The sequence below is a fragment of the Chiloscyllium punctatum genome, chromosome 3 (genome assembly GCF_047496795.1).
Source record: "Chiloscyllium punctatum isolate Juve2018m chromosome 3, sChiPun1.3, whole genome shotgun sequence".
Lineage (NCBI taxonomy): Eukaryota > Metazoa > Chordata > Chondrichthyes > Orectolobiformes > Hemiscylliidae > Chiloscyllium > Chiloscyllium punctatum.
Genome location: NC_092741.1, coordinates 37,321,151 through 37,609,508, shown reverse-complemented (window position 1 = coordinate 37,609,508; position 288,358 = coordinate 37,321,151). Strand labels below are relative to the sequence as shown.

Below are 288,358 nucleotides of genomic sequence, written 5' to 3'. Positions count from 1 at the left end.
GATGGTTTCTGCCTCTACCATTCTCACAGGCAGCGGGTTCCAGACTCCCATGATCCTCTGGGTGAAAACATTTTTCCTTCCATCTCCTTTAAGCCTCCAGCCCTCACCATACATCTATGGCCATGGTCATCGATCCCTCCACCAAGGGGTAAAAGATTTTTCCTGTCTACCTTGTCTATGTCCTTCATAATATCAAACATCTCACTCATGTTTCCCTTCAGTCTGCACTGCTCCAAGAAATCACCCCTGCTCTCTCCAATGTGCCTTCATCAATGAACCTCTACAGCACAGGCACCATCCCGGTGAATCTCCTCTGCGGCCGCGGCAGACCTGTGCTGCAGCTGGAGTCTGACCAACATTTCATGCAGTTCAAGCATCACCTACTGCCCCACCGGAAAGCCCAGCCCGACTTTTCCGATAGCATTTAAACCAGCAAAACTGCAAAAGGATTGGAATTTCGGGTCTTTAATCGAGGAACAATGACTCATCCAATTCAAGGATAAGAGGCTTACTTTACAGTCAGCTTTGAAAGGTCAGATGCCTGTACAGTTACCAGGGTCTGCACTGATTCCTGTAAGATACCAGTGTCTGCACTGATTCCTGTACAGTTACCAGGGTCTGCAGTGATGCCTGTACAGTTCCCAGGCTCTGCACTGATTCCTGTACAGTTACCAGGGTCTGCCCTAATTCCTGTACAGTTTCCAGGGTCTGCACTGATTCCTGTGCAGTTACCAGGGTCTGCACTGATTCCTGTGCAGTTACCAGAGTCCACACTGATTCCTGTACAGTTACCAGGGTCTGCACTGAGGCCTGTACAGTTCCAAGGGTCTGCACTGATGCCTGTACTGTTACCAGGGTCCGCACTGATGCCTGTACAGTTACCAGGGTCTGCACTGATTCCTGTACAGTTACCAGGCTCTGCGCTGAATCCTGTACTTTTCCCTGGCTCTGCACTGATTCCTGTACAGTTACCAGGGTCTGCACTGATGCCTGTACAGTTACCAGTGTCTGCATTGATTCCTGTACACTTACCAGAGTCTGCAGTGATGCCTGTACAGTTACCAGGATCTGTTCTGATGCCTGTACAGTTACCAGTGACTGCACTGAATCCTGTACAATTACCAGTGTCTTCAGTAATGCCTGGACAGTTGCAAGTGTCTGCATTGATTCCTGTACAGTTACCAGTGTCTGCAGTGATGCCTGTACTGTTACCTGTGTCTGCAGTGATGCCTGGACAGTTACCACTGTCTGCACTGGTGCCTGTACAGTTCCCAAGGTCAGCACTTATTCCTGTACAGTTACCAGCATCTGCACTGATGCCTGTACACTTACCAGGGTCTGTAGTGCTGCCTGTACAGTTACCAGTGTCTGCATTGATTCCTGTACAGTTACAAGTAACTGCACTGATGCCTGTACAGTTACCAGTGACTGCACTGAATCCTGTACAATTACCAGTGTCTTCAGTAATGCCTGGACAGTTGCAAGTGTCTGCATTGATTCCTGTACAGTTACCAGTGTCTGCAGTGATGCCTGTACTGTTACCTGTGTCTGCAGTGATGCCTGGACTGTTACCACTGTCTGCACTGGTGCCTGTACAGTTCCCAAGGTCAACACTTATTCCTGTACAGTTACCAGCATCTGCACTGATGCCTGTACACTTACCAGGGTCTGCACAGATTCCTGTACAGTTACCAGGGTCTGCAGTGATGCCTGAACAGTTACCAGGGTCTGCACTGATTCGTGTACAGCTACCAGGGTTTGCACTGATGCCTGTGCACTTACCAGGGTCTGTTCTGATGCCTGTACAGTTACAAGTGACTGCACTGAATCCTGTACAGTTATCAGTGTCTGCAATGATGCCTGTACAGTTCCCAGGGTCTGCACTGATGCCTGGACAGTTAACAGGGTCTGCACTGATGTACGTATAGCTACCAGTGTCTGCACTGATGCCTGTACAGTTCCCAGGGTCAGCAATGATTCCTGTACAGCTACCAGGGTCTGCACTGATTCCTGTAAATTTCCCAGTGTCTGCACTGATGCCTGTACAGTTACCAGGGTCTACAGTGGTTCCTGTACAGTTACCAGGGTCTGCACTGATTCCTGTACAGTTCCCAGGGTCTGCCCTGATACCTGTACATTTCCCAGCATCTGCTCAGATGCCTGTACAGTTACCAGGGTCACCAGTGATTCATGTACAGGTACCAGGTCTGCACTGATTCCTGTGCAGCTACCAGTGTCTGCATTGATTCCTGTACAGTTACCAGGGTCTGCACTGATGCCTGTACAGTTAACAAGGTCTGCACTGATTCCTATACTGTTCACAGGGTCAGCAATGATTCCTGTAAAGTTAGCAGGGTCTGCACTGATTCTTCTACATTTCCCAAGGTCTGCACTGATTCCTGTAAAGTACCCAGTGTCTGCACTGATTCCTGTACAATTACCAGGTTCTGCACAGATACCTGTACATTTCCCAGCATCTGCACAGATGCCTGTACAGTTACCAGGGTCACCATTGATTCCTGTACAGGTACCAGGTCTGCACTGATTCCTGTACAGTTACCAGTGTCTGCACTGATTCCTGTACAGTTGCCAGTGCCTGCACTGATGCCTGTACAGTTACCAGTGTCTGCATTGATTCCTGTACACTTACCAGGGTCTGCAGTGATGCCTGTACAGTTACCAGGATCTGTTCTGATGCCTGTACAGTTACAAGTGACTGCACTGAATCCTGTACAGTTACCAGTGTCTGCAATGATATATGTACAGCTATCAGTGTCTGTATTGATTCGTGTACAGCTACCAGGCTTTGCACTGATGCCTGTACATTTACCAGGATCTGTTCTGATTCCTGTACAGTTCCCAGTGTCTGCACTGATGCCTGTACAGTTCCCAGGTTCTGCACTGATACCTGGACATTTCCCAGTGTCTGCATGGTGCCTGTACAGTTCCCAGGTTCTGCACTGATACCTGGACATTTCCCAGCGTCTGCTCAGATGCCTGTACAGTTACCAGGGTCACCATTGATTCCTGTACAGGTACCAGGTCTGCACTGATTCCTGTACAGTTACCAGGGTCTGCACTGATTCCTGTACAGTTCCCAGGGTCTGCACTGATGCCTGTACAGTTCCCAGGGTCTGCACTGATGCCTGTACAGCTGTCAGTGTCTGCATTGATTCCTGTACAGTTACCAGGGTCTGCGCTCATTCCTGTACAGTTCCCAGGGTCTGCACTGATGCCTGTACAGTTCCCAGGGTCTGCACTGATGCCTGTACAGCTGTCAGTGTCTGCATTGATTCCTGTACAGTTACCAGGGTCTGTGCTCATTCCTGTACAGTTCCCAGGGTCTGCACTGATGCCTGTACAGTTCCCAGGGTCTGCACTGATGCCTGTACAGCTGTCAGTGTCTGCATTGATTCCTGTACAGTTACCAGGGTCTGCACTCATTCCTGTACAGTTACCATGATCTGCACTGTTACCTGAAGAGTTACCAGGGACTTCACTGATTTCTGTACAGTTACCAGGTTCTGCAGTGATGCCTGTACAGTTACCAGTGTCTGCACTCATTCCTGTACAGTTACCAGTGTCTGCATTGATTCCTGTACAGTTCCCAGGGTCTGCACTGATTCCTGAACAGTTACCAGGGTCTGCACTCAATCCTGTACAGTTACCCTGATCTGCATTGTAACCTGTACAGTTACCAGGGACTTCACTGATATCTATACAATTACCAGGTTCTGCAGTTATGCCTGTACAGTTACCAGTGTCTGCATTGATTCCTGTACAGCTACCAGTGTCTGCACTCATTCCTGTACAGTTACCATGTTCTGCACTGTTGCCTGTCCAGATACCAGGGTCTGCACTGATGCCTGTACAGCTGTCAGTGTCTGCATTGATTCCTGTACAGTTACCAGGGTCTGCACTCATTCCTGTACAGTTACCCTGATCTGCACTGTTACCTGTACAGTTACCAGGGACTTCACTGATTTCTGTACAGTTATCAGGGTCTGCACTGATGCCTGTACAGATCCAAGGTTTGCACTGATGCCTGTACAGTTCCCAGGGTCTGCACTGATGTCTGTACATGTACCAGAATCTGCATTGATTCTGGTACAGCTACCAGTGTCTACAGTGATGCCTGTACAGTTCCCAGAGTCTGTACTGATGCCTGTGCAGTTAACAAGGTCTGCAATGATTCCTGTACATTTCCCAGCGTCTGCTCAGATTCCTGTACAGTTCCCAGGGTCTGCACTGATGCCTGTACAGTTACCAGAGTCTGCAGTGATGCCTGTACAGTTACCAGAGTCTGCAGTGATGCTTGTAGAGTTCCCAGGTTCTGCACTGATTCCTGTACAGTTACCAGTGTCTGCAATGATGCCTGTAGAGTTCCCAGGGTCTGCACTGATGCCTGTACATTTACCAGTATCTGCACTGACGTATGTACAGCTACCAGTGTCTGCACTCATTCCCGTGCAGTTACCATGATCTGCACTGTTGCCTGTACAGTTACTAGGTTCTGCACTGATGCCTGTACAGTTACCAATGTCTGCACTGATTCCTGTGCAGCTACCAGTGTCTGCATTGATTCCTGTACAGTTACCAGTGTCTGCAGTGATGCCTATACAGTTACCAGTGACTGCACTGAATCCTGTACAGTTACCAGTGTCTGCACTGATGCCTTCCAGAGTTAACAGGGTCTGCAGTGATGTATGTGTAGCTACCAGTGTCTGCATTGATTCCTGTACAGTTACCAGTGTCTGCACTGATGCCGGTACAGTTCCCAGGGTCTGCACTGGTGCCTGTACAGTTAACAAGGTCTGCATTGATTCCTGTACAGTTCCCAGGGTTTGCACTGATTCCTGTAAAGTTCCCAGTGTCTGCACTGATGCCTGTACAGTTCCCAGGTTCTGCACTGATACCTGGACATTTCCCAGCGTCTGCTCAGATGCCTGTACAGTTACCAGGGTCACCATTGATTCCTGTACAGGTACCAGGTCTGCACTGATGTCTGTACAGTTCCCAGGGTCTGCACTGATGCCTGTACAGTTCCCAGGGTCTGCACTGGTGCCTGTACAGTTAACACGGTCTGCATTGATTCCTGTACAGTTCCCAGGGTCTGCACTGATTCCTGTAAAGTTCCCAGTGTCTGCACTGATGCCTGTACAGTTAACACGGTCTGCATTGATTCCTGTACAGTTCCCAGGGTCTGCACTGGTGCCTGTACAGTTAACACGGTCTGCACTGATGCCTGTACAGTTCCCAGGTTCTGCACTGATACCTGGACATTTCCCAGCGTCTGCTCAGATGCCTGTACAGTTACCAGGGTCACCATTGATTCCTTTACAGGTACCAGGTCTGCACTGATTCCTGTACAGTTACCAGTGTCTGCATTGATTCCTGTACAGTTACCCTGATCTGCACTGATGTCTGTACAGTTACCAGTGTCTGCATTGATTCCTGTACAGTTCCCAGGGTCTGCACTGATGCCTGTACAGTTACCAGGGTCTGCACTGATTCCTGTAAAGTTCCCAGTGCCTGCACTGATGCCAGTACAGTTCCCAGGGTCTGCAGTAATTCCTGGACAGTTACCAGGGTCTGTACTGATGCCTGTAGATTTTCCAGCACCTGCTCAGATGCCTGTACAGTTACCAGGGTCACCATTGATTCCTGTACAGGTACCAGGTCTGCACTGATGCCTGTACAGTTACCAGGCTCTGCACTGCTTCCTGTACAGTTACCAGGCTCTGTACTGAATCCAGAACAGTTACCAGGGTCTGCACTGAGGCCTGTACAGTTCCCAGGGTCTGCAGTGATTCTTGTACAGTTACCAGGGTCTGCACTGATGCCTGTACTGTTACCAGGGTCTGCAGTGATGCCTGTACAGTTACCAGGGTCTGCAGTGATGCCTGTACAGTTACCAGAGTCTTCACTGATTCCTGTGCAGTTACCAGAGTCTTCACTGCTGCCTGTACAGTTCCCAGGGTCTGCACTGATGCCTGTACAGTTACCAGGGTCTGCAGTGATTCTTGTACAGGTACCAGGGTCTGCAGTGATGCCTGTACAGTTACCAGAGTCTTCACTGATTCCTGTACAGTTACCAGGGTCTGCAGTGATGCCTGTACAGTTCCCAGGGTCTGCACTGATGCCTGTACTGTTACCAGGGTCTGCAGTGATGCCTGTACAGTTACCAGGGTCTGCAGTGATGCCTGTACAGTTACCAGAGTCTTCCCTGATTCCTGTACAGTTACCAGAGTCTGCACTGATTCCTGTACAGTTACCAGGGTTTGCACTGATGCCTGTACAATTCCCATGGTCTGCACTGTTGTCTGTACATTTACCAGGTTCTGCACTGATTCCTGTACAGTTTCCAGGGTCTGCACTGATTCCTATCCCTTTACCAGGGTCTGCATTGATTCCTGTACAGTTACCACGGTCTGCACTGTCTCTTGTACAGTTACCTGGGTCTGCACTGATGTCGGTACAGTTACCAGGGTCTGCAATGATGTCTGTACAGTTACCAGGGTCTGCATTGATTCCTGTTCAGTTCCCAGGAACTCCACTGATTCCTGTACAGGAACACGGGTCTGCACTGATGCCTGTACAGTTCCCAGGGTCTGTACTGATGCCTGTACAGTTACCAGGGTCTGCACGGATTCCTTTAGAGTTCCCAGGGTCTGCTCTGATGCCTGTACAGTTCCCAGGGTCTGCTCTGATGCCTGTCCACTTACCAGGGTCTCCACTGATTCCTGTACACTTACCCAGGTCTTCACTGACGCCTGTACAGTTCCCAAGGTCTGCACTGATGCCTGTACAGTTCCCAGGATCTGCACTGATGCCTGTACAGTTCCCAGGGTCTGCACTGATTCCTGTACAGTTACCAGGGTCTGCACTGATGTCTGTACAGTTCCCAGGGTCTGCACTGATGCCTGTCCACTTACCAGGGTCTCCACTGATTCCTGTACATTTATCCAGGTCTTCACTGATTCCTGTACAGTTACCACGGTCTGCACAGATTCCTGTAGATTTCCCAGGGCCTGCACTGATGCCTGTACAGTTCCCAGGATCCACAGTGATTCCTGTACAGTTACCAGGGTCTGCACTGAGGTCTGTACAGGTACCAGGGTCTGCACCAATTCCTGTACAGTTTCCAGGGTCTGCACTGATTCCTATCCCTTTACCAGGGTCTGCATTGATTCCTGTACAGTTACCACGGTCTGCACTGTCTCTTGTACAGTTACCTGGGTCTGCACTGATGTCAGTACAGTTACCAGGGTCTGCAATGATGCCTGTACAGTTCCCAGGGTCTGCACTGATTCTTGTACAGTTACCAGGGTCTGCACAGATGCTTGTAGAGTTCCCAGGGTCTGCACTGATTCCTGTACAGTTACCAGGGTCTGCACTGATGTCTGTACAGTTCCCAGGGTCTGCTCTGATGCCTGTCCACTTACCAGGGTCTCCACTGATTCCTGTACATTTATCCAGGTCTTCACTGATTCCTGTACAGTTACCACGGTCTGCACAGATTCCTGTAGATTTCCCAGGGCCTGCACTGATGCCTGTACAGTTCCCAGGATCCACAGTGATTCCTGTACAGTTACCAGGGTCTGCACTGAGGTCTGTACAGGTACCAGGGTCTGCACCAATTCCTGTACAGTTTCCAGGGTCTGCACTGATTCCTATCCCTTTACCAGGGTCTGCATTGATTCCTGTACAGTTACCACGGTCTGCACTGTCTCTTGTACAGTTACCTGGGTCTGCACTGATGTCAGTACAGTTACCAGGGTCTGCAATGATGCCTGTACAGTTCCCAGGGTCTGCACTGATTCTTGTACAGTTACCAGGGTCTGCACAGATGCTTGTAGAGTTCCCAGGGTCTGCACTGATTCCTGTACAGTTACCAGGGTCTGCACTGGTTCCTGTACAGTTCCCAGGGTCTGCACTGATTCCTGTACAGTTACCAGGGTCTGCACTGAGGTCTGTACAGGTACCAGGGTCTTCACCCATTCCTGTACAGTTTCCAGGGTCTGCACTGATTCCTATCCCTTTACCAGGGTCTGCATTGATTCCTGTACAGTTACCACGGTCTGCACTGTCTGTTGTACAGTTACCTGGGTCTGCACTGATGTCAGTACAGTTACCAGGGTCTGCAATGATGTCTGTACAGTTCCCAGGGTCTGCACTGATTCTTGTACAGTTCCCAGGGTCTACACTGATTCCTGTACAGTTGCCAGGGTCTGCACTGATTTCTGTACTGTTCCCAGGGCGTGCTGTGAAGCCTGTACAGTTCATAGGGTTTGCACAGATTCCTGTACAGTTACCAGAGTCTGCACTGATGCCTGTACAGTTACCAGCGCCTGCAGTGATGCCTGTACAGTTACCAGGGTCTGCAGTGATGCCTGTAGAGTTACCAGCGTCGCACTGATGCCTGTACAATTACCAGGGTCTGCACTGATTCCTCTACAGTAACCAGGGTCTGCACTGATCCCTACAGTTACCAGGGTCTGCGCTGATTCCTGTACAGTTACCAGTGTCTGTGCAGATGCCGACAGTTCCCAGGGTCTGCACTGCTTTCTGTAGTGTTTCCAGGATCTGCACGATTTCTGTACAGTTACCTGGGTCTGCACTGATTCCTGTACAGGTACCAGGACCTGCAGTGATGCCTGTACAGTTACCTGGGTCTGCACTGGATGATGTGAACATCATACATGGACCTGAGTTGAGCTTGGCACCCAATTTGTGGCACCAAGTCTTACCAAGTGGGGGTGCAGCAAAATGTCCAAATTCAGCAACTTGTACCATCTTCCTGCCCTTGCCAGCTTGTTGCAAGTGCCTTCCTCTTATCGATACGTAGAGGCAAGAGGGTTCCTGACTCACTCACACCCCAGTCCCCTCTGAATAATCCAATGTGTCCCAGAGGTGAGAGAGTATTGACATGTCAGCTGGGAGTGCTCCCTGATGTGAGATTCTCATTGTACATGGGCACAGCATGGTGGATACACTGCAGATGGTGTGTTTGGTAAATACACATTCACTGCGTAATGGAGATAGTATAGTAAAAACCACACGCTGTGAAATGGGTGAGGTCTGAGGTCCTCACAGCGGTGACTCTCACAGTAGAAATGAGAAGAGTAAATGCTGGAACAACACAGTAGGACAGGGGGCATCTGCAGACAGAGAGAACCAGCCAATCTTTCAGTGTTTGTTGTTCCACAGTGCTCTGAACGTACTGAGGAACGTTGCAAAACCAGACTATAAGCCTATTGTTGTTGTTTCCTTGTGGGTGCTGTCAGAGCCACTGTGTGTTTGCAGCAATTCCCACTGTCAGAGACTCTCAAGGTCCTTCACACTGATCACACCCCCCAGGCGTTCCTCCACCAACTGAAACGAACTTTAGACACGAGGAACCGAACAGGAGGAAAACACACATTTTGCTCAGACAATCTGTGAGAGGATTTATCCATATGAAAAGGACTGATTAAAAAGGGGCTGAATAAAACAGCTCCTGTAGAACTTAATATTCCGCACACGGCCATGCTACTTGTACAATAAGCACCAATTATCTCAGGAACAAAAGAGGGACTATGTTGCTCATGGTTCTCCTGGTAATGAGGATTGCTTCACTGCTCGGCGAGGAGGCATCACTTAGACGACAAGAGCTCCCAAATCCCACAGCCTTTCCACATCACTGCAGGCGGATTAGCTTGAAACTGCTAGCCCCTGCACTGGGGGGAAATAGTGGGAGCAACCACAACCTTCCATAAAATGGTGACTACAACATTCAGGAGAGCTGTTTTCAAGCAAGACAGACCCAGCGGTATTACGTCAGCCATATCATCATGTTTTATGTTGGTGACATTTTCTCATTTAGTGATGGTGTCAGTTATTCCTTATTCCATACGGTGTATTTACAGCATTTATCTTTCACACCTTCAGGTCCCCAAATGCTTCATAGTCGGTGACATATTTTTCGGAGTGAATTGTATTGAATTGAATTGAATTGATTGTCACGTGTACCGAGGCACAGTGAAAAGCTTTGTCTTGCGAGCAATACAGACAGATCACAGAGTTAAGTGTCATAGATAAGTAAATAATAGGTAAACAGCGACATAAACAAAAACACAGGTACAGGCGAGTGTTAAGAGTTTGTGAGTCCATTCAATATTCTAACAACAGTAGGGGAGAAACTGTTTTGAAACCAGCTGGTGCGTGTGTTCAGGGTTCTGTACCTTCTCCCCGATGGTAGAGGTTGTAGAAAAACATTGCCAGGGTGGGATGGATCTTTGAGAATGCTGGTGGCCTTTCCTTAAGAGCGGGCCTGGTAGATGGATTCTATAGATGGGAGGTTGGCCTTTCTGATTGTCCGGGCCAAGTTCACCGCTCTCTAACCATCTCCAATCAGTTGCCATACTAGGTAGTGATACACTCAGACAGAATGCTCTCGATGGCACATCTATAAAAGTTGGCAAAAAGTTGGTTTTCATTGTCATGCCAAATTTCCTCAGCTGCATGAGGAAGAAGAGACATTGTTGGGCCTTTGTATTCAGTATGTCATGTGAAGAGTCCAAGAAAGCTTGTTGTGGATGACCACTCCCAGGAGCTTGACACTCTCCACTTATTCAAGTGGGGTCACTGTAGTCATGTAAGAAGCACCATTAACACAAAAGCAGGATTCTGCAAGCAGCAACGTGATCAAGACCAAATGGTCTGCCTTGGTGATGTTGACTGAAGCCTACGAATTGGCCAGAACTCCATGAAAATCCCCCGTACTCTTCTTCAAAACAGCTCAATCGTGCATCTCCAGACGAGATAGGGCTTTGGTTTACTGTCTGATTGCAAGGCCCCAGAGGAACAAGCATGGGTATTATGGTTTAGGAGGTGAGGTGGGTTTTGAACACCAAACCTTCAGACTAATCTACCACCTGAGGCACAGCTGCACTGCAACAAGCGAAATGCCGTGTTTTCAAATTTGATCTGATTTAGTGGCAACAATGAATAATGATATTTGGATTTCTAAAAATCATGCAGGACTTCCATCTAATTCGAAGGTGGTATCCAGTGAAGTGAGACACACACACACTCACACACACACTCACACTCTCACACACACACATACACACTCACACACACACACTCTCACACACATACACACTCACACACACACACACTCACACACACACACACTCTCACACACACACATACACACACACGCACGCGTGCACACACACACACACCTACATACACCCACCCACCCACACAGACCCACATACACACACCCACACAAACCCACCCACACCCACCCACACACACCCACACACTCACAACACATGTGTGCGCACACACTCACACACGCACGTGCACGCACACACACCCACACACACACACCAATCTCAGACATAGTACAACATGTCCAAAGGAAATGGTTGTAAATGTTTGTTATAGATACACAGTGCTGGATTTTACCCATGATACCATCCTGGGGTAGAGTAAAATGTATAAAACCTGCAAGAGGTACTATGGGTGACTTTAAGTCACCTCCTGCATTCTTCCAATCATCAGAAACCTGCTCGATCTCAGTTTGCGAGATGTTCTTGTGACTGTGATGTGCTGTTACCAGTGTGTGTCGCCCTTACAGTGAGTCAGGTACACCCAGCCAGCAAGGTCTTTCTGAGCTGGTATTAGACACTGTGCAAGAATATGGTGCTTTACCCACAGAGCATTCATCCTTTTTCTGTAGTGGTTGCAGTTAGTCCTTTCAAGAGGGTTATTGCCTGGAGTCACCTGTATTTCACCAAATGAGGAAACAAAAGGCAGCAGAAAGAGGGGTATTGTTATTGCTGAGCTGTGGTTGCTGCGAATCACTTCCTCAGCACAAACACACCAGAACCATTGGGAGCTCAGCTTAGCCGCATTAATGTAGAGACATATGTCCCACCTGAATTCTCCATGTCATAAACTCTCATTGCTACTTTTACCTTAACTCCCCCCAGGTTCCAGCATGCCCCCACTCCAGACGCTTCACAGATACACTCCTGAAAATCTCATCACCCCAGGGACTTCCTCCAGTCTCCCCATGACTTGCTTCAGGCCCTGCTCCTGAATTGGTGTCAGGATGGCTAGCTTTGCTCTGACAATGTGCTGTGTTCACACCTTCAAAGGTGTCGCCTTCTTATACTTTGTCAGTGGCCAGCCTTTCGCAGTGCTCCTTGCTAACTGACAGGTGTTGTAGTTCAACCCACTCTCCCACCGTCCCACCCTGGTAGCCCTGTTGCCATGCAGAGTGGCATCTCTGTGCTATGCCATCTTACGCATCTGGGCAAGCTAATCCCATAATTGAGGCTCATCACAATTGTCCAAATACTTCCATCTCCAGCTGGTTAGTATTCGCCATTGCAGATCTCAAGAGGTCATTGAGCTTTTTGCTTGTCACTCTGAATGTGCTCAATGGAAGACAGGAGGCTTCACCCCCCGCCCCCCAGTGCAGGCTGCCTTTGTCACAGATGGGACCTATCTCTGTCAGGGGGTAGTGGATCTCCCTCCTCTCAGTTACTAGCAGGAGGAAGATCAGTATGGAGTCAACATCAAACCATGGCCCTGTCCTTAGTTTAGCGTCCTCTTCAGATCCTAGCTCCTATTCCTTTGGCCTGCAGTGAAGAGACAGAGAGAGTTAAAGCACTGGTTTTGACATTTTTCTCCAACATTGCTTCATTAAGGGAATGGGTCAGTCATGTTTAGGGCAGCTGGTGGTTCAGTGGTTAGCACTGCTGCCTCACAGCGCCAGGGACCCAGGTTTGATTCCAGCCTTGAGTGACTGCCTGTGTGGATTTTGCACATTCTCCCCATGTCTGGGTGGGTTTCTCTGGGTGCTCTGGTTTCCTCCCATAGTCCAAAGGTGTGCAGGTTAGGTGGGGATTGGCTATGGCTAAATTGCCCAAAGTGTCCACGGATGTGTAGATTAGGAGAAATAGTCATGGGGAATGCAGGATTATGGGGATAGGATAGGGGGGGTTTGGTGGGATGCTGTCGGAGGGTCAGTGCAGACTTGATGGGCCGAATGGCCTCTTTCTGCACTGCAGGGATTCTGTTCTATTCTATTCCAATAGGTGTCCTCCCTGACAAAGCTGCTGTGTACCTTGAGCACAACTATCATCCACAGTGAAAACAGCATACCCCTTGCCGCCTGCAATATTTACTGGATATTACATTCACCTTTAGAACAAAATATGTCAGCCGTCAATGTCCTGGTGCAGGTGCCACAACGCTGTGCCAGCGGGACCTTTTATTTGGTGACTGGGTCTTGGTTCACAGTTGCTCCCTCCTTGCCCAGACCACTTGCTCTCAGATCATGCCCGGGCACAGTGCTTACCCCACCCTGCACTGTTATTGTTCAGCTCACCCAGGGCAGGTGGTTACCTGCCACAAGGCACAATGTCAGATCGCTATCCCTTGGGTTGTTTACAAATGAAGCTGATTGGTTTGAGGACTAGGGGCCAATTACCAGTGACCAAGGCCCTCTGCCTAGCAACAACGATGCGATTGGTTTTCCAGCGACTGAACAGTGTGGGCTGTAAATCAGACAGAATGAAGGTAGAGACCAGAGAGAAAGACCAGCAGTTTTACTGCAGCCAGAATCTCTCGCTGTCTCTCACTTCTCTGCAGTAAGCCACTTTAAGCTTGAAGAAAACCAGTTTGTATTTCCTTCAGTATCTGCTGCAGGTGATGACTTTGAATTGAATAAGCCAGAGAAATTTCACAAATCAAATAGTCTTCCTGTCCCTTTTGTAAAGCATTCGGTAAAAGGGAGGTTGAGGAGAAAACTTTGAACAGGAGAAAATTGCATAACTGATGTTTCTCATACCTGGAAGAATTTGAGCCAATCACTTCTGTACTTTCCCCAATGCTTTTGCACCTTTCCTACAACTATCCATAGTATTCCTGCTGAGGCCTAACAAGTGTCTTGCTGACGTCTCTGGGAATAGTGGAGCCTGATTTCCAGTGCACTATCCCAGTGAGTCAAGCCACCACCCAGAAGGTGATATGGGAATGATGACATTGTGGTGCTCCATCCAACTTGAGTGTGGACTCAGTGTTACTGCGTCCAAGGTGGTCACCTCCTGCTTGTCATGTTTACTTGTATGGTTGTGTATTTAGTGGTTCATGGGGCAGGTGGAAGGTGTGGTGGCTGAATGTTTAACTGATGGAGAATGCAGTAAATGTGAGGTGCCAACAGCAGGTGCCTGACAGAAAAAGGCAAATGTTTCAGTGGGTCCCTTGGCTTTGGTTTTCTTTATAAACCTGACTCGCTTGCTTTCTATGGGAAGGATAATAATGGAAGTTGGCAGATCCCATGATAAGGAAGCAGGGAGGAGCACTCTGCTCGGATGTGGAAGATGTACTCCAATATGTTATGCACTCCACCTCTCTACCCCATAGACAAAGAAAGTACTCCCCTGGATGATCTGCAACAGGTTAAAGTCAGGAAGTCTTTGATCCATTGAGCTATACAGCACAGAAACAGACCCTTCAGTCCAACTCATCCATACTGACCAGATATCCTAACCTAATTTGCATTTGCAGCACCTGGCCCATATCCCTCTAAACCCTTCCTATTCATATACCCATCCTGATGCCTTTTAAAAGCTGTAATTGTACCAGCCTCTACCACTTTTTCTGGCAGCTCACTCCATACACACACCACCCTCTGAGTGAAACATGTGCACCTCAAGTCCCTTTTATATGTTTCCCCTCCCTATGCCCTTAAACCTATGCCCTTTAGTTTTGGACTCCCCCACCTGGGGAAAAAAATACTTTGCATATTCACCCTATCCATGCCCCTCCTGGTTTTATAAACCTCTGTAAGGTCACCCCTCAGCCTCGAACACTCCAGGGAAAACAGCCCCAGCTTATTCAGCCTCTCCCTATCCCAGCAACATCCTTGTAAATATTTTCTGAACCCTTTCAACTTTAACAACATCTTTCCTATAGCAGGGAGATCAGAAATGTATGCAGTATTCTAATCATAGCCTAACCAATGTCCTGTACAGCTGTAACATGGCATTCCACCTCCAATTCTTGATACACTGGTCAATAAAGGCAAGTGCCATCTTCACTATCCTGTTTATCACTTTCAAGGAACAATGCACCTCCACCCTTAAGGTCTCTTGTTCAGCAACACTCCCCTGTCGCAAATTTCCCGCAACAGCAGAGCTCACTATTAAAGACGAGTGATGACAGTAAAATACATTAAACGTTTACAACATGACAGCAGAGCCATCTGGACAGTTCCATTCTCTGCCATGGTGGACAGCTACAGGAACTGCTGCAGGAGATGGGCAGTCGGCCTGTCTGGAAAATCGCAGGAGTCAGCAGAGGGTGAATGAGACTAACCGAACTGACAAAAGCTAAGAAATGAAGGGACAAGCAAGGAGCAAGAATAGGTCCCTCTGCCCTTCAAGCCTGCTCCACCATTCAGTAAGGTCATGACGGATTTGAGTGTTTAACTGTAAGGAGATCCTGCTCAGCAGGAGAGGAAGAGCTGACTGAAGATTGTAGACAATAAAAGTTTATCTGTTTTTGAGAAGCACAGAGTCTGCATTAATTCAACAGCATAAGGATCTCTCACTGTGTAACAGTACAGTGTCAGCAAGGTTTCTCTGTGGGGTATACAGTGAACTCTGTATCGTTGGCCTGGGTAATGCATAATGTATTCAGGACAGCCTCATTCAACAATATGTCAGGGGTCCTGTCAGGGTTCCTATCAGGGACCATTTTAGTTCCAGTAATGTGATCAGTTTAAAAATGAAGTATTCATGATTAGCAGCTCAGTGTACATACTGTATCTCAATGTTACATATCCCACACTTGGGGTATCGATCAGAGTACAAAGGTAGCCTTCCACTTGAAATGTAGCTCTTCAAGCCTTGTTTGGAATGCTCAGTTATGCTATGTTCAATTAGGTGAGTCTGGTAACTGATAGGTGTTCGATAGGTTAAACCTGGGTGTGGACTTTGAGCAAAGTAAACAGACACCACAGGAGCTGCTAGAAGCTGAGATCAAAATGGGAGTGCAGACATTTTGTGAATATAGAGATATTTTAGAACTTCTGTGAATAAGTATGTTATTGACATGGAAATTACAGATACCTTTGCATTGCTCCGAGCTTTATAAAATATACAACAAATCGGGAAAACAGCATTTTCCAGCACTACTTCCCTCTCTGCCACTTTGCAGGTAGCCATGATGTGGAGGTGCCGGTGTTGGACTGGGGTGGGCAAGGTCAGAGGTCAGACAGGCAAAAGTGAGGACTGCAGATGCTGGAAACCAGAGTTTAGATTAGAGTGGTGCTGGAAAAGCACAGCAGATCAGGCAGCATCCGAGGAGCAGGAAAATTGATGTTTCAGGCAAAAACCCTTTATCAGGAATAGAGGCAGGGTGCCTGCAGGGTGGAGAGATAAATGGGAGGGAGGGTGGGGAGAAGGTATCAAAGAGTAGAATAGGTGATTGAGGGTGGGGATGGAGGTGATAGATAAGAGGGGAGGGTGGGGGAAGGTAACAAAGAATACAGTAGGTGAATGGGGGTAGGGATGGAGGTGATAGGTCAGAGAGGAGGGTGGAGTGGATAGGTGGAAAGGAAGATAGGCAGGTAGGACAGGTCATGAGGACAGTGCTGAGCTGGAAGGATGGAACTGAAGTAAAGTTGGGGGAAGGGAAATTAGGAAACTGGTGAAGTCCACATTGATACCCTGTGGTTGAAGTGTTCCGAGGAGGAAGATGAGGCGTTCTTCCTCCAGGCGTCAGGTGGTGAGGGAGCGGCAGTGAAAGAGGTCCAGGACCGCCATATCCTTGGCAGAGTGGGAGGGGGAGTTGAAATGTTGGGCCACAGGGCAGTGTGGTTGATTGATGCGGGTGTCCCGGAGATGTTCCCTAAAGCGCTCTGCTAGGAGGTGCCCAGTCTCCCCAATGTAGAGGAGACCGCATCGGGAGCAACAGATACAATGAATGATATTAGTGGACATGCAGAGGTCACACAACACCAGGTTATAGTCCAACGGGTTTATTTGAAATCACAAGCTTTCAGAGCGCTGCCCCTTTCATCAGGTGAAGTGAAGAAGGAGCAGCGCTCCAAAAGCTTGTGATTTCAAATAAACCTGTTGGACTATAACCTGGTGTTGTGTGACCTCTGACTTTGCAGGTAGACATGACAGTGACAAACCGCTCACAGGGCTGCAGCCACCATCCCTCTGCTGTTTTTGCTTCAAATACAATTCAGGCATAAAGCTGCTTCCCCAGTGAGGTTTCAACAGCCAGGCACCACATGAGCAGCAAGTGAGTGCAAATCCTCTCTCAGCATCGACGGTGAGGGGTGAACGGAGGACTGTGACAGCCAATCAGTTGCCATGTAAGACTCTTGGTTCACTGCAGATTGTTTGATAGGAGTTCCTCAAAGGGCCTGTGACATTGGACTCCAGTTCCCCAGGAGCTGGTGTGGGGAAAAAACGTCCAGACAGAGTGAAGGAGGCAACCGCACTGGACACTAATCAACAAATAATTGGACAATATAATGTTGGAAGGGAGTGTGTGGGACAGAGGGGCCATGCTGGATAGGTGAATTTAATGGGCCATTGCCCCTCCCCCTCCCCCCCATCTATAATTAATTGTGATATGATCTTTAGACTTTTGTTGATGCAAAGTACAGTTTGGACATTTGCAATTACAAAGCTGAAGGGATCCAATTGCTTGAATAGATGTTTCACTTATTGTCACTAAAGCAAAGTACAATGGTACATTGTATTAGACACAGTAATACAGACAAATTAATCAAGGCAGTTCTTTGGCAAGTTATTTCAAGCCTCATTTACGTGCGGTAAATGTCTCAGCAGTGAAAGGAAACATGGAAAAGGGAACAGATGATTTTAACACATATTCAGCAAAACACCAGCTCAAATATTTACCTCAGCAAGATAAAGACAAATTGCATTCATATTCCAACCTGAGAAACACTACAAGGTACTTCCGCGAGACTTGAAGACATTGTGTGCTCCCATACCAGAGATGGTGAGATTGAGAGGTGTATCTAAAGCTTGACCAACAAGGGACGGGTTAAAGCCATTGTGTTGTGAGTCCTGCCTTTAGACCAGCTATTACTGCCCCTCCAATCCCTCTATATAATCCCTCCAAGATGCACATTCACTTGTCAATTTTACCCTTGCCATCCATAAGCTTGTTGTAGATAGTCACATTAGACTTTTGAGCATAATGGACACATGACTGAGGGGTGCTGATCCCTTTCCCCTGAATGAAGTTGCCCATAACTTCCAGCACTTGCACTGTTCAAAGTGACGGTTTAGATCATACCTCTAAGTCTCACCTTGATCTGTCTTCCAAATCCTCTGGATGCTTCTCCTCCTATGAACCTTCTGCTCACGCAAATATCACTCCACATTTCTCAGCAAGAAATTTTCTCAGCTTTCCTCCCCCAGTCTCTACATGGAGCAACTGTTCATTCAACCCCCACGTCAGGCCTTTGTGTTCTCCCCTGACTGAGTTTAGTGTTCTCCTGTCCTCCCCAAATTGTTCCCTTTATATACTCTCTCCTATACTCATGTAGGGTATCTTTTCACACACAGCTTCATCATTACAATCGTAGTTACCACTGAGACCCCAATCTTTGGTTATGTGGTTTCACTCTCTCTAACCATGTTCTCCCTTCCCCATCTGGGGGCACCAACTCTTTCCAGATCTGACCTGATGGAAAACCTTCTCTCTTACTGTTACACTTTCAATGTTTATACAATCTAGCTGTTCAGTCTTTAATTCAGTTAATGTTGTTCTTTATTTAATTTTAGCGTCTTTTGACCTGCTAAATCACACTCTCTCCATTATTCCTTGATGCCCATGTTCCAATTTGAACCACAACTTTTGCCTACTGATGTCCTGCTTTCTGGTCTATCTGGTCTATGTCTGAGGGATGGTCTTGATGGTCTTTGCAAACAAATGGTTTAAGTATCCATCATCAGATCTAACTGGTCAGGTCTGTCTCTTTAAGTGAGTCAGGGTCCAATCAGATTGTGAATTTGAGTGTATATAAATGTGGGCATTTGCTCTCTATGATAACTTTGGTCTCTTATTGCCAAAGAATACGTTTGAGTGGAATAAACAGTTACTTGCCTGGTTTTGATTAAACTTGGTGTCAATGATTCAGATCCTATTAAAAAATCATATTTAAGAAAGATGATGTCAGCAAAAAAAGTGAAGGTACAGGACAAAAAAACCTTAAAATGCCATCCAAAAACCGTGAACAAAATGCTGACTAATTAATGAGGAGGTCCCCAAGAAGGAGCACTGGACTCAAACTATTAACTTTGTTTCTTTCTCCACGGATGCTGCCAGACCTGCTGAATTTCTCCAGCAGTTTCCATTCTTTTCATAATTCAGATGTCCAGCACCTGCTATATTTTGTTTTAAGTTGGTCACATTGGCGGTTTAATTGATTGGTTGGACAAGGGTGATAACTTGTGGAATAGTCGGGCTCCATCCTGGTAACCCTCACTGTAATTTGTACGGGCTCCACAGCTGCCCAGGCCCCCACTCATATTCTGTACCCCTCCCCCACCAGTTGAGACTCCCAACTGTAGATGAGAGATGACCCACTGATGCTTTCCTATATTTCCCCCTTCCCTTCGCAATTGTCATAGTCCTTTTGCCCTGCCCCTGCTCCCCCCCAACCTGATCCTCACTCCCTATGCAGGAAGATTCACGTTATCACTGAACGTTTTGCTTAAGCTTCTCATGTTCTGTCAATAGTTCTTCCACATGTTTGATTTCAGTGACCAATAGCAGGTGGAATTACTGCTCAAAGTTTTCAAGCGAAGGTCCATCTGATCAAACTGTTTACTGTTAATGCCCTCACAATGCGTCCTCGCCGATGTTGAGCCGATCAATCAGACACTGGGTGGAGTGATCCTGTTTACTAGCTGGGTGTGCTGTATGGAAACGGGCCCACCTACATACTGGTGCTGTACGACCTCTGAATGCTCCCTAAACGGCCACGAAAGGGCCAAGTGGGGGATTTAAGAACATTGCCTGTAGGTCTTCCTGCCCGGGATCGAATTCTGGCAGAGGTAGGAAGGCTGGGTTTGACATCCAGTTAAATTCCCTGGCTGCCTCCATTCAAAGTATCAATGTAAACAGCCTGTGTCCACATAATCCAGACACACACACACACACATACACACACACACTTACACACAGACACACACAAACACACAGACACACTTACACACAGACATACATACACACACAAACACACAGACACGCTTACACACAGACACATACACACACACACAAACACACAGACACACACAGACACACATACACACACACAGACACATACAGACACATATACACACACATACACACACAGATACATACACACACACACGCAAATACACACACATCACAGACGCACACACACACAGACACACACACACAGACACATATAAACATACATAAACACACACAGACATATGCACACAGGCATGCACACAATGCGCACATATACATACACAGACACATATACACACACACACAGACATATGTACACAATGCGCACATATACATGCACAGACATACACATGCAAACACACAGACATGCGTGCACACAGAGACACAGGCACGGACACACAGACACACACGCAGAAAACACAGATACACACACACACAAATGCACACACACAGACACACAAACACACACACACAGAACACACACATACAGACACAGACACGCACACACACGGACTTGCACACATACACATGTACAAACATAAACAGAGACACACCAACACACACACTGACATGCACATACGCGCGCACACACTGACATGCACACACATGCACACACATACAGACACAGACACACACAGCCACACACACAGACACACACACAGACACACACACACACACCCACACACACAGACACACACATACACATGTCAGTGAGAGACCCATTCAAGCAACTCTGGAGCTGATAAAAAATAAATCGTTTCTCAAACTTGTTACATTCATCTTGGCCGACATTTTCCAACTCTGTCACATGTCAAATTCCATTTGATGCATATGACAACAAAATCGGAAATGTGTCCTTGAAGCTGTTGGAGGCTGTGACATTCCCACATAATCACTGAGCTAACAGCACTTCACTGCAGCTGAAGGAACCACCTTTCATCAAAAGAATAAAAGCTCATTACAATGCAATGAGAACAGATTTTTTTTGCTGAGATGGTACTGAATCAGTAGATTCCCATTCAATGTATATTCATACAGATGAAAGCACACTAATAAGAGGTAACTTAGCAGGCACAATGTTTCCAGCTTTACTCAGGAATTTGAGTAAACAACCTATTGTTATTAATCACAAAAGTTGATTTGATTTTAAATATTAAAGGACAAGATTTGTGATGTATTTCAACCTCAATCCTGCAGTAACTGGTGGCTATTGGGAATGCAGGAACTAATGAATACACATTCACCCTTGGCCATTCCATGCAATAACACAGCTGTCAGCTAATCCTATAAAACCATCAGATTTAGGAACAGGAGTCTACCATTTGGCCCCTCGAGCCTGCTCTACTATTCAATCGGATCATGGCTGATTTGACACTCCTCATACCTACTTTGTCACCCTTTCCCTACAATCTTTGGTTCTCCTTCTGATAAAAATCTATCTCAGCCATAAGCATACACAAGGACTCTTCCCCCACAGCTCCAAAGACTCACAACCCTCTGAGAGAAGAAGTTCCTCCTCAGCTCAGTCTTAAATCAGTGCCCCTTTATTCTGAGACTATGCCCTCTGGTACTAAACTCCCCCAAGAGGGGAAACATCCTCTCAGCATTTACTCTGTCAAGCCCCTTAAGAATTCTGGATGTTTCAATGAGATCATCTCTCATTCTTCAAAACTCAAATGAGTAGGGTCCCAACCTGTTCAGCCTTTGCTCACAAAACAATCTCTCCCACACCAGGATCATCCAAGTGAACCTTCACTGATCTGCCTCCAATGGAATAAGATCTTGCCTTCAGTAAGGGGACCAAAGCTGCTCTGGATGTGATCTCCCCAGAACCTTGTCCAGTTGCAGTCAGCCTTCCTCGCTCTTATACACCAACCCTCCCAAACTAGAGGTCAATATTCCATCAATTTTTCTAATTAGAGATGTTATTACACACTCCTGGAGCAGGTGGGACTTCAACCTCAGCCTCCCAGTCCAGGGGTAGGGATGCTGCCACTGTGCCACAGGAGGGCCCCTATAAGGTCCACATTCCGTTAGCTTCCCTGATGATGTATTGCGCTTGGCTCGGGACTGAATTATCAGTCCACAACGTACCAAAACGTAATGCAAGGCTTTGGAACCTACTTCTCCCAAGTATGCAACATGGTGTTTGTTAAAGTTATTTTGCAAGGTATGAGCTGCGCTAACTGGGCCGTATCCAAAATGTAATATTGATCAACCTGTTCCTCGGGGGCAAGTGGGATTTGAACCTGGCCCAGAGGTCAGGAAACTACCACTGCATCACAACACTCTTATATTAAATGCCACCAGCTGTGGTGATGAGATTTGCAGCCATACCTCCAGAATAAGGGAGGAAACCAGAACACAGGACAGAAATCCACATAGACACAGGGAGAATGTTCAAAGATATTGGAGCAGGAGTTGGCCATTCAGTCCATCAAATCTCCTCTGCCATTCAATGAGATATGGCTGATCTGATAATCCTCAACTCGATTTTCCAGCCTTTTCCCCATTGCTTCCCTTACTGACTAGAAACTAGAAACTATCTCAGTCTTGAACACACTTAATGACTAGCCTGAAAAGTTCTCTGTGGTAAAGAGTTCCACAGATTCACTACCCTCTAGGTGACACAATGGTTCAGTGGTTAGCACTGCTGCCTCACAACACCAGGTATCCAGGTTCGATTCCACCGGGGTCAAATGGCTGTCTGTGTGGAGTTTGAACATTCTCCCTGTGTCTGTATGGGTTTCTGTCCTGTGTTATGGTTACCTCCCAAAGATATGCACATTAGGTAGATTGTGCAGGCCAGGTCGGTTAGCCAGGGTTCCATGCTGTTCTGTGTACATGAGCACAGACACATATATGGCTACCAATGTCATCTTTGTATCATATATATTATGTGGGTAAGGTAAATGCCTGTTGGATTCTTGAATCTCATGATTTGGAAGTGCTGGTGTTGGACTGAGGTGGACAAAGTTATAAATCACACAACACCAGGTTATAGTCCAACAGGTTTATCTGGAAGCACTAGGTTTCGGAGCGACGCTCCTTCATCGGGTGGTTGACAACTTTGAATATCATGTTATCCAAGGCCCATTTCTTATGGTACAGCAGAAATCATAAGCATTTCCTCACCAAATAAAATACCCCATTGGAGGCAAACTCACATCAAAGCCACACAACACCCTGGCTTGGAATAATTTTGGATTAATGGTGCTGGAAGAGCACAGCAGTTCAGGCAGCATCCAACGAGCAGCGAAATCGACGTTTCGGGCAAAAGCCCTTCATCAGGAATAAAGGCAGTGAGCCTAAAGCGTGGAGAGATAAACTAGAGGAGGGTGGGGGTAGTACCTTGGAATAATATTACTGTGTCTCCACTGTTGCTGGGTCAAAATCCCGTTCTAATAGCACTGTGGGTGTCCCTACACACTGTGGGCTGCAGTGGTTCAAGAATACAGCTTACCACCACCTTCGTCAGGGTGATAAATGCTGGCCCTGCCCACATCTCACGGATGAATAATAAACAAGCCATAATCCTCCGAACACTTGGCAAAATATCCTACTGCGCTCCGTGAATATGAAACATAATATGGACAGCAGTGGCTCAAGAATGGGGCTCACCTTTTCCCTCTCAAACGCAACTAGGGATGGACAGTATGCAATGTCCTGTGTTATTGTGGGTGACCACAGAATGGAGAAAGACTACAGCATGCTACTTCAGTTCTTGAGTTCATTATAACAGTAGCACAGTCGTTGCTGTCAAAAATGCAGGGGAATCTGAAGGTTAACAAAGTGATGCTGAAATGTCACAATGGGAATAGCCATAGCCACAAGGTTTAATTGCTCCCAAGCAACTACAATTGTAGAGTCAGTGATAAGTCAGGCAGCTGAGTTTTAAACAGCCAGCAGGAAGACTCCACCACGTTTTAGTAACTTGCTGTTTTTGTCTTTTGAAATCTGTCACGGATATACGTCAGCGTTCATCTGATTGAAGGCAAATTAACAGTCCCAAAAAATCTGAAGATGTTAAAAAATAAACAAAAAAAAACAAGCTTCACTTGTCAGATGAAGGACATTAGATGTGGAGTAGGCTGCAGCTCTCTGTCCTCAGCTGAATCGAGCAGGGCCCAGGGTTTTATCAGTGCAACAGGCACAAGCCAGGGGAATGTCACTCCAGCTAGTCATGTTGCTCAGAAAAGGCACACATTTGGTGAAGCTTTTCAGCTTGCATGCTTCAGGACAATGTCAATAAAATGGGAGAATGACGTTTGTACTGCATCAGAGATGATTGCAGCTTGCTGAGCAAGAGCACTCAGATTGGTCGAGGTTATTCCATGGAGATTGCACCCATCCATTCTGATTGACAGTTAACTGCCAGGCTTTGCTTAAATCTCCAATCAGGAAGGTTGACTCTGATTGGTCGAGGCATTGCACTGGGAAATGAATGATCACATGTTTTGTGGAGTTGAAACAGATGCGGTGCCTGGTCATTCTGCCAGCAACCAACAGGGCCCTGCATATTCATGTAACTAGCTTCTGGTACAGCATGTGTGCTAACCTGGGCACCTGACTGACAACCTGAAACAGGACTGCCAGTACACTTCTCTCATTATGGTAAAAATGTCAATGTTCCCATTCATGGGTACTTTTACAAAAATGTCCTGATGAATGTAAGGCGAAAAACTTTGACAAAACATGTCTTTTGTCAGCAATGCACAGGTTCTTTCCCCTAAGTGAATTGAATTGAATTGATTTGATTGTCACGTGTACCGAGGCAAAGTGAAAAGTTTTGTCTTGTGAGCAATACAGACAGATCACAGAGTTAAGTTGCATAGATAGTAAATAATAGGTAAACAGCGGCAAAAACAGAAACACAGGTACAGGCAAATGTTAAGTTTGTGAGTCCATTCAGTATTCTAACAACAGTAGGGTAGAAACTGTTTCGAAACTGGTTGGCGCATAAATAATGGAGAATGATATAAAGAATAGTATAATGTTGCAGCAGGTCACAGGGGCAAATTAACAGCTCAGAAACACACAGAATGGATTTCTCTGGGATGGTGCAAATTTTGTGGTCACTCCTGATCACCATATCTAGAATCTGTTTACCTACCACAGCTAACCAGACAGAAAGGTGACCTGTGTCTCAGAGGGAGGAGGTGTGGGAGGGGCAGGCAAGGACTGCTGAGGAGGGAAGTTGAGATCAGGTAGGTAAAATCAATGACTGCAGATGCTGGAAACCAGACTCTGGATTGGTGGTGCTGGAAGAGCACAGCAGTTCAGGCAGAATCCAAGGAGCAGCGAAATCGATGTTTCGGGCAAAAACCCTTCATCAGGAATAAAGGCAGTGACCCTGAAGCGTGGAGAGTTAAGCTAAAGGAGGGTGGGGGTGGGGAGAAAGTAGCAAAGAGTACAATAGGTGAGTGGGGGAGGGGATGAAGGTAATAGGTCAGGGAGGAGAGGGTGGAGTGGGTAGGTGGAAAAGGAGATAGGCAGGTAGGACAAGTCCGGACAAGTCAAGGGGACAGTTACTGAGCTGGAAGCTTGGAACTAGGGTGAGGTGGGGGAAGGGGAAATGAGAAAACTATTGAAGTCCACATTGATGGCCTGGGGTTGAAGTGTTCCGAGGCGGAAGATGAGGCGTTCTTCCTCCAGGCGTCTGGTGGTGAGGGAGCGGCGGTGAAGGAGGCCCAGGACCTCCATGTCCTCGGCAGAGTGGGAGGGGGAGTTGAAATGTTGGGCCACAGGGTGGTGTGGTTGATTGGTGGGGGGGTCCCGGAGATGTTCCCTAAAGCGCTCTGCTAAGAGGCGCCCCGTCTCCCCAATGTAGGGGATACTGCATCGGGAGCAACAGATACAATAAATGATATTAGTGGATGTGCAGGTAAAACTTTGATGGATGTGGAAGGCTCCTTTAGGGCCTTGGATAGAGGTGAGGGAGGAGGTGTGAGCACAGGTTTTACAGTTCCTGCGGTGACAGGGGAAGGTGCCAGGATGGGAGGGTGGGTTGTAGGGGGGCATGGACCTGACCAGGTAGTCACGGAGGGAATGGTCTTTGCGAAAGGCGGAAAGGGATGGTTAGGGAAATATATCCCTGGTGGTGGGGTCTTTTTGGAGGTGGCGGAAATGTCGGATTTGGTTTATGCGAAGGTTGGTAGGGTGGAAGGTGAGCACCAGGGGCGTTCTGTCCTTGTTATGGTTGGAGGGGTGTGGTCTGAGGGTGTAGGTGCGGGATGTGGACGAGATGCGTTGGAGGGCATCTTTAACCACGTGGGAAGGGAAATTGCGGTCTCTAAAGAAGGCGGCCATCTGGTGTATTCTGTGGTGGAACAGGTCCTCCTGGGAGCAGATAAGGTGAAGGCGGAGGAATTGGGAATATGGGATGGCATTTTTGCAAGAGGTAGGGTGGGAAGAGGTGTAATCCAGGTAGCTGTGGGAGTTGGTGGGTTTGTAAAAAATGTCAGTGTCAAGTCGGTTGTCATTAATGGAGATGGAGAGGTCCAGGAAGGGGAGGGAGGTGTCAGAGATGGTCCAGGTAAATTTAAGGTCAGGGTGGAATGTGTTGGTGAAGTTGATGAATTGGGAGCACGAGGTGGCGCCAATGCAGTCATCAATGTAGCGGAGGAAGAGGTGGGGAGTGGTGCCGGTGTAAGTACAGAAAATCAACAGGGGCTTGGAGAGACACTGAGGGTGATGGAGAGATTGAGGCGAGGTGGAAGATATTGAAAGAGAGCCTGGTCAGGTCAGAGATGGGAGGGACATCGATGAGGGTCATAGAGTCATGCAGCACAGAAACAGACCCTCCCGTCCAACCAGCCCATGCCGAACATAATCCCAAACTAAACTAGTCCTACCTGCCTGCTCCTGGTCCTTATCCCTCCAAACGTTTCTTCATGTACATATGTAAATGTTTGATTGTTTGATTGACCTGTTCCTTGTTGTATTGTACTATTTCTCGTTCTATCTTTGTTGTTGATCACAGTTCAATTAAACAGTTAAAGGTTCAGTGGTGTAGCCCAGAATTAAGGCAGTGCCTGTGGATGGCTGGTGTCCAGCAGATTAGAGAGTACAGGAGCCGTTCAGGAAGGGGAATAGTTGTGTACTGGTAATTTCACTGACCTAATAATCTAAAGGCCAAGACTAATGCAAAGATATAAGAACAGAACAGCATATTTTCAATAGCATGCCCATGCTTCATTTGATCCCTTGGAAGATGCTTTCTTAGCCCTTTACACCTTCAGGTCATGTGCTATGATGTATCATGAGCGTTTCCCCTTAAAGTTTCACTAACTGTGGGACATACCACGATAGGCTGGAAGGGAAAGCCCAGTAATGGTGGTGTTTAAGGTGTGAGGGGGAGGGTTCAAAGGAAACATTCCAGATAAGTTTTTTTTAATGCAGCGGGTGGTATATGCCTGGAGTGCGCTGCCAGGGGAGCTGGGAGAAGCAGACATAATCGTGATGTTTAAGAGCCATTTAGACAGACACATGAACAGGCAGGGAATACAGGGATACAGAGCAGGTACAGACAGTTCAGTTTAATTCAGAATAACATCATGGTCAGCACAAACATGGTGGACCGAAGGGCCTGTTCTTGTACTATACAGCTCTATGTTCTCTGTTATTGTGAGACTTGCAGAAATGCTAAATAATTGGGAGTGAAGTGTATGTGCTGCTGAATCAGGATTATAGGGTGTGTGAATGAAGGAGCCAGTTATATGAGAACGATGTGGCTCATTTGTAAGGATGTGGCAGTGAAAGATTCAATCACTGACATGCAGCGTTCATATGAAGTCATTGCATTTCATGGAGTACTCAGGTAGAGTCAGGGCATTGAATCTGGTGCCTATCTCCTCAAACTGTCAGCAAAGTGGCTGCTTGGTGAGGTTTCCCTTCCTCTGAGACTGCTCCCTGAGTGGGGCTGCCATGTTCTGCCCATCGCCCTCACACTGACTTCCAGTGCTGCACCGGAGAAACCCGCGGCTCTCTGTCATGTTGCACCAGTACTTTGAGCTCTTTCTTCTCAGACCCTTCCCAAGGCATTGGTGCAGCCAGAAACATAGCTGCCCTTTAATAACTGCAGGCTGGTTTTAAACGATGCTAGTCTCCACAAACCAAGGACTCTGGTGTGGAATCCAGCCCCTCAGCCCCACGGTGTTTCTTACAGGCTGCTGCCTACAATCACAGCAAACAGGAAGTGCGAAGTTTGTCTGTTGCCTGCAATGGATGGAATGAACACAGGTTAATCATGAATTATAATGCTTCACCAAAATGGTGTTTCTCAACAATATAGTCTTTAACCTTAATACAGTGTTCCACTATCATTCCCCAGCTTCTAAACCCTTTAACAGAGCCCACGTAGAGAAGTTCTTCCAAACATCCAACTTTGAAATAGTGAAAAAGATTCTCCATTGTTTCTCCATTGCCATGCACACTTTAAGTGTTTCAAAAAGCAGTCACGTACCATTGCCTTGTCATCGGCCCCAGTGGTGTTAAATCTGATATTTACAAGGCTTAATCCCATCATCATCATTCACAGCTAATCAGGAACTACCAGCAAACGGTCATCAACAGCAATTTTCTACAAGGTAAGTGTCACCAGGCAATCATTGCTTGACGAACAATGTAAATATCAACAGTATTAATGGGGCATCTGTCTTTGTTTATAATAGCAATTATGGCCAATCAAGTGTTTAAGGCAGATTGTCGTACTCATGTCACTATCAGTGCAAAAATAATATGTTTCTAACCAACTCTGCGTAACCAGTGTTGCATTGTGCGTGTCAGCTGGTTCAAAGAGCAGCTGAATGATATTGCTCCATGATTCAATATGATTGAGAGATGAATTCATTCTGAAATATATGACACGGGCAGAGACAACTTAAAAGTGATCATTGAAGCTGTGGCCCAATTTGCTGGCTAGTGGAAATGGGATGGTACTACCGCAGCATTGGCAGGAATAGCTCACGGCTCTGCCCACATGATGGCCACTGGCGGTGCCCATTGGGGCCTGCCAATCAGTTTCTCCAGTTTCCTCATTTCCCCTCCCCCCCACCTTGTCTCAGTCAAATCCCTCGAACTCAGCACCGCCTTCCTAACGTGAAATCTTCTTCCTGACCTCTCCGACCCCACCCCACTCCGGCCTATCACCCTCACCTTGACCTCCCTCCACCTATCGCATTCCCAACGCCCCTCCCCCAAGTCCCTCCTCCCTACCTTTTATCTTAGCCTGCTGGACACACTTTCCTCATTCCTGAAGAAGGGCTGATGCCCGAAACGTCGATTCTCCTGTTCCTTGGATGCTGCCTGACCTGCTGCGCTTTTCCAGCAACACATTTTCAGCTCTGCCAATAAGTGGCAGGGTGCAGCTCCCAGAGGGGGTAAGCCCAGGTCAAGTGACATCTGGGATCTCTGATGCCAGTAAGATCCTGGTTGGCATTTTGTTTTGAGCGGTGTTGGATGGGGCATGGGCAGTGTTATTCAAGGCTTCTGACTGCAGAATAGCAGTGCTATTCCAGGCAGCGTTGATGCTGCTGATCCTGCTCCCGCTTTGCTTGCTCCCCCCACCCCTCCCCGTACACCGACACTCCCTCCGAACATGAAATGGACTCACCTTCTCCAGCTCGGTGAGGAGGCCAGCTTGATCGATATGGAAGCGACCAGGAGCCAGTGAGCTCTGCTGGGCTGCCTTCAACCATAAAACCAGAAACAAATGAAATGACAAAAGGCCATTCATGAGGAAAACATATTTGTCCCCTCATGTGGGAACAGGATGTGAAGAGTGTGGTGCTTGAAAAGCACAGCAGGTCAGGCAGCACCCAAGGAGCAGGAGAATTGACGTTTCGCACATAAGCCCTTCTGCCTGAAACGTCGATTCTCCTGCTCCTCGGATGTTGCCTGACCCGTTGTGCTTTTCCAGCATCACCCTCTTCATCTCTGATCTCCAGCATCTGCAGTCCTCACTTTCTCCTGCCAAGGTTTGAAACCAACTGCAAAATGCAAAAGCCAGTGCTGACAATGGTGGGCCATCAAATCTGGAAATACATGGACAACAGAACATTGTTTAAGCAACCAGCCATGTACTTGTACAACGTGACCTGAGGAGAGGCTTCTCGGAGAGCTAGGCCGATAGTGGGGGTGGGACTGTCAAAACCCTCCCCATTTGAAATTTGACAAGGTCATGCTCATTCAGTTTTACACACACCGATATTTGACAGAATTCAGTAATTCACAGGCTGCCGTTTGTTGACAATTATCCTCAGGATGATGAGGGAAAAAAAACACTGTGTACTTTGGCAATAAAAATGAAGGATTTTGTCTCCATCTAGAGCTCAGCAGGTTAACGCACTGAGCCACACATGACCGAGAGGTACAGGTTTGCTTAGGTGTTGGCTGTGTAATGGTATTGTCCCCGGACCAAATAGCCCACAATCTGAGGCTCTGAGGACAGGACCTCAAGTTCCACCATGGTATTTGGAGACTTTCATTTCAATTCAACCCCTAAACCTGGAATATTAAACTAGCACCAATTAATGGTGAACATGATATCGATGATCAATTTCCATTTAAAAAATCTGGTTTGCAATAAAATGTAGGAGCAAAACACCAGCATGATTTCACCTCCATGCTGTCTCTTTTATGTGTTTCTAAATACTGTACTACTACATCCCTGATAATAGACTCTAGCATTTTCCCAATGACAGATGTTATGCTAACTGGGCAATAATTACTTACTTTTAGTCTCTTGTTTTTGGAAAAGGATGTTCTATTGGCAGTTTTCCAATTCTCTAAGACTTTTCTTGGGCTTAAAGATTACTACCAGTGCATCTACTATCTTTATATCTATTTTCTTTAAGATTCTAGGATGCAACCCAAAAGGTCCAGGGGACTTATCAATCTTTTGCCCCATTAGTTTTCATAGCAGCTTGGCTCTATTGATAGTTACTGCATTTATTTCCTCTCCCAATTTTGCCTCCTGGTTATTCAGCAATTTTGGAATGTTATTAGTGTATCCTTCTGTGAAGACTGAGACAAAATATTCATTCTTCTCCTCTACCATTTCCTGATTTTAGCGAGTTTTGAGAAGATTTGTAGCTCAGGTAGAGGTGTTGGATGGAGGTTTGCTCGCTGAGCTGGCAGGTTCGTTTTCAGACATTTCATCACCATACTAGGTAACATCTTCAGTAAGCCTCCAGATGAAGCCCTTTCATTCTGCTTCATTCGGAGGCTCACTGAAGATGTTACCTAGTATGGTGATGAAATGTCTGAAAACGAACCTTCCACCTCAGCGAGCAAACCTACACCCATTTTCTGATTTCCCTGCTATCCTTTCCCCAGCCTCACTCTCCAAGGGAACTAACATTTCAACTCCCCATCGCACTGCCGAGGACATGCAGGTCCTGGCCTCTTACATTGCCACTCCCTCACTACCCGACGCCTGGAGGAAGAATCTTCAACCCCATGGCATCAACATGGACTTCACCAGTTTCCTCATTTCCCCTCCCCCCACCTTACCCCAGTTCCAACCTTCCAGCTCAGCACCATCCCCATGACCTATCCCACCTGTCAATCTTCCTTCCCACCTACCCACACCATCCTCCTCCCTGACCTATCACCTTTACCCTCACTTCCATCTACCTATTGCACTCTCAGCTACCTTACCCCCAGCTCCACCCCCTCCTCCCATTTATCTCTCCACCCCCGAGGCTCCCAGCCTCACTCCTGATGAAGAGCTTTTGCCCGAAACATTGATTTTCCTGCTTCTCGGATGCAGCCTGGCCTGCTGGGTTTTTCCAGCACCACTCTAATCTTGACACTATATTCGCTTTGGCTTTTCTCTTCCTTTTCATATATTTAAAGAAGCTTTGACTGCCCATTTTGGCATAACTTGCTAATTAGCCCTCTTGGTTTATTTTCTTCATTTTTATTTTGTTGATTCCTAAAATATTCCAAATCTGTTGACTTACTTTTTCCACATTGTTTGTCTTTTCATTTCAATTTGATGCTATCAGTAACTTCCTTGGTTGTCCATGTTTGATTTTTCCCTTTCCTAGAATCCTTCTTTCATACTGGGATATATCTTTGCTATGAGCTATTTTCTAAAATGGCTGCCATTCTCCCTCAACTGTCTCTTCTGCTAAAGACTTTTCCCACTCCCTCTCAATACCTCACTGCTCTTGCTGTAAGTGGAGAAGTCTGAATATGAAACATATTTCCCACGTGTTGGTTCTCCCACCATCTGCTGCAGACAGAGTCAGGCATGTCCTTTGGGACTCACAGAATCCTGGCAGTGTGGAAGCAAGCCATTCAGCCCATTGAGCACACCCCAACCCTCCAAACAGCATCCCACCCAGACCCAGATCAACCCCCACTACTCTTTCCCTACAACCCTGTATTTCCATGACTTATCCACCTAGCCCGTACACTGTGGGCAGTTTAAAATGGCCAATCCACCTAGCCTGCACATCTTTAGACTGTGGGAGGAAACTGGAGTATCTGAAGGAAACCCACGTGAGAGTCACCCAAGACTAGAATTGAACCTGGGTCTCTGAGACGACAGTGCTAAATACTGAGCCTCTTAGCAACTGAAACTACATGCATTCTGTGAATCAATTAAAAACTCCCAGCCTGAATCAGCTTTTGAGAAGAGGAGATCAGAAGATGCGAGAGAAACATTACAAAATTTCATATTAAGTTAGTCAAGATATATAACATTCCACAATTGTGCTAAATCTGCACAAAATTCCAACATATTAAAAGTACTTTTCATAAACTTGCTTCAGCGTAGAATTATTGCCTCTCCTCTTTTTAATTTAAAATCTAATAAGAATAATCCTGGCTCACTAGGAAGCAGATGTGACAAAGATACAAATAGTCCAAACAAATCTTTTTTTTTAATTTGGTGTTAGGATGTGAACATCACTGACAAGGCCAGCAGTTAGTGCCCAATTCTAACTGGTAGCTATGACCTACCTTCTTGAGCCATTGCACTCTATGTGCTCTCGGTAAATCCACAATGCCATTAGAGACGGAGTTCCTGGATTTTGACAGTGAGGAATTGGGGATCTATTTCATTGAGTGGCTTGGAGGGGAAATTGAAAGTAATGGTGTTCCCATGCATCAAATGTCTTTCTAAGTGGCAGAGGTTTTGAGTTAGTAACATGTTGCTGAAGAAGCTTTAGAAGACTTTGGTTACACTGAGTGAACTGCGTTCAATTTTGGTCACACAGAGGGTGGTGGTGGAGGGTTGCTTTTCAGACAGGAGGCCTGTGACCAGTGGAGTGCCACAAGGATCGGTGCTGGGTCCTCTACTTTTCATCATTTACATAAATGATTTGGATGAGAGCATAAGAGGTACAGTTAGTAAGTTTGCAGATGACACCAAAATTGGAGGTGTAGTGGACAGCGAAGAGGGTTACCTCAGATTACAACAGGATCTGGACCAGATGGGCCAATGGGCTGAGAAGTGGCAGATGGAGTTTAATTCAGATAAATGCGAGGTGCTGCATTTTGGGAAAGCAAATCTAAGCAGGACTTATACACTTAATGGTAAGGTCCTAGGGAGTGTTGCTGAACAAAGAGACCTTGGAGTGCTGATTAATAGCTCCTTGAAAGTGGAGTCACAGGTAGACAGGATAGTGAAGGCGGTGTTTGGTATGCTTTCTTTTATTGGTCAGAGTATTGAGTTCAGGAGTTGGGAGGTCATGTTGCAGCTGTACAGGACATTGGTTAAGCCACTGTTGGAATATTGCATGCAATTCTGGTCTCCTCCCTATCGGAAAGATGTTGTAAAACTTGAAAGGGTTCAGAAAAGATTTACAAGGATGTTGCCAGGGTTGGAGGATTTGAGCTACAGGGAGAGGCTGAACAGGCTGGGGCTGTTATCCTTGGAGCGTCGGAGGCTGAGGGGTGACCTTATAGAGGTTTACAAAATTATGAGGGGCATGGATAGGATAAATAGACAAAGTCTTTTCCCTGGGGTCGGGGAGTCCAGAACTAGAGGGCATAGGTTTAGGGTGAGTGGGGAAAGATATAAAAGAGACCTAAGGGGCAACTTTTTCACACAGAGGGTGATACGTGTATGGAATGAGCTGCCAGAGGATGTGGTGGAGGCTGGTGCAATTGCAACATTTAAGAGGCATTTCAGCTCCATGGCTGAATACTTTAACTCCCCCTCCCACTCTGCCAAGGACATGTAGGTCCTTGGCCTCCTCCATTGCCAGACCATGGCAACACGATGCCTGGAGGAAGAACACCTCATATTCCGCCTAGGAATCCTCCAACCACAAGGGATGAACTCAGATTTCTTCAGTTTCCTCATTTTCCCCTCCCCCCACCTTATCTCAGTCCCAACCCTCAGACTCAGCACCGCCTTCTTGACCTGCAATCCTCTTCCTGACCTCTCCGCCCCCACCCCCTCTCCGGCCTATCCCCCTCACCTTAACCTCCTTCCACCTATCACATTCCCAACGCCCCTCCCCCAAGTCCCTCCTCCCTACCTTTTATCTTAGCCTGCTTGGCACACCTTCATCATTCCTGAAGAAGGGCTTATGCCCGAAACATCGATTCTCCTGCTCCTTGGATGCTGCCTGACCTGCTGCATTTTTCCAGCAACACATTTTTCAGCCTAGACAGTTCTGTCATCACTAGAGAGTCAGCCTGGAGTGGTGGTCACTGCAGGGTTACAGGCCATCCTCCCACACCAAGGGCAGGTCAGAGGCTAGGGATCGCGACAAGGGTTTGTGAGGAGCCTGGAGGTTCAGGGATTATAAAAGAGGGAGTTGATCTTGGTTTGAAATAAGCTCTTTGCTAACACCAGCTCCCATCCTCTTCAGCCCCCAGCCACACCAATGCAGGTAAATTGCCAGGAGCAGCAGGACAAGGCACTTAAGTGAATAATAGGCCCAGAGGTGGACATGCTGCCAGAGGCCTCCACTACCCCTGCAAGATTTCATACACTATCAAACACTGCTCTGCAAGAGCGAATAATCTAGCCCAATGTGTAAAGACGTTTCTCCTTCCCTCTATTTTAAATCCATTACATTTAGCTTTCTGTCAGTGTTCCTTCTCAGACTCAATTCAATACCACATAATATACTTACATTGTAAAACGAAGCGCATGATATTAGAGGGACAGCTGTGCACTTAACTGGACAATGAAGAGGAGACAGAAAGTACTGCCAAGCAGATAATTTTCAGTCTTTACAGAAGTCTGCACTGGGATTCCCCAGAGTCAGCATGAGGGCGATTGCTTTCCTTGTGATATAGCAGCAACATGGACTCAGTTAGCGGAAGGACAACTTTTCAGTTTGTAAGGGGTTCAGAACTTGACAATGTAGTAATCTGTGAGCTGGATCATACCAGGCTACTTTTATCCCCACCTTCAAATTATTTGCTAACAATTTCAGTGTGGTCTTAGTCAAGGATTTCAAATAATCTGCTGCTATATTTTCTACTCCCAGAAAGTTTTAACAACAGTCAAAGCCATTTTGAAAGTTCAATATACTCCACAAAAACTATTCGTGTTTTTATATCTAGGTACACCATGGATCATTTCCCTTAAAGATTCACAGATGCATGTTAAATTCAGCAAATTACCAACCTGCCAAAAGTCCTTCTTTGTAGCAATCCTGTCTGATGGTAATATTAGAGAAGTCAGGTCCCATACTGGCCTGACACACTTTAAATTTTATTGTTACCAATTTTGTTACCATAGCAGTTAGCCACTGAATATATTCACAAGGGGCTGCCAATGTAAATTTATTACGCAAAAGGGAAAAAGAAAGCTGTTTATGATAGTTTGGAAAGATCTTAGCATAAATAGTGAAAAGGAAGATTCAACTTTTTTTTTCCCAAGAACGGTCTTTTCAGACACTCAATCCCAGTGAAGTGTCACCCCTGCTTTTACTCTTTAATTTCTAACTCAATTGACAAGTTAGCAAGCAATTGCCTTTCACTGAATTGTTGCACATTACCTATTATCATTACATTCCAAGACACACAAATACAAGCTAACTCAATGAGGTCTAAGAAAAAGACCCAGGACTTTAACAATACCCCATTTACCTAGCCTGCTGAAACGGCTCTTTATAGTCCTAATGGCCTGAAAACTACCAAAATTAAAACTGCCTTTGTGCTGGTCCAGACTTTTTCTCTCTGACCTGGACCAGCTTGTGACCACTCTCAATCTGTGTCTCTCCTAGTAAACACTTCAGAACCGTATCCAATAATTTAGCTGAAATCACATCATACCTTGGAAATGCTGTTTGGACCCATCATAAAATGGGTTTCTGAACATTAAAAAATGTTACTTTCACAGAAAATCAAAACGCTATTTCCCCAAGTTCCAAAATATTAATAAATTACAATCTTTATCATAGCATATACTACAAACCCACCATAAAGTCTTTGCATTTGTCACCTGTACAACCCCCCCTACTGCTTTACTCTAACTCTATTTGCCTCTTTCCATCTTTTGTACATTTTGTTTATTCTCTTTGATGTAACATCCTGATGTCCATTCTCTTGCTCAATTTGTTTAAACTCTTCTTTTACAGTAGTTAACGTGCATGCAAGGACATTGGCTCAATTTGTGTTAGGATGCAATCCTTCCACCTTGACCATGTCCCTATGCCTGAGTAACATGAATCTCTCCCTCTTGCCTCATTTCAGCCATGAGTGAACCTGCTTCATTCTACTAAGTCTATACTCAGTTATATGTAACACAGGGGAATCCAGGGATTACGCTACACACACACAGACACACGCACACACGCATTGGGAATGCCTACACTCTCAGAGGTTTCCTGTACTCTGTACAGTCTTCCTACTCTGCTGGATGATCACTCAACCATTAATATTCTCTCTGTAGTTGTGCATGGACTGTCTTATGGAAGATACAATCCTGTAGATCTTTGGCCTCTTGTATGCCCTGCAAAGACTCCAGCCACCCCTAATAACAAGGCCACGTGATTTAGAGAGATCGAGGCAATGGCCAAGAATGCAGACAGTGAAGCTCATGGGGAAAGGCAGGGTAAAGCAGGATATGAAGGGACCAAGCTGAGAAAAGAGATAATTTATGAAGTTGAGATGGTAGTGTTAATCACTGAGGATGAGAAATCTCTCAGTAGAGAGCTGAGGAAGGAAAGCACTGAAATCTGGCCAGAGATGTGCGGAGACAATGATGATTTAAATAAAGCCTCCCAATTACCTCTTGGCTAGTTTTTTATTCTGTCCCTCCTTACACAGAATATCCCATAGCCTTTTTTTTTATTTTTGCAGTCTTGTTTACATGAGGAGCTTCCAACAGTAATACGTGAATCTGGCAGCTGGTAGCTTACTTCAGAGGACGTTAGGAGTCAACCAAGTAGCTCTGAGCAACATGTCGGCTGTGCATTGGAAAGAAATGACTGTGGAAGCAGCCGGACTGTCATAAAAACTCAACAAGTTTACTCTGCCCTTCAGGGAAGGGAATCTATCATCCACAGTCTGTCCCAACTGCATGCAACACACACTCACCACATCCCAGAACATCTTCAGTTAAACATCCTGCTGAAGCTTGAAGAAGAAGTGAAGAATATCCTCATTAAAAATAAAATAAGTGTAATAATTGACTGAACACTGGAAGCATCATTAAGACCGTAATTACTTTATGAAGGAATAAATAATGTAGAGGTAGAGAGCCATATGTCCACATACATGCTGGGAAGATTCCAGCACAGAGAATGCCGTGGCTGCTTCCTGTAGGGAAAGTGATGGAGGAGTGAGTCCATCTGTCACCTGCTTCACCCATCATTGCTCCGCTGATGAGTGTAATAAAAATAGAGAAGTTACAGCTGCATGTTATTCAAGCAAAATGAGACTTACTGAAAGAAAATGAGGCCTGGTCCAGGGGAATCCTCCCCAAATGAGCTGGATCCTAGATGATTGGCCCAAACACATTGCAGCGTCAGAGTCATACAGCACAGAAGCAGACCCTTCAATCCAACCCGTTCATGCCGTGCAGGTTTCCTACAGTGAACAGTCCCATTTTCCCATTTTCCTCTAAACCCTTCCTATTCATATACCCATCCAGTTGCCTTTTAAATGTTGTAATTGTGCCAGCCTCCACCACTTCCTCTGGCAGCTCATTCTATACACGCACTACCCTCTGCGTGAAAAAGTTACCCCTCAGGTCCCTTTTAGTTCTTTCCCCTCTCATCTCAGACCTCTGCTTTCTAGTTTTGGACTCCCCCACCCCATGGAAAAGACCTTGGCTATTCAGCCTATCGATGCTCCTCATGATTTTATAAACCTCTGTAAGGTCACTCCTCAGCTTTCTACATTCCTGTGGAAAAGGTCCCAGCCTACCCAGCCTCTCCTTATAACTCAAACCTTCCAGTTCCGGCAACATCCTTGTAAATTCTTTCTGAACCTTTTTGAATTAACAACACCCTTCCTACAGCAGGGAGACCAGAATTGTATGTGGTATTCTAAAAGTGGCCTCACCAATGTCTTGTACAGTCACAACATGATGTCTCAACATGAAAATCCTTTTTAAACTGTGACATGGGAGGGCAAGCCATTGTCATAATGTGGAAACAGTGACAAGATGATAAGAGAGTATGGGGATCACACCGTAATCTTTCACTAATTGCGGTGCTAAGGTCTGGCAGATGTAACTGATTACCTCTAGCCATGGATAAAATACGGGCCTGAACATGAATGGCTGTGAGGGAATAGTGGGCTATGTCCTATTTCAATGGCTTATTCAGCCACTCACTCACTTGAAACTTATTGTTTCTTTCCAAATAAGCCATTTAACAGCCAGGAGAAGCCACCATGATTCCACAGCTGTGCAAATCAGCCCCCCCCCAACCTCTCAAAACTCCCCCAATTTAAACCTCCTCCTGGATTTTACCTCAGGACCAATTCTAATTCATTTTTCTCATTGGGTCAGCTGACATTCTTTCCCTCATTTATTGATTGGATATGGACATTGTTGGCCAGGCCAGCATTTATTGCCCTTCCCTAATTGCCCCAAGAGAAAATTAAGGGTCAACCACACTGCAAGTAGGTCCAGATTCACATGTAGGCAAGGATGGCGGATTCCCTTCCCTATGGATGTTAATGGATTAGCAGTTCACTGAGTAGTCATTACATGTTTGCTATTGTGTTAGCTCTTTACTTCAGATTTTTTAATTTATTGATTCCAGTTTCACAATCTGTCATGGTGGGATTCGATCAATGGTCTCAGATATGGGACTGTGGTCTAATAATCCAGTATCATGACCACTACAGCACTGCCTGCCATTGTCAGGAAGTAGCTTCAGGCCTGAGGCCTAACCTTACTGAACACCGAGCATCTCTGCACACTCACTGTTTGCGCACTCACTGTATGTGTGCTCAAAAAGAAGCCCAGAATAATCTCTGCCCCTTCGTTAGCATGACTTCCTCAAATCAGGTTTGCCTTAATCCCAAGACAAAGCAAAACAGTTATGAGTGAATACTTTCATTATGAAGTCAAAGATAACAACTGATTGTACTGCACAGAAACTTGCCAATGTGTAAATGTTTTGATGAAACTCACAATGCTGTTAAATAAATCTCAATGGGCAAAGCACTGAGACAATCTCATTTGCTTGACAGAGATTCACAAGAAGCCCATTTGCAATCACAGCAAGACAATAAATCTTCTGGTGAACATCTATAAAATGAGAGATGGAATGAGATTCAAGGTGATTTGTGATGATATCTTGCTACTTAGAATTACACTCAATGTCCAACATGAGAGATCCAGGAAGAGGGCAGGGAGCTGAGGGGAATGAGGGTGCAGGGGGAACTCAATGAGCACCAAAACTAGCATCTGCAAAGGCTGGGCATCATGTTCAGAGAGTGATTGCTGTTTGCCTTGTACCAGATCAAATAATGAAGCCTCCAAACCAAAAGCAGAATTTAAACACAGACCTGGATATTTGAGCTTGCTGTTTCACTGTACAGAAAAATGGGAAAGTACATACTGCTCATTGAGATGCCAGCATTTTGAAGATTGCAAAACCTCCAGAATCAATAAGTCAAACTCAAAGCTGATTCTCCTAAATTGTAAAGCTGGAATTAGGTAAACGAAGTAAGTGAATTGTTGGCACAGACAGAAGCCCCATTACAGTGATGTACTGCAAGGTTACCAAGGCTGAGAACTACATGTTTAAGGATACATTAACATTCAGGAAGAATAGGCAGAAAGGAAATGAGGTGGGATTTACTGATATTAAGGAATGGGATCAGTACATTAGTGAGACAGCATGTTAGATCAGAAGAACAGGGTGTAGAATCTATTTGGGTTGAGCTAAAGAACAACAAGTGGTAGCAAACATTGGTAGGAGTCATTTAAGGGCAACCCAACAATTGTGGTAATGTAAGATATGCTATAAATCGGGAAGTTAGAGGTGATGTAAGCAGCGGAGTATGGTAATCATAGGATGACTTCAGACTATGTACAGAACGAGCTAAATCGAATGAGCATGTGTACTATGAAGGATGGGTTCATACGATGGATATGAGATGGCTTTCTAGAGCAGTATGTTGAGGAACCAGTTTGGAAATGGGCTGTTCTAGATTAGGGTGCGCCTCATTCCCAAGGAGACAGGGCAGTGCCAAGAAGCAACGGGTCCCAGAGAAGGAACCACTGAGAGCTCAGGCTCAGCATCTCCACCCCGGCGAATCCCCGGTGAATCCCCAAACATAAACGTTTCCTTCCTGACTGCCCTCCCACAGGCTCTGCACTTCACCAAATCCTGACTCAGTTCCACCAACATTGAAGAAGCATGATTTGATCCAGAATAAAGCAACCCACTTAGAGTCATAGAGTAGTACAGCACAGAAACAAACCAGTCCAACTTGTCCATGCCAACCAGATATCCTAGATAAATCTAGTCCCATTTGGCCCATGTCCCTCTGCAGCCTTCCTATTCATGTTTCCATTCAGATGCTTTTTAACTGTTGTAATTGTACCCACTTCCACCACTTTATCTGGCAGCTCATTCCATACATGCATCTTTCAAGAAATCTGCCTTTCCACTGAAGTGCAGATTGAAATTCACAAAGCTCTCAAGGTGTGATACAAACTTATTAAGAAAACTACTGTAACATGTAGTTAACTCTGCTTGTGAAAATATGGGCACTGTAGTGAAGCCATGTGCACAAGAACAAGTTTTATTCTTCTTTTTCGAGCTTTTTTTATTTAATACTTGGAATTAGGTCTAAATGAATGAGCATATCTTTAATTTAAAATGCAGAGGCAATTTTCCCTGAATTTTTCCATTCTTCAAGGGTACAGTCTTCAACTGAAAAGAACATTCAACAACTTTTTGGATTTTCATGCATTTAAAATAATTATGGTTTTAGAAAGTTATTGTGAACTCTGAAAGTTGTCTTGTTTTTTTACAGATCATCTCTAATTGGGCACCCAAGAGTGATTCATATCATTTGTATTGCCAGCTGTCTACAGTGCAAATCCACGAAAAATCAGTTTGCATAATTTCATCAAATACAATGGTGGCAGCCAAAATCAGAAAACAGCAGCAGTTTTTGCTAAATATCATGTTGATAACACTACAGATACCTTTCAGGATCATGTAACCTGCAGCAAATTTCACACATCACTCACAATATCACACTGAAATTAGAATCCTTTAGCCCCTTCCAACTAAAATTAAACAAAAATGCTCATAGTGATTATGCTGGGTCTTCTTTGTTTCCTAACCTTCTTGTTACTTTTCAGATCCATATTGGCTGTCTTTGATCAACTAGGTGTAAATGTCTAACTCAGGCACAGATGTGTCATTTTCTGCGAGCCAAGGTTTAATGAGTGGTTTGCCACAGGGATCGGTACTGCGGTTCAACTTTTCATATCTTATATCAAAAACTTTGATTTAGACAAAGGAACTGAAGGTTTCGTTGCTGAATCTGCTGATAATACAAAGATAAATACAATAGTAAGATCACATTAGACATAGGAGCATTCAGCCCATTCAGTCTGCTCCACTGTTCAGTGAGATCACAGCTGATCTGATAATCCTAACTCTCCTGCCTTTCTGCCTTTCCCCTATAATCCTCGATTCCCTTACTTATTAAATATCAATCTACCTCTGCCTTGAGCACACTTATTGGCCCAGCCTTGAGAGCTTTCTGCATTAAGGACTTTCACAGGATTACTACCCTCTAAGAGAAAAATATCTCCTCATCACGGTCTTAAATGTGCAACCCCTGACTCTGAGATAATGCCCTCTGGTCCTAGACTCTCCCATAAGGGGAAAGAACCTCTCAGCATCTACCCTATCAAGTCTCCTGAGGAGCTTGCATGCTTCGTGTTTCTAAATTCCCATGAGAACAGGCCCAACCCACTCAACCTGTACTCATTAGAAAATCCCTTCACACGTGGGATCAAACTTAATGTGCCTTCTCCCTGCCTCCAATTCCAGCATATTTTAGGTCAGGGATCTGTGTGACTCTTCATCAGGATAAGCTCTTCCTGATGAAGGGCTTATGCTCGAAATGTCGATTCTCCTGCTCCTTGGATGCTGCTGACCCACTATGCCTTTTCAGCACCACACTCTTCCACTCTAACCTCCAGCATCTGCAATGCTCACTTTCTGACCAGTGTGGTCTGGCTAGTGCCTTTAGCAGTGTTTTAAACTCCATTCCCTTTAAAATAAAGGCCAACTTTCCATTTGCCTTCCCTATCACTGAACTTAGTTCTTAACTTAATTGACAAAGATTCCCAAATTCCTCTACGCTGTAGCTTTCTGCAGTCTTGCTCCATTTAAATCATATTCAACACTTCCATTCTTCCTGCCAAAAAAAGAATTTCATATTTTCCTATCTTATCTGCTAAGCTTTTATCCACTCGCTTGACCTGTCGATATTTTTTGTTTATACATTCACAGACATCACTGGTTAGGGTAAGGTAGCTTTTTTTGCTGATCCTTAATTGCCCAGAGCTCAATGAAGTCTCACTGTTGTGCGTCTGCAGTCACAGAAAGGCCAGACCAGATAAGGATGGCAGATTTCTTTCCCTAAAAAATTAGGGTGGGAAACCAGACGGTTTCATGATCGTATTGAAGCTCTTAATTCCAAATTTTTAATTAATTCAAATTCCACCATCTGCCATAGTGGAATTCAAACCTGGATCCCCAGAACATTATCCAGGTTAATAGTCCATCAGTAATATCCTGACAGGCTATTGCCTCCTCTATATCCTTGTGTAGAGTCTCATGTCATCCTCACTTCTTGCTTTGCCACCTATTTTTAATACTATGACAAATATGGTGGCAATACAGTCACTTCCCTCGTGAGTCGGTTATGAAGCAGGCAAAGCAACATGGATAGACTAATGAGTGAGAATAGATTTGGCAAAAGTCATATTATGTGAGAAACTGTGAAATTGCCCTCTTCATTGGGAAGAATAAAAAAGAGATTATCTGAATAAAATAAAATCATGAGGGGCACAGACAGGGTGAATAGCCAAGGTCTTTTTCCCAGGGTGGTGGAGTCCAAAACTAAAGGGCATAGGTTTAAGGTGAGAGGGGAAAGAGTTAAAAGGGACCTAAGGGGCAACTCTTTCCACACAAAGGGTGGTGCGTGTATGGAATGAGCTGCCAGAGGAAGCGGTGAAGGCTGGTACAATTACAACATTTACAAGGTATCTGGGGGATGGGTACATGAATAGGAAGGGTTTAGAATGATATGGGCCAAATTTTGGCAAATAGAACATGTTTAATTTAGGATATCTGGTTGGCATGGACGAGTTGGACCAAAGAGTCTGTTTTCATGTGTAAAATTTTATGACTCTACTCCAATAGTGATAGATTTCAGAGCTCTAAGATGCAGAGGGATCTGACTGTCTAAATTAATGAATCAAAAGTTTAGTATGGCCAATCCACCCAGCTTTGAACTGTGGGAGGAAACCAAAGCACCCAGAGAAAACTCACACAGGCACGGGGAAAATGTGCAAACTTCACACAGACAGTTGCCAGCAGGTCCAACAAACAGCTAAGAAAGCTGATAGAATGTTCTACTTCATAGTGAGTGGAATTTAGTTCAAAAGTACAGAGGTTATACTCGACAGCTAACTGGTTTGAGGGCAAATAACATACTAGAGTCAGGGTTGGGGAAGGATGTAAGGACATTGGAGACAGTTCAAAGAGGTTTGCCAGGCTAATATATGGAATAGGCAGGTTATCTTATGAGGAAGGATGGGGCTGGCTAGGTGTGTATCATCTGGAGTTTGGAACAGAAAGAGGATATTTGATTGGAACCTGTAAAGTCCTAAGGGACTTGACATGTGGAGAGGATGTTTTCTCTTGTGGGAGAATCTCAAACCCAGGGCTATGTTTAAACAGATATCAGGTAAACATCATTTTCGGTGAGTTTCTCTCCATGAGCCCTAGTGAGTTTTCTCACACTGTCTTCCTAAAGGGGCACCATTGCCAATGCCAAAGTCTCTATGGCTACCCACTCGTCATACTCTCCCAGTCACCACAGGCAGGAATATTGGCCATTGCCAGAATCTCCCAGAAGTCCAGGCTTCAGCATCAATTTTAAAACCAGCCTTACACCCGGTCAAGAAAGCTAGCCAATAATATAAACGTAGGCCAATATTGGAAGATGAGTCTCAGACTTGTTAATGGAAGACAAAGAATTGGTGGAAGTTTTGAATGGGTGCTTGCTATCTGCCTTTACAGGAAAAGATTTTAAAAACTTCCCAAAGATAATGGAAAAATCAAGTAGAATAGGGAGAAGTGAACTTAAAATGAATAACATCACCAGGGAAAAGGTGTTAGAAAAACTATTGGATCTAAACGCAAATAGGTCTCCAGATGGATTACGTCCAAGTTCATCAAGGGGGTTCACAGTGCCTCAGTGGTTAGCACTGCTGCCTCACAGCGGCAGGTTCAATTCCAGCCTCTGGCAACTGTCTGTGTGAAGTTTGCACATTTTCCCCGTGCCTGTGTGAGTTTTCTCTGGGTGCTTTGGTTTCCTCCCACAGTTCAAAGTTGGGTGGTTTGGCCATGCTAAATTGCCCATAGTGTCCAGAAATGGGCAGGGTAGTTGGGTTAGCCATGGGAAATGCAGGGTTACAGGGATAGGGTAGGGCAGTGGGTCTGGGTGGGGTGCTCTCCAGAAGGTCAGTGTGGACTCAATGGGCAGAATGGCCTGCTTCCACATTATAGAGATTGTACGATTCTTAAAAGAAGTAGCGGCAAAGATAGTAAACACATCGGTTAGAATCTTCCAAAATCCCTTTGATTCTGGAGAGGTCCCAGTGGACTGGACCACTGTGGACTGAAAGCAGACGTTATGCTTTTATTCAAGAACTGAGGCAGGCAGAAAGAAGGAAACTATAGGCCAGGGAGCCCAACACCTTTCACAGAGAATGCAATATTATCCATCATTAAGGAGGTTATAGAAGGATATTTAGAAAATTGCAATCTCATCAGCCAGAGTCAATGTGGATTTTTCAGAGCAAAGCTTTTTTAAAATCCTAAGAGCGTTTTATGACAAAAGAACATTCCAAGTGGATAAAGAAAAAGCAGTTGATGTGGTGTATTTGAATTAATGAAGAGAGGTAGAACTTCCTTAGAAATAGCTGAGGGAAGTTTCAAACTTATGATACAAAAAGATTAAAGAGGTTAGGCCTATGCCTTTGGAATTTAAGAGAATTAGTGATAGGGTTATTGAAACAAATAAGGTCCTGAGGTGACTTGATAGGGTGCGTAACAGAACTGTATTACCTCTTATGGGGAAAACTAGAACCGGTGGATATCATTTACGGACAAGAGGTCTCTCTTTTAGGGGATAAAGAGAATTTATTTCTCTCATAGGGTTGCTCGAGGATGGAATTCTCTTCCCCGGATGGTGCCTAGGTCTTGAATTTTACTCAAGGTTGAATTTAGTCCATTTTTGATGGACAAGGAAGTCCTGGGTTACAGGATACAGACAAAGCAGAGACAAGACCGTTACCAGATTAGCCAGGACCTCATTGAATGAGGGAACAGATTCTAAGGGCCAAAAGGCCTACTCCTGTTTCTTAATTCCTCAGACGTTTTGCACATTCTTCAGAGTCAGATACCTTTCAGAATTAAAAAAAAACACCTCTTCAGGTACATCATCTAAATATTAAACGTCCCAGCATTTTTACATTGGTAACTGTGCCCAATCACTTGCATCTCCCTTAGTGATTCCCTTTTCCCGTGGGACCTTGTATGATGCTTTGCAATCAGTAACTTTCCTCTACTCACAGACTTATTTTTTAACAATTTTTTTCCCCCTAATGAACCAGTTCAGCAATGTTATTACCAGCCTTTGGAGTAGTTGGAACTTGAATCCAAGGCTCCTGGTCTAGGGGTAGGGACACTACCAGTACACCATAAGAGGGCCCTGTTTTTCATGCAGCTGACTTCCTGACGATATATTATAACAAATGCAAACGATGCAGCTATCCTTGGGCACAGTATCACCTCCACCAGAGCATTGGAGGCTAGGAACCTAAGTGAGAGATATTTAGTGCCAGCTATCAGCTGCTGCCTACCTCCTCACCCAGTGTTCTGTGATGAGAGGGGTACACAATGGTACAATTGCACCTTGCCCTACTTGAATCATCAATATCCTGACACCAGGCAGCAGCCTAATTGGACCATGTCTATTCAGGCAGAAATGCCATTGCTCAGTCTGCAATCAGCAAGTGTCCCTACCAATCATGAATACCAATATTCAGAGGGCCAGCTATCCATATTGGAGATGAGGACCCAGGTCTTCCAGTCTTTGTATAAGATTAGAGTGGTGCTGGAAAAGCATAGCAGGTCAGGCAGCATCCAAGGAGCAGGAAAATCGACATTTTGGGCAAAAGCCCTTCATCAGGAATAGTGGCAGGGTGCCTGCAGAGTGGAGAGAGAAATGAGAGGGGGGTGGGGTGGGGAGAAAGTAGCATACAGTACAATAGGTGAATGTGGGTGGGGATGCAGGTGATAGGTCAGAGGGGAGGGTGGGGGAAGGTAGCAAAGAGTACAGTGGGTGAATGGGGGTGGGGATGAAGGTGATAGGTCAGAGAGAAGGGTGGAGTGGGTAGGTGGAAAGGAAGATAGGAAGAAAGGAAGATCTTCCTTTCCACCTATCCACTCCACCCTCCCCTCTGACCTATCACCTCTATCCCCACCCCCATTCACCTATTGCACTCTATGCTACTGTCTCCCCACCCCCACCCCCCCTCTCATTTATCTCTCCACTCTGCAGGCACCCTGCATCTATTCCTGATGAAGGGCTTTTGCCCGAAACATCGATTTTCCTGTTCCTCGGATGCTGTCTGAAAAGCTGTGCTTTTCCAGCACCACTCTAGTCTAGAGTCTGGTTTCCAGCATCTGCAGGCCTCGTTTTTACTCAGTCTTTGTATAAGCCAAAGCCACATATACCCTGACAGATGCATTAAAGAATCCCTCAAAAGTCCTGGCACACCTGGCACCCAACTCTCTCACTCATCAACCTGGCACCGTACGCCCTCACCCACCTACTACTCAGTGTGAAATCATTATTGACAGCCAGATGACACGTTTCCTGCTCCATTCTCATAGGGCAATGAGACTCCATCCATGTCTGGCAGCAATTTGCTGATTCACTGATTGTCCAGCCACAATGGCTGAAATGAATGACAGTGAATTTGTGGTTGGAGAATCAATCTGCCTGATATCAACCACCTCGGCCATCTCATAATGTCCCAATTCCACCAATCATGCGTTATGGAGTCATAGAGATGTACAGCACAGAAAGAGACCCTTCGGTTCAACTCATCCATGCCGACGAGATATCCTAACCCAATCTAGTCCCATTTGCTAGCACCTAGCCCATACCCCTCTAATTCCTTCCTATTCATAAGACCATAAGACCATAAGACCATAAGACATAGGAGTAGAAGTAAGGCCATTCGGCCCATCGAGTCCACTCCGCCATTCAATCATGGCTGATGCGCATTTCAGCTCCACTTACCAGCGTTCTCCCCGTAGCCCTTAATTCCTCTAGACAACAAGAATCTATCAATCTCGGCCTTGAAGACATTTAGCGTCCCGGCTTCCACTGCACTCCGTGGCAATGAATTCCACAGGCCCACCACTCTCTGGCTGAAGAAATGTCTCTGCATTTCTGTTCTGAAATGACCCCCTCTAATTCTAAGGCGGTGTCCACGGGTCCTAGTCTCCTCGTCTAACGGAAACAATTTCCTAGCATCCACCTTTTCCAAGCCATGTATTATTTTGTATGTCTCTATTAAGTCTCCCCTTAATCTTCTAAACTCCAACGAATACAATCCCAGTATCCTCAGCCGTTCCTCATATGCTAGACCTGTCATTCCAGGGATCATCCGTGTGAATCTCCGCTGGACACGTTCCAGTGCCAGTATGTCCTTCCTGAGGTGTGGGGACCAAAACTGGACACAGTACTCCAAATGGGGCCTAACCAGAGCTTTATAAAGTCTTAGTAGTACATCTCTGCTTTTATATTCCAACCCTCTTGAGATAAGAGACAACATTGCATTCGCTTTCTTAATCACGGACTCAACCTGCATGTTTACCTTTAGAGAATCCTCGACTAGCACTCCCAGATCCCTTTGTGCTTTGGCTTTATTAATTTTCTCACCATTTAGAAAGTAGTCCATGCTTTTATTCTTTTTGCCAAAGTGCAAGACCTCGCATGTACCCATCCAGATGCCTCTTAAATGTTGCAATTGTACCAGTCTCCACCACTTCCTCTGGCAGCTCGATCCATACACGCACACCCTCTGTGTGAAAAGGTTGCCCCTTAGGTTCCTTTTATATCTTTCTCCACTTAACCCTATGCCCTCTAGTTCTGGACTCCTCCACCCCAGTGAAAAGACATTATCTATTTACCTTATCGATGCTCCTCATGATTTTATAAACTTCTGTAAGGTCACCCTTCAGTCTCCGACACTCCAGGGAAAACACACCCAACCTATTCAGCTTCTCCTTATAGCTCAAACTCTCCAACCCTGGCAACATCCTTGTAGATCTTTCAAGTTTCACAACATCCTCCCGTTAGGAAGGAGACCAGAAATGCATGTAATATTCCAAACGTGGCCTAACTATTGTCCAGTACAGCCGCAACATGACCTCCCAACTCCTATACCCAATACTCTGACCAGCAAAGGAAAGCATTAATTCAAGAGGTTTCACACAGATGGAAATGGGAATCAGATCCAAAGGGAAAGCATCAATGGGAAAAGCCCTCAGCTCTACCGCAATACTGAGAAGCGAATTTTGGGGAGTGACAAGTGATGCAGGGCGACACTGGAGATTGCAAATGAGCAAATCTAATTTGCAGAACACATGCATTGTTTTCTGAGCTAAAGACAGGGGTAGGTTGCTGATGCATTGGCTGCTCGACATGTCACAATTATCTGACAGACAGACAGCCTTACATCCTCCTACACGTTGCAGTAAGCTGTTTTTGCTGCTGGATACACATCTGAAATTATCTGGCTAAAAGATGTACCTTGCAGTCAGCGCTTTGAAGTTCAAAATCACCATAGGAGAATAACAAATGCAATCAGTCTAAAAAAGTAAATATAATCATCCATGCCAGAGTGTGCTTCCTTTATCAGCCTGCTCGCTGGGATATAATCAGGACTCCACCATATTAGATTACACGTAAGGAGGCAGAAGGGTTTCAGCTGGGCATGAAGCATTGCAAATAAGAAAGCGATTGATGTGCTACACTGGTAATCAGTCAGTTCTTGTCATTGAAGGTGCCCCGTACAGCGAAGCCATTCCACTCATCAGGGAGTCATCTTAATGTGACTCAAAACCATTTATAGATTATGAAAGATGTTCTGCCCTAGAAAATAGAGAAGCTTCTTACATATTCACTATCTGTCCCTTGCTTATTGCTGTGCAGGATCCTGCTCATAATAATTCATATTGTAGACATATATAAATGCAGTTTATATGAGTCAAACTCCCGTGTCATCTTCAGGTGAAGTATGATTAGAGTAATAATGGGATAATTGGTCCAGGGAGTGCACACATATTTCAGCCCCATTTTGAATGCAGACATTTATCCTTATACTTTGTATTGTGAGTTGATTTTACAATTAATATCTAAATAAACAAAACATATTGGTACTTGAGAAATAGAGGAATAGTAGAAGGAGGAGAAGCTGAGAGATACAAACGTTATGATAAGCCAGTAACAACACTGGTGGGAGTGTACATGTAATGTGTGCCCATGTGACAGGTTTACATAGGCAGTTTTCATCCTAACAATGGAAAAATTGACACAAGTTAAAATATGATAACTGTCAATGATGCTTAATAGGTATTAAATATGTACAAGTGAAGAAATAAGAACATAACATAAATTATGGTGCTTGAATATTGCAGAAGAAGCGATGGCATTAATTGAAGAAACTTCCTGAAGAGATTTTCCACTTGCAACATAGGCAATTTACAAAGTGTTTTGTTTTGTCACACTTTTGTGTCAACCTTTTTCATGACAAATTGCTTGGTCGTCCTTTATAAGGGCAACAGGCTGTGCAAACTTGTCACACTATTAATGTACAATCAAGCTATTGAGTAACATTGTCTTACCTCCTCCACTTGCACAATCTGGCTGGGGGACTGTTAATATATAAAAGGAAAACTAAGTATCTCTTTTTAAGCAGTACAGCTATTACACAAAATTTAAATTATTTAACAAAATAATGTTTTCATTGTAGATAAAAGAATTACATTAAACAAGCAGTCTCGACATGACTGACACAACATAATAGTCTATAACAACATTTGTTATGCACTCAGGCTTGCTTCTTCCCGTCATGAATTATTTCATAAAATGCATCAATGTTGTGGTTACATAAGTATGCAATGACCCTCTGAAAATTACATCTAATTCTCCTCAGCTCCAGCTATTCTCAAAGATGAAACTTTAATTTTCTAAAATGACTCAGTTGCCTGTTCAGATGATTTTTGATACTTCCAAGCTAAGAGGTTTTTACTTCTGTCAAGCCATCGTACAAACCATTGTAGATTATCCCACTATAGTCAATCTCGGCAATCTTCCAGCTTGTGTTCCCTCATGAAATTCAAACAGAGATTAAGTCTCATCTACTTTCCATGTGGCCCGCGATGATAACTGTGCTTTATACTCCTTCCAGGCAGGTCTATCTAGCTATTATTTCCGATGGCTAACTTCTCTCACTGAGCAGTAAATTACATTTGTTCAACACAAAGTTCAGAGTGGATGCAGGCTGCATTTGTCCTGGGACACTGTGACATAACTATGTCACATGTTAGAACGGGACCTGAGGGCTGCAGGAATGGGAGACCACCCTCTCCAGTACCTGTGGAGATGACAGTCACTGTGAATGTCGATGAATCTGGCTCCTTTCAGTGCCCTCACAATGCCAATGCGAGGGTGGCCTATGTCAGCTGTGCAAGATCACAGTGGTTCATGATGTTATCAGTGCTGCAGCCCAGCCACTAAGATTCGGGTACAGAGGCGACTTCTTCCAGTGGTAGGGAGCCATTGACTGCACAGACATGGCAGTGAGACAGACACATCGCCACAATGTATAATTCTTTGACAGGAGAGATTAATGTGTAGGCAAGCTGTGATCAGTTCCCACTTCCTGGAGCAGTGTGCCCGCTACCCTGGCAGCTGGTTTGGCTTCTACATCTTGGAACACTCTCTTGTATCTGGTGGGTTTGAGGGGGGCGGGGACCTTACTGGAAGACAAGGACTACCCACTGAGACCATGGCTGATGACACAACTGTGCACTCCCTAACAGATGCAGAGTGCAGATACAACGCTGTCCACATTTTGACCAAGGCTGTGTTTGTACAGACACTCAGGCTGCTGAAGCTGTGGTTCCACTGTATGGGACTTCTTCAGCATAGTCAGAACAGAGTGTGTTGCATCATCCTGACACCCTGCGCACTGTCCATTTGGAACAGGCAATGTGAGAGATGCTGAAGAATGAAAAGAAACAAGTTTCTGAGGAGGAGGAGGAGAATGGGATGGAGGAACTCTCCTTGCCCATGACGGAGCTCACTACATTGGGCACTACAAGGTAGAAAGGGCCTGGTCCCAGGGGACGAGAACTGGTGCAGCAGACCATCATGGAATGGAAAATAGTCATTGATCATGAAGCCAGTATTTCGTTTGCAAGGTGGGGATGAACTGCAGCCTCATTCATTTCTTCATTTTGCATGTGTTGGTTGTGCTGGCTATAAATAAGAGCTCATCTTTGGAATTGTTCGACTGCTTGGCTGCATGTGATGTTCCCTTACCGGACAATGACAGATTGCTGTTGGGAATAAATTAGTGGTGATTTAGTGTTATGAAGATGTGGGTGTACTGTACCTTTAGGAAAGTGAAAAGCTAACAGAACTACCTGACAGCACCAAGTGTTCTGAACATGATACAATGTAACATGTGGTCCAGCAGCTAGTGTAGCTGGTTGCCTGGAGACAAAAACAAATTTGAATGCAGCCAATTAATTTAAATTATACCTTCCAAAAATACCAATCTCCAATCAAATTTGAATTTAGTATATTGATAATATTAAAAGCCAATGATACAACCCGATGTTTTGGGGTATAAGACTGGGGAAAATCGAACAGTTGAGGGGAGAACTGTCAAGCCACTAACACATACAGACTGTCCATAGAATAGCTCTCTTAAAGGTACCTTTATCGATCAGTGATCTGTGAAAAAGAAATCCCTAAGAAGAAGAAGACAGAGGAAGATACAAAGAGAAGATTCGACAGCTGGCTGATTTTGAAACTGGAATTTTTGGTAAGTCTTAATTGGGAGTTTTATCGGACTACTGTTATAGAAGAGAAAATAAGAGATAGATTAGAGGAAGCAGTTGTTAACTGTTAGTTAATTATTCCCTGTTATACTTTCAGAAATAAATAATTTTAAATAGTTCTTGACCTCTCACATTTTCACAGAATACTGCACAGAATAAATCTTTTCTGTGTTGCTGGTTTAAATTAAGCAAGAGGGTTTACACCATGATATAACATTGGGGAGGGTTAATATATCAAGGGACAGGAAAATTGTGTGACCTGGTGATTAAACCACCACTAGAATGAGAGATTAGCATTGCATGTGCGAAGTTGCATCATCCCTTCTATGTGCCATGAGCAGCATGGCTTTGTGACTGCTGGCAAGAGGCAATGCCAGATTGCCAACCATTGCCCAATTGCATGGTGATCTTTTAAAGATGGCATCATCACTAAGTTTACCAGTTTTTCCATGGATATTGGAGAGTGATGAGTTGTTCCAGGAATGGTAAGTGGTGGGTTGGGGCTAGAATCAGACAGAGGGATATGACAGGGGCAAGGTAGGCAGTTAATGAGATGAGTTTGATAATATACAGTGAGAGATCTCACTGGACTTCATGGAGAGCAGTCCTCCATGAAATATGATGAAACTGACACTTTGCCAAACAAGTGTAAGTTTCAGCCCCACTTCTCCAAACAGTGCCCTGCTCTTCTCCTTATTTAAGGAGGATTGTAAATGCATTTGAGGTGTCTCAAAGGAGAATTACTGGATGATACCTGGAAGGAGCAGCTTATCTTATGAGGATAGGTTGGACAGGCTGGAGTTTAGAATAATGAAGGGCGATTTGATTGAAGTATACATGATTCTGAAAGGGTGGAATATCAACGTGTCACACTGTCACAAAATGGATGTCTAAAGAATGTCCAGTCTGGAACTAAGGACCAAAATCAGAAATTGCTAGGGAAACTCAGCAGGTCTGGCAGCAACTGTGGAGAGAAAGCAGAGTTAATGTTTTGGGGCCATGCCCCTTCTTCAGACCTGCTTTCTCTCCACAGATGCTGCCAGACCTGCTGAGCTTCCCCAGCAATTTCTGTTTTCGATTCTGATTTCGAGCATCTGCAATTCTTTGGTTATTTTGACCAGAACTGGTTTAGAATGAGGGATCGCCCTTTCAGGACAGAGATGTGGAGTTTATTCTCACTCAGAGCTGTGCAACTTGGGAACCCTCTGCCTCAGAATGTGGAGAAGGCAATTGAATACTTTTTAAGATAGAGCTGGGGAGATTCCTGTTAGGCGAGAGATTCAAAGGTTACCTGGAATAGATGGGAATAAAGATTTTGAACACAAACAGATGAGTTGCAATGTTATTTTGTGGCAGAGCAGCCTTGAGGGCTAGTTCTACTTTTTAGTCTGCAAGTTTTTACCATGCCACATGACTGGTTTAGTAATACAAAAGTTCGGTCTAAGGTTGTGGTGACAAAAGTTCAAATCCTGGTGGAATTTCAACTTCATGTCTCAACAATTAAAAGCTGGTATCAGTAATAGTGATCATGAAACAACTGAACTGTAAAAGTTATCTCCCAGTCTGAGCTGTGTCTGACCTACATGTGACTCCAGACCCACGGTAGTGTTGATTCTTGCCCTCTGAAAAGACCTGGTAAAAACAATGTCTGCAGATGCTGGAAACCAGATTCTGGATTAGTGGTGCTGGAAGAGCACAGCAGTTCAGGCAGCATCTAAGTAGCTTCAAAATCGACATTTCGGGCAAAAGCCCTTCATCAGGAATAAAGGCAGTGAGCCTGAAATGTGGAGAGATAAGCTAGAGGAGGGTGGGGGTGGGGAGAAAGTAGCATAGAGTACAATGGATGTGTGGGGGAGGGGATGAAGGTGATAGGTCAAAGAGGAGAGGGTGGAGTGGATAGGTGGAAAAGAAGATAGGCAGGTAGGACAAGTCCGGACAAGTCATGGGGACAGTGCTAAGCTGGAAGTTTAGAACTAGGGTGAGGTGGAGGAAGGGGAAATGAGGAAACTGTTGAAGTCCACATTGATGCCTTGGGGTTGAAGTGTTCCCAGGCGGAAGATGAAGCGTTCTTCCTCCAGGCGTCTGGTGGTGAGAGAGCGGCGGTGAAGGAGGCTCAGGACCTCCATGTCCTCGGCAGAGTGGGAGGGGGAGTTGAAATGTTGGGCCACGGGGCGGTGTGGTTGATTGGTGCGGGTGTCCCGGAGATGTTCCCTAAAGCGCTCTGCTAGGAGGCGCCCAGTCTCCCCAATGTAGAGGAGACCGCATCGGGAGCAACGGATACAATAAATGATATTAGTGGATGTGCAAGTAAAACTTTGATGGATGTGGAAGGCTCCTTTGGGGCCTTAGATAGAGGTGAGGGAGGAGGTGTGGGCGCAGGTTTTACAGTTCCTGCGGTGGCAGGGGAAAGTGCCAGGATTGGAGGGTGGGTTGTTTGGGGGCGTGGACCTGACCAGGTAGTTGCAGAGGGAACAGTCTTTGCGGAAGGCAGAAAGGGGTGGGGAGGGGAACATATCCCTGGTAGTGGGGTCTGTTTGGAGGTGGCGGAAATGTCGGCGGATGATTTGGTTTATGCGAAGGTTAGTAGGGTGGAAGGTGAGCACCAGGGGCGTTCTGTCCTTGTTACGGTTGGAGGGGTGGGGTCTGAGGGCAGAGGTGCGGGATGTGGACGAGATGCGTTGGAGGGCATCTTTAACCACGTGGGGAGTGAAATTGCGGTCTCTAAAGAAGGAGGCCATCTGATGTGTTCTGTGGTGGAACTTTATGCTACTTTACCACCACCCCCACCCTCTGAAAAAACCTGGCCAGTCATACCAAATATCTCCATCAAATAGAGTGCAGTGGTTCAAGAAGGTGGTTTACCATCAGTTTTGCATGGGCAATTAAAAATGGGCAACAACCTTCATATCTTATGAAAAAAAATTAGAAGAAAAATAAAAGTTGGCTGTGTGTGAGACAGGGGAGGTAACTGACTTTTGTTAGAATTTTTGTTTTGCATTCATTAAAAGTCAGCAAATCTCTTCAGCTTTGAGAAAGTAGAGTAGAATCTTAAATTACTGCCTATGCATAAAACTGGCATTGCAGACCAGTGATCTATTATAGATCAGTCATTTCCTCTGGGACACCCTGCAGTTGCTGCACTGCAGAATTCAATCACGCCCTGAAAGGGTCATTCATCAGGCTTTCACACGGGATACCTATTTACTTGCAAATGTGACCACTTTGTCAATAGTCTTGTATTTATCTTCATGGCCTAGGCAAATGTATCTTCACTGCACGTGTCTTAAATGCCACGTAAAACTTCCACATATCATCTGACCAAGCATGCTCGCTAAATTTTATAGCAACTCATTTGACTCACGATTGCAAGCAGGCTTTGAATGTCAAACCATGCTACGTGTAGGAGATTTTGTTTAATTCATTCATGGGATGTGAGTGTTGCTGGCATTTATTGTCCATTCCTAATAAACTCTGGAGAAGATGGTGGTGAGCTAAAACCACTTCTTTGCCTGGGTTCTAAGGGTTTGCATGCATGGAGTGTCTCTGACAGTTTTACGTGATGAGAATGCTCTGAACCCTTGCTTCATGGAATGTCCTCCTCGCACCAAAGCCCTGAAGCGGACCGGCTATAAAACCGTCCCATTTCTGGTACTCGTGGATGCCTGGCTTTATTCTCTTTCTGCCACATGTCCACCATCTGTCAGAAGAGTTTAGCAGTGTGCAAATCCTGCAAGCTAGCACCATCATGGCCTCCAGAATTATTACAGAAATATCGATGTATTTTCCTGAGCGTAGATTAAAAACTTGAAATGTGGAGGCCAAGTTTAAACCTACCGGGACTCTACTATCTGCAAACTGCTGGAACAGGCGGTAATTCAAGCAGCCGGGCCTTGGACAATCAGCTTCTCGTCAAAACCAGACAGGACCTGGAACTGCCTGGCCAGGTACTAATGGCCACATTGCTTCAGGATGAACCGTTGTTCACATCTCCCATGAAGCTGCTTTGTAAGAAGGTTTGGGTTGCACCCAGCTCAGTAGAAAGCCTCAGTTGGAGGCATAGTGTGACAAGGACAGTGCTTGATAGTTGAACATTGAAAACCATGTTCTGCAATCTCCAAACATGGGAAATAATCACCTCATTGGCTTCCAGTCCACCTCCCACTCAATGCTAATTTTGCACACAAGCCCCAGAACCTTCGGGGAGGATGCAAACAGGGGAATAAAAGAGGCACCTCTGAGCCTGCTATCTCGCTGCTTCTTGCACCTTCTTCAATGGCATCTCCAAAAAGTACCCTTGACTGGTGCCTGAGCCTCCAGCTCCTTGTACCTCGTGGTGAGCATCATCAGACTGACCATACCCAGAAGGCCACCTCAGTGAGACAACACAAAGACTAGGACCAGCCCTGGACAAGAGGGGAAATCCAAATCAACTACAGATCCTCCAACCCTGAAAGACTGAGGAACAGCCTCTCCCAGCCTTAATGGAGCTGGTATTGTCAGTCTTTTCAGACCAACAGCTCAAATACAGCGGTAGGGACCTATAGATAGGGTGGAGCAAATTCTCAGAAGCATGTGTCAGAAGTAGAATGTTAGTGTCGATTTGAGACTGTTTATTAGAGATTTGCGACTGTTGACTGAATGTTTTATCAAGGAAAAATAATATATATCAGATGCTGCTATTGTATTTTAATTCAACTTTACCAATCTCTTCACAAGACTCTTCAGTTAACTTGTGTCAGACCTTCTGTTGGCTCTTGTTACTGAGTTTAAAAGGGTGACTGTATCATTCTGATGTGCTGGGTGCCTGAGAACCTTCCCCCCCCCCGCGGTCTGTCGCGGTGATGTAAGTTAATTATGGAACACATTCCTTTAGACTTTCTTACAAATATACTGCACCAGAAAACAGACAGTTTTTACAAGATGCATCAGCCCTTTTTGAATTACTTGGAAGCAGATCTGTCCGCCATTTTGATCAGGGCTTTTGTCTAGCCATGATGGTTTGTATTGGTAAACCTAATGCCACGAGAGGAAGAATTTTGAACAAATTTGGGTTTAATAATTGAAGTTCTCGAAAGTTGAGAGCTATGATCTTGTTGCGCTGAGCTGTGTTAATTATTTATTTATTGATTTGTAATAAGTGTAGTTTTGATTTAATTTGTAGAGTAGTATCGTAGTTGGTTGATTGTTTATTGTTAGTTTTGATGTTATGATCCTATATTTTCATATTTTTGTAACTTACTAGTTTTGTACAGAAAGATTTTTCAATAAAAATATATTTTTTAAAAAAGCAAAAACTGCAAACTGATCAAGGTTAGTCAGGGTAATTTGGCCACCTTTCACTTTACCCCAATTATTGCCATCCTGGCCATGTCCTTGAGGCTGGAACTGGCTTCATCATGGTTACTAATGGGAGCAATCCCAATAACATCAATGATCTAGAATCCTGCTGAAAGAAGACATAGCTGTTGCCAGGCTGAATTCCCAACTCTTAATGACAGCAATCAACATACCCATGGGAGTACCACCAGTTGCCATTACAGCCTCTGGAGAGAGTGAGCTGCATTACAGATATCTCTGGAGAATCACACGTGCTATGGAGACCAGCAGTGTTGCAAAACCACCATGCAGCTTTCTGCAGGTACAGAAGGTTGAAGATTTTTCATGGGGCTGAATATAGGTAAGAATATGACTGAAGGAACAGTTAAACAGCAAGGTGTCCAAGTCTCCCTAGTTGCCTCATGGGCATTAATGATCACATTTGAAACTAATTTGTTATAGCACAAAGAGGAGAGGATTATAAATGTCATGCCGACTCATTACACTGCATTAGTGGGTTCCAAAGCCCAGTCTGATCTGGTTATATTACTAACATCCTTTCAGCAGGCTTCCAATAGACTTTGTCATGGAGATGGCATTCAATCAGTTGCTTCTATTCCCTCTTACTCTGTTTCCCTTGGCCATTTCTTGCGGTACAGAAATCAGCCCAGCAAAGTGAAAGAAACGATTATTCACAGTGATTAGTCCACTGACATTATAGACTGATCAAAAAAAGCTGGAAAGCTTTGAATGTATTTTTCAGAGCAAAGAGATAGATAGCAAAAGCTAATTGATATAAATTATGTGTCAGTGTTAAATGGGAACTGTGCCAATCATCTGCTTGATGAGAAAATGCTTGGAGAACAATGCAGCAATCGTGTCCACACCGATCTGCAGCCACGTGGTAAAACTCTCGTCGACACTGCCGGCTGGGGAAGATGACAAATGGAGCATAGTACAATCCCACATAGAGGGAACAGATCCATTAACTATTTGGTTCAACACTTAGTCTGTTCCTCCACACTTAGACAATCTGTGAAAGATGATTCAGCCTCTTACTGAGCAACATGTGTGCCATAAGCAGCAGATGACAGGTTAGTGCAGAGGACGGGGGAGGACTGGCAAAGGGGGAAAGTTCCTGGTGAGTGGTGCAAAGTGCTCCAGGCCATAGAATGAATGACCAGGTTATTGGTTTATACTGTGAAGAAAGTAGATATGTTTTATGTTGGATATTTCAGCAGAAGAAATGTATTGTACAAATTTGTAGTGGCAAAACGCACCAAACTGAAAAGGGCATACAACAAAATTGTTATAAAAGTTTGCTGCATCCAAAATATATCCTCTTCCCTTTACTCACCAGTCTTGTTGTTAAGGGTCCATTCTCTGGATGCTCGCTGAGCTGGAAGGTTCGTTTTTAGACGTTTCATCACCATACTAGGTAACACCATCAGTGAGCCTTCGGTGAAGCACTGGTGTTAGTGACCCACCTTCACTTTATGTAATTAGGTATCCTTGGGTTGGTGACATCACTTCCTGTGGTGGTGTGATTTCCTGTTCTTTTTCTCAGAGGATGGTAAATGGGGGCCAAGTCAATGTGTTTGTTGATAGATGCCATGTTTCCAGGAATTCTCATGTGTGTCTCTGTTTGGCTTGTCCTAGGATGGATGTGTTGTCCTAATCAAATTGGTGTCCTTCCTCATCTGTACGTAAGGATATTAGTGAGAGTGAATCATGGCTTTTTGTGGCTAGTTGACGTTCATGTATCATGGTGGCTAGTTTTCTGCCTGTTTGTCCAATGTAGTGTTTGTTATCTCTCACTAGTATCCTAACATACAGGTGAGGAAGGACACCACTTTGACTGGGACAACACATCAATCCTAGGATAAGCTAAACAGAGACACATATGAGAATTCCTAGAAGGACGGCACTCCAATTGGAACTCTATCAACAAACACATTGACTTGGACCCCATTTACCACACTCTGAGAAGAAGAACAGGAAATGACATTACCACAGAGAAATTATGTCAGCAACCCAAGGAAACCTAAACACATAAATAGAAAATGGGTTACTAATACCAGTGCTTCACCAGAGGTTCACTGATGATGTTACCTAGTATGGTGATGAAAAGCCTAAAAATGAACCTTGCAGCAGCTCAGTGAGCAAACTTACATCCAGAACTTCAATCTGAGCCACAAATCTTCTCAAAACACGCCAAAGGTCTATTCTCCTGAGCATCTTTAAAAATCAGCATGAAGTCAGACTGCAGTCTGCAACTCTCTGACTCTCTTCTTTACTTTGCTGTGCCTTGTCTCTCATCTTCTCCTGATGTGTTGAATTCCTGTCATGACCTCGATCACAGTCCACTCTCTTGAGGGTTTATTTTGAAGTTTCTGGGTGGAAAAAAAAACTTTCCATAACATAGATTATTGATTATTACCCAAACACTGTGTCAAGAAGATGTAAAGAATACAAAATTACTCCCCTCGTGAATTTCAAGAATTGACTTGCCTGTCCCAACATTAACACAAACTGGAATAATTCTGTCTTCCACGTCATGAGTAAATTTAGTGAGACAAGGTGTTTTTGTTTGTCTAGCTTTGTTTTGTATCACCAGATACACACAAAACGAAACATAGAAACCTTTATTTTCAGCACAGGCCAAAACATTGAATGGAATTGGTTACTAGGTATAAACCTGCAGGAACAATACATCATCAACAAGAGCATTGGGTGTTAGAAATGAAAATAAACACACAAGCTGGATCACAAAAGATACTGACAGAATAATTTTCTTGAGAGCAATACACTGAAATGTCATTTCTCTGGGTATGTAGAAGCAGTGACACAGATGTGCTGTTGGAGATACACATTTAACAGCCAACTCATTATATTCCCATTGTTCAATTCCAAGTCGGAACTTCTGATATATTAACCTGAATCTGTGAAGTGGTTCATCTGTTATGAACTATGAATGTGAAAAATGATTCTTTTCAAAATCAGCCTTGCATGGCAGAACTGGCAGTGTTGTGAGTATTCTGTATTTATTGTTCTCATTTTTTGTACTATTTCATCAGTGCAGAGTTGTTGGGAAAATGAACTGATGTGAATTAGAATTAATTCCATGCACTTAATGTTTTGTAGTAAAAATGTGCAGCTCCTCATGGTGACTGAATGGATTAATCCATGATGTGAAGGTGCTGGTGTTGGACTGGGGTGAACAAATGTTAAAAAAACAAACAGCACCGGGTTATAGTCCACAGGTTTATTTGGAAGTGCAAGAGTTTAGAGCGCTGCTCCTTCGTCAAGTAGCTAGTTACCAGACTAGCTGTCTGATGAAGGAGCAGCGCTCCAATAGCTTGTACTTCTAAATAAACCTTTTGGACTATAATCTGTCGTTGTGTGATTTTTAACTCAGTGGATTAAGTCAGTGAGTTGCTGAGCAATTGATGTAAGAGACTTCTCACCTTCCACTCCTGGCCTCAGGGGACAAGAACACAAGAGCTCAACCTTATCTGTGAGTGAACATTGTCATCACTGACTGTTGTCTACTTGAAAATGTGTGAACGTGGATTGTGGGTGAGTTCAGGATCAGATATTAATCTGTACTCCTTCAACCTTCCTGCCATTCCATGGAAACTCACTGTTTAGACTTAAGCTTTAAGAATGACCCTTTGGATGAGGTATTGTAGGGTTATAGAAGGATACCCATTAAACAATGGATTTAACAAGAATCTAATGCCTTCAGGAGAGGAGCAGAGAAAGGAGGAACAATAATTTTTAGAAAACTCCATCTACAGACAGTTGCTTTTGAAAGAATTGCTGGAATTTCAATTGCTGCTATGGCTATAATAAAAGGAGTCCTGAAAGAGAACTAAAGAAACGCATATCTCTTTCCCCATCCAAATTATTTTACTGCACCAATAGGTAAAGATTTGGGTTTGTTTTTATGTGTAATTTTAAAAGTTTGTCATAAAAGCAGAACCATTTCAAGTCCCAAAGAGATTCCTCTTTTCCCTGAATCCCCACAAACAAAACTCACTTCAAACTTGAAACTAAGTTCAGCTTGGCTGCATTGGAGACTGGATACATATTTTTGAAACTGTGATTATTGTTCACTGTACATTCACTATTACACAAAGGATTAAACAGGAAAGAGTGCATTTCATGAACTCTTATTGCTGAGGAATTGAGAGCATGTTAAAAGCTCCAAGAGGGAACCTTGAGCAGTTTATTGATGGCACCTTAAAACTGTGACATTTTACTGTCTTGAAACACACTCTGGACTGAATCATCCTCAACACATACACAAAACTGTAACTATAAGTACAAGACCATTAACTACGAGAAACGTGTTAAAGGTCATGAAGTATTAATCATATAATAATTGGATGTTAATTATATTCAGGTCATGGGTGTTAAATTGGGACTCATCTATGCTTACACATGGATTTGTTGTTTGGAGGTATCTAAGATGTAGTATGTGTTGCTATAAGTAAGTTTTTAAGAGTATAAATTTGGGTTCCACTTCTGTCCTCCAGAGGCAGTGTTGCCTGATATCCACTCTCTGAGTTAAAGCATGTGAGATCCTGTGCGGCCCTCTCAACCACATCCACTATGGTGCATGAATACAACAGATTTCCCCAGCCAATGTTGCCATTTCTAACTACTGATGTTACGACACGGTTGTGAACCCTTCTGCTAATTAAACCAACCACCCAGAAAAGCTCACCTCACCTCATAATCTGTGAAATTATGAGTGACAAAGAACTCCCAAATTCCATATTTAAAGAAAAAATATCAATTCTTTACACCTCCCCCCTCACCTCCATCCAAGACCCCAAAGGAACCTTCCGCATCCATCAAAGTTTCAACTGCACTTCCACACATGATATTTACTGTAGCCGTTGCTCCCAATGCGGTCTCCTCTACATTGGAGAGACCGGACGCCTTCTTGCAGAGCATTTCCAGGATACCTGCACCAACCAACCCCACCACCCCATGGTCGAACACTTCAACCCCCACCTCCCACTCCGCCAAGGACATGCAGGTCCTCGAACTCCTGCATCACCACTCCGCAACCACCTGTTGCCTAGAGAAAGAATGCCTCACCTTCTACCTTGGGACCTTCCAACATCATGGCATCAATGTGGATTTCACCAGTTTCCTCATTTCCCCTTCCTCCACCTTATTCCAGATCCAACCTTCCATCTTGGCACCACCCTCATCACCTGTCTTACCTGTCCATCTTCCTTCCCACCTATCCGCTCCACCCTCCTCAATGACCTATCACCTTCACCCTCACTTTCATCTACATATTGCACTCTCAGCTACCTTTCCACCAGCCCCACTCAGCCCCCAATTTACCACACCCAGTTACCACCCCTTTGGCTCACAGCCTCATTCCTGATGAAGGGCTTTTGCCTGAAACATCGACTCTCCTGCTCCTTGGATGCTGTCTGACCTGTTGTGTTTTTCCAGCACCACACTCTCAACGCTGATCTCCTACATCTGCAGTCCTCATTTTCACCTCAATGAGATTGTTTGTTGACTTGTTTAGTTGCAATGGTGAAAGAAGATTATTATTTATTTCTAATGTAAAAAAATGTTCTTATTACATTGGCTGAAAGGTTGCTGACTTGTTTGATACACCCAGGTCAGACTATTTGCTAGTCCTGACCCCAGTGGTTTTTGAGGTCTGCCTACCTGCATATCCTTGCAGAAGCCAATTAACAAGCAGCTGAATAATCCCCTCTGAGCACTGACCACCCAGACTTGGAAGTATATCGTCATTCCTTCAGTATCATTGAATCAAAATCCTGAAACTCTCTCCCTAACAGCACTGTTGGTGTTCCAACCCATTACATTGGACTGTACAAGTTCAAGAATGTGCTTTACCACCACCTTCTCTCGGGCAATTAGGGATAGGCATTATATATTGATCAACTTAACGATGTCCACATACCATGAACTAATATATAAACTAAACCTCTGCAAGCCCTAGCCAGATACATATAGCATGTTAGAGATGAATGGCTAATGGAAGTCCCTGAGCTTTTTTGTGAGACCGAAGCCCCATCAGGAGAGATGGACACTGTCACTGTAGGTGGGAGACTGCAAAGGCACCTCAAATGGAAGTAACCTTTGAAGACTTTTACATACATTAAATGACATAGTGACCACAACAATGAGGCCATCGTTGTAATGGGACAACCACTTCATGAGATAGTCTGTTACGATAGCTGGAGACCCCTGTTGGTGTATTGAGGAAATCCTCATGAAGCCCTTTGACCTGCCTAGATGGCAAACCCCAGGCGCTTACCGTAATTCGGTCTCAGTGGGTTATTGGTCCACACACTGGAGGAAGGCAACAGCCTTCCAGTACTGGTGTTGTCACTGGACTGTCAATCCAGAGAATCAGGCAATTTTCTGGGAACCTGAGTTTCAATTCTACCATAGCAGATGGTAGAATTTGAATTCAATAAAAATAAAAATAATAATGACCAGAAATCCATTGTTGAGGTTAAAAAAAGACCCCAACTGGTTCACCATTGCCCTTATGGGAAGAAAACTGCCAACATTACTCAGCCTGGCTGACATGTGACTCCTGACCCTCAGCAATGTGGTTGACTGTTAACAATTCAGGATGGGAAGTAAATGCTAGTCTAGCTTGTGACGCCCTCATTCTGTGACCCAAATTTTAAAACTCCAATACGGTCCACAATGAGCTGCCAATTTTCCCCAAGGTCAGTATTTCATTGCAGCTCTGCATTGCAGTTCAACAACACACTCATTTCTGAGTTAATGTTTACTTGATCATGCGCAAAAATATGAGCTAGGAGCAGAATCAGGCCATTCAGTCCCTCAAGCCTGCTCAACCAATTAGTAAAATCATGATGTACCTGATTTCTCCAAATTCCCACCTACCCACAAAATGCTTTCACCTCTTTTGTCACAAGAGTCTCTCTACCTCTGCCTTAGTAAAAGTTAAAGACTCTCCTTCCACCATCTTTCAACATTTGGAGACGCCAGTGTTGGACGGGGGTGTACAAAGTTAAAAATCACACAACACCAGATTATGGTCCAACAGGTTTATTTGGAAGCACCAGCTTTCGGAGCATTTCACAATCACCTGACGAAGGAGCAGCGTTCCGAAAGCTATGATTCCAAATAAACCTGTTGGACCATAACTTGGTGTTGTGTGATTTTTAACCATCTTTCAGGGAAGAGAAACCCAGAGGCTTATCATTTTGAAATGCTGACACTCAGTTCCAGAATCTTCCACAGGGAGAAACATTCTTTCTATAACCACTCTGTCAAAGTCCCTCAGGAGCCGATATGTTTCAGTGAAGTCACTCCTTCTTCTTCAAAACTCCAGAGGACACAAACCAAGCCTTTCCAATCTTTCCTTATAAAACACCCACTGATTGAGCTATTGTCAATTAAACTTTCTCTGAATGCTTTAAATATATTTATAGCCTTCCTTATATAAAGAGACCAACACTGAACACAGTACTCCAGATGCAGTTTCACCCATGTACTGATGAACTGTAACCTTGCTACTTTTGTATTCAGACTCTCTTGCAATAAATAATAATATTTCATTAACTTTCCTAATTCTTGCTATGCATACATGCTCATCTTTTGCAACTGATTAACTAGGACATCAAGATTTCTCTCCAAGTTCTGCAATCTCTCACCAGTAAGATAACATAATTCTTTTTCCCACATTATATTCTATTTGCTGAATCTTTGACCATTCACTTACATGTATCTCTTTATATCATGCTTACATCCTCTTCACAACTTACTTTCCTATCTATCTTTGTCTGATCAGCAAATTTGGCAATTCCACCTTTGGTTCCTTCATCCAACTCGTTTACATAATTTGTTAATTGTTGTTAATTGCTCCCTGTGGTACACCATTTATTTCAATCAGGATTGGAGTATTAATATGCCAAAGGATCTTGGGTATGCAGGTCCACAGATCACTGAAGGTGGCAGCGCAGGTAGATAAGGTCCTGAAAAAGCCTTATGGCATGCTAGCCTTCATGAGAAGGGGCATTGAGTATAAGGATAAATAAGTTATGCTGAAACTTTATGGAACTTTTGCTAGGCACACTTGGAATATTGTCTACCGTTCTGGTCACCACACTACCAGAAGGATGTGGATGCTTTGGAGAGGGTACAGCAAAGGTTTACCGGAATGTTGCCTGGTATGGGGGATTTTAGCTATGAAGAATGGTTGGATGGACTGGGTTTGTTTTCACTGGAATGCAGGAGGTTTGGGGGGTGGGGAGCTAATAGAGGTTTATAAGTGACAAAACATGTTGAGGAAGGTAGAGCAGTGGATGGGTGTACATGGATTTTATCAAGCTGTTTAAGAAGTTTCCACATGGTAGGCTCATTCAGAAATAAGGAGTCATGAGATACAGGGAAACCTGTCTGTCTGGATACCTCGTGAGTATGTATCAACATTCAAACCCTTTTGTTTTCATTAAAGGCTGAACGGGAAAGTAGTTTTCTTAATTGTACATTGTTTTCCTTCTCAGAAAGAAGTAAAAAGTGAGGAGAAGAGGTAGATGGACAGATTTACCCAATGAGTGGGGCAAACCAATGTCTGAGTTAGACAGACACACAGGAGAGAAAAGAAACAAACAAATAGAGAGAACTTGACAAGGAAGGGCAAGAGAAACATGAAGAGTGGAAGAAATTTTTTTTTTATATGCTACATTTTACGGAGGTGCAGAACTTTGCAGTAACCTTGTGTAAAATATTTGTAGCCGTCCGTCACACTTCCAACAGTAGTTTGGTCCATGAGTTTTAACAGGTGCTGGTTTATGGATGCAACTAAATTCCTAGCATCCCTTGGCAGAACAAGGCTGAGTCAGAAAAGGATAGGATGCCTCATCAACCTGCAGTCTACCTTCGATACTCAGTCAAGCGTGGAGACCTAGGGCTCTAGCGATTAGTCATGTCTAGTTATCTTTCTGGCCTGGAGTCAAACATTTGCAATGAACAAGCTACAAGTTTCCTCACCAGCAATAATTAGTCTTTAATTGGTTTCAAGGTTTCAACAGTTAGATCCTGTGGCTTGAAAGACATGGAACATGTGAAATATAACAGAACCTGCTTTGCACGCTGTTATGAAATAGTGTATCATATGAATTACTCCAAACAATATCATGGGAAACTTTTCAATCTTTCTAATAATTTTGGGTGTTTGTGCTCTGGTTGAGGAGTTATACTTCTGAAATAAATATTATTTCTGAGCATAAATGTCAATTCTACAGAGTTTATATCTTCATTTACCCACTTATTCATTTGTGCCGTTTGTCAAGAATTGCATTTGGCTCATTGTCATTTATCTTCTGAAATAACCTGCCTAAAGGGGCAAACAATCCGAATTTAAAATGAGAAGCTCCAGTGATGTGTGGCTGTGCTTTAGAAATTCGGTGTCTTCTGCAATTTAAAGTCATGACAAGATCATGCAATATTCATTCTGTGCCAGATATCTAGGCTAAATTTAGGATTGTACATTGAGAACTGTGAAGGAGAACAAGTTGAATATATGTAACTGGACAAACTGAAATGAGATTTGTCAATATCTGTGCTTTGAAATGTCATAAGGGTTTGGTCTTCAAATAATTCAAATGCTCTATGACAGAGTTAATAAAACAAGGATTTTTGTTTGTTCTGTAGGAATATGAATCACATGAACTATGTAATTTGACCATAAGTAAAACAATATTTCTATATTGAACATTGACTCTTCAGTAGTCATCAGCTCTTAATAATTTAGCCAAGAGTTCAGGACAGGAAAATATTATCTAATTTATGTCTTCATTTACTTGTCACTACTTTCCTATTGACATTGACAGATGAATATCATTAGCCTTACAGAGACCCAATCTTACAGTTCCCAAAATAAAAGACATAATAAAAGATATTAAATATACGGTTTAAGAGTTCTGATGTTAAAGTGTTTGCATAATTTAGAAAGAGACCACATAGAGCTGTTATGTTGTACATCATTGAAATTATTTTCTGAGGACCCTTTTCCATTATCCAGTATTGGGAAACTTACAACTGAGGGAGCAGCATGTTTATTTACAACCAGCAGAAAGTTGTCCTAGAATCCTAGACTACAGACCCCATGAAGTCTCATAGCATCAAGTCACACATGGGCAAGGAAAGCAAGGTGGTGGAAAGCCACCACCCTCCAGCTTCCCTGCAGGACATCCAGCTTCTGACCTGCTCCTGTAACCATGATATTTCCATTACTTGTGCGGTTAAGCTTCTGCTCAAATGTCTTGGGGCAGCACGGTGGCTTAGTAGTTAGCACTGCTGCCTGACAGCGCCATGGATCTGGGCTCGATTCTGGCCTCGGGTGACTGTGTAGAGTTTGCACATTCTCCCCGTGCCTGCGTGGATTTCCTCTGGGTGCTCCAATTTCCTCCCACAATCCAAAGGTGTGCAGGTTTGGTGAATTGGTCATGGTAATTTGCCCACTGGTCAAGGGTAAGTATAGGGTAGGGGAGTGGGCCGAGGTGGGTTACTCTTTGGAGGGTCGGTGTGGACTATTGGGCTGAAGGGCCTGCTTCCACACTGTAGGGATGCTATGTAAAACTAACCTCAGGATGTTGATTGTGTGGGATTCAGTGAAGATAATGCCAAGGGAAACAGTTATATTTTCTCATGTTGGGGATGATTAATAACAACTGGCACTTCTGTGGCATGAATGCTGTCACTCGTTAACATAAACTTGAACATTATCTGTCTCTTGCTGCATTTGGACATGGACTGCTTCAGTATCTAAGGTGCCATGAATGGTGTTCAACACTGTGCAGTCATCAGTAAATATCCCCAAACAGACCCAAGTGAAGATACTCCCCAACCTTGACATCTAAACTATCAACATTTCCTTCTATCTATTTTTCCCCATGTACATACCCATATTCCCATTAAATTCATCTTTGCTTTTTCCTTCAATTATTCCGAAAAATGTGTGTCAAGTTGGTAAAACTACCAAACAGTTTTTTTTGTGTTCTAAACAGGACTATTTGTGTTCCAAACATCATAAGCAGCAAATGATAAAAACAGCAAAGCAATTCCACAACTAATGCATCAGATCTAAGCCCTGCAGTCCTGCCACATCCAGTCGTGAATGGTGGTGAACAATTCAACAACTCAATGGAGGAGGAGGCTCCACAAACATCCCCATCTCAATGATGGAAGAGCCCAGCACGTCAGTGCAAGATATAAGGCTGAAGCATTCACAGCAATCTCCAGCCAGAAGTGCTGAATGAACAATCCAGCTTGGTCTCCTCCAGCAGTCCCCAGCATCACAGATACTAGTCTTCAGCCAATGCAATCACTTCACATGTATCAAGCAATCAATCAAGTTGGAGGCAAAAGGCTATGGGCCCTGTCATTATTCTGACAATAGTACTGAAGACTTGTGCTCCAGAACTTGCCGCACCCTTAGCCAAACCGCTCCAGAACAGTTACAACCCAACATCTACCCAACAATATGGCAAATTGCCCAGGTATGTCTTGTGCACAAAAAGCAGTAAGCTGATGGAAGGTGTCATCAACAGTGTTATCAAGCTGCTTCTGTGCAGAAACAACCTGCTCACTGACGTCCAGTTTGGCTTTTGCCAGGGCCACTCAGTTCCTGACCGTACTATTGTCATATAAATTTAGTGCATGCATAAATTCAGGAGTTAGGAATACTGTAACAAGTAACTCACCTTCAGACTCCCCAAAGCCTGACTCCACCATTTACGAGGCACAAGTCAGGTGTAGTCCCCGTTTGCCTGGATAGTGCAGCTCCAACAACACTCAAGAAGCTTGACATCGTCCAGGACAAAGCAGCCCGCTTCATTGGCACCACATCCACAACATTTACTCCCTCTACCACCAACGCTCAGTCATAGCAGTGTGTATTAACTACAAGATGCATTGTAGAAATTCACCATAAAATCTTCAGTCAGCACTTTTCAAACCCAGAACCACTTCCATCTAGAAGGACGAGAGCAGCAGATACATGGGAACAGCACCACCTGCAAGTTCCCCTCCAAGCCACTCAACATCCTGGCTTGGAAATACATTGCCGTTCCTTCACTCTCAATATCCTGGAACTCTCCACCTAAAGGCACTGTGCATGATCTCCAACACATGAACTACATCAATTCAAGAGGCAGCTCACAACCACCTTCTCAAGAGCAACTAAGGATGGATGATAAATGTTGGCCAGCCAGCAACAACTACTTCCCACAAGAATAAAAAGTAATTCCATCATGTGACAACTATTTAATAAAGAAGTTTTTCAAATTCCCTTATTGGATTCATTAGTGTTTATCTTATATTTACAGACCCTAGTCCTGGTCTTCCCTGTAAATAGGAATGTCTTTACATGTACCCTTCCGCAATCTCTATCAGGTCACGTCTCAGATTTCTTTTCCCCAGAAAGAAGCAATTGGGTCAATCTTTCCTGATAGTTCCAACCTCTCAACCAAGTAAATCTTTTTTCAGTCTTCCCCACAGCCTGTACCTCCTTCTGATAAGAGAATCCAAAATGGGGTTCACAGTGCTCCAACTATGGTCTCATCAAGGTTCTACATTACTTCAACACAACTTTTCAGCTTTTCATTTCAATCTATCACTTCTAAACGAGCACAATTTTTTTTTAATGGCCTTATTTATCTGCATCTCTTCTTTAGCACTTTGCATATCTGTAAGCCCAAATCTCCTTGTTCTCCGTCCATTTAAACAGTTAGCTTCAAAGGTGAATGTGTCCTCCTTATTCTTCTGAACAAAATGTACTGTCACACTTTGATCTACAAAGAAATTCATTTGACATTTACACACGCTTTCTCCAATTATTTTAATGATGACTTTCTATTTTGTCACAGTGCTCCACAGTATTCACCACACTTTCCAATTTGGTATCATCTGCAAATTTTGAAGTTGTCCTTATGGTTCTGTGTACAAATCATTTTGATAAATATTGAAAAACTGTGATCCTGTGGAACACCTCTTCTTTTCTAAAGGTGAATCTGAAGTTTTTTTACAGAGGTCTTCATCATAAATTGTAAAATCATACTAAGACGTGGAATGGGAGCCAAAAAGGGGATGATTGCGTGGAAGCAGAGGACGTAGCTGAAGGTTTAAATGAATACTTAATACCTGGCTTTATCAAGGAGGAAGATGCTCTGTAGGTCATGGTGAAAAAGGAAGTTCAGGCATTTAAAGCGTCTAAGATTGATAAGTAGAGTCATAGAGTCATAGAGATGTACAGCATGGAAACAGACCATTCGGTCCAACATGTCCATGCCGACCAGATATCCCAACCCAATCTAGTCCCACCTGCCACCACCCGGCCCATATCCCTCCAAACCCTTCCTATTCATATACCCATCCAAATGCCTCTTAAATGTTGCAATTGTACAAGCTTCTACCAATTCCTCTGGCAGCTCATTCCATACACGTACCACCCTCTGCTTGAAAAAGTTGCCCTTTTATATCTTTCCCCTCACCTTAAACCTATGCCCTCTAGTTCTGGACTCCCCACTCCAGAGAATAGACTTTGTCTATTTATCCTATCCATGCCCCTCATAATTTGTTGAATTGGTTCTATACTTAAAGTTGATAAGGCCCTAAGACCGAAGAGATGCATTGAAGAACACTGAGGCAAGTGAGAATGGAAATTATGGAGGCCCTGGCCATAATTTTCCAATTTTCTTTATATTTAGGATAGTGCCAGGGGAATGGGGAATTGTAAGTATCACACACTGTTCAAAAATGAGTGTTGCAAAAATTAATTCAGCAACTTCAGTGTTCGGGAAACCTTTTAGAAGTAATCGTATGGGACAAAATTAACAAATACTTGAGCAATTGCACATAAATTAAGAAAGTCCGGGTGGATTTGTTCAGGGCAAATTTTGTTTAGTTAAGACGCTGGAGTTTTCTGATGAGGGAACAATGAAGGTTGATGAGAGTAATGCAGTTGGTGTGGTGTATAAAGGCTTGCAAAATGTATTTGATAAAGTGCCAGTCAACAGAATTATGAGTAAAGTTAGAGCACACATAATAAAATAGACAGTGGTAACATGAATATGAGATTGGCTAAGTAACAGCAAACAGAAAGTAGTGATTAATGAATGTTTTTCAGACTGGATGAAGGCTGAGAGTGGAGCTCCTCAGGAGCTGGTGTTAGGACCTTGCTCTTTGTATTAATAATCTAGACCTTGGTGTTCCACAAGGAGGCTGAACAGTTCATCAACTTCAAGAACATCTTCCATGCCAACCTCAAGTTCATCTGCATCATCTCGAACACCTCCCTCCCCTTCCTGGACCTATCCATCTTCATTTCCTGCGACCAATTCAACACGGACATCTACTACAAACCCAACACATACCCACACCTACCTGGATTATACCTCCTCCCACCCTGCCTCCTGTGAAAACACAATCCCTTACTCCCTATTCCTCTGCCTCCACTGCATCTTCTCCAGGAAGACAAATTCCACCATAGAATATCCCAGATGGCCTCCTTCTTCAAAGATCGCAATTTTCTTTCGACGATGCCCTCTAGCTCATCTCATCCACTTCCCACATATCCACTCTTGAACCCCATCTTTCCAATCGCAACAAGGACTGAACCCTCCAGTCCCTACCTTCCAATCTCTGGATACATCACACCATTCTCCGCCATTTCCGCCACCTACAAACAGACCCCACCACCAGGCAAACATTTACTTTCCCACCCCTACCCTCATTCTGGAGAGACCATTCCCTCCGTGATTTCTTTATTAGGTCCACGCCCCCATCAATCCATCCTCCACTCCTGGCACCTTCTCCTGCTACCGCAAGAGGTACAAAACCTACACCTACACCTCCCCCTCACCTCCATCCAAGGTCCCAAAGGATCCTTCCATATCAGGCAGAGATTTATCTGTACTTCCACTCACGTCATCTACTGGGTCCCTTGCTCTCCTTTCTCCTCCTTGGTGTCTGATGACACAATTAAAAAAAATGATGATGATACAAAAGATGGAAGACTTGCCAAATAAGAAGAAACTAGTACAGAACTTCAAGAATACATAGATGTGTTGGTGATACCAGTGCACAAATGAAATTCAATTGAAAAAAATGTGAAGTGGTTCATTCTGGAATACAAAGAGACAATATACAATAAAAGATAAGTTCTTATAGGGTGTGCAACAGCAGAGACACCAGTGTTTGAATATGGCATTCAGACTGAAAGAGTAATTACAAAAACATCCTAGGCTTTATAATTCAGTTAGAAAAGCATGGATGTTTATTAAGCCTATATATAACACTAACATGAATGCAATGGAGTACTGTATCCAATGCGTGGTACTGTACTTTAAAAAAGAATGTGGAGAAAGGAATCATGGTCATCATTCCAGGGATAATGACCTTCAGTAGGTTGGAGTAGTTGAGACTGTTTGCCTTGTAGAAGATGTCGAGGAAATTTGTGATAAAAATATTCAATATCATGAGGGGTCTGAAAGAGAGAAACCATTCCCATTGCTGGACTGGTGCATCGCTAGCTGGCCAGTGAGATGTTAAAGGCTCTGTTGCTCTGTTGCTCTGTTGACTTGTAAGAAATTGGAGGTCCCGGGGAGTGTGTTTTTCTGCCTCATAGGCAAGAGGTGATAATCTCATCATACTCTGTAAATGCTGCAGTTTAAGGAATAAACTAATCACACGCTGTTTAACAGAATAACCTAATCTCTCACAGTTTTGAGGAATAACCTAATCACACACGGTTTCTGGAAATAATCTAATCACTTTACATTGTTTTCAGGTGGCATGTGACTATGGGGGAGTGGCATGGCGTTGTGTCTTGTATGCATGACTGATTGTGATGTAAAACCCTGTGTAAAGGGAGGATGGTTCCCTTGTTCGGACAGCCTCTCTTAACACGCTCCATAAGCATCACTTAACACTCTTCGTGATGCTTATGGAGTGAGTCAAGAAATGCCGTCTGAACAAGGGAAAGAGAAACAGAATCAGTTTCTCAAGTCCAGTTTAATTCTTCTTCAGAGCTGTATAAAAGGATGGGCTACTGTGGTCATGGGGGAAACAGCAGCAGTGACTTCGGGTGGATTGGAAAATGGGATGTGGCTAAGGTAAGGAAAGCTGTGTGACCCAGTACTTAAATAGTGATAGGTATGGGAATTAGCTGCTGTATGTGCAACAGCACTGATGTCACCTATGTACCCTAGGAAGTGTTTTCCTTTGTGGATGTTGTCTCACTATGTGCCGACTCTGGAATGCCAGTGTTTTACTGGATACATGGTTGGCTTTCAAAGATGGTGCCATAGATCCTGGGATATCTCAGCTGTGGCAAGTACTTCTGAGTGGGAGAATTGGCCAGCATCAGAATGGGCACATTAGAGGCTTGTTACATAGTGACTGAGGTAGATTTAGGAAGATTGTGTGAGAAAGTTTGCAAGGCATCCCAAAGAGAAACCGTCCATGAAACTCAACAAGAATGGCACTTAATTAATTTCTAGAAAGATTCAGCCCCTGGTGTAATGTATCAGGGAGAGATGGTGGCCTGGATGTATAATCACTGGACTGTTAATCCAGAGACCCAAGGAATTTTCTCGGGACCCAGGGTAACAAGAAGGCTTATGTGAGGATGAGGCATGAAGGCTCAGTTAGGGGCTTGAGAGTTATAAGTTAGCCAGTAAAGACCTAAAGAGAGGGCTAAGAAGAGTCAGGAGGGAACATGAGAAGTTGTTGGCGGATAGGATCAAGAAAAACCCTAAGGTCTTTTATAAGTATATCAGCGATAAAAGAATGACTAGAGTAATATTAGGGCCAAACAAAGATAGTAGTGGGAAGTTGTGTGTGGGATCTGAGGACATTGGGAAAGCGCTTAATGAATACTTTTCGTCAGTATTTACATTGGGAAATGTGCAATGTTAGTGAGAATACAGAGATACAGGCTATAAGATTAGATGGGATTGCGGTTGACAAAGAGAAGGTTTTGGCAATTTTGGAAGATCTGAAAATAAGACCCCTGAGGTGGATGGGATTTATCCTAGGATTCTCTGGGAAGCCAGGGAAGAGATTGCAGAGCCTTTGGCTTTGATCTTTATGTCATCATTGTCTACAGGAATAATGCCAGAAGACTAGAAGATAGCAAATGTTGTTCCATTATTTAAGAAGGCGAGACAGGACAACCCTGGTAATTATAGACCAGTGAGCCTTACTTCAGTTGTGTGTAAGGTGTTGGAGAAGGTTATAAGAGATAGGATTTATAATAATCTAGAAAGGAATAAGTTGATTAGGGATAGTCAACATGATTTTGTGAACCGTAGGTTGTGCCTCATTAACCTTATTGACTTCTTCAAGAAGGTGACAGAACAGGTGGACGAAGGTAAAGCAGTTGATGTGGTGTACATGGACTTCAGTAAGGTGTTTGATAAGGCTCCACATGGCAGGTTATTGTACAAAATATGGAGTTTCAGGATTGAAGGTGATTTAGTGGTTTGGATCAGAAATTGTCAAGCTGAAGGAAGACAGAGGGTGACGGTTGATGGGAAATGTTCATCCTGGAGCTCAGTAGTGTGCCACAAGGATCTGTTTTGGGGCCACTGCTGTTTGTCGTTTTTATAAATGATCTGGATGTGGGTGTAGAAGGATGGGTTAGTAAATTTGCAGATGACACTAAGGTAGGCAGTGTTGTGGATAGTGCTGAAGCATGATGTGGGTTACAGAGGGTCATAGTTAAGATGTAGAGCTGGGCTGAGAGATGGCAAATTGAGTTTAATGTGGAAACGTATGAGGTAGTTCACTTTGGAAGAAGTAACAGGAATGCAGACTACTGGGCTAATGGTAAAATTATTGGCAGCATAGATGAACAGAGAGATCTTGGTGTCCAGGTGCATAAATCCCTGAAAGTTGCCACCCAGGTTGGTAGGGTTGTTAAGAAGGTAAATTGTGTGTTGGCATTTATTGGTAGGGGATTGAGTTTTGGAGGCACAAGGTCATTCTTCAGCTGTACAAGACAATGGTAAGGCCGCACCTGGTCATCGCATTATCGGAAGGATGAGGAGATTTACTAGGATGTTGCCTGGTATGGAAGGAAGGTCTTATGAGGAAAGGCTGAGGGAACTGAAGCTATTTTTGTTGGAGAGAAGAAGGTTGAGAGGTGTCTTAATCGAGACGTATAAGATAATCAGAAGGTTAGATAGGGTGGACAGTGAGAGTCTTTTTCCTCAGATGGGACATAGCCGTAAATAGAGGGGTGATAGATTTAGGACAGATATCAGGGGTAGTTTCTTTACTCAGAGAATCGTAGTGGTGTGGAATGGCCTGCCTGCAACAGTAGTAGACTCGCCAAATTTAAGGGCAATTAAATGGGCATTGGACATACACATGGATAATAATGGAACAGTGTAGGTTAGATGGGCATCAGATTAATTTCACAGGTCGGCGCAACATCGAGGGGCGAAGGGCCTGTACTGCTCTGTAACATTCTATATCCTATGAATCCCAGCATGGGAGTTGGTGAAATTTGAATACAATCAAACCTGGAATTAAGAATCTAAGGATGACTGTGAATCCATTGTCGGAAAAAACCATCTGGTTCACTAATGTCCTTTAGGAAAGGAAGCTGCCATGTGACTCCAGACCCACAGCAATGCGGATGAGTCTGGGCAAGTAGGAGTGGGGAATGCTGGCCTGGTCAATGGCGCCTTCATCCTGCAAATGAATAAGAATCAAGGTAAAGCAGTTTTTGGACTCACAACTATCAGCACAACTTCAAATCTTCTGGTGTGTAGCTCTGCTGTAATTGCAGCCAGCAGCCCTCTAGGTGTTGTTGACTAATTTAACATTCCAACCATTGGCTAGCGTTCTCCGTAACGTAATAGGTCTATTGTTGCCATGGCGAATTCACAGATCTTGAAGTGGAAGGTACCAAGTATGAAGCATACTACAGTGGCTTTGAGTTTGAAGATTAAAAACGTGAATAATCTACCAAACATTAAAACTTCTCCCACTTGGAATAACGCATTGAGATTGTTTCCCATCTCATTCATTTTTCTTTTAATGAAATTGCTAGAGGGCTTTAAAGATTCGAGTGCTTTAACAGTAAACAACATTATTACCATTCAAAGGAATTCATGTGAGATCACTAAACTGACAAATTATAACTCGAGGAATTTGCTACATTATTTCATTGTCTCTCCATAAATATACTTTCACAAGCCAGTTCAAATATTGCAATTAATGTTGCAAATTATGACACTTCCAGCTGTTAGCACATATTTTAATCAAATGATTAAAATTTGTCTCTAAGGTGAGTTCCAGGCTTTTCAGGCCCATGAGGAGACTATTCAACATGTTACCCCATCCTAAAGTACAACTCTATGCAAAATTCAGAAAGAACATTCGCCTTGAAGCTGAGACAACTGAGCTGTTTATTCTTACCAGTCAGGTTTCACTCGATTGAATGCTTTAACTTCCCAAAATGGAGAGCTAATGCAGGTTGCATTCGCAAAACAAAAATCAGTTATCATTTTGATCATGATTATTGAACTGAATTTTAAGGTTTTTGTCCCACAGCTCCACCTATTTGATGCAAATTCATGAGTTGGAATCCCCTTTGTCCTTCTTTGTGGCTGGTATGTTAGTGCGACTCCCCATTCTCACTTCTACCTTGATTGAGTCCGTGGTAGGAAGGCCCATACTGCTAATTGAGACCATTAGTGCGTAGTTAACGTCCACTCTCTTCGATCTGATGCCTTGGACAGCTGCTCAGATACTTAGAGGTCAAGTGTCAGGCCTCCCTCTTGGAAAGCCTGACACAATTCTGGGATCAAGGACCTTGGGAGTGGAGGACTTTTCTATTGCGAATGGTCAGGTTCAATAGCAGCACCAGTACTGCATAGACCAATACCTGGGATGAGTGTTGCTGGGAAGGGATGGTGGAGTAGGTTAGCTCTAATTTTGTTTTCTCCTACGACTCCCAAAATCAGAATTCAATGCTGAGAATGGTCTCAGTACACTGTCTAGATCCTCGGAACAGTTTAGAGCAAACGTTGGCAGTCAGTGATGGTTACAGGGGTGGAGAGTGGAGGGAGTTGACACTGAGGCCAGGTGGGTGGCTCTCAGCATCCAACTCCTCATTCCCTCCCTTTACATCCCCTTAGCACCTTTAATTGAGTACAGCCCCAAACTCACTCCCAGGAAAACAGGTCAGGATCTGCTTATCACATAGTAAGCCCCCTGCCTACCAATGGGTTCATACTAGAATCTACGGGTTTCCCTGGGACAAGGTTGGGAGCAGTCAAGCAGCACTAATGCCAGGCTTAAGTCAACAAACAGCTACCTTAAATCAGTACTGTATTCACCAGCAGCCATGCTTTGTTTATAAGGTTAAAGGAGCAGGGGATTTCAATGCCTTTACAAGTTGACAGATCCATAGATCTTATCGGTTTTTATGCACATTCATGTCTACAATGCCAAAGAGCTAACTGACCTTTCCAAAGGTCCATGACCTCTCCCAAAGTACATGACGTTTCCCAAAGAGGTACCATACTTTTCCAAAGAAATACCTCTGCAAAAAACTACTTTATCTCTCTAAATAACTCCAGGAAGATTAGACCTTCAATCCAATTTGTAATGCCCACAAGTCATGTTCCTTGGTCACCAAAATTGCTTCTCATCTGAATACAGCTGGATTGTTAAACATCAGATGCCATTGTGAACTATGGATGTGTGAAACAACCCAGCCCCCGCTCCCTCCCTCAACTCACTCTCCCCACTGCCAGTGAAACCAGTGGATGCCAGGGCTTCAGGATCAGGGCACCCAGAATGTTTTCACAGTCAGAGATCTGAAGATTCAGTTTGATCAACAGCTCCAAGGATCATAAAGAGCTTAACTCTCCTTTATGTGGGGTTTTGAATATAAATGTTTTAATAAAGGATAATGTGCTTGAATAGATTTAAATGTATTGAGTAGGCTTTTATCAGAAGAGAGGCCTTTTTTAATATAGCTGCATAGTGGTAATGTCATCCAAGTAGCAATCCAGTCTGATGTTCTCACCAATCTCTTCACAATACCTTGAAACAAATGTTCCCTACCTTTATATCCATTCTCCTTGAAATAAGTGACAATATTCTAGTTGCCTTCCTAGCTGCTTGCTGCTAGAGTGCCAAATCTCTCTCCAGCTTGGCAGTGTCTCTTTCTCCATTTAAGTAATTCTCAGTTTTTCTATTCAATAATTCCGAACTGTTACAGACTTCTGTGCAATTACAAATGGGAGAGACATTATCTGTAGTTTATTTCTATCCAAAGTCTCACTGCAACAATTACCCACAAACTTACTGCAACAATATATTGCAGTTGTTCGAAAATTCAATTTCTGGATACGCACAATGCTGGCTATTTATCGATTCCCCCAAGTTAGTTGCCCCTGAATAGATGGTGTTGAGCTGCCTTTTTGGACTATTACATGACTAGCATGTGATAGAAATATTAAACCATTTATTGATACTGAAATATCACTTATCTGCCACTTTCTTATGATGCAGGAAACTTTGTTCTTCCATCTTAGACTCTTTCTTTGTTTAGGATAAATCATCTCTCTTCACAGTTATATCTTATTTTCATGCAGTGCTATAACTGTACTTCTTCCCCAATGCAAAGCGCCCAAGACATGAATAAAGTAGCAAAGGCTTTGATTTAATTCAGGATTTCAATATAGAAAAATATCCCATTGCATTTCAGAGCAAATGGGCAGAAATAAATGGACGCCAAACCAAGGAAGGTTAGGAGTCATGAAGGAAGACTTGATCAAAGAGGCTTTAAGGCGGATGGTAAAGGAGGAGCGTCCAGTATTCAGTGTTGAATGAGCTTCAAATTTCTCCTATTAGCAAGAATAAAGCTATAAACTTTGGCCCCCATTATAAGTTCTACACTTCTTTCATTGATTTTGCTGTCTGATTGAGTTGACCATTGTCCAATTGATTCTTAATGACATGTGCAGTGACGGAGAAGTTGGGAAGATCACATGATATGGGAATGAGATGTCTGTACAGGACATTGGTTAGGCCACTGTTGGAATACTGTGTGCAATTTTGGTCTCCTTCCTATCGGAAAGATGTTGTGAAACTTGGAAGCGTTCAGAAAAGATTTACAAGGATGTTGCCAGGGTTGGAGGATTTGAGCTATGGGGGGAGGCTGAACAGGCTGGGGGCTGTTTTCCCTGGAGTGTTGGAGGCTGAGGGGTGACCTTATAGAGGTTTACAAAATTATGAGGGGCATGGATCGGGTAAATAGGCAAAGTCTTTTTCATGGGGTGGGGGAGTCCAGAACTAGAGGGCATAGGTTTAGGGTGAGAGGAGAAAGATATAAAAGAGACCTAAGGGGCAACTTTTTCACGCAGAGGGTGGTATGTGTATGGAATGAGCTGCCAGAGGAAGTGGTGGAGGCTGGTACATTGCAACATTGAAAAGGTATTTGGATGAGTATATGAATAGGAAGGTTTTGGAAGGATATGTGCCAGGTGCTAGCAGGTGGGATTAGATTGGGTTGGGATATCTGGTCGGCATGGACGAGTTGGACTGAAGAGTCTGTTTCCATGCCGTACATATCTGTGACTCTAAGAGCCAACCATGTTTTAAATGGTGAGGCAGAATTCTCACTAGAGAGCAGCAAGAGGCATACATGCACTGACATCACATTATTACCAAATTTATCTATATTAATATGCAGTTTCCCATTCACTTACCCACTGAATATGAAAAGAAATGGCAGAATTGCTTGCATAAAGTTGCTGACATATCATTAATTGAGCTTGCCACTTGATCCTCTGGACTTTCATCTTCGACACCAGACATCAACAACTCAGGGTATGGTCCACAGTCAGTCCTTAACTAAAAGTTGAGGGGGCACTGGTTGGAGGGCAGTTTGATTTGATTTGATTTTGATTTGATTTATTGTGGTCACATGCATCTAAGTACAGTGAAAAGATTTATTTGTGAACAATACAAGCAGATCATAGTAAGCAAGAATATGCAGATCATAAGCTTAGACAAAGTGAGGTGTACAGGTTACACTGCACAGGAGGTGTGCGAAGCAAGATCAACACCAACAAGATCAACATTGTTTGAAGTTAGAGAGTCCATTCATCGATCCAGTAATGGCAAGGAAGAAGCTGTTCTTGAACATGCGTGCATTCAAGCTTCTGTATCTTCTGCCTAACAGAGGAGGTTGTAGGACAGCATTACCGGGCTGGGATGGGTCTTTGATGATGTTGGTAGGTTTTCTGCGGGAAAGTCAGTTGTGGAGTTTGGAGGCAGCATGCTGGAATGCAGAGGGGATAACATTTGTGAAGGTGAGCAACTCAATATATAAGGCAGAGGGAGATGATAGAGCAAGGAAGGAAAAGGGGTATTGCCTGAGGTGAGTGCATCAGCTAGTTATGTTGATCTTTTAATTGCCTTAACTAGCTGTTTTCTGATTACAGGCAGTCACCGCTCTGTCCCTGGAATGTCCATCTCAAAATATGGATCAGGACCACCAAACCAGTGAGTTGGAGATGCAAAATTATGTTTCCTGACCAACACCATTCCTACCCATATCTGGTCAACAATCTGGCCCCATGGCACCCAACAGTTAAAAGCATAGTGTAAGGCTTATTAAGCCTTTTCCCTCCGTGACCCCATTTCAAAGTCAGAAGTTGTTACGATCCATGTCAGTGGGAACTGTGATAGTGAGGGCCGGTTAGAGCTGGAGCCTTGCTGTTGTGGCTTCACCTGGTCAAGCCATTCTTGCTCTGCAGTGTACGACCCATTCCAGCCAAACTTTTAGCTCACAGCCCCACGTGGGGTCCTGAACAGCCCCCTAATTTAAGTGCTGCTAAGCAGCCCATAAGGGGCAGTGGTAGTGTTCATACCTGAATTGAAATGAATTAGCTTTAGTGTCACACGTACTCAATGAGTACAGTTAAAGGTTTATCTGTTGCCACTTAGAGTGTCATCTTAAGTACAGAGTACCTAGGTACAATCCTTAATTATAGAATAGAGAAATGAAGAAAAAAGGTTACATTACAGCTATACACTGTATGACCATAGGTCAGAAAAAACAAGAAGCAAAGTTAAAAAGACAAACATTGCAGCCTTTCTCCAAAGGCCTCTCTGCAGCATACAGCATGGGGCCTCCACTTAGTCTGACCACCAGGTGCCACCACACTCCACACTGGGCACTGGGCCACTATCCCCCGCTCTGCACTGGGCTACTGCCACCATACTCCACACTGGGCCACTATCCCCCACTCTGCACTGGGCTACTGCCACCATACTCCACACTGGGCCACTATCCCCCACTCTACACTGGGCCACTGCCACCATACTCCACACTGGGCCACTATCCCCCACTCTGCACTGGGTCACTATCCCCCACTCTGCACTGGGTCACTGCCACCATACTCTACACTGGGCCACTATCCCCCACTCTGCACTGGGCCACTGCCACCATACTCCACACTGGGCCACTATCCCCCACTCTGCACTGGGTCACTGCCACCATACTCCACACTGGGCCACTATCCCCCACTCTGCACTGGGTCACTGCCACCATACTCCGCACTGGGCCACTGCCACCATACTCTACACTGGGCCACTATCCCCCACTCTGCACTGGGCCACTGCCACCATACTCCACACTGGGCCACTATCCCCCACTCTGCACTGGGTCACTGCCACCATACTCCGCACTGGGCCACTGCCACCATACTCTACACTGGGCCACTATCCCCCATTCTGCACTGGGCCACTGCCACCATACTCCACACTGGGCCACTATCCCCCACTCTGCACTGGGTCACTGCCACCATACTCTACACTGGGCCACTATCCCCCACTCTGCACTGGGTCACTGCCACCATACTCCGCACTGGGCCACTGCCACCATACTCTGCACTGGGTCACTGCCAACATACTCCACACAGGGCCACTATCCCCCACTCTGCACTGGGCCACTATCCCCCCCTCTGCACTGGGCCACTATCCCCCGTTCTGCACTGGGCCACTAACTCCCGCTCTGCATTGGGCTACTATCCTCCGCTCTGCACTGGGTCACTATCCCCTGCTCGGCACTGGGTCACTGCCACCATGCTCTGCACTGGGCCACTATCCCCCACTCTGCACTGGGCCACTATCCCCCACTCTGCACTGGGCCACTATCCCCCACTCTGCACTGGGCCACTGCCACCATACTCCGCACTGGGTCACTGCCGCCATACTCTGCATTGGGCCACTAACCCCGCTCTACACTGAGTCACAGCACCATGTTCCATGCAAGGCCAATATTTCCGCTCGAAACTGGACCATTATCCCCGCTCTGCGCTGGACCACTATCCCAGCTCTACACTGGACCACTATCCCGCTTGTCACTGGACCACTATCCCGCTTGTCACTGGACCACTATCCCAGCTCTACACTGGACCACGATCCCCGCTTGTCACTGGACCACTATCCCGCTTGTCACTGGACCACTATCCCAGCTCTACACTGGACCACGATCCCGCTTGTCACTGGACCACTATCCCAGCTCTAAACTGGACCACGATCCCCGCTTGACACTGGACCACTATCCCCACTCTACACTGGACCACTATCCCCGCTTGTCACTGGACCACTATCCCAGCTCTACACTGGACCACTTTCCCAGCTCTACACTGGACCACGATCCCCGCTTGACACTGGACCACTATCCCCACTCTACACTGGACCACTATTCCCGCTCTGCACTGGACTACTATCCCCGCTTGTCACTGGGCTACTATCTCTGCTCTACACTGGATCACTATCCCCGCTTGTCACTGGACCACTATCCCAGCTCTACACTGGACCACTTTCCCAGCTCTACACTGGACCACGATCCCCGCTTGACACTGGACCACTATCCCCACTCTACACTGGACCACTATTCCCGCTCTGCGCTGGACCACTATTCCCGCTCTGCGCTGGACCTCTATCCCTGCTCTACACTGGATCACTATCCCAGCTCTACACTGGACCACTATCCCCGCTCTGCACTGGACTACTATCCCCGCTTGTCACTGGGCTACTATCTCTGCTCTACACTGGATCACTATCCCCGCTTGTCACTGGACCACTATCCCAGCTCTACACTGGACCACTTTCCCAGCTCTACACTGGACCACGATCCCCGCTTGACACTGGACCACTATCCCCACTCTACACTGGACCACTATTCCCGCTCTGCGCTGGACCACTATTCCCGCTCTGCGCTGGACCTCTATCCCTGCTCTACACTGGGCCACTATCCCCACTCTACACTGGGCCACTATCCCCACTCTACACTGGACCACTATCCCCACTCTACACTGGGCCACTATCCCCACTCTACACTGGACCACTATCCCCACTCTACATTGGACCACTATCCCTGCTCGACACTGGACCACTATCCCTGCTCTGCACTGGCCTGCTATCCCCGCTTGTCACTGGGTCATTATCCCTGCTCTACACTGGGCCACTATCCCAGCTCTACACTGGACCACTATCCCTGCTTGTCACTGGGTCATTATCCCTGCTCTACACTGGGCCACTATCCCAGCTCTACACTGGACCACTATCCCTGCTTGTCACTGGGTCATTATCCCTGCTCTACACTGGGCCACTATCCCTGCTTGTCACTAGGTCATTATCCCTGCTCTACACTGGGCCACTATCCCAGCTTGTTACTGGGTCATTATCCCTGCTCTACACTGGGCCACTATTCACACTCTACATTGGACCACTATTCCCGCTTGTCACTGGGCTACTATCCCCACTCGACACTGGACCACTATCACCACTCTACACTGGATCACTCTACCCACTCTACACTGGACCACTATCCCCACTCTACACTGGACCACTATCCCCGCTCTACACTGGACCACTATCCCCACTCTACACTGGACCACTAACGCCGCTTGTCATTGGGCCACTATCCCCGCTCTGCGCTGGACCGCTATTCCTGCTCTACACTGGCCCACTATCCCCGCTCTACACTGGACCGCTTTCCCTGCTCGACACTGGACCACTGTCCCCACTCTAAACTGGGCCACTGTCCCCACTCTACACTGGGCCACTATCCCTGCTCTACACTGGTCCACTGTCCCCGCTCTACACTGGACTACTATCCCCGCTCTACACTGGGCCGCTATCCCCTCTCTACACTGGACCGCTATCCCCGCTCGACACTGGGCCACTATCCCCACCCTACACTGGACCACTATTCCTGCTTGTTACTGGGTCATTATCTCCGCTTGTCACTGGGCTACTATCCCCGCTCGACACTGGACCACTATCCCCAGTCTACACTGGCCCGCTATCCCTGCTCTACACTGGATCACTCTACCCACTCTACACTGGACCACTATCCCTGCTCTACACTGGACCACTATCCCCGCTCGACACTGAACCACTATCCCCGCTCTACACTGGCCCGCTATCCCTGCTCTACACTGGATCACTCTCCCCACTCTACACTGGCCCACTATCCCTGCTCTACACTGGACCACTATCCCAGCTCTACACTGGACCGCTATTCCCGCTCGACACTGGACCACTGTCCCCACTCTACACTGGGCCACTGTCCCCACTCTACGCTGGGCCGCTATCCCTGCTCTACAATGGACCACTATCCCCACTCTACACTGGGCCACTGTCCCCACTCTACGCTGGGCCGCTATCCCTGCTCTACAATGGACCACTATCCCCACTCTACACTGGACCACTATCCCCGCTCTACACTGGACCACTATCCCCACTCTGCAGTGGGCCACTGTCCCCACTCTGCACTGGGCCACTATCCCCACTCTACACTGGCCCGCTATTCCTGCTCTACACTGGGCCACTATCCCCACTCTTCATTGGTCACTATCCCCGCTCTGCACTAGGCCTCTATCCCCACTCTACACTGGTCTGCTATCCCCACTCTACACTGGACCTCTATCCCCGCTCGACACTGGACCACTATCCCCACTCTGCACTAGGCCACTATCGCCACTCTTCACTGCATCACTATCTCCACTCTACACTGGACCACTATCCCTGCTCTGCACTAGGCCACTATACCCGCTCGACACTGGACCGCTATCCTCACTCGACACTGGACCACTATCCCCACTTGTCACTGGGCCACTACCCCCGCTCTACACTGGGTCACTATTCACACTCTCTACTGGGCCACTCTCCCCACTCTACAGTGGGCCACTATCCCCACTCTGCCCTGGGCCACTATCCCCGCTCTGCACTAGCCTGCTATCCCTACTCTGTTCTGGGCCACTATCCCCACTTTCTACCAACTGCGAACCCCATGTCTGAGCTGAGAGACCTAGATTTAAGTCTCCCCTCTTTGAAAGGTGTGTATTGATACCCTGTGAACAAGCTGAATAGAAAATATAACTTTTACAAAAAAACTATAAAGTCTCATGGAGGCATGTCCTAACAAATTGGTTTATAACTAAAGAATATCTTGGATGAGTCAGAGTGGATGTGTAAGATTAAAATTACAGACTTTATGGGGAATGAAGAGGAACTGGTCCCTTTATTTCAGGGAGACCTCTCCCTGAAGAATAAAAGCGTTGCCGGACATTTATTCACTGACAGGCGCCTTTAAGGCCTGTCGCGAGGCGCCGTCCCTGACAACCGGCTCCTGCCGCCTCACGGCCCGAGAGGAGAGAGCTCACCGGGACCGGGGGGTGGAGGGAAGGGGGCTGACCGTGCTCACCGGGACCGGGGACCGGGGGAGAGAGGTCAGGGTTCACCGGGACAAGGATCCGCATCCGCTCGGAGAACACACCGGGACATGGCGGCGGCGGCGCGGAGCCTGAGTGTAGGCCTGAGGCTGGGAACAGGTCAGTCACTGGGACCCCCCCCCCCCGGGGAAAGGGGAGGGAGGTGCTGGTGGGCCGACTGGCCGGGCACTGGGACTGGGGGGTGGGGTGGAGTGTCGGGCACTGGGACGGGGGGTCAGTCACTGGGCCCCTGGATGGGGGGGGAGGGGAGGGGAGGGGAGAGGGTCAGTCACTGGGCCCCTGGATGGGGGGGGGAGGGGAGGGGAGGGGAGAGGGTCAGTCACTGGGCCCCTGGATGGGGGGGGAGGGGAGGGGAGGTGAGGGGAGAGGGTCAGTCACTGGGCCCCTGGATGGGGGGGGAGGGGAGGTGAGGGGAGAGGGTCAGTCACTGGGGATGGCAGTGTCTCCAGTCGAACCCAGTTTAGGGTCTGTGCTGTTTTTATCGGGGTCTTCCTCCACTTTCGTGTTTTATTTCTGATAATGTCAAACAGGTGGTTTCTCAATCTGAGCCATTTGTCTTCCTGCATTTTAAAAACAATATAATTGTCATGTGAATCCCTAGATCTCGATTATTTAGACTTTTAGTATTTTGCTGAGGGTGGTGGTGGAGGGTTGTTTTTCAGACTCGAGGCCTGTGACCAGTGGAGTGCCACAAGGATCGGTGCTGGGTCCTCGACTTTTTGTCATTTACATAAATGATTTGGATGCGAGCATAGAGGTACAGTTAGTAAGTTTGCAGATGACATCAAAATTGGAGGTGTCGTGGACAGCGAAAGGGATTACCTCAGATTATAACAGGATCTTGATCAGATGGGCCAATGGGCTGAGAAGTGACAGATGGGGTTTAATTCATATAAATGTGAGGTGCTACATTTTGGGAAAGCAACTCTTAGCAGGACTTATACACTTAATGGTAAGGTCCTAGGGAGTGTTGCTGAACAAAGAGATCTTGGAGTGCAGGTTCATAGCTCCTTGAAAATGGAGTCGCAAGTAGATAAGATAGTGAAGAAGGCGTTTTGTTTGCTTTCTTTTATTGGTCAAGAGTGTTGAGTACAGGAGTTGGGAGGTCATGTTGCAGCTGTACAGGACATTAGTCAGGCCACTGTTGGAGTATTGCGTGCAATTTTGGTCTCCTTCCTACCAGAAGGCTGTTTTGGAACTTGAAAGGGTTCAGAACAGACTTACAAGGATGTTGCCAGGGTTGGAGGATTTGAGCTACAGGGGGAGGCTGAATAGGCTGGAGCTGTTTCCCTGGAGCGTGGAGGCTGAGGGGTGACCTTTTATAGAGGTTTATAAAATCATGAGCGGTGTGAATAGGATAAATAGACAAAGTCTTTTCCCTGGGGTGGGGGAGTCCAGAGCTAGAGGGCATAAGAAACCAAAAGAGAAAATGCTGGAAAATCTCAGCAGGTTTTCCAGCATTTGTCAAAGCTCAAAGGGTCAGTTAGACTCGAAACGTCAGCTCTTTTCTCTCCTTACAGATGCTGCCAGACCTGCTGAGATTTTCTAACATTTTCTCTTTTGGTTTCAGATTCCAGCATCCGCAGTAATTTGCTTTTTATTTTATTTTTACTAGAGGGTGTAGGTTTAGGGTGAGAGGGCACAGGGTGCCAGATGAAGTAGTGGAGACTGGTTCAATTACAGCATTGAAAAGGCATCTGGATGGGTATATGAGTAGGAAGGGTTTGGAGGGATATGGGCCAAATGCTGGCAAATGGGATTAGATTTGTTGGGAAATCTGGTCGGCATGGACGAGTTGGACTGAAGGGTTTGTTTTTGTGCTGTACTACTCTATGACTGACTCAACACTATATTCATATTTATTTGATCTGTCCAGTTTAATAATCTATTGCTGTTGATCTCTTTCCTGGGTAGCTGGACATTTTTGTTCATTCAATCATTCATTCATTCATTCATTCATTCAGTCATTCAGGCATTACTGGCTAGACCAGCATTTATTGCCTTATCCAAAATTGGCTGTAGGGCTGTTGAGAATCAATCACATTGACTCCAAACCAAAGCAATGTACCAGACCATCTACAGGAGTAGGGATGATCTTCTGCCACTGTACAGAGCATGGGTCATGCCACAACTGGAGTATTGTATGTCGTTTTAGTTTCCTTATCTGGCAAAGGATGTTTTGGCTATTGAGCGAGTGCAAAGAAGGTTTACCAGATGGATTCCTGAGATGGCAGGACTGATGTACGTGGAAAGACCGGATCAGTTCGGACTACATTCACTTGAGTTTAGAAGAATGAGGGGATCCTCCTAGAAACGTATAAAATTTTAATGGATTAGACAAGATGGAGAATATCCTTCCAGCCTCTATGATCATGGAATCCAGAACTAGGGCTCTGACTGTGGCCTGACAATAAGGGCAGATGAGAATTTCTTCACCCTGGGAGTGGTCAGCCTGTGGAATTGTCTGCCACAGGAAATTGTAGAGATCGGAACATTGAAGGTTTTGAACAAGGAATTAAATATGTTTCTTGGGGCTAAAGGGATTTAAAGGATATAGGGAGAAAGTAGGAACAGGGTTCTGAGTTTGATGATCAGCCAGGATTATCTTGAATGATGTAGCAACCTGGGAGGGCAGAAAGGTTTACTCCTCTTCTGTTCATGTTTCTGTATGAGGACAGCAGATTGTCCTTCCCTAAAGGACATTAGTAAACCAAATGAGATTTTATGACAATCAAGTGGTTATATGGTCACCAATAGACTGGCTTTTTATTCCAGATTCTGTTTTGATTTTGTAAAATTTCACTGCATGCCATGGTGGGGTTCAAACAAATCTCGTTAGAACATTAACCTGGGGTTCTGGATTATCTGTGAGACATAACCACTACACCACTGCCTCTTCATCTTAATTCAATGACATCTGGAAATTTTTGTAGTGCTTATTCCAGAGTCCATATATTTGATCAATGTTTATGTATGTTTATTTATATTGAATTTCTTAGAGTCTAGATTGAGGTAATTAAATTTATCATGCCTTTGGATCTTTCACAGTTAGTTCCGCAGGCCCTATCACTGATAGACCTGTAAATTTTTCTTATACATATCCAATTGTTTTTCTGAAGGAATCTGATTCCACCACTCCTTCATGTGGTGCGTTTCAGATTTCAGACTGAGATTATTTTTAGGACCCTGAAACAGATAGAGATGTGATACAGTTTTGGGGGGAAATTCCAGAGTTTTGGGCCTTTACAACTGAGGGCGCAGCCACTAATGGTGGAACAATTTTAAAATTAGGGATGCTTAAGTGGTCAGAATTAGAGGATTACAGATAAATTAAGATTATGGGGTTGAGGACTTTGCAGAAAAACTGAGAGGTGATGCCATAGTAGGATGTACTATTAAGTTTAAGAATTCGAACATTGAGGATTTTCATGAGCAGGAGCTGATGCAGGTTGTGAGTGGAGGGATGATGAATGAAGAGGACTTGATGCAAATAAAGACTGAGACACAATTTTAGATGACCTAAAATTTATAGAAGGTAAAATTTCGGAGGCAAGCAATGTTAGGTAATGTTTTGGTGGTGGAAATAGGAATGTGCAAACATGTAAGCAAAAGCTCATTATTGCAAACAAACTAACTTGGTCTCAGACAGGTGTCAAGAAACAGCTGGAGTTAATAATTAGGGAACAGTTTGTTGATTCTTGTCTGCAGAGTTTTTTTTAATGGCGATTCTAATAGAGTCAAAGAGATGTACAGCATGGAAACAGACCCTTCAGTCCAACCCATCCATGCTGACCAGATATCCCAACCCAATCTAGTCCCACCTGCCAGCACCCAGCCCATATCCCTCTAAACCCTTCCTATTCATATACCCATCTAAATACCTCTTAAATGTTGCAATTGTACCAGCCTCCACCACATCCTCTGGCAGCTCATTCCATACACGTACCACCCTCTGCGTGAAAAAGTTGCCCCTTGGGTCTCTCTTATATCTTTCCCCTCTCACCCTAAACCTATGCCCTCTAGTTCTGGACTCCCTGACCCCAGGGAAAATACTTTGCCTATTTATCCTATCCATGCCCCTCATAATTTTGTAAACCTCTATAAGGTCAACCCTCCGCCTCCGATGCTCCAGGGAAAACAGCCTCAGCCTCTCCCTGTAGCTCAGATCCTCCAAACCTGGCAACATCCTTGTAAATCTTTTCTAAACCCTTTCAAGTTTCACAACATCTTTTCGATAGGAAGGAGACCAGAATTGCATGCAACATTCCAACAGTGGCCTAACCAATGTCCTGTACAGCTGCAACATGACCTCCCAACTCCTGTACTCAATACTCTGACCAATAAAGGAAAGCATACCAAACGCCGCCTTCACTATCCTATCTACCTGCGACTCCATTTTCAAAGAGCTATGAACCTGCACCAGGAGGTCTCTTTGTTCAGCAACACTCCCTAGGACCTTACCATTAAGCGTATAAGTCCTGCTAAGATTTGCTTTCCCAAAATGCAGCACCTCACGTATATCTGAATTAAACTCCATCTGCCACTTCTCAGCCCATGGCCCATCTGGTCCAGATCCTGTTGTAATCTGGATAACCCTCTTCGCTGTCCACTACACCTCCAATTTTGGTGTCATCTGCAAACTTACTAACTGTACCTCTTATGCTCGCATCCAAATCATTTATGTAAATGACAAAAAGTAGAGGGCCCAGCACCGATCCTTGTGTCACTCCACTGGTCACAGGCCTCCAGTCTGAAAAACAATCCTCCACCACCACCCTCTGTCTTCTACCTTTGAGCCAGTTCTGTATTCAAATGGCTAGTTCTCCCTGTATTCTGTGAGATCTAACCTTGCTAATCAGTCTCCCATGGGGAACCTTGTCAAACGCCTTACTGAAGTCCATATAGATCACATCTGCTGCTCTGCCCGCATCAATCATCTTTGTTACTTCAAAAAACTCAATTAAGTTTGTGAGACATCATTTCCCACGCACAAAGCATATTGACTATCCCGACTCAGTCCTTGCCTTTCCAAATACATGTACATTCTGTCCCTCAGGACTCCCTCCAACAACGTGCCCACCACTGACGTCAGGCTCACCGGTCTATAGTTCCCTGGCTTGTCTTTACCACCCTTCTTAAACAGTGGCACCACGTTTGCCAACATCCAGTCTTCCGGCACATCACCTGTGACTATCGACGATTTAAATATCTCAGCAAGAGGCCCAGCAATCACTTCTGTAGCTTCCCACAGAGTTCTTGGGTACACCTGATCAGGTCCTAGGGATTTATCCACCTTTAACCATTTCAAAACATCCAGCACTTCCTCCTCTGTAATCTGGACATTTTGCAAGATGTCACCATCTATTTCCCTACAGTCTATATCTTCCATATCCTTTTCCACAGTAAATACTGATGCAAAATATTCATTTAGTATCTCCCCCCATTTTCTGTGGCTCCACCCACAGGCCTCCTTGCTGATCTTTGAGGGACCCTATTCTCTCCCTCGTTACCCTTTTGTCCTTAATATATTTGTAAAAGCCCTTCTCCTTAATTCTATTTGCCAAAGCTATCTCATGTCCCCGTTTTGCCCTCCTGATTTCCCTCTTAAGTATACTCCTACTTTCTTTATACTCTTCTAAGAATTCACTTGATCTATCCTGTCTATACCTGACATATGCTTCCTTTTTTTTCTTAACTTCTGCTGGTTATATATTTTTTTCCTAACTGCGGTAGTGCTTGTATTTTCCCCAGCACCCATGTGTGTGTGCATGTGTAGGGCAAAGTGAAAGACAACAAGTGTATAAATCTTTATTCGATTTCCACCACTAGCAAGAAAGGAAACTCCCGAGGGGCCAGTGACAAGCAATGCCCTTCTCAAAGGGCAATGCTGCGTGATCAAAAAAGTGAAGGGGAGGGCAGGGAGTAAGACAAAATAGAGTTGGAGGGGGAAATAAAGCACTCCACTCCCTGTGCTGTCTGTCGAGTATTTTGGTGGCTTCGCAGATCCCTCCGTTAAAAGCAATTAGAAATGAATGCTGGCCATGTTAGTATTTCTTTATGGGATGTGGGAATGAAAGAAAAAAAATCACTTTCTGGTCAGTCAGTACTGCATGAACAACAAACAATATGATAATTTAGCAACAGTAGAGGAGTTGAGAGGGGTGATGGAGAGGTACAGCTGGATGTCGTCAGTGTAGATGTGCAAACTGGCACTGTTTTGGTTGTTATCATAAGGAGGCTGCATGCAAGTTGTATTTATACCTAACGCAAAGGAACATGGTTGAAGTTGGGGGATAAATCATCTCAGTTGCAAGAGATCACTACAGGAGTTCCTCTAGATAGTGTCCTAAAGTCCAGCCATCTATGGGGTGAAAGTGAGTGCTGCGGCAGCTGGAGGTTGGAGTCGAGAGTGTGGTGCTGGAAAGACACAGGTCAGGCACCATCTGAGAAGCAGAAAAATTGATGTTTTGGGCATTCATTCCTGATGAAGGGCTTTTGCCTGAAACATCTATTTTACTGCTCCTCGGATGCTGCCTGACCTGCTGTGCTTTTCCAGCAACACCCTCTTGACTCCAGCCATTTATGTCATCAATGACCTTTCCTTCATCAGAAGGTCAGATGTTCAATGATGGCCATATATGTTCAGCAATGATTTACAGTTCCTCAGGTACCAAGGCAATCTGTGTCCGAACGCAACAAGACCTGGACACTATTCAGGCTTGGGCTGACAAGTGGCAAGTCAGAATCATGCCACATAAGTGCCAGGCAATTACCATCTCATGAAGTGCTTCGAAAGGCTGGTCATAGCCCACGTCAACTCTAGTCTCCTAGCTTGCCTTGATCCCATACAATTTGCTTACTGACGCAACCGGTCATCAGTGGATGCCATTTCCCTAGCCCTGCAGTCATCCTTCAAACATTTGGAAAATGAGGACATCTATGTCAGACTCCTGCTCATTGACTACAGCTCCACCTTCATCACCATTATCCCCTCCAGACTGATCTCAAAACTCTGAGACTTTGGTTTTGGCTCGACCCTCTGCAACTGGATCCTCAATTTCCTGACCCACAGAACACAACCAGTGAAGATAGACAACTGCATATCCTTCACAATAACACTCAATTCTACAGCCCCCAACGATGCGTCCTCAGCCCCTAGTGTACACCCATGACTCTGTTGCCAAATTCCGAATGAGTGCCACCTACGCGTTCGCTGATGACACCGCTGTGGATATCTAACAATGATGAGTCAGAATACAGAAAGGAGGAAAAGGGCTTGGTAACATGGTATGTTTTTAACAACGTCTCTTTCAACATCAGCAAAATGAAAGAACTGAACATTGACTTCAGAATAAAAGGAGGACAACATGTCCCCAGTGTACATTAACAGAGCTGAGCTTGAGAGGGTGGAGAGCGTCAAGTTCCTAGGAGTGACAAAGCATACTGTCCAGATGCATAAAGGCATCTGCTGTACCCAGGACCATAAGAAACTACAGAAAGTTGTGTGCACAGCCCAGACCATCGGAAACCAAGCCTCCATCCATGAATTCCATTTCCATGGCTGGTTGCTGTGGAAAGGCTGCCAACATCATCAAAGACCCATCGCACCATGGTAATACTCTCTAATACTCTCCTACAACCTCTTCCATCAAGCAGAAGCTTAAACACACATACCAACAGGTTAGAGAACAGCTTCTTTCCTTGCTGTTCAACTGATGCATGGCTCTAGCAAGATCAGTATTACTTGAAGTTTAATGTTGATTTTGCCTTACACATGCCTTGTGTGATCTGGACTGCAACAGTTCAATAAGAGTGTTCACCAGCAGTGTTTGAAGGACATTAGCAATGGTTATAAATGCTGACCCAGCTAGCAATGCTCACGTCCCCTGAATTATTATTTTAAAAATCATTGCGGAAGTAGAAATATGCAGCTTTCCCTTCTTCTGTTACCATACTTCTTCACCTCCAATCTGAAAGCTGAAGTCAGTTGGAGCTTATAAAGCTTGTGATAGATTTTTGTGAGGGAGCATTATCTTAGAAATGGAAAAGCACAAGCAAAATGCAACTGAGGTTCAGAACACCAAAGCTAGTTTTTTGATATGATTTTATGTCTATAGCTATCACATCCAAATACTCCCATCTTCCCATACTTTTTCACTCCCATCTCTCTCTCTCTCTCTCTTCCATTTTTTTAAAAGAAAGGCAAAATATACATTCAGTATCAATGCCTTCGTTTAATCACTTCTGTGCCTTTAATTATTATTTTAATGTTTATCTATAAAATCCTATGTTTAGTTCATTTTATTTATTTGACTTTTTATATCTCCACTGAGTCCTTTTTAATCTTTTTGCTTCCTCTCTTCTATACTATATTTTCTTAGTGTTATTAGTTTTAAATTCATTCTGTCATTTTTTTAAAGTAATTTTAATTTCTCTACTCACCACTATGATTTTACTGCATGCTTTTACTTATGAGAAAATATAAAAAAGAATTATGGGCACTTGTCAGTTCTGTGCCTTAATCATCATCTCTTACAAGTTTGTGTGAATCAGCGGCTCATTACCAAATTAGTAGCTACAAACATTTAAACTTTCATATCAAGCAAATGGTCACTGAACGCTTGATGCTTTTGAAATGTTGTCTTCTGTGTTTGTTCTTGAGCAGGAACTTCAATAAATTCATGAACTGCTCCCTGGAACAAAAGAAGGAAATGTCCTTTAGCAGCTTCTTTTGAACTTGGGGTCATGCAAAGTATCTGCCAGTCAATTACATACCTTTTGAACTTGGTCCTATATTCTTCATTTTCAAATATAAATCCGAAAACCTTCTGTGGAATCTGCCTCCACCACTCTCCTAGAATGTGCATTCCAAAACTTTACTCTGAATAATAAAGTTTCTCCTAGTATTGTTCCTAACTGCCTTGCTGGAAGTTTAGATTACTTACAATGTGGAAACAGGCCCTTCGGCCCAACAAGTCCACACCGCCCCGCTGAAGCGCAACCCACCCATACCCTTACACTTACTCCTTACCTAACACTACGGGCAATTTAGCATGGCCAATTCACCTGACCTGCACATCTTTGGACTGTGGGAGGAAACCGGAGCACCCGGAGGAAACCCACGCAGACACAGGGAGAACGTGCAAACTCCACACAGTCAGTCGCCTGAGGCGGGAACCGAACCCAGGTCTCTGGCGCTGCGAGGCAGCAGTGCTAACCACTGTGCCACCGTGCCGCCCATAAAGTCTTGAAATTGTGACCCTTAATTACTGACATATCAACTAGTGGAAGAATACCCTTCTTTACCTCTGTCAAAACTGTTCATAATTTTGAGCAACTCAAATAAGGTCCCCTCTTAATCTTCTCTGCTCCAAATGGAATCAGTCCAATTTCTGTAATCGTTTCATGTATCTAAAATCCCTTATTCCTGGTATCATTCTAATAAATCTCCTTTGCACTTCCTCACCAGAGCTTTAACATCTTCCTTAAATAAGGTGCCTTGAACGGTGATCTGATCACTAATTTGTAGAGGTACAGCTTCACTTCCTTGCATTCAAGCTCTATGCCTCTAAGATGAAACCCAAGCAATAGGTCATCTTAATTGCTATTTCAATTTGCCTGCCCACTTTCAGAGAATTATGCTCGAGGTTCCTCTGCCCCTGTACTCCCCTCATTAAGTCTATGTTGTGTTTCCATGCTGCTTCTACTAAGTGCATTGCCTCTCATTTCTCTGGATTGAAGTTTGTCTGCCCATTTGGCTAACTCAGTATCCCTCTGTAGTTGCTCAGCATCCTCCTCACATTTTAACTATTCTCCCTAGCTACAAATTGAGATTTTTCTCTCCGCACACGTTTCAAATGACTGATAGAAATCAGAAAAAGCAGGGGTCTTGGGATCAATATTTGCAGAACATCACTTTCAGTTTGTCTCCAATCTGAGAAATGCCTATCTATACCTACCTTTCTGTTTCCTATCTTTAAGCCAACTTCTAATTTGTGCTGCCAAGGACACGTCAGTAACGATAATTTCTAATTCACTAACCAACCTGCCGTGTAACCCTGTAGCAAATGCTTCCTGGAAGTCCAAATATATCACATTTGCAGCACTATCCTCATCCACTGCCTGTGCCATCTCATCAAAGAATTCAATCAAATTTGTTAGACACAACCTGCCCTTGACAAAGCTGTGTTGACTATCTATTATTTATTTTTCTTGAAGTGTATATTTATCTTTTCCTGTATTATGGCCTCCACCAATTTTCCCACTATTGATGTCAAACTGACAGGCCTGTAGTTTCCTGGGTTATCCTTTGCCTCTTTCTTAAACAACGGTGTCACGTTTGCAGTCCTGCAGTCCCCTGGGACTAATCCTGTGCTCAGAGAGGCCAGGAACATATCTGGCAATGACAGAAATGACACTGGATTTAATAACCTTTAAGCCCACACTTGTATTCTGTGACATTTTTTCAAATCCCACCACCACAGCAGCCAGTGGAGCAGTAAGGGATAAATCTAGCCTATGCTGACAATCATTCAATGAGATTATGGCTGATTTTCTAATCCAACATATTTCTTGCACTATCCCTGCATTGCTTGATGTGTTAAGTATGTAGAAATCTATCATTTTCAGTCCTATTCAATTAGTGCCTGTCTCTTGTGTAGCGAATTCCAAAGGTGGTTCACCCTCCATTTGAAGGAATTACTCCTCATCTCAGTTATACATTATCAGCAGTGTGTCCTCTGATGCTGGACTCCCCTGGATACGTGAAACATCCTTCCTGCATTTACTCTGTGATTCCTGTGAGGCAGTTGTATATCTTAGGGTTTTTTTTCAGTTATACATTATCAGCAAACACTTGCTAATGAGTTTGTTTGTTACCAGTGGCCTGGACAGATTCAATGGTTCCTTGTTTTATTGATGAGCCACATCTCTGACCACACATTGGCAGGTGTGCCTGAGAGGTGGAATTGCTCCGTTGGCCTTAAAGTCGCTGGCGTTTCTTTCTCTGGTTCCTTTTCCATACTTACTCTTCCCAAAGGGTGTTCTGGAAGAATTGCAATCGAAATTGCTGGAAGAGCTCAACAGATCTGGCAGCATTTATGGAGCGAAATCAGAGTTAATGTTTTAGGCCGTGTGTCCCTTCCTCTGAACTGATTGTAGCTAGGAAAATGTTGGTTCGTATAAATGTCAATTAGATGTTGGAGAATTGTATGCTTTCATACAGGACCTTCATCCAAGTTGTTTTCTTTGAATGAGGGTCTCCCACATGGTCATATTTATATTGTGTTTATTGGGGGAGACCTTCAGGGAGCCTTTGAAATGCTTCCTTTGTGATCCTTTCATTCGAATGCCTTGAACTGGGTAAAGGTGATTTGTTTTGGCGTTCGGACCTCAGGCAGTCTAAACATGTGGTCGGCCCAGTGGAGCTGGTTTCGTATAATCGTGGCCTCTATGCTGGTGCTATTAGCTGCTTTATGAGCACTGTTAGTACACCTGTCCTCACAGGCAATGCAGCAAATCTATCTCAAGCAGCATTGATGGTACTTCTGAAGGGCCTTTAAAGTAGAGTCTGTATGTAGTTCCAGGTTTCAGATCCATATAGAAGAGCCAGAAGGCTGCCTGGCTTATACACAAGGCTCCTGGTATCAGTTTTGGATGTCAGTCATCAAAAACTGTTATCCTTAAGCACCTGAAGGCAGTGGTTGCAGATTGTGGCGATTCAACATCTCATCAAATGATGTCACTCTGCAATGCGAGGTAGCTTCTGAGGTAGGTAAAATGTTCCATGTTTGTTGATCTTGATGGATGGACCAGAACTTGTGGGAGGCACGTGGCTCAATGGTTAGCACTGCTACCTCACAGCAGCGGGGACCCGGGTTTGGTCCCATCTTCGGGCGACTCTGTGGAGTTTGCACTTTCTCCCCATGTGTGCATGGGTTTCCTCCAGGTTCACCGCTTTCCTCCACAGTGGAAAGATGTGCAGTATAGGTGGATTGACCATGCTAAATTGTCCATAGTGTGCAGGAATGTGCAGGCTAGATGGAGTATTCAGGGCAATGCAAGATTACAGGGATAGGGTAGAGGGGTGGGTCAGAGTGGGATGCTCTTCAGAGAGTTGCTGAGGACTTAATGGGTTGAATAGCCTGTTTCCACACTGTGAAGGATTCTTTGATTGTCTTGAGACAGTCAAACCCTGAGAAGAAGGGTTTCAGAATTCTTGAGGCCAAGTTTTTATTTTATTCAGATTCCATCATCTGCTGTGGCAGGATTGGAACCTAGGTTCCCAGCACGTTACCTGGATCTCTGGATAAAGGGCCCAGTGTTAATACCACTAGCTCATTACCTCCACTATTGTGGAACTGAAGTTCTACAAGCTAGGTCAGTGTTGTGTGTTTTTTGGATTTCAACTAGTTGAGGTTGAAATGTTTTCTATCCATCTGTCCACACCACTTGGAAGCTTCCTTCTGACCAGAGGAAGAATGGTGGCAATGAAGCGATTAAATGAACAAGGTTTCAATGAAGAAAGAAGAAAGAAGTGTAGTAAATGTTTTTTGTACTTGAGAAAGTTGCCGTGAAGTTACTCTGTCCAGAAAAATTCAACATGTTTTGATAGGAAAAACAGTCAAGATTTATTGAAGATTTTTAGATGAGTAGTCTGCCGACTATGTTGTGATGAAGATTGCTTTGGTTAATATATAGGAGTTAGTACAAGAAGCTTACAGATGAAAGTTTGGAAATCTGAGGGAAAGACTGAATCAAACTTTTGGAAATTTCCAGAGAAAAATAAATGTTTGACAGTATGGAATAATGAAGCTTCCCAAGGTTTTGAAAATTCTAGTGGCGTTATTAATGGAAATATTTAAAAGTTGTATTGCTTTGTCATCAATTAGGAGATGGGTAGGATAGCAATTGGCCTGATTGGATTTGCCGTGCTTTTTGTTGGACAGATACCTGTTTCATAGTGACTCTGTACCTCTACCTGAACTGTTTCAACCTTTTCTAGACCATAAAGTCTTCAACTTTTCAGCTATGATGTATATCTGAGCTATTCATCCAATAGCTCTTATTCATCTGACCATGCTAAACAGTACCTTGGGATTTCATTTGTTGATGGCTCAAAGCCGTTGAATGCCTCAATAGTCTATTTTTGGCCTGCTGTAATATAATAAAAAGCCAGCTACTTTGCACACGTGAAGGTCTTAAACACATGACATCTTGCTAAACCAAAAGATCAGTATTGTCCAGATCATTCCAACTTGTCCTTGAACAGTGCTGTGGAATCTTTTGAGGACAGAGATTTCCTTTAACATCAAAAATGTATGACAGTTCCATCAGTAGTGTGTTTGTCGGCATCTTGTGTTCATGTCTCCAAACTGGGACTTGAACCCACAACTTACTGACTTAGTTGAGAATCTAAATGCTGAGCCAATGGCTAATAAAACAAAGTAAGCTAATTTATGTTAACTACCAATGTCATTTGTGTTCCAATACAGCAATTGCTAGAAAATCCATTTTGAAATCTTTGGCGGATTCAGTTCAGCAGCACGACTCCACTATTAAATCTTGTTCAGTAGATAATGCACTTCTTGCCTGTATTAATTTAACTTTGCAAATTTCTGCTTTGCATTCCTCCAAAAGCTCATTTAGGCTTTTTAATAAGTGACAGCACACTCTTCGTGTTGGATAGGAGCTGGAGCATAGAAGCTGGTAGATTCAGCACTTTCTTTGTTCAGATGCTATTTCTGCCATTGATGCGGAACAAAAATAAAAAAAATCCTTCAATATGTATTCATGGTGAAGTCTTTATCCCACTGGGCACACCAGGCACTTGGACATGCTCTAAAGATTTTTACAAGGTCAAAATCGGCTTTACAAAAAGAAACAAAATCATAATTCTATTGATTAGATTGATTAAATACCTTTTCAAAAAAAATCTCTGAAGTGCCAGAAGTGGAACAATGTAATATATCTAATTTTCCTTGAATTAATAAACCCCCTATAATGTCACCCAGCTTTTATTTATGTGGGCATTGTGGTTTAGATTAAGACTTTTTTTATTGTGTGTAGATATATTCTGTTCAGATATCTCCCACAAAGATAGGCAGTTGATTCTTCAAATCACTGCTCTATTTTTGTTTTCTTACAGTGATGGAATTTCTCAAAATAAATACCATTCACTTAGGTTTTTGTGTCACTTACTTCATTGAAACCAGGCCTGGTCAGCATGTTACAGGAAACTTGTACACCTGAAAAACAAGTGCTTTCTTTATGATGTATAACTTATTGTCCCAGGTCTGTCTCTTATTCCCCTTATTATTAAAAATCTGGACTACACCATCCTGCTTTCAACTAGAAACCAAAGCAGAATTTCTCTATCTCTTACTGCATTTACAAGCATATACACTTATTACATGTAGTAAATGTCTGACATTGAATTAAAAAAAAATTACGTATATCTCTGACATATTGGTGCCATAAGAGAAAATCGCCTTCAGAACTTAAAGGCGCTGCATCCCATTGAGACACAATTACCCATGTTATTTTTACTCATACATGGGATGTGGGCATTGTTACCTGGGCCATCATTTATTGCCCAACACTAGTTGCCCTGGATAAAGTGATGGTGAGCTGCCTGTTTGAGCTGTTGGTGTCAGTGATCCCACGGTGTTGTTAGGGAGGGGTTCCAGTATTTTGACCCAGTGACACCTGAGGAACAGCAGTACATTTTCAAGACAGGGTTCTGTGTTGCTTAGAGGGAAACTTGAAGCTGGCAATGTTCCCATGTATCTGCTGCCCTTGTCTTTCTCGATAGTAGTAGTCTTGGGTATGGATGCATGAAGGAGCTTTGGTAAATTTCTGCAGTGCATCTTGTACATGGTACACAGTACCACATAACACTATATAGGGTATCCTCAATGTGAAGATGGGACTTGATCTCCCCAAGGACAATGCGGTGATCATTCTTACCTATTCTGGTGTAGGCGGGCAGATTGATGAGGATTTTTCACCACCTGCTGCAAGGCCGGTGTATATTTCTTAAAGATGTATATTTCTTTATTGGTCAGAGTATTGAGTACAGGAGTTGGGAGGTCATGTTGCGGCTGTACAGGACATTGGTTAGGCCACTGTTGGAATATTGCGTGCAATTCTGGTGTCTTTCCTATTGGAAAGATGTTGTGAAACTTGAAAGGGTTCAGAAAAGATTTACAAGGATGTTGCCAGGGTTGGAGGATCTGAGCTACAGGGAGAGGCTGAACAGGCTGGGGCTGTTTTCCCTGGAGCGTCGAAGGCTGAGGAGTGACCTTATAGAAATTTACAAAATCCATGCCCCTCATAATAGGATAAATAGACAAAGTCTTTTCCCTGGAGTTGGGGAGTCCAGAACGAGAGGGTATAAGTTTAGAGTGAGAAGGGAAAGATATAGATTAGATTACTTAGTGTGGAAACAGGCCCTTCGGCCCAACAAGTCCACACGGACCCGCCGAAGCGTAACCCACCCATTCCCCTACATTTACCCCTTTTACCTAACACTATGGGCAATTTAACATGGCCAATTCACCTGACCTGCACATCTTTGGACTGTGGGAGGAAACCGGAGCACCTGGAACAAACCCACGCAGACACAGGGAGAATGTGCAAACTCCACACAGTCAGTCGCCTGAGGCGGGAATTGAACCCGGGTCTCTGGCGCTGTGAGGCAGCAGTGCTAACCACTGTGCCACCGTGCCGCCCACGGCCTAAAGGGCAACTTTTTCATGCAGAAGATGGTATGTGAATGGAATGAACTGCCAGACGATGTGGTGGAGGCTGGTACAATTGCAACATATAAGAGGCGTTTGGATGGGTATATGAATAGGAAGGGTTTGGAGGGACATGGGCTGGCTGTTGGCAGGTGGGACTAGATTGGGTTGGGACATCTGGTCGGGGTTGGACTGAAGGGTCTGTTTCCATGCTGTACATCTCTGACTCTGTGACCAATCATTCAGTAATGGGTCTGCTGAGCCACTCTTGGTGACGAAAGTTGAGGCTTCCCACCCAGAATATAATCTGTGTTCTCACTACCTTCGTGCTTCCTCCAAGTAGTATTCAACATTTGAGATGTACTGATTCATTAGCTGAGGGGAAGGGTGGCTCTTAATTGGCAGGAGGTTCCCTTGCCTATGTTGACCTAATGCCTTGAGACTTTGTGGGGTTGAAGACTCCCTGGGTGTTGCTTGACTCGGCTGTGAGACTCCCCAGATGTTTGGAAGGAGGACTTTGCAAGGTCAACAGGGCAGTGTTTGTTGTTGTTAAGGTGGCAAAGTTGATTCTAGGTGGTTCATCCAATGTTATTTTTCCTTTTGTTTGAGGATATATTGTGGTTTGATACAACCAAATGGCTTGGTGACCACTTAAGAGGGCAGTTAAGAGTCAACCACATTGCTATAGGTCTGGAGTCACATGACAGATGTCCTTCCCTAAACAACTTTAACCCACCCAGGTCCATTCTCCCACTACTCTACATATACTCCTGACTAATGCACCTATCCTAACATCCCTGGACACTATGGGCAATTTAGCCTGGCCAATTCACCTAATCTGCACATCTCTGTATTGTGGGAGGAAACCAGAGCACTCTGAGGAAATCCACGCAGACACGGGGAGAATGTGCACACTCCACACAGACAGTCATCCAAGGCTGGGATCAAACCCAGGTCGCTGGCACTATGAGGCAGCAGTGCTAACCATAAGAGGACGTGAATTAATATAATTATTCATTATGTTGCTGTGTGGGCGCTTTAATTTAACCCCCATGGTTAGGATTACATTCTGGCCTTCCAGCATTAAGACTGCTGCTGCTTTTCATATTGAGTGGATGATCAGTGCAGACCATGATGCATTAAATGAGATATTCTTTATTTTGTGTTGCCTGGAGTTGAGGTGAACGTTATCTATATTGATTTAAGTTTCCTGGGCACCTATTAAATGCTGTTACAAAAATTGTGTCCATGTTTCAGGCAGCTGAAATCCCAAACAACAAATCCAATAAACAACAGTGAATTGAAAATTTCATCTTAAGACGATACTTTATATCAGATTGATTCTGGGCAACAGTGCAGGTGAAATAAGAATGTGCAGCACAAGCAATTTTATAATTTTGTAGGAGTCATAAGTTTCAACTTTGTGTGCTTTAAGGTTGTATTTAAAAAGTGTTTTGTTTGGTCTTCAGACCTGCTTGAAAACTGATGAGTGCATCCAGTGCTGACATTGTATCATTGCATGGTTGATATCTGATGAACATTACAAAGGTGCTAATACAATAAATAGTTGATTGTTAGGCCATGCAAATGGATAATTTGTCCTAATTTGTGATGTTAACGTGTTATGATGTATAAATATAGATTAATCAAGGGGAGCCCATGGTTCTGCACAAGGCCCTGTCTGGCGAGGAAGCCATCTGTTGTATTACTGGCAGGTTGAAAGTGAAGGCTTTCTCCCTATCCAGCCACGTTGGCTGTTCAGAATGTCTGAGAGGCGCAAGGATATAGGCATCACTGCCACAACCTGTATGCCACTGGAGGCAACAACACTTAAATCCCTGGGCCCAGTGGCCAGTTAGCTCTCGGAGCCCTTGCTCAGTGGAGGATAGGAGTGTGCTGGAATGAGGATGCTACTCCCCTGTTTTTTTCAGACTGCCCTGCAGAAAGAGAGGTCACTATTTCTAAATGTTTTGGTTAGAAGCCAGTAAAACTAATAAGAGTCCAGCTGTAAGAAAAAAAAATGGGCTTGTTAAGGGCCGTTCATTGTTTAATTTGATCAAGGTTTTCTCATAAACTAGTTGTGTTTGAATGATTTTTTTTTTCAAATTACAGAAAGGGTTTTCCTGGGGCTCGTAAGGCGATCACTGTTTTTCTAGATCTATTTAAAATTGTATGATGGGAGAGAATTTTGCAATTTGCAAATGGTTCAACTTTTAGATATTATGAATGGTGAGAAGGGTATTGATACACCTCAGGAGCTGGTAGAATAAAGAGACGTGGCAGTGGAAGCTTGATTCAGACAAGTATGAAATGAGCAAAGGCAGTACAAAGTCAAGGGTTCAATACTAAAAAGATTTCAGGAGCTGAAAGTTCTAAGAGAAGATGAAAAATTGTTTACAAGTGTTTGGGCAGGTTGAGAAAGCAACTGCTATGTTTTGCAGGATAATGCTGGTGTTAAGATGACCTAGTACGGATAATGACAGCCGATAATAAAGTGTTCAGCAACCTTCAGCAGAAACAGAGAAACATTCAAAATGATTGGATTGCACTTGTGGGAATGAAAAACATCTCAACTGTCTGCTGTTACTGGCAACATAAGCTTCTATGAAGCACTAAAGTCTGTCTATGGGTCAGCATATCAAACCCAAAAATCCCCTGATGAGTGTCAATAGCAAGAAACTATATATGAACCAAAGAGTCCATTCTGGATCGCTGGTCTCAGCACTTGGAAATTCTCTTCAATGCTAAGTGCACAACCATTTGTTAAAGAAGAGTTGGGGATGAGATCCCAACATTGGAGGAAACTGACTGCCATGAACCAGATAAAGAGAAACAGGGTCCCTGGATTTAATGGTATTCCACCCAAAGCCTTCAGGCTGTCCTTCCCATAATATAAACTCAACATTTCACAAGGTCATCCTGATGTTGTTATCATTGCCTTGTCCAAAACTAAAGGGCAAAAGTTATATTGCTGTAACTACTGTGGGATCACTTCCTTACTATTGCTGGACAGAAACTGGCTAAAGTATTCTGAACAGGCTTGTCAACCATCACAGAAGAAAACCTCCCAGAAACCCATTGCAGCTTCAGAGCAAATACAGGCACTGCAGACATAGCATTTGTATTTGTCTCAATGCAAAAAAAAAAGGTCTCCTGAGCAAATCAAAGACCTGCATTCCTTTCTTAGACATCACCAAGGCGTTCAACACTGAACAAAAGTGGTACTTTCAAAATCTTTGGATAAACCTGGATGCTCACCACCGTTTGCTGGCCTTGCTGACTCAGTTTCACAGAAATTAATATGGGCATGTCATATGCAACAACATCTTTAAGCTCCTTCCAAATCTCCAATGGCTTTAAGCAGGGATATCTCAGAGAACTGTTACTTGTCTGTCTTTAAATTTTCATACCAGTAGGAGCAAAATATGTCATTACTTAATAATTTTGCAAATAAATCTTACATTTGTGTTTTATCAATTTTGTGCTTATTCTGAAACAAGACTAATCTTATTTATGGTGTTCAACTTTGTGGCTCCTGCCTTCATTCTGAGCTGGATCCACTTCTGGACAAACATTCGTGTGAAGTAGTATTGTGGTATTTTCCAGCTTCTGTATAATCTGCTGCTTGCTGGAAACTTTTGCAGTTAGTGCTGTATTTATATAACTTTGGGAATCTGTGCAACAGATGGAATTCTGTTCAGCCTTGGTTGCAGTTGATTTGCTTGTTCATGTGAGGTTAATATCTGTAATTTTGATATGCTTCCAATTTTATTTATTCCAATTTTTTTCCATCTCTGATATCATAGTCATACAGAATGGAAACATTCTTTGGTCCAACCAGTTCATGCCGAACATAATCCCAAACTAAACTAATTCCACCTGCCTACTTCTGGCCCATGTCTCTCCAAACCTTTCCTATTCATGTATCTGTCCAAATGCAGGTATATGTTGCAATTGTACCCACATCTACTACTTCCTCAGGAAGTTCATTCTACATGCAAACCATCCTGTGTAAAATAATTTGCCTCATGTCTTTTTTAAATTTCTCTCTTCTCACCTTTAAAAATGTGCCCCCAGTCTTGAAATCGCCCATCTTAGGAAAAGACAACTACCATTAACCCTATCCGTATGCGTCATTATTTTATCAACTTCTATAAAGTCACATCTTAACCTCCTATGCTCCAGTAAAAAAAGTCCCAGCCTATCTAGCTTTTCTTTATAACTCAAACCTTCCACACCTGGCAATATGCATCTGTTGCATTAAAATGGGGGGGGGGGAGAATAAAGCCAACAAAGTCTGATGTCTTGGGGTCATACAGTATGGAAGCAGACCCTTCAGTCCAACTAGTCCATGCCAACCATGTTCCTAAACTAATATAGTTCCACCTGCTTGCATTTGGCCCATATCCCTCCAACCCTTTCCTATTCATGTAATTATCTATTTTAAATATTGTAACTGTACCTGCATCCACCACTTTGTCTGGCAGTTCATTCCACACAATAACAGATATACATGTTCGAAAGAAAATAAAATTGCCCCTCATGTCCTTTTTTCAATCTTTCTCCTCTCACCTTAAAAAATATGACTCCTAGTTTTAAACTCCCCCACCTTGGGGAAAAGACCTTTGCTGTTTATCTTATATCTGCTCATGATTTTCTAAACCTCTCAGGTCACCCCTCAACTTTTCTACCCGCCAGTTGAAAAAATTCCACCCTATCCCGCTTTTTTTTCATTCAAACCCTTCATTCCTGGCAACCTCCTGGTAAATCTTTTCCAAACCCCCTCCAGTTTAATAATATCCTTCCCATAGCAGGGTGACCAAAAGTGCACAGCACACCAGAAGAGGCCCCGCCAATGTCCTGTACAACCTCAACATTCAGTTCCAATTGTACACTCAATGGTCTGAGCAATGAAGGCAACCGCCCTATATACTTGACACACATTTCAAAGAATAATGTACCTGCACCCCTAGGTGTCTCTGTTCTACCACACAAGCCAAGGCTGTGCCATTAATTATATTAGTCCTGCCCTAGCTTGTCTTATCAAAATGCAATACTTCACATTTATCCAAATTAAACTCCATCTGCCAAGCTTCTACCCATTGGCCCAATTAATCCAGAACAGACTTCAGTTCCAAAATTCAAATCACTTCAATTATATCTAAAATCAGGATATAATAAACAAATACAAAGTATTTTCTACAGAATGTTGAAGATGGTTCTTGTACTGAATGCTGCAAAGTTTCTTATTTGCAATGTAATCTTGCAAAGAACTTGTCTAGAAACAATGAAACCAATGCATTTGAATCCTGCATAATTTGGGCTACAAGGAAACTTCAAATTTTGAAACATCTTAGCTTCTGCAACATGGCCAACTGACCAGTAGTCTTTGAAATTTTGTGTCTATATTCGGGACAGAAATTCTGCCCTATGTCTTACTATTTACCATCTTAATATTCTTTAACAGCCTGCAATTTTGTGTTGTCACATTTTTGACTTTATAAAACCTGTTTTTCTCTCTGTGCCCCCTTTTTTTGTAGGAAAGGTATATGCGACCACTATTGGGAAGTGGACAGTCTGCCCCTTTCTTCAGTGTACCTCGGTAACACAGACTGGATTGACCACACTGATGCCACTCCCTTTTGTGTTCCATCAGTATAGATACAGCAGCTTCTTCAACAAATGTAAGTTTATTTTCCTGGTGCTAAAAGTGGCCTAAAGCATTTTAATATCTATGACATTCAGTGTTTCCATTTACTTGCTAATATTCAGAAGTTAGAGGCTAAGTTTGTTATAGTGTTGTTAAAAATGAGAAGTAAGATGATTTTAGCATTTTCAGGTGAAGCTGAAAAGTAGATACCATGCATGTACACGTTAGTATTGTAGCTGCGTTTCATTCTGACCTGGTCAGATTGACACCATGCTGCTGCTCAGCATGAAGAACAGTCTTTGATTATTTTGTTGCAATATAAATTGTTAATACTGGAGGCTGTTCAAACTGATTTATACCATCTGTGCCAGCAGCAAAGCGATGTACAGTCTGTCTTTGCAAAGTGAGGAGGTACAATATTCCTATCTGGATTATTTTTGTCCTTAACTCTCTTTAGAGAACATTTTATCACATCCAAAAATAATTAAGTTATGAGTTTTGGATTTGTTCAAAATGTGCAGTGACTGTCTGTAATAAATTTTGGTTTTGCAGTAGGTAGGTATTGATTTTTTTTTTAAGTGGTGTTACCAACTTGAAAGGTCTGACAATTTAACAAACATGTAACACATTTGAAATACAGCTTCAACTGGGGTGCAGAGGAGATTCACCAGGATTTAACCTGGGTTGGAGCATTTTAGCTATGAAGAACAACCAACATTTCGTCTGCAAACTATGGGTTTCTTTTAAAGGACTAAACTACACTTCATCTTTTTAAGTATTTTCCGTTCTTATCTGCAGTTAATCTTCGTTAGTTATAACTTTACATTTTATTCAAGTATCTTTGTATTTTTTGTTTAAATTAACCTTTATCTTGCTTAAGACTAAAGCTTGGTTGGTTACTTTTAAATCATATCACTCAGTAAATAAATTACATGCATGCACAATCCCATTGAGATGGTCTGAGAAACTTTAATGGAAACTTTATGTGCAATTTAATAATTCCTTCTCTTCATCCTGCTCCCATGTGCCACCTTTCCATTGAAATATTCCTGTGATTAAGCTTTAATGTTTAATTGTTCAAAGAATTGTAGTATCCCTACAGTGTGGAAACAAAATGGCCCAACAAGTCCACACCATCCGTCTGCGAGCAACCCACCCAAACCCATTCCACATTTCCCCTGACCAACATCCCTGAACACTATGGACAATTTAGCAATTCACCTAACCTGCACATCTTTGGATTGTGGGAGGAAACCCATGCAAACTCCACACAGACAGTCGCCCGAGGCTCGAATCGAACCTGGCTCCTGGCACTGTGAGGCCAGCAGTGCTGCCACTCAGACTAATTGTCTGCTGTTTCACATTATGGTTTTGAGGGATATGGCAGGAGAAAATACTGGGTTAGTCAGTATTTTAATGCTCCAAAATAACCTCCACATTCTCTTCCGTCACTAACATATAAATTGTAGGAGTGGAGGGAATATTCACTTTAAGAGCTTCTAATATTATTTAGAATTTATATTGGAGTGTCAATATTTAAAGTTGAATGTTATGATCAGTTGCAAGTTATGGCTTGGATTTGTAACCTGCAAGCAGAAATAAATTTTGAGCAATGCTTACTTTGTTATTCTGAGGATGTGAAAATCAGGAGTCACAATCTTGTGCTTGCCAACAATTCCTGCTACTCCTAACTCCCAATGATCCATAATGTGAGCTTGGGAGTATTATCATGCAAAATACCTTGGAATATGTTACAAAATATTATATAAATATAGGTTATTGTAAATCAAAGGAAAATATCCGCATTGTAATTAATTAATTGAGAATGACACACACTCATAACCTTCTAGTCCATGGATCACAAAAATATAGTCACTGTAGCAGATTGCATGGCTTGAGCTACAATCTATAAACCATGGGGTTTATTAAAAGTAATAATTAAATAGCAGCAAAGATCTGCACTAAAAATTTAATGAGATTTAAGCTTCTGATGTACTCAGTCCACAAAATGTTGAGATAGATGCTCTAATAACTTTAAGCAATATTGAACCAGGAACGTCATCACAATGCAAGACTTCAGTATGAGGTTAAGTGCACGCCCTGGAGCCTTCAGATGCTTTGCAATTCTTTCTGTCCTAGTCTATTTCGGTCCATAATGTGCTAAGTTGGTCAAACTTTGTCAAAGATATTTTTTGCTTTCAATCAATGTCTGACAGAAGATGTAATCACAACAAAACAACTTCCCCTCTCTCAACCTTTGGTTGGATTGGCAGTTAGCTGTCTCTTGTAACCCTTGCATACAACAAGTAATGAAAATTTTCTGGCCTGACAGTGCCTTCTTCCGTGCTCAATCATTGAGCCATACTTTCATATTTTAAAATGCAGGCTCTCTGAGCTCCATTGTATGTTAAGACCAGCCAAACGTGGTGGTGTTTTTCCCTCAGTCACCCAATGGCATTGAACAATGAAGTGCAAATACTGTTGCTCGTTTTGATATGTGAACAATTCTGTTGCGTGAGTTAAATGCACCATTTTATCTGCCTCACCCAAATTACTTTGAATCCCTAGAAGGATCTTATTTAATTTTTATACTGTCTGACTCGCTCGAAGCTTTATTCCAGACCCTCAGCCTGTGACTTAAGTAGTTAAATTTAAATTGTTCTTTAAAATGTGACATATACTTTTGAAGGAATATTGCACTGTGGATCAGCCATCTTTTGGGTGAGAGGCAATGCCTTAAGTCCTGAAACAGCTGAATATCTCTCCGTTTTAACAGTGCAGTAGCTATCAGACTGTCAGGTGCCAGGGCTTAGAAAGGTCCTAAAGGTTGTCGGGGACTCACAAGAAACTGGTGCCACTCATAGTTTAGTACAGCTGCAGGTGAGTGTTGAAAAACTTGTAAGCAGCGTCTTTAATTGTACAACTGAGCAAAATTAGCACTCTGGGGAAACCCAGAAACTGATCCAGCTTGGTAAAGCTAGCCATTGGTGTAAAACTGGAGGAGAGCCAGTGAATTAATACTGGTGTTTCCAGAGTCCAGAGTGGCATGAACTCTGGAAAGCAGGGTGACTAACCAGAACATGAGCCATTGTAGAGGCAATCCAAGAGAATGGCCCTTGTGAGGTAGTTTCAAAGCCATTTGGCAAAAGGATTGTAAATCCTTGTGGAGTTTGAGATTTGATGACCCACTGACACATCTGTGGGGTGTTACTGAGAAATCCATGGGATTTGTGTTGATTGGATTTGCTATTTGATGTGCTCTGTGTGATATTGAATCACAGTCAATTAACTGTGTTAGAAATAAGTAGTACGTGTTCTACATTGTTCATGTTCTTACTTGTACAGCATCGTTTTTCATTCAGAGAAATAGAATCCTGTGGTTTTATTTTCTTAGAACTCCCCCCAGACCTTACCTTTCTGCCTACTTTAAAAGTGAAAAGGTTACTCATCCCTAATCAGTTTAAAGCACGATTTGGAGATGGTCTGGTTTAGGATCATAACAACAGTATAGGATTCTATGATGTGATTCAAAGAAAAGCAGAAAAAGCCTTCGAGTTTTAGCCCTCAATGATCACCATAAAACCAGTGTATATCTTGTCATTTATTTTGGTGCTGTTTGTGGAACCTTCTGGCAAATGCATTTTCCTACATTGTAGCAGAGTTTACAAAAGAATTTCATCAGCCATGAAACACTCTGGGACGGCCTTTCTAAATAATCTTTTGCTTTGAGTTTATCCAGCGTCATGAAGCTCAGACCTTTCAAACACAAAGTAACTCTGCCTTCATAGCAGATTATTTGTCTTGTTCTTTCCTATTTTGTGAGGCTGCATTCTTTCCTTGAAGTGTAGTATCCAGAATTGTACAGGTCTAATTTACCTGCAATTCAGACAGAAAAGTTAACTTTCTGTTGCATCCAAAGGTTCTGATGTGTTTTCTTTACTGCCCCATATATTGGTTTCAACAAGGTATGATCGAATACCTTTAGTTAATATTTTTGGTGAGCCAGTCTTGGTTCCTAGAAAAAAAATTGAGTGTCGTTGCAAGGGCTGATTGTGATGGAGTTCGGGGCTAGATCAGACACTTTGGGCATTCCATACTTGCTGCTTGTTGAGCATTCTTGTGAAGCTCTAATGAGCTCAGCCTGTCTTCAGAGTCCTTGACACCATTGACATTGACACAGATTTTTCCCATGGCAGCATTTCTGCTGTTGCTATTTTAAGGTAACGTTGGAGATACAACCCACATCAAGCAACTCCTGTCTGACATAAGTGATATGAATGCTTCCAATGTCTGACCAGGTGGAAGAAAGTGCATCTGTCATTCCTTTGCTTGGTCTGACTTACATATGACTCGGAATAGCAGCAATGTGATTGTCTCTTAACTGCCCTCTGAAGTGGCTTCAAGAGGCTACTCCAATCAAGTGGCAATTAGGAATGGGCAGTAAATGCTGATCCAACCAATGAACCCACATCTCATGAACATTGGGAAAAGCCCAGCTTTTGATTTTTAAAAATTTCTTTATTTTTCCCAGTTTTATACTAGGAAAACTGTGTAGTGCTGAACTTTTTTAACTTATTTATTTTTCTGCTTCTGAAACTAAACTTTTGTATCTAAGATGGTGCCATGTGGCAACACTGTACGCTTTTCACTATACTCTTGTGCCCCGTACTTGAGCATATGTGACAATAAAACCTAAATCTAAAGACTAGGCACAGCCCCAGCCCAACATAAATTTGAAATGGCTATCTGACAGATGAAAGCTCATATGGCAGCAGAAGTAGTCATCAAAATATTAAAACGCAGCAGAGCAGTACTTTTGACGTGAATGGGTGACCTCCGTTCTCTCATCTGAGAAGAGGAGAACATGCCAGGAGATCTTCAAGGTGTGATTGTTTTCATAAAGGAGTGGAGATCCATTGTAGTAAACACAAAAGGTGTACCCATCTATAAGCTTCTGCCCAACAGTCTGACACAGGAAAAGTTATTGCAAGAGTTCTGATCAGTTGCCTTCTCCCCACCTGGAATCTCGATACACTTTCCACCTATTAAGAAGCATAGTGGACATGGTCTTCACAATAAGCTGAGTCCAAGAAATTTGCAGAGAGTGCAGCCTTTGTACATAACCTCCTTTGCCCTCATGAAGGGAAAAAATATAGTTTCCTCCTTGAATTTGGACGTCTGCAGAAATTCATCACTATCCTCTGCCTGCTGCAAGCCCGGATTCCCAATAATGGGTCCACCACAGCCCCAGTACATGTGTAAATTGATGGTAGGCAAGGCTATATCAATGATCTTTTCCACCTTCCTCACTGCAGCACTGTATCCCAGATCCATGAAGTTCCCCAGTAAGCCAAGCAAGTCTACAGGATGAGTTGGAAGCAATTCAACCCTTTTGTTTTGCCTTGACCCCCAGACCAAAATTGTCCAAACTGTTTTCATTGAGTTACGGTGTGCAGACAACATGCATATAACATTCTGAGGCCCAGCTCCAAACTGTTATCAGTGTATTCATGGTTGCAAGATTATATATCTGGAAGACCAAGCTCCTATACTTGCCTGTCACACAATGCTGGTTCCTGACAATTGCATTACGTAGCAGGCTGTTGGATAATGTGGATCAATTTGCCTATCCTTGAAGCACTTCTCAGTGAGAGGAGGCATCAACTATAAAACTTATCAGTGATCCAGTGTGCCAACCCCGCAAACAATAATGAGTCAGAATGCAGGAAGGAGGTGACATGTTTGGTGTAGTGGGGAAAGTAACCATCTTTCCCTCAATGTCAACAAAACTAAAGAACTGAACAACAGCTTCTTCCCTGCTTTTATTTCACTGCTGAGTGGACTGTTCAAATTTCAAATCCTACTGTTGTTCTTGGTTTTTGTGCACTACCTGTGCATCTGTAACCTCCTATGTCTAAATGTCCTACGATCTGTATGTCTTTGTATGTTAAGACCTGCCTGTACCGCACACAAAACTGAAATTTTTGCCACATTTAGATACGTGACAACAAAAATCAAATCAACCTTTTAGCTATGTCCAGTGAGATGGTTGACACAAAATCTCAAACCTGGCAACTCCTTAGTCTGCAGTGCAGCAGTGTTAGCTGGCTTTCTTTATGCATTGGAGACATTGATAATATACAGCAGACACCTCGAATCCTGAGAAAAATATCATCAGTGCTGCCTCTGCAAAATCCAGCAAATCCAGTGGCAAGATGGATGCTGCAATATCAGTGACCTCGCTGTTGCTCCACATTCCCAGCATTGATGTTAATGTTTGACACTTTCATGCTCAACAGTTTACAAAAGCAATTCAGATCATTTTTATCCTGGAACAAAACTGAAAGCAACAAATTGTTCTTTACTTTGTCTATTATTAAACAGGTGTCAGATTTCATGCTGCTCTGTACAGTGTCCCCTTCTCTACAGGTCTGCACAAACATTGATTTTTAGCAACTATGTTTGCGTTAATCAGAAATTGAGTGAGCCTTGCATGGGGAGGAGATATATGCACAAAACTCTGCCATTTGATCTGACCCCACTTTACTGCAGTTTCTTTTTGTCATTGGATTTTCCCAATGGAGGTTTTCATTTTTAAAGAAAAATTGCAGAATATTTAGATGCACCGATAGTTTCAATTATTTTATTGCCTCTGCACTCTTGGTAGCCTTCCGTGATTTTATGAACTGTGAACCAATAGCCTGCAGAAATCTTTCTCCCAATGATTTTCACTGAACTATGTTAAAATATAAATGAGCTATGTTTCTAACCTTCGAAGATATGAGTTTTCTGGATACATTAAATGAATGGTTAGAAGTTGCTATGTGGAGGAAATGACTTCTGGCCTGAAAAATGCTAATTCTCTTTAAGGAAAAGCTATATTATTATCCTGGGAGGTATTTGATTTGCATTTGCAACTCAGATCTCCAATTCCAAGTCCTGCCTGATTTTCTCTCTTTTTGATAGGGTTCATCAATTTAGAAAAGAAATGCTCTAGCATAATTTGGTGCTAATCCTCTAATGATGCATATCGAGGTGCTAACAATCCTTCAACCCAAACTGATACCTGGATGAATCTGAACAAAGAAAACTGTAAAGATGGTGATTGTTTTTGTACTAAAATGTTTTTAAGTTATCAGCTACCTCTATATAATCACACTTTCTATCGAGTCTGGCAGTGTTCAGTTTTTGTTTGTATATTCCAGGTTTCCTGGCCGTACGGAGCGCATAATTTTAAGTAGGATTTTTGTGATTAGGGTTTATCCCATGAAGACCTTTGGACGCATTTAACTTGTAATTCCAAAAATGTGCTTTTTTAAAAGAGGGATGATATAGCTCAGAGTGGACGCAGATGTAAATGAAGCGATTGTCTGGAGATTGAGATCTACCAAATATTACGATTATGATCAAGGAAACTTCAGAAATCGAGTCACTTGAAATAACAAAGGGCTGAAAACCCTCTGTGATTTATGTTTCAAACTGTAGGCATATCTTGTATGTTTCTCTTCGAAGAATGCACAAGGATAGGGATTTGAAAAACCAGTTTTAACCGCAATGAAGTGTTCTTGTGAAACTGAACGTTCTCATGTGCACCAGCTTGGCCTTTGAGTATTAGCATGCTATGAAGGTCAGTCAAAGAGCTACTCTCTAGTCACCCTGTGCTGCAGATAAAAGTCTGAGTGCTCTAAATCGGACTAAAGGAAATGGGACAACAAAAGGATGCTGCCTCACCCTGGAAGCTTGATTCAGAAAAGAATCAGAATTATAGAATTGTGACCAGTCTGCAAAGCTGAAGGTTGTGAAACTGACTGTGCTATTGGTCATCCCACTGCAATTTTTATAACATTCAACTATCCACTCGTCACTATATCTAGGTACAAGTGACAGTATATTAAATAAATAACTTTAAATCTCTATTAAATATTCATGGGCTGATTCCTTTGTACGTTACTTTAAATCTATGGCCTCTCATTCTTGTGCCTTTTTATGAAAGGGAACTCATGTTTTTAAAAACCTCTTACAGATCTCCTCCTTTTCAAGGAGAACAGCTACAACTTCTCTGATCGATTCTCATTAGTTTATGTATTTAATTAAACTTAATCTTATGAATTACTAAGCAAGTCTGGTTAAATTGGCTTCATTTAAAGTATACATTCATCGAGATCTGGAAAAAAGATATCCATTCATAAGCAAGGGATCCTTTTTAATTAATCATGTTGCAACCAACTAAGGGGGTGGGCAAATAACAGTTGGCATATGTGTGATTTTATATATGGTTTAATAACATTTCATTTCAATTTTGAACTAGTTTCTGCGTGAGAGAAAAGGTTTAATGATTAACTTGTAAATCTTTCAGTAGCAATGGTGGTTTCTCTCTGATTATTTGTTTTTAAGAGTTCTTTGTATGTGATAGAGTTCTGATTTCATTGGCAAATCTTTACAAGCAGTCAGGTTAAACAATGACACGTTGGACTTTCAGATTTACATTTTTTTTTGATTAGGGCAAACACTTGTGGCTTAGTAAATAGCTTTTGGGTTTCACTTTGGCTAGTTAGAAGTCTTGGCTGAACCAGTTGCATACAGCAGTTGTTCCAGAAATGTCGTAGAACTATTAAGAAATAGATTTTCAGTGTAAGGAGTTTAGTTTTAAAGTTCCAGACCAGATGTGTTTGGTTAAAACCTTGGAAGGACCTATAGCGCACAGAGTCCTTGATCGTAAAGCTGCTTGAGGTGATCCTCAATGCAAACCACTGCATCACTCTCCAAATCTCAGCAAAGACACAATCCACATGAAGGTAAACAATATTCTGTTAACCACCACAGCTGCCTCAAGGGTAATGTGTCGAGGGAGTGTGTTTCTGGCTATGTAGGAAGGATCTGACTGGAAGATCTATAAGAAAATGCACGGAGTATAAGCTATTCGGCCCCTTGGGTCTGTTCCGTTATTCAATAGAATCATGACTGATCGATATTCCCCATGTCGACTTTCCTGCTGTTTCCCTATAACTCAATTCCCCTATCATAAAAGATTCTGTCTACATAGCCTTAAATATAAACAAGGAGTCACCCCCCAACTCTGGCTTCAGCAAATAATACACCTTTTCTGGAGCTACGGTCTATTCTGAAGAAATCTTTACTCTGATCTTCTCTACAGATGCTGTCTGACCTACTGAGTTTCTCTAGCAATTTCTGCTTTTGTTTCAGATTTGCAGTGTCTGCGATTCTTTGTGTTTCGTTTAGTGATTTCTGTATGCACCTCTGCAAATTTTATCCCTTTTGGACTCCCCTCTTATTTCTGTTCTAGTATGTGGATATGTTCATCATTGCTAATTCTTCTTTATACAGAATCACAAGTGTAAAAGGAGGCCAGTCCTCCTATAGTGTCCTCTACTGTATATTAGAGAGTGTTATGTTGCAAGGACTAGGACAAGATTGCTGAGAAATACACTAAAGCTTGGCGCAACTGTTGCAGAGGTGCATTGGGAAAAGTCATGAGGTCTTTTCTTCCAAGGTGTACCAAGGGCCTTGGATCTGTAATTCTTAAATCAGATGGGCCAATGGACTGAGGAGTGGCAGATGGAGTTTAATTTAGATAAATGCATTTTGGAAAAGCAAATCAGAGCAGGACCTATATACTTAATGGTAAGGTCCTGGGAGTGTTGCTGAACAAAGTGACCTTGGAGTGCAGGTTCAGAGTTCCTTGAAAGTACAGTCGCAGAAGGCGGCATTTGGTATGCTTTCCTTTATTCATCAGAGCATTGAGTATAGGAGTTAGGAGGTCATGTTGCGGCTGTACAAAACATTGGATTAGATTAGAATAGATTCCCTACAGTATGGAAACAGGCACTTCAGCCCAAAAGGTCCGCACCGACCCTCAGAAGAGTAGACCCATTTCCTACCCTATATTTACCCCTGACTAATGCACCTAACGCTATGCAACAATTTAGCATGGCTAATTCTTCTGACCTGCACATCTTTGGATTGTGGGAAAAAACCAGAACATTCGGAGGAAACCCATGCAGACACTGGGAGAATGTACAAACTCCATACAGGCAGTCGCCTGGTGTTGTGAGACAGCACTGCTAACCACTGAGCCACTGTGCCGCCCACTGGTTAGGTCACTTTTGGAATATTCCATGTAATTCTAGTCTCCCTCCTATCAGAAGGATATATTGAAACTTGAAAGGGTTCAGAAAAGATTTACAAGGATGTTGCCAGTGTTGGAGGATTTGAGCTACAGGGAGAGGCTGAACAGGCTGGAGCTGCTTTACCTGGAGCATCAGAGGCTGAGAGGTGACCTTATAAAGGTTTATAAAATCATGAGGGGCATGGATAGGATAAATAGCAAGGTATTTTCCCTGGGGTGGGGCAAGTCCAGAACTAGAGGATATAGGTTTAGGATGAGAGGGGAAAGATGTTAAAGGAACCTGAGGGGGGTAACTTTTTCCACTCCGAGGGTGGTGTGTGTATGGAATGAGCTGCCAGAGGAAGTGGAGGAGGCTGGTACAATTGCAACATTTAAGAGGCATGTGGATGGTTGTATGAATAGGAAGAATTTAGAGGGATATGGACCAAGTGCTGGCAAATGGGACTAGATTAGGTTAGGATATCTAGTCAGCATGGACAAGTTGGACTGAAGAGTCTGTTTCTGTGCTGTACATCTCTATGACTCTCACAATTCAATCATTAGGACATGTTGAAATTTCTCGGGTCCTGTAATGTTCGTGTTCGTGTTGTACTGTTCAGTGACGTATTTTTTTAAAAAAATAAATCCTATTAAATCATGTGCCAATGCTGATCCTTAAAAAGGTTGGATTTTTTTTTCAGAAGTGTTGTATGAGGCAGAGTTATCGTGATGTCTGGGTTTATCAACTTTTTAAAATTTTGCATTTTTAAAAAAAAGTTGTATAATGAAAGGGGAGGAGACTGTTCTCCCAGCTCCACTTTGACTTGTTTTGGGTTTTCGGCAGTCTAGCTGGTCAGAGCTGCTGGTCAGTTGTTAGCTAGCAATCCAGAAGAAACAGCTAAATGGAAGTAGGTGTTCCATGCTGAATCTCTCTCTCTCTCCTGTAAGACCCTGTGTTTGATTTTGCCTTCTTTGCCAATGGGTGTTTATGGAGATTGTTGCAGGAACGTGGAACAGCATCATTAAGTTGTACTGGAGTCAAATGGGATTTTAAATAGTTAAGTTATTCTGTACTCTCTTGTTTGTGTTTCATTCGATAATCTTGCAAATAAATTCTGTTTTGTTTAAAGCTAAGTGGGTGGGCCAGCTGCATCACTCCTGGAATATCCACTATACACTTGTCATAACAATGAGAAAAGTTAGGGATGGGCTGCTACTTTGAAATGTTTTGAGGGGGTCTGGCCTGGTCCATAACAGTCATGTCACCCCCTCGCTGTCATTCACACCATCTCCCAACACAATGCCATTTGCATCCTACTGCTCCAACCATCCAATGAGGATAGACGACAACCCAGTCCTACCACTGTCATCCCTACATGACATTAAATTCACCACCCCGCCCAACACCATCAACAGTGCCAAAATCCCTCCAGTCAAAGCTCTGCTTTCCTTAGCCACTATCACCTGCCTTTTTCTCCACCATACCTAACCCTTGCCATACTCCTGACCCCAGACTGTACCACTAGCAACTGTTGTTAACCACACATACAACACATGCTCCATTCAACTGCACATCAGAGCAGCCACCATTGACAAAAATGATGCACCACTGTGCCCTTAACAGTGAGCACTTGAACAAACACAGTTTGGAGCTCTGATTCTCATACTTTTTGACCTCTCGCTGTATGCTTATTGAAAGAAGCTGAAATATCTGTCAAGATGGTGGTGAGCAGGAACAGGTGCGAGCAGATGGGACAGTCTGATGAATGTTTGTTTTTGTTCTGCTTGGTACTCAAAGGGCCTTTTGTGTTATGACAGTATGTTATACCTATTTGGCCATGTGTCAATACACTGGTATGCAGTTTTATTGGTTTGACTTGACAGACACCGATCCAATCTGGACAGACAAAGGTTTATTGTAGAGAAAGGCAAGCAATCCAGCTCTTTAATTATCTTATAAACCCCTATCTTGTTGTTCCAATGAGAGTACAGTTGGTTACTTTTATGACGAGAGCACATTGGGAAAATAACTTTTCTATATAATAGAATGTTGACTATTTAATGATAAATATTTTCTACTTTGAAGATTGACAATAAAAAATTGTATGATGCTGTTTTAAAGCTTCATTTACTTTATTTCCCTTGATTCCAATACAATGAAAGTGGCTGAACCTTTGTTGGGTAAAACATGTTGATAAGTTCATTCATTCCAAGGCACATGGTATGTCATGCTTTCACTTGTCAAGGCAAAAATTGAACTATTTAAATGCCTGGAGTACTGATTTGCATACTCCGTATTGCAATCAATGTCTGCATCTAACTAAGTATTAGGACTTCAACAAAGATTTTGTTGAATTAATTTTATTTGTATGGCGGTAACCTCTGATTGCAATCAATCAACTATTGATATTCATGGCTTTGTTCACCACGGGAAATTTTTTATCTCAACAGTGACAGCAGATGAATTATGGCGTGGCGTACTGGCAGAATATGGTGCTGGAGCACGAAAGGGCAGAGGTAAACGAACTAAAAGGAAGATGAAGAAAGATTTGAATAGAGGCCAGATGATTGGTGAAGGTAAGTAACTGCACCATGTACAAATCCATGTTTAAGGACTGTTGGTAGTTCAATGCCTTGTGCCAGGATGCAATATTAGCAGCTGACATTGAGTCTTTGTCTTGATTAGAGTCATAGAGATGTGCAGCATGGAAACAGACCCTTCGGTCCAACCCGTCCGTGCCGACCAGATATTGTTTCTGAAAGTAATGTGATAAAGTCATTCCTATTAAATTGCAAGTAAATATAGGAAAATTTAGAAGGACATTGCCCATCCTGTGTTTTTAGTAGATGGTGGACATAGAATGTATCTTATAATGGCCAGCATTAGATAAAATCATATCTGTTTGCATTCATTTTATTTCAATAAACAGTCTATTTCATCCAAAAACACACATTAGCTGTTACAAACAGAGGGTGAAATAGGAAATGGAGGCCTGATTAGTTGGGCATTCATGAAACTGAAAGAAGAGCAAGTGTGAGAAAAGAAAAGTCTGTAGTTTTGAATGTGAAAGTTTGTACTTTTTTTTAAAAGAAGGTAATTTCCAGAGGAAGCATGATGCGAAAGTTTGCATCTTGAAAGTTCCTATGTTCATACAATTCCTGGTAGTCTCGAGGTGTTTCTAACCTTGGCTGAGCTCAGTAGAAGTAACATTTTAAAACTTCTTTTTGGTTTTAGGACGAGCTGGGTTCCTCTGGCCTGGTTTAAACGCTCCTGTTGTGAAAAGTGGAATGATTCAGTCAATTGGAAAACGCGACCAATCCCAGCAGGAAGTTTTGCAGGCTGAAGCCCTAAGAGAACGAGAGGAATGGGAGAGGAGAAGGAAAACAAAAATCAAAAGAGAAAGAGGCTGGACCGGAAACTCCTGGGGTGGTATCAGTCTGGGCCCCCCTGACCCTGGTCCTAATGGAGGTGAGAGGATGATATGTTCCTTTGTCAAACAGTAGCAAAAATAAATGTTGCAAAGAAAGGCAAGATGGTCTACCTCATGAAGTGAACTCATTCTTCCAACCCAGAGGTTTAATAATTTATCCGATCTGACCGTTCAGGAGCTACCAAAACGTAGCTATTGGTTATGGAACTCTGATTCAGAATCTACTGCTGCTAAACCAATTCCAGTCAAATGCCAAATAGAAGTCTATATTGGTGCAAAGGACTTTGACTGTATTGATTGGTACTTTTTTGTGGCTGTTATTTATTTTTTAGATAGTCAGGGACAGTACCTAATGATGCATTTGTAATTATGTGAATATTAAAGTGATTGCTGATTCAGTGAGTAACACGTTAAACCATGTTTATTTGAAGACATGCAACCTACAATTTGATTTGCTGAAATGTTTGTGGTAACACTGCAATGGAATTTCTGAATAAATGTAAGATTCTCTAGCACTTCCAACCACTTTCCTATAGTTTATGCAGATCAATCAATTGTCGAGCCATTTAATGCTAAACGGTCTGCTCTGTCTTCATAAAACCTAAGATTGCTATTTTTTTGTCCTTCCACATTTTACTCAGCTGAAAGGTTGCTTGGTAGGAAGCTGTCAGTGTTCCTCTTTCTTCAAATTTGACTCTGCTTTACACGTGTACTAAGATGTAAGCTGTCTCTTTGACAATTAGAATACTTACAATGTGAAAACAGGCTCTTCGGCCCAACAAATCCACAGCGACCCTCCAAAGAGTAACCCACCCAGAACTATTCTCCTACCCTATCATCCTATATTTACCCCTGACTAATGCTCCTACCTACACTTTGCTGAACAGTATGGGTGATTTAGCATGGCCAGTTCACCTAACCTGCACATCTTTGGACTGTGGGAGGAAACTGGAGCACCCAGAGGAAACCCATGCAGACATGTGGAGAATGTGCCAACTCCACACAGACTGTTGCCCGAGGCTGGAATTGAACCTGGGTCCCTGGCACTGTGAGGCAGTAGTGTTAATCACTGAGCCACCATGCCTCCCTAAAGTGAGTGGAGAATGCGGACAATGTGTTAAAATTGTGGGGTCTCATATATTTTTGAGTACCACTGTCTGTAACATTGCTTGAAACGTGCTGTGATTCCTTATTAGATCAAGTAGAGGGGTACTTTTTGTACAATGTGTGAAAGCTTTTGAAAATATGAACACTGGCACAGAATTTGCTGCCTTGCACCGTATCAGGTAAGTGGGAAAACAAGGGGTTGGATGAAATGAGAAAATAACTTATGGAAGCAATAGGAGACCTAGAAACTCTCATACTAACCAATTCTTGTTGTCAACAAGATCAACAACTCTGTCGTTATCTTGAAGATCTCTTTAATACTGTTTTTATTGTTTTGTCAAAGAAATCCAATTCAGCTAGCTTCATGATTTATGCATAAGGATTGTCCTCAATCCTAATGACAAGTGTTAGGGAGAAAATAAAGTGAGATTTCAAACACTGGTTTTGTAAAAGATAAAGGATCATGAAACAATTTATTTTCTGAAACCCTTGGCAAAGAGCAACAATTTTTATGCAAAACAACATCTACCTAGCTTTACTGACTATATAAATGTTTTCATAACGCATCTGTCAAAAATTCTACAATCACAGAATTGTTATGACATTGGAGGAGGCCATTTGGCCCATCCTTTCTGCACCAGCTTGTTAAGTGAGTATCATTAGCTAGTGCTAATCTCCAGTTATTTTTCTTCCCATACTCTTTTTGTCCAAATAATAATTCAGTGCCCTCTCAAATGTTTCCACTACACATCCAAGCAGTGCATTCCATATCCTAGAATACCATTCCGTGTTCCCTAGATACAGGAGTCATCCCTCTAGCGTGGAAAATTGCCCGTTATTCTTCCTCTTCTATTTCTTTTTAAAAAAGTAAACCTGTGAATTACAGACTAGTTAGCCTTTCGTCTGTGATGGGGAAATAGTTGGAGTCTATAATAAGGATGTAACTGAACAATTTGAAAGTTTTCAGGTAATCGGGAAGAGCCATCATGGATTCGTGACAGGTCTGACAAACCTCATTGAAATTTTGAAAAAAGTGACTAAGGTAATGGACAGGGGTATGTCTATGGATGTTATTTATATGGACTTCCAATAGGCATTTTATCAAGTCCATTAAAAGAAATTGCTAACAAAAATATAAGCCCATGGAATTGAGGGCAGACTACTGACAATGCTGGAAAAGTGGTTGAGTTGCAGGTGAGACAAAATCAAGATAATGGGTAGATTACTCCAATTGGCAGGATTGTTACACTTCCAAGTTTGCTAATGACATAAATTAGGTCATATTGTAGACAATGTAGATGCTCAGTAATTACTTGCTGAGTGAAAATGCTTTTCCTCACTTCAGCTTTGCTTTTGCTGATTACTTTTAAATCTATGCTCTCTTATTCTTGTTCCTTTTATGAGCGGGAACCATTTCTCCTTATTTGCTTTATCAAACCTGCTTGAAAATCTTGATCAGATCTCCTCTTAGCTGCCTTCTCTCTCAGTCCCATCTGCTTCAATCTATTCTGATAACTGAAGTTTCTTATCCATAGAGCCATTCTTGTAGACCAATTCCGTATGGTGTCACCAGTGCATGCTCATCTTCTATATGATGTGATGCCCAGAACTGTAAACAACACTCCAGCTGAGGTCTAACCAGTATCTTATACAGGTTTTGCAGAAGACATCAAATTTGACTGGAAAGGTCTTCAATTAATCAGAAATATTTACTGGAATTGGGAAGCAACAATCCAATGTGAGAATGTTTTCCAATCATCAAATTAAATTTTAAAAAATTCTAAGCTAGGCTGCATTCTGTCTTGTGCTCATTATTCTCTTCTATAGCGAAGGTGTACTTAAAGGAATGGATACAGGAGACAATACCACTAGACCATCGCTTTCCTGATTCACATCACACTACCGACAAGCAATGATCAACTGCAGCAAGAGAGAATGTATCCATTGTCCTTTGACATTCAAGGCTGTCGACATTCAAGGCTGTCAACATTCTGGGGTTACCATTGAAGAAAAACTGGACCAGCTGTATCAAAACTGTGGCTTCAAGAGCAGGAGAGTAACTCACATTATGTCCTTCCAGTGCCCAAGGCACAACTCAGTGTGGTGGAATATTTTCCACTTACCTGGATGGATGCAGTTCCAACAACCCTTGAGACATTTGCCATCATCCAGGACTAAGCAGCCCATTTGGTTTGCATCCTTTGCATTACTTTCAACATTCCCACCCTTCGCCACAGATATACAGTGTGTTCCATCTGCAGATGCAGAAACTCCCAAGGCTCCTTTAACAGCATTTTTGAAATCCACAACCTCTACAGCCTAGAAGGACAGGGGTAGCAGGTCAAGATCAGAGTAGTGCTAGAAAAGCACAGAAGGTCAGGCAGCATCTGAGAAGCAGGAAAATTGACATTTTGGGCAAAAGCCCTGCATCAGGAATCATCAAGAGATAGCAGGTGCCTTGGGAACCACATCAACTGCAAGGGAGTCCTGGAACTCCCTTTCTAACAGCCTCCACGCTCCAAGAATTGCATTGGTGGTTGTGGACCAGACCAAGCCCTCTTCAAACATATCAAGGAGATCACTTAGGCGCTAACTTTTATTTTAGAGGCAGTATAAGGTGCTGTGTAATTTGATTGGTTATTCTACATGGCTTTTAGCAAAATGCCCTTGCATTTTAACTATAGGATAAGAATAAAATTTTAAAAATTGCAATAACTTTTATTGTTCTGTTAACATTTTCAGTAGAGTTAGAGTATTTGACTACTAAACAGCAACTGTTCCAATATAGTAGCATCCCATGAATGCACCCTTGGGCAAAGTCAGTAAAAGAGATTGTGTGGAATGCAATTCTGACAGCGGAGAGAGAGCCCAAGATTTTAGCTGTAGCAGAGAAAGATGTAGCAGGTTCCACAACCAACTTCAAAACACACCAACTACCGAAAGCTGAACTAAAACCTTGGTTCTGCCCATTCATGCTACTTTTTTTCCAACATTTTTTTAAAAAGCGAGGCCTCACTTTTGTTTATTGGCTTGGAGGAGACCACTCTGCAACTGTGGCTCAAAACTTTGCTTCAGAATATAAAAAAACCACAGGACAAAATACATCTCATAAAGCCAACGTATCATTACAGGCTTAAGAAAGTGGATTACCACCTTTTTAGAGTAATGGATGATGGGCAATAAATGATGGCCTTGGCAATGGTGCCTTCATCCCACTAACAAATAACAAGAAAAGTGAATCGTAGCGCATTCGTACAGAGCAAAGGAAGAAAATCGGCTGCTTAAGAAGGATTCTAAGGGTAAGCTAGGTGGAGAAAAGAGCTTTACAAAGTGCAGTCTCAGGCCAAAAGAACAAGAAAACTCTTAAATATTAACAAAAAGAAGCATATGGTGTTCATCAGTCATTATATCTGTGCAAAAATGTTGGAGCTTAATGACCACTGGAAGAATTAATGGAAGTAGAGCAAGAGACTGACAGAAAAGGGAGTATACAGACAGTCTTAACAGTTGACTTCTCTAGAACTATAGTAACATGGCTATGGCTGGAAAGTTTGAAGATCTGTTCTAGCTTGTGCGACACTATATCACATGTAACAAGACCAACAAGTATCATTTGCAACAGTAATACCATATTATTGCTGCCACTGGCAATATTCAACTTGGTAGCTAAACAAGATATTTGTCGTTATTTATTTTCAAAAATAACAATGAAGTTTGCTTTCACTATGTTATTAAGATGGGCGAGTTTGGTGGGAGTAATGGCCTAGTGGTATAATATCTAAAACTATTAATCCAAAGACCCAGGTAATATTTTGGTGACCCAGGTTTGAATCCTACCACGGCAGATGGAAATTTGAATTCAATAAATGTTTGGAATTAGGTGTCTCATGACGACCACAAAACAAACCATTGTTGATTGTCAGGAAAACCCCATCTGGTTCATGAATGTGCTTCAGGAAAAGAAGCTGCCATCCTGACCTGGATTTGGCTAACATAACTGCAGACTCACAGCAATTGATTGACATTTAATTGCCTCTGGACATTTGGGGATGGGTAATAAATGCTGATCTAGCCAGTGACGTCCATATCCCGTGCATTCATTTTTTAAAAAGGTAATAATGCATGATTTCAATAAAAAGGAAAGCTCTGTAGACTGGAAAATAGATTTGTCATTTGTTATAGTGTCTTAGATGACTGCTGAAGTAGAATTTAATACCTCTAGTCTGTAGAATAACTGCACTGATACAGTCAGGTCATGTAATGGGCTGATAAGAACTGATAAGGTCGAATTAGTAGCTGTGGTTTACTTGGATTTTCAGAAGACTTTGGATAAGGTTTCACATAAAAGCTTAGCATGTAAAATTAAAACAAATGGGATTGGGTGTAGTGTACTGACATGGAAGAACAACTGGTTGGCAGGCAGGAAACAGTGTAAGAATAAACAGGCCATTTTCCAAGTGGCAGGCAGGGACTAGAAGGTTAGAACAGGGATCAGTGTGTGGACCACAGTTATTCATAATATGTAATAATTTAGATGAGGGAACTAAATGTAATCCCTCCAAATTTGTAAATGAGACAAAGTTTGGGGGGGGAAGGTGAGCTGTAAGGATTATACAAAGATGCTTCAATGTGATTTGGATAAGTCATGTGGGCAAGTGCATGGCAGATGACACATATTGTAGATGAATATGAGAATACCCATTTGGGTAGCAAAAACAGGAAGGCACATTACTATTTGAATGATGATGGATTTAGAAAGGAGAAAGTGCAATGAGATCCAGTGATCCTTGCACATTTAGTTGCCTGAAGTAAGCAGCAGGTGGTGCAGAAGGCAAATAGTATGAGAGGACTTCATAGTGAGAGGACGTGAGAACAGGAACAGGGATGTCTTCGTGCAATTCTGTGTGGCCTTGGTGAGGCCACACCTGGAATACTGTATGCAATTTGGTTTCCTTTTCTGAAGCAGTGAGTTCTAGCTCAGGAGGGAATGCAACAGAGGTTTACCAGACTGATTCCTGGTTGGCAGATCTGATATATGAATACAGACAGGATCGGTTAGAACTATGTTCACTGGAGTTTAGAAGGATGAGGGAAGATCTCCTAGAATCCTATCAAGTTATAACAGGAGTTAACAGAGTGATGGAGGAAGGATCTTCCCAATGACTAGGGAGTGCAGAACCAGGGGACACAGTCAAAGGATATGGGGTAGGCTATTTAGGACTGAGATGAAGAGAAATTTCTTCACCCAGAGTGATGAGTTTGAGGCATTCTCCACACAGTGGTTGAAGCCAAAGTATTGAAAGGCCTTGAAGAAGATGTTAGATATATTTCTTAGGGCTAAAGGGATCAAAAGTTTAAGGTGAAAATGGGAGCAGGTTACTGATTTGGATTTCAGCCATGATTATGCTGAAATGTGGAGCAGGCTTGGAGGGGCTAATGGCCTGTTCCTTCTCCCATTTTTTATGGTTGTTAAGGCAGAGATTCTAGTGAGCACAATAAGCTTGATACCCCCAGTTTCTGATCAGGTCTTCAAATTTGGAATTGTACTGGTCAGTTCTTTGCCCATTCTTCTAATCTTCAGAAGTGTTGCAATTCTGAAGGAGGTATTTTAACCCATCGTGTCTGCACCAGATCTCCAAATAAGCACCAAGACTTAATGCTATTCTGCATTTAAAGTCATAAAGATGAACAGCACGGAAACAGACCCTTCGGTCCAACCTGTCCATGCCGACCAGATATCCCAACCCAATCTAGACCCACCTGTCAGCACCCGGCTCCTATCCCTCCAAACCCTTACTATTCATATACCCATCCAAATGCCTCTTAAATGTTGCAATTGTACCAGCCTCCACCACTTCCTTTGGCAGTTCATTCCATACAAATACCACCCTCTGCGTGAAAAAGTTGCCCCTTAGGTTTCTTTTATATCTTTCCCCTCTCTCCCTAAGCCTATGCCGTCTAGTTCTGGACTCCCCAACCCCAGGGAAAAGACTTTGTCTATTTATCCTATCCATGTCCCTCATAATTTTGTAAACCTCTATAAAGTCACCCCTCAGCTTCCGACAGACCAGGGATAACAGCCCCAGCCTGTTCAGCCTCTCCTTATAGCTCAAATCCTCCAACCCTGGCAACATCCTTGTAAATCTTTTCTGAGCCCTTTCAAGCTTCACAACATCTTTCCGATAGGAAGGAGACCAGAATTGCATGCAATATTCCAACAGTGGCCTAACCAATGTCCTGTATAGCTGCAACATGACCTCCCAACTCCTGAACTCAATACTCTGACCAATAAAAGAAAGCATACCAAACACCCTCTTCACTATCCTATCTACCTGCGACTCCACTTTCAAGGAGCTATGAACCTGCACTCCGAGATCTCTCTGTTCAGCAACACTCCCTAGGACCTTACCATTAAGTGTATAAGTCCTGCTAAGGTTTGCTTTCCCAAAATGCAGCACCTTGCATTTATCTGAATTAAACTCCATCTGACACTTCTCAGCCCATTGACCCATCTGATCAAGATCCTGTTGTAATCTGAGGTAACCCTCTTCGCTGTCCACTACACCTCAATTTTGGTGTCATCTGCAAACTTACTAACTGTGCCTCTTATGCTCGCATCCAAATCATTTATGTAAATGACACAAAGTAGAGGGCCCAGCACCGATCCTTGTGGCACTCCATTGGTCACAGGCCTCCAATCTGAAAAACAATCCTCCACCACCACCCTCTGTCTTCTACCTTTTGAGTCAGTTCTGTATCCAAATGGCTAGTTCTCTCTTTATTCCGTGAGATCTAACTTTGCTAATCAGTCTCCCATGGGGAACCTTGTCAAATGCCTTACTGAAGTCCATATAGATCACACCTACTGCTCTGCCCTCATCAATCCTCTTTGTTACTTCTTCAAAAAACTCAATCAAGTTTGTGAGACACGATTTCCCATGCACAAAGCCATGTTGGCTATCTCTAATCGCTCCTTGCCTTTCCAAATACATGTACATCCTGTCCCTCAGGATTCCCTCCAACAACTTGCCCACCTCCGACGTCAGGCTCACTGGTCTATAGTTCCTTGGTTTGTCTTACTAGCCTTCTTAAAGAGTGGCACCACTTTAGCCAACCTCCAGTCTTCCGGCACCTCACCTGTGACTATCGAAACAAATATCTCAGCAAGAGGCCCAGCAATCACTTCTCTAGCTTCCCACAGAGTTCTCGGGTACACTTGATCAGGTCCTGGGGATTTATTCACCTTTGTGCATTTCAAGACATCCAGCACTTCCTCCTCTAATATGGACATTTTGCAAGATGTCACCATCTATTTCCATACAGTCTATATCTTCCATATCCTTTTCCACAGCAAATACTGATGCGACATACTCGTTTAGTATCTACCCATTTTCAGTGGTTCCACACAAAGACCGCCTTGCTGATCTTTGAGGGGCCCTATTCTCTCCCTAGTTACCCTTTTGTCCTTAATGTATTTGTAAAAACCCTTTGGATTCTCCTTAATTCTATTTGCCAAAGCTATCTCATGTCCCCTTTTTGCCCTCCTGATTTCCCTCTTAAGTATACTCCTACTTCCTTTATACTCTTCTAAGGATTCACTCGATCTATCCTGTCTATACCTGACATATGCTTCCTTCTTTTTCTTAACCAAACCCTCAATTTCTTTAGTCATCCAGCATTCTCTATACCTACCAGCCTTCCCTTTCACCCTAACAGGAATATACTTTCTCTGGACTCTCATTATCTCATTTCTGAAGGCTTCTCATTTCCAGCCGTCCCTTTACCTGAGAACATCTGCCCCCAATTAGCTTTTGAAAGTTCTTGCCTAGGGGCGGCACAGTAGCTGAGTGGTTAGCACTGCTGCCTCAGGGACCCGAGTTCAATTCCCGCGTCTGGCAACTGTCTGTGTGGAGTTTGCACATTCTCCCTGTGTCTACGTGGGTTTTCTCCGGGTGCTCCTGTTTCCTCCCACAGCCCAAAGATGTGCAGGATAGGTGAATTGGCCGTGCTAAATTGCCTGTAGTGTTAGGTGCATTAGTCAGGGGTGAATGTAAGGAAATGGGTCTGTGTGGGTTGCTCTTCGGAGGGTCAGTGTGGACTTGTTGGGCCGAAGGGACTGTTTCCACACTGTAGGGAATTTAATCTAATCTAAAATCATCAAAATTGGCCTTTCTCCAATTTAGAGCTTCAACATTTAGATCTGGTCTATGCTTTTCCATCACTATTTTAAATCTAATAGAATGATGGTCGCTGGCCCCAAAGTACTCCCCCACTGACACCTCAGTCACCTGTCCTGCCTTATTTCCCTAGAGTAGGTCAAGCTATGCACCTTCTCCGGTAGGTACATCCACATACTGAATCAGAAAATTTTCTTGTACAGACTTTACAAATTCCTCTCCGTCTAAACCCTTAACACTATGGCGGTCCCAGTCGATGTTTGGAAAGTTAAAATCCCCGACCATAACTACCCTATTATTCTTACAGATAGCTGAGATCTCCTTACAAGTTTGTTTCTCAATTTCCCTCTGACTATTGGGGGGGGAGGGGTGGGTCTATAATACAATCCCAATAAGGTAACCATCCCTTTCTTATTTCTCAGTTCCACCCAAATAACTTCCCTGGATGTATTTCCATGAATATCCTCCCTCAGCACAGCTGTAATGCTGTCCCTTATCAAAAACACCACTCCCCCTCCTCTCTTGCCTCCCTTTCTATCCTTCCTGTAGCATTGGTATCCTGGAACATTAAGCTGCCTGTTCTGCCCATCCCTGAGCCATGTTTCTGTAATTGCTATGATATCCCAGTCCCATGTTCCTAACCATGCCCTGAGTTTAGTTAGGCCCCTTGCATTGAAATAAATGCAGTTTAATTTATTAGTCCTACCTTGTCCCTGCCTGCCCTGACTGTTTGACTCTCTTCTGTTCTCAACTGTACTAGTCTCAGATTGATCTATTTCCCTGGATCCAGTAATTGTTGCTTCTGGGATTTAAGGAAATTAGCTCCAAAACCTAAATGCCTCAATAAAGGAGCAGTTGTTCCAAAAAACATTTTGTCCTTATTTCTCCCTTTTTGTTTTGCTTGTTATATTTTCTGACACATGCTCCTTTTTAAGATGACTTTTTCATTCCCTATGTAAAAGATGCTTTATAAATGTGTGCATGTTCTAATTTTCTTGTGTAGTCAGCATTTCAGTTGGAAGGATAAACAGATTTAGCTATGTATTTAGGCACCCTGTTCAGTGTGACAAGAGTAAAGTTGGTGTTACATTTACTTTGCTGATGTTCCTAGCAAATTTAAATAATTTAATTCTGTTCAAAATCTTGAGACCACAATATCATGATTACAACAACTTAGGCTCAGTATGTCTCATGTTGGAATATTATTTATTAGAGAACATGGGAATCTAAATTGATTGAAGGCTTAAGATACTCTAGCATTTGTTTTCCCCCTTAATTTCAGCTTTTTATATTAGTTTGCTTCAGTCATGTCAATCTTAAATTTTTTGCCTTTTGTAAATTGAACGTAATTGAACATGATTCGCTAAGAAGGAAAACCTATGAACAATCATTTCAGTGTGAAGTGCTCCTCCTCATATATTTCTAAACTCCTCCTATTTATTCATTTTCTCACCCATGAAGTTAAGAATTGATTACCATATGTGCCTCTAGGTCATCATTCAGGTGCGTGTGATGTCAAAGGGTGTGGTACTAGAAAAGTACAGCCAGTCAGGCGGCTTCCGAGGAGCAGAACGATTGACATTTCGAGCATGAACCCTTCATCAGAAATGAGGCTTGTAGCCCAGGGGGGCTGGGGGAAGGTAGCTGAGAATGCGATAGGTAGCTGGAGTTGGGGGTGAAGGTGATGGGTTGGAGAGGAGGGTGGAGTGGATGGGGGAGAAGGAAGATGGAGAGGGCAAGAGGGCGGTGCCAAGTTGGGAGGTTGGATCTGGGATAAGGTGGGGGGAGAGGAATTGAGAAATCCACATTGATCTTCTGTGGTTGGAGGGTCTCCAGGCTTTCTTCCTCCAGGCATCTGGTAATAAGGGTTTTGTGATAGAGGAGGCCTAGGACACGCATTTCCTTGGCAGAGTGAGGGAGGAGGGAGAGTTAAAGTGGCGGTGGGGTTGTCCCGGAGATGTTCTCTGAAACGTACCGCAAGTTGACGTCCTGTCTCCCCAGTGTAGAGGAGTCCACATCGAGAGCAACTGGCACAGTACATTACGTTGTGTGAAGTACAGGTAAATCTCTGAAGGATATGGAAGGCTCCTTTGGGGCCTTGGACGGAGGTAAGGGGGAGGTGTGGACACAGGTTTCGCAATTCCTGCAGTGGCAGGGGAAAATGTGGATTTTGCCAGTTTCCTCATTTCTGCTCCCTCCACTTATCCCAGATCTAACCTTCCAACTCAGCACTGCCCTTTTAACCTGTCCTACCTATCCATCTTCCTTCCTAACTATCTGATCTATCACCTTCACCCCCAACTTCATCTACCTACTGGATTCTCAGCTACCTTCCCACCAGCCCCACACCCCCCTCCCATTTATCTCTCAGCCCCCTTGGGTGACAAGACTTATTCCTGATGAAGGGCTTATGCCCGAAACATCCAAAAGTGTGGAGTTCCAAAAGTGTCAGCACTGACACCATTTATAATATAACAAAGGACTACACTGCGAAATGCTGGAAATCTGAAGCACTGGTGATATGGCCCGCTTTCTATTTGTGTTGTTGAGGTTTTCTTGAGCTGGTGATATCACTTCCTGTTCTTTTTCTCGGGGGGTGGTAAATGAGATCCATGTCAATGCGTATGTTGATAGAGTTCCAATTGGAGTGCCATGCTTCTAGGACTTCTCGTACGTGTCTCTGTTTGGTTAGTCCTAGGATGGATATGTTGTTCCAGTCGAAGTGGTGTCCTTCCTCATCTGAATCTAAAGATACTAGTGAGAGTGGGTCATGTCTTTTTGTGGCTAGTTGGTGTTCACGTATCCTGGTGGCTAATTTTCTGCCTGTTTGTCCAATGTAGTGTTTGTTACAGTTCTTGCAAAGTATTTTCTAAATGACACTAGTTTTGCTTGTTGCCTGTATAGGGTCTTTCAAGTTCATTAGCTGCTGTTTTAGTGTGTTGGTGGGTTTGTGGGCTACCATGATTCCAAGGGGTCTGGGTAGTCTGGCAGTCATTTCCAAGATGCCTTTGATGTAGGGGAGAGTGCCTAGGGTTTCTGGACGTGTTTTGTCTGCTTATTGGGTTTGTTGCTGAAAATCAGTGGACTGTGTTCATTGGGTATCTGTTCTTTTTGAATACACTGTATAGGTGATTTTCCTCTGTTCTGCGTAGTTTCTCTGTGCTGCAGTGTGTGGTGGCTCATTGAAATAATGTTCTGATGCAGCTCTGTTTGTGGGTGTTGGGATGATTGCTTCTGAAGTTCAGTACTTGGTCCGTATGTGTTGTTTTCCTGTAGACGCTGGTTTGAAGTTCCCCATTGGCTGTTTGCTTTACTGCACCATCTAGGAATGGCAGTTTGTTGTTTTCTTCCACTTTAGTGGATTTTATGCCGGTAAGGGTATTATTGATTGTCTTGAAGGTTTCCTCTAGTTTGTTTTGTTTAGTGATGGCAAATGTGTCATCCACGTAGCGGATCCAAAGTTTGGGTTGGATGGTTGGCAGAGCTGTTTGTTTGAGTCTCTGCATGAAGCCTAACTCTTCAGCCCATTACTAATTAAAAATCTGTCTATCTGCTCCTTTTAAATTTGCTCAGTGTCCCAGCATCCACCAGTGTGGCAGTGAATTCCACAGATTCACAACCTTTTGAGAGATGTAATTCTTCCTTTTTAAATCTGTTATCTTTTATCCTAAAACTATGACCGCTCATTCTAGATTACCCCTCAAGTGGAAACATAAGAATTAAGAGACTATTCTGCCCTTCAGCATGATCATTTGCGATCTTTACCTCAATACCCCCCCCCCCCCGCCGCCAAACCAGTATTTGGCATCTGTGTCACTTAATTATGTGGTGTGCAAACATCTAATGAACTTACATATGCAAATGTTTGAGTTTCCACAGTCCTCTGGGGTAAAAGAAGTCTTCCCATTTCTCATCAGCTAACTCCAAATCCTAAATGATTTATATTACTGTTTATTCCTGAAATTCAAAGGAAGGTAATGGCCGAAGTGATAATTATCGCTGGATTATTAATCCAGAGACCCATGTAATGTTCTGGGTGCCCAGGTTTGAATCTCACCATGGCTGATGGTGGAATTTGAATTCAATAAAAAATTTGGAATTAAAAGTCTAATGATGATTGTGAAACCATTGTCAATTGCCAGAAATACCCATCTGCTTCACTAATGTCATTTATGGAAGGAAACTGCAATCTTTACCTGGTCTCGAATACATGTGACTCTAGACCCACAACCATCTTAAATGTTTGGCCAATTGGGGATGTGTGCTGGCCTAGCCAATTATGCCCTTATAAATTAAAAGAAAGTGACTTGGGGTAAACAAAGATGCCTTGAAAGTCTCATTGCATTGTCACTTATAGCATATATTAAAATAAATGTTCCAGTGAAATTTACTCTCATTTTCCCAGTGCTGCCTTTTATGTAAGACACTGCGTTCCTTTCATAAACAAGCACACTCTGAAGCCATCCCACATGTCCAACTTGCAGCTGTTTTATAAGACAAATTTCCATAAGGTGAATGGAACTGAATTAGAATCAGGCAATATAGTCAAAATACTTAATTGCGTTTGATCAAAACATTCACATTTTTAATTAGGGTGGTAGAATTATTCCCAAATTAAAGGGATTTAATGAGAATAAATCTCCTGGACCAGATTACGAACATAGAATAGCAAAGGCGATTTGGGGAGGAATGTTGTAAGGCATTGACAATCATCATGAAGGATTTGTTCATTATTGGTGAGATTTAATAAATTGAAACCAAACCAAATATATAATTCTGACCCAAATAACTACAGGCCCATTAGCCCACTGCCAGGAGGTAAAAGAATGGAAACTTCTCATATATAGGCTGGAGGATTACCTGTACAGCAGTAACATTCAAAACCATTTGTGTGCATTTAAGAGACTGTGTCTAGTCTAACACCTTTGAAGATAAAGAAGTTCTTTTGGATTCATTTTCACATCATTTATTTGGAGTTTCAGATAGCTTGTGAGAAACATCTTGTAGGACAGGGATGTTTATGATGGTCCATAGACAGAGGTGGTCACTATTGCAATTAATCTATATAACTATTGATTATCAAGGTAATTTAACAGTGGGCCTCAATTTAAGCTAATACTGATGAACATAATTTGAGCAGGAGATTTGATGAAAGATGTTGATTGCTTTTACAATGATCCATATAGATGGCAAATTAAAAGCTGGTGTTGACATAATAATGAACAATGATGTATAATGTTTTATCATAAATCTACATTGCATTACATTGCAGAGGGGCTTGGAAAAGTACCTGGAAACTGTCAGTTGTAATCTCTCAAAAAAGCATTGGAGATGGTACACAGAAAAGCAATTAGTAGTCTAAAGCAGTGACAAATAATTATGGAAATTCATGCAAAAAGAAAACTAGTAAGGCTGACCTCATCAAGATTGAAGTCTACACACTGATAATTTGAAATCTATTTTTACCCCTCTGAAAAGAAAATGCATTTCCCAAAATGCACATTGCTGATGCTGAAGAACAAGGTTTAACAAAAGGTTGTTTTTTTTTTCATTTAACTTTGTAAATTTCTTTCCTTAAATCTACAAGATGAAATTTTACAGACTTTGGACTGAGGTTCACAAGGTGAGGTTCTGCACTGAAATATAGCCACATGCACAACAGGTCTGTCAGTGAAAATCTGATTTGATTTGTTTTGGAAAGAGGGTAGAATATCCACAAAGACTGATCATGTGGATGTTTTAAACAACTGAATTTAGGGAATAGTGCACATAAAGTATTTTGTTTTGGATCAAGTGTATCAGTAAGTGTTTGTAGTGATAAGAACCAGGTAGATTTCATTGACTGAGATCCTTGATTGGGGTTATTAACCTGGGCCAAACAGGGACACCTGGCTGACAGGCACAAAATATAGGAAATTCACAGATAACCTGGCCTCCACCTTTTGCATCTGCTATTGAAAAAGGGCCAGCCTTTGAAATGGTACCCAAGAAATAGCCTTTAGGGAAGTGAATAAGCAGTTATTGTCATCTAAGGTGTTGGCCCACTATGATCCCAGGTGTGAGGTGGTGCTGACATGCAATACGGTATCAGTTGTGTCGGTTCACCAGTGGCCCTATGGAGAGGAATGCCCAATAGCATATGCTTCCTGGATTTTGGCTGATGCCAAATGCAAATACGCTCAGATTTGGCGCTCCCCTTTGGTGTGAAGTAGTTCCACCAATACCTTTTACAAACACAAATTTGTGATAGCAACAGACCACAAACCCCTCTTAGGGCTACCTAACGAAGACAAGGCTATGTCAAATTTAGCCGCCACAAGAACGGCAATGCCAGCCACATGTCTTCTCTAAGTGAGAGAAACCGCTTACTTCAGATGAGTTTTTGTGGAAGAACCAAGGAAGTGGCCCAGCAGGGGTACGAGGCGAGGTGGACATGTGGTCAGATTCTATGACCTGTGAAGTTCAGGTCTGTGAGGTAGTTCTGGACAAAAATGTGAATCACCTGAAAGCTGCTACCACACAAACTGGCCTGGAGCAAACAATACCGGACCCCTCTGAACAGACAGACAGGCTGTCAGAAAATGTGAGTTCTCCCCCTCCGTTTAGCAACATGGAAACCTCAGAGACTGAATGCAGCTTCGGTATTGTTAGCCAGATGAAAAGGAACAAACTGTCTTGAGACAAGCCAGGCTGTAGTCCGGTACACACCGCCTGTGTCGGAGTCCGAGTCAGAGGAATTGGACCTGAGGCAAAAATGTCCTAGTAGAGCCTACAAGAGAAAGTACAGGTCTACATCTCCAGACTTAGTGGGGGAGGAATGTCATGACTGGAACCAGGGCAGGCTGAATTCATTGACTGAAATGCTTGACTGGGGTTGTCAATCTGTGCCAATCAGGGATCCCTGGCTGACAGAGATAAACAGGAGAGTCTAAACAGGAGTGTCAGAGGTTCTTAAAAAAAAATGGGAGAGTCAGAGACTCTCCTCATTCTCGGGACTGATTTTAAGCTGGCCAGTCAGAGCCCATGTACTGTGCACATGTAAGTAAAGGATAACTTGGTGATGGGATACCAGCCTCTGTGTAGTTATTTCAGTATTGCTTCACATTCAGCCAGAAAATCTGAAGATGTGCCTTGAAATTAATATAAATTTAGTACAGATTTGAAGAATAATTTCCACTTAAATGTTTCAATTAATGTGATGAGCAAAAACAACACCCATTCAAGATGTTAAAAGTGGAGTTGGATGCTAAGAAAGGTAGTGTTGGAGGAGGAATAAATTTCAGAGGATTGTAGCACGTTTTTAAATCTTTGAGCAAGCACGATTTGAACTTGGACCTCCCAGGTTCAGAGCAAAGAACATAACCACAGTGCCATAACAGCCTATTCCAGAACATTTAATCAAAGTAGGCCAAACCATTTGCAGCTGATTCATCAATGACCATCCTCCTTCATTAAGTCAGATGTGAGAATATTTGCTGTTTGTCCAATATTCAGCACTACTTGCAGCCCCTCACACTGATGCAGACCGTGCCCTCATGGGAAAACCTTGGCAGCATTCCGGGTGGGATGATAAATGGCAATTAACATTTGCAAGCATCAGACAATGAACATCCCTGACTAGAGTGAATCTAACCATCACCCCTCAACATTCAAAGGCATTACAATTATGGAGTCTCTTATTATCAATCTTGTGGGAAGTGACCAATGAAAATTTTGATTTGTTTTGATCTGAAGTGGAAACTGAACTGGAGAAGCTATATAAGAACTGTAGCTGAAAGAGCAGGTCATGGATTGGAAATTCTGCACTGTCCATGTCTCCTCCTGACTGCTAAAAACCATCCACCATCTACACGAGTTTAGAGTGTGATGGAATACTGTCCACTTACATGGAGGAAGCAGGAGCTTTCTAAAGAAGCTCTATCCAGCAAAAAGCAGATTGGCATCCCACCAATCACCTTAAAAATCATCAGTGTTCAGTGATAGTTTTGTGCACCATATAAAAGGCGCACTGCAGCAACACGCCCAAGGTTTCTTTGAAAGTCCAGACACACATTCCACCACTGTAAAGGACAAGGGGAACAGACATCTGGAAGGCCGTGAGCTGCCGTACTCCTTCAAATCTCAGACTCTATTTAGGATGATATCGCCATTCCTTCATTGCCACTGGGGTCAACCCTTGAACTCAATAATGGCCCTATAGGTCTACCTGCATGTTAGAGACAATGGGGGTTCAAGAAAATGGCTCAATACAGCCTGCTCAAGAATAATTGGGCTGAGCAAAAATGCTGGCACCTCCAGTGATGCTAATGGACCAGGAACGATTAAAGTAAAATCATTAATATGCACTTCACATTTTCTGGGTTTGTTTTTAACTTAGGGTGATCATTTTAAAAACTAACCTGGGATTTTTCTTTTTATTTAGGCTTGTGTCATGTGTGTTGCTGGCTGGGCATTTGTTGCTGTCCCTGATTGCCCTTGAGAATGTATTCTGAGTTATCTTTAACTGCAGTTTATGTGCTGTAGTTAGACCCACAATGCTATTAGGGAGGTCAGAGTTTGGAAGATGCTGTCTGAGGAGCTTGGTTGAATTTTGCAATGCATCTTGTAAATCGTATGCATATCTGTAAAAAAACAATCATCCAGAGCCCTTTTAAAGTATCAGCAGAAACTGCAAGCTTTTGAAATTTTCTTTTATTTGAAAAGAAAACAAAATTTTGCAATTGCCAGAACAGATCATGGAGCAAGAGCTGTTAATGAGCAATGTTTTCCCTGAGGTAGCTGCTTCAACAGTCAATTGGATAATTGGACTCTCAGCAAAGATGTGTAATGAGTCTTGTTGAAGTTACTTTCGTGTAGTACTTTACCTGATCATTACAACAGAGCACTCTGGATCTGTCTTTCAGATCTACCTGTTAACCTGAGCCTGTGGTTCCTAGTGCTGCTGTTCAAATTCTGGAGGTTGTCACCCTGCGGTAGGAAGGATATTGTTAAATTGGAGATGGTTCAGAAAAGATTTACCAGGATATTGCCAAAATTGGAGGATTTGAGTTAGGAGAGACTGAATAGGCTGGGACATTTTTCATTTCAATGTAGGAGGTTGACAGGTGACCTTATAGCGGTCTATAAAATCATGAGCGGCAAAGGTAAGGTCATATTTTAAAGGTAAGAGGAGAAGGATTTAGAAGGCACTTGAGGGGCAACTTATTCACACAGGGTGGTTCATATATAGAATGAAGTGCCAGAGGAAGTGGTAGATGCAGATACAGTTACAACATTTAAAAAACATATGGAGAGGTACATGAAAAGGAAAGCTTTAAAGGGATACAGTCCAACGATGGCAAATGGGACTAGTTTAATTTGGGAATCTTGGTCCCTGCGGACGAGTTGGGACCAAAGGGTCTGTTTCCATGCTGAATGACTCTAAATGCCTGGCCATAATCTCCTTAATAACAGCTTCTAAGGTGTCTCTTTTTTTTTAGCTAGGATGTTAAGCTAACCAACATTTAGTTTCCTGATTGCTGTTCAATGTCTTTTTGAATAAAGTAGCTGAACTCATGATTTTTCCATCCGACTGAAGCCATCCTTGAATCTGGGCACTTGTGGAAAATTAAGGCCAGTCCATGAACCATTAGTGGCTACTTCCATCAGGACCTGGGAATAGTCAGACTAACGCTCCAATTCAGTACCAATCCTCTGGTAATTTTTGAGTGTGTCCAAACCATTTCCTGATTTGCAATCTTTTTATTCATTCATAAGATGAGAGTATCACTGGCTGGCCAGTATTCATTGCCCATCCCTGGTTGCCCTTGAGAAGGTGGTGGTGAGCTACTGCCATTCAGCTGTATGTTGACCCACAATGTTGTTACAGAGGGAATTTGAAGATTTGACAGAGTGCCACTGAAGGGCCAATAATATATTTCCAAGTCAGGATGGTGAGTGGCTTGGAGGGAAAACTTGCAGAAAGTTGTTTTCTATGTATCTGCTGCCCTTGTCTTGCTAGATGGAAGTAATCATGGTTTGGTAGGTGCAGTCTAAGAATCTTTGGCAGATTTCTGCAGTGGGTGTTGTAGATAGTATACAGTACTGTTATAGTGAGAGGGTATGGTTGTCAGTCTGGTGCCAATCAGGTGAGCTGCTTTGCCCTGGATGGTGTCAAGCTTCTTGAGTTTTATTGGAGCTGCAGTCATCCAGGCAAGAGGGGAGTATTCCATCACACTCCTGATTTGTGCCTTGGGGAGATGAACAGACCTTGGGGAGACAGGAGGTGTTACTCGCTGCAGTATGTTAGCGTGTGACCGGCTCTTGTAGCCAATGTTTAGGTGGGGAGTCCAGTTCAGTTTCTAGTCATTTGGAACCCCAAGTATGTTGTTAGTGGAGGATTCGGTGATGGTAACACCATGTAATATCAAAGGGTGAAAGTTAGTTTGTCTCTTATTGGAGATGGTTATTGCATGACCTTTTGTGTGGTGTGAATATTACTTGCCACTTGTCGGCCTAAACCTGGACGTTGCCCACATGTTGTTGCATTTGAACACGGATTGCTTCTATCTGAGTCGTCGCAAATGGTGGTGAGCATTGTAGAATCATCAGCAAATGCCCCACGTTGAGGGAACGTCATTGATGAAACAGCAGAAGGTGGTTGAGCCTAGGACGCTACCCTGCTGCAAATATCCTGAAGCTGAGCTGACTGATCTCCAACAACCCACAACCATCTTCCTATGTGCCAGGTATGACTCCAACCAGCAGAGAGTTTGCCTCCTGATACCCATTGATTCCAATTTTGCCAGAACTCCTTGATACCATATTCAATCGAATGTGGCCATGATGTCAAGGGTTGTCACTGTCGCGTTCACCTCACAATTTTGCAATTTTTGAGATGTTCATTGTATCCTGTAAGTGAATACTACAAAATATCTATTCAGTTGATCAGCCATTTCCTTTTTTTTTCCATTATTAATTCCTCAGTTTCCCTTTCCGTAGGATCAACATTTCCTTTAACTTTTTTATTTATAAAAATATTAGAATCATAGAATCCCTACAGTGCAGAAGAGGCCATTCGGCCCGTTGAGTCACCGGTCTTCTGAAGAACGTCCCACCCAGTCCCAGTGCCCTGCTCCCCTTCCCGTAACTCCGTGTTTTCCACCAATCCCACATCTTTGGACTGTGAAGGAAACCGGAGTAGCTGGAGAAAAGAGTCGAGAGTGTACTGCTGAAAAAGCACAGCATCTTGGGCAGCATCCGAGGAGCAGGAGAATCGACATTTCAGGCATAAGCCCTTCATCAGGAATGAGGCTTGTGGGCCTGTGGGCTGAGATAAAGTGCCCCCCATTTTATCTCTCGGCCCAGAAGCCCCATTCCTGATGAAGGGATTATGCCCGAAACGTCGATTTCCTCTGCTCCTCGGATGCTGCCTGAGCTGCTGTGCTTTTCCCAGCATCTGCAATCCTCACTTTCTCCTAACTGGGAAAAACCCAGGCCAACAAGAGAATGTGCAAACCCCACACAGACGATTACCCAAGGCTAAAATCAAACCTGGTCCCCTGGCGCTAAGCCAGCAGTGCTACCACTGAGCCAGCGTGCACAAATAAGGATTTCTATAGATAGTTATTTTTAGCTAACCTTCTTTGTAAGTCACTTTTCCCCTCCTGTTTATTATGTCGTTCTGTACATATTTTTATACTCTAACCAATCTGCTGACCTGCCACACATCTTCATGCAATTAAGAAATTTTACTTTTAGATAACTATTGATTGTGAACATTTTGGGAATGTAGCTGTTCCTTGTATTCTGAAATATCCCCTTAAATATCTGCTCTGCATCTCTATATATGCTTTATCATAATTTGCCCATTTAGTATGCCCATTTTGCCCATATTTGCTTCTTGTAAGTTTCTAACATACAACAAACTGTTCTATTAACCGTCACCAGTGGGACCAAGAATGTGCCAGTTGATCAAATATTCCAGATAAGAGGTCCATGTAATCAATGTAGAAACACATAGTAAGTAGTAGAAACGTAATGCAGGGGATATGCAAATCACTTATACCTTTATTTACAGTTTAAATAATAATGCAGAGTTGCCTTAAATCAAACTTAACGGCAGAGAGCCTTCTCACTTGCACTGTCAACTAACTACTCAGACATCGCGGTAGATTGTGGTATTTGAGGAGGGATTGACTCAGTTGAATCAAGTGTTGATATTTCATGTGATCAGTCACTTGAACAAGAAGTGTATCTACGTTGAGAAAAATAAATTAGAACTACAATAATTGGGCAGCATAATACTGTAAGCTCCATGGTATTTGAGGTATATGATCTTTGTCGGTTCATTGCGGCTGCCGGTTAAAACAAAGTTTGCTGTACTATCTTAAACTGAATATAAAATTCAATCATACTATGATTACTGCTATTAGGGATGCCTTTCTTATTAAATAACTTATTTGACCCTATCTTGTTGCATAGAGAACTTGAGTAAAGCAAATCTTAGCAGGACTTATACACTGGAAATACGCAGCAGGCCAGGCAGCATTCGAGGAGCAGGAGAATCCGACATTTCAGGCGTAAGCCCTTCTTCAGGCTTATGCCCGAAACGTCGATTCTCCTGCTCCTCGGATGCTGCTTGATCTGCGTTTTTCCAGCACCACACTTTTCAACTCCGGTGTCCAGCATCTGCAGTCCTCACTTTCTCCTAGGACTTATACACTTAATGGTAAGGTCCGAGGGAGTGTTGCTGAACAAAGAGACAGACCTTGGAGTGCAGGTTCATAGCTCCTTGAAATTGGAGTCGCAGTTAGGATAGTGAAGAAGGCGTTTGGTATGCTTTCCTTTATTGGTCAGAGTATTGAGTACAGGAGTTGGGATGTCATGACTATGACTCTATAGTCTGTTCTCTGAAGCAAAATAAAGAAATGCAGATTCTGGAACTCTGCAACAAAACAGAAATTGCTGGTGAAACTCAACATCTGTGGGGAGAAAGGACTCTTCTTCAGAAGAGTCACCGAACTCTGTGTTAACCCTGCCTTCTCATCTACTGAGATCTGCTGAGTTTTGCCAACAATTTTGTTTAGTAGTCTGTTCTCTGGTTGGCTTTAGAGCATGCTGTTCTAAGAGTATGTGCTTGTGTATGTTGAATATCCTTGTTTCGTTCTCGTTGAGCATACAGCTTTACTGCATCAAGTAACAATTTAAATCATAGGCTACTGGTTGTCCTTGAATCAAAAATTGTTTTTTAATTCTGATATTGGAGTAATGGATGCACGATAATGTAACGCTTTATGGGACCTGGTTCCCAAAAATAAAGTGACTTCTCACTGATGTACTGATCAACGAGATGGCATCCGCAGTTTGACATTCGTAAAGTACACTTTCAGTTTATGTTGATCTTTCCATAATGGAAGCTATAAATGTGACATCCACACAATGGAGAAATATGAAGCAAGAAAGGAAGAAAACAAAGCAAAAACAAAACTAATATGGTAGGGAAAATGCCAAGTGCCTTTGAAAATTTTGCTGGGTATAACCTTTCTGAGAAATTGTTAATAAATTGCTGTAGAGTCATGAAAACAAAGAGCACATCAATATGTACATCTAGTTTGTTGCATTATCATCTTCATAATGGTGAACATACTGATTCAACATTGATAATTCATCCCTGGATCGATATTGCATTAAGGTTTCATGTTGATAGGGGATACTAACAGACTGATGCACGAAAGAAGAGATTGATCGATAACTGGCAATCTGTCTATTATGTTGACATAGTTTTGCATTAATCAACATTGAGTAATGTTATCCTGTGATACTTAAGAGAAAATCCTTAGTATGATATTGAACAAATAATTTCACTTGTAACATGAACTGCAAAAAAAATCTAACAGTGGATCCATGGAATCTACTCATATGATTTTTTTTTCGAGGGAACAACATGAATCAAATGCCAAGGTTTTTAATTTGTGAATCGACGTTTTGGGCATGAGCCCTTCTTCAGGAATGAGGAAAGTGTGTCCAGCAGGCTAAGATAAAATGTAGGGAGGAGGGACTTGGGGGAGGGGCGTTGGGAATGCGATAGATGGAAGGAGGTCATGGTAAGGGTGATAGGCCTGAGTGGGGGTGGGGCGGAGAGGTCAGGAAAGGAGATCGCAGGTTAGGAAGGCGGTGCTGGGTTCGAGGGATTTAACTGAGACAAGGTGGGGGGAGTAAATGTCCGTGTTGGAGACGATCCAGGTGAATTTGAGGTCGGGGTGGAAGGTGTTGGTAAAGTGGATGAACTATTCAACCTCCTCGTGGGAGCACGAGGCGGTTGAATCGGCGCTGTCTCATGCTCTCACGAGGAGGTTGAACAGTTCATCCACTTTACCAACACCTTCCACCCAGACCGTCTCAGACTCCTCCCTCCCCTTCCTAGACCTTTCCATTTCTATCTCTGGCGACCGAATCAACACGGACATTTACTTTAAACCGACCGACTCCCACAGCTACCTAGACTACACCTACTCCCACCCTGCCTCCTGTAAAAATGCCATCCCACATTCCCAATTCCTTCATCTCCGCCGCATCTGCTCCCAGGAGGACCAGTTCCAATACCATACAACCCAGATGGCCTCCTCCTTCAAAGACCGCAATTTCCCCCCAGACGTGATCAACGATGACCTCCAGCGCATCTCCTCCACTTCCCGTTCCTCCGCCCTTGAGCCCCGCCCCTCCAACCACTACCAGGACAGAACCACACTGGTCTTCACCTACCACCCCACCAACCTCCATATACAGCGTATCATCCGCTGTCATTTCCGCCACCTCCAAACGGACCCCACCACCAGGGATATATTTCCCTCTCGTCCTCTATCAGCGTTCCGAAAAGACCACTCCCTCCGTGACTCCCTCGTCAGGTCCACACCCCCCACCAACCCAACCTCCACTCCTGGCACCTTCCCCGGCAACCGCAAGAAATGCAAAAGTTGTGACCACACCTCCCCCCTCACTTCCCTCCAAGGTCCCAAGGTATACTTCCATATCCGACACAAATTCACCTGCACCTCCACACACATTATTTATTGATCCGCTGCACCCGATGTGGCCTCCTTTATATTGGGGAGACAGGCCTCCTACTTGTGGAACATTTCAGAGAACACCTCTGAGACACCCGGACCAACCAACCCAACCACCCCTTGGATCAACACTTCAACTCCCCTTCCCACTCCACCAAGGACATGCAGGTCCTTGGACTCCTCCATCACCAGACCATAGCAACACGACGGTTGGAGGAAGAATGCCTCATCTTCCGCTTAGGAACCCTCCAACCACCCCCCACCCCCCACCTTGTCTCCGTCAAATCCCTCGAACTCAGCACCGCCTTCCTAACGTGAAATCTTCTTCCTGACCTCTCCACCCCCACCCCCACTCCGGCCTATCACCCTCGCCTTGACCTCCTTCCACCTATCGCATTTCCAACGCCCCTTCCCCAAGTCCCTCCTCCCTACCTTTTATCTTAGCCTGCTGGACACACTTTCCTCATTCCTGAAGAAGGGCTCATGCCCGAAACATCGATTCTCCCTCTCCTTGGATGCTGCCTGACCTGCTGTGCTTTTCCAGGAACACATTTTCAGCTCTGATCTCCAGCATCTGCAGTCCTCACTTTCTCCTTTTTAATTTGTGAGGCAAACTTGAAATTTTCTTTTCAAAACCTCGGCAAAGTGGGGATTATTTACGGTAGTACAAAATCAGCGCACAACCATGGTCAAGAAATGAAGTAAGAGATTGGCACACGGGGCGCACAAGCATGTAATGAAAGGCAGAGGTCCAGTTGACTAAAAGAGGACTAAAGAAACAACCAGTGAAGTGGCACAAAGAATTTATTAAGAGGTGCCAAGAGACATGAAAGAATGAAACCTGCACACAATATTGAAATTATCAGCAAATATTGTGATGAAATTTCTCAATCCCTGAACGATAAGGTCAATGGTAAGAAAGCTGGGGAAAATATGACCAAACACGAGATTCTCAGTTTTGAGGAAGAGTCCAATTTTGCAAATAATGTTTGAGCAATTAGATGATCATCTTGCAAGTGATCAGGTGAGGAGTTTATTTCCATCCACTAACATCTCCCATTGCCTGATCTTGCCTCACTTATATTGCAATGTGCAAGGAAATTCTGGTGATTAATTGCCAACATGAAAGTCTGAGTGGGTATCTGGCAGCTGCAACTCTTTGACATCTTCTGGTATTCACTTTTTCACATTTCAAACTACTCTGGGCACACTCCAGGGGCTGCAAAGCCTGCATCTTCTATCCAGAGGTTGGCATCAGATAAGCATCAATCATGGCACATCTTCAACTCACTCATAATATCAATTTTGTATTAGGAGTCTGATAAATGACTCTTCATTGGAACATTGGACTTGTTAACTTTTTTTCTGTCATGTTTCTGCCATCTGACATGCTGAAGTTCTCCAATACTTTGATTTTATTTTAGATTTCCAGCATCTACAGTATTTCACTCTGTGCTTCTCGTCCTTGTTTAGGAAATTAAAAATGGCTATCACCAAACCTGGAGTGCATGATATAAGTTTTTTAAACTGAGTGAGTTCTAAACATAAACAATGTGAACCCAAGTTAATGCACCTGTAATAACAGAATGTTGGGTGTGAACCTCTTGCTTTGACCAACTAGATTGACCATACGTCCTGGCCACTAGTGATCTTGACCATGTTGTTGAACGTGGCAGATCAATCCGAGTGGCTATTAAGCAGCAGTAAAATCAGGTAAGCTGAGAGGTTTCACCCAAGTTCCTCAATTTGCCAACAGATTCCAAAGTCTTAGAGTCTTAGAATGTCTTGATGCTTCTTCTGGCTACTGTCATCATTCTGCCTCCTTGTGAAGCAGGGGCACCTGGAATGAGGTTAAGGTCCCAATTTCTTTTGTATCCCAGCCACTAGTGCTGAGCAACCAATGGTTATTGTGATGGAGTACATAACTGTATATATCCTGCAAATACTGTGCACTGGACCTGGCTGTCCATGGAGACAGAGCAAGGATTGAGCAAGGATTCTCTCTCTGTTGGGTGTAAGTGGACAAATGTCAGGCACCCACCACCTGTCTCTGCTCTGTATTGTGCTTGGTTTTCTCTTGGACTGTGGCAAGGATTTTGAGTGGGATGAGTGGCTGGGTGCATTTGGGAGAAAGATGGGAAAGTGTGCTGAGTGATTTGATTGAGTAGGAAGCGCAAAGGGCAGGAAGGGTTAGTTGTCTGGGGAGGATGAAGTGATGAGAGCCAGTGGGGGAAGTTGTTGACCATGGACCTTGGGAGGTGGTCTAGTGGCAGAGTTAATGTCAATGTGAGCTCATAGACAAAAGATGGTGGCACTTAGCCTTGCAGAATGCCCATGGTAATAAATCTTCTTAGTGTTGCTAAGCATTTCCCTGGGCCGTGGAAAGAATTCTGATCCTGTTGGCAACTTCAGCCCAGGCTAGCAATATCTGGTCCCTCTGGCAGTCCTGAGAAAAGAGGACGGATTCCTGTTGTCATGCTCCCCGTCCGGCATGACCATGGTCCCTATCAGAAAAGCGAAGCGTAAGCTTGCCTTTATTAGCCAATTTGGGGGGCAGCTGTTCCCACTTTGAAATTGTGAAGGATTCTTCCTGGCTTGCACCTTTGAACTGTGCTTTAAATATGGAGTTGACCGTGGGAAACTCAAAGTCCTGGCAGTGGCAGTCCCTCTGCCACTGATGAACACAAGGTAGTGGCGAGAGTAGTATCGTAGGGACAGAGGTGATGAGGTAAGCTGCATAAAGTCCCATGAGAAAGTTCAGTGGAGCTCATGGAGAGAAACCCTTTGATACTCCCGAAATCGACAAAGTACATTGTTTTAAGTATATTGATAATGAAGGCAAAATAAGAATGGAAGATTAAATTGCAGACTGATTAAGAGTGTATTCTATCTGATTTTTTTTAGATAAAAAGAGTCTAATATTAGCAGGGGAAATGAAACTTTAACTCATACATCTCAATAGTTTAATGCAAAATTGACTTTAGATTATAATTTTATAATCAAATTCATTTCTTCATTTGCAGTGTAATCTAAAACCTTTAGATAGTCAGTGCAAAGAGACTGGTTCTTGTGAACTGTCAGCAGTCAAGACATTTTAATTTGAATTAACCTAACATTGAGTAATTTGATTGTGTTATCAAGAAGCTCATTGAAGTGAAAGTTGCCATTTCTTTTTCTTTTACTTACAGAAACTTATGAAGATTTTGACTCCAGAGTGATTGAGGTAAGAATTGTTGAATTAATGAACTAATACACCTAAGCCTTTTTTTCAGTTGTGACACTGAAGTTGGGCAGATGTAATATTTTTGCCCTTTAGTCTGTTTGACCATAAACAAAGTTTCTTATAAACTAGTGAGCAGATTTCTTGAAACCTGATAGTATGGCCTGAGGGAGGATAGATTAATTTTTGGAGGGATGTGTGTGCAGAACCTAGAGTTTTTGTAAAGATCTTCTCGCTTTGGTACAAAGGCCAAATGAACTTCTATTAAGAATGTTATGACTTGTCTGAACTGCTGTGGTGGAGTTTGTCGCAAACATCAAAGTGTGATCAGTTTTCAGAGCTGATTTTGCATTAAGTTAGCCTGATGCTGCTCTGTGAGATTCAAACTCTTGATTGAAAAGAAAGAAAACTTTACGGTTAAAGAACGCCAACCAGAAAGGGAAAAGCCTCCAGGAAGAGCTGCTTATTGTAAAATAGCTGAATTAGTACTGCATTGTGAGACAAGTGCCTTCACTGAGTGACCCTTTCACTAGCTTTATACATGATGTGGGGGGGTTGGTGTTGGACTGGGGTGGACAAAGTTAAAAATCACACAACACCAGGTTGTAGTCCAACAGGTTCATTTGGAAGCTGCTCCTTCATCAGGTAGCTAGTGAAGTAGGATCATAGGACACAGAATTTATAGCAAAACATCATAGTGACATACATAGATGCAATATTTTGAACAAACCAAGATTTCTGTTAATTCTTTCATTTTCAACTTAGTTTTATACAAAGTTAAAAATCACACAATGCCAGGTTATAGTCCAACAGGTTTAATCAAAAGCACTAGCTTTCGGACTGCTGCTCCTTCCTCAGGTGGTTGTCACCTGATGAAGGAGCGTCACTCAAAAAGCTAGTGCTTCCAACTAAACCTGTTGGACTATAACCTGATGTTGCGTGATTTTTAACTTTGTACACCTCAGTCCAACACCAGCAACTCCAAATCATAGTTTTATATAGTTACGGTGTCAAAACAAAAACACCGAGAAAGCAAACATGCAAGATGCATTGTTACAATCAAAGCAAATATATGAATAGCCCAATTGAAATAAGATGTGCCTCTTTAAGGGTGGACCCGTGTTTTAAAATGTGTCGCAAAGGGAATTTGTCATCATTGTTTCACACACTGATATCCATGTGTTGAAGTAAACAGCAAAGACGTTGAGATTGCTGTATCCATAGTTGAGTACAAACATCAGTTTTCACTTTCCCTCTTCTGTGCTGTGTGACTCTGATGTTATCTGGAAAGCAGCACCCCACTAGTGAAGATCTCGATTCTTACATAGAGTCCAATGAACATTACCTAATCTCCTTAAACTCTGAAGGTGTTGTGTTTGAGTCTTAAAGGAACTTGCATTTCCATCTGGCAATTCTACATCACTGTATAATGGGACAGAGAGAAAATACTGTCTCCTTTCTCTTTGGTCTACTCTGAACTCAACAAAGATGTTAGATGTGTTCGTAAAAAATGAATGTGGATGTCTCTGCTTTAGAAATGACAAATACCTTCTTTACTGACTGAGCAAATGTAGGGACAGTATGTGGAAGGAGATTTTTATCCTTTTCAGAAATGCTCTGCTTGTATTTTCAGTTGTTAGTGCAGACTCAACTACTATAGCATGTCCAGTATTCATGCCTCTATGCAACAAAATAGGGCTTTTTTTTGTCCCATTGAACGTCTTTTCCGAATTTCTAACACTTTTGGTCATACTTTTCAAAAAACAAAACTTGGATTTAAAGGATGTAAAGTTCCTAAGCAGAAAGATGAGGTGCTGTTGCTGCAACTTGTTTTGGGCCTCAGTGGACACTAGCAGGCCTAGGACACAAATGTGAGCAAGAGAACAAGATTGTACATTGAAATGGCAAGCGACTGAAAGGTCAGGGTCACACTTACAGACTGAGTGGAGATGTTTTGTAAAGCAGTCATCCAGTCTCCATTTAGTCTCACCAAAACCCTCTCCTTTCCTGTTAAAAAGCTTGCTTTTATATTTTCAAAAACAGCCTTCTTTCCCCACCCCTCTGCAATAGAGCAGCACAGTGGCTCAGTGCTTAACACTGCTGCCTCACAGCACCAGGAACCCAGGTTCGATTCCAGCCTCAGGAGTGACTGTGTGGAGTTTGCACATTCTCCCTGTGTCTGTGTGGGTTTCCTCTGGGTACTCCGGTTTCCTCCCACAGTCCAAAGATGTGCAGGTCAGGTGAATTGACCATGCTAAATTACCCATAGTGTTCAGGGATGTGTAGGTTAGGTGCATTAGTCAGGGGTAAATGTAGGAGAATGGGTCTGGGTGGGATACTCTTCGGAGGGTTGGTGGACTTGTTAGGCCAAATGGTCTGTTTCCATACTGTAGGGATTCTATGAGTGAGTTCCCAGCAGTCTCAAAATCCCAAATTAGCACTCATGCTTTGTCATATTCCACGTCTATTTTCACACTGTTTTTGGAGTCCCATTTGGCCCATCTAGGCAATACTAGCTCCCTGAAAGAGTAGCTTGACTGAGCCCACTTCTTTGATGTGTTTATGACTGTCAATAGTTTGTAATTTCTGAGTGGTTAACATTTTATTTTTGAAGGTAAATATTTTTGGGTGCCCAAAACACATCAGTCATGGGGCACAGGGACCTGGCAACATGTTTTCTTCCTTTATTTTCAATGTGCTAGGATATATAGGACATGTATTCTTTCTGGATTGGACACAAGGTTTCCTGGTTATGACATACTTAATAGCTGTGGCAAAATACATTTGGAAGACTCTGATACCTTACTGCCGCACAGTTGTTTTTCAAGTTCTTCCTTGTTTTAGAAGAGTGATTAATTGATTGTTCGCTGTAGTTAGCTACAATACATTGTCCTTAAAGAGTACAAGCATAATTGGGATCCCTCGAGTCTATTATCTCCCATTCTTCTAATAATATTTTAATGCATGTTGTGTAACTTCCTCATTTTTGTCATTTCCAGGTTATATTAGAGTTGAATTCCATTTTTAGAAATGTTATTTTTCAACCCGAGTCTATAGAATTGTGAACAAGTTATATAATCACAAATTTCAAGTCGAGGATGGATGTCTGTCCTAATTAGAAATAATAGTAAAGATGCCTCCCCTCTGCCCATCTGCTGGGCACAATTTGGTTGGTGCAGGATGAGACCTAGAGTGGCCTGTCTTGCCTTCTCTCAGATTGAGACCGTTATGTAGCAAAGTAATGGGCTGCTTCCCACCTTGTTAATTTCAACCCCAGGTAGGGATTGAGGCACAGCGGAAACACTATAACAATTTTGCTTGTTTGGGCTTTAGCTGGGAAGAAATATGGTTGGTGTCTCCCTCAATAGCCCTCTGTTTCCTGATTGGACCCCTTTCCCCTTCAATATAGTTGATTCTTAACTGCTTTCTGTCCAAAGTATGTAATATTTTCTTAATATAGTGACAATAAAGAGAATAATAATTAGGTCATCTCTACATTGCTAAAAGTCAGAGTCTGAAGAAATTCTTTAATCCATTTGTAAGATGTGGGCATCGCTGGCTGAGTTAGCATTTATTTTCCATCCCTAGTTGCCCTTGAGAAGGTGATGATGAGCTGCCTTCTCAAACTGCTGCAGTCCACACATGGTGGTTTGTCCCACAATGCCATTAGGGAGAGAATTTGTGTGTCCCACCAAACATGAAGCCATGGCGTACTGGCTTTTATTGGTAGAGGAATTGAGTTCCAGAGTCCTGAGGTCATGTTGCAGTTGTATAAGACTCTGGTGTGGCCGCGTCTGGAGTATTGTGTGCAGTTTTGGTCGCCATACTATAGGAAGGATGTGGAGGCACTGGAACGGGTGGAGAGGAGGTTTACCAGGATGTTGCCTGGTATGGTAGGAAGATCGTATGAGAAAAGGCTGAGGCACTTGGGGCTGTTTTCATTGGAGAAAAGAAGGTTTAGGGGTGACTTGATAGAGGTGTACAAGATGATTAGGGGTTTAGATAGGGTTGACCATGAGAACCTTTTTCCACATATGGAGTCAGCTATTACGAGGGGGCATAGCTTTAAATTAAGGGGTGGTAGGTATAGGACAGATGTTAGGGGTAGATTCTTTACTCAGCGAGTCGTGAGTTCATGGAATGCCCTGCCTGTTGCAGTGATGGACTCTCCCTCTTTATGGGCATTTAAACAGGCATTGGATAGGCATATGGAGGATAGTGGGCCAGTGTAGGTTAGGTGGGCTTGTATCGGCGCAACATCGAGGGCCAAAGGGCCTGTACCGCGCTGTATTCTTCTATGTTCTATGAAGAAACTTCAATAAATTTTCAAGTCAGGATGGTGAGTGGCTTGCAGGGGAACTTGGCAGTGGTATCTCCATGTACTGGAGACATTGTCACCTTTTGTGTGTCTTTGTGTTGACAAGACTTCATTTAGGAATAAGACAGGCTGCCTGCCTTTGTCCTGGCAAGTAACGTATTGTAGCAAAGCTAGTTACTGCAGTTATAGTTTCAGACTTGTAAAATGCAAAACTGAAGCCTCCATTAGCTGGATTTTCACCACGAGGATTACTAACCCATTTGTTCCTGCAATGAATTACTGAAGGTTCGTTGAAGCCCTGAAAGAAATCTTTCTTGATCTATGAGAGAATACTCTTATCATTGTCCAAGATATTCTTCACCATTACAATCTCCCATTGTTCACAGAAACCTAATTTTGAAAAGAATTGAGCATGGACACAATTTGATTTTCACGGGATCATTGGTGGACATTTTTAAGAGTGTGGGAAATAGAAAGGTCTGCACACAAGCTTTAACTATATTATTGTATCTAGTTGCTAGAGCCCACCAATCAATGTAAACAAATCACTGATTCAGGCCAAATTGTAGTGGTCTGTCTTGGGCAATGGTGTGATCACAGTTAACAATGGAAGTAAATGAGAAGGTTGTCATTATTTGCTGCTTGTAATGGAAATAGAGCTTTTCAGGTATGACTACAATTTAGAAGTTCTTGCACATATCAACGTTATGTAGAATTGAATCAGAGCTAATTTAGGCCAGCAAATTTTCATTTTAGTTTTGCAATCATTAATAACCCTGAAAGAACGATTGGAGCTGGAACTATGAACAGCTCAGGCAAAAGGGAGGATTAAAGCAATCCAAATTTATACTTTCATTTCAGAAACTATAATAATATAGTGAAAGGATAATATAATTTTACTGAGCCCATGCTCCGTCTCTGTGCTTCCAAATGACCCATGTTGTAAGCAGTGTGGCAGAAACCATCAGCATGTACTCTGATGCTGCTCTGTTGTCACTGTGTTCTGAAATGGCACCTGAGAAATTTTATTCTGGAAGATTTGGTCTAAAACTACTTTTAAGTGTGGAAAATAACAGTGATTCTTAATCTTGATGAATTTTCTTCTGCATTAAAAGTTAAACACCTCTGATAAATAGACAGGTAGTTGGAAAGGAGCAGACTGAAAGTTTGGCTGAAGTTTTTGGGGTTAGTCTTTGCTAACTACATTATGTATTGACAGTTGTATGGAGTTTTCTGCTTGGTGTAGAATGGTATAACAAATAACCAGAGCATGTAGCCCATTAGGTCTGTGTCAGCTCTTCAGTCTAGTTAGTTGCTGCGTCAGCTCTTCATTCCAGTCACTCACTCTCATCTGCTTCCTTCAGATTGCTACGATTTTATCTTCGAGTGTTAATCCAATTACTTTTGAATCTGTTTCCATCATCTAATCAGACTGTGAACTTTAAATCCAAACTACTTGCTACTGAGAATAGATGTTTTTCCTCGTGTGGTCAGTGACTGTTTTGCCAATCACCATCAGTCTGGGCGCACTCTGACCCTTCAGCCATTGGGAACATAAATCAGTTTCTCCTCTTTTACGTTATCCAAGCCAAGCATGATTTTAAATGTCATTGGAAATGTGAATATATTTTCTGTAGCCTATAATTGTATAGTCAAGTTAGGCATTTATTGGCGCTCCTTCTTCATCACTGGGTCAAAGTCCTGAAAGACACTATCAAAGAATCTTGTGAACAAGACTCTAGCTGTTCGCTCATGGTACAAGCTACAGTTCAAAATAGGACACGTCAAAGCCACCCTACTGGATAATGGCTGTACTGATCAGATATAGTGCATCCTCATGCATGAGCTTAAGGCTTATTATTTTGGTGATGAAAAGTGCCCAGTCTACCTCAAATTTGCCTCAAAGGATGAGATCTCCTAAGGGTTTGATCTATAGGGGAAGCTAACCACTTCACGCTCCTACTGTATTGTGTTGTCACATGTTATCATGACAGAATGCAGCTGTCAAGGCAAAAAAGATGTTCTGCATAAATGAGCAATGAATTTTGGTGCTGGTGTGATGCCAGGTACTTGGGCTATTTATCTCAATGACTGGCTGATCATATCAAACAGTATAACCTTCACAACCAACAGAGTACTGCATATCTTCATAAAGACTGTGCATGCAAATTCAGGATATAGTGTCCAACTTTAGATTAAATTAAACAGCACTTGTTCAACTATTCCAAGTGTGCTAATAATTCCACTAAAAGCGATTTAGGGTTTCGTTGGGCTTGCAATGTGGCTCTCTCTTAGCCTTGCTAGAAGGTGCGTATGTATTCATACACAGATCCACTCCTCTGCAGGGTAAAGGAATTTGGGCATGTGTCTTTCTACTGAAATGAAAGCTAATTCTAGTACATTCTCAAGATTATAGCGATGTTACAGCAAAAGAGGATAATTAGTTCTTTGTCTCTGCTGTGCCCTTAATTTGAACATTATTACCACTGCCAACCTTCTGCATTTTCCCAGACCTCTGCATTTTATTTCTGTTCAGATATTCATCCAGTGCTCTCTTGAGTGCCTCAGTTGAATGTACATTCCAGACCCCAGCTACTCCTGTGACAAAAAGGGTTTTCATCCCCTTGTGCTTCTTTTGAAAATGTCTTTAAATCTGTGCCCTCTGGTTTTTTGATTATTTTACAATCAGGAATAGTTTCTCACTATCTGTTATATTTAGCTCCCTCATAACTTTGAAAGCCTCTATCAGGTCTCCTCGTAGCCTTTCTGTAACCCAACAAGTATCCATTGACCACAATGCTGTTCCCTATCACTGAGCCAATTTTGCTTCACATTGCCAATGTCCTTTTTATTCTAAACCTGATACAATTCAAGGCAAGTTATCAATTCTTCTGGAAGTTAATTGAGTCTGTAACCTCATCAAAAAGAACTCCAAACTGTTTAATTGCTATTGCCTGTTTAGAAATTCATGCTGACTCCAATCTACCTTTATCCATATATCTACTGACTGTGTATCCATGACAATGTCTTGACCAATCAGAGTTCTCTTCCCAACAGATCAGTATTGGTTCTTATGCAGTTATTGCTCCCTTTGAAGACTGATATTCTTTCATCTGTCCTGATGAGTAAAACTTCAACAGTGTAGCTCATGTTTTCAGCAGTACTTGAGTTCTCAACTATAAAGTGCTGTTATCATGTCTCTCAGCGTTCCAGAAACATGTCGCAGGTTATAGTCTGCTTACCTCCAAAATGGGAAAATTCAGCTGTGTAGAGAGTGAGATCAAGGAGAGCTAAAGAACATTTCTTGCTAGATACAAAGTATTTCATATTGCCAAAGGGAAGATGAAAGAGGAAAACATTTTTGAAGTTGGGTTACAGGCTGAAATATCAAACAGCAGTGGTTCTACGTGGTCAGTAAGGAGAAAAAGAGAAAAGGCTGCTTGACCTCGCAAGCTGCCTCAGCCAGACATCAGAGGAGATTGTCTCTGTCTCTGTCTCTAGTTATATCTGCAGACTTGTTTGATTCTGGGAGATTCCTCTAGCTTGACTAGAAGAAGAAGAATAATTCTCAAAATAGGCTTCAATTCTGGTGGTGAATTTAAGAAACTCCAAAAACTGAGGAAAGCATCTGGAAACAGTCAGTCAAAGTTACCTGATGAAGCAGGAACACATGAAAAATTGGGAAGAACTGTGGACTGTTTGCTATAACAACTGCAAATCTCTGGAGAATGAAATATGTGATGAATAGAAAAGGGATTTTTTTTTGTCTCTCTACTTTGAAGTTCCCTAAAAAAAAAGTGTTTAGTCTTTAGTGCTTTTAGTCATTTGCTACAATAAAGTATTGAAAACGTTAACTTTTTGTCAAGTTATTCCTACATCTTTCAGCTGAAAGTTGAGTCTTGCATTATGGGTCTCGATATAGATTGTAAAATTAGTCTCCAGATAAGAGAGTGATCATTTTGAACTGGGATGGGAAAGATTTCTTCTCACATTGGGTTGTGAATCTTAGTAATTGCCTCCCTTAAAAGGCTTTAAATATAGTTAAGGTTGACATATATTTTCTGTCATTTGGAATCTAACAATGTGACGAGCCGACAAAAATAGATTTGAGGCAGAGCATTTTACTGTTGATAAAGCAGGTTAGAGTCATAGAATCATAGATATACAGCATGGAAACAGACGCTTCGGTCCAACCCATCCATGCCAACCAGATATCCCAACCCAATCTAGTCCCACCTGTCAGCACCCGGCCCATATCCCTCCAAACCCTTCCTATTCATTTACCCAACCAGATGCTTCTTAAATGTTGCAATTGTACCAGCTTCCACCACATCCTCTGGCAGCTCATTCCATACACGTACCACCCTCTGCGTGAAAAGGCTGCCCCTTAGGTCCCTTTTATATCTTTCCCCCCTCACCCTAAACCTATGTCCTCCAGTTCTGGACTCCCTGACCCCAGGGAAAAGACTTTGTCTATTTATCCTATCCATGCCCCTCATAATTTTGTAAACTTCTATAAGGTCACCCCTCAGCCTCCAACGCTCCAGGGAAAACAGCCCCAGCCTGTTCAGCCTCTCCCTATAGTCCAAATCCTCCAAACCTGGCAACATCCTTGTAAATCTTTTCTGAACGCTTTCAAGTTTTACAACATCTTTCCAATAGGAAGGAGACCAGAATTGCACGCAATATTCCAACAGTGGCCTAACCAATGTCCTGTACAGCCGCATGACCTCCCAACGCCTGTACTCAATACTCTGACCAATAAAAGAAAGCATACCAAACGCCGCCTTCACTATCCTATCTACCTGCAACTCCACTTTCAAGGAGCTATGAACCTGCATTCCAAAGTCTCTTTGTTCAGCAGCACTCCCTAGGACCTTACCATTAAGTGTATAAGTCCTGCTAAGATTTGCTTTCCCAAAATGCAGCACCTCTCATTTTACCTGAATTAAACTCCATCTGCCATTTCTCAGCCCATTGACCCATCTGGTCCAAATCCTGTTGTAATCTGAGGTAACCCTCTTCGTCGTCCACCACACCTCCAATTTTGGTGTCCTCTGCAAACTTACTAACTGTACCTCTTATGCTTGCATCCAAATAATTTATGTAAATGACAAAAAGTAGAGGACCCAGCACCGATCCTTGTGGCACTCCACTGGTCACAGGCCTCCAGTCTGTAAAACAACCCTCCACCGCCACCCTCTGTCTTCTACCTTGTGAGCCAGTTCTGTATCCAAATGGCTAGTTCTCCCTGTATTCCATGAGATCTAACCTTGCTAATCAGTCTCCCATGGAGAACCTTGTCGAATGCCCTCCTGAAGTCCATATAGATCACATCTACTGCTCTGCCCTCATCAATCGTCTTTGTTACTTCTTCAAAAAAAACTCAATCAAGTTTGTGAGACATGATTTCCCACGCACAAAACCATGTTGACTATCCCTAATCAGTCCTTGCCTTTCCAAATACATGTACATCCTGTCCCTCAGGATTCCCTCCAGCAACATGCCCACCACCGAAGTCAGGCTCACCGGTCTGTAGTTCCCTGACTTGTCTTTACGCCCCTTCTTAAATAGTGGCACCACGTTTGCCAACCTCCAGTCTTCTGGCATCTCACCTGTGACTATCGAAACAAATATCTCAGCAAGAGGCCCAGCAATCACTTCTCTAGCTTCCCACAGAGTTCTCGGGTACACCTGATCAGGTCCTGGGAATTTATCCACTTTTATGGGCGGCACGGTGGCACAGTGGTTAGCACTGCTGCCTCACAGCGCCAGAGACCCGGGTTCAATTCCCGCCTCAGGCGACTCTCTGTGTGGAGTTTGCACATTCTCCCCGTGTCTGCGTGGGTTTCCTCCGGGTGCTCCGGTTTCCTCCCACACTCCAAAGATGTGCAGGTCAGGTGAGTTGGCCATGCTAAATTGCCCGTAGTGTTAGGTAAGGGGTAGATGTAGGGGTATGGGTGGGTTGCGCTTCGGCGGGGCGGTGTGGACTTGTTGGGCCGAAGGGCCTGTTTCCACACTGTAAGTAATCTAAGTAATCTTAACCGTTTCAAGACATCCAACATTTCCTCCTCTGTAATCTGGACATTTTTGAGGGATCATATGTATTACTTCTGCTACGATGTTCTCACCACCAACCTCTTGGGTGTCAGTATAGACCACTAATCCCTGGACCAACCTCAAATGATTTTATGATTACAACAAGCTTGCTGTATTTTGTGACAAGTGCTCATGCGTGGAGGCAGGTTTAATGGTGACAATCAAGATGGCATTTGACTTTTTTTGGATAGAAATTATGTGAAGTGCCAATGTAGGCGCAGTGGGCCAATTAGCTACTCTTGCATTATAATAATTCTGTAATGACCTGTCTGCATTCAATATTTGTAAGCCATAAGCGTGAAACTGTTTTTCCAATTGTTCTGATAAACGTAGCTGCAATGATGCAGAAGCTCAACGTTATCCAGAACAAGGTTATCTGCTTGATCTTTGCTTCCCTATTCTCATCGTGCAATTCCTTCCTTGTCTATGTACCTTGCAGTTTATTCAATTTAAATGTACCGTCGTAACGTGCCATGGCTTCCTTGGTAACATATCCAAACTCTCAGTCTGCATTATTGGGAAGGAAGTGGAGAGTAGGTGCATGTGAATATCATCACCTCCCAGTTTCAATTCACATGCCATCAAGACTTTGGATATACTTGACCATTCCATCAAAATTTTCTTATACTCTTTTGAGTGCACCTTTGCTTCACAGACAGCAATGATAGACAACTTACCCCCATTTTTGTCCTTTGCAAAGAATGAACGGGAAACAAAAACTGGATGGTGGTTAGTATCTGGTATGGAGTGTAGAGTATTTTCCAAAATTAATAACTTGTATCACTTAAAATAATACTCTGCGATGCTGAATTCTCAGGGGTAAGAATGTGAAAGTACAAGTTAAGTACTTCAGAGTTGCTGTGAAAGTTGAAACAGGATGTGGAAGGAATGTTGATAAAAAGTTAGTTGGTTTGGAACACAGATAAGGTGCTGCCTGCAGGGAGCTTTTGCTGGATGTCCGGATTATTGGAAAGGGTTTCAAAAAGGTCAGTCAGATAAAAGAAATACTTCACATTTGCAAACAGGTTTTGGCACATTGCCATTTTGTATCTGTTGCTGATACATGTTGGATTCTGTCTGTGTATTTTGGATGTCAAAAAACATTTTTAAGCCCTATGAAAGGTTGCATTTGAGCTTTGTTTTAACATTCTTCATATGTTCAATGTGTGAAGTCAAGTTCTAAGAAATGATACTTTTTCTTCTTTATCCTGCTTGTATTTGTAATCATGGCTTCGCTGATATCCTGAGAGCTGCTGAGAACTCTCAGCTCACAATGAATGTAACCAAACAGAAAATGTTAGCAATTTAAAACATAATTCATAGTTTTGTAACTTATTGATTCATGGGGTATGTGGGAGTTGTTCATTCTAAGCTAGTTTGTGAATTAGGAAACCAAATACAATTGCAACATTTAAGAGGCATTTGGATGGGTATATGAATAGGAAGGTTTGGGAGGGATATGGGCTGGGTGCTGGCAGGTGGGACTAGATTGGGTTGGGATATCTGGTCGGCATGGAAGGGTTGGACCGAGGGGTCTGTTTCCATGCTGTACATCTCTATGACTCTATGCCAATCTCTCATTAAAAATTGTATTTATAACCAAATACAATATTATAGCTGTCTGCCTCCTCCATATCCAACTCTGAAGTTGTAATAGTATATAATGTAAATACAATAAAATCCTAGGTAGATGGTTCAAATAGAGGTAAAGGCAGCATGTTGTGTGATACAATGTGCTAGTGTGTTAGGTGACTGTATTTATCCAATCAATTGAAAAATAGCTCATTGTAAGATTTGTAAGTGAAGAAACTTTATGCCGTTAGATCTCAAGCCACCTGCTGTAAAACACCAAGCCTGCTGTATTGATAAAGACCTTTGAGACTGGTTCAGGGGACTTCTGGTCTATGGTGATACCCAAGAGCTTCATGGTGGGGCACCTGATGATGAGAGCATGCTAGGAGCAGAGGTACACCATATAACCCTTTAACCTGTTCTGCCATCAGTCTAATGCCCTGTCTTAAATCTGTTTTTCCATTTCTCCCTACATTTGATTCCAGATTTGCCTTTTATTTTACTTTGTGAATCAGCAATAACCACATAAATGGAGTAAATCATAAACTTGTGAAGGGGGCTGTAACTAAAGTGAACTAAAGCAAAATTCCACCAGAAGCTTTGTAACTGAAATTTCATTTTAATGAAGTGTTTCAGCACTGCTGCATCCATCATTCACAGATGGCCTCACATGGACAGGGGCTCCCTCTTCAAGAGTATCAGCGTGAGTGCAATCATAGCAAAGGGACAGAAAATCTGGTTGATTGATCACCCTCCGTGTCCATTGTCTGAAATTGTTTATGGACATTTTGGCTAGGCCCAAAAGCAGACTAATGAAGGCATCCTCTGATCTGCCTGTTTCCCCCAGGTGCAGATAGCCAAAGGTCAGGAGTATGGGGCTGAAGTGCAACCAAAAGCAGAGCAGCAATCCCTCAAATAATGAAAAGGGGCTTGCAAACTCTAGACATAGAACATGGTCATCCCAAGGCTGCAGAAATTGCAGACTGCCTGCCTGGGAGTTTATGAGCCAATTTAATCTACAATTGTATGGGACTGCTATGTGCTACAGCATCCATGTCAATTCCCCACTGGGAAGGAAATGACTCTCACAGATCATAGAATCCCTACAGTGTGGAAACAGGCCATTTGGCCCAACAAGTCCATACTGATCCTCTGAAGAGTAACCTGCCCAGACCCATTCCCTTACCCTATTACACTACATTTACTCTGACTAATGTACCTAACCTGCACATTTTTGGATTGTGGGAGGAAACCGGAGCACCCGGAGGAAATCCCCGCAGACACGAAAGAATTTGCAAACTCCATATAGTCAGCTGAGGGTGGAATCAAACCTGGGTCCCTGGTGCTGTGAGGCAGCACGCTAACCACTGAACCACCGTGCTACCTGAACAGAAGACCACAATGGCTTTGGACTGTTGCTTTGAGGGTGAGAAACTCTGATGTGTGAAACATACATACTGAGAGACTGCACATGTTGCCTGTTCTGAGTTGTGTGCCCCTGGCCAATGAGAAATTCACTGTGAATGCAAGTCAAATCCGACACTTAAATTCAGAGTTTAACTTGAACTCAGGCCCTTTCTAACCATGGGAATGCACTACTCAATGACCATACGTGCCCACCTGTCTTTTGTTTATTTTGCTCCAGAGTAAGAATTGGAGAAATAATTATGGTCAACCCTTCATGATGGCACTGCACCAAAGGCAAGACTTGAAGTGTCCAACGGCGGTTGGGCTGAGGAAAATATATTGAGAAACCCCTGCAAGCCCTGACGACAAGAGATATTGAAAGCTTAATCAAAAAGGAAGCATATGTAAGGTTCAGGAAACTGAAATCAGGCAAGCCTGTTGAGGAACATAAAGGGAGCAGGAAAGAACTTAAATAAGGAATTAGGAGGGCTAAAGAGGCCATGAACTGCCCTTGGTAAGTAGGCAAGGAGAATCCCAGGACATTGAGTATGTATATTTGAAACAGAGGTTAGCTTGGGAAAGAGTACGACACTCTCTGACAAAGGGAATTATGCATGAAGCCAGAGGAAGTGAGTGAGGTCATTAATGGGTACTTCACATCGGCATTCACCAAAGAGAAGGCCATGAATGATGGTAAGATCAGGTATGTTGATATCCTAGGGCATAGCGCTGTTGAGCAGGGGGATGGTGTTGGTTGTCTGAAGGTCGATATGTCCCCAGGGTCTGTTGGGATTTATCCCAGGATACTGAGGAGGGAGGAGATTGCTGGGACTTTGAGAAATGTTTGTCTGTTTAGCCACAGGCAAGGTGCCAGAAAGCTGGAAATCAACCACTGCTGTTCCTTTATTTAAGAAGAACATCAGGCATAGTACAGCAAATTCTGTAGGCCAGTGAGCTTTCTATCAATGGTAAGAAACTTATTGAAGAAAATTCTTGGGGACAGGATGTATCCTGGACTCATTAGGTAGAGTTGGTGTTGGTTATTATGGAATGAGTTCTGTGGAAGGGTCACTGGACGCAAAATATTAACTCTGCTGTCTCTCCACAGGAGAGGCTACAGCAGTGACAATAAACCTAATTCATTCATTCCATTCAGTGGAGATCAGTTGGAAATTTGTGCAGAAAAATGGCAGCTAGAGTTTAATCTAATACAGATGTGAAGTGATGCATTTTAGGAGGTCAAATGCAAGAGGACAGTATACAGTAAATGGCAGGACCTTTAGGACCATTGATGTACAGAGGGATCTTTGAGAACAAGTCCTTAGTTCCCTGAAAGTGGCAACACAAGTGGATAAGGTGCAACAGAAGGCATGCAGTATGCTTGCCTCCATCATTCAGGGCATTGAGTATAAAAATTGGCAAGTCATGTTGCAGCTGAATAAAACTTTAGTCAGACCATGTTAGGAATATTGTGGGCAGTTCTGGTTGCCAAGCTATAAGAAGAATGTGGAGGTTCTGGAGAGGGTGCAAAAGAGATTTACCAGGTTGTTGCCTGTATTGGAGTGTACTAACTGTAAGGAAAGGTTGGGCAAACTTGCATTGTTTTCGCTATAGCTTCAGAGGCTATGGGGTACCCTGATAGAAGTGCATTGAATTATGAAAGGCATGGATAAGGTGGATAGTTGGAGTCGTCTTCTCAGGGTGGAAATGTCATATTTTTTCTTTTAATTCATTCACAGGATGAATTTGCATCATTGTCTTGGCCAACATTTATTGGCCATCCCAGTGTGCAGTGAAGAGTCAACTACATTGTTGTGGGTCTGGAGTCACATATAGTCCAGACCAGGTAAGGACGGCAGTTTCCTTCCCTAAAGGATATTAGTGTTCCAGATTTAGTTTTTAACTGAATCCATATTCTCCCATCTGCCATGGTGGGATTCATAACTGGCTCCCAGAACATTACCAGTGTCTCTGGATTAACAATCCAGCGATAATACCTCCTAGGGTGTTGCCTCCCCTTAAATACTGGAGGTATAGGTTTAATGTGAGAATGGGAAAATCTTGGAGATGTGGGAGGCAAGTGTTTTACATAGACTGTGGTAGGTCCCTGGAATTTGCTGCCAGGGCAGGTGGGAGAAGCAGGTTATAATAACAATGTTTGGGAGGCTTTTAGACAGACACATGAACAGGCAGGAAATAGTAGGAAATGGGACATGTGCTGGCAGATGGGATTAATGTAGAATGACACCATGGTCGGCACAGACATGATGGGCAGGAGGACCTGTTTCTGTGATGTACCTGTTTTATGTTTAATTGTTGAGGGTCACCATATCTCAGGTGAGGAGTGAAGTTGAGATCTATATGGTAACTGCAGCGTGGAAATTGGACCCGCACTATTGGCACAACTCTACATCACAAGCCAGCTATCCAGCCAACTGAGATGGGTCAGGACAGTGTGTTGCTTGGGAGAGAACTTATAGGTGGTGCTGTTTCCATGTACTTGTTGCCCATTATAATTGGTACAGATCTCTGGTTTGGAACGTGATGTTGAAAGGACCTCAAACAGTTGCAGAAAAACATCTTGTACAAACTGCAATGGTGGTCTAGAGAGTGAGAGTTGAAGGCGGTGGATGGGGTGCAAATTCAGCTCTAACTCCATTTACAAATTTGCTGATGACACTATCATAATGGAACAGATTTCAAACAATGACGAGATAGAATACAGAAAAGAAATAGGTAACTTGGTGGCATGGTGTAAAGACAACAATCTCTCCCTCAACATCAGCAAAACGAGCTGTCTATTGACTTCAGGAAGTGGAGTGGAGGACGTGGCACTGTCTGTATCAATGGTACTGGTATGGAGGTGGTCAAGAGCTTCAAGTCCCGAGGAGTAAGTATAACCAACAATCTATCCTGATCTATTGACAGTTTGAAAGTACACCAATGCCTCTACTGCCTCATAAGGCTGAGGAAATCCAGCATGTCCAAACTGACTCTTGCTAGTTTTTATAGATGCACCATAGAAAGCATCCTATTTGGATGCATCTCAGCTTGGTATGGCAACTGCTCTGCCCAAAACAGCAAGAAAGTAGAATTGTAAACACAGCTCAGTTCATCGCGAAAACCAGCCTTCCTTTCATTGACTCCATCTACACTTCCCGCATCCTCAGGGAAGCAACCAACATAATCAAAAATGCTTCCCACTCTGGTTTTACTCTGCCACCCTCTTCCAACAGGCAGAAGATACAAAAATTTGAAAACACAAACAACAGATTTAAGAACAGCTGTTGTCAGACTTCTGAATGGACCACTGATATATTGGAATTGATCTTTCTCTGCTGTAATACTAGGTTCTGCAGTCTGTTCTATTACCCTGATGTACTTATGTTAGGTATGATTTATCTGGTTAGCATGCAAAACAATACTTTTCACTATCTTGGTACATGTGATTATAATAAATCAAATGAACCAACTGTTTTATCGTGGACACTGTCAAGGATTTTAAAGCTGCACTGATTCAGGCAAATGAAGAGTATTTCATGACACTCCTGATTTGTGCCTTGTAGCTGGTGGACAGGCTTAGGAGACAGGAGGTAATCTCTTACCACACAACTTCCGGCATTCTGACTTTGAGGTGACAGCATTGCCACTCGACTACCGATGATGCTGCCTCCTGTTATTGCACTGAAATTGAAGGTCTATTATCCATTTTAGATGAAGTACGCAAAATTGTTCAGCTTGATGCTGCTGAAACTGTGTAATAAAGATGTATGGGTAAGCAGTGATCCATGTTATGCGAATAAAACTAACAACGATTACCTTGGGAGCTTGGCTATGGTTATATTGTATTTGGAAAGGAGCACTGCTCTTGTGTTAAATTAAATATGATTGTTTATTAGATGAAAAGTATTTTATTTTATAATTCCATGGAGCATTTAATATTTTATATATCTTTAAATTAGTGTTTATATACTTGAAATATTTGGAAGGTAAACCTTGTTACTAGAGGGAGTGGTTGAGGCAAATACCCTGGGGTGCTTTTAAAAAAGAATCTAGCTAGACAAGTACATGAGCGCAAAGAGAACAGAAGATTTATTGAAAGGCTGAGGTAAAGTGGATGAAATAGGAGGATTCTACGTGGAGCACAGATTGGATAGGTTGGTGGATCTGTTTCTGATTTATATAGAATTCTATTTAATGTATTCCCCAAATACAAAGTACTATAAGGGGCAAACTGCCTCTTTTAAGGAGTTGATAAAAAGTCTTCTCGTTATTCTTTTGAGATGTGGATGTCACAAGCAAGGCCAGTATTTATTGCCCACCCCCAGTTGTCCAAAGTGCAGATAAGAGCCAACCACACTGCTGTTTGTCTTGTGTCCTGCAGATTTCCTTCCTTAAAAGATATCAGTGAGCCAGATAGGCTTTTCCAACAATCAACATAGTCACTATTAATGTAGCTTTCATTTAAATTCCGAATTTTCACTATGCTGCCATGGTAAGAACATCAGGAATATTTATTTCTAAGTGATTTACTGGGAACTTAAAAACAGAAAATGTTGGCTATGTTGTGCAGTTCTGATCACATCTGTGAGGAGAGAAACAGGGTTAACATTTCAGGTTAATGACCTTTCGTCAGAACCTGTCACATTCACGTTGGCATCAAGGTCAACTGATATTTCAGGAAATTTCTTTTCTTTGGAATCGTAATCATCCACATTCTTCAAGAAAATATCATGGTGTCCAATATGATAAATACTTTTGAATTTGGTGCAACACAATGTCTTGACTGGCCTAACGTTGAAGTATATAACAAGTGAGGGATTCTGGATTAGTGGTGCTGGAAGAGCACAGCAGTTCAGGCAGCATCCAAGGAGCTTCGAAATCAACATTTCGGGCAAAAGCCCTTCATCAGGAATAAAGACAGTGAGCCTGAAGCGTGGAGGGATAAGCTAGAGGAGGGTGGGGGTAGGGAGAAAGTAGCATAGAGTACAATAGGTGAGTGGGGGAGGGGATGAAGGTAATAGGTCAGGGAGGAGAGGGTGGCGTGGATAGGTGGAAAAGGAGATAGGCAAGTCGGACAAGTCATGGGGACAGTGCTGAGCTGGAAGTTTGGAACTAGGGTGAGGTGAGGGAAGGGAAAATGAGGAAACTGTTGAAGTCCACATTGATGCCCTGAGGTTGAAGTGTTCCGAGGCGGAAGATGAGGCGTTCTTCCTCCAGGTGTCTGGTGGTGAGGGAGCAGCGGTGAAGGAGGCCCAGGACCTCCATGTCCTCTGCAGAGTTGAAATGTTGGGCCACGGGGCAGTGTGGTTGATTGGTGCAGGTGTCCTGGAGATGTTCCCTAAAGCGCTCTGCTAGGAGGCGCCCAGTCTCCCCAATGTAGAGGAGACCGCATCGGGAGCAACAGATACAATAAATGATATTAGTCGATGTGCAAGTAAAACTTTGGATGTGGAAGGCTCCTTTAGGGCCTTGGATAGAGGTGAGGGAGGAGGTGTGGGCGCAGGTTTTACTGTTCCTGCGGTGGCAGGGGTAAGCACCAGATTGGGAGGGTGGGTAGTAGGGGGCGTGGACCTGACCAGGTAGTCACGGACGGAACAGTCTTTGCGGAAGGTGGAAAAGGGTGGGGAGAGAAATATATCCCTGGTGGTGGGATCTGTTTGGAGGTGGTGGAAGTGTCGGCGGATGATTTGGTTTATGCGAAGGTTGGTAGGGTAGAAGGTGAGCACCAGGGACGTTCTGTCCTTGTTACAGTTGGAGGAGTGGGGTCTGAGAGCAGAGGTGCGGGATGTGGACGAGATGTGTTGGAGGGCATCTTTAACCACGTGGGAAGGGAATTTGCGGTCTCTAAAGAAGGAGGCCATCTGGTGTGTTCTGTGGTGGAACTGGTCCTCCTGGGAGCAGATACGGCGGAGGAGGAGGAATTGGGAATACAGGATGGCATTTTTGCAAGAGGTAGGGTGGAAAGAGGTGTAATCCAGGTAGCTGTGGGAGTCGGTGGGTTTGTAAAAAATGTCAGTGTCAAGTCGGTCGTCATTAATGGAGATGGAGAGATCCAGGAAGGGGAGGGAGGTGTCAGAGATGGTCCAGGTAAATTTAAGGTCAGGGTGGAATGTGTTGGTGAAGTTGATGAATTGCTCAACCTCCTCGCGGGAGCACGAGGTGGCGCCAATGCAGTCATCAATGTAGCGGAGGAAGAGGTGGGGAGTGGTACCGGTGTAATTACGAAAGATCAACTGCTCTATGTAGCCAGAAAAGAGACAGGCATAGCTGGGGCCCATACATGTGCCCATGGCTACCCCTATTTCCCTCCCCTCCCCTATCACCGTTCCGAAAAGATCACTCCCTCCGTGACACCCTCGTCAGGTCCACACTCCCCACCAATCCAACCTTCACTCCCGGCACCTTCCCCTGCAACCACGAGAAATACAAAACTTGCGCCCACACCTTTACTTCCCTCCAAGGCCCCAAGGGATACTTCCATATCTGCCACAAATTCACCTGCACCTCCACACACATCAGTTATTGCATCCGCTGCACCCGATGTGGCCTCCTCTATATTGGGAAGACAGGCCGCCTACTTGCAGAACGGTTCAGAGAACACCTCTGGGACACCTGCACCAACCAACCCAACCACCCCGTCACTCAACACTTCAACTTCCCCTCCCACTCCACCAAGGACATGCAGGTCCTTGGACTCCTCCATCGCCAGACCATAGCAACACGACGGTTGGAGGAAGAACACCTCATCTTCCGCCTAGGAACCCTCCAACCACAAGGGATGAACTCAGATTTCTCCAGTTTCCTCATTTCCCCTCCCCCCACCTTGTCTCAGTCAAATCCCTCGAACTCAGCACCACCTTCCTAACCTGCAATCTTCTTCCTGACCTCTCCGACCACACTCCCACTTTGGCCTATCACCCTGACCTCCTTCCACCTATCGCATTTCCAACACTCCTCCCCCAAGTCCCTCCTCCCTACCTTTTATCTTAGCCTGCTGGACACACTTTCCTCATTCCTGAAGACTGGCTTATGCCCGAAACGTCGATTCACCTGCTCCTTGGATGCTGCCTGACCTGTTGCGCTTTTCCAGCAACACATTTTCAGCACTAATTTAAAAATCTGTCTATATCAGTCTTGAATATATTAAACAGCCAACCTCAACAGTCCTCTGCAGTAAAGAGTTCCACAGATTCACAACCCACGAACAGAAAAACCACCACCTCATCTCTGTCTTAACTTTAGAATAAGTGGCCATATGTTTATGTCCTCCTGTCCTAGACTCTCCCACGTGGAGAAACAACCCTTCCGTATCTATCTTGTCAAGTCCACCAAGAAACTAGTATGTTTCATTAAGGTCAACTGTCATTTTTCTAAATCTAATGAGTCCAGACCGAACCTCCTCAACCTCTCCTCTGACATAAGTCCCTCCATATTCCTCAGCAACCTAGTGAACCTTCTCTGGACTGTCTCCAATGTCATTATAATCTTAGATAAGAGGCCCAAAATTGTTCATATTATTCCAGCTGCAGTCTGATTAATGCCTTGCACAGTTTCAGCAAGGCTTCCCCATTTTTTAATACTCCATTACCATTGAAATAAAAGCCAACCTTCCATTTCCCTTCCCTATTACCTGCTGAACCTGTATGTTTGTGATTTATGCACAAGGACTTCCAAGTCCCTCTGTGCTGTAGATTTCTCCCTTTAAAAATAGAGTTACTCAATTCTTCTTGCCAAAGTATATAACCTCACATTTTTCCTCGTTAAATTGCATCTGCCAACTTATTGTCCACTCGCTTAACCTGTCCCTATCCCTCTGTAGACTTGCGTGTCAATGCTGACCACTTGCCTTCCCACTTATTTTAGTGTTATCCATAAGCTTGGCTATAGTATGCTCACTTTCTTCATCCAAGTCATTAAACTATATTGTAAGAAATTACTCTGATTCCTGTGGCACTCCATTAGTTATTGGTTGCCTTCCTGAAAATGTCCCCAACTCTATTTTCTATTAGTCAGCAAATCCTCGATCCATGCTATTGCACTACCCTCGGAGAAAGTGAGGACTGGAGATCAGAGTTGAGACTGTGATGCTGGAAAAGCACAGCTGGTCAGGCAGCATCCGAGGGACAGGAAAATTGACATTTCGGGCATAAGCCCTTCCTGATGAAGGGCTTATGCCTGAAACATCAATTCTCCTCCTCCTCAGATGCTACCTGACCTGCTGTACTTTTCCAGCACCCCACACTCAACGAATGTACTACCCACCAAAACCATGTGCTCTAATCTCATTCAGTAGCCTAATGTGTCGTTCCATATCAAATGCCTTTTGAAAGTCTAAATATAATACAGTCAGTACTTCCCCTGCTTCCTCACACCTTCAAAGAATTCTAATAAATTTGTCAGGCATTATTTCCCCTTCATGAGCCCTTGTTCTGCTATGACATCCTTTATAATTGACTCCAAACATTTTCTCAATGACGGATGATAAGCTAATTGAACTATAGACACCTGTTCGTTTTTGGTCGCTTTCCCTTTTAAAATGAAGGTAGTAAATTTACATTTTTCTAGTGTCTTTGAACACTTGGGAGATTGCTACCATGGCATCAAGTATCTTTGTCACGACTTCCTTTAATACACTAGGATGTATCCTCATCATGTCGAGGGACTGTAGCCCCATTAATCTCAGGAGCACATTTTCTCGACTAATGGTTATTTCTCTCCTTTCCTCCTTTTACCTTTGATTATTTAGTGATTTTGGAATGCGGAGAGTGATTTCTGCTGTGAAATTCAGAGAGTTTGGAGGATTGTGGAGTTTGTAGTGATGGGGCAAGTCAAATCTATGGAGAGATTTGAAAATATGGATGACTATTTTGAAGCCAAGGTGTTTCTGTAGTGGGAGCCACTTTATCACCGGGATGATAGGGGACCAAGACTTGCTGTAATTTAAGAGTCGAAAAGTGAGGTGCTGGAAAAGCACAGCAGATAAGGCAGCATTCGAGGAGCAGGAGAGTCAACATTTCGGGCGTGAGCCCTTCATGAGGAATGTTGGTGGGAGGGGGCTGAGAGATAAATAGGAGAAGGGGGTGGAGCTGGGGGGGGGGGGGAGGTGGAGTTGTGGAATTGGGGGCACAGGTGACAACGTAGGGTGCAGTGAGAAAGAGACTAAGTAGTAGTTCTCCTCCTCCCTCCACAAGGATCTCAGTTTGTCTCTCTCAACAAAATAGAGCCTACTCTTTTTTTTATGAATTATTTTATGTATAATTCATCCAGGGTCTAAATAATAGATGTTTTCTGGCAGCCCAGTTGTTCTGATGGAAACGTTCAATCACATCCAATTCAAAGACAACTTAAAGCATATATGCCCACAATTTTCTCTGCCTGGGAATTATTACTTTTTAAAAATGTATTCGCTTGGCATGTGTGTATCACTGGCAGTCATGATTTATTGACCATCTTGAATTGCCCTAGGAATTGCTAACTAACTTCACAAGGTAGTTGAGAGTTGACCCTGTGTGGTCTGAGGCTGAATACTGAATTAAGTTTTAACTCTTTCCCGTGATATGGGTGGTGGTGGACAGGACAGCGTTAATTGTCCGTTCCTAGTTGCTCCTTGTGTTGGTGGTAAACTGCTTCTTGAACCGAGCAGTCCATTTGGTATAGATAGAACCCCAATGTCATTGGGGAGCCAATTCCAGGATTGTGACCCAGTGAAACTGAAGGAACAGTGATGTATTTCCATGTCAGGATGGTGAGCGCTGGCCAGGAGGGAAACTTGCAGGTGGCGATGTGCCCATGTATCTGCTACCCTTGTCCTTTGGGATGGTAACGGTCTCCAAAATTTTAAGTATGAGTACTTTTTGAAGTTGAGTGAAACCTAGAATCTACCTCAAAACATATATGGAAGCTTATTTTTAGTGCTATGTAAAACTATGAAATCCAATATATTTTGACCAAGTCATTCTGTCCTCTACTCACCACAAGTCTCAGCATGACACCTGTGACCGCACATTATCTGTCAGTGCCTTGAAGACTGGGGAGTGGTTTGAGACTGTTAGTAGCCAAAGGTCCATCAAATGGGTATCTGTGAGGCAAGTGCAATACGTGGACTCGATTGTCTACATTTGAGCGAATGCTGTCTCACAGAGGTGTGAAGAGTCACAGTCAGTTTTCACTTTAAAAGCACAAGATTGACATCTTTCTCTGTTCAAGTGCCCCCAAAAAATCACATCCTTGATCATTTTGCACTGTAATTATTGCTATATCACTATTGCTCTGTAAGTCAAATATCTGATGGAATTTGGTAGCCGGCCTGCTGATGTCTACTTGAAGAAGTGGATTTGAGACAATCAGGACATTGCCTGTTGGATTCTTCTGTTCTCTTACTCAGGTGGGCACAGACAGTTTTTCCATTGGAACCATTTTTCTTTATCTAGTATTTTCTCCAGATTTAAGGTGTTAACAGCATTTTATTTGTTTAATTGTGGAGTCCACAGATCCAGTTTCAGTTTGTGCTGCTCTTATGTGCTGCTAAGTGTTCTTTCTGTGCAGTTCACAGTTCGGCTCGTTCACATTTAACCTTATGTCTGTGAGGAATCCAAAATTGAGCAATCCTGCATTGTCTGACAGCCGACTGCATACTTCGTTCCTCCACTCGAAGTGGCAATTTCAGTCATCAGATCGAAAGCTCTTTGCAAGTCTTTCCAATGACTTAATCATCTCACATTGGTATGGAGAATTAGTTCACCATAAGCTGTATTGATTTCATTGCATAAAAGAGGAACAGAAAGATTTTGGGATGCTTGTCTACAGATCCCTGAAGGGGTGGGTAGGAAATACTTGCCTTTATCAGTCCAGGCATAGATTATATGGTTTTATTGGAGCTGTGCAAAATTTTGGTTAGGCCACAGCTGAGGTATTGTGTGTGTTTTTGGTCACCACACAATAGGAAGGATCTGAGTGCGTGCAGGGATGTTGCCTAGGATCGAGAATTTTAGCAATGAGGAGGCTGGACAAGCATGGGTTGTTTTCTTTTGAAGTGGAGAAGGCTGAGGGGAGACCTGACTGAGGCGTATAAGATTGAAGGACTTAGACAGGATGGATAGGAAGCAGCTGTCCCTGTTAGTTGAAAGATGAATAACAAGGGGGCATAATTCTAAGGTGAAAGCAGGAGGCTTAGAGGGGATTTAAGGAGAAATGTTTTCACCCAGAGGGTGGTGGGAATCTGGAATGCACTGCCTGGGAGGGAAATTGAGGCAGGAAACTTTATTCTTTAAAAAGAATACATGGATAAGCACTTGAACTGCTATAACATACAAGGCTAATGGGCCAAGTCCTGGTAAGTATTGAAGATTTTGGAGCAGTTTTGTTGGTACAGACTCAATTGACCAAATGGCCTCTTCAGAGCTGTATGATTCTATCATTTAAAATGAATAATGCTAAGGGTGCTGGCTCAAATTGAGTGTACAGTCTTAACAACAACCTTTGTTACATGAGAAGTGTCCATAACTTTCTCTTTTTCCTTTTGGTGGACTTAGTGGGTAATTGGCATAAAGGAAATCTGAATCACTTCAGCAAAATACAACAAAGCCCTCAATTGCACCAAGTATGGCTGGTGCATGCTCAGTTGTGACGTAATCTTAATTGTAATGTCTTTCTCAAGTGCCTACCTTCTCAATTTGTATGTATCCTTGCACATTGCTTCCACTTTAAAAGGCAAAAGGATGAGAAGATCTTCTTTTTAGTTTTAGGGCTTTTAAGAAAAGAAAATTAGCTGGGCTGTGTTGGTCGTGTCAATTGATTCATCAAACTTGGGTGAGAAACATTCACAGGCCTTCAGATCCCGCTAAAATTGCACAAAGACTGGTGTTCTTTCTTCCTTCTTAGTCTTTGAATAAAGAGTCAATGACCGCAGTTATTGTTTCTTTAATTATCTTGCCATCTCTGAATGATTTCTTGAGTTTTACCAGAACATAGATAACATGAAATGATGCTTCACTGTATCTTTGCTGCAGACCTTGCCTTTAGCTATTGGTTTAGAAACAAACTGCTGAGCTTCGAAAACAGCTTGCACTTCATAAAATTTCTTTGTCTGATGTATGTTGTTCAAAGATAAACTATCCCTGAATTCACTCTGCAGTGTTGCATGGTTTCATTTCCAAAGTCCCCTTTTATCGGAATGCCCTGGTGGCATAAGGCAAGCACCTCTATCTGTTTCAGTAGTGAACATAAATTCATGTTCCGTTCCAGACAAAGTTTGTACACTTTAGTTTATTTCAAGGTGATGCAAGCTGATCATTATTGCTTAGGCCTTAAATTTTATACCATCTCTCTGCACTCTCATCATGTAGCAGGCTGGCCATTGGATCCGTGTCTCTGAAACATCTAGCATGTTGCTGACTGCTTTCAAGCATGGAGGCACAGAAGGTCAGTTCTGCGGGCGTGATTGTCTCTGAGCTCCTGGTTGGCTTGTATTGCTCGGATGTTGGACATGGGCATGACTGTTGAATATTATTCGTTCTGCACAGACTTGTTGGGCAAGTAGCTGAAGAGGAAAACTTGCCGGTCTACAGTGGGGAGCAGGAATAGCTGAGTTGCTCTTGCAGAGAGTTCGCATAAACCCAATGAGCTGAATAGCCTCTCATATTTCCTCTATTGTAAGATACTGGAGTCACAGGTCTATTCCTAATATGTTTCTTATTCAGTTGTTGCATTGCAACCATACAACCCCCTCCCCTTGCAAGGATGGTCCATCTTGACCAAACTGAAATGATGCAGCAAGCTGGAAAAACCTGTGAAGAGCATGCATGTTTCTCTGGTTGTGTAGCTTCCAGGAGCAGAAGCCATGCAGTAACAAGGTGATTGTGTGCACAGTGACTGGTTGATTGCCATCTGCGTCGTGGAGATCATAATTCTCGATGGTAGCAATTGTGAGCTTTGAAGCTGATGTCCAACAAGAATTGGAAAATTCCTGCTTTGTGTCTTGTAGATGATACATCAGCGGTGGACAGAGTGAATATTTGTTGTTGCAGTGTGATCAAACATGTTGGTATGTCCTGGATGGTGCTAAACTACTTGAGTGTTGTCGGAGCTGCACCCATCCAGGCAACTTAGGAGTATTCAGTCACATTTCTGACTTGTGCCTTGTAGGCTTTGGGGAATCAGAAGATGAGTTGCAGGATTCCTAGTCTCGGACCTGTTCTTGTCGCCACAGGCTAGTCCGGTTCAGTTTTTGTTCGGTGGTTACTCCGAGGATGTTGATACTGATTAATTCAGCGATGGTAATGTCATTGAATATCACGAGATGATGGTGAGTTTCTCTCATTGCAGATGGTTATTGCCCAGCACTTGTGATGTGAGTGAAAATGAATGTTTACTGGGTAAAACCACCAACTCATGTTTCCTGAATGGCATCAGTGTTCCAGATGTATTTTTATGATTCATCACATGCATGTTTCCAGGGTTTTGTTAAAGATTAAGTTGAAACTTGCAAATTGCTATGGTAGTTAATTCATGCCTACAGATTGCTAGTTCAGTATTTCATACAGAATTATTGAAATAATCTGTTAAATAAAAGTTATTTAATATGTTTATGTATTTACATAACCATAGCAGATTGTAACCAGTTCACAGTTCAGTTGTAAAATGCTTGCACATATTAATTCATAACAGGTTGGGGGAGTGTTTTATAATCTAATGTATTCCCTGTCTCAGAAAGGGGGCTGGATGCTCTGCCATTGTGTGTGTATTCAAGACAGAAATAATCAACTTCACTGAGACTAAGGGAATTGAAAGGTGTTATGAAAGGTCAGGAAAGTGAAGTTGATGTATAACATCAGCCGTGATCTTATTGAGTGGCAGAGCCAGTTCAAGGGGCCAACTTGCGTTATATTCCCTATACAAATGCAGTTAGTTGAAAGTCAAAATAGGTAGTTGGAAACATGAATTGATTCACTTTTCATGATGATAGGAGCATTATTGGTTTACATTAAAGCAGTCCAAGGGATTCTCCATACTGCCATACTTGTAAATATGTGCAGTCTAAAAGACTATCAACAACAATAATCACTACACAGAATAAACTGGAAAAGGGACAGTATCTGAACGTTAACATCTGATGCTTAGCTTCAGAATGATACCAAATTCTACTGTATTACTTCACAGCTTTTATTTCATCTCCTCAATAATTCAACAGTCAAGACTTCTTTGCGCAAAATTCAATAGTTAGTATTTATTTCACTGGAAGTGCAGTGTAAAAGAAACATTCTCTGTTTGGTAGTAGCACAATGTGTAGTTGAAATTCTTTTTACAGTAATGGGGCAGATGAATAATTACATTCATACTACATCGGTGATTCTGAAGGTTTTTTAAATGAAATCCACTGATGCAGCACTGTTAGGACATTTAACATCTATCTACATAGATTTACAGGATTCAAGATGCCTCAAACTTCTCTAAAACACTGATAAATCATGTTCTGTGTTCTTTAAATATTCCATTAAATTGATCAATGTGCTTGAATCCTCCAGTAGTTAGAGCAAGTTATTAGCTGGCAAGCAGAGAGACTGCGTAATATCCAGTTTTACCAATTCCATCCATGAAAATCTTAAAGTATATGCAGTACAGCTTACTCTGAATTGGCAATGAGTGACAGAATGCAGGAGCTGCAACAATGCCATGGGAACGGACAATTGAATTTTCTGATGTAAGCATACAGTGTAGTCTAATACAGGCTTCATATTTTAATCCCCATAAACATTGTTAGATTTATCTATTGAAGTCTCATCTACAGCCCCTTGTGCTGACTGCCATGAAGAGGGCTGTCTTTTTGTTTTCCGCAGCAATTTATCTGTTATTTTCTCTGCTTCTCGGCCACCTCCTTCTATATAGAAGCTGAGGGTGCTGGTTTGTTCAACCACAGGCATATTGATGTGTCTGCTGAGCTGTCTTGTAATGTTGTGGTTGAGAAATGTGGAAAGGGATGTCTGTTTTTGATCGGCTTTCTTCCTCCTCTGTGCTGTTTGAACTGAGCTAATGATGGTCAACATTGCCCCCTAGGGGTAACCTGTGCAAATGCTCGTCAAAATTGAGATTCAATCTCAGTAATGTTTTTATATTACTGCCAAACAAATATTGCCCTTGCCTTAATTTAATAATTTGATGCTAACAGTTCTCTTCCATTATAGCCTACTCTGTTCCCTGTTACATTTCTGGAACATCTCTATCATACATTCAAATTAATTTCAAGGCACTTTCAAGTTAAACAGATACTGATAAAGCCCTCTGTTATAGATTCATTGTTATCACCTGAATTTGTATAACAGCCTTCAGGTGTCTTTGAAATTCTATTCCAGTTATTCGTGATGATACTATGTAAATTTCTATTTTTTTTACAGGAGAATAAGCTTGAGCATTTATTTCAAGTTTTCTTGCAAATAAAATATGTCCTCAATCACTTGATTATGCGTACTGTTTATCATCTTCAGCTGGAGCTTCACATGTTCCTTAATATGATAAAGATATTCAAAATCTCAACAGTGTAGATAGGTGAAAGCTGTTTCCTCTGATGGAAAGGTCCAGCAAGCACAAACTTAAGGTAACTGGCAAAAGAAGTAACGGTGACCGATTTTTTTTTTTCTCTCTCTTGATGCATTAAGTAATTAGGATCTAGAATGCATTGCCTGACACTGGAGGCAGGTTCAATCACCGCTTTCATTGAAGAAATAAAAATGTGCAGAGCTGCAGGGGAGACATCAGGTAAGTGCTCCTTCAGAGAACTAGCAGAGGTACCACAGACCAAATGGTCAGGGTGTGTGTGTGTGTGAGGGACTGAGAGCGAGAGATGCTGCCATTTCTTTATGGAGGTGACAGCAATTGATAGACATGATGCTGAGCATACACCCACATTTTCGTTTGATGAGTTCTCGTGCGCTCTTTAATCACTCATATTGAAAATGGTGACCCTGGCTTTGTTTTTATTTCAACCATATATTTAGTTAGCATAGAATCGGTGATAGAATGACAGAATTCACAATGTAATTGCCAACCAGTTGAAAATTTATTTCCAGAAATCATTGTAGATTAATTTCTATAACTCTTGCACAGATTTGCCCTGTTTGGTTAGAATATCACGGGAAGATATTGATTTACTCATTCCTGTTGACTTTCTGTCCCATTCTTGATGAAACATAGTGACAATGAAAGAATACCAAATGAAAATATTATATTGCCCTTTTGCATAGACATGCTAAAATAGTGCAAACACTCATTTTAATTGAGTGTAAAGTGAATTAGAACTGCGTATTTAATGTTGTTAATTTAGTAGATATTAGCATTAAGCTGTCTTCAGGTTTGAGCTACACATAGTTTTTACTGAATTTTCAAACTTTTTTAATACCCTGTGCTCAGGGAGCTGGTGGGGTGAATGTCTTGCCCATTCCTACCTCATCCTGAAGCTGCGACGATGTTGTGATATACTGTTGTGATAAAAGTTAGCGAATGCCCTTGTTTTGCTTCCATGATGACAAAGACGAAATTGCCACGAGGTGTTGCCATTACGTTCTTCTAAAGGGTATATGATCTGGGAAGCACTGAACTAACTGTTCAGACTTCTGCAAAAGCAGCAGATTTCATTAGAACTTGCTATAGGTGGTTTCCCCTGATGTAAAGTGGCTTTCCATGATGATCTAATGATTGAGGTCCTTTTCTGAAGCAACTAAGGACATTTTTGTGGATCTGGCTGAGAAAGAAAAGTAATTGATGTTTCAATGAGTTAAAGCCTGTGCTAGGGACAAGTAAATGTTTGTGATTCTGCTATTTTGATTTAATGCGAGCTTTTACTCATCACATGACTTGTTCTCTGACTTTTCTAGCCTGTTGGCCAAAGTCGTGAAGTGAATATTCATTTTCAGGAATAAATTTGATGAATATTTACTATTGAGCATTGACTGAGTGGCTTATTGAAAAGGTTGTTGCAACTTGCATGAAAAGTAAATTTGTTGCCTGGTCAAAAGCAGCCAAACCATACCAGTCTTACCATTCCCTTCCTTGAGAGTTTGCCAATCATAAATTAGTCCTGAATTTTCCATATAGCTGATGGAATTTTGCAAACAGTTGTTTATAGTCTTTTTATTCAAAAACGTATAGTGGGAAACATCAGGGCAGCATGGTGGTTCAGTGGTTAGGACTGCTGCCTCACAGCATCAGGAGCCTAGGTTCAGTTCTAGACTTGGGCAGCAGTCTTGTGGAGTTTGCATGTTCTTCCTGTGTCTGCATGGGTTTCCTCTGGGTGTTCCAGTTCCTCTCAGTCCAAAGATGTGCAGGTTAGTTGGATTGGCCATGCTGAAAAATGCCCCATACTGTCCGGGGAGTTGCAGGGAAAACGGATTAGCCGTGGTAAATGCTGGGATAGGGTGGGATGCTCTTCAGATAGTTGGTGCACATTTGATGGGCCAAATGGCCTCTATCTACATTGTAAAGATTCTAAAATTCTTTGATCACAGTTTGGGCAAATGAGACCCTAGACCACTGGACAAACTGATTTCTATCTCAATAATCTGCCCTCTGTTAGAGCTTGTGAACTGTAGAAAAATTGCAATTTATTTGTTCACTACTAACAAATGTAGTTATAATTATAGTAATGGGCAGGTTTGGTACATTTGGCCTTTGGAAAGTGTTGGGGGAGGTGGATGGGAATGAATGGAAGACTGGTGTTAGGCAGATAATATTAAGTGGATTTTCCTAATACTGATTGCTTTCCAGTGACACTGCTTGGGAAATATACATTTGACCATCAAACAAGGGCAATCAAAGATTTGATGCTTTGAGTCCAATAAGAAACTTCTGAGGAAGTGTCTTTTTGGACCTGAAACATTAACTCTGTTTCTGTCTCTACATATGCTGATAAACCTGCCGCATTTTTCCAGCGATTTCTGTTTTTATTTTAGATTCCAACATTCACAGTGTTTTACTTTCCTATCAATTGAAGTTATAACTGTTATGCTTTACAGTAGGTCTCCCAACATCCATCATTTAGGCTTTCATGTTAAGAATGGCAAATGAGCTTGAGCATTGGCAAGCACCTAGGAGATTTTGCTCCTAACGTTTTTCATAAATATGATGTAGTTATTTTCATACACTTCAATGGTAGATTTTGCCCATCAGCACTTTTGCTGCTTCATATTCCAAGCCTCATTGTTTCAATATGCAACTGGACAATCTCTCATATTCTACCTTCCGTAAACTTTATCTAAAATTCTGCACCATGACCTGTTCGCCTATCACGCACATTTGCTGACCTACACTGGCTGGTGGGGCAAGACGTGCCTTGGAGTTTTTCTAAATTTTCATCCATGTAGTTATATCCCTGCATGGCTTTATCCCTTATTTCTTTAATCGCTTCCAGCTCTATTATCCTTTGAGATAACTTTACAGCTCTAACAGCACATTGGAAGTACTACTTCAGCTGTGAAGTGCTTTGGGATATTCTAAAGTCATGACACACACTGAAACGCAAGCCTGTTCTCCTTTTGCATAACTAAGGGACACAGATTTCGGGGGCAAATACTGGTTCTAGAAGGAATTCAAGGGGTTTTTTTTTAACCCAGTTGGTGGTGGTGAAATGGAACTTATTGACTGAAATTGTGGTAGTGGAAGGCACCCTTCCAACATGTAAAATATACTTGATACACACTTGAAGTGCAATAACTCCCAAAGCAGTGGGTTCAAAGTTGGAAAGTGGGGTTAGGCTAGGTGACTCCATTGGGTTGGATGTCCTCCTTCTGTGTGTAACTTTCTCTGAGGGAAAATAAATAAATAAAAAGACAATGAAAGCAAAGAGGCCACAACAAGAGAGCATCATAGTACTGGATGGCAGGAATGACCCTAGAGCATGTTATTCCTGGGTTGACCTCCCCGTGGAAGTAAGTAAGGCTTTTAATTGTGGAAATAACCAAGGAAAATGCAGCAAGCCGAAAGAAGGCTTTTCAATTCATAGGGCCAGCTTGTTCCAAATCAGTCTGGACAGTTTCTTTCCTGGGTTGTTGTTAGGAAAGCCTAGATTTGTTTTCCTTGGAGGCAGAGGGAGGAATCTGATTGAGGAATACAAAATTACAGGAGGCATAGAGTAGATTGTGAGAATCTCTTTCCCCATGACAGATGTGTGTAAGACCAGAGGATTTAAGTTTAAGGTGAGGGACAAGTGGTTTAGATGAGATCTGATGAAAATTGAATTTCACCGAGAGGGTGGTAGAACATAGAACATAGAACAATACAGCACAGAACAGGCCCTTCGGCCCACGATGTTGTGCCGAACTTCTATCCTAGATTAAGCACCCATCCATGTACCTCTCCAAATGCCGCTTAAAGGTCGCCAATGATTCTGACTCTACCACTCCCACGGGCAGCGCATTCCATGCCCCCACCACTCTCTGGGTAAAGAACCCACCCCTGACATCTCCCCTATACCTTCCACCCTAGGATTATGTGGGAAGCAAGAGAGGAAATTGCAGTACCGTTGGCAATGATCTTCTCGTCTTCACTGGCAACGGGGGTGGTACCAGGGGACTGGAGAGTAGCGAATGTTGTGCCCCTGTTCAAAAAAGGGAATAGGGATAACCCCGGGAATTACAGGCCAGTTAGTCTTACTTCTGTGGTAGGCAAAGTAATGGAAAGGGTACTGAGGGATAGGATTTACGAGTATCTGGAAAGACACTGCTTGATTAGGCACAGCCAGCACGGATTTGTGAAGGGTAGGTCTTGCCTTACAAGTCTTATTGAATTCTTCGAGGAGGTGACCAAGCATGTGGATGAGGGTAGAGCAGTGGATGTAGTGTACATGGATTTTAGTAAGGCATTTGATAAGGCTCCCCATGGTAGGCTTATGCGGAAAGTCAGGAGGCATGGGATAGAGGGAAATTTGGCCAATTGGATAGAAAACTGGCTAACCGGTCGAAGGCAGAGAGTGGTGGTGGATGGTAAATATTCAGCCTGGAGCCCAGTTACAAGTGGAGTTCCGCAGGGATCAGTTCTGGGTCCTCTGCTGTTTGTAATTTTTATTAATGACTTAGATGAGGGAGTCGAAGGGTGGGTCAGTAAATTTGCAGATGATGCGAAGATAGGTGGAGTTGTGGACAGTGAGGAGGGCTGTTGTCGGCTGCAGAGGGACTTAGATATGATGCAGAGCTGGGCTGAGGAGTGGCAGATGGAGTTCAACCCTGCCATGTGTGAGGTTGTCCATTTTGGAAGAACAAATAAGAATGCGGAATACAGGGTTAATGGTAGGGTTCTTAGTCAGGTGGAGGAACAGAGGGATCTTGGTAGAAATAGGGAACCTGCTGACTGAGAGGGTGGTGGTGACAGGTATTCGTCAATATTTAAGAAGCATTTGGATAAACACTTAAAATGCCAGAGTATAGTCGACTATGGGCCAAGTTCAGGTAAATGGTATTAGTGTAGTTTCGTCAGGCCAAATGTGGTAAGCTGAGGGCCTGTTTCTATCCTGTATGCCTCTGTCATTGATTTAATTCTGCTTAATCTCCAGGTAAAACCTGTTTTTAAAACCCCAGTTGGCAATCTAGCCTGGTTCCAGAATATTCATGTAACTTGTTGATCAGTACAATTGAATTCTGGCCACTTGCATTACACAAGTGACAGTTGGAGTCCCAGCAGCACGATGATCTGTACAGATGAGTAAATGATGCTTCTAAATTTTGCAGCGTTATTGATTTCCTGTCTAATGTCTGTCCTGGGTACTGATATACTTTCTGTATAGCTAACCATGCAAGGATTAAAATGCTGTTTGTTGTGTAGTTTGCTAAGCCGTATCACTCCATTGTTCTATGAACATTGTAGCATAGGACCACCTCATTACCAATTTGATAATTAGTTTGATTCAGTTTTACACTCTGTGGAACAAAACTTAACATTGTAATTCCAGCTAAAGTATCAAAGCTATTGTAATTTTCCTCATTTTTATGACTATACATTAGTTCCCATTTAGATCTGCTGCCTTTTGACCAGAGGTGTTCTATAGCAACATTGCAGCTGTAACAACCATGCAATAACTACTTCATATTTATGAAAAATATATTAGGTGTAAATTTCCCTTGGTGCTTGCTAATACTTCAGTTGAGTTGCCATTTTTGCAATGAAAATTACTGCAAGTAACCGTAGAATCTCTAAGTGAGTCTAATACAGATTTTATCTCCTCGTGATGCCTGCTAAGCCTCAGATTTGCTTGTCTAAATTACAAGCAGTATTTTTTTTTTCTGTTTTATAGAAAGTTTTTTAACTGAACTGATTGAGCAATAGGTTGGGGCTTTATTTGATCATTCAACTCCTTACAATCTACAACAATATTGTAATTTTAAGAAAGCTAGGACAATGTCTAGTTACCATTGTATTTTATGTCCTAGACGTCTCATGGAGCAGTGTCGTGTCTGGTCCAGCTGTTAGGATGGACTATGTTGAAGTGGGCTGGGGAGCTGATTGGCTGGGTTGGTTAGTGGGCACTGGTGGAGTGGTGAGGGTTGGAGAGCAAATGATTTCTTTTTCTCTCCTGAGAACCAGCTGTCACCTTCCTCAGTTGACATCTCCCCAATCCCAGTAATCTATCAAAGGGCACATTGTTAGAATGCTTGACATCCTTAAATGCTTTTGTACATCGTAATCCATTCCAATGAAGATATCAGCCTGAGCTTTCACAGCACAGAGGTTCAGATTTTAAGTGCCTGCTGCTTGTGGTAAAATAGAAGTTGAGACGTCAATCCTGAAGGTGATGTAGACAGGTTGGGCCTACAAGTGTGTGAATACTGGAAAGAGTAGGCTACAAACTCTTCTCCAGCTCCTTTATTATTACACACTTCCTTTCTGCCAGTGTACCCAAGGCACTTTTTATATTTGTCTGTTGACAGCCCATCAAAGTCCTCTGTAGTGGTAACCCTGTGTGACCTCTAAACTGCCTTCAGCCTTTTATCCTGGCCAATTATGCACAATGGCTCAGCCCTTCCTGAATATGCCTCTAATCTGTCCCTGAAGTTATGCCCAATGTTAGTCTCCGCACTGGTGGCTGTGTCTATGAAATCATGTTCAGGCTGTTCAGTACCAGAGGTTAAAATGCTGATTAGACAGAGTCCAGTTAATACTATTCCAATCCATTTTATTTCTAGAGCCTATCCCACAAACTCCAGGAACACCAGTTGCTTCTCACCATTTTTATAAATGTAGATCTCACCAAATTAACCATTTAATTAATAACCACCTATCCGACCTGTGCATACTTCCATTTGATCTCTGGCATCTGACCAGACCCTACTTTTATTTATTCTGTTGTTGGACATTAGTTAATGCGAAAACAAAGCAAAAAAAAAATGCAAAATGTATTGGCCTTGATGTTCTGGCAGCCAGATAGTCACTCAAACAGTGCAGATTAGAATAGTGTCTCGGGACTATATGGAATTCAAGGTGTAGCAGACTCCACAGGAATTGTCGGGGAAGTTGAAGATTCTGATAGGCAGTTCCCTGCATCTGGAACTCTTTTGGAAATCCAATTCAGAGGGTTCTACTTCAGTCAAGCCAATAGTTCCGAAGGAAAGGTTAGATGGGGTTTTTGATCGGCTAACTACTGGGCCCACCGTCGCTGGGATTCCAGGCTTGGGGCCGCTGAGAGTCCCGATCCACACTGCCCCTCTGACACCACTTCAGCTGTGAAGATGATAAAAGGAAAAAGATGTAAAGTGCACAGAAAACTACTGAACTGGAGCGGCCAGGCTCCCACAAGTGGCTCCTTCTGCGCTGGCACCATCTTGGGTTAGACTTCTGCACTAGGGAAAACTTGGTTTTCACATCCTCTGCATTTCTGAAGGAGGCAGAGTCAAAATTCATTGTTACAAATGTGGAGCTCAGTAATAAGGTTCTTCATCTAAAGAAAATGTGGAGTGACAATTTGTCTCTGCTTGATGTTCCTCGATACATCTGACCATTATATTTCTGCTACAGTCTTTTCAGTGTACAGTAAATTTCCAAATGTCGTCTTTTCCGGTAATTCTAATAGCTTCTTAGAATGTGTTCCTTTTTAAAAACAAAAGTGAGCCATCTGCTACTATCCATCCACTTCAATTTGGAGATTTTAAAAATTCTCCTGTTTTAAAACTGCTTTAATGATTTTTTTTATCACTCATGCATTTCATTGAATATGTATTATCAGTGTGGCACTCAATGGATATTGCTACTGAATACCTTTTTAGAATCATTTCCAATATTGATAGAAAATCAGGTAAGAACAAATTACTACAGATGCTGAAATCTGTTCTGAAAATCTGTTCTGGGCGGCACGGTGGCACAGTGGTTAGCACTGCTGCCTCGCAGCGCTGGAGACCCGGGTTCATTTCCCGCCTCAGGCGACTGACTGTGTGGAGTTTGCACGTTCTCCCCGTGTCTGCGTGGGTTTCCTCCGGGTGCTCCGGTTTCCTCCCACAGTCCAAAGATGTGCAGGCCAGGTGAATTGGCCATGCTAAATTGCCCATAGTGTTAGGTAAGGGGTACATGTAGATGTAGATGTAGGGGTATGGGTGGGTTACGCTTTGGCGGGGCGGTGTGGACTTGTTGGGCCGGAGGGCCTGTTTCCACACTGTAAGTAATCTAATCTAGTAAGTAATCTAATCTAAAACCTGTTGGGTCAGGCAGCATCCATGGAAACAAAGCAAGCTAATGTTTAGAGCTAGGTTATTCTAAATCAGATGGAAAACCATCCTATCGACATCCTCAACAAACGAATTTCTGCCACAATATGTTTTACTACTCTTCTCATCTATTTAGTTTCCCAGACTAAAGGGAAATACTTACCTCCCTTTCTCTCAAAATAAAAAAACTTCTACTCTCCTGCACTTGAGAATCCATCAGAGATTTGAATAAGAAGCATCATATTTCTGACAATTCCCAAGACCCGTTATTGTTCCTTTTTGTTTCAAATTTTTCCGAATAATTATCATCTGACTTGGAACTCTTAATGTTGTCCGCAGTCCAATAAGTACTCAAAACTGTCATCTGCCTAGCATGGTTGCCCAGCCAATTAGACTTTGCAATTCCTTCCTTTCAGTTTTGATGTCCTGCAGTATCCTTTTCTGAGGCCCATGTTGACTCACAGCAAAGGGATCAACATATTCCAAGTATGCTTCCCTTGCGCGTGCAGGACAAGGTAGTGCACAGCGGCAGCAGGAGCTACCTAAAGGGAGACAGCTTAAGCCTACACATCCCTAACTGTATCCTTCCACTCTACTCTCACTCTGAAATGATGTAATTTCCTTCCTATTTTTATTAGCTCTTAGTGTGAAAGTTGTCACTCTCACCATTGTGGTTGCAAATGTTAAACTGCCCTTTTTCTGTACATAACACACTTTGCTGGTAAAGCAAAACTTGGCAATTATAGAAAATTGTCGTGGACCGATGGTTTGGTTTATCACATCCGTTGATTCATTTATCCCATCAAATTTCAATTTCTGCAAATGGTTCCGTTTTATGTTGATCAATGATCGTAAAAACAATTGCCTGGCAGTTTATCTGTCTTCATCCAGTAAAACTAGCTACTGCCTATTATGTGGAGAATAGTACAGCCCAAAACGTAATAGCAAGGCAGTAATTCCGTCATGGGTTGAGACAATTTCACCATGCATGAGAGTGAAAACTGAGTTCAGAATATTGCCTTCAGCTGTTGTTATTTTTGATATGTACCTTTTCCAAAGTGACCTACTTTGCTAGTTGTCTAACTTTTTTTCAGACCATGCCTATGATTTTGTGTTCTGCATCTGTACCCTTCCACCGACACACTCATTCATTTGGCTGAACTGGTCCTCACCCTTAACAATTTCTCCTTCGATTCCTCCCACTTCCTCCAGACCAAAGGCGTAGCCATGGGCACACATATGGGCCCCAGCTATGCCTGTCTCTTTGTTGGCTACATAGAACAGTCGATCTTCCGTAATTACACCGGCACCACTCCCCACCTCTTCCTTTGCTACATTGATGACTGCATTGGGGCCACCTCGTGCTCCCGCGAGGAGGTTGAGCAATTCACCAACTTCACCAACACATTCCACCCTGACCTTAAATTTACCTGGACCATCTCTGACACCTCCCTCCCCTTCCTGGATCCCTCCACCTCCATTAATGACGACCGACTTGACACTGACATTTTTTACAAACCCACCAACTCCCATAGCCACCTTGATTACACCTCTTCCCACCCTAACTCTTGCAAAAATGCCATCCCGTATTCCCAATTCCTCCGCCTCTGCCGTATCTGCTCCCAGGAGGACCAGTTCCCCCACAGAACACACCAGATGGCCTCCTTCTTTAGAGACCGCAATTTCCCTTCCCACGTGGTTAAAGATGCCCTCCAACGCATCTCGTCCACATCCCGCACCTCCGCCCCCAGACCCCACCCCTCCAACCGTAACAAGGACAGAACGCCCCAGTGCTCACCTTCCACCCTACCAACCTTCGCATAAACCAAATCATCCGCTGGCATTTCCGTCACCTCCAAAAAGACCCCACCACCAGGAATATATTTCCCTCCCCACCCCTTTCCACCTTCCGCAAAGACTGTTCCCTCCGTGACTACCTGGTCAGGTCCACACCCCCCCAACAACCCACTCTCCCATCCTGGCACTTTCCCCTGCCACCGCAGGAATTGCAAAACCTGCGCCCACACCTCCTCCCTCCCCTCTATCCAAGGCCCTAAAGGAGCCTTCCACATCCATCAAAGTTTTACCTGCATATCCACTAACTTCATTTATTGTATCCGTTGCTCCCGATGTGGTCTCCTGTACATTGGGGAGACCGGACACCACCTAGCAGAGCGCTTTAGGGAACATCTCCGGGTCACCCTCACCAATCAACCACACCGCCCTGTGCCCAACATTTCAATTCCTCCTCCCACTCTGCCGAGGACATGGAGGTCCTGGGCCTCTTTCACCGCCACTCCCTCACCACCAGGCGCCTGGAGGAAGAACGCCTCATCTTCCGCCTCGGAACACTTCAACCCCAGGGCATCAATGTGGACTTCAACAGTTTCCTCATTTTCCCCTTTCCCCCCACCTCCCCCTAGTTCCAAACTTCCAGCTCAGCATTGTCCCCATGACCTGTCCTACCTGCCTATCTTCTTTTCCACTATCCACTCCACCCTCCCCTCCCTGACCTATCACCTTCATCCCCTCCCCCACTCACCCATTGTACTCTATGCTACTCTCTCCCCACCCCCACCCTCCTCTAGCTTACCTCTCCACGCTTCAGGCTCTCTGCCTTTATTCCTGATGAAGGGCTTTTGCCCGAAACATTGATTTTACTGCTCCTCGGATGCTGCCTGAACTGCTGTGCTCTTCCAGCACCACTAATCCAGAATCTGGTTTCCAGCATCTGCAGTCATTGTTTTTACCCTCTGTACATGACAGTCTAGCTCACTTTGTAATAGCTAGCTTGAAAGTAAGCATTGTTCTCAGTGTGAGAAGACTACTTACAGTTAACAAAAGTTAAAACAAGGTGAAACAAGTTACTTGCATGATGAAGTGCCATGTAACATGTCTTTTCGTGATGCTTGTTGCTACAGTGAGTTGCTGTGAAGGACTGATTTAGATTAGATTAGATTACATTCAGTGTGGAAACAGGCCCTTCGGCCCAACAAGTCCACACCGACCCGCCGAAGCACAACCCACCCATATCCCTACATTTACCCCTTACCTAACACTACGGGCAATTTAGCGTGGCCAATTCATCTGACCTGCACATCTTTGTGACTGTGGGAAGAAACCGGAGCACCCGGAGGAAACCCACGCAGACACGGGGAGAATGTGCAAACTCCACACAGTCAGTCGACTGAGGCTATAGTGTCCAAACTGGTGTTCACAAGCGGGCATTCAAGGTGCCTATTTCTGTCCATGTGCAATCTCATTTCTACGCTTGTCAATATGTGATGGCTTGAAAGCATTTATTTGTGTCTTTCCAGTTGTAAGTTGAGATACTTTACAATGATGTCTAGTTTTAACTTTATTAAGTGAATGAAAAGTTGAGCTATATTTGGTTTGGTTGGGGTTTGTTGGAAATCGCTACTGTAAGGGAAAGTTGCCATATTGCCCTGGTCAAAAGGCCGCCGTTTATAGTCTTATGGTTGTTTTTGTGCCTCAAACTAATTTATGTTCAGGCTAACAAATGTGGAAATGTATTTGAATTAAAATGCTTTTATGCAAAGTAACAGCTATGTTTGCATTGATTTAATGTTATAAAGAACAAAGCGAGTTAAGCACAGGAACAGGTCCTTTAGCGCCCCAAGACCGCACTGACAAATGATGCCTTTCTAAACAAAACATCTCCTGCCTCTACACAGTCCGATTCCCTAAATTCCCTGACTATTCATACATCTATCAAGATGCCTCTTAAACATTGTTATTGTATTTGCCTCCACACCACCTCTCGCAGCACATTCCAGGCATTTCACATCCTCTGTGTAACATCTCCATCAAACATGCCCTCTTCTTACCTATGTCCCTAGACATTGACATTTCTATGCTGAGGAAAAGATTCTGACTATCCATTCCATCCATGCCTCTTATAATTTTGTCAACTTCTATCAGGTCAGCTGTCATCCTTCAATGTTCAAGGGAAAACAGACTAAGTTTGGCCAATCACTCCTCAAAGTTAGTAACCCCTAAACCAGGCAAAATGTTGCTAAACAATTTTTGTACCACCTCAAAGGTTTCCACATCCTTCTGATAGTGCGGCAACCAGAACTGTACACAATATTCCAATTATGGCTTAACTAAATTTCTAAACAGCTGCAACATGGCCTGCCAGTTTTTCTTTTAGTCTATGCCCTGACTGGTGAAGGCAAGTATACCTTCATCTTCTCAAAACACACCTTGATCACTTTAAACACTTGTGTTGCCACTTTTCAGGGAACTCTGGACCCGTACGCCTCGATCCCTCTGTATGTTGATGCTACTGAAGGATTCTGCCATTTACAGTATACTTCCTTCATGCATTAGATTTCCCAAAATTTGTCACCTTGCATTTGTCATTTCTACATCAAAGTCTCCAGCTCTCTACATCCTGCTGTATTCTCTGACAATCCTCCTCACTATCCATAACTTTCTACGCTTGTTGTCTGCAAACTTACTGGTCAGGTCACCTCCATTCTCCTCCAGATCATTTATAAACATTGCAAACAGCAGGGATCCTGGTTCTGATCCCTGTGGAACACCACTGGTCACAGATATCCAGTAAGAAAAACACCCTTCTACCACTATTCTCTGACTTCTATCTTCTGACACAGATCTTAGGTGACTTCACCTTTTGTATCAGCCTGCCGTGAGGGACCTTGTTAAGGCCTCACTATAGTCCATGTAGCCAACGTCTACTGACCTTCCCAAACAAACTCATAGTGCCTATCGCTAATAAGTCCATATTTTTCCAAATGTGAGTAAATCCTATCCTTCAGAATCTCCTCCAATAATTCCCCTATCACTGGTGTAAGTCTCATCAGCCTGTAATTTCCAAAGGAATAACATTGGCTATTCTCCAATCCTGTAGAACCTTTGCTGTGACTAAAGCAGATACAAAGATATCCAACCAGACCCCCAGCAATTTCCTTACCTGCCTCCTTCCACGATCTGGGATAGATCCCATCAGGTCCTGCAGACTTGTTTACTTTAATGCTTTTCAAAAACCCAATGCCACCTTTTTTTATATTGACATACCCTAGAATGCCATACCCCTCCCTAGACTCGCCATCTCCTATGTCCTTCTCCTTTGTGAATGCTGATGCCAAGTATTTGTTAATGACCATGCCCAGTTCCTCCAGCTCCACACATAAATTCCCTCCTTTTGTATTAACTGGATTTCTCCTTTTTTTAAAAAACTTCCACTAGTACACTTTGGAAACAGGCCAGATTCAAAATTTTCAAAATACTGACAAGTAGTGGATAATTTGAGAAAAGATTATTGTTGGGAAATCTATTCTGACAGACATGGAAAAATCTGGGTCACTATAACTACAGCGGTCTGTAATATAAATGAAATACAAATGAACTGTGTTTACCCAATCTATAAGAGTTACCAGGAAAATTGTTCTAAGATTCTTGCAAGGTCTTAATTCTTATCACTGAATGTACTAGGCATTCTCTTTGCAGTTTGTATCCTCCGTGTTAAGCATCCAGATACAGAGTCATATTCAAGTTGGAAAACTCGTGCTCAAACGGTTACTGATTGTGTGCTCAGCTGAATTGAGAATAGCTTCCAGTCTTGATCGTTTACTACAGGCAAAATAATAAAAGGTTACTGCAGGTTAGTCAGTATGCTGGTAAATTACAGAATCGACACATTATTTGCTGAAAATCCTTGAAGTGAGCCTTTGGATTTGAGCTGAGAAGGCTTTTCTCATTTGCGCACAGGGAGTACCTCCAGCGTCCAGTATTTGGTGTCAATCTCTAAAAGCAGTTAGGAAGTCTCCAGATGTCAGTTGAGGAAATCAATCTCATGGAATCCTCAGTTTGCAGATTTAAGAGTATCTGGGAAGCAGAGACGTGATATGTTGTAAAATTGCACAATGAATAAAGGGAGTGCAATTATCATTTATATCTGTCTCTCAAGCTGATTAAAAATAGATTGTTTTATACATTTACACATGTCTGCCAATACGACCTTGGACTGAGAAATGAAAGAGAGGGACTAATGCTCAAGAACCTTAACAGGATTGTTACAGCACAGCAAGTGTCCATTCAGCCCATCGTGAATGCACCAGTTCTCTAAATGAGCACCTGTCTTAATGCTGTTCTCCTACCTTCTCCTTGCTCATTGTTTCTTCGAATAGATGGGGAAAGTCATTATCTCTGTTCAGATCTTCCATTTTTTGTTTACAACCTAGACTGTTCGGATAACTTGCTGCTAGTGTGCGAATTCTGGCTGTTAAGCAGACAGTTTATGACTTATTTTTGAAAGCAGACAACAAAATGTGATTATCAAGTTCAGAGTCATTCTTTGAAACAATAGATGCCATTTATTGAACTAAAATAACTTATTGATCAGGGTGTTGCAAGGAATGAAGGATTTAAAGTATAAGTAGAGGCTGGATAGGCTGGGATGATTTTCACTGGAGCGTAGGAGATTAAGGGGTGATCTTATAGAAGTTTATAAAATCATGAGGAGCATAGATAAGGTGAAGAGCAGGTGTCTTTTCCTGAGGGTGAGGATTTTAAGACTAGGAGCAATTTTCTGAAGGTGAGAGGAGAAACCCTTTTGACTTTTTAAAATCCATTTTTTTTTTACACAGTGGTTTGTGTGTGGAATGAACTTCCAGAGGTAATGGTGGATGTGGGTTCAGTTACAACATGTAAGAGACTTTTAGATAAGTGCATGAATAAGAAATGTTTAAAGGGGTATGGGCCAAGTGCAGGTAGGTGCAACTAGTTCAGTTTGGGATCATGTTTGGCATGGGCTGGTTGGACTGAGCAGTCTGTTTCCATGCTGTATGACTATAACAGCCATATAAATGCTGCGATGAAAAGAGCGGTTCAGAGGCTAAGAATCTTGCAATGAGTAACTTACCTCCTGACTTCCCATAATCTATCCTCCATCTACAAGACACATGTCTGGAGTGCGAAGGACTTTTTCCACTTGTTGGAGCTGCAATCATCTAGACAACACTCAAGATGCCAGGACAAAGTAGCCACTTTCATTGGCACTTCATCCATCACTTTCAGCATTGACTGTTCAAGCAACACACAGTGACAACTGTGTGCACCATCTACAAGATTTACTGCAGCAAGTTGGTTATTCTCCTTCAGCAGCACTTTCCAACCCACAATCTGCACCAGTCAGAAGAACAAGGGGCGAATGTGTGGAAACACAACCACCGATGCAATCCACTCCAAACCACTTATAATCCTGACTTGGAAATATGTTACTCATTGTCACTGGGTCAAAATTCTTCTTTTCTTAACAGCACTGAGTACCAACCATCTCCCCATTTTCTCCCTCCCCCCACTCCCAAAAACCAACCTCCAACTGCACATATTACCATGGTTGATGTTAAATTTGTTTCATTCATTGAATGTAATTCCATCAGCTGTGCTATACTGTAGAGTGATGTAATGTAGAGTGATCTGACTGACCTAATCATGAAATATAGCTTTCCTAATTACTTCCTGTACCTAAATGTTAACACAACAATATTGTTTATTGCAAAGGGAATTCAATACAAAAGGTATGTTTCAATTCTACATGGTTTTAGTGATATCAGATGTGGAGTACTGTGCGCTGTATTGGTTTCCCTTATTTAAGCAAGACTGCAAATCTATTAGATTAGGTTGCGAAAGATATCACTGGACTCGTACTTGGTATGGACCGATTACCTTATTGTTGTTCAGGCCCAGATTGCAAGCCTTGGAGTTAAAAGTGAGAGTTAACTTGATTGAAACTTGTAAGATCCCATAGGGTCTTGAGAGGGCGGATGGGGAAAGAATATTTCCTCTTGTGGGAGAATCTAGAACTGGGGGTTACTGTTTTAAAATAAGAGGTCAATAATTTAAGACCAAGCAGAGGGAATTTTTTTTCTCTGAGCATTGCGAGTCTTTAGAACTCCTTCCTCAAAAGGCAGTGGAAGCAAACCTTTTGAGTACTTTTAAGGCAGAGATAAATACCTTATAGGCAATGAGTAAAACTTTATCAAGGTGGGTGGGTATATGGAGTAATTAAATCAGCCATGATCTTTCTCTTGCCCTCTCGCACTCCCTCACTCGACCCCCGCCACTCTCTGTCTCTCCCCCCTCCAACTCCCTCTCTCTCTCTGTCTCTCTCTCTCTTTCCCCCACCAGTAACAATAGTAGCAACAGTAGTAGGTTTGCCAACTTTAAGGTCATTTAAATGGTCATTGGATCGACATGTGAATAAAAAGGGAAAAGTGTAAGTTCTGATGGGCTTCAGATTAGTTTCACAGGTTGATGCAACATTGAGGGCCAAAGGGCCTGTACTGCGCTGTAATGTTCTACGTTCTTCCCAAATAATAGGGGACTGAAGGGGCCAAGAGGACATCTCCTTTTCCTAATTGTATGCACGTCTTTAACCTTGATTTCTATGCTGGTGATAATTACCCTATATCAGTGGCACAAAATAAGATAAAGATTTGCAGATTTATTGTACTTTAATCATGGAGATGATGGTCTAGTTGTAAAGTCACGAGACAAGTAATCCCAAGACTGAGCCTTTTCCTCTGGAGACATGGAAGCTGCTGAATCTCACTGCAGCAGCTGCTGTATTTAAATCCAATTAATAAACCAAATTGAAAACAAGTCTTAGTAATGCTGATCATGAAACTCTGATCAATGTCATGAAACCTGCTCGAGTTCACTAATATCCTTTCAAGACAGAAATTTGTCATCTTTGCTCAGTCTGGCCTGTGTGACTCGTAACTGCCCTCTGAAATAGCATTCAGTTGTGGAAACTGGTGATGCCCAAAAAAATTCTGATTTTGCTGATATATCAGCCATGTCCCATGAAAGGGTACTAAACTCTTTCCAATCAACTTGTACAATAAATGCAATTATATGAACACATGTGGCAGCCACAGAATGCCTACAGTGCGGAAACAGGCTATTTGACCCAACAGGTCCACACCAACTCTCTGAACAGCATCCCACCCAGATTCAACACTCCCTCCACTCCCCCTCACCTCCCCCACCCTGCATTTCCTGTGGATAATCCACCTAACCTGCACATCCCTGGACAGTGAGGGCAATTTAGCATGGCTGATCCACCTACCCTGCATATCTTTGGACTGTGGGAGGAAGCCAAAGAACCCAGAGGAAACCCACGCAGACACAGGGATAATGTGCAAACTCCACAGAGGCACTTGCCTGAGGCTGAAATCAAACCTGGGTCACTTGTGCTATGAGACAGCAATGCTAACCACTGAGCCACAGTGCCGTCATTTTGTGTAGAGCAAGATTTGACCTATTTTGTGTGTGGAATTTATTCAAAGTCTTACTGGTGCATGAATAATTGGTTAAGAAGCAGCATGAACTTAAATCTTGCAAACTTGTGGTTTGACTTTCAGATACACAAAAGTAAAAGATGCACAAGTGTAGATTAGTCTATGGCATTGATAAAAGAACGATCAAAGGAAACAGAAACAGTGCAAAAAGAGCTGAGGAGGTTCGCTCAGGGTTGGTGCTTGTACCTCAGCAGAAATTTTGGCCCACGAAAGTTAACTTATTGTGAGGAACTAAGATTCATCAACTTTGCAACGAGACTATTGACGAAGTCAGTGGAAACAGAGGTGACTGAGAAAGAAAGGATTTTTGTTTTATTATGAAATTAACAATTGTATTTCAAATGCCTTGTACGTTAGTCAAAAAGTGCTAATATTAATTTATGTTAATAAAATTCAATTAACAAGTTGGATTGCAATATTCAACATGTTTCCGTGCTGTATATCTCTATGTTACTGGCAATACAATGCAGCAGTTTACTAAGACGAGTAGAACACTGATCACCAGAACAGCAAGTCCACAGAGTACGTATAAATTTTAAAGTGCATTGTTCAGATCAAACTCTGAATACTGTTTGGATATAGAGAACTCACTGAAAAATAAAAATGCAATGAAAAGCAAAAGACAGCAGGAAAGAAAAGACAAATGCTGTTAATTAGAAACAAAATAAGAAATTGCTGGAAAAGCTCAGCAAGTCTGGCGGCGTCTGTGGAGAGAAATCAGAGTGAACGTTTCACATCAAGTAACCCTTCCTAAAAAGGTCTGAGTTCTGAGGAAGGGTCATTTGGCTCTAAGCATTCATTCTGATTTCTCTCCATAGATGCTGCCAGACCTGCTGAACTTTTCCAACAGTTTCTATTTTTGTTTCTAATTAACAGCATTTGTCTTTTCTTTCCTGCTGTCTTTTGCTTTTCATTGCATTTTTATTTTTCAGTGAGTTCTATATATCCAGGCTCTGAATACTGTTTGATCTGAACAATGCACTTTAAAATTTATACGAACTCTGTGGACTTGCTGTTCTGGTGATCAGTGTTCTATTAGTTTTAGTAAACTGCTGCATTGTATTGCAAGTAACATAGAGATAGATGTACAGCATGGAAACATGTTGAATATTGCAATCCAACTTGTTAATTGAATTTTATTAACATAAATTAACATTAGCACTTTTTGACTAATGTACAAGGCATCTGAAATGCAGTTGTTAATTTCTAAAGACTGTAGATGTTGAAAATTTAAAATTAAAACAAAATGGTGGTAGCGTTCTATAGATCAGGATTTATCCGACCAAACTGGTTCTGTCCAAATGTCATTAGTCCAAAATGTTAACTCCACCCTCCTTTCTGCATTGATGTAACCTGTTCTGCTGAATTTTTCCAGCATTTTCAGTTTGAATTGGTAGGGAAGGCATGAAGTAAACAGTGACAAGACTGTTTTTGAAAGCAGTCACGTAGAAACCTCATCAAAATATCTAAAATGTTCTTTAGCATCTTAGCATTGAGTATATACTTGGTTAATTTACCCTTAGAATGTATTATATCAATAGAAATATCCTGGAGAAACTGAGCTGATCTAGCAGCATCTGTGGAGAGTAGGATTTAAAATGTTAACTCTGGGTTACAGTGAGAAGGCAAGTAAATGGGGTTCAGACACATATCAGCCATGATTGAATGGTGGGACACACCCAATGGTCTGAATGGTCTAATTCTGCTCCTTTGCATTATGGTTTTATGGTCTAATTTGGTATTCTACTGGTTTCTTGAAGTCACGTGAAGCCTCCTCACTGTTTTATCAAAGTCCAAGGTAATGTATGAAGTGCTACATTGGTGTTACCAGTTCAATTGGCCTCTTTCCTATCGGAAAGATGTTGTGAAACTTGAAAGGGTTCAGAAAAGATTTACAAGGATATTGTCAGGGTTGGAAGGTTTGAGCTATAGGGAGAGGTTGAACAGGCTGGGGCTGTTTTCCCTGGAGCATTGGAGGCTGAGGGGTGACCTTATAGAGGTTTATAAAGTCATGAGCGGCATGGATAGGATAAATAGACAAAGTCTCTTCCCTGGGTGGGGGAGTCCAGAACAAGAGGGCATAGGTTTAGGGTGGGGGGGAAAGATATAAAAGAAACCTAAGGGGCAACAACTTTTTCACGCAGAGGATGGTATGTGTAAGGATTGAACTGCCAGAGGAAGTGGTGGAGGCTGGTACAATTACAACATTTAAAAATCATCTGGATGAGTCTATGAATTGGAGGGGATTGGAGGGATATGGGCTGGGTGCTGACAGGTGGGACTAGATTGGATTGCGATATCTGGTCAGCATAGACAAGTTGGATCAAAGGGTCTGTTTCCATGCTGCACATCTCTGTGACTCTAATTAAACATCTTCCCCACTCTGGCCATTAATATATTCTCATCTGCTCCAAATGCATCAACTTGCTCAACTGTTATACATGGCACGTGACAAAAGTAATACTAAAAATTTATCAAGGGCAAGATCTAAACATGCTGCAACTCTTTCTAATGGAAGAATGAAAACTGCTGTATTTTTACATGGTGCCTGGTCATCCCATGAACATGACCTTTTGCTTTCCCTCAGAACTCCCTTAGTCACTGACAATGAGTACAATGAATTGTTTCCCACATTTTAATAGAAACGTCCTCTACTGGAGGTCATCCTGTATCTGTAAAAATAGCTCAAATCAGCAGGTTATAAAATTAGCTGAAAGATGTTCGAATATGTTGAGCTGTAAAAGCACGGTGGCTCAGTGGTTAGCATTGTTGCCTCACAGTGCTAGGGACTCAGGTTCGATTCCTGCCTTGGGAACTGTCTGTATGGAGTTTGCACATTCTCCCCATGTCTGCGTGCGTTTCCTCCCACAGTCCAAAGATGTACTGGTCAGTTGAATTGGCCATGCTAAATTGTCCATAGTGTTAGGTGTTTAGTCAGAGGGAAATGGGTCTGGGTGGGTCTCTCTTCGGAGGGTTGGTGTGGACTGGTTGGCCGTTTCCACACTGTAGAGAATCTAATCTAATTCGGTCTATTGTCATTTACAAACGTAATGACAGCAACCTAAATTAAATATGTTGCAAGGCTTTTGGTGACTGAATTGTATGCAAAGCTGAGAGGAAAGGAACTGTTGCACTAAAACTCTGTACAGGAATGGTACAAAACCTCCAAAACATTGGTCAGAAGTACTTAAATCCTAGTGTAGGTTACGCCATGAAAAATGCCATATTTGTTTAAGGTAGTGCATTCTTGGGAGCTTTAGTTTTTGTCTTGACTAACATAGTGTTTTCTGGTGCCGAGATGCTGTGCAGCTTGTCTTTAATATTTAACCAAACTTATTCTTTTTGACAGGTTAAAAGTGTGTTCAATATGACAGCAAAAGAAGGAAGGAAGAGATCTGTCAGTGCTCTGGTGGTGGTTGGAAATGCAAATGGAGCTGCAGGTAAGTTCTGAGGTGAAGGAACCTGTAGGCTTAACCTTTCTGTACAGATTGTCAAAAGCGAAAGCTAAAGAAGCTCTTTTACTTGGCTGACCTATGGTTCTATTAGCCTACACTTCAACTTTATGGTGGCAAATCTTATTTTGCAATCATTTTGAAACTAAATGATGTTGAAATAGCATGAATGGAACACATTATTTGATGTTTGAGGGAATTGAAGGTGCACTGAGATGGGAAGGTATTTGCACCAAGTGCTCATGTGTGAACATGACCTTGGGAGAGCTGACACCTCCCTCCCTGTCACTGCAGCACATTCAGGCCTAAAGTTTCATCATCTGCTCAGTAGTCCTTTATATGATTCCCCACATCTTACTGCTGAATGAGGAATGGCAGGGGTTTTTCAGGATGCACAAGGGAAAATGTATATTTTATGTGTGTGTTAAAGTGGCAGGCAGTACTCCGATGGATATCTACATTGCTTGTAGCTTGAAAATCAATTGTAGTATGAGAGAGGAATGTGAGGTTCAAAGAAGGGTTAGGTTTGCAGATACTCTCATCTGCTTGCTAGCCATGGAAATGATATCAAGTACTATCTGCTCCATGGGTATGAGTGCACATAGCTGTGTATGCTTCCTATAGGTTAGGTCCTGCTTGTCTACTACCTTGCCCTGCAGAGTGAGATACCAGTCAGTATGGCACAGTGTGGCTGATGAGAGCATTACAGTTAAATTGCTAACAGTTTGTGCAGGTATAGAATTACTACATTCCAGAAAGAGGCCATTCGGCCCATCAAGTCTGCACCAACCACCGAAGATCATCCTGTCCCAGCCCTGTAACTCCACATTTACTATGGCTAGTCCACCTAACCTACACATCTCTGGATGCTGTGGACAATTTAGCACGGCCAATCCACCTGACATGCACATCTTTGGACTGTGGGAAGAGACTGGAGCACCTAGAGGAGACCCATGCAAACATGAGGAGAATGTGTAAACTCCAATTAGTCAGAGGGTGGAATCAAACCTGGATTTGCGGCGATGTGAGACCATTGTGCCACCCATGTGGGAGTTGAGCCGTGTAGCATTGCTAGGTGCAGTAGGGTGCTTGTGAAAAGTGCTTTCCTGTGTTCTACATGCAGTGTAAGTACACGTTTTGATTGCTGGAAGTGTTTTTCTACCAGTTAGTCACTTTTAAGAAGTGTATTCACTGTTGTTGCCTTGGCAACCCAGCAGACAATTAGCACATAGCAATAAATCAGATGACCTATTTTGGATGGCAATGGGGCAAGGATTGTGGAAGAATCCCTGCTCCTCTTAGATTACCATTGGATCTTTTGTACAGTCATTGCTTCCAGAACGTGATAGGCATGTTCCTGTGTGATCCCGCTATATACAAAAATCGCGCAATACAAATACACATAAAGTGTTGATGATGTAATCACGTTATAGCCAACATACACTTTTAAAAACACACGTTTTAGAAACAGCGTTCCCTATTCACCCAATCACATTAAAGCCACTTGCATTAACGATAGACATGTTACAGCAGAACTGACTGTATTCACATGAAGAAACAAACATAGCCTGAATTTACTGCCTCAATTTGAAAGGGAACATCATCTTCAATGAAATGCACTCTATATCAAAATGGCAGCTTGCTGAAATGCTGGAATGGCCTTGCTCCCTGGAGAATTAGACAACATGAGTCTGACAACTTGCATTATTCATCCCAAACCAGTTCCTTTCCATGCCCTATTTTTACAGTTTCAACAGCTTTGGGAATATTGGGCTGTATTTTGCCAGATATCATCTAAGTGTCAATTTGGTCAAGTTTCACAGAGAATTTCCGTGCGTAAGACGTAATGAATTTTCTCATACACTTGAGCCAAACTCATTAACTGGGTACCAAGCCCTTTTGACACTCCCCTCATTGATGCATAGTTTTTACAGTACAGGAGGGAGGCCATTCATTGAGTCATAGAGATTTAGAGCATGGAAACAAATCCTTTGGTCCAACCCGTCCATGCTGACCAGTTATCCCAACCCATTCTAGTCCCACCTGCCAGCACCTGGCCCATATCCCTCCAAACCCTTCCTGTTCACACACCCATCCAAATGCCTCTTAAATGTTGCAATTGTACCGGCCTCCTCCACTTCCTCTGGCAATTCATTCTGTATACATACTACCCTCTGTGTGAAAAGGTTGCCCCTTCACTTTCTTTTATATCATATCCCTCTCACCCTCAAGTTCTGGACTCCCCAACCCCACGGAAAAGACATTCAGGAATAAAAGAATAAGTAGGGCAGGAATATGTCCAGTCAAGGATAGTAGTGGGAAGTTGCGTGTGGAGGCTGAAGAGATTGGGGAGACACTGAATGAATACTTTTCGTCAGTATTCACTCAGGAACAGGACATTGTTGCCGATGTGAATATTGAGTCACAATTAATTAGAATGAATGCCTTTGAGGTATGTAGGGAAGAGGTGTTGGAAATTCTGGAAAGGGTGAAAATAGATAAGTCCCCTGGGCCTGATGGCATTTATCCTAGGCTTCTCTGGGAAACAAGGGAGGAGATTGCAGAGCCATTGGCCTTGATTTTTATGTCCTCGTTGTCTACAGGAATAGTGCCAGAAGACTGGAGGATAGCAAATGTGGTTCCCTTGTTCAAGAAGGGGAGTAGGGATAACCCTAGTAACTATAGGCCGGTGAGTCTCACTTCTGTTGTGGGCAAAGTCTTAGAGAGAATTGTAAGGGATAGGATTTATGAACATCTGGATAGGAATAATGTGATCAAGGATAGTCAGCATGGTTTTGTGAAGGGCAGGTCGTGCCTCACAAACCTTATTGAATTCTTTGAGAAGGTGACTAAGGAGGAGGAAGAGGGTAAAGCGGTAGATGTGGTGTATATAGATTTTAGTAAGGCATTTGATAAGGTTCCCCATGGTAGGCTACTGCAAAAAATACGAGGTATGGCATTGAGGGTGAGTTGGAGGTTTGGATTAGGAATTGGCTGGCTGGAAGAAGACAGAGGATAGTAGTTCATCATGATGGTAAAGGTTCATCTTGGAGTGCAATTACTAGCCGTGTTCCGCAAGGATCTGTTTTGGGACTATTGCAGTTTATCATTTTTATAAATAACCTGGAGGAGGGGCTAGAAGGTTGGGTGAGCAAGTTTGCGGATGAAACGAAAGTCAGTGGGGTTGTTGACAGTGAGGAAGGATGTGGCAGGTTACAGCGGGATATAGATAAGCTGCAGAGCTGGGCAGAAAGGTGGCAAATGGAGTTCAATGTAGCTAGGTGTGAAGTGATTCACTTTGGTATGAGTAACAAAAAGATGGGGTACTGGGCTAGTGGTCGGATACTTGGTAGTGTGGATGAGCAGAGGGATCTTGGTGTCCATGTACACAGATCTCTGAAAGTTGCCACCCAAGTAAATAGTGCTGTGAAGAAGGCATATGGCGAACTGGCTTTTATTGGTAGAGGAATTGAGTTCCGGAGTCCTGAGGTCATGTTGCAGTTGTATAAGACTCTGGTGAGGCCACATCTGGAGTATTGTATGCAGTTTTGATCACCGTACTATAGGAAGGATGTGGAGGCACTGGAACGGGTGCAGAGGAGGTTTACCAGGACGTTGCCTGGTATGGTAGGAAGATCGTATGAGGAAAGGCTGAGGCACTTGGGGCTGTTTTCATTGGAGAAAAGAAGGTTTAGGGGTGACTTGATAGAGGTGTACAAGATGATTAGGGGTTTAGATAGGGTTGACCATGAGAACCTTTTTCCATGTATGGAGTCAGCTATTACGAGGGGGCATAGATTTAAATTAAGGGGTGGTAGGTATAGGACAGATGTTAGGGGTAGATTCTTTACTCAGCGAGTCGTGAGTTCATGGAATGCCCTGCCAGTAGCAGTGGTGGACTCTCCCTCTTTATGGGCATTTAAACGGGCATTGGATAGGCATATGGAGGATAGTGGGCTAGTGTAGGTTAGGTGGGCTTGGATTGGCGCAACATCGAGGGTCAAAGGGCCCGTACTGCGCTGTATTTTTCTATGTTCTATTGTCTATTTATCCTATCCATGCCCCTCATAATTTTGTAAACCTCTATAAGGTCACCCCTCAGCATGCAACATTCCAGGGGTAACAGTCCCAGTCTGTTCTGCCTCTTCCTATAGTTCAACTCCTCCAACCCTGGCAACATCCTTGTAAATCTTTTCTGAGCCCTTTCACATTTCACAACATCATTCCAATAGGAAGGAGACCAGAATTGCACGCAATATTCCAAACGTGGCCTAACCAATGTCCTGTAGAGCCGCAACATGACCTCCCAACTCCTGTACTCAGTACTCTGATCAATAAAGGAAAGCATACCAAAAGCCACCTTCACTGTCCTATCTACCTGCGATTCCACTTTCAAGGAGCTATGAACCTGCACTCCAAGGTCTCTTTGTTCAGCAGCACTCCCTAGGACCTTACCATTAAGTGTATACGTCCTGCTAAGATTTGCTTTCCCAAAATGCAGCACCTCGCATTTATCTGAATTAAACTCCATCTGCCACTTCTCAGCCCATTGGCCAATCTGATCAAGAACCTGTTGTAATCTGAGGTAACTTTCTTCGCTGTCCACTACGCCTCCAATTTTGGTGTCATCTACAAACTTACTAACTGTACCTCTTATGCTTGCATCCAAATCATTTATGTAAATGACAAAAAGTGGAGGGCCCAGCACCGATCCTTGTGGCACTTGACTGGTCACAGGCCTCCAGTCTGAAAAACAACCCTCCACCACCACCCTCTTTCTTCTACCTTTTGAGCCAGTTCTGTATCCAAATGGCTAGTTCTCCTTGTATTCCATGAGATCTAACCTTGCTAATCAGTCTCCCATGGGACACCATGTTTGCCGACCTCCAGTCTTCCAGCACCTCACCTGTGGCTATCGATGATACAAATATGTCAACAAGAGGCCCAGCAATCACTTCTTTCGCTTCCCACAGAGTTTTCAGGTACACCTGATCAGGTCCTGGAGATTTATCCACCTTCTTGCATTTCAAGACATCCAGCACTTCCTCCTCTGTAATATGGACATTTTTCAAGGTGTCACCATCTATTTCGCTACATTCTGTATCTTCCATATCCTTTTCCACAGTAAATACTGATGCAAAATACTCGTTCAGTATTTCCCCCATTTTCTGTGGCTCCACAGAAAGGCCATCTTTTTAATCTTTGAGGGGCCCTATTCTCTCGTAGTTTCCCTTTTGTCCTTAATGTATTTGTAAAAATATTTTTACAAGGGTTTTTACAACTTTTAGATCCGGTCTATCCTTTTCCATCACCATTTTAAATCTAATAGAATTATGGTCGCTGGACCCAAAGTGCTCCCCCACTGACACTTCTGTCACCTGCCCTGCCTTATTTCCCAAGAGTAGGTCAAGTTTTGCACCTTCTCTAGTAGGTACATCCATCCAGCCTCTATATCTGTGCCAATCGACAAAGATCTGAATACTCTAATCCCATTTTCCACCTTTGGCCCCCTTGCCTTGGAGGCTATGACGACGCAAGTGAATGTTTAAAGACTGCTTCAATGTTACAAGAGTTTCTGACTCAACTACATTTCTAGGTACTGGATTAGTGGTGCTGGAAGAGCACAGCAGCTGCTCGTTGGATGCTGCCTGAACTGCTGTGCTCTTCCAGCACCACTAATCCAGTATTTGATTTTCAGCATCTGCAGTCATTGTTTTTACCTTACATTTCTAGGTAATAAGTTGCACACTCTAACCACCCTCTGAAACAATTTCTCTTGCACTTCTCTATATGTTCTGTCTTGTACCTTGTATCTATACCCTCTGATTATTGGTCCCTTTACTAGTGTTGTAAGTATCTTGCTATTCACCTTTCTGTATCTTGTAGTATTATGTACCTCTATCAGGTTCCCCCTCACACTTTACTATCCAAGGAAAACAAACCCAGCTTATTCAATCTTTCCTCATAGCTCAGACTCACTGGTGCAGACAGCGTGGTATTAAATTTCCTCAGCACCCCTTCTAGTACAATCAAATTATTCTATAATTGATATCATGGCTGCATTTGACCAAATGTGGCATCAAGGAGCCCTAGCAAAACAAGAGTTAATGGGAATCAGGGTGGGGGATAAACTCTCCATGAGTTGAAAGATGCTTGTGGTGTTTGAAGGTCAGTCATTTTAGTTCCGTATCTGCAGGAGTTCCTCATGGTAGCATCCTTGGTCCAACCATCTTCAGCTGCTTCGCCAATGTCCTTGACCCTTCATCTCAAGATCAGAAATGGCAATGTTCACTGATGATTGCACAATGTTCAAGTTACAAATTCTCAGATACTAAAGCAGTCTTCTCTATCCTATCTACCTGTGACTCTACGTTCAAGGACCTATGAACCTGCACTCCAAGGTCTCTTTGTTCAGCAACACTCTGATTTGCTTTTCCAAAATGCAGCACCTCACATTTACCTAAGTTAAACTTCATCTGACACTCCTCAGCCCATTGGCCCATCTGATCAAGATCCTGTTGTACTCTGAGGTAGCCTTTGCTGTCCACTACACCTCCAATTTTGGTGTCATCTGCATTCTTACTAAATATACCTCAGATGTTCACATCCAAATCATTTATATTTGGACCCTGCACCAATCCTTGTGGCACACCACTGGTCACAGGCCTCCAGTATGAAAAGCACCCTCTTCAAGCCAGTCCTGTATCCAAATGGCTAGTTCTCCCTGTGATAAGCAAGGTACCTGACTTTTTTGTCTGTACCAAACACCAAGGCAAAGTGTGAAAAGGCAAGGCAGGGAAATTGAGCATCTAGGTAGATGCAGTGTTTGGGTGCGTTAAGAGAGTGAGCAAGCAACCCTGAGATGTTCTTGCAGCATTATACTGATAGACGCTGGTGCTCTCCACAGTCCAGCACTGAAGAGCAGAGGCGTACTGTAAGCAAATTAGATGTGCCTTGATGGTGCAGTGAGGCTGTTATGTGTCAGATGCTAATGGCCATGGAGGAGGGGTGTTTGCAGTCACTGTCCATGGAGTGTGCCCTGAAATTTAGTGTTGGCTGTGCAAAATGGAGGTCCATAGGAGAAAATGACGAACTGGAGCCTCGAGGTACCTGCTCAGACTTTCATGTCAGGATTCTATCTGGCATGTGGGAGAAACAGAGCCTGCATATAAATGAGATGAGAATAGGTGTTATTGAGTGTGATGATGAGTGATAATCTCCAACAATAAGCTTCTCGCTCCCCACTTGTGAGAAGCTTGCCTTGATGTTCTGGACTTAGTTGGAAAGTCACACCGTTTTGTCTCAACATCAAGAAGGGAGTCATTCCACATCTCATTCAGTTTGTTTTTCCCCAAATTTCTCATCACAGCTGACATCATTATGGGCCTGGGAAGATTCATCCATTGAGTTTTTGATCATTTCCACTTCAGTGGCTGCTGTGCTTTATGTCCAGGGAGGTGATTGCAGAGCCTTTGACTTCGATCTTTATGTCATCATTGTCTACAGGAATAATGCTGGAAGGCTTGGAGGATAGCAAATGTTGTTCCCTTGTTCAAGAAGGGGAGTAGAGACACCGGTAATTTTAGACCAGTAAGTCTTACTTCGGTTGTGGGTAAAGTGTTAGAAAAGGTTATAAAAGGGGATTTTGTAATCATTTAGAAAGGAATATGTTGATTAGGGATAGGTCAACGTGGTTTTGTGGAAGGTAGATCATGCCTCACGAACCTTATTGAGTTCTTTGAGAAGGTGACCAAACAGTTGGATGAGGGTAAAGCGATTGATGTGGTGTATATGGATTTCAGTAAGGCGTTTGATAAGGTTCCCCATGGTAGGCTATTGCACAAAATACGGCAACATGGGATTAAGGATTATTGAACAGTTTGGATCAGAAATTGGATAGCTGAAAGAAGACAGAGGGAAGTGATTGGGAAATGTTCATCCTGGAGTTTAGTTACTAATAGTGCACTGCAAGGATCTGTTCTGGGGCCATTACTGTGTATCATTTTTATAAATGACTTGGATGAGGCTGTAAAAGGATGGGTTAGTAAATCTGCAGTCGACACTAAGGTCATTGGAGTTGTGGATAGTGCCAAAGGATGATGTAGGTTACAGAGGGACATAGATAAGCTGCAGAGCTGGGCTAAGAGGTGGCAAATGGAGGTTAATGTGGAAGAGTGTGAGGTGACTCACTTTGGAAGGAGTAACAGGAATGTAGAATACTGGGTGAATGGTAAGATCCTTGATAGTGTAGCTGAACAGAGAGATCTCTGTGTCCAGATCCATAGATCCCTGAAAGTTGCCAGCCAGGTTGATAGGGTTGTTAGGAAGGCATGCGGTGGTTAGCTTTTATTGGTTGAGGGATTGAGTTTCAGAGCCATGTGGTCATGCCACAACTATACAAAATTCTGGTGCAGCCGCATTGGAGTATTGCGTACAGTTCTGGTCACCACGTTATAGGAAGGATGTGGAAGCTTTGGAAAAGGTTCAGAGGAGATTTACTAGGATGTTGCCTGGTATGGAGGGAAGGTCTTATGAGGAAAGGCTGAGGGACTTAAGGCTATTTTCACTAGAGAGAAGGAGGTTGAGAGGTTGAAACCTATAAAATAATCAGAGGGTTAGATATGGTGGACAGTGAGAGCTTTTTCCTCGAATGGCAATGGCTAGCACAAGGGGACATAGCTATAAATCGAGGGGTGATAGATATAGGACAGGTGTCAGAGGTAGTTTCTTTACTCAGAGTAGTAAGGGCGTGGAACGGCCTGCCTGCAACAATAGTAGACTTGCCAACTTTAAGGGCATTTAAATGGTCATTGGGTAGGCACATGGATGAAAATGGGATAGTGTAGGATAGATGGGCTTCAGATTGGTTTCACAGGTCAGTGTAACATGAGGGTCAAATGACCTGTACTGCACTGTAATGTTTTATGTCCTATATCTGTGTTCCCAATCAAAAGAACTCCATCTCTCTTTAACCTGGTTAATTGAAAGTGTATTCTGTTAAAATCCACTTCCATGTTCTGTGAGAATGTAACCCTTGGAGTGTACTTCATTCCAAAGGTGCTACAAATGACTGATAATAGCATTTTGAAACATTCAGTTGTACCCAGCAGAAAGGGAGGTGCTTATTGTAAAATTTTCAATAATTATTTAAACTTTTCATTCAGGACAGTTCAGGGTCACTGAAGAAGAATTCAGGGGTCTACTTTTAAAATCATTTGTTGGACCCCTGGTCAGATGGTAACATAAATTTGGTATCCTGGTCTGGTGTTTTGTTCAGCTGACCAATGAACCTGCAGGGAAGGGAATTGCAAAATTTTTAGATTTGATTAAAATTGGTTAATCTTGTTGCATTTTTATATGGTTTGATGTAAACAGCCTCCTTGCTCATCTGTAACCATGATGGACGATGAGAATTTGTCCTATATCAGTGGTTCCTTCTTGTATAAAAGCTAGTTCCATTCTGTGCAGGTCTTTTCATTTCCTGGTTTTTAGGAGGTGTGTGATGCTGATGGCCACGTTTCGTTGTCTGTCTCTGATTCTTCAAGGTGGTAGTGGCCCTGCCTACTACTTGAACATTTGCAGAGTCTAGATTAGAGTGGTGCTGGAAAAGCGCAGCAGGTCAGGTAGTATCCAAGGAGCAGGAAAATCGACGTTTCGGCCAAAACCCCTTCATCAGGAAACACATTTGCAGTCCATCATGAAGGGTCATGAGATATGCTTAGCGAGCAGGGTTAAGGAAAACCCCAAAGTTTTTTATTCATATATAAGGAGCAAGAGCGTAACTAGGGAAAGGGTTGACCCACTCAAGGATAAAGGAGGAAAGATATGCGTGGAGTCAGAGAAAATGGGTGAGATTCTCAAATGAATGCTTTGCATCGGTATTTACCAAGGAGAGGGGCATGGCAGATGTTGAGGTTAGGGATAAATCTTTGATTACTCTAGGTCTTGTAGCACAAGGAGGGAGGAAGTGTTGGGTAATTTAAAAGGCATTAAGGTGGAAAAGACCCCAGGTCCGGATGGGATCTATCCCAAGTTACTGAGGGCAATGAGAGGAAATAGCTGGCGCCTTAACAGATACCTTTGCAGTATCCTTGAACAGCACAGAGGTCCCAGAGGACTGGAGAATTGCTAATGTTGTCCCTTTGTTTAAGAAGGGTAGGACAGATAATCCAGATAATTCCACACCTGTGAGCCTGACATCACCGATAGGATCTTCTCCAGTGGTATCCCTAAGGGATAGGATATACCCATTTGGAAGAAAATGGGCTTATTAGTGATAGGCAGCATGGTTTTGTGCTGGGAAGGTCATGTCTTTCAAATCTAATAGAATTCTTTGAAGAGGTGACAAAGTTGGTTGATGGAGGGAAGGGATGTAGATGTCATATGCATGGACTTTAGTAAGGTGTTTGATAAAGTCCCCATGGTAAGCTGATGAAGGTGAAGTCACATGGGGTCCAGGGTGTTCTAGCTAGATGGATAGAGAACTGGCTGGGCAACAGGAGTCAGGGAGCTTATCAAAATGGAGACCTGTGACCAGTGGTGTTTCACAGGGATCCGTGCTGGGACTATTGTTTGTGATACACATAAATGATTTGGAGGAAGGTGTAGGTACCTTCATTAGCAAATTTGCATATGACACTCAGATTGGTAGAGTAGCAGATAGTGAAGGGGACTGTCAGAGAATACAGCAGAATATAGATAGATTGGAGAGTTGGGCAAAGAAATGGCAGATGCAGTTAAATCTGGACAAATCCAAGGTGATCCATTTTGGAAGATCCAATTCAAGAGCGAACTGTACAGTAAATGGAAAATTCCTGGGGAAAGTTGATGTACAGAGAGATCTAAGTTTTCGGGTCCATTGTTCCCTGAAGGTGGCAACGCAGGTCAGTAGAGTGGTCAAGAAGGCAAACAGCATGCTTTCCTTCATTGGCCGGGGTATTGAATACAAGAATTGGCAGGTCATGTTACAGTTATATACGACTTTGGTCCATCCACATTTAGAATACTGTGTACAGTTCTGATCTCCACATTACCAAAAGGATATGTGGATGCTTTGGAGAGGGTGCATTGGAGGTTCACCAGTGTGTTGTCTGGTATAGAGGGTGCTAGCTATGAGGAGAGGTTGAGCAGATTAGGATGATTTTCATTGGAAAGGAAGAGGTTGAGGGGGCTCCTGATTGAGGCCTACAAAATTTTGAGAGATGTAGACAGATGGATAGCAAGAAGCTTTTTTCCTAGAGTGGAGGTCTCAATTACTTGGGGTCACGAGTTCAAAGTGAGGGGGAGAAGTTTAGGGGTGATGTGTGGAAAGTTCTTCACGCAGAGCTTGGTGGGTGCCTGGAAAACATTGCCAGTGGAGGTGGTGGGGCAGGAATGATAGCGTAATTTAGGATGTATCCAGACAGATAGATGAATGGACAGTGAGCAAAGGGATACAGATCCTTAGACAATAAGCGGCAGGTTTAGATAGAGGATCTGGATCGGCACAGGCTTGGAGGGCCGAAGGGCTTGTTCCTGTGCTGTAATGTTCTTTATAATGCTGCTTCCATAATAGGATAAGTTAGGAAATGCTGTACTAGACTTTTGATCCAGTCATGAAGAAATGGTGGTGAACATCGCTGTCCCAATTGTAAATAACTTGGTATGAGTTGGCATTCCACCTTGTTGTCACAGTCTTAATGGAAGGGCTAAATGAGTGTTCGAGCAAATATGTGAAGGAGATAACTTTGTCTTCTAGAAATGATCTAGGAACCAGGGACATTAAAGTCCAACTGTGTGAGCTCGCCTCTGATGGTTAATTTTGTCAATTTAGTTATACTGTATGTCTTGGGAAGCTTTCATGGCTTGGTATTAATTGCTCTTACTGTTAGAAAAAGGCTTTCATAATATTAAAAAAATTAACTACTACTCAGCGAGAAAATGAATCTTGGGTTCAATCCAAGGAACAACCTAACAGCATACCTCTGATCTGCCAGCTCAGTTAACCCTATTTTGATACTGGAGTAAATCCACTATTCAACTTATTACAGCAGACTTTCAAACTTGAATCCCATGACCATCTGTTACTGTTTGTCCTCAAAGCCTCATGCAATATTGCCATGAGGATCTAACGTGTGATGTTTACAAGATTAGATTTTAAAAATGCGTTTATACTTAAGTATCCTTGTCACTAATAAAAGATCATTATTGGACTATTTCACTGTGTGCAACTTTTATTTCTGTTCAAGTTATGCATCCATAATATTTTTTGCAAATTAATAAAATCATCCACAATTACAAAGCTAATTCATTTAACTAAACTGGGTTTCTTTCAAGGGCTATTTTTCTATTTCTCACTTGGGCATGATTCTTTAGTACCAATGCAGCAGTGTATAACAGCACAGAGCTATTCTTCTCAAAACCACCTAGCTCTGTGGCACGGAGTTCTTTAATACTTGGTGAATCATGGTCCCATTCAAAAGTCTTTCAAAAAGGAAGGATAACTTAGGACATCTTTTGATTTCCAATATCTCTAATATTGATAAGAAAGTTAGCATTAAGGTTTTTTACCTACATGCTCATAGTATTCATTACAAGTAGATGAATTAATGACACAAATCATTGTGAATGATTATGATGTGATAGGCATCAGAGACGTGGTTGTAGGGGGTTCAGGACGGGCAGATAAACACCCAAGGAGCTACAACTTATCGAAAAGATAGGGAGGTGGGCAGAGGGGGGCGGGGTTGCCTTGTTAGTTAAGAATGAAATTAAATCTGTGCACTGAATGACATAAGGTCAGATGATGTGGAGTTTGTGTGGGTGGAGTTGAGGAACCACAAAGGCAAAAAAAACCATAATGGGAGTTACGTAGAGACCACCTAACAGTGGTCAGTACCAGGGGCGGGAAATAGATAGGGCATGTCAGAAAGGCACGGTCATGGTGATCATGAGGGACTTCACTATGCAGGTGGACTGGGTGAATAATGTTGCCGGCGGATCCAAAGAAAGGGAATTCATGGAATGCTTACAGGATGGCTTTTTGGAACAGGTTGTGATGGAGCCCACAAGGGAGCAGGATATTCTGGACTTAGTGCTATGTGATTGGGGGTGGGGTGGGGGAATTAGATAGCTGTGGCTGACAAAGGAAGTCAGGAAATGTATTAAAGAAAAAGAAAGAGCCTATAAAATGGCCAAGAACCCTGAGAAATCAGAAGATTGGGAAGGCTACACAAAGAACCAAAGGATAACAGAGAAACAAGGAAGGAGAGGATTGGCTATGAAGGTAGACTCACCAGTAATATTAGAAATGATTGTAAACGTTTCTTTCAATGCAGAAGAAACAAATGACAGGCAAATGTAGACATTGGGCAGCTCCAACTTGATGCTGGAAGGCTAGTGCTAGGAGATAAGGGAATAGCTGAAGAACTTAATAAGTACTTTGTGTCAGTCTTCACAGTGGGAGACGTGAGTAATATCCCAACAATTAAGGAGAGTCAGGGTGCAGAGTTGAGTATGGTAGCCATTACAAAAGAGAAGGTGCTAGAAAAGCTAAAAGGTCTAAAAATTGATAAATCTCCTGGCCCTGATGGGCTACACGCTAGAGTTCTGAGGGAGGTGGCTGAGGAAGTAGCAGAGGCACTAGTTGTGATCTTCCAAAAGTCAATTGAGTCAGGGAAAGTCTCAGATGATTGGAAAATTGCTATTTTCTAAACGGTGAGAACATTCATAAAGCCGAAGTGCTAGTCCAGGATTCTCTAAAGGTTAACTTGCTGGTTGAGTCCGTGATTAAGAAAGTGAATGTAATGTTGTCATTTATCTCCAGAAGGTTGGAATATCAAAGCAGTGATGTGCATCTCTACTTGGGCCCAGTTGGAATACTGTGTCCAATTTTGGGTCCCACACCTCAGGAAGGACATACTGGCACTGGAGTGTGTCCAGTGGAGATTCACACGGATGATCCCTGGAATGGTAGGCCTAACATACAATGAACAGCTGAGGATCCTGGGATTGTATTCGTTAGAGCTTAGAAGGTTGAGGGGCGATCTAATAAAAACTTACAAGATAATGCTTGGCTTAGAAAGAGTGGATGCTGGAAAGTTGTTTCCGTTAGGCGGGGAGACTAGAACCCGTGGGCATAACTTTAAAATTAGAGGAGGTCAATTTAGAATGGAAATGAGGAGACATTTCTTCAGCCAGAGTGGTGGGCCTATGGAATTCATTGCCAGGAGCACAATGGAGGCTCAAACGTTGGGTGTCTTCAAGGCAGAGATTGATACATTTTTGATCTCGCAAGGAATTAAGGGCTACAGGCAGAGTGTGGGAAAGTGGAGTTGAAATGCCCATCAGTCATGATTAAGTGGCAGAGTGGACTCGATGGGTCGAATGGCCTTACTTCCACTCCTATGTCTTATGGTCTTATTTAAATGATAATTCAGCCTTGCCTGCATTCTAAGGAATTGGCAATTCTCAATAATCTCGTTTTAATTCCTTGAGCTTTAATATGCCTTAAAGCATTCAATTATGAAGCATTATCAAATGACCTTTTCAAAAACCGCTTATTATGTTTCATTTACTGGGCATGGAATTTTTGGATTAGCCATTGTGTAAAATACATGTGACTCAGAAGCATTTTTTAAAACGTATTTGGAGTTCTGTGCTTGCATAGAATGGCAAATCAAATTGGTACTTATTATTACTTTGACTTCAGCTTATAATTAAAATCTTATGGATCATAATTATTAAACCTTGCTACTGGTCATTACCAATAAGTTACACTATTGATAGATTGAATTAGTGTATAGTCAATTTATGAAGATGAAAATAATCCATTATAAATACCAACTAGTCTAGATTTTAATTATGCAGATAGGCATTAAATTGGATCACTGCTACCTTTTACGATCTGAAAATAACACTGTAGTATGTTCTTTATGCCATCACGCAGTAATCTCTAATTAAATCATAATTATACTGTTGCATTCATAGTCATTTTGATTGATTGTTGGAAGTGGCATGTGATTTGATGTTTACCTGGGAAAATAGTGCAATTTGTTATTCAATCATACTTGGGATCATAATTCCCAAAATTAGAATGAGTGATGAAATCATAAGGAATGCGAACAGGAATAGGCTATTCATCTGCTTGACCTTTTCTACCATGCTGTGAGATCATGCCAGATCTGAGGCCTAACTCCATTTACCTGCATTTGACCCAGATACGTTTATGCCTTTGCTGAGCAAAGATCTATCTATGATTTAAAATTAGCAACTGATCCAGCATTCACTACCATTTGTGGAACAGAGTTCCAAACGTCATCTTGCTTTGAATGAATAAGGACTTCCTAACATCTCTCCTGATGAATATGACCCTATTTCTCAGACTATGCCCCCTAATTCTAGAATTGCCAACCAGTGGAAATAATTTATCTTTTATCTACTGCCTTTTCCTGTTAATATCTTGAAGACTTGTAAACCTACGTTGTGCTCCTTCCAAGGTTAATATATCCTTACAAAGATGTGGTGCCCAGATCTGCTCACAGCACTCTAACCAGGGTTTTGGATAACTCTCACTATAACGTCTGCATCCTTGTACACTAGCATTCCATTAACTTGCTTGATTATTTTCTGCAAAGATTTGCTGCTGGATGTTTTTTAACCAATTTTAAAATCCAGTGAAGTTTTATAATGTACATGTCGCAAATTGCAGAAAGGCCTGCCAAAAGTGCTAAAGTGTCCAAAATGTGACAAAATTATTATTCAGTTCATGCACGTTCAGCTGTTGTGGCAGATTTTATGATGCACTGTGAGAGTGCTCTGATACAGATGGGAGAGCGTGGAGACTCAGCATAAAGGAGATAACAGACTGTTTGGTACTATGTTGTCAGGCAAGCTCGTAAATATAATATGCTGCTGGAGAGGAAAATGGTGAACACTGTGACATTGATGGAGTTAGGAGGAAAGCAGATTGAAATCATAAGACTTAAAAAGTTAAGATACTCGATTAGGAGGTTGGGTAATGGCCTGTGGAGGATGGAAAGCCAGAGTTGGAGAAAAGATTGAAGATTCAGTGTGAAGAAATATAATTACTGTCATATCATTCAAAAAACATTATTTCTGCCAAATAGCTTCATATTTTGGCATCATTAAATAATTAGAAATCCTGTGCAAACTTGATTGTAGTCCGCTTGAGAAATGTAAGCAATTGGACAAAATTTGAGTGGGCAAGCCAATGAGAGAAAAATGTAACGCAAAGGAAATGAAGTATTGACCGTAGGAAGAAAACTAAACAACTTGATATAACTGAAATTGAGAGTAAACTTAACACTTTATTGACCTGCAGTAGATTAGATTACTTACAGTGTGGAAACAGGCCCTTCGGCCCAACAAGTCCACACCGACCCGCCAAAGCGTAACCCACCCAGACCCATTCCCCTACATTTACCCCTTCATCTAACACTACGGGCAATTTAGCTTGGCCAGTTCACCTAACCTGCACATTTTTGGACTGTGGGAGGAAACTGGAGCACCCGGAGGAAACCCACGCAGACACGGGGAGAATGTGCAAACTCCACGCAGAGAGTGTGGCGCTGGCCGGGTCTCTGGCGCTGTCAGGCAGCAGTGCTAACCACTGTGCCACCGTGCCGCCCATGAACGTAGTTGAACGTGTAGTCAGCAGAACAAATCAAAATAGAATTCTGCAAAAATAGTAAAATGCATGGAAAAGAAAGTCCTGCTCAAATATGAAAATGTCTCAAAGCAATGTGAATTTTGGAAATCTGAGATATGAGGGGAAGATGAGGGATGTAATTAACATTTCAGGCTGCTGATCTTTTTAAAAAGCTGACCAACTGGAGTATTCCCAGCATTTTCTGAAGTCCTCGCACTGTATAGTCAGATTGCACCTTGAATATTTTATCCACTTCTGGCTGTGGAGATGTTCCAGTCAGCTGGTGAAACTCTGAGCCATGACACTGAGCACAAATGACCTTTTTTAAAAGGTGAAGAAAGCCTAGAGGTTTTTAAGCTCAAAAATAGGCAGCCAGGAAGAATATGACAGCACCACTTTCATTTGCATGGCATCTCTTCTATCCCAAATGTTTTGCAGGAAAACAAAAGGAAGGAACATATGGCCACAATATTGGTCAAATATTTCTTCCTGAAAAAGCAGAGGGGTCTTTAGAACATCCAGGAGGTCAAAATAGGGGATACACAGACAATAGAGGTCAAGTTATGTACTGATTCATGGATGGGGTAAGGATTTTGAATGTATTGCACTGATAGATGAGGTGATGACTTGTATCAGCAAGGATGTGGGTGCTGTGTCAGATACAGGTTTTTATGGTTGGCTGGCAAGATAGCAAGTACAACATTGTTCATGGTGATTAAGGCACATGGAAGGATTATAAATATGGAAAGGTGTTGTGTTTTGTATCCCCTGAAGGGCATTGGTAAAATGTCAACCTTCTAGCCCAGCAATGTCAGTACTAAATTCAGCGTTGATGTGGAGGTGCCAGTGTTGGACTGGGGTGGACAAAGTTTAAAAATCACAACACCAGATTATCGTACAACAGAATCACTTGGAAGTGCTAGCTTTCAGAGCACTGCTCCTTCATCAGGTAACTAGTGGGGCAGGATCATAGGATAGAATTTATTGCAAAAGGTCACAATGTCATGCAGTTTGATTCTGTGTCCTATGATCCCGCCCCACTAGTTACCTGACGAAGTAGCTCATACTTCTAAATAAGCCTGTTGGACTATAACCTGGTGTTGTATCATTTTTAACTAAATTCAACTTGGAATTGAACATATACAAAGATTGTGAGGAGACTTCCTAAACTTGAAAGTATGGCCAGGGTAGGGAGGAGGTGATCCACCCAGTATTAAGCTAAACTTGGCCATCCATATGAAAGCTGAGCAGGTGCCTGTGGATAATGTCACCAAGATACCAAGTAGGCATAACAAAGAGATAGGGGACCTGAGACAAGGCTTCAGAGGCTGACAGACGTGCTGAGCTTTTCCGGCAATTTTTGTTTTTGTTTCTGATAATAGCAATGCAACCTATTTTAGATTTAGATTTAGATTACTTACAGTGTGGAAACAGGCCCTTCGGCCCAACAAGTCCACACCGCCCCGCCGAAGCGCAACCTACCCATACCCCTACATTTACCCATTACCTAACACTACGGGCAATTTAGATTAGCCAGTTCACCTGACCTGCACATCTTTGGACTGTGGGAGGAAACCGGAGCACACAGAGGAAACCCACGCAGACACGGGGAGAATGTGCAAACTCCACACAGACAGTCGCCTGAGGTGGGAATTGAACCCCGGTCTCTGGCGCTGTGAGGCAGCAGTGCTAACCACTGTGCCACCGTGCCGCCCTGAAGGCCCCTGAGAGAGAGAGAGAGAGAGAGAGGATTTGATTCCTACTCTAGTAAGCTGTACTCTGGGGTTATCCTCCATTACAGCGCTTGCTGTATGTTTCTGGTAGTGAGGAATCCCAAAAGTTGCACGGTGTTCAAATCTAACTGCAAATGAAAAAAACACAAATCTGCCTCTTGGTCACTACTTTATCGTTAATCTTGTATTTAATTTCTAAGACTGGGGTTTGCTCATTGAAATTCAGGGTTTTTTTTCTTTTGAAATGCCAGGATGTGGAAAAATTACTGTTCTGAATTTAGAAATCAAGCTAAGGTGTCGCTTTCCATCAAAATCAGGTGCTTTATCAATATGCCTGCATTGAGCCTGTATATGCTCTGAGTATTTTCATTGGCCACGCTGAATTTCCAATACCGATTTGAAATTTATGAAGTATTTGGTTTCTTTCATTCCTAACTATATCTAAGCAGTTCATTTGACATTTTTACAATCCAGTGGAATAAAGAAAAACATCTTTTAATGATTGGCTTTATTTTAAGATCCTGTTCTTGTACTCCCTGCAATCCTTATGGTTCCACACAATCTAAATGATTTAAATTTTGAATTTCGCACTTGCCTGCATTACAGTCATAGAATTATTGCAGTACAAAAGGAGGCCATTTGGCCCATCATGCCTGCACCAGCTCTATTACCTAATGCCAAACTCCTGCCTTTTCCCCATATCTCTGCATACTATTTCTATCCAAATAACTATCCAATGCTCTCTTAAATACATCAATTGAACCTGGCTCCACCACATTTTCAAAGCATTGTATTCCATATCCTAACTACTTGCTGTGTGAAAAAGCTTTTTGTCATATCGTCCTTGCTTTACTCTCACATCACTTTAAATCTATGCCCTGACATTCTTTTTTACAACTGGGAACAGATTCTTTCTATCCAGCCTGCTCATGAAGTTGAAAATCTCTGTCAGATTTTGTTGTCAGCCTTCACCTCTCCAAGGAGAATGGTCCAGCTTGTTTATCTATCTTCACAACTGAAATTTCTCATTCCTGGCACCGTTCGTGTAAATCGCTTCTGCACTGCCTCCAATGCTTTCCTCTAATATGGAGCCCACAACCATACACAATACTCCAGGTGAGGTAGCTTGTATAGTGGCTTTGCAAATAAGCTGGTCGATAATTTAAGACATGCAAGATCAAAATAATTCTGCAATGATTGTTCTGGTCTGAATATTTTATAAAACATACTCTGGAGGGACTTGTCACCTATAGATGTCTAACAATTTATTTTAAAGCTTGAGTACTTTATCCCTGTGATCCTATAGACTTCAAATGGAATGAAAACACTGTTCATACCAAAAGGATAAAATAAAGGCACTAGGGAGCAGATCTTTTAACAAAATGTCAGTTTTAAAAGGGGGTATTTCAAAAATTTAGATTAGTTTGGGTTAATCTTGCCTAATTAAAGGCTTGAATTAAACTCTTCAAAATGTCATTCAGATACTGAAGATTTAAGATCTATCATTCAAAATAATCAAGTAAGATAGTTCTCGAAAATTAAGAAGCATTTAACTAACAAATGAAAGGTACAGATCAGAAATACAAGACCTTCATCAAACTGGGTCCAAACATAGCTATCATGTAGAAATCTGTTCCTTTTTTGAGACACAACACCCTACGTTTTCACACCAGCAGAAATTCCTGATTAACTGTTCCTACAAATTTCTAAAACAGATAGAAAGTCCCTGACTAACTGTCACGATGCTTAGATCAATTGGGGTGGCACGATGGCACAGTGGTTAGTACTGCTGCCTCACAGCACCAGGGTCCCAGGTTCACTTCCAGCCTCTGGCAATTGTCTGTGTGGAGTTTGCACACTCTCCCCATGTCTGTGTGGGTTTTCTCTGGGTGCTCCAGTTTCCTCCCACAGTCACAGATGTGCAGGCTAGGTGAATTGACCATGCTAAATTGCCCATAGTGTTATTGCATTAGTTGGAGGGAGGTGGATCTGGGTGGGTTGCTCTTCAGAGGGTCAGTGTGGACTTGTTGGCCCGAAGGGCCTGTTTCCACACTGTAGGGAATCTAATCTAATCTTAATGATGGATTGAGGTAGGCCATGTAAGTACCAACAGAATACTTGGACAACTCAAACACCTGGTGCTCAGAATCCTGATTTACATTCCCTTTAGAATTAATAGTACCTTAAAAGCTTTTGTTAACATCTAATTTGCTCTTTAGGAGGTGATGGTTAATTTAATTGGATCTTTCTATGCAGGTGTGATCTGTTATTCTAAGACAATGGTGTTCTCCATAATGTCCATCTTATCTTAAAATAAACACATGTACTCATGAGGCAGAAGTGGGTACTGCAGATTCTGGAGATTAGAGTCAAGATTAGAGTGGTGCTGGAAAAGCACAGCAGGTCAGGCAGCATCCAAGGAAAAGGAAAATCGATGTTTCGAACAAAAGTCCTTCATCAACCTTTCCTGATGAAGGGCTTTTGCCTGAAACATGGATTTTCCTGCTCCTTGGATGCTGCCTGACCTGCTGTGCTTTTCCAGCACCACTCTGATCTTGATATGTACTCATGAGTTTTAGTGCCAAGGACAGCATTAGTGATATGACTCCTGTAGATCCTTTTTTTGATCCGTTTTTATATCTGTTCTTGCAATAAATTTTTTATTAATTGATTATTAATTTTTAAGTGACCTATACTACTTGATAAGACTTTCTTTAATATGTCCTCTATTAAACCAGAGTAGGGACTGATTAACATTTATTAAAATTCTATTCAGGTTTTGCATTAGGTAAAGCACCTGACAGAACAACTGCTCTCCGAAAGGTAGGAATTTGAGATGTTTTTTAATTATTATGCATTTGATGTTGTACTTAAGAGTAGACTGAGCATGATAATGAAATTTGGAGGGCACATTGCTCACAGGAGCTACATTTTGAGAATAAATAAAGGAAACACCCTATTTTTATGCACCTGCTTCGAAGAAGTAGTTTCAAAGTTCAAATATCTAACTCCTAAAGCATCTCCTTTCCAGTTGTGGTTCTGAAAATATTACATTATCCTGTTACTTGGCCTTCATTGCCAAATTGGTATCTGTTTCCACCACTCCTTTCTAGCCTAGTCAAAGCAGTGAGAACAGAGTGTGGAGAGCCAAGAGGATATGCAAGTTTCAGCTCCCAGGCCATCGGCCTGTGCCTGTGGTTATGAGAGCCCTCCACATCCTGAATGGATATTGTTAAAAAGTTGATTCCATTAAATTAATGTTCATGTAACCTTCACATTTACAGTTTCATGATGTCCTCTGAACTTTTATTTTGTACACCAGAAGCCAAATTGAGTGAACCATACAGTAACCTGCAGCATCTCCATTCAAACACACATTATATTGCTTCTGATTTGTTTTCACCATTGGTTTTATTTATTGGCCCATGGTGGATACCAAAAAATGGTTTGACTTGTAACATGTTTAACTGTCGGACGGAATAAACCTGAGCTATTGTGAAAGTGTCCAAATAGTTTTACCCAAGCTGTCAATGTTCCATAGCACACTGACTGGGGGAGCACAATCTTGGTTACTGGAGTTACAAGCACAGCGCCACTTTCTGTGAAGAACTGCTATAAGCCCACCTCAGCATTCTAGCACTCTGCAGAATACCAGTTTTTGCCCATCTTCAAATGCTCCTTCTAAGTACACATCGATTTGCCAACCCCAGCTTGTATGAGAGAAATATCCATGGCAATAATTCCTCCACTGCCACCCTCAGTGCAGCCTTGATGTCAGCTCACTGGCAAAGGGCCTCTGGTAGGTCACCACCGTTTCTGGTAGTTTTCCTATTGCTGTGCATCACTCCCCAATCCAATGGCTGTTCTGAGAAAAAGCAACAATATTAGCTCAGATCAGCCAACATATCTCTCTATTGGCTGAGTAGACCAGAGCTGAGTTGAACTGCTTTGCTTCTGAAATTACATTATTTACCTCATTTATAAACATCATCATGTTTCTTGTCTTAATCGTCTGGTTCAATAAACCATTCAATGCTTCATTTTAGCTGTTTATTTTGTCGAATTTATAGGCTAAGAACAGAGCTATCCATTACTTGTACTACATTGAACGATACAACAACCAAACCAGTAAGTATCTATTGTGAATCATTCCAAACTTCTCTCAACTTTACAATTATAACTTAGTATGTCATCAGAGACCATGGCTGATGTGTGTGCAAGAATCTTGTGGCAGTGAAGACAAATACTGGTCTCTGTATTTATATCAAAATAATTTTCAGGATTTGCAATATTTCACCAATTTACTTCATATCTGAACATTTAGGTGCATACAAGGTGTACCTGCCAGCATGCCAGAGTGAACAGGAACATTTTTCTGAGTGATTTAGGACAGAAATGAAAGCAGTGACCATGAAACTGCAAGAAGACGTTGCTCATTGTGTTTTTCATGCATTGCCTTGATTTTAAACATACTGTCTGTCCCCACTTGAAATAGCTGATTTCAGACAATTACATAAATAAAAGCTCTGCTCAATGTATTTGTGTGCTACAATCTGTTTGGTAGCAGTAGGGTCTTTATCAAACAAGCCATGTAGCAAAGTCTTTCAGAATTCTACACATGCTGGAAAGGTGCTGTAGACTGAGAAGTAGCAAAAGTAACTCTACTGTTAAAGAAGGGGTGAGTAGAGGAGAGAGCATTTGGAGAACTGATAAGAGAAAACCTTCGAATCTGTTATGAAGAATTTGATTACTGCACACTTGTAGTCATAGAGATGAACAGCACAGAGACAGACCCTCATCCATGCCAGCCAGATATGCTAACCCACTCTAGTCCCACCTACCAGCATTGGCCCGTATCTCTCCAAACCCTTCCTATTCATTTACCCATCTAGATCCCTTTTAAATGAATTGTACTAGCCTCCACCACTTCCTCTGGCAGCTCATTCCATACGCGTACCACCCTCTGCATGAAAAGGTGGTTTCTTTTATATCTTTTCCCTCTCTCCCTAAACCTATGCCCTCTAGTTCTGGACTCCCCCACCCAGGGAAGAGACTTTGTATATTTATCCTATCCGTGCCCCTCATGATTTTATAAACCTCTATAAAGTCACCCCTCAGCCTCCGATGCTCCAGGGAAAACAGGCCAGCCTATTCAACCTCTCCCTATAACTCAAATCCTCCAACCGTGGCAACATCCTTGTAAATCTTTTCTGAACCCTTTCAAGCTTCATGACATCCTTCCGATAGGAAGGAGACCAGAATTGCACACAATATTCCAAAAGTGGCCTAACCAATATCCCGTATGGCTGCAACTTGACCTCCCAACTCCTGTACTCAATACTCTGACCAATAAAGGAAAGCATACCAAACGCCACCTTCACTAACCTATCTACCTGCGATTCCACTTTCAAGGAACTATGAACCTGCACTCCAAGGTGTCTTTGTTCAGCAACACTCCCTCGGACCTTACCATTAAGTGTATAAGTCCTGCCAACCCAAAATGCATTTAGCTGAATTAAACTCCATCTGCCAATTCTCAGCCCAGTGGCCCATCTCATCAAAATTCTGTTGTAATCTGAGGTAACCTTCTTTGCTGTCCACTGCACCTCCAATTTTGGTGTCATCTGCAAATTTACTAACTGTACCTCTTATGCTCGCATCCAAATCATTTATGTAAATGATGAAAAGTAGTGGACCCAGCACAGATCCTTGTGGCACTCCACTGGTCACAGGCCTCCAGTCTGAAAAACAACCCTCCACCATCACCCTCTATTGTCTACCTTTGAGCCAAGTCTATATCCAAATGGCTAGTTCTCCCTGTATTCCATGAGATCTAACCTTGCTAATCAGGCTCTCATGGGGAACCTTGTTGGAACACCTTACTGAAGCCCATATAGACAATGTTCACCGCTCTGCCCTCATCAGTCCTCTTTGTTACCTCTTCAAAATAACTCTATCAAGTTTGTGAAACATGATTTCCTACGCACAAAGCCATGTTAACGATCCTTAATTAGTCCTTGCCTTTCCAAATACATGTACGTCCTGTCTCTCAGGATTCCCTCCAACAACTTGCTCACTACCGATGTTGGACTCGCCCGTCTATAGTTCCCTGGCTTGCCCTTACCACTTTTCTTAAGCAATGGCACTACGTTAGCCAGCCTTCAGTCTTCCGGCACCTCACCTGTGACTATCGATGATACAAGTATCTCAGCAAGAGGCCCAGCCATCACTTCCCTAGCTGCCCACAGAGTTCTAGGGTACACCTGATCAGGTCCTGGGGTTTTATATACTTCTGTGTGTTTCAAGACATCCAGCACTTCCTCCTCTGTAATATGGACATTTTGCAAGATGTCACCATCTATTTCCCTACATTCTATATCTTCCATGTCCTTTTCCACAGTAAACACTAATGTTAAATACTCGTTTAGTATCTCCCCCACCTCCTTTGGCTCCACACAACTGCCACCTTGCTGAGGTTTGAGGGGCCCTATTCTCCTCCCTAGTTACCCTTTTGTCCTTAATGTATTCACGGTGACTCAATGGTTAGCACTGCTGCCTCACAGTGCTAGGGTCCCAGGTTCGATTCCAGCCTCGGGTGACTGTCTGTGTGGAGTTTGCACATTCTCCCCATGTCTGCGTGGGTTTCCTCTGGGTGCTCCGGTTTCCTCCCACAGTCCAAAGATGTGCAAGTCAGGTGAATTGGTCATGCTAAATTTGCCCATAGTGTTAGGTGCATTAGTCAGAGGGAAATGGGTGGGTTACTCTTCGGAGGGTCGGTGTGGACTGGTTGGGCAGGAGGGCCTGTTTCCACACTGTAGGGAATCTAATCTAATCTAATCTAATCTAAAAACCCTTTGGATTCTCCTTCACTCTATTTGACAAAATAAGGAAAAATTGGCAGTCAACTCGGATAGATGAAAGAGAAGTCATTAGATTAGATGATTAGATTACTTACAGTGTGGAAACAGGCCCTTCGGCCCAACAAGTCCACACCACCCCGCCGAAGCGTAACCCACCCATACCCCTACATCTACATCTACCCCTTACCTAACACTACGGGCAATTTAGCATGACCAATTCACCTGACCTGCACATCTTTGGACTGTGGGAGGAAACCGGAGCACCTGGAGGAAACCCACACAGACACAGGGAGAATGTGCAAACTCCACACAGTCAGTCGCCTGAGGCGGGAATTGAACCCGGGTCTCTGGCGCTGTGAGGCAGCAGTGCTAACCACTGTGCCAACGTGCCGCCCACATTGGAATTTTGAGCTTGTTAATTGTATGCTGTATAAGGATTTGCAAAAGGCTTTTGATTAGGTCCCACACAAAAAGTTAATCAACAAAATTCGAAATTATGGAATTTGAGGTATTGTGTTAACATGCATTAAGACCCATCAATACTTGCAATCCCAACCTTGGTCACCCTACAACCAAGTCTCTGTTATTATCAGGTCGTACACAGTTTAATCATTGCTAACCATTCTTTATTTTGTTATGCTGCATTTTCTCAGATATTGAACGATTAACTCTGGTCTTTTGCAATGTCATGCCTTATCTAGTGGTGCACTTTTAAATTTATACTTTCTCTGCCTACCACATTCTGATTGTCATTTCCAAATCACTGCACTACTTTATTTCTTTGTTGTTTCTCTTTGATGTACCGCCTCTCCTCTCGTGTGATCACTTCCCATGACAGCTCCCCACCCCCTCTCAAATATAGCTTAAATAATGTACCATCCGTATTATACGACTTGACAGAACACAGGTCCAGGCACAGTTTGGATGAAGCCTTTTCACAATGATACAGTTCCCACTGTCGCCTATACCTGTGCCCTTGAGTTTTTGGATGAATTAATCTGTCTAATCTTGTTTATGCCAATTTCCTCTAACTCAGGTAATTGTCCAAAGAGATTTCCTTTGAGATTCTTTTAAACTTTTATGTTCTGTCTAAAATATATTTTGTCTTTAATTCAGTTTATCAGGATATAACATCGAAGTTCAAACGAACAACAATCAAAATGAAGAAACAAAACTACGGTAAGACTAATGTGTGAAAATTGCCTGCATCTTTAGGTGCACAGTACTAATTAATTCATTTACATTTGCATCATGTTGAAGGGGAACATCCATTACTTCATTAACTTAACAATGAAGAATGTTTTGGTCAAAATGCAAAAGTTGAAATTATCTTTCAGGTGCTTCTCATAATTTCCTTTCTTAATTCTTACGGCAGAGTGAGAATTAAAAACACTAAAAAACGTATAGGAAATTCGTGACCTAAATCTTAAGTTATTTTTTCACTGCTTACTGGCATAATTTTGTCCTTTTTGAAGGACAGCTGATATGTTCTTCAAAGTCACTTTCATCAAAGCCCCTCAAAGTGTCCTCTCAAATTTCCATTTAACTTCCCAATGCCCCCTCAAACTATGAATATACCTAACTCCCCAGTCACTCTGCTGAGTTCAAATCTTCAGACTGTGGTTTCCACTGCACAACCTTTGTCAAAGAAATTCTTAGCCAATCCATTTGTCTAAACTATTCATAAGCATAGGAATATAAATAATGGTAATGTCTCTGTTAGCCCCACAATCCGTGATGTTAATGAGTTTTAATGCACATCAGTATTTCAGTATTTTTATTTCAAGATCAAAACTAGGAGAGTGGAAATCAAAGTAGAGTCTGCTGATGGTTTAAAGAAATTCTAAACTTCTATTTGCAGGGGAACCTTGATTATCCAAACGAGGTGGGTGGGCACTATTTCGTTTGGATAATTGATTATTTAGTTAGTTGATTCAAGGCCTTTCCTCTGGGGCTCGGAGTTTTCTGTAAAGTCTGCTCCCCGTTCAGGAGATGGGGCAGCAGCATTACGTGCGCGAGGCCCCACCTCCTCTCTTTCTGCCCCCACCCACACACACACACCCCCCCCCCCCAACCCCGTCCAACACCATGCCCCATCCAACCCCCCCCAAAATCCATCCAACACCGCCCCAACCCCCACCCCGACCGCCCTCCCCCAAACCTGTCCAACACTGCCCCAACTTCCCCCATCCCCCAAACTGCATTCATCACCGCCCCCTGTTCACGCCCCCCCCAAATCCGTCCAACACTGCCCCCACTCCCTGATTTTCACCCCCCCTCCCCCAAACCTGTCCAACACTGCCCCCACCCACTCACCAGGGCAGCCAGATTGGACACCAACAGCAAGACTGCCTCTGCTGCCTTTCGGGGATGCACGCACACAACTTTTTTTACTGCAGCTTTTTGACAGGTTCCACCTTTGCCTGTACATGACAATGTTGGGGAGATTATCTGGGGAAGGGGGGGGTTTAGGGTACACCCCTGTGTAGAACTCCAGGGAGGTGTGGGTAGAGAGAGAGAGGGCGGGAGGTCAGTCATTTGGAGATGGTGCCTGGGCTCCCATCAGTCCAGCATTGTTCTCAGCAGTACTTCAGTAAGCAGAGTTCACTTTGAATCACTGCAAACAAAAGATGCAATCAGTGTTGGAAACACGTTTTTGATGTCATGTTTCTGTCGGAACCTCAAGATCTCTTTCGCATAATCTGATATTCAGATAATCGAGGTTCCTCTGTAAAGCCTTCTGGATACCATGCAGCTGTTCTTCCACCTCTTATTGTAACTTCAGTAGAGCTAATCCACAAATGTGCGAGGTTTTTAAGCATATTAATTATACTTGTGCCTCAGGGTATGGACTGCATTGTCATCGAGCAATCATTACAATATGCAAATTAATTGGAATTAAGGACATGTATGCCAAGGTTACTGGATCAACCAATCTATTGAATCTTACCAGAGCCCTCTTCCAAGGATTGTCAAAACAGGTAAAGCATTTAAAATCCAATGGTTACTGTTTGTCTCTTTTCAGTTTTGACTGAATCACATTTGATAAGCGACAATAAACCAGTTTGGATTGCTGTCAGTCAGATATCAAGTTGTTTATTAAAGTTTATATTTGAACTAATCTGAACTTGGTATATTAAATCTAGACTTTATATTAAAGGTCAATTAATTTTTGTCAGCCCCTGTATTGCCTTGTTTTCTCTCTCGGTGTGTCTCTGTAGCTCAGAGAATAAGATGATGTGGCTGCAGCAATCTGTCTCACCTGCTCTGTTAGACATCCTGCTACATGTTAGTTTTTATTGACTTCGGTCTGTCATTTTTGAGGGTTAGGCCACTCTTTTATGGACAAAATCACTGCAAATCACTGTCATTGCTTTATGCAGGGTGGCTAACCAGAAAACGCTCTCACTCTTTCTGCCTGTCATCAGACATGTTGGAAGGATTTACAAGCAGGTATTCGGTGTGTTTGGTCACATTACAAATGTATCTGCTATGCCAATAAGTCCTGGTCTGGACTGAAACCCAGAACGTCTGGCTCTGAGGTTAGGAACATTACCACTGTGCCACAAGACCACCTCCAGATCTGCTTGCTGTCTATTTACGACCACTTTTCAGCTGATTCCTTTAAGAGGGAAGAATTAGCTGTAAAAGAAGAGAACGAAAACTTCATGTGAGATATAAAACCTTATAAACATTGGCTAGGCCACAGCTAGAGTATTGTGTGCAGTTCTGGAATCCACATCATTGGAAAGATGTGATTGCACACACACTGCAGTACAGAGAAGATTTACCAAAATGCTGCTTGGGATAAATTTGTTATAGTTATGAAGAGAAATTTGATAGTCTGGAATTGTTTTCCTTCGAGGAGACTGGAGGGACATGATTGAGATGTGTAAAGTTATGAGAGACATAAGTAGGGTGGACAGGAAGGAACTTTCCTCCTTTTATGGGAGGATCAGTGGTTGGGGAATAGATTTAAGGCAAGGGTCAGAATCTTTCACGGGAATGTGAGGAATCACTTTTTCACTCTGAAGGTATTGAGAATCAAAAAACCCCTGGTTATGAGATGGTAGAGGTAGAAACACTCATAACATTTAAGAGGTATTAGATGTGCACTTGTGTTGCTAAGGCATACGAGGCTATGGGCCAAGTATTGGAAAATGGGAATAAAGATGAGATCTCAAACGAAGGTCTTGCCCGCCTTTTTGTTCATATTAAAGATGCCATCATGACGAGAGGTAAAAATCACACTACACCAGGTTATAGTCCCAACAGGTTTATTTGGAAGTACAAGCTTCCGGAATGCTGTTGTGATTTTTAACTTTGTCCACCCTGGTCCAACACCGACACATCCACATCATTATGAATAGAATCATGGAGAAGTACAGCATGGAAACAGACCCTTTGGTCCAACTCACTGAACAGTTATCCTGAATTAATCTAATCCCATTTGCCAGCATCCCTCTAAATTCTTCCATTTCATGTGTCCATCTGGATGTCTATTAAATGTACCAGCCTCTGCCATTTCCTCTGGCAGTTCATTCCACGTATGCGCCATCCTCTGTCTGAAAATGTCGTACTGTAGGTCCCTTTTAAATCTATCACCTTAAACCTAAGCCCTCTAGTTTTGGGCTCCCCTAGTCTGGGGAAACAACCTTGGTTGAAAGACTTTTGCCCAAAACGTCGATTCTCCTGCTCCTCTGATGCTGCCTGACCTGGTATGCTTTTCCAGCAACACATTCTCAACTCTTGACTGTTCAGCGCTGAGGGATTGCTGCAGTGCTGAGGGATGACCAGAAATGCCTCTTTCAGGAGAGATCTCAGACTAAGGTCTTTTCGTGATGGTTCAAGATCCCAACAAAGAAGAATGTGGGGTTTCTCCCTGGGGTAACTATTTATCTCCCAACTAATATCACAAAAAAATGGATGTTGTGCTCATGGGGGAGCAGTACGGCGGCTCAGTCGTTAGCACTGCTGCCTCACAGCGCCATGGACCCGGGTTCGATTCTACCCTCAGGTGACTGTGTGGAGTTTGCACATTCTCCCCGTGTCTACGTGGGTTTCCTCTGGGTGCTCCGGTTTCCTCCCACAGTCCAAAGATATGCTGGTTAGGTGGATTGGCCATGCTAAATTGCCCAGTGTTGAGGGATATGTAGGTTAGGGGCATTAGTCAGGGGGAAATGTAGAGTAACAGCGTAAGGGAATGGGTCTGGTCGGATACTCTTTGGGAGGGGAGGCGGGTGGGGGTGGGGGTGGGGGTGGGGGGGCGGAGGGGGGTGGTGTCAGTGTGGACTTGTTGAGCCAAATGACCTGCTTCCACACTGTAGTCATTCTATTACCAATAATTAACTGGTTGTTTTTGACCAGCACAGACGTGATGAGCAGAAAGGCCTTTGCTGAGTTGTAAATCACTATAATTCCAGGGAGCGAGATACAGCATTAAGCATTTTCGTGCCTGTTCACAACTGGGCTTTTTGGGTTCTCCATTGATCACTGTCCCTGTGTACCCACGAAAAGCATTTAAGCAAATTACTTAGTAGACTTGAGTTTATGCACAATTTTTGGAGAATTTTATAAGTCTGTCTCTATCAGCTGTTTAATCTGCTTTCAACAATATCCTGAAACCCCTCTATGTAACAGTGTACGTTTTAAAATTATGAATATATTAAGGTACAATAAAGGTATATGTCTGTTACTCCTGTATCTTTTTGAGCTAGATAAATTAACAACAAAATTTTTATTGTCTTTAATTTGGCTAAAAGTGGTGGTAAGATATAGAATAAAAATATTTCATCCTATTTACTACCTTGTGCTTCAATCCCACAGGAGACTCATCAAGACTTAGCTGATAAGAAGGGGTTACATGTAGTAGAGTTCCGAAATGAGTGTGGGCCTTTCCCCCTGATTGCTGCCTCCCCACGAGGACCAGTCAGGAAGATGCCTGAACCTGAAGATGAAATTCCCGACACCAAATTGGATTGGAGTGAAGTGAAAGCAGCACAGGGTATGAAACAATCAGTCTGGGCAAATGTCAAGCGTACAATTTGGTGACCATCTGGTACTTCCTGGTAAATGCTGTTAAGGCAGTTTTACTTACAGAATTTGCAAAGGAAATGAGAGATCCTGGCTGAGAACACAAAGTCTCTGCAGCGTGTGACACAAGGCAGAAGGATGACATGTTTAACAACATCAGCCCTGATCGTAGTTTATGGATGAAAGGATTGGCTAATTAAATATTTTTCCAGTGCGTTGCAGTTTCTTTATCTGGAACAATGGAGCTTTGTGAACATATGTTAAAGTTTGTTGTCTTCCATCATAAAATGAATAAAATCCATTGTGTTTAATAAAATATTGACTTTGTTGGTGTTAATCCAAAATTAATTTTCTTGTGCATGGTGCAGCTGCTGGGAGAGAGGGGAATTGCACATTAATGCAACATTCCAAATATCATCAAAAAATGTGTCCATTGTGTCCACTTTGAATAGCGTTGTAAAATACAATATGATTAATCAATAAGTGTTGGCCCTGCCATTAATGTATTGTGGTTAACATTTTAAAATGCTTTCAAAGAGAAACCACCAGCAAGTAACTTTTTCTTTAGAAGGCATTAGTAATATTACAGGATTTAATATAAAACATTACAGTTTCTGCAGATTCACTCATTGCTCTTTTTCATCTTTGGTAAGTATAGTTTAAACTACAGATGTGAAAGAAATGCATCAAGCTTATTTTTACTAACACTCATATTAACTTTAAATGGTTAATTGATACAATTTTAATATTTAAGCTGATACTTTTTAAAAATAATATTTATAAATCTACTTTTGAAGAACAAAATTTTCATGCAATTTAGGGGCAAAATCTTAGTCGGCACTTAAGTAGAAAACTTCAGTTTGATTTTGGAGAACAAGCAAGTAACAAAAAGGTAGATTGAAAACAGAACAGATCTGATGCCTTCATTTTAACTGCCTCTTGCTGACTTACGCCAGGTTCTATTTCAAGAATGCTTACATGCTAGTCTTGGGAGATCTATTATATATAGCTTATAATTGCCCTCTTCAGTAGCCACTGGTGCATCTTATTCATTTTTTTTCTGAATTTTATGCAGCGTATGCTTTATAGCAGAATATAAAATGACTAACGATGTTTCTAAACCAACACTTCAGCAGTATGTAAACACCGAGATGAATGATGTGTGTTAACTAATAGGTGGTTAAGTGGAAGGCTATCCAGTTTTACCTAGAATATTGTGATTGTTTTAAATAAAATGCTGAAGAATCACATTTGCATAAATTATTGAAAAGGATGAATGCCTGATAGTTTGTATTTAAAGCTATTATTTCTCTACAAATAAGCTGTGAAGCTTCCCACTTTATCTAATTGTGGTAAATCTCTATTAGAGTTGATTAAATCTCGATGTTCTACTTTATTTCCAGTATAATTACTAATCTCTGACATCTGGTGACCATTACCAGCAGTGGAATGTGCTTGCCGACACTGGTCCTCCTAATTTGTAGAGCATTTATTAGTCCATGCGCTGAACCAACCTCCTGTAAAATGTTCATTCAAATTTACTCGGTGCTGAAGAGTTTCCGGTACTTAAGAATCAGAGTGTTACAGCATGGAAAAAGGCCCTTTGGCCCATCATGTCTTTACTGTTCCTGAAGCATCTGTCTACTCTAATCTCACTTCCCAGCACTTGGCCCATAACCTTGTACTCTTTGGCATTTTAGGAGTTCATCTAGATGCCAGTTAAATGTTATGAAGGTTCCTGCCAATACCATCCTTTTTAGGCATAGAGTCACACAGCATGGAAACAGTCCCTTCAGTCCAACTCATCCATGCTAACCAAGTATCCTAAATTGAACAGCCTGCGCTTGGCCTGTAACCCTTGAAACCTTTCCTGCTCACGTACCTGTCCAAATGCCTTTTAAACATCTATTTGTAAACATCACTACTACTACCTCTGGTGGCTCGTTCTATATACGCATCACCCACTGAAGGTCCCTTTGAAATCCTTCTCTCTCATCTTAAACATGTGTCCTTTAGTTTTTGACTCCCCTGCCCTAAGAAAAAGACCTTGGCTGTTCACCTTATCAGTGCCCCTCATGATTTTATAAACCTCTATAAGGTCACCCCTCAGCCTCTGACACACCAGGGGGAAAAAAGTCCCAGCCTGCCTAGCGCCTCCCTATAATTCAAACCCTCCTGTCCCAGCAACATTCTTGTAAATCTTTTCTGCACCTTTCCCCATTTAATAACATACTTCCTATAGCAGGGAAACCAAAACTGTACACAATTCTGAAGGTGGCCTTACCAAATGTTTTATATAGCTGCAATATGACATCCCAACTCATACTCAATGCTGTGACCAATAAAGGGAAGTGGGCCAAACGCTGCCTTCACCACCCTGTCTACCTGTAATGCCACCTTCAAGGAACTATGTACCTGCAGCCCTAAGTGTCTCTGTTCAACAATACTCCCCAGGCCATGCTATGAATGAGAAGGTTTCTCCTGAGTCTTGTCCAAAACACCCGTCCTTGATCTTATATCTATGCCCCTGGTAATTAACCCATCTATGAAGGGAGAGCTTCTTTCTATCCATATCCCTTCTAGATCTCAATCAAGATCTGTCTTCTGCCTTGTTTGCTGTAAGGGAAACATCCTTAGCCTCTGTTCATAGCTGACATGCGTCAGTCCAGGCAACACCCTGGTGAATCACCTATACGTGCTCTCCAGTGTAACTAAATCCTTCTTGTAATATGAGGACGAGACCTGCAGATAATAACAGAGCTGCGTCTTAAGCAATAAACTTCCACTGCTCCATTACAACTATGCAACTCTTGTTTTCTATGTATATAGGAGGCATAGAATATATATCTTACATGTCTATGCACACCAAAGTTCTGCTGATCCTCTGTACTGACAAGTATCCTACCATTTACCATGTATTCTCCTGCCTTATTAGTCCTACCAAAATATATCACTTCACACTTTTCAGGATTAAATTTCATCTGCCACTGTTCTGCCATCTGGTCAGCTTGTATATACCTTCCTGTAACCTCAAGCTTTCCTTCTGGCTGTTTACCATCCCAATATTTGTGTCAATCTGTGAACTTACTTACCCTGTTATATTTTATTTCAGATTAAGCCATTAACTTCAATAAAGTAAAAGGTAAAAATTGGTTCTTCTGCACCATTTCAAAAGGAAACATTTTGAAATTGGGCCAGCTAATTTATTTGGAGGCTTCTAGGTTGGCCAGCAAAAGTGGATTTTAGGCCCTAAAAGCAATAAGTGTTGGTATACTTCTCCCTGATTCTGATCAAAGTGTAGAAAATAAATAATCCACAGTTAAACAGTTTATAATGAAAATCTGTATATCATTTTAAGTATATCAAGGAGATTTTAATCAATCCTGGATTTATAATAACTCAAAGCATTTTACAGGCAGTGAATTACTTCAGATTGTAGTGGCAGCTGCAAGTAGGAAACTTAATGATGTTTTGTTCATCTCTCTGGGATATGTGGTACTGTATATTCACCTCTGTGAGTTGGTGCAACATGTTTTGCCAACAGCATTTGGTGATGGAGCAGAATGGAAGCAGGTGACCATGTGGCACCTTCTTGCAGAAAGCTGTGTCTTTGGCAAGTTGAGGGGCAGTGCCAAATTCTAGAAGCAAGGAGGGCAACTTGGCAGCCTGTGATGCAGAGAGAACCTGATGCCAGGAAAGAGTATCGGAGTGGGCATGGAGCTGTCGGATGCCTAGCCTGACTGACTGGCAGTCCCCTGATCTGAAGTAGTCCCATTGAGAGAGGAGAGAAAGCAGATCAATAGCCAGGAGCTGGAGCGGAGTTCTGGATTGTAAACAACATTGAGGAGCCAGGAGTGTGAATCATGCAGATCAAAACCACCTGTAGTGGCTACAGAACCTAGGCAGTGGTAGTAGAATGGGGCAAATCCACAGTTAGGTGGGCCATCTGGTGAAGACCCCCTGAGAGGTCACATGGAAGGAGATATTCCCTCTTGTTTCTGAGACAGTGTCGCAGAAAATTAGCAAAAGGTGCTACACCAAATGAATTCAGCTATCCACCTGATTAGAAATCTGCAAACCTGGTGGATCTGGAATATTGGACAAATATTCATTGTAAACAGTGAGTTGCTCCAAGGTATGATTTTGCATTAATGTTTATTAAGATTTGTTACAAGTGGAAGAAAGCATCTCTGTTATAATTTGTTTGTTGCCAGTTCTGCACACAATTTGATTGAGGGCTGGGCTATTATTGTATCTTTACTCCTGAGACATGAATAAAGTTGACAATAATGCACATTCCTGGTTGATTCATTTATTAAATCTAGCAAGCACTGACATTAACATAGTTACACAATTTGTTTTCTTCACGTCAAGTATAATGGTGCTTTTTAAACAGCAGAAAGATGAATTACAGGCAGCTAGTAAGATCATTGGAATTGAACACGAATAGCAGTTAGGGATTTTTCTTTTTTTAATTTGACCATCACCTTCAAAAATACACAACACAGAACAAAACACATGGTTGGTATGAACAATATGGACCGAATGGCCCCCTTCTGTGCTGGAGCATTTGTAATCACATTCAACAAGAAGAGCTGGAGAACACCAAGAATTGATAAATGAATCTTTGAAATACCTCAGTTAGAGACATTTAATTACCAAGCATGAATTGTAAGTGCAAACAATATTGCTTTCTTGTAATTTTATAACTCTTTTTCTGCAGAAAGTTTATTACTGTTATAGGAATCTGTGATCGTTTCTAACATAGGAAAGGAATCACATGTAAAAGAAATCCTGACGTTTTCAGGTAATAGAATTGTACTTCCATTATAAAACCTGTTTATAGTAGGTTCTGTCCACTCATTTTTGTTTCACAGTAATAATCTCTCAGATTCACATTATCTAGATTGCGGAGGAATTAAAAATATTTGCTTCACCACAAATCTATTTTGCTCAGCACAATTGATTTTTAACATTCCTTGATCCTTTTCTACCAGCAAGAAATTACTTAGAAACAACTCATTAATACGCATCCAGCATTCTTCATAATGTGTTCTAACTGAAATGGTTGCAGCTCTGTGGAAACTAGGCCTCATCTCACAGTGGTACCTCATAACACTCCCTTTAGGGTGTAAAGCAGCAAATCGTAGCTGTATGGTTGAAAATCTATCTGGAAGATTTGTTTTGCTTTGTTGGAAATGCCCATATCAACCTTATTCAGAGTCTAGATACATCTTGTAGGGTCCACTTTAATGCATTTGCAGTGTTTTTGTTTCTGCAATGTATGGGAAAGAAAGACTTCCATACACAGAGCACCTTTTCACATTGGTTGCATGTCTCAGATCTCTAGGTTAAAAACAATGCAGATTTTTCAAAGTACCATCATTATTACATTGTAGGAAATGCAACAGTTACTTTACAAACAGTGAGGAAATCTGTACTTGTTCTAAGAATATTTAATAAGGACATTTAAGACTTAAGATTTACTGTAAGAAATGCTTGTCCTTGCCTGGAAGCAGTACCAACAAGAAGTCAAGGCCATGTAACCTCAGCAAAGCTGCTGCAGTAGGGGAAGAACACCAAAGGTACGTTTACAATGAACTGTGAACCTAATATGGGTAAATGGAACATAAAGATGATGACTGGGTTAAAGCAAGGATTGCAAAGTTGACAATCCCTCTATCGTATTTCTGTTTTACCAGAGCCAGCCAGACTGTTTAATGAAGTTTATTAAAGGAACACTTTGGAAATCTCTGCATTGGAGACTAACGTAAAATTAACTTGAGTTTCTAAAGAGGTTTACAACTTAGGATGGCATCTATTTCTGACCGATTTGAAAGGAATGGTGTAACTGTTGTGGATAATGCAGTATCATCTGTTCAGTGTGAAGCATGAGAGATCTAACATGTTTGAATTGTAAAGACTGAGATTGTGTGTGGTGGCACATTCATGTGTGGCTTGATGGAGATGCTTGAGATAATCTTTTGTATCTCTAAGCTTTGCTATTCCATGTGTAACTTATGTACTGAATGTAGTTTGATTGATGATGATTTTGATTTGTATTAATATTTTTAAAATATGAAATCTTGTTGGTAATTGCTTATATCTATATCAAAGAGGCTGCAGCAGCTCAACAAGGCAGTTTAACACCACTTCCCTAAGGATGGGCAATAAATGCTGATCCAGCCAACAGCACTGACATCCCATGAATGAATTCTTAAAAGTTGTCATTTAGTTATTTTGGTTTATAGTTCCTCCATGCGAGTTGTAATGTCCTCTTTACTGCATGGAGGTTTCAGTCAATATTACGCAGCCATGCCATTGGGGTGGGCTTAAACTACCCCCCCACCCCTACCCCCACCCCCACCAACAGGTTCAGTGACACTGCCACTTAGTCAAATCAATACTAACACCATTTGTAATAAAGGCTAAAAATGAGTCAAATTTGAAAGCTAAAGAAATGTTTCAACTAGCCTTAGAAAGAATATTTTACTTTCTGGCACGTGTACTGCACATTCATGTCTAAAACATGCTTTCATGAGGTGGAGGTGTCTCTGGCTAGGAAAACAATAGGCAATAAGTAGGTTTAGGGAAAGGATTTTGGTATAATCTCGGGTTTAAATAATGGAATTTCCTCATACCTGACTGAGAATTGGGTTAATAATGAACTTTTTTTTATAATACCAGTGTAATTTTCTTAAGCCATGCTCAGTCTTTGCCCAGAATGGAAGGAAGTTTCCTCTCTTCAGTACCTTTTTACTTTATTATTTGTCGTTGTGATCAGGGAAACACTGACAAAGAAATAGTTGGTGTTTCTCTGTTTCCTCTGATGCCAGTGAATTATTTGCCATTGTGTCAGGGTAAGTCAAGCCATGTATAGGCCAGATGCAATGGAAAAAACAGTTTCCCTTCCATAAATGGTCACTGAATCAGTTAGGATTTTACAGCTAGTCAGTAGTTTTCTTTGTCATTTTTCTGGCACCAGGTTTATTGAATCCAGTTTCACAGCATGCCATGGTGAAACTTGTCACAACCAGGGTTACCAGTCAAGTGCTTACACACTACACTACTCAATTGTTATTATTGAATTCCTCATCATTGACATCCTGAGACTCACAACTGACCAGAAACTTAACTAACAGACCCATAACCACTGTGGCCTACAGAATCTGTGCACTGAACAATGAGTAATTTTCTGCCTTTGCATGTGGACACATGAAGAAGAGTTCTACTGAACTTGACGTTAATTCTGTTTCTCTGTCCACAGATCCTGCCAGACCTGCTGAGTTTCTTCACCTCTGTTTTTGTTTCAGATTAATTTTATTTAATGGAATATACTTTGCTTGCAGACTTGATGAGGCTCTTTTGACAACCCCTCCCAAATCTGGGACCTCTAACATCCAAAAGGACAAGAGAACAACATGAGTTACACATTCATCTGAAATCGCACAGCATCCTGACTTAAAACTATATCACAAAAACTTCATTATCACTGAAGCTAGGAGAAAGTGAGGACTGCAGATGCTGGAGACCAGAGTTGAAAAGTGAGGTGCTGGAAAAGCGCAGCAGGCCAGGCAGCATCTGATGAGCAGGAGAATCGACGTTTCGGGCATCAGCCCTTCTAAAGTCCATTCCTGAAGAAGGGCTTATGCCCGAAACATCAATTCTCCTGCTCGTCAGATGCTGCCTGGCCTGCTGCACTTTTCCAGCACCACACTCTTCAACTCTTATCACTGAAGCTGTCTTCCTAAGAGCAATGTTCAAGTCTTATTACTGCATTAACCCAAGGAGCTCAACCAGTGGTTCATGACACCTTCTTGAGGGAAATGACAGGTAGAGAGTAAATGCTGGTTTTGTCAGCAATGTCGACTTTCTGTCAATGAATAGGTTTATTAAAAATATGTTTTTGATGAATATGAAAAACATAGTTCAGTCAACATTAAAATTGTTTTGACTAAGATTTTCAATTCAAATTTGTTTAAAATTCAAGGAAAAAATGATAGGAGTTCCTCTGAGGCATGTTGTGACAATCTTTGTTCAGACTTTTACCATAGTCTTTTACAGTATTTTAAGTAATTAGCTGATCTAATTTCTGCTAGAGCTGCCAATAGTATAATATTATTTGCATTAATTATAGACATTAGTGGATGTGCAATAATGAAAGAAATGGTCAAAAATAAACAGATGCTAAGTATTTCAGATGCACAGTCATTTTGCACTGTGATTTCTTGTGTAGTACTGTAGAGGTTTAAAGCATGGGTGGTGATTCAGCCCAGCATATCTGTGAAGGCTTTTTGCATCAGCGATCCAAAATTATCCAATTGACCTATTCTATCATGTATCCATACAGCCTCCTCTTCTGTTTACAGTTATCCTACTTTCCCTCAACAATTGTAGAGGTTTTTGCCTCAACTGTCTCCATAAAGTATAAATGCCATAGAAGCAGGGATTAGTACTGGAGCTCTTGAAATCACCAAGCCATTCAAGACAATTATAGCTGCTTCCATGTCCCATTTCCACTTTCCCACCTGCTTCCTAGCTCTACCCTGCGATTTCCCTGAGAAATCAAAAACACATCTGTTCCAGCCTCAAATATGCTTGTTATTGAAGTGCCCTCGACCACCAGGGATGAAGAATAGCAAAGCAATCACTGCTGCAGCAAACGTCAGCCATTCACATTCTCTCAGAAGAAATAAGAGAAAATAATATTTAGATGATAAGACAATAGCAGCAGAAACAGACAATTTGGTTAATTAGTCTGCTCCACCAATGAGATCAGAACTCATCTGATAATCTGCAGCTTCACTTTCCTGCCCCATAATGCATGATTTCTGTACTGGTTAAAAATCTGACTATCCCAACCTTGAATACGCTTAATGACGCCACCTCGACAGCACTCTGCAGTAAAGAGTTCAACAGAATCATTGTCATATTTTTAATCTGTCCTACAAGGAAAAGCAGCGGGTGCAAGTGTGAACACTAGTCCACCTTTGTCATCTGGTGTCAGTATCAGGCACACTCTGCTGTGCACCAACCTGACCCTAATGCTCAGAAAAGTTATTTCACATTGGAAAGTTTCCAAATTGTTGTGAATACGTTAAGTGCCAATTATTATCAAAACAAAACAGCCTCAACAAATAAATAGAATGTAAATTTAGTGTAGTTAGCAGGAGAAATGTATTTGCTTCATTAAAGGTAATTAGGACAATGCTGTGAAAGCCAAAACATACAAAGTACTCAGAATGTAATTAGATGCCACAAAGAAATAGTAGTACATTTGACTGGAGAATGCACGTCAATGGACAGGTGTCATTTTTCATTTCTAACTTCTATGTTCTTAAGGCTTCTCTGAGCCAGACTGTTAATTGTGCCAGATCATTAATAGTTTTGTGTATTTATTCATTGGGAGCTAATGAAACAAACTTTACTGATGATCTTCATAGTTTTGCAAAATAATTGACTTCCTTCCCCTGGTGTATGTTGAGTCCAAATGCAGTTGTCAAAGGTGAACTGACACCACGCAAACCAACATTGTCATTCGGCCTATCCTAGGTAGATATCTCCAAATAACTCCAAAAATATTCTGATAAAAGAATTATGTTGTTTTGAGTTTTCTATCCAGTATTAACTAGATTGTTGCTATTTCTACCTTCTCCCTCCAATGCTTGATAAGGAATTACCTAATTTTTGTTTGAGGCCCATGCTCCTAGTTTATGTGTCTGGATTTATACACTTCGGAGAAAACTGAAAGGCCTTTACAATGTAGCACGTTGCTGATAGGCCAGTGGCGTATGGTTTGTGACAATATGATTGTATCATCTAACAAGTAGGTAAATGCTGTCAGTCATACATTAGGCCTAGGAATATATGTGGGCCCGTCGGCCATGAATAATTCTGTAATGGTCGCCCTATAATGCAGAGTGAGTGGTGGTAGAGTCAGATACATTAGCGAGTCTTGGATCGGCACATGGAAGATAGATAATGAAGGGCTTGTAGGTCAGTCTGATCTTAGAGGAGGATAACTAGCTGGCACAACATCAAGGGCCAAATCTAATCTAGTCCACACTTTCTCATCCAAATACAATACAACATGGACACCTTCTGTTTCTTAGTTTTATTTTCACATTCTTTTAAGCGTTTTTTTCATTTTTGTCACTTTTACCCAAGGGGTCTGAAGAAAAAAATTCTTAGTGAACATTGGACTCACAATGCACGTAATGTTTTGCACTGATAAGCAAATTTATGGATGGCAAAAACATGAATAGTGGGTCATTATTGTATATAAATATACCATGAATGTATAGATTATGGCATTTATGTACATGGTGGAGCATGTGCAGCATATTTTCATGTTTTAAAAAAGGACTAAAAGTATTCTGTGTGATATTATGCAGCTAAAATGGATGCAATAAATTGTTTGAAATCTGGAAAGTTTGGAATGTAGGAGGAGCTGACGATGGAGAAATGAGATGCAGAGCTGACAAAGACTTTTAAATGACCTGCCCACATCATTAGTCACTGACATACCAATGAAGGAGGAACCCAGTAAAAATAGAATTAATCTGATAATGCAGTTCACTAACTAGAGAACTAACCGTACACTATGTTTCGGGCAGGACAGTGCAAGGAAGTTTGAGCACTGGATTAATGAGCTTTTCAATAGTAAGTTTTAAATGTCCAGAATATTCCATCTTTCCCAATATTAATTTTAATTTGAGCAATAAATGCTTAAAGATACTTGGAGGCTAATGGTTATAGCACCTGACCAAGTCAGTTTCAAATTTCTGCAAGAGTCCAGCCTCGCCCACCTGCTTCTGTAACCCTACATTCTTTTTGATCTTCAGGTACTGAACAAATTTACTTTTAATATTGCAGTTGTGTCAGCTTCCAACACCCTATCAAACAGAATGTTCTAGATTGCAAACTCTCCAGTGTTAATAAACATGATTACATGTTATCTTTCCAATCCTGTCATCCTGAAGGAATTCTCCCTAGAATTCGATCCTTTACTTTGTATTGTGTTTCTTGTTTGTCTTAACATAATGTATGGCTTCACATTTCTCTATTAAATTAGATCAGAAAATCTTTTCATTCCATTAACCTGTCCATGTCTCCTTGAAGTCTGTCACTCTCCTGAGTTCAGGAGAGCCTAAGGAAATCCGTATTTTATTCAAGTTATTTATTTATCAGGAATGTAGGAATTTATCAGGAAGGGCCAGCGAAATGCTCAGATAAACTGATTATTATCAATTTTGGAAATAAATATACATGGTTATGATGTGGTCATGATAATAGAGATAAGCTGCAGGGTGAACATCCTGGGGTATTCGTTACAGTCAGAAACTTTTCCTATTACTCCACCTGTCCAAATCTCTTTAAAACGTTGTAACTGTACCACTACCACTTCCACTGGCAGCTTGTTCCATATATGCACCACCTTAACTGCTAAAGTGGTTAAAAGCTTGGCGCTCAGATCCCTTTTAAATCTTTCCCCTTTTGGTTTAACCCTATTCCATCTAGTTTTGGACTCCCCAACCCTAGGGAAATGAGCCATGCTGTTTACCTTATCTATGCCCCTCATGATTTTGTAAACTTGTGTAAGATCACCCCTCAACCTCCGACACTGCAGTGAAAAATGACCCAGCTTATCCAATGAGATTGTTGTGGACGCAATGGCCTGATGTTGAATGGTGCGGTCATGACTAGAGGGAGACAGGAGGAGGTATCTGGCACTCAGCTTCTGCAATGAAGAGGTCAGTGTGCCAGATAATAGTACCCTTGTTGGCAAGCTTGATGAAAAAGTCAGGCATGGATCTGAGAGCATGGAGTGCAGTACGTTCAGAGGGCCATAGGTTTGAATTGTTGAGGGGGACAGGGAAAGTAATGCGACCAATGTCATGTTGCCAGTGAACGGGTCCTGTGCAGGTGCAGGGAGAGTGTTGAAGGTAGGAATGGGTCTGTGGCACGGGGAGAAGATTCCTGTCCAAAGCAATGGACACAGAGATGAAGGCCATAGAAGAAGAGTTCAACATCATATCGTGCCTGAAATGCCTTAACATGGGGGCATAAAGGAATAAAATGGAGCTGCTTTCTGAGTACAGGTGAGCATCAAAGAGTGGAAGCTCAGAAGGTATGGTAACCTTACTCCACTTACTGAGAGTTGAGGCACAGTCAGTTCAAAGAATTGCCTACTTCTCCCAGTTTCTATAGTTCTCTGTCTCTTGATACATGGCTGCTGCATTAGTGAGGTGGTCCTCATGTTGATACATAGCTGCTGCAGCGAGGAGGTTGTCCTCGTGTTGATACATGGCTGTTGCATTAAGGAGGTTGTCCTCATGTTGATACATAGCTGCTGCATTAGGGAGGTTGTCCTCGTGTTGATACATGTCTGTTGCATTAAGGAGGTTGTCCTCGTGTTGATACATGGTTGCTGCATTAAGGAGGTTGTCCTCGTGTTGATACATGGTTGCTGCATTAAGGAGGTTGTCCTCGTGTTGATACATGGTTGCTGCATTAAGGAGGTTGTCCTCGTGTTGATACATGGTTGCTGCATTAAGGAGGTTGTCCTCGTGTTGATACATGGTTGCTGCATTAAGGAGGTTGTCCTCGTGTTGATACATGGTTGCTGCATTAAGGAGGTTGTCCTCGTGTTGATACATGGTTGCTGCATTAAGGAGGTTGTCCTCGTGTTGATACATGGTTGCTGCATTAAGGAGGTTGTCCTCGTGTTGATACATGGTTGCTGCATTAAGGAGGTTGTCCTCGTGTTGATACATGGTTGCTGCATTAAGGAGGTTGTCCTCGTGTTGATACATGGTTGCTGCATTAAGGAGGTTGTCCTCGTGTTGATACATGGTTGCTGCATTAAGGAGGTTGTCCTCGTGTTGATACATGGTTGCTGCATTAAGGAGGTTGTCCTCGTGTTGATACATGGTTGCTGCATTAAGGAGGTTGTCCTCGTGTTGATACATGGTTGCTGCATTAAGGAGGTTGTCCTCGTGTTGATACATGGTTGCTGCATTAAGGAGGTTGTCCTCGTGTTGATACATGGTTGCTGCATTAAGGAGGTTGTCCTCGTGTTGATACATGGTTGCTGCATTAAGGAGGTTGTCCTCGTGTTGATACATGGTTGCTGCATTAAGGAGGTTGTCCTCGTGTTGATACATGGTTGCTGCATTAAGGAGGTTGTCCTCGTGTTGATACATGTCTGTTGCATTAAGGAGGTTGTCCTCGTGTTGATACATGGTTGCTGCATTAAGGAGGTTGTCCTCGTGTTGATACATGGTTGCTGCATTAAGGAGGTTGTCCTCGTGTTGATACATGTCTGTTGCATTAAGGAGGTTGTCCTCGTGTTGATACATGGTTGCTGCATTAAGGAGGTTGTCCTCGTGTTGATACATGGTTGCTGCATTAAGGAGGTTGTCCTCGTGTTGATACATGGTTGCTGCATTAAGGAGGTTGTCCTCGTGTTGATACATGGTTGCTGCATTAAGGAGGTTGTCCTCGTGTTGATACATGGTTGCTGCATTAAGGAGGTTGTCCTCGTGTTGATACATGGTTGCTGCATTAAGGAGGTTGTCCTCGTGTTGATACATGGTTGCTGCATTAAGGAGGTTGTCCTCGTGTTGATACATGGTTGCTGCATTAAGGAGGTTGTCCTCGTGTTGATACATGGTTGCTGCATTAGGGAAGTTGTCCTCGTGTTGATACATGGCTATTGCAGCAGGGAGGTGGTCCTAGTAATGCTGCATAGCTGCTGCATTAGGGAGGCGTTCCTAGTGTGGATACATGGCTGCTGCATTAGGGAGGCGTTCCTAGTGTGGATACATGGCTGCTGCATTAGGGACGTGGTCCTCGTGTTGATACATGGCTGTTGAAGCAAGGAGGTGGTCCTAGTGTTGATGCATGGCTGCTGCAGAGAGGAGGTGGTCCTGGTATTGATGCATGGCTGCTGCAGCGACGAGGTGGTCCTAGTATTGATGCATAGCTGCTGCATTAGGGAGGCGGTCCTAGTGTGGATACATGGCTGTTGCATTCGGGACGTGGTCCTCGTGTTGATACATGGCTGCTGTATTAGGGAAGTGGTCCTAGTGTTGATGCACGGCTGCTGCAGCGAGGAGGTGGTCCTAGTGTTGATGCATGGCTGCTGCATTAGGGAAGTGGTCCTAGTGTTGATGCATGGCTGCTGCAGCGAGGAGGTGGTACTAGTGTTGATGCATGGCTGCTGCAGAGAGGAGGTGGTCCTTGTGTTGATGCATGGCTGTTACATTAGGGAGGTTGTCCTCGTGTTGATACATGGCTGTTGCAGCATGGAGGTGGTCCTAGTAATGCTGCATAGCTGCTGCATTAGGGAGGCGGTCCTAGTGTTGATGCATGGCTGCTGCAGCGAGGAGGTGGTCCTAGTGTTGATACATAGCTGCTGCATTAGGGAGGCGGTCCTAGTGTTGATGCATGGCTGCTGCAGCGAGGAGGTGGTCCTAGTGTTGATGCATGACTGTTGCAGCGAGGAGGTGGTCCTAGTGTTGATACATAGCTGCTGCATTAGGGAGGTAATCCTAGTGTTGATGCATGGCTGCTGCAGCGAGGAGGTGGTCCTAGTGTTGATGCATGACTGTTGCAGCGAGGAGGTGGTCCTAGTGTTGATGCATGGCTGCTGCAGCGAGGAGGGAGGTACTAGCATTGATGCATAGCTGCTGCAGTGGAGGACAGTTTGCATTCTCGGCAGCATCTATGCCGAGCACAGATTCAAGGAAGTGGCGGCAGAAGTGAGAATGGGCCCAGTATGAGACCTTGGGTGGGGTGGGCCTGAAGCGGGCTCACGCGGTGGTGGGTTTGAGTTTGCCTGAGTGTGTTCCCCAGCAGCATTGCTGAGACCTGCATTAGCGTGGTAGCGAGGACCCCCAGTGTTGAAGAAATGGCTACGTTCATTCCAGCAGCTGTAAAGTTGAACACTGTCTTTAGTTCACCATTATTCTATCTTTATATTCTATGTTTTTGTTTATTTTTCTGTGTTTTAAGATGACACCAGTGAGTGGCGACATAATACCTTGAAAGCGTGGTATAATGTAACACGTGACAATAAATAAATCAAACCATAAATCACTTTGGAAACAGACCATTCAGTTCAGTGATGCTTATGGATAGTTTCCTCCCATCCTTCTTCATTTAACAGCACAGCCATTTATGTTTTTCTTTCATGTGCGTATCTGGAATTCACTAAAATTAACCAAATGCCGACTATCAGTGAGATACTGGCCTGCAAATCTCTGCAATAGTCTTTCCTATGTTTGACATCAGTAACAATTGTGCTGCGAGACCACTCGATAACCACAACCACAAAAGAGCATGTCCCCAGCTGTATCTGTCGAGTAGAAGTAAATGGACAGTATGTCACATTTAGGAACTCACTTGGCCCCTTACACTGATTGAATAGACAGTCAGCCATTGGTAGCCCATGAACATCATTTGAAAAGATGCTGGGTTACAGTCAGTGACCTTGAACAGGAGCCCAGCGTGAGTTCAGCTCATTCTGTAAAAAGAGAGAGAGAGAGGTCTCCAGTTGGAAGCGTAGCTCGTGGAGTTATGAAATATCTGAACATTTCCAATCCATTTTTACAAAGTTAATGGTTCGTATCAAAACCCGTGTGTTTTGCTGATGAGCACTGAAGCAGCAGAAGCTCATTGAATGGATGTACTGCAGTACACCGCCACCTATTTCTAATGATTCCTTTTCATAACCAAAACAGAACAGCTGCCCTCTGTGTTGGTGTACAGTAATTGCAACGGGGCGTTGTCAGCTCATTATACATTACATATTTAATCAAACTCTTTTTTTTCTGAAAATAAAGAATCATTGCAGAAGTTTATTTTTTGTTGTAGCTGCCTATTCGTTGGAGATATCAATATTTAAACCTCTCCAAAATGTGGCCAGTCAAGGATTCAGAGCAGTATCTGAAAGCTCCATGATACAATGAAGTTACTTTCAGAATTTTGGAAAGCAACCAAATCGCTTTTCTTGTCAGATTAATGCTGTTTGCTTCGAGCCTGGTTTTTTTTTTGAAAGATGGATTCAACCTTTAACAAAACCTGTCGTATTTTCTAACTCTCCTCAGGAACTTGATTACTATTCAGCATGCCACTTCTCACTGTTGAAGTATCATTCTGAATTGTTTCACATTAATTTAGGAACAAAATCAACTAATTAAACCCCTTAAGGGGCCAGTTTGCATAATAGACATTCTCCACGACTAACAGTGCTCTTATTTGACCAGGGGTTTGAATCCCGTCGTATATTCAAACCAAAGTTCAACTTTCCATTTCAGAAACTGGATTTGATCCCTGCTCAAGAATCAGTGAAGTTGAATATGTTCCTGTCAGTGACAACAGTGAGGCAGTCGATGACCATCTGTATGGTCTGGACCATAAAGAGTCAGAAGTGATGAGGAATCCACTCCCAACAAGGAACAGAATTTACAAGATTAAAGGGGAAAGAACAAGGGGATGGGACTTACTGGGAAAGTTTTCCAAAGGGCTGGTAAAGTTGTGTCCGACCGAATAGTCTCCTTTTGCGATATACCATTTAATGTACTTTACCAAATGCATTGGCACAGGAATCAAAAAGGGCATCCAAGTTCTACACAAAATTGATATTAAGCTCTTTGTATGTACAAAGGATTTGATGGTTCTTTTACCCATTGTATATCCTTTCCGTTCTGTCCCAAGAGGTGTGCCCTGTTGTCACCATCTTTGTAAGGTTGGTGGCTTTCACCTTCTTGAACCACTGCAGGTGATCTGCAATGACTGCATATACAGTGATGTTATGGAGTGCCATAAATGTGCAGTCATAGTGTTACATATTTTGTAAAGAAAACCAAACTACCTATAAAGTGGACTCAAGGGATCTTGCAAAATAGCCCCCGAAAGCCACATGAGTTACCTTGTGGATTCAACTCTAGCCAGAAGCATTCAATCAGACTGTGTTATCTAAGTAGTGATGTGGAGGTGCTGGTGTTGGACTGGGGTGGACAAGGTCAGAAATCAAATGATACCAAGTTATAGTCCAACAGGTTTATTTGAAATCACAAGATTTCATACTGCTGTTCCTTCATCAGGTGATTTTGTCACTTCACCTGACAAAGTTGGACTGCAACCTGGTGTCATGTGATTTCTGACCTTACCTTACCTTAACAGTCAATTACAAAGGGTCATTATATAATTCACAGATTCCAGAAATACATTGAACCCTCAAAAAGGCATAAAGACTCAAAATCTTCTAGACTGTCGAACAGAAGATGGGAGCAACATCATAAGAAATTCCAACATTGTCCCAGATTTCTCCTGCTTTTTGTAGACAGGACATAACTGGGGAGTTCTCCATATTGCCAAGTAGATGCCTGTGTTGTAGCTGTACTGGAACAGCTTAGCTAGAGGTATGGCTGATTCTGAAGTGTGAGTCCTAAGATGCAAAAATATTGTCTGGGCCCATTGGCACTGCAGTCTCCAGTTCTTTGAGCCATTTTTGGATGTCATTTGGAGCAAATTGCATTGTCTGGATACTGACTTTAACAAAAGTGGGAACCTCAGGAGGAAGCCAAGATGGATAATGGCCACAGCACTTCCTGGTTGCCTAGTCTTGATAATGATGCTCTGTACAATGGAGGATATCGTCAAGAAGAAGACAGGACTTCAAGTCCACAAAGACTGTGAGCGGTCACTCCTGTTAATATTGTCATGAACAGCTGTGTCTGCAGAGATTAGGTCAGTGAGGACAAGGTCAAGTAGGTGTTTCGTTTACATCAGTTCTCTCACTATCTGCTGCAGATCTGTCCTTAAGATCTCAGCCAGTATTATCAGCCATAGTACAACCAAGCTACTGTTGGGTGATGGGCCCATTGAAGTCCCCCACACAGTGCACATTCCTGCCCTTGCTCTCCTCAGTGTTTATCCCAACACGGTGGAGATCTGATACAGCGGGCAAGAAGGGAGCAGCGGTGGGAGGTGGTCATTAGCAGATGGTTTCCTTAACCATGTATGACCTGAGACAAGAGACCTCATTTGCTCCAGGGTCAATGCTGTAGACGTTGTAACGGCCCAAACCAAAACCCCTCAAAATATATTCAGAAGATAATTTAAACGATAACTTTTTCTAATTTTAAAGGTTTAAGTATAAGGTGTTGCATTCCAGATCCTAATCGACATGAAGCAAAACTCATTTGATTCATACGCTATGGTTAAAATGCAAAAAAGAGAAAAGAAATTAAGATAACTTAACTCTTGGAAAACATACCAGAATAATAGGTTATTTAACTACTAAACAGTAATTGTTCCAATATAGTAACATCACGTAAACACACCCTTGACAAAGCCAAATTCAGAACACGGATTGTCTCATATGCAACTCCAGCAGCAGGAAGAGAACCCCCATCTTTTAGCTGTTACTGAGAGAGGAAAGAACAGTTTCCACAAGGGATAAGAGGGATAAGGATCCTGTAAGTGAAGGCAGTTTTAGTACGGAAGGGCAAAATGTGTCAGCTAGGCTTGGAGGGCCGAAGGGTCTGTTCCTGTGCTGTATTGTGCTTTGTTCTTTGTATCTAATTCAAGATCCCAGCAGCAGCTACTGCAAAATTAGAATTAAAAATTCTGGTTCTATGGGAACTTGATCCCACCCACTCAGGCTGCTTCTATTGTTCCAACTTCAAAAAAAAAAGGCCAAGGCTTCACAAACTGTTTACTCCAGTGGCTCTGAGTAGCCTGCTCATCAGCATTCTCTCTCAGCTTTTCTTTACATAAAAGAAAATGACAAAAAACATCTCTTAGAGCCAATAGTATCGTCATAATGTTCAGGTCTACGTGTTCCTGGCTGGTGATGCCAACCACTGCACTGTGAATTCTGTTGGGTCTATCCTGTGACTGACAAATCTGTCATACCCAAGGGTGGTGATGGAGGACACTGACTATGAGATGTGACTTGCTGAGTATGACAACATCAGACTGTGCTTGATCTGTTTGTGTGACAGCACTGCCAGTCTTGGCACAGGCTCTTCCTGCTGGTTGTATTGACTGATCTGGGATGTGTCATTCTTATTTTTGATTCCTAAGTCAATGCCAAGTAGTCTCTCAACTTTCATTCTAATTGTTTGATACAACTGAATGACTTGCCAAGCCATTTCAAAAGACAGTTAAGAATCAATCCCATTACTAAGGCCCTTCAGTGACATGAAGGGCAGACATGCATTGGTAACGTTGCTACCAAATGTAAGCAGAACAATTAGTTCTCAGCCCAAGCTTTTAAAGACTAAAATCATCAAAGTTTGCAATGAAATCTGCTGAACCGATTCTGATTGACATAAAAACAAGACCATGCCACCAACTACTCAGCTCAGATTGATTATAGGAACCAATGAAGATGTCCTAAGATCAATCACTCACATGTTCACTGACCGCAGAGAACCATTGTCATAAATCACTCCTTGCAAGATCACCCAGTCAGTTTAAAGGTAGTCTATGAATTTTAAAAAGAGCCAGGAGGTTATTGAGTGACTGTTTTCGTAATCATAGTGATCAGGAGTTACGCCAATTCATCACAGATGAGTACTGAAAGGAATTCTGCATTCCTGCTTCAACCAGTTGCGAAGGTTGATGGATAATTAAAGAGAAAAAAAAGACTAGTCTCCTTAATTCTCCCCATTATCAATGATGGGAGGGGGTTGCACATTAGCACAAAAGACAAGGCTGAAGAATTTGCAACTGTCTAAGTGGATGATCTCAGCCTTACCTGGGGATCCCCAAATTCTTCAGGCGGTTTAGGTAATTCTAGGAATGGCTGAAAGTGCAGAATGCAACAAGAGGTGATGCCAACATTCCATCAGCAGCACTGCAGCTGGAAGACAGTCATCGATGCAACAATGTGGAAAACTGCCCAGATATGTCCTAGCCACAAACAACAGGCCGAATCTGATCTGGCCAAGTGCCAGCCCATCAGTCAACGCTCAATCATCAGTAACGTGTTGCCATTGATAATGTAAAAGGTGAGGGAGGGAGTCATTTTCAGTACTGAGCTGCTCAGCGGTGTTCCAACAATGCCACTCAGTTTGCATTCTCATTACAGCTTTCAGTCCAAACGTAGACAAACAAGTTAAACTCCAAAGAGATATCACAGTAGCCCCTGCAACGTTGAAGTTAATGGGAATCAAAAGGTTGATTCAAGTTCTCTATTGGTTCGAGCCATACCAACCACAAAGCTCTTATAGAGCTAGATATCATGATGACTAGCTGTAAAAGGCATGACTATTAAATGGTGAGGTTTGATTGGTATTGACAGCAGCTGTTTTTGCTCAGAGACTTGCCTGGTTGTGAGCTTTTCTTAAACCAGTACCTGATTTTTTGTGATTTTGAGAGTTCTTCTATTATCCAGACAGTCTCAGATCTGTTTATTGATCTTTGTTGCTGTCACAACTTTCCAGCTAGTGTATCCCCTAGCTTCCACCATTATTTTCTGTGGCTTTTGATACTTCAATAGGAGTTTAGGTTCAAGAAAGACTGGTTGAGAGATGGCAAAGTCAAGGACTGTCTTCAGAATTAGACTTCAAGTAACATGATTTATTATACTTTCTTACTAAATATTGTTGCACCTTGCAATCTTGGATATATCAGACTCAGGTTTTATAATTATTTTCAGAAAGGAAAATTATTTTCTTCATGTGTTCAGGTCTATATGCTCTCAACATAAAGTCCTCCAGAGAGCACATACCTCCAAAGAGTCTCACATTATAATGTGTCATCTAGTGAGTTTCTTCCAGACTATTTTAACTCTATCCACGTTCTGGTATCTATACCCTGTAGGCAAAAGTAAGGACTGCAGATGCTGGAAACCAGAGTCTAGAGTAGGGTGGTGCTGGAAAGCACAGCAGGTCAGGCAGCATCCGAGGAGCAGGAAAATCGACGTTTCGGGCAAAAGCCATTCATCAGGAATTGAGGGCTCCATTCCTGATGAAGGGCTTTTGCCCGAAACATCAATTTTCCTGCTCTATTTATACCCAGTGATGTGCATGATTGTTATAAGTGATATGTGTATAATGGCTGTGGCAGATGACGCACAAAGGCTCTTACAACAAAGATAGAGTCCACAGGATGATGAAAAACCAGTCAGCACACTAAGTATAAAATTGCATTTTTCTGGACATGCCCTTTTCACAAACCAAAGCCAAAAAATGGGTGTGCAAGCACTATTGCTACAGATACAAGTTACCCAATACACATGTTTGTAAAGAAATTCATCTTTCATTAACAACTGTACATTCAACTCTAGTCAGTTCCGGATCCACGTGCCTGCCTTTAAATCTTGACGGTTTCCTAATGGCACGTGGAACATTGCCATTGAGTGTTTTTTTCTGATATCGACTCATGCTTTGGGTGGTGGTTCTTCTGTGGTCTGTGTCAAGATCATTGCGAGTGTTGCTGCCATGGTAACTCCTGTTGCTTTTTCATTTCCATTAAGGGGAGGCAGTAACATTGTGGTAATATCAACAGACTGGCAATCCAGAAACCCAGACCAATGGTTGAACAAAGTTGACTAAAGTTGTGCAACTTGAAAGGGTTCAGAAAAGATTTACAAGGGATTGGAGGTTTTGAGCTATAGGGAGAGGCTGAATAGACTTGGGGCTGTTTTCCCTGGAGCATCAGAGGCTGAGGGGTGACCTTAAAGAGGTTTATGTGGGGCATGAATAGGGTCAATAGGCAAGGTGTTTTCCCCGTGGTGTGGGAGAATTAGAGGCCTTCAGTTTAAGGGGAGAAGGAAAAGATTTAAAAGGGATCTAAGGGGTTACATTTTCACACAGAGGGTGGTGAGTGTATGGAATAAGCTGCCAGAAAAAATGGTGGTGGCTGGTACAATTACAACATTGAAAAGGCATCTGGATGGGTATATGAATAGAAGGGTTCAGAGTGATATGGGCCAAGTGCTGGCAGGTGGGATTAGATTGAGTTGGGATATGTGGTCGACATGGATGAATTGAACCAAAGGGTCTGTTTCTGTGTTGTACATCTTTATGATTCTAAGCGAAGATTATAACAAGGGATGACCACCTTATTGGGATTGTATTATAGACCCCCTAACAGTCAGAGAGAAATTGAGAAACAAACTTGTAATGAGATCTCCGCTATTAGTAAGAATAATAGAGTAGTTATTGTCGGAGATTTTAACTTTCCAAACATCGACTGGGACTGCCATAGTGTTAAAGGTTTAGATGGAGAGGAATTTCTTAAGTGCGTACAAGAACATTTTCTGATTCAGTATGTGGATGTACCTACTAGAGAAGGTGCAAAACTTGACCTACTCTTGGGAAATAAGGCAGGGCAGGTGACTGAGGTGTCAGTGGGTGAACACTTTGGGGCCAGTGACCATAATTCTATTAGATTTAAAATTGTGATGGAAAAGGATAGACCAGACCTAAAAGTTGAAGTTCTAAATTGGAGAAAGGCCAATTTTGATGGTATTGGGCAAAAACTTTCAAAAGCTGATTGGGGGCAGATGTTCGCAGGTAAAGGGACAGCTGGAAAATGGGAAACCTTCAGAAATGAGATAACAAGAATCCAGAGAAAGTATATTCCTGTCAGGGTGAAAGGGAAGGCTGGTAGGTATAGGGAATGCAGGATGACTAAAGAAATTGAGGGTTTGGTTAAGAAAAAGAAGGAAGCATATGTCAGGTATAGACAGGATAGATCAGGTGAATCCTTAGAAGTGTATAAAGGAAGTAGGAGTATACTTAAGAGGGAAATCAGGAGGGCAAAAAGGGGATATGAGATAGCTTTTGTAAATAGAATTAAGGAGAATCCAAAGGGTTTTTACAAATATATTAAGGACAAAAGGGTAACTAGGGAGAGATTAGGGCCCCTCAAAGATCAGCAAGGCGGCCTTTGTGTGGAGCCACAGAAAATGGGGGAGATACTAAATGAATATTTTGCATCAGTATTTACTGTGGAAAAGGGTATGGAAGATATAGACTGTAGGGAAATACATGGTGACATCTTGCAAAATGTTCAGATTACAGAGGAGGATGTCTTGAAACGGTTAAAGGTGGATAAATCCCCAGGACCTGATCAGGTGTACCCGAGAACTCTGTGGGAAGCTAGAGAAGTGATTGCTGGGCCTCTTGCTGAGATATTTGTATCATCGATAGTCACTGGTGAGGTGCTGGAAGACTGGAGGTTGGCAATCGTGGTGCCACTGTTTAAGAAGGGCGGTAAAGAAAAGCCAGGGAACTATAGACTGGTGAGCCTGACCTCGGTGGTGGGCAAGTTGTTGGAGGGAATCCTGAGGGACAGGATGTACATGTATTTGAAAAGGCAAGGAATGATTAGGGAGAGTCAACATGGCTTTGTGCATGGGAAATCATGTCTCACAAACCTGATTGAGTTTTTTGAAGAAGTAACAAAGAAGATTGATGAGGGCAGAGCAGTAGATGTGATCTATATGGACTTCAGTAAGGCATTCGACAAGGTTCCCCATGGGAGACTGGTTAGCAAGGTTTGATCTCATGGAATACAAGGAGAACAAGCCATTTGGATACAGAACTGGCTCAAAGGTAGAAGACAGAGGGTGGTGGTGGAGGGTTGTTTTTCAGACTGGAGGCCTGTGACCAGTGGAGTTCCACAAGGATCGGTGCTGGGCCCTCTACTTTTTGGATGCTGCACCCGAGCTACAGCTTTCACTTTGTCAGGATGCAAGTGAAATAGCTGAAAATGTGTTGCTAGAAAGGCGTAGCAGGTCAGAAAGCATCCAAGGAATAGGAGCATCAACGTTTTGGGCATCAGCCTGATGCCCGAAATGTCGATTCTCCTGTTCCTTGGATGCTGCCTGACCTGCTGCGCTTTTCCAGCAACACATTTTTCAGCTCTGATCTCCAGCATCTGCGGTCCTCACTTTCTCCATGCAAGTGAAGTACTTTGCTGTCGGTATATGACCAATAAACATGATGTCAGGCACCTTCAACTGAATCATCGAACCCTTACAGTGTGGAAACAGGCCATTTGGCCCAACAAGTCCACATTGGCCCTCCAAAGAGTAAACCACCCAGACCCATTCCCCTACCCTATTACTGTACACTTACTCCTGACTAATGCACCTAACTCACATATCCCTGGACACTATGGACAATTTAGCACAGCCAATTCACCTGACCTGCACATCTTTGGACTGTGGGAGGAAACCGGAGCACCCGGAGGAAACCCACGCAGATACAGGGAGAGTGTACAAACTCTACACAGACAGTCGGCTGGGTGAGGCAGCAGTGCTAACAACTGAGCCACTGTGTGGCCTTTCTTCATAATTTCATCTTCTTCATAAAAACCGGAAGGACTGTGATGCTGTAAATCAGAAACAGTAACCGAGGTCACTGGAAAAGCTCAACAGGATTGGCAGCGTCTGGTGAACTGGGCCTTGCCATACTGGTCATCTGGCTCTACATCGGGGCGACTGAACGTAAAGTTGGGGAACGGTTCACCGAGCATTGCAATCGGGCCTGCAGGGGCCAACCGGACCTCCCAGTCACCGCCCATCTCATTTGCCCCAACCACTCCCTTTCCGACATGACCATCCTTGGCCTCCTCCATTGCCAAAACAAACCACAGCTCCAATTGGAGGAACAACACCTCATCTTCCACCTGGGCAGCTTCCATCCAGGACTCAACATTGAAGTCTCCAATTTCAAATAACCTCCCTCCCCATCCCCCTGACTCCCTTCCCAGTCTGTTCCCCTCCCCCTCCCTTTCACTGCTCCCTGCCACCAGCCAGATTCATTCCTCCCACTGACCAACCAGGTCATACCCTCTACCTGACTTCACCTATCCCCACTTCACCACCCTGCCCCCTCCACCCCCTTTATCTGCAGCTCCCCCTATACCCACCCCCAGTCCTGAAGAAGGGTTACAGACGGAACGTCGACTTCTCCATCTCCTGATGCTGCTTTGCTTGCTGTGATCTTCCAACCTCCTGTCTGTCTACTTTGGATTCCAGCATCTGCAGCTTTTATATCTCTACCACACATTGCTCAGACCTGTTATCTGTCTGTCTGTCTGTCTCTCTCTCTCTCTCTCTCTCTCTCTCTCTCTCTCTCTCTCTCTCTCTCTCTCTCTCTCTAGATGCTGCCTCTCTTTGTTGTCATGGTAAAGATGGGATTTAAGGAAAAAGTGGGATAGGGCAAGCTCAAAATGGCTGAGGAATTGACTAAGAAGAGGTCAAAAGTTAGAAGGAATTGAGCATGGAGGAGGTTTATGGGTAGACAGTGGGGAATCTGTCACAGGGGATGTGAAGTTAAGGAAGTTGCAGAGGCAGCTGCAGAAACGATGCCAGTCTCCGGGATGAAGATGGTTCTCACCCTTGCTGTTGGGATCTGAGTGTGAACAAGGAGCAGTTGGTGAAGATAGCCAACACTTCCTCCTACTTCTCAATTTTCTGTCAAAATATCAAGCAGAAGGAATAATAAAGTCACTCACGGCTGTTTTCATGATGATTCCTTTTGGAGTTAAAGTGGGATTCTGAGCTGCACAGTACCTTAATGCTGAATATGTTGTAAATATTGAAACATAAAAATGAGGAGCAGGAGTAGGTCCTTTGAGCCTTTGCGCCATCTCCACTATTCAGTATAATCGCAGCTGATCCTTTACTTCAAGCCTTATTTCCACTTGTTCCTCATACCTCCTTGGTGCCTTTAAAATCTAAAGGCAACTATCTATTTCTGGAATATATTCAGTGACTTTATTCAGAAAATTTCACAGGAATTACCCTTTGAGTGAAGAAATTTCTCCTCTTCTCAGTCCTAAATAGGCTACCCTGTATCCTCTCTCCTGGTTCTAGACTTCCCAACCAGGGAAAATATCCTGTCTCCTGATTCTAGACTTCCCAACCAGGGAAACTATCCTGCCTGCATCTCGCCTGTTCAGCTCTGTTGAGATTTCTTTATGTTTCAATCAAATTTCCCCATCATTCTTTTAAACTCTAGTGAATACAAACTCTGTCAAGCTAATCTCTCTTCTTAGGTCAATCAAGCCAACCCCAATATCAGTCTAGTGAACCTCCACTGCACTCCTTCTATGACAAGTATATCCTTTCTTGGCAGGGACACCAAAACTGCACACAACACTCCAGAAGAACTACTTACGATTAAATAAGATGACAGTACAAAATACAATTGAAAGTGCAATCACTAAAACTTCCTCCTTGATATTCCACAATATAATATGACACATGCGATTACATTCAAAACGTGACTAGTTCAGCATTTTCTATCCTGTTTGTCATCTGTCTTTAAATTCACCAGGAGACAATTTCTCAGCGTGCATCATCATAAAAGTACAGGGTAATACAACAGAAAAGATTTGTATCATCAAATGTGCCATTATTAGCTCTTGTTTGGAGAAGATGGATCAAATCATCCAATTGCCAAAACTAAACATGATAGGCTTGCAGAGTGGAATTATGATTCGTGTCACATTGCTGTTTTGTATTTCAAAGCCACTTACATGTACATCTGATAAACTACAAAATAGGAAGCAAGGGAAGTGACAACTAGTGGAGACTGGATTAGCAGCAATGAGAGCAGCCAAACGCAACTGGAAAACCAAGAGTAGGCCGGGATCCCAAAGTTCCTAACAAAGCTCGAGAAAGCTTTAGCTCTGGCTCTTATCATTCCATGCCGAGTGGTGAAGACATCTTAGCACCAACTGCCTAGGAAGGTTCTAACTGTCCTTGATGTGAAGGATGGTGACGGCCACATAAAGCCAAGTGAATACAGCAGTTTTCCAACTATAATCTGGACATCTTTCAGGGGATAAGGATGGTTGTGTGTGCTGTTTGGCAGTGCCACTGCTCCAGAAAAGCTTTGTCTCACACAGCGTGAGATAGTCAGTGACCTTCCCTGAGCAGAAATTGTTATAGAGGAGAAGCTCATCTGTGGTTGTGGACCCACAATGGAAGAGGTCATCACAGATCTCAGTCAGAACCTGGTGGGTCTGCTGGAGAGATCTCATCAAACCCACTGCCTGAGTCCCTCTGCCCCTGCCTGTGGGCTGTTTTCCTCCCGGAATGAGACAGAGGCAGGTCTGAAGGGAGATGGAAGTGGGTGGCACAGAGATTACTGTTGGTGCAGATGGGGAGGGGCCCTGGGCGGGTGAAGAAACAGCACAGAGGGTAGGCAGGGTTAGTGATGCCAGGGTGGGGGTAGGATCGGGTGAGTGATGTTACAGGTAACAGTGAGAGTGGTGGGGACATGGGCCTTGTTGGGAGATTGGTACAGTATCCGAGAGTGAGTGAGTGGGAGGTATCAGAGAGATGACGGTGGCGGATTGGAGAAGGATATTGACATTTTTCCTACGGCACTGGGGCATTCCTCCTGGTGGCAGAGACTGGTTTAACCCGGGAGACAACCTCGGACAAGTTGGCACGGTCTGGTGTTGTAGCCTGTGCTGCCAATCCTGGGGGAGCAGGGAGTCCCTCCTGTGTACCAGCCCCTCCAGCAGGAACTCCAGGTCCCTGCCCACAAAGTGGGCGCTGAGTTCCCCCAGTCTGCCATGTCCAAGCCAAATGTCACACACTGTGCAGGCCAGCTCAGGACTGACCCTCCATCAGCAAGTACATAATGGCCTTTTAATGATGAATTTTCAGAATATCCGCTAAGTGGTGAGTGGTTCTGAGAATGGTGCGTGGTAAGATGGTGCAGAAGTCAACTGTGAGACACACCATACCCCGGGCAGGGTCCGTAATGAATGAGGTCAGAGCTGGGGAGAAAGTCCACTCGGTATCACAGCACAAAACCATTCAAAAACTTCAACGCAACTCAAAGCATTGTAAGTTTCAGCCCAACGTTTCACATAATAATATTACGATAGTGTTGCTTCCCACTTGATGTTGCCATCTCTCAAAATTTGTTCTTTAATTTCCTCCATAATGTTCTGGACTAAGCCAGACCACTCAAAACATTCTTAAACAGGCAGCTCAGACCATAACTTTGCAATTTGTTTCAGTAAATGTACAGTGTAAATTACCCGGAATAAGTTAGCTAGGTTGACCACCAGGTTTTAAAACAGACAAAAAAGTTATTCACAAAATCATGGAATGAAACACAAAGAACAGAATGAAGAACCCCTATAGAATCCAGTCTATCCAAACTAGACTTAGTTATGCTGTTCCAAATATACACAACAGTCCCAATAAACAAACCCCTTAAACACAGAACCACAATGAAACAGAGGTTTACAGGTCAAAGTTAGAAGGGTAGAAGGGTAGAAGGAGACAGAGTCTAGCAACCTGTTTCCACACAGCCCACTGCTGAACTGACTCAACCAAGACATCAGCTTTCAGGACTGACCACACCCCTTTCATTATACAGGTCACTTCTAAAACATAAGCTTTGGCCTGACGTCTCATCTGTTTACATGTAAACAAAAAAGCCTCCCAATACCCTTTCATCTCTAGCCCAAACCCAGGCCGCTTCAGTCCCCGGAGGGTTTTATTGACCCTCTGAAAAAAAAATCAAGTACGCAGTATCCTTGAGAAAAGGAACAGCTTTTAGAGAAAGGACGGGCTTTGTGAGAATAGCTGCAGTTTCTGACCGATGTCACAAATGACAGCCCGCTCTGTGACTGTGACCATGGGGCAGGAGAAAGCTGTGTCCTCTTTAATGTGAATGTGATTGACTGTACATCATCAAACATCATCTGTCCTCTGTCTGTGAGGGTCTGTGGCAGCCTCCTCTGCATACTGCTCCTCAATGACTTCAAAGTATGGGTTCCAGATTGATTAACTCGACCTCGCTACACTATTTCTCTTGATCCCATACTCACCTCTGACGTTAAATCATAAATGTCAGGAAAGCTACTAGAATGTTATGCTTTATTGTGAAGACAATTGAATGCAAAAGTAGAGAATGATTTGGAGGTGCCTGTGTTGAACTGGGGTGTACAAAGTTAAAAATCACACAACATCAGAGTGGCTGAGCAGAGGCTGATAGCCATGTTCGGTACTCATGAGAATGGTCTCAACCAGGATCTAGGGTTCATGGCACACTACAGGTGACCCCACTGCAATATACATGCACACACACACACACACACACACGTGCACACACACACACACACACACTCCTACACACACTCCTACAGACTCGTACAAACCCTCCCTCATACATTCACACATGCACATCCACACTCATACATGTACCCTCTCACAAACGTATACCCCTTTACACTCACACACACACACAAACACATATAAGTTTGTGGGGTGAACTTGTACTTGCAGAGTTACATTTTATTTTGCTCAAAAACTGCATGAATCCATGTAAGATTTTGTAAATCCCTTTTTTTAGATTAGCATCAGTCTGACCATTGTGGCGCAGACAGTCTCTCACAGGGCAGCTCACACCTTCAATGCATTATCTGGGCCGACATGACACCAATTGTTCAAGTTCACATGAGAATGTAACTTTTTAAAAAGTTCTGGGATTTACATATGAAAGAACTGAAACCAACGTGGTCATTCTAAAAGATGAGAGACTTAACAAACAATCCAGGTCTTTTACAATCTATAATTTCAGTTCCATCACACTGTAAACTTTTGCTATAAATTCTGTGTCTTACAATCTTATACTCCACAACCACCTGATGAAGGAGCAGCACTCCGAAAGCTAGTGCTTCCAAATAAACCTTTGGACTAAAAGTAAGGAAGTTATGCTTCATTTGTATGGAACATTGGAAAGACCACATCCAGAGTACTGCACACGGTACTGGTTGCTGTACTTAAGGAAGGATGTTCATGCATTGGAGGTAGTTCAGAGAAGATTTACTGGATTAATACCTGGAATGAGTGGATTGCCTTTTGAGAAAAGGCGAGACAGGCTATGCCTGTATCCTCTGGAAATTAGAAGAATCAGAGGAGAATGTATTGAAATATATAAGATCCTGAGGGACTTGACCGAGTGGATGTTGAGAATTAGAACTTGGGGTCATTGTTTAAAAATAAGAAGTCACTCATTTAAGACAGAGATGAGGAAAAAGAAATGTTTTCAGAGGTTTCAGAGTCTTTGGAATTCCTTTCCTCAAAAGGCAAAGAATGTCGAATCTTTAAATATTTTTAAGGCAAAGGTGTATAGACTTTTGTTTGCCAAGGGATGAAAGATTATCAGGGATGTGCAAGAATGGAACGTTGAGGTTAAAATCAGACCTACCTTGATCTTATTGAATGGTGGAGCAGGTTCGAAGGGCCAAATGGCCTATCCTTGTGCCTCATTCATATGTTCATTTTCCTCCTATCAGTCTTTCAGGTTGAAACAATTATTGTGAGAAATGTTGATACGGTATCCAGCCCTGAGTGGAACCTCAACCACCCCCCCCAACCCACCTCACCCCCCACCCCCCCCCCCCTCCCCCACCTCACCCCATCCTTTCTTTGTTGAAGATAAGCAATGTCAAGGATTCTGTAAAAGATCAGACCTGTTGCTGTTACTCCAAATAGCCATTGTAGGAGAAATGTGATTTTAATCTTTGAACTTCTTATCCTGGCAAGTACAAGGTCCTCTTTGGTTATGCCATGATTTTCGGATACCATGGCAACTCATTTGTTTGGAACTGATGACAGATCTGCCCTATGTTATTTGTGAATAAATTAAAGGTTTACGTGAAGCAATGGTAGGTGGGATCTAATACGAGATAAACTAATCTACTCACACAACATACCTATTCCAATTATTAACTTAGCTTTGTCATGGACTTGATGATTACCTTAGTAGGGTCAGGACTGCCCAGTGTGAAACACTGTATGTAAATTCACTTTTTTTTACATGTCACCATTCTTGGAATAATGCACTTAGATATATTGCCTTTCTTTCTCAGCGTGATATTTCTTGATATGCTCTGAGTGCATCACTAATATATTTGAGCATGTTGCTGTGGTGATCTCTATTATACCTTTACAAGTCAGCAGAGCACAATGTCAATATGCTGCTTGGGCTTTTACAACAACCCAACAGTTTCCATGGTTATATTTCCTGGTTATATTCACCTGAACACACAAGCTGCAGAATTTAGTTTCACAACTTGCAGTTGCCTGCCCAGTTCCACAAAACCTAGTTGACCATTACTCATTTCAGGGCCCTGCTCGTGTTGCGTGTCTCCCAGGAGTCTGGTCTGGAATTGTAAGAAATTGGGGAGCCTCATCCAGGGTCTGGGTGTGATGCAGGACAAAGAGCAATATTTCTGCTTTTTGGAGGTCATTCACCATTCCGAATGGCTCCGCAAGAGTCCCTCAGGATAGGGTCCTCTGTCCAACCACCTTCAGCTCCTTCATCAATGACCTTCCCTCTATCATAACAGCAGAAGTGAGGATGTTTGCTGATGATTGCACAACATTCAGCATCATTTGTGACTCCTCAGATATTGGAGCAGTCCATGTTCAAACGCAAAGAGATCTGTGCAATGACCGTTTCCAACAACACCGAATTTAACCATTATCCTATTTGACCGTAGGACCATCAGGTATAGGAGCAGAATGAGGCCGTTCAGCCCATCAAGTCTGCTCATTCATTCGATGAGATCATTGCTGCACTAATAATCTTTAACTCCACTTCTCCCCAGAGGCATTGATTCCCTTCCTGATTAAAAGTCTATCTCAGCCTTGAATACACTTAATGATCAGCCTTGACAGTGCTCTATGGTAAAGAATTCCACAGATTCACAACTTTCTAAGATTAAACCATCCAGTCTTGAATCCTCCCACAATCATTCTGCATCTACTCTGTCAAGTCCTGTAAGAATCCTATCTATTTCAATCAGGTTGCCTCTTATTTTCCTATCTTCCAATGAGTACAGGCCCAATTTACTCAACTACTCCCTCCCTACCTGGGATCAGTCTGTTTAACCTTCTCTACTCTGCCTCCAATCCCACGATATCTTTCCTTGACAAGGGCCCAAAGCAAATCACAGCATTTCCACTTCGGTCTGATGAGTGCCTTGTACAGTTTTAGTAAAATCTCCCTACTTGTATCTTCCACTCCTTTTGAAATGAAGCCCACCATTCTCTTCCCTATTACCCAGGAACTTGGATGCTAATCTTTTTTTGTGATCCATGTATGAGGACCCCTAAATCCTTATGTTCTGGAGTTTTCTGCGAGTCTTTCTCAATTTAAATGGCATCCACATCCTCTATTCTTCCTGTCATTGTGCATAATCTCATGTTTCCAACATTACATTGCATCTACCATTCGTTTAACCTGTCTATATCCCTCTGCAGACTCTGTGCCATGCACGCCACTTGCCTTCCTCTCTATTTTTGTGTTATCAGCAAACTTGGCTACAGTACATTCTCTTTCCTGATCCAAATGTTTATTGTGGTACCATGGCTAATCCCTGCAGCATTCCACTAGTTGCACTTTGCCATCCTGAAATTGTCCCTTCTTCACAATTTTTAATGTCTTTTATTAGTGAGCCAAGCCTCTGTCAATGCTGATAACTACCTCCAACACCATGGCCATTTATCTTCAGTAGCCTCATGTATGTCACCTGATCAACACCTTCTGAACATCCAAATTTATTGCATCCGCTGCTTCCCCTTTAACTATCCCATTTGTTAACACCTCAATGAGTTTTAGTCAATTTGCCAGGTAGGATTTTCCCTTCATGAGTCAAGATTAGAGTAATGCTGGAAAAGCACAGCAGGTCAGGCAGCATCTGAAGAGCAGGAACATTGATGTTTCGGGCAAAAGCCCTTCATCAGGAATTCCTCAGGATTTTCCTGCTCCTCAGGTGCTACCTGACCTGCTGTGCTTTTCCAGCACCACTCTAAAATTGACTCTGATCTCCAGCATCACTTTTCCCTCATGAGGCCATTCTGACTTTGCTTGATCACACCATGTGATTCTAACTACTCTGCTGTTAAATCTGTCTAATGGATTCAAACATTTTTACCAATCACAAAGATCATATGAACTGACTCATAGCTATTTGTGTCTTGTCTCCTTTCCATTTTAAGTAAGTGTTACATTGCCCATCGGGGACATTTCTAAGGATTCCTACAAAAGAATCTAAGGATTCTAAGAATTCCTACAAAGTAATTACCAATGCATCCACTATCTCTGTTTCTACTTCCTTTAATATCCTAGGCTGTATCCCATCAGGTCCAGGGGACTTATCGGTCTTTGGCACCCACCCCCTAATTAGATTACATTACAGTGTGGAAACAGGCCCTTCTGCCCAACAAGTCCACAACGACCCACAACCCACCCATACCCCTACATTTACCCCTTACCTAACACTACGGGCAATTTAGCATGGCCAATTTACCTGACCTGCACATCTTTGGACTGTGGGAGGAAACCGGAGCAAACCCACGCCGACACAGGGAGAACGTGAAAACTCCACACAGTCAGTCGTCTGAGGTGGGAATTGAACCCAGTTCTCTGGCGCTGCAAGGCAGCAGTGCTAACCACTGTGCCACCGTGCCGCCCACCTACTTTCCCTAACACGTTTTCTTAAGTGATAGCTATTCTATTTACTTCCTCTCCTCTTTTTGCCTCTTGCGTATTTAGTGATTTTGGGATGTTATTCATGCTTTTAACAGTGAAGATTGGTGCAGAGTATTTGAAGTATACATTCAAATCCTCTTTCCTTTCCTCATTGCCCACTGTTATTCCCAGCCTCATTCTAACAGGCCCTATGTTCACTTTGCCGTCTCACTTCCTTTTTACATGTTTAAAGATGTTCTTGCTGTCTGTCTAAACATGCCTTGCAAGCTTACCCTCAAAGTTTATTTTCTCCCTCTTTATGAATTTTTTACTTGTCTTTTGTAGGTTTTTAAAACGTTTCCAATCCTCTGGCTTACCACTAAAGCTTTGCCACTTTTTATGTTCTTTTCTTTCGATCGGATGCTGTCTTGGTTGACCATGGTTGGCTTTTCTGCTTTCAGGAGCCCTTCTTCCTCACTGGAATATATCTTTGCTGAGAACCATGACTATTTTCTTAATTGGGTATTGTTATCCAAACAGATGCTTAGTAATTCTGTCATTTCCTCTTTTGCTTTGTAAGCCTACATTTCCTCTCTCCCAAATCCTCCCCCTAACACCCCAATTTAGTTTCGAGCCCTCTCTAAAGCTCCACTTATTCAATTTGCCGGGTCGTTTATTTTTCCCCCATCTAAGGGAAGCCTGTCTCATCAGAATGGCTCCCTCTAGCCCAGTACAGCTAGCAATGCCCCATCCCTCCCACACCAATCTTTGAGACACACATTTACTTCCTTGATATTCAATATCATACTCATTGATGGTCAATAGCATTTTCATTATTGAATTCCCTGCTAACTACATCCTGTGAATTCTCACTATCAGCATTCCTAGGGATAGCCATTGATCAGAAACTGAACAGGACCAGCCATGTGGCTACAATTCCAGGTCAAAAGCTGAGGTGGGTAACACCCCTCCTAGCCCTGCCAAATATTCATGCCACACAAATGCCAGGCAATGGCCATCTCCAACAAGAGACAAGTTAACCAGCATCCCATGTCATTGAATGGCATTGCCATCACAGAATCCCCTCTATCCACAGCCTGGAGACTATCATTGACCACAAACTCTTCAGGACTCATCACATAAATACAGCAGCTACAAGAGCAGGTCAAATGCTAGGAATCCTGCAGCGATTAACACACCTTCAAGCTCCCCATAGAGAGTCCACTATGGGGAGATAGTGAAGACTGCAGATGCCGGAGTCGTCAGAGGTGATAAAGTGTGGAGCTGGAAAAAGCACAGCAGACCAGGCAGCATCTGAGAAGCAGGAGTGTCGACATTTTGGGCATAATCCTGCACCCTGACCAAGGGTTAAGCCCGAAATGTCCACTCTCTTGTTTCTCAGATGCTGCCTGGCCTGCTGTGCTTTTTCCAGCACCACCCTCTGCAAGTTAGGACAATGCTCCCTACTGTCTTGGATGGATGCAGGTCCAACAACACTCAAGGAGCTTGACACCATCCAGGACAAAGCAGCCCAGTGATTGGCACCACATCCACTTCATCCTGAACCCACATTCCCTTCCAAGCCACTCACCATCCTGACCTGGAAACATATTGCCATTCCTTCACCGTTGCTGGGTCAAGATCCTGGAATTCCCTCCTTAATGGCATTGTGGGTCCACCTACAGTTTAAGAAGGCAGCTCAAGGACAACTAGGGACGGCCAATAAATGTTGGCCCAGCCCCTGACTGAAGTTTTAAAAATCCTCTTGCTGGGAGGACACATAAGGATGTTTACAATATCAGCCCAGAGTATTCTTCCATCCAGCTATACCCACTCCTGCTCTGAAACCACCCGTGCCATTCACACATAGTGGTGCCTTCCTGTGCTGCCAGTGCAATGGGGTTCAGATGGAGAGGGAATGGAATGTTATCAAGTTGCAATACCCAACACACTGAGCCACATTCAGTGAGGAAAACAATAACGTCAGGACAGAGAAGAGCACTTAGTCTTTAACCAGGAACTCTCAAAACCACTTTATCAACACATATGGAGCATTCAGGGTACGACAATGATTCAGTAGCTAAAATAGCTACATCACTGTTGTGCTTGGCAAATAAAACAGTTGAGCCACAGGAATTAGATTCCACACAGCTTACCTGCTTAATCATGCAGCATAATGACCATTATTATTAGACTCATAAAGATTATGGTTTAAAATTCCATAACATTAAGGTATGAAACTGAATCAAACAAGGCGAAAAGATTGTGAACTAATTAGGTATTTTTTTATTGTTGCAGTCCAATTGGTTCACTGATGTCCACTCTCAATACCCTGAACATTACCATTGGCAGAAACTGGACCATCTATAAAATAACTGTAGCTACAAAACTGTATCAAGAGTGGGAATTCTCCAGTGAGTAACCCACCTCCTGACTTCCCATAGACTATCCATCATCTACAAGGCACAAGACAGGAGTGTGACGGAATACTCCCCATTTCCCTGGATGGGTCCAGCTCCAACAACACTCAAGAAGCTTGATACCATCCAGGACAAAGCAGTCTGCTTGCTCGTCTCCACTATCTCAAACATTCGCTCAGATCACCACTGGCACACAAAGGCAACAGTGAGTACTGTCTACAAGATACATTGCAATAATCCACCTGGACTCCTGTGACAATATTTTCCAACCTTCAAATACAAGGACAAAAGCTACATGGGGACACCACCAGTGCTAACCCCTCTCCTTTCTCTCAGATTAGCTCTTTATAAAGCCAACTCCTTCTCTGACATGCATCTTAAGTCTTAATAAAATGCGTCTTCATAGTCGTAAAGCTCAACTAATCTTGAAATTAGACTTTAATTGTGCCTGATATTGTCTGTCTATATGGTTACTCTCCAGATACCTAAGCACATATACCTTATGTGTAGCTTGATAGGCATCATGTCTTTGTGATTGCAGAGAGTTTATTGAGGTATTGGTTAAGTAACTACATACTGCCTCACCAGCTTAGAATTCCATGAAGTAACTCTCTATCCTTAGAGGGAACCATGTGAGAAAAGTCCAAGCTCATATTGACTGATCTGCCTCTCCAAGCTTCTGAATAAATCCAGTTGAATTGTCAATTCGCAACCAAACTCTGGATTGCTGGATTGCTGACCTGCCTGACCTAGGTGTTAGACTCTTGTTATCTACATTGTTTCAAACTCAACCCCCAAAGACATCCCATTCTGAGGCAGACCTTTCCGTGATATTTTGTCAAATGAGTCTTCATTCATTGGTGGACTTCAAGCTATTCCAGCCCGGCTCTCAGGAGCATTATTGATCAAAATGTGCACTGTTAGATAATTGTTTTTGGTGAATGGAAAGACAGAAGACTGGAGATCTGAGTGAAAAATACAGCCAGGGATAATGCAACCGAATTGATTCACCTAAGTGTCTGAAAAGTGAAGTATCACTATACTTTGATTTCTTTATTGTACGTGTTTGGAATTTTCATCTTTCCTTTAAGCAATGCAGTTTTACAGACTTAAGCCAGGAGAAGAAGAGAAGAACCAGGAACAGGAGTTAGCAACCTAACCCCTGGAACCTGCTGCCCGATTCAATACGATTATTCACAGCTGATCTCACCCCGGCCTCAACTCCACTTTCCTACCACTCTCCATAACCTTTCAACCCATTCCTGATCAATCATCTGCTTGACTATCTCTTTCTTAAATGCTTAAGTTAAGGGAACAGTTAAACAACGCCTGGAACATCTGAGAAACTGCTCTTGACAAATGCTGCTATTGGATGTCACAACAGTGTGTATGGATGTGTAAGTTAAACAAGTCAACTGGGCATCAGAAAGGGTTGGATAATGCCGAATGATGTGTAGTTGACATCAGGTTGATTACAAGGACATCAGCAGCAGGGAGATGCTATCTGCTTCGACAAGTATAGTAACGTTCATGTTGAAGCTAAGAAAGTGAGTTGCAGCAGATTAGGCACAGTATCGGCATGAAGAGCTGTAAGGAAAAAAGGTCTAAATCTCAGGAGGGTGAATCCATGACAGAAGATGTTTGGCTATGTTGGGGCTGCTCCTACTTGCATAATTGAACATGAAGCAAAACTTGTATTTAAATAGTGCTCTTCACGATCAGATGTCCCAAAATGCGTTTACTCTCACACCAAATGCAATATTTAGGAGGTGTAGCAATTGTTGTAAATCTATTTGCCTGTCAGTACCAAAGGAATGTGGAGTCTTCATAGTGTTGTGGTCATGTTGCTGCTTCAATTTGTTAAATAATTATAGATTTCTTTCAATATATATATATCTGTAGCCACGTCCAGTTCAACAGGTATGAATAGAAATTTTATTTACATATTATTGTGGTGGGAATAGGTTTACAGAGCAGTGTGATGCCGTCAGCATGGGTTCAATTCCCATCACTGGTTTGAGGTTACCATGAAGGACTCTCCTTCTTATCCTCTTCCCTTGTCTGAGCTTTGGTGGTCCTCAGGTTAAGTCACCACCAGTCGCTTCTCTCTAATGTCTAGATTAGAGTGGTGCTGGAAAAGCACAGCAGTTCAGGCAGCATCTGAGGAGAGAGCAGCCCTTAGGGTCTGGTAAGACTATAGCAACACAACAAATTATTGTGGCAGTCCCCATTTAGCTAACTGTTTTCCCCAGTTTTGGGTGAGGATAACATTATAGTATGTTTAAAATTACAGTGCTGGGTATATGGACTGCTTACTTACACTAACGCAAGGACTTTCACATGGGCTATGTATGATGTATGCAGGGCCTTCCTGAGATTTTAAGAAAGCATTTGACAAGGTGCCGCACAAATGGTTAACAAAATTGAAGCTTGTTTGGAATCAAAGAATCAATATCGAATTGGAAGATAAAATTGGCTAATGGAGCAAATTCCTGGAGCAAGTCATGGTGCCTGGTTATTTTTCAAATGTAAGGCTGGGAGACACTGCTGTTTCCCACTGGTCTGTGATAGGCCACTGCATTTTTTGCTGGATATAAATGATTCAGATCTTGGAATACAAAGTAAACTCTCAACACTGGTCAATTATAACAAACTGGCCGGAGTTGTAAACAGTGGGGAATCAGATCACTTGCTTAAGACAAGGATAGGCTGGCAGAATGGCAGAAAAGTGGCCCATGGAATTTATTACAGCAAAGTGTCATATGGTGCATTTTAGCACAAGGCGAGACATGGCACAATAATAAAACTGCTCTAAAGAGTGAGCAGGGGCAGAGGGATCCGAGGCACGTGTGCATCGGTGTTTGAAGGTGGCATTTTGAGAGAATAGTTAGCAAATTATATGGAAGCTCAGACTGGTAAAAAGCAGGGAAGTTATATTGAGCGTTTGTAAAGTTCTGGTTGAGCCTTAACAAGGGTACTGTTTCCTAGTTCTGGCTTCCATACCTAAGTACAGATGTTCTTGAAAGGGTGCAGAGGAAGTTTACAGCATAGTTCCAGGGATGAGGGTTTTATCGACAGAGTTAAGCTCGAAAGCTAAGCTTGTTCTCCTCGGAGTGAAGGACACTAAGGGGAGATTTGCGAGAGGTGTACAGGATTAAGATCATAAAACATTACAGCAGAAATGGATCACCGAACCCTTGAGTCCACTCCACTTTCAATGAGGTCATGGCTGAACCGATAATCCTCAACTCTACGTTCCTGCCTTTTCCTCATAACCCTCAATTCCCTTACTGATTAAAATCCTGTCTCAGTCTTGAATGTATTCAATGACCCAGCCTTGACCACCCTCTGTGACAATGCTCCAGGGTTCTGCACATAGTGCTGTGGGTCAGCGTGACACCTGCAGCACTGATTCTGGACAACCCACTCACCTGGAAAGACAATTAGAGGGAATGCTGCCCCACGGTGAAGAATTCCACTGATTCAACTCACTCAGTGAAATATTTCGGAAAACCTCCCTATTTTTATGCACCAGTCATTTTGAAATGACAGCCAACATTTCATTTGCTTTCCCTGTCAGCGGATGAACTTGGATGCTAACTCTTTATGATTATGAACTAGGAGAAAGTGATGACTGCAGATGCTGGAGATCAGAGCTGAAAAAAGTGTTGCTGGAAGGTCAGGCAGCAAAGAAGGAGCAGGAGAATCGACGTTTCGGGCATAAGCCCTTCTTCAGGAAGGTGTGTCCAGCAGGCTAAGATAAAAGGTAGGGAGGTGGGATTTGGGGGAGGGGCGTTGGGAATGTGATAGGTGGAAGGAGGTTAAGGTGAGGGTGATAGGCCGGAGAGGGGGTGGGGGGCGGAGAGGTCAGGAAGAAGATTGCAGGTCAAGAAGGCAGTGCTGAGTCCGAGGTTTGGGACTGAGATAAGGTGAGGCGAGGGGAAATGAGGAAGCTGGAGAAATCTGCATTCATCCCTTGTGGTTGGAGGGTTCCTAAGCGGAAGATGAGGCGCTTTTCCTCCAGGCATCGTGTTGCCATGGTCTGGCGATGGAGGAGTCCAAGGACCTGCATGTCCTTGGTGGAGTGGGAGGGGGAGTTGAAGTGTTGAGCCACGGGGTGGTTGGGTTGGTTGATCCGGGTGTCCCAGAGGTGTTCTCTGAAACGTTCCGCAAGTAGGTGGCCTGTCTCCCCAATATAGAGGAGGCCACATCGGGTGCAGCAGATGCAGTAAATGATGTGTGTGGAGGTGCAGGTGAATTTGTGGCGGATATGGAAGAATCCCTTGGGGCCTTGGAGGGAAGTGAGGGGGGAAGGTGTGGGCCCAAGTTTTGCGCTTCTTGCAGTTGCAGGGGAAGGTGCCGGGAGTGGAGGTTGGGTTGGTGGGGGGTGTGGACCTGACGAGGGAGTCGCAGAGGGAGTGGTCTTTCTGGAACACTGATAGGGGAGGGGAGGAAAATATATCCTTGGTGGTGGGGTCTGTTTGGAGGTGGCGGAAATAACGAAGGATGATACGATGTATATGGAGGTTGGTGGGGTGGTAGGTGAGGACCAATGGGGTTCTGTCCTGGTGGTGGGGTACCACCTTCTTGACTTGCAATCATCTTCCTGACCTCTCCGCCCCCACCCCTTCTCCCGCCTATCACCCTCACCTTAACCTCCTTCCACCTATCGCATTCCCAACGCCCCTTCCCCCAAGTCCCTCTTCCCTACCTTTTATCTTAGCCTGCTTGGCATACCCTCCTCATTCCTGAAGAAGGGCTTATGCCCGAAACGTCGATTCTCCTGCTCCTTGGATGCTGCCTGACCTGCTGCAGTTTACCAGCAACACATTTTTCAGCTCTTTATGATTATGGACAAGGACTCAAAATCCCTCTCTTCCGGGGATCTGTCTGCAATTTTTCCTGATTTAAATAACATCCAGCTCCTCTCTTCTTCCTGCCAAAGTGCATGATGTCACATTTTACAACTTCAAATTCCATCTAGTAATTTTTTTTTGCCCACTCACTTAACCCTTCTATATCCTTCTGTAGATCCTTGTATCCTTGTCCCACCTAGTCATCTGCAAACTTGCTGATAGTATAGTCACTCTCATTGTGCAATGTCCCATCAATTGTGGCCCTCTAAAAATATCTTTGGCACTCTTGTAGTTACAGGGCTCCATTCTGAAAATACCAGCCCTTATCCAAACTCTGTCTTCCTACAATTAGCCAATCCTCTATCCATATTCATGTGATGCTGCCTACATTGTGGTAAGTAGACTAACATGTGGTACCTAATCTAATGCCTTTGGAAATTCAAATACATTGTATCCATTGGTTCCCCTTTATCGATAATGCATGTTATCACCTCAAAAAATTGTTAAGAAATTATCAAGTATGATTTTCCCTTCAGGAAGCTGCTTGATAAAACTAGACAGAGAAAAAGCTGCCTAGCTGACTCTACTAGGATGAGGGATTGCAGATTTTGGGCTAAAGAGGCAGAGGAAAAACGATTTCATACAGCGTGTGTTAATGACCTGCAGCTGGTGGTCTCCGAGAGAGGTGGAAGTGGAAGAATATCAATGACTTTGTGAGACAGTTGGATGGCATTTGATGGAAACAGGCATGCAAGACAATGGGGGCTGAACAACACAGTAGGGCTGAATGAACTGTTTCACAGAGAGCCAGCACAGTCTAAATGGGCTAAATGATCTGCTTCCATGCTGTAATTGACTCTGTGACTCTGGGTCCAGTTTGGCTTTGGACTTCCACTGGGTTAAGTGGCGCTACTAAATGTTAAATGAATCCATTAGTCTTTACAAACCAGGAGTATGCTGTCCACACCGTGGTGATAGAAGAGAAAACTCTGACACTAGAACAGCTCAAAACGTATAAGAAAGACGTCTTGGATAGATTGTTGGCACTTAAAGTTGACAAGGTGCCTGAAAAAATGTCCATATTACAGAGGAGGAAGTGCTGGATGTCTTGAAATGCATATGGGTGGATAAATCCCCAGGACCTGATCAGGTGTACCCTAGAACTCTCTGGGAAGCTAGGGAAGTGATTTCTGGGCCTCTTACTGAGATATTTGTATCATCGATAGTAACAGGTGAGGTGCCGGAAGACTGGAGGTTGGCAAACGTGGTGCCACTGTTTAAGAAGGGCGGTAAAGACAAGCCAGGGAACTATAGACTGGTGAGCCTGACCTCGGTGGTGGGCAAGTTGTTGGAGGGAATAACAAGGGAGAGGAGGTACATACATTTGGAAAGGCAAGGACTGATTCAGGAAAGTCAACATGGTTTTGTGCATGGGAAATCATGTCTCACAAACTTGATTGAGTTTTTTGAAAAAGTAAGTTAGTGATACACAATTTTCTACCTGGAAATCCATGCTGACTGTTTCTAATGAACCCACCCTTACCATCTGATTACTAATTCTATCCCAAATAATTGTTTCCAGTAGTTTCCGTAGGGCAGAGGGCAGAGCAGTAGATGTGATCTATATGGACTTCAGTAAGGCGTGCAACAAGGTTCCCCATGGAGATCTGGTTAACAAGGTTGGATCTCATAGAATACAGGGAGAACTAGCCATTTGGATACAGAACTGGCTCAAGTTAGAAGACAGAGGGTGGTGGTGGAGGGTTGTTTTTCAGACTGGAGGCCTGTGACCAGTGAAGTGCCACAAGGATCGGTGCTGGGTCCTCTACATTTTGTCATTTACATAAATGATTTGGATGTGAGCATAAGAGGTATAGCTAGTAAGTTTGCAGATGACACCAAACTTGGAGGTGTAGTGGACAGCGAAGAAGGTTACCTCAGATTACAAACAGGATCTGGACCAAATGGGCCAATGTGCTGAGAAGTGGCAGATGGAGTTTAATTCAGATAAATGTGAGGTGCTGCATTTTGGGAAAGCAAGTCCTAGCAGGACTTATACACTTAATGATAAGGTCCTAGGGAGTGCTGCTGAACAAAGAGACCTTGGAATGCAGGTTCATAGCTCCTTGAAAGTGGAGTTGCAGGTGGACAGGATAGTGAAGGCGGCGTTTGGTATGCTTTCCTTTATTGGTCAGAGTATTGAGTACAGGAGTTGGGAGGTCATGTTGCAGCTGTACAGGACATTGGTTAGACCACTGTTGGAATATTGCGTGCAATTCTGGTCTCTTTCCTATCGGAAAGATGTTGTGAAACTTGAAAGGGTTCAGAAAAGATTTACAAGGATGTTGTCAGGGTTGGAGGATTTGAGCTATAGGAAGAGGCTGAACAGGGTGGGGCTGTTCTCCCTGGAGCATCTGAGGCTAAGGGGTGACGTTATAGCGGTTTACAAAGTTATGAGGGGTATGGATAGGATAAATAGACAAAGTCCTGGGGTCGGGGAGTCCAGAACTAGAGGGCATAGGTTTAAGGTGAGAGGGGAAAGATATAAAAGAGACCAAAGGGGCAACTTTTTCATGCAGAGGGTGGTGTGTATATGGAATGAGCTCCCAGAGGAAGTGGTGGAGGCTGGTACAATTGCAACATTTAAGAGGCATTTGGATGGGTATATGAATAGGAAGGGTTTGGAGGGATATGGGCCGGGTGCTGGCAGGTGGGACTAGATTGGGTTGGGATATCTGGTCAGCATTGACTGGTTGGACTGAAGGGTCTGTTTCCGTGCTGTACATCTCTATGACTCTATGACTAGATGAGATGCATCCAAGGATTTTGAAGGAAGTTTACGGCAGAAATTGAGGAAGCTTTGGCCATGATCTTACAGCCTTCCCTGGATTTGGGGGAGGTGCCAGAAGATTGGAGAATTGCAAACGTTATGGCCTTGTTCAAGAAAGATTGTAAGGCTAATCCCAGAGCCGTTAGATTCAGTCCAGTGGTACGGAAACTACTGGAAACAATTATTTGGGACAGAATTAGTAATCACATGGTAAAGGTGGGTTGATTAGAAACAGTCAGCATGGATTTCCAGGTGGAAAATTGTGTATAACTAACTTACTTTTTTGAAAAGGATTTTTTGAACATAAAGGGTTGATGAGGGTAACATCGTTGATGTAGTATACATGGACTTCCAGAAGGTGCTTGATATACTGCCAAACACAACAGACTGTGAGGAAAGTTACAGGCTGTGGTATAAAAGGGACTGTGGTAATGTGGATCTCAAACTGGCTGAGTGATAGGGAACAGAGAGCAGGAACAAATTACTGTAGCTGCTGGAATCAGAACTGAAAATAACAAATGCTGTAGATCACAGCAGGTTAGGCAGCATCCATGGAGAGAGAGCAAGCTAATGTTTCAAGTCTGGATGACTCTTCATCAGAGCTCCTTCTGTTGTGTAACAGTTCTGTGATTCTTTAAAATGTGTTCTGCACAAGCCCTGCTCAGTTCAGTGTGGAATGACCTGACCAGTCCTCCTTAAAGGAGCTGCTGGAAGGTTCTCCTGAATGTAATGAATCATCAATCCAGAGAGAGGCCATGTCTCTCAGCCTGGACCCTCTGCCCCTTTCTATCACCAGCATTTATCAGGCTTGGCTCTACAACAAAGCCAGCATTTATTGGTGCATTAGCCACTCATTAATGGCCTGTTGATGACACCAAACTGAGTAAGGATCTCTGACCAGTGATATTAAATAGGCCAGGAGCACACTTTACTGGATTAGTGGAGCTGGAAGAGCACAGCAGTTCATGCAGCATCCAACGAGCAGTGAAATCGACGTTTCGGGCAAAAGCCCTTCATCAGGAATAAAGGCAGTGAGCCTGAAGCGTGGAGAGATAAGCTAGAGGAGGGTGGGGGTGAGGAGAGAGTAGCATAGAGTACAATGGGTGAGTGGGGGAGGAGATGAAGGTGATAGGTCAAGGAGGAGAGGGTGGAGTGGATAGGTGGAAAAGGAGATAGGCAGGTAGGACAAGTCCGGACTAGTCATGGGGACAGTGCTGAGCTGGAAGTTTGAAACTAGGATGAGGTGGGGGAAGGGGAAATGAGGAAACTGTTGAAGTCCACATTGATGCCCTGGGGTTGAAGTGTTCCGAGGCAGAAGATGAGGCGTTCTTCCTCCAGGCGTCTGGTGGTGAGTTTTTACCTCCATGAGCACACTTTGCCCAAATTGAAAATATGACGTTCATACTTATTGTGCTACAACTGTGAAGGAACTTTGTAAAGCTCTGCAAGTTGCTATTACAAGTCGTCAAGGCTGGCCTCTTGAGAAAACAGATGTACAGAGGACATTACAGTGCTGATTAATGTAGCTGAAGGCTGGTAATCTCCATAGATAGACAATCATGAGCACTGTCTTGTTTTCCATCTCTCACAGCAGGTGATACTTTCATTCACTGCTCAGTGTGACATTGAAGGGAAGACATTTACACTGTCTGATGGCCTTATACCTGTAATGAAATAATTGCAAAGGAAAATCAGGCATGGGGTAAATCAAGGGTAGCAACACACTATCAGTTTTATTTAGCGATTTCACACCACTTTTCTAGGGTCTGGAAGTAAAACGTATAACTATCCATATTTCTCATTCAGAAATATGTTTCCCAAAGTTTTGCCTTTAAATATTTGTAGAATATTAAATGTTGCACTTTGAGTTTTACGTGAGCAAGCTGGTTGGGTGCAGTTAATACCTTCCATGTTGTGCACAGTCAAAGGATCGTGTTGTTAGCAATGACTCATCAGTTTTTGAGATGTATGGCCTACATATTTGGCAAAAAGCTATTAATCCCATATGCTACAGAGGACACAAAGATAGGTGAGTTGTCACCAGTGTTGATGGAAGAATAAAATCCCAATGAGATATTAATAGATAAGATTATGGCTAGGATTGTTACTCAGAGAGGCACCTGCAGAGGTCCTCTGGATTCATATTGGCAATCTATCCATGAAAGACCCGAACAACGCATGAAGTTAGTACCCTGCAAAAGTATCTTCACGAAGCAACCTAATTAATCTCTTGTGTGCTGTCGTAATGATGATGAGGGATGTAACCGTACTCTAAATTGTTGCTGCCAGATGGTGGTTTAATTATTCTCAAGGCCAATGAAATGTGCAGTGAGCACTTCACACGGTGGGGGAAGTGACAGCATTTGAGGCTTCAGGCTGCAGTCGATGGAAGTCATGATGTGTTTGCAAACACATCCTGAAGTGTTGTAACTCCTTTGATTTCTCTCATTATATCTCTCATGTTATTATCACTTTGCCATTTAACTGTCTCCTGTTTTCATTACAAGTGCTTTACAAATCTTTTTATCTCTTCCCTTGTGAGATTAGAGTGTATCCCATATTTGACTTTGGTGACAGTGTACAAATAGAACAGCAAATGGATAATACTAGAGAGATGCATATATTAGGCAGCTGATCTATCACACAAAGTCAAAATCTCTTCACACACACACAGTGGTTTGTTAATGTTTCTATTTTTTAAAACACTTTCATCTGTAATGAAGTATCCACACATCAGCATTAATTTATTTGTTCCTCTACAGAATCAGACTGAGATGTCAAGAGATTCCAATATCTGCTAATTTTGTTTTAGATTTCCAGCAATTTCCTCTTTCATTGTTAATTTAACGCTGCACTCCACCCAATGCACAGACTAATGGGAGGTATTTTTCCTGATGCGGTTTGTCATTGAGTTTTCTCTGTGAGGAGATTTGCCGCACTGAAGCAAGTAGAACAAATCAGACGGTTTGTGTGTTAAAGGGCTCCTTTAGGGTCAATTTTCACTCCAGAGAGATGGGGATAGCGTAGAATCAGGGTCCCCCCCACCCCGGAAACCAAGCCTAGGTGGTCACCAGGGCAGGTCAGTTGACCGTCTAGCCCTTGCCCTTCTCTCCACACACCCACCCTCCACCGTACACCCTCATACATGCCACCCTCACCATGTCACTGCCATGCAAAGCCAAGTTGCAGAGGATTTCGAAAGCCAGTCAGACTTCCAAGAGCAGTCTGATCCACTCCACCAACCTGTAACTTCCACACCAAGTGGTGTCCTCCTGAACTCAGTACTAACATGACCTTGCCCTGCCGAGGTCTCCCTACATGAATCACATCAAGTCCCTCCACCCACCGGCAAACATTGGGTCAAAAATCAGGAATGGGAGTGGGATTCTCGCTTTGGATCCTGCCTGACATTTTTTAACAGTCTGCAGAATCCTCCTTTTGTTACCGCGATCTGGCCATTATTTACAATCTTTCCAAACAATACTGTGAGTGAGGGCTGTGTCCATTTCAAGTACTTCAGGGTAGATGAAATGCTTTAGAGAGGCTGCAGAAAAGGTTTACAAGAGTATTTCCAGGACCAAGAGTCTTGAGTTACAGACATGGCCTTTGTGTGACTGCACAAATACTGTCAATTGGGCTATTCTGAGAGCAGAATGGATGGAGAAGAGATTTGATAGATTGTTAAGAAGCACGTAGTATATAGACAGGGAACCGAATGTTTCAGGGTTTATTTGGGCTGTTCAGGAGATGGGGAAATCACTGGCTAGGCCAAGCTTTATTGCCCATCCCTAATTGCCCTTGAGAAGCTCTGCCTTCTTCAACTACTCTAGTCCGTGTGGTGGAACTCTGCTCCCAATACTGTTAGGGAGGGACTTCCAACGCACTGACGCAGCGACAGTGAAGGAACGGTGATATACTCCCAAATCAGGATGGCGAGTGGCTTGGAGGGGAATTTGCCGATGGCAGTTTTCCCATAAATCTATGTTCTTTTCCTTCCAGATAGCGGATGTCACTGGTTTGGAAAGTGCTTTAGGAAGTGCTGCATTGGTAAGCTACTGCACCTTGTGCATGACACAAACTGCTGTCTCTGTTTGTAAATGTTGAAAGGGGTGAATATGGACAGTGGTGGTTGTAGTGACAATCATACAGGCTGCTTTGTCCTGGATGGTATCGAGATTCTTGAATGTTGTTGAAACTGCACCCATTCAGGCAAATGGAGAGTGTTCCATAACATTTTTGACTTGTGCCTTGTAGATGGTGAGACTTTGGGAAGTCAGGAGTAAGATAGTCACTGCAAAATTCTTAGCTTCGGACCTACCTTTGTAGCTTCAGTATTTATTTATATGGCTGGTGAAGTTGAGTTTTTGGTCAATAGTTATCCCCATGACGTTATTATGCAATACATGAATGCAAACTGCAGAAAATTGATTAGCTATGTGAAAAGGCAAAGAATATGTCAGAAAATGCTGTCCCTTCACAAGTGCAAAAATAAAATTAAATTAGTATTAGCAAATTGGCAGAACTTGCGAAGTTGAAGGTTGACAAATCCTTTGGATTTATTGCAGAATGTTGCAAAAATTAGTTTGAGAAATTATCGTTGCTTTGGTGGTTAACGGTCAAAATATGGAAAGGTTTCTGTAGATTGAAATGTGTCAAATGTAACCCCTCTACAAAGGGGGAAATGGAGAATTGTAGACCTGTTATGTTAATGTCAGTAGTAGGTAAAATATTGTGAACTGTTATAAAGGATTCCATAACAGGATAGTTAGAGCAGAACAGGAAATTGGGCTGTGTCAACAAGGATTACTGAAGGTGAAATCATGTCTTAACAAACCTGTTGGAATTATTTGAGGATATTACTTGTTACACTGATAAAGGAGAACCAGTACATGTGATGTATTGAGTTTTCAGAAGGTTTTTGATAAGGTGCCACACAGGATGTTAATAAATAAAATTAGAATAAAGGGGACTGGAGGAAATACATTAGTATGGATTGAGGATTGTTTAACAGGCAAAGCAGAGACCAGGAATAAATGAATCGTTCTCAGGGTAGCAAAACCATTACTATTGAGGTACCCAATAACTAAGTGCACAAACATGTTCAGACATGATTTGGGTGTGAGAACCAATTGTACAATTTGCTAATAATCTAACAACCCCAAACTGGTGGGACTGCAAGTTATAAACAGGATGCAAAGAGGCTTCAAGCAAATTTGGACAGGTAAATGTTTGGGCTACGACATGGCAGATGGTAGATAATATGAATACATGTGAAGTTATTCGCTTTGTTCAAAAACAAAGCAGAAAAGCAGAGCAGTTCTTCAATGATCAGAGACTGAAAGTGCTGATATCTAAATGGATGTTCTCATCCATGGATCAGTAAATGTAAGTATGCAGATACAGCAAGCAATGAGGGAGGCAAATGGTATATTGGCCTTCATCATAAGGGGATTTCTGTTTAGGAGTAAGGATATCCTGCTTCAAGTCATAGAAAGCCTTGGTGAGACCTCATCTGGAAGATTATGTGCTGTTTTGGTTTCCTTATCGACAGAAGGATAGAGTTGCCTTGGAGATGGTGGGGGTTGGGGGAGGGGGGTGTTTACCAGTAGATCCGTCAAATACAAGAACAGAGTGTTTATGTTGAACCTAAACAGGACATGAGTTAGACTCAGCTGGAGTACTGTGTACAGATCTGGGAGTCACACTTCAGGGAGGATACACCCATTTTGGAGAAAGAGCAGAAGTGGTTTGTGAGAGTGGTTCGGGGTGAGAAATTTCAATTATGCGAAAAGATTGAGGAAGCTGGATCTGTTTTCATTGGAGAGAAAAAAGGCTGTGGGGACATTTCGTAGAAGATTTCCCAATCATGAGGGATTTGGACAGAGTGTATAGGGAGAAATGGTTCCTGTGTGTAACACGATCGAGAGTGAGAGGGCACAGTTCTAACATGAGTTGCAAAAGAAGAAAATGTGATGCGAGAACAACCATTTGTATTTGGGTCTGGAACACACTGCCTGGGAACTACAGTGGGTAATTATTGAAATAGAAACATATGCAGGGCTATGGAGAAAGGGTCAGAGAATGGCAATTCTGTGATTCTGGTCTACTGTGGGACCCCAGCATAAGGCATAAATAGATGATCTACTCAGGTCATGATTTTCTAGCATTCTCAATGACTGTGGTGAATGGAAAACAGCCCAAGCTGTAAAAACTAAAACTGGGGAATCTAACATGGACAATAATCCATTAAAGGACCAGTTTCCAGAGTAATATGTTAATACATGCACTCTTATTGCTGCCTGTCTGGTTTGAAACGTAGAAATGAAAGATTCTCTTTCCAACCACTGCTGAACAGGAGTAAGATGTTCAAGGATTACATGTTGGAGTGCCATTTAGTTTCCTCAGAGATTTCATGCCTGTCTGTGATCTATACAATGATGCAGCACCCTGCACTCAGTTTTAGGAACGCAGAAATTTGAAGAACACAAATATTCACCATAAAATACCTGATGTCACAAAATATTTTTCAATTTGCAAATTTCTTAATGTAAGAGATCAAGAGGTGCAGGTACATAGTTCCCTGAAAGTGCTGTCACAGGTAGATAGGATGGTGGTGAAGGTGTTTGGCCCACTTGCCTTCATCAGTCAGAGCAATGAGTACAGCAATGGAGATGTCATGTTCCAGCTGTACAAGACATTGGTGAGGTCACTATTGGAGTACTGCATACAATTCTGGTCACCCTGCTTTGGGAAGGGTGTTATTAGGGTGGCACGGTGGCACAGTGGTTAGCACTGTTGCTTCACAGTGCCAGAGACCCGGTTCAATTCCCGCCTCAGGCAACTGTCTGTGGGGAGTTTGCACATTCTCCCCGTGTCTGCGTGGGTTTCCTCCCACAGTCCAAAAATGTGCAGGTTAGGTGAATTGGCCATGTTAAATTGCCTGTAGTGTTAGGTGAAGAGGTAAATGTAGGGGACTGAGTCTGGGTGGGTTGCTTTTCGGAGGGTTGGTGTGGAGCTGTTGGGCCGAAGGGCCTGTTTCCACACTGTAAGTAATCTAATCTAAACCGGAAAGGGTACAAAAAAGATTTACAAGGATGGTGTTGAGACTGAAGGGTTGGAGTTGTAAGGACAGGCTGGATTGGTTGGGACTTTTTGCGCAGGAGACTGAGGGATGACATTACAGAAGTTTATAAAATCATGACAAGCATGGATAGGGTGACTAGCCAATGTCATTTGTTCCCAGGCTAGATCAGTCTAAAACTAGAGGGCATAGGTTTAAGGTGAGAGGGAAAATATTTAAAAGAGACTGGAGGGGGAATGTGTTCACACAGAGGGTGGTGCGTGTGTAGAATGAGCTACCAGAGAAAGCAGTAGAGGCAGTTACAATTATAACATTCAAAAGACAGTTGGACAGGGACACAGATGGGAAAGGTTTAGAGGGATAGGGCCAAATGAAGGCAAGTGGAACTTCTTCAGTTATGAAACCTGGTCAGCACGAACAAGTTAGGCCGAAGGGTCTGTTTCTGCACTGTATGACAGTATGACTCTCACTTAGAAAGATGAGACCTGGCTGTACCGGGTCACAGAGATAGATGTGTACAGCGCATTGTATCAGATTAGCTTGTGATCTGAAATTCAAATTCAATCAAAGAAAATGTTAAAAATTGTCAAAAATAACCCACCAAAGGTCTGCAGAGAGGGAATGGTTTAATGAGGATTTTGCTAATTTACAATCACTTCCCCATAGGATCGATGCTGCAGCCAGGACAAATGTTTTCTGCTGCAGTCTGTGATAACATGCGTCACACACACAACCCCAAGATCCAGGGTGTGAGTTTTCTGGTTTTTAGTAAAAGCCAAACTCATCTCGTCAAAATGGTGCTGTTATGTGAATGATACATTATGTGCTGTCTATTTGCCCTTTAGCATGGAACATCCCCATGGAGGCAGCATGATTCAGTGATTCCAAGTGCATACATTTTCTCATTGCAACATTCAGCTGTGAACAAAAACTGACCGAGCCCATTTTCCCACATCACCCTGGCCATATCTGGTCTACTATGTTCTGATTAAGTTTCTTCAATTCAGTGCAGGACAGGAACAGGGCCTTTGGCCCACTAAGCCTCCTCTGATTCCTAGTCTTTATTTAGACCCATGATTTATTACCCATAAATGGTTTCTATCCCTCTGTTCATCTCCTATTGGTGTATCTATAAAGAAACATCTTTCACGTCACTAGTGTGCCTGCTTCACCACCTACAGACAGAGCAACCTATAGGAGTCCGACTGGCAATTGGTGGGAATTTGTAAAGAGCAGACACACAGTGTAATGGCAAAAGACTGCAGATGCTGGAAATCTGAATCAAACACAGGGAATGCTGGAGAAACTCAGCAGATCTGGCAGCATCCCTGGAGAGAGAAACAGAGTTAATGGTTTGAGTCCAGAACTGAAGAAGATTCATACTGAACTCGAAACATTAACTCTGATTGTCTCTCCACAGACGCTGTCAGCAACTCATTGTTTTGATAATCTGTTTATTTTTTACTCTTTCTGCCAAGCTGATGAATTTCGCCCATTCCAACATGGTAATCCATTTGCAAGGTCTTTGGCTACTCTCTTAAGCGATCTATATCCCTTTGCAGGCTCCTTATGCCTCTTCACAACTCACTTTCCTATCTATCTTTGTGCATCAACAAATTTAGCAGTCAATCCCTCCATCTAAACCTTTGGTATACATTGGAAAGAGTTGAATACTAATGTTACCCATCAATGTCACCATCCCAAAAATGAAAAATAACTTGTAATTATGCAGCATCATGAACAACCCAAGTCATTCTCTGGTACAGTATCAAATTGAGAAATGTTGGGAATGGGATGAGAGGAAGTGGTTCAAATAATAACTTCCTTTTATACGTTGACTTTGATGTAGATGATATTCCAAGGGGTGCACTGAGGCATAATCAGACAAAGAGTCATATCAAACTTGAACTCTATATTTTTCTGCCACAGAGGCTGCCAGAGCTGTTGAGTTTATTTATAATTCATTCACTGGATGTGGGCATCACTGGCTGGGCCAGCATTTATTGCCCATCCCCAATTACCCAGAGGGCAGTTAAATATCCACCACATTTCTGCGTGTTTGGAATCATATGTTGGTGAGGATGGCAGATTCTTAATTCCACTTTCTATTGAACTTAACCTGTGGAGTTCCCTCCTCAGTGAAACACTGTGAGGCTACCTCATTGAATGTTTTTAAGGCAAAGATAGACAGATTTTTGAACATGAATGGATTTGGTGGGCAGCCGGGTAAGTGGAAGTGAGTCCATGATAAGATCAGCCCTGAGCTGGCAGAGCAGGCTCACTGGGCCAGATGGTCTACTTCTGCTATTTCCACCATTCCACCAGCTGCCACAGTACAGAACATTACCTGGGTTTCTGGATTAATAGGCCAGTGATGATACCACTAAAACACCACCTCCCTACGTCCCCTCCCCCAGAATCCTTTCAACACTTTCTCATTTTACTTCAGATTTAAAAACGGACATTAAGCTACTAACAAAGGGTACACTTCCCCAGGTAATCACTGTTGAGATGCGGATGCTGTTCGATTGGATGTTATATTCTGCTACTCTGCATTCTCTATGCTACTTTCTCCCACCCTCCTCTAGCTTATCTCTCCCCGCTTCAGGCTCTCTACCTTTATTCCTGATGAAGGGCTTTTGCCCGAAACGTCGATTTCGAAGCTACTTGGATGCTGCCTGAACTGCTGTGCTCTTCCAGCACCACTAATCCAGAATCTGGTTTCCAGCATCTGCAGTCATTGTTTTCACCACCCAGTTACATTCTGCGATGAATATGGTACCAAACTAATGAACACTCTGGTTCTAATGGGGGAGTTGGTAAGGGGGGAGGGGGTAGCTCAGGGGGAGGTGGGAGGGAGCGGTTAATCACAGACTTTAATAAAAGGTTTGGTCTTGTGGCACAGTAGCTCAGTGGTTAGCATTGCTACCTCACAGTAACAGGGCCCTGGGTTTGATTCCACCCTCAGTTGACTGTTAATGTGAATTTGCCTATTCTCCCTGTGTCTGTGTGGGTTTCCTCCCACAATCCAAAGGTCAGATGAGTTGACCATGTGGAATACTGGGATGGGTGGGGTGCTCCTTAGACATGATGGGCTGAATGGCCTGTTTCCACACTGGAGGGATTCTATGAATAGTTTCCCAGCATGTGGCTCTTGTATTAGACGCTGACAGATACTTGATTCCTTTTCTAATACCTCTAAAACTTTTTAAAAATGGTCTTTTGTACTGGCAGCAAAATATGACACAGACGATTGTTGTCCAACTTAGAATTAGAAAAGAATTGGGTTGTAGGTTCAATAGCTTCCTCCTTTTTTGGACTACGTGGTAATTTGACTCTGCAAGGATATTAATCTTGGACTGAAGCTGGTGAAGCTGATGCAGTAGACGATAAAAAAGGCACTCCCACAAATTCCACACTAACATTTCTCACTGTCTGCAGTGCCCCCTTGTGAATCAGTCTCATAATTCCACTTAGAGAATTTCTCTCAGGAGCAGAACAGGTCAAATGAAAGAACCTTTAACCCACCTTGATTCAGAACAAAAATAAACATCAAATTAATTGCTGCTGCGGATATTGCAATTGGCACATTGATGACTTCAAAGAAATTAATGAATGCAGGCCTATACTTCAGTAGATGTTCAGCACGTTGTTAGCCATGATCAGGAGAGTCAGACAAAAAGGCACATGCCTGTCCTCATGCTATGGTTTTCAATCCAGACACCCAGTGCAAGTTGAGCAATTCTATCTCTGGGACAATTCTTTTAGGACCCTACTGGCCAACCTCTGTTATGTGTAAGTCCTGTATGCACCTAGTGATTGGCTAGAGCATCCAAGCCAGTCGCAATAGGAAACTAACAGCCAGCAGATAAAGCCCAATGGTTAATACCTCCCAGTCTTCACAGGAACTGAATGGTTGACCGTACGCTGCAGCCATCCTGCCTGCACATCTCAGACAGAGGGTAAAATATGAGGAAACTTCTGAGGATTTGTTACAATTTCCTTCTGATTTAAATTAAGATGCCCAAATAGCAATACTTACATTTAGAGAAAATTAAATTGTTAACACTTCCGATTACTGTTTTGGTGAATCTAAATTTTTGCCCTTGGCCAGAGTCAGAGGTTTTGACACTTTAGCTCAAGTTGTAGTGATGCAGATACTTTGTGGCCTGTGTTTCAATGTATTCGAACAGTAGGCATATCCATGCATGAGTTGTTTGGAAGTTGATCAATGTTTTGTTTATGTTTATATTATATATATATAGTTTGCTTTGACCAGTGGAGAATTAGACTCCTCTCCTGAACTGACCCTAAAAAATATTCAATTTATTTTATGTCTCTCCAATTAAAATAAATTTAAGGAATTTCTCCTGTCGGAGTAAGGAGCCAATTACAAGATTCTCTTCAGGGAAGCAAAAGCTATTTATTATTTGCTAACCCCAAGAGAAATAGTAAAGATGCAACATCTGACATAGTTAAAAATCACACAACACCAGGTTATAGTCCAACAGGTTTAATTGGAAGCACACTAGCTTTTGGAGCGATGTTCCTTCATCAGGTGAAGGAGCATCGCTCCGAAAGATTAGATTAGATTACTTACAGTGTGGAAACAGGCCCTTCGGCCCAACAAGTCCACACCGCACCCGCCGAAGCGCAACCCACCCATACCCCTACATCTATACCTTACCTAACACTACAGGCAATTTAGTATGGCCAATTCACCTGGCCTGCACATCTTTGGAGTGTGGGAGGAAACCGGAGCACCCGGAGGAAACCCACGCAGACACAGGGAGAATATGCAAACTCCACACAGTCAGTCGCCTGAGGCGGGAATTGATCTCTGGCGCTGTGAGGCAGCAGAGCTAACCACTGTGCCACCGTGCCGCCCACTCGAGAAAGCTCGTGTGCTTTCAATTAAACCTGTTGGACTATAACCTGGTGTTGTGTGATTTTTAACTTTGTACACCCCAGTCCAACACCGGCATCTCCAAATCGTGACATCTGACATAGGACATCTTTAAAATCACGTGAACACCCACAATACCAAGTTTGCAGTCCTTTGGTTTTTAAGTCTGAGACCATAACTGTTTGGTTAGTGTTTTAGATTATTACCAGGAGAGAGTATATTTTAGATATTCCTTCCTCAATCTGTTCAGAAGCATTAGGACACCCCTCTGGAAGCCAGTGGGGCTTGAACCCAAACCTCCTGGCTCCGAGATAGCAGCACTACAACAGCCCTCAGTTATCCTGTTAGGTCTCAGTGCTTCTGAGAGACAGAAGCTTTCCACTCGTTTCCATTCCACAGTCAAAAATCCAACTTCCCTCTTCATCCACAGGCAACTGCACGAAACCTAAACTGGTTTGAATATTCCTGTGTCTGAATTGATAACTGGAGGAGATGTTTTCATCTGCAAAATGCAATTATTCTCAGCCTGGAGCAAGCAAAACAAAACAAAAATAAGAGCAGAGGGTTTTCCATTCCTCCCCGGGAAGTGTTCCTTACCTTCGGGTGAAATGTTAATTTCAACTCAGCTATCTGTGGTCTAATCCACAGCACTTATAATCAAGTGATTGAAGTCAGTGGTTTAGCCCCTTCTCTAACATATTTAAGTCCATGAAACTTATTAAATTGGAATCGGAATTTGAAAGCCAAGAGCTTACATTTTATCCTCTGCCATCATTCTCTGCCCCTTACCATCAGACCCCACCACCACAGATATATTTCCCTCCCCACCCCTATCAGTGTTCCGGAGAGACCATTCCCTCCGCGACTCCCTCGTCAGGTCCATGCACCCTCCTGGCACCTTCCCCTGCCCCCACAGGAAGTGCAAAACCTGCGCCCACACATCCTCCCTCACCTCCGTCCAAGTCCCCAAAGGATCCTTCCACATCCGACAGAAATTCTCTTGAACCTCCACCAATGCAGATTGTCTCAGAGATTGTTTCACCCACACCCACCAACCCCACTGCCCCATGGCTGAACACTTCAACTTCCCCTCCCACTCTGCGAAGGACATGCAGGTCCTGGGCTTCCTCCATCACCAAACCGTTACCACCCGATGCCTGGAGGAGGAATACCTCATATTCTACCTTGGGACCCTGCAACCACATGGGATCAATGTGGATTTCATCAGTTTCCTCATTTCCCCTCCCCCCGACATTATCCCAGTCCCAAGCTTCCAACTCAGCACTGCCCTCTTGACCTGTCCATCACCTTTCCCATCTATCTGCTCCACCCTCCCCTTCGACTTATCATCTTCACCCTTACCTTCATCTCCCTATCGCATTCTCAGCTACCTCCCCCCAGCCCCAACCCCATTTATCTCTCAGCCCCAGTTGGCCCACAAGCCTCATTCCTGATGAAGGGCTTTTGCCCGTAATGTCGACTGTCCTGCTCCTCAGAAGCTGCCTGCCCTGCTGTGTTTTTCCAGCATCACACTCTCGACTCACATTTTATGTCGGTTTAACAATGTAACATTAAAAAAACGAACTTTGTGCGGTTTTCAGAATCTGCAAGTGTCTCAAATCTTGGTAAACCCTGTACAACAGAGCAAATCATCGCCCAATGTGTCAAATTCCAAAGGCATGCTCATAAAACCAACAAGTACTTGCATCGTATCCCTTTCCTCAACCAGGTTTATATCAGAGTTTAATAAAAAGATGCATAAAATAACTTTCAAATTAATGATAATTAACCTCTTTCAACTCACAAACTACAGATGTTAACAGTTATGCACTTTTCATTGAATTTGTCTATATCTAAG

At 43.0% G+C, this 288,358-nt stretch overlaps 1 protein-coding gene across 1 annotated transcript; it reads left to right on the top strand.

Annotated features, from left to right (window-relative positions):
- The first annotated feature begins 87,197 nt into the window (after positions 1-87,197).
- On the top strand, positions 87,198-231,235 carry mrps5 (mitochondrial ribosomal protein S5). The gene is made up of 11 exons (XM_072551624.1): positions 87,198-87,373; positions 108,555-108,698; positions 121,242-121,367; positions 122,026-122,259; positions 149,738-149,772; positions 199,543-199,633; positions 220,803-220,849; positions 222,097-222,154; positions 226,003-226,065; positions 227,731-227,867; positions 230,713-231,235. The coding sequence occupies exons 1-11, from the start codon at positions 87,325-87,327 to the stop codon at positions 230,935-230,937; spliced, it is 1,209 nt and encodes a 402-aa protein (XP_072407725.1). The 5' UTR covers positions 87,198-87,324; the 3' UTR covers positions 230,938-231,235.
- Positions 231,236-288,358: the final 57,123 nt, after the last annotated feature.

Excerpts from the sequence above, each read along its gene's own strand:
- mrps5 (XM_072551624.1), top strand. The coding sequence starts at position 87,325 with ATGGCGGCGGCGGCGCGGAGCCTGAGTGTAGGCCTGAGGCTGGGAACA. Across the intron at positions 87,374-108,554 it reads AGGCCTGAGGCTGGGAACAG|GAAAGGTATATGCGACCACT; the intron begins GTCAGTCACTGG and ends CTTTTTTTGTAG. Across the intron at positions 108,699-121,241 it reads CAGCAGCTTCTTCAACAAAT|TGACAGCAGATGAATTATGG; the intron begins GTAAGTTTATTT and ends TTATCTCAACAG.